Here is a 288,358-nt window from a genome sequence, read left to right on the forward strand (position 1 = left end):
GGAGGCCCAGTGATTGACAGAGTCTTTTGTGATGAATAATGTGAAGAATCTCCACCTCCATGCCATGAACTTGTAATCAAACTAAGAGACTAAAAATCAAGACATATTTTCTGGGAATTAATGCCTACCAAGAGTGTGTGATTGAGTTTTACAACAAGTTGTGGACACAAATAATCTAAGCATTTGGGCCAATGAAGAAGCAGAGATTGTGAATAAAGATATTGGAAATTTCTAGATTCTCTCATCTTTTGAAATTGTGGATTTGAAACAAACTTCCCTAAATCATCAAGGTCCCAGGAAGCCTAATATAGTTGTACCATGTTCAGTACCATTTATTTGCCTCTGAAGAGAATGGAAAGCAATCGGATTTTTCTGTAAGGAATGAGTATTTAGTACCTCTCCACCTGTCAGACTCAGCCTTGCGCTAAGCTCTGGAGACGAGTGAGTGTGCATGGGCCTGGCACCCATCAGACTCAGCCTTGCGCTAAGCTCTGGAGACGGAGTGAGTGCACATGGGCCTGGCACCCATGGCTACAGGAAACGGGGAAAGAAGGCAACGATGGCAACTGCACCAGAGCAGCGGTGGCGCTCGCTGGAGCCACCCCATATATTCCCAGTTGTAAATGCCTTTAAAATCAAAGAGCCTCAGGTACCCTTGATTTAGTCACACAGAATATTTTTGAAAATAGAAGAAAAAAGAAACTAGTGCTTTGAATGTACATGCCATTTGAAAGATGAGTCTAGATTTCAGAAATATTTGAACATGTCTCAGAATTGAACACATCAAGGAGGACTTTCATGAGAAATAATATCTAACTGAAAACCAGAAGGATGAGCAAAAGCTAAGGGGCAAATAATTGAGGAGGGAATGCAGTAGGCAGAATCAGTAATTTAGGTAACATTCCCGAATGAAAAGGAGAAGAGTTCATTGGGACTGAAGGACAGAATGTCCTGGGACTGATCATCAGCTGCAGCTCCAGGTAATGTTGCCTGGTGTACAAAGACTCAGTAAGTTTGAAAATCATGAGCTGGATTAGACACTCAGTGCACCAGAAGCTTTAAGCCAAGGAATGACAAGATTTAACATCTATTAAAATATCTTGACTTCAATATGAAGGAAAAATTTGACGGGGACAAAACAAAGGTCAGTGTGGAGAGATATCAATTGGTATAGTATTATAGGTGTGCCAGAGAGACATGAGGGTGAGCCAGATGAATTGTAGGGATACAGAAATCAGATATATCTAAAATACGTGAAGGATTTTGAATAAGCTAAGAAAAAAAGAATCTCTGAGTGACAGTTTTGTTAGACAGTAGATTCTTCTATAGGAGTGTTTGGGAATCCCTCATTGGTGAGTGTTTCACAGGCCGTGGCCTGCAGGTCACAGCTGGTCAGGCTAGTGCGCAGTGCCCTGTAGATCTGTACACTTGTCAGTGAGCATACACCTGCGCTTGTGAGTCAGTACTGCTTGAATGGTAGGAAGATACACAGAATGCAGAAAATAAAGTCATGGCTCGATTTTCACGACTTCTTTGTGTTGAGAAAAATTAAAATTTAATCAACTTTGGACTAAGATGCTGCAATTTTAAAGAGCAAGGGATACAACAGGGCATGGAAAGAACAGATAGGATTTAAAGAGGTTAATGCAGGTGATCAGGAATTCTGCCCAGGGAAAGCAATCTGGGAAAATGCAGAAGAGTGGACAGGAAGAGTTCGTGCGTAACAGGAAGTTGACCTCAGTGAAGGAAAAGCTGCATAACTGGGCATAGGTCTTGTTACCACATAAAAGCTTTCATATAATCACCAAGGCCTATCTATTCTGCTTCTTGAATAGTTCTGCTGTGCACACTTTTTTCTGAGGTCTTTTCCAAAGTGAGTATCTGCTAACAGTTTTCATGTGCTTAGCATCCATTAATGTTTCCTCCACTGTTGGCAGGATGAAGTTTATACTCCTTAATAGCTCCAGAAAGAATGAAGCGACTGAGTCAGAGCAGAAATGACACTCAGTTCTGGATGTGTGTGGTGATGAAAGTAAACTCTAATGCTGTAAAGAACAATGTTGCATAAGAACTTTTGCCAGGGTCCAGCCCCAGTGGATCCAGGGTAATTCGAAGGGGAGATGGAGTAGGTGTCCTAGGAAAAAACTTATTTAATTATGGATATATAGAGAGATTAGAAACGGATAGTGTAGTAGGAAATATTAGTGGAGAAAAAGAGGCTGAATAACTTGGTTTACGTGGGATACCAATAAAATTCCAAGACAAGGAATTTGCACCATCTACATTGGGCCACCGGCGCCACTTGAATATTGGAAGGTGCCCCTCCTTGGGCTCCTTCTCACGTGGAACTTAAAAGCCGGGGCAAGTAAGTAGATGTGGCGAGCACCCATGCTCCAGATGGGAATTCAGCCAGAAAAACAGGGAGCAAGAAAGAACGACACGGGGGAACCAGTCTTTCCAGAAACTGATCCGATTTCTTTATTTTTTAGGTTTGCTTATATACCTTTCGTTACACATAGAGACAAATGGAAATTTTAAAGTCACGCAGGGGTCAGCAGTCCTGACCTTTATCAAAATCAGGTGCTTCACATAAATGTATAAAAAAAGGTCTTAGGGGTTTTACATCATCTTCTGGCCATGAGGCCTGCTGACGTTTTATGACCCTTTCTTTCTGATAATGGTCAGTTAACCAGAAAACTTATTTTTTCCAAGGATGTTTTTTCTTAAACCAGGCACCGCCCTCTGAAGGTACCAGATAAAGTTGCATTCCTATAGGGTGAGGGTGTAGTGGGTTACAACTAAGAAAAGAATTTATTTAACCTAAGGTTAACATGATTAATCTTAAAGGTTAATACTTATTTCTCCTATATGCTAGTTATATTCATTATAAGGGCAAGGAATATGGAGATTTAACAGCAAACATTGGCTCAACAAATGAAAACCCTTCACCAGTATTCCCCTTAAGATCTATTTAGTCTTAAGATAGTGATAAAGTTACATTTCTACATAGCAAGGACACAGTGATTTATAACAAAGTACAGTGGTCTATAACAAAAGAGAAAATTCATTAACTCAAATGGTCTAGTATTGCTAATACCAAAAACTACTATATTTCCTTTTCTATATTCCAAATACATTAATATATTCCCAGGTGCCTAAGGATATGGAGGCAGTCATTGACTCAACAATGAGAAAAGCCCTATGCTAATTAAGAGTTTCAAAATACTCCAAACTCTCTGTGCTGTTTATGGTTGAGAGGTAGTAAACAATCATGTGCCTAGTGGCAGGAGTGTGGATAATCCTGTCACACAAGCTAGTCTGCCAGCAGAGAGGTTTGACCTGAGACACCCTTGTCACACCCAGGAATTTTTATTGACTGAAGCTGCAAGTTTATTTCTTCTCCGAGAGGACCGGTGGGGAACAGCCCCTCATAAAGTCAGAGGTGTAGGTGAGAGCATGAAACAGTAAAGTAGGTAGACTCTGGTTTTCAGGGTAGATGCTCGGGAACAGGGGGTTTCCTGAGGCTCGATCCCGCCTTTGCGTAGGCCGAAGCCTCCTTCCTCATGACCTTTGCCATGGGTGGAGTTCCTCACGCTGGCTCCTGGCAAACTTTGAATATTAGGTCCATGAATCAAGGAAATTTGGACATGGTCAAGCAGGAGATGGTAAGAGTAAGCATTGACATCTTAGGAATCAGTAAACTAAAATGGGTGGGAATTAGCAAAAGAGGAGAGTGAAAAAGCCAGCTTAAAACTCAGTTTTAAAAAACTAAGATCATGATATCTGGTCCCATCACTTCATGGCAAATAGAAGGGGAAAAGATGGAAGCAGTGACAGACTCCCTCTTCTTGGCTCTAAAATCACTTTGGATGGTGATTGCTGCCATGAGATCAGAAGATGCTTGCCTCCTGGTAGGAAAGCTACGACAATCCTTAGTGTGTTAAAATGAAAAGACACCACTTTGCTGACAAACGTCCCTATAGTCAAGGCTATGGTCTTTCCAGTTGTCATGTACAGATATGAGAGCTGGGCAATAAAGAAGACAGAGCACTGAGTAATTGATGCTTTTGATCTGTGGTGTTGGAGAAGACTCTTGAGAGTCCCTTGGAAAGCAAGGCGATCAAACCAGTCAATCTTAAAGGAAATCAACCCTGAATACTCTTTGGAAGGACTGATGCTGAAGTTGAAGCTCCAATACTCTGGCCACCTGATGTCAACAGCTGACTCTTTGGAAAAGGTACTGATGCTGGGAAAGATTGAAGGCAAGAGGAGAAAGGGATGATAGCAGATGAGATGGTTGGATGGCATCACCGACTCAAAGGACATGAGTTTGAGTGAACTCCGGGAGATGCTGAGGGACAGGGAAGCCTGGCGTGCTGCAGTCCATGGGGTCAAGAAGAGTCAGACACAACTTGGTGACTGTAAAACCCAACAAAATATAACTTATGAGATCCACGGTCTGTTTGTTGCCTCACGTTTTTGGCCTCATTTATTACTCCACTATGCCTCTCTTTTTTACCGTGAATGCTTTAGGCAGAAGAAGCTCTTTTTTCTTTTAGCAGCCATGCCGAGTTCTCTCTCATCTATCAAATGCTACACTTGACCTTTGTCTCTTCTCCCTGAGTCCTCCAGTCTTCATTTAGACATCACTTTCTCCAGATACTTTTCTTCTCTGTCAACACTGAAACTGATTTTACAGCTTCTCTCCTTACAATATCTTACATTTTATTCAGATTTTAGCAATTTTACCCTGAATGATATTTGCTTACATTTATGTTTGAACCATCCATAAAGCACAACCCTACCACCAAAATAACCTGTCATTCAGTAGGGGTATGTGTGTGTGTGTGTGTGTGTGTGTGTGTGTGTTTGCCCGCGCACATATGCTCAGTCATGTCCAACTCTTTGCAACCCCCTGGACTGCAGCCCACCAGGCTCCTCTGTCTACGGGATTTTCCAGGCAAGGATACTGGAGTGGGTTGCCATTTCTTCCTCCACATTTACTAGGTACTGAATACCTATCTGTTAAATGGATGATTAGCCGATGAGTTATCCTTGTTGAAAAGTGAGATTTGGCTTAACAATTTGGGGGGCTCTTTATGAGTGGTTTTAGCCACTTATGAATTGAATAGGGTTCAAAAACTTTTTGTAACAGCAGTGAGTAGTCTCAGACCAAACCTGGCATATGGCTGAATCATGTGATCTATGACCTAAAAATGGATTTTACACATTTAAAGAGTTGAAAAAATATACAATGGGATTTTATGTAGTTCGAATTAGAAAATATTTACTCTTTGCATTTACTATCTGGCTCTTTATAGAAACAGTTTGCCAGCCATTACTCTATAGATAAAGGTAATGTGCCATCTTTGTAAATGTTCTCTAGGAAAATGATGATATTGATGTGCTTCTAGAAATGTTTGGCAACTCATATTCTGAGTCTTTTTGCTCTTCCTGTCAGTGTTATGCCCTAGCTGCTGCTTTTTAAAAATGCTATTATCTAAAGTATTTCTAATTATCTATATTAGCTTTAAAAAACACAGGGAGATTAACTAAATTACTTCTTTTATACATTTTGAGCTGATATTATTTTATAGCAATATGATCTGGTATAAGCTATCAGGTCCCATTGTAATAAACAAGTGGAAAATGGGGAAATAGAAGATGATACTTATATTTGCTTTTTCCATAAGTTAACCTGTTGAGCCTTCTGAACAACACATGAACCAGGAAATAGTTTATCTGTTTGCCACTACTTTTCTGGTTCATGGACTGCATCCATCCTCACACATCAAAGTTATCAAATAAATAATTGCTGAATAAATGAGCTAATGACCCAGTGGAGTATTTTGGTTCAGAAAGGTTAGGAAACTTGGCTCTAGTCATATAACTAGTAAGTGATATAGTTGGAAACTTTAACTTAGGTTACTCTTAAGGCCCATAACATTTCCATGGTTTTTAAATATGAATGCCTTTTATCTTAATATTTCCTTAAGGGACATTACAATTATGATATTTTCAATTATCCCTAGTATTAATATTGAATATTTATTGAGCTAAGGATTGTTGCAAAATTTTTATATGAATAAAACCACTATGGAGTAAATAATCTTATCACCTCAATTTTAGAAGACTAGAAATGAAGGCAGAGAAGAAGAGGACATTGCCAAAAGTCAACTGTGAGTAAGTTCTGACATGAACCAGCTCCATTGCCAGAGCTTATATCCACAGCTGTATACAACTGGAGAGTTACTTTAGTGCATATACTTATTGTTATGTGTCTAGCAGCATGTGAGGTGATGTTTGCCTAATATCTAGCTTTCCTTCATAACCATACTGCAGGTCAGTATCATTTTCCTCTTTTGGAAGCTTTGCAATGAGTGTATTTGTAAATCAATACAAATTCTATGGAGGATGAAATTGAAACTTAGAGGTTAAGTCATGTATTTACAAAAGAATATTAGTATGAGTAAAGTGGATTTGTGGAGTTGTGATCTCTAGGCATCTTGTTAAAGAAATATACTATATTTTTTTCTCATACTAAAGTCATACAGTTATTCACTGGATGAAAGATATTCAAAATTGTAATTCTTCTAATCACAATTTAAAGACGAAATATACACTTGATAATTAATAAAATAAGCAATATTTTGAAGAGTGCACACTTTTAAATTGATAACAGGTGAATAGCCAGCTATTTTGATTGAAGATCATTTTCATATCTGTATCAATGATAAACCCATTTTTGAAGTATGCTGCTACTGTTGCTGCTAAGTCATTTCAGTTTGGCACAAAGAAAGTTACTTGATGATATCAGAGAGATACAAGCAATAAATTGCAGAGATATTTACAGAGAATTGTTTATACTATTTTGTAGGTGTATATGCACATCCATTTTTTAATAGCGTCTACATATATAGATGAGAATGAGAGGTAGTAAAATGTACCTGAGCTGGATTTCCGAGTTACTATTATCTGTAGAAAAAAATGCATTTATATTGCTTACTCGGAAAACCACTAAAGTTGGTAAAGGGATTTTCAAAAGACATAAATCAATAGGGTCAAAATGAAAGCAATATAAGAAAACAATAAAACTGTGGAAGCTAAACTTCAGTTGGGGAAAAAAAAAAAGTGATCCTTGAACTATAAGAAGTGAAAAAGCTCTCTCTTAAGGTGGCAAGAGAAAGGTGCAAAGTAAGCCAAGTCATCACACAGAATGTTTTGAGGATGCAGGAACTGGTATCACTACTTGTGTTTGGAATCAGGATTATTTTCTGGAAGTGTGACTACGAAACAGCTGGACATCAGGAGAGCCTCTCTAGCTTCTCAGCACCAGGGAACTGCCTTTTATCAATTCCACATGAGCGAATAAACAGCATTTGGTAAATCCAGATGTCAGAATATTACTCGACAACGAAGCAGAATGAAACGCTGTTGCATGCCACAGCGTGGATAAGCTTTGAAAGCTTCGTGCTAAGTGAAAGAAGTCGGTCAGAAAAAAAGGCGAAATATTATATGATTCCATTGATATGAAATGTGCTGACTACGCAGATCTGTAGAGATAGAAAATAGACTAGTATTTTTCAAGGACAAAGGGTGGGCAGTGGGGGTAATGGGGATCAATCACTAAAAAATATGTGCTTGCTTTTGAGGGAGACAAAAATATTCTAAATCTAGATTATGCAGATGGATGCACCATTCTGTGAAAATGATAAAATAATGACTTGTATATTGTAGGTGGGTGAATAAAAAAGTACTGAAATGTATCTCACTGAAGCTTTTATTAACAAAAGAAAACAAAAAGCCTTAGCATTTATTTTGCAGAGAAGGTGAAGCAAAAGGTCTCTGAACTAAGGATATAAGATACAGTTGAGAGTAGGAAACCTTGCTGAAAATAAAGATTAACTGAATATTCATGTATTGTGGTCAGCAATCTGAAGCCCCTTTCAGTCAATTAGCTCTAAGAACATTGGCATCCAGCTGTGGGATTTCCCCAGACTGTCTCTCAGGCATCTGATCAGCCTCAAAGGACATGCTTACAGGTCAAAACAACAAGGATTTCCCAAACATGATCAACTCGATCACCCTCCAGTGGGGATTAAAACGAACCAGTCCGATTCATCCCACACACTGAAAGCCTTTCACTGCGTTTAAATTAACACGCTTAATATAGGCAGGCAACCATGGTCCCAAAGAGCAGATAAAAGCCCTAAAAAGCACAGGAAAAAGTGAAGCTAAACAAGACATAGTTCATGGAAAGGTTAAAACAGACCGACAAAAAGTATTAGGACTGATATCTTTGGAGAAATGAAGAAATATGTCACACCCATGACCAGGCTTCCCTGGTGGCTCAGACAGTAAAGAATCCACCTGCAATGCGGGAGATCTTGATTCCATCCCTGTATTGGGAAGATCCCCTGGAGGAGGGCATGGTAACCCACTCCATATTCTTGCCTGGAGAATCCCATGTATGAAAGTGGAAAGTGAAAGTGAAGTCACTCAGTTGTGTCCGACTCTTAGCGACCCCACGGACTGCAGCCCACCAGGCTCCTCTGTCCATGGGATTTTCCAGGCAAGAGTACTGGAGTGGGGTGCCATTGCCTTCTCTGCCAATACAGTATACTAATGTGTATATATGGAATTTAGAAAGATGGTAATGATAACCCTGTATGCGAGATAGCAAAAGAGACACAGATGTATAGAACAGTCTTATGGACTCTGTGGGAGAGGGCGAGGGTGGGATGACTTGAGGGAATAGCACTGAAACATGTATATTACCATCTGTGAAATAGATTGCCAGTCCAGGTTCAATGGATGAGACAGGGTGCTTAGGGCTGGTGCACTGGGATGACCTTGAGGGATGGGATGGAGAGGGAGGTGGAAAGGGGGTTCAGAATGAGGAACACATGTACACCCGTGGCTGATTCATGCCAATGTATGGCAAAAACCACCACAACATTATAAAGTAATTAGCCTCCAATTAAAATAAATAAATTAAAAAAAAATTTTAAATAAATAAAATATCACAAATTTGAAAAAAAGAACTCAAGGCAGTGGGGATAAATGCTAGCATACTTGGGATTACTTAAGTAAAAAAGATGAAAAACAAGATTAGAGATGAGAAGATCATGCTCAAAATTCATATTTCAGGTAGGTGATAAGCATAGGCAGTGGATTCAGTGTATGAGAGAGAATCTCAGGGGTTTGTTGAATGACTTGAAGCCAAGGGTAAAGTAGGGGGTTGGGATGATGGTTTTGAAGAAGCAATGGAAATAAGATCAGTTTGTCTTGCTGGAGCTAAACCCCTGATCTGGAGATAAGAGGAAGTTTGGGTAAACAATGAAAAGCAAACCAAACAATAATAGAAAAAAAAAATCTTCATTTGAGAAATTTGCAAGGAAGGCATTAGCATAAAGAAACAGCCAAATTGAGAAGGTGGTGAAGGGAATTCTTGGGGGCACCTTGGGTAGAATTGAGTGGAAGAAAAGGAAGTGGAGGACTGAGAGATGTATGTGCCAAACATCGCAGAAATATATGTTGAAATGGCAATAATTTGGAGACCCTCCAGCTTCCAGGGGTAATTTAGGTAAACTAAACTCTGAACTATAATTTTGGTAGTTTCTTCGAGAAGGGTGAGTAGTTATTGTGGTGTGGAATGTTTCCTACGGTTTCTTATAGGGTACCTAATCACAGGTGGTGTGGTCACAGACTGAGAGCTGGTCATCCTGGAGTATGAAGAGTGTGCGATTTAGAAAGCATCTCTACAAACAAAGCTGTTGGAGGTGATGGAATTCAGCTGAGCTATTTCAAATCCTAACAGATGATGCTGTTAAAGTGAAACACTCATTACACCAGCAAATTTGGAAAACTCAGCAATGGCCACAGGACTGGAAAAGTCAGTTTCCATTCCAATCCCAAAGAAAGGCACTGCCAAAAGCGTTCTAACTATTGTACAGTTCTGCTCACACCACAAGACAGCAAGGTAATGCTCAAAATCCTTCAAGCTAGGCTTCAGGAGTACATGAACCGAGAACCTCCAGATGTACAAGCTTGGTTTAGAAAGGCAGAGGAGGAGGAGACCAGATTGCCAACATCATCTAGATCATAGAAAAAAAGCAAGAGAATTCCAGAAAAACATCTTGTTCCGCTTCATTGACTGCGCTAAAGCCTTTGGCTGTGTGTATCACAACATACTTTGGAATATTCTTAGAGAGATGGGAATACCAGACTACCTCACCTGCACTCCTGAGAAATCTGTATGCTGGACAAGAAACAACAATTAGAACTGGGCATGGAACCATGGACTGTTTCAAAATCATTACGGAGGTGACTGCAGCCATGAAATTAAAAGACACTTGCTCCTTGGAAGAAAAGCTGTAACAAACCTAGACAATGTACTAAAAAGCAGAGGCATCACTTTGCTGACAAAGTCCACATAGTCAAAGCAATGGTTTTTCCAGAAGTCGTGTACATTCGTGAGAGTTGGACCATAAAGAAGGCTCTTCTGGTTCAGTCACTCAGTCATGTCTGATTTTTTTTGACCCCACTGACTGCAACAAGCCAGGATTCCCTGTCCTTCACCATCTCCTGGAGTTTGCTCAAATTCATGTCCATTGAGTTGGTGATTCTGTTTAACTCTGCTGCCTCCTTCTCCTCCTGCCCTCAATCTTTCCCAGCATCAGGGTATTTTCCATAAGCCAGCTCTTCACATCAGGTGGCCAAAGTATTGGAGCTTCAGCTGCTGCATCAGTCCTTCCAATGAATATTCAGGACTGATTACCTTTGGGATGGACTGGTTTGATTTCCTTGATGTTCAAGGGACTCTCAAGAGTCTTCTCCAACACCACAGTTCAAAAGCATCCATTCTTTTAAAGTAATAGTAAAAAAAAAAAGAAGAAGAAGAAGAAGAATTAGGCTGATTTTGAGATCTAACTTCTACATATTTCATTGTCTTATTTTACCTTAATTTCGATTACAAAATATTTAATTCAAATGTCATTATATGCTAATGGCTAAAGTGTGATCATCTTTTCACCTAAACAGTAACATTTTGCCTTTTCATTTAATTCCTTATCATTGTGAAAATTCTAACCAAAACCAAGATACAATAAATTGCAATACTGCTTAGTCAAGCCATTGCCATATTCATAAAGTAGAAGGTAAATCCAATTATGTCTTGTTTGAAATATTTATGATAAGAAAATTTAAATAAGTATGAAGTTATTCAATTCTGATTATTTTAGAAAAAAAATTATAGATGTTAAGGACAAACTTATTTATAATATATATATATATATGGTGAATTTTAGGATCTTGAAATGTTATGTAGCATTTCTTTTACTTATAATGAAATTTATAGTAGTCAATATGTAAAACTTGGAAAAATAGAGAATAGCATAAAAGTTAATGAGTAAAACTTGAAAAAAACAGACTTTTTCAAACCAATGAGAGTCATTGAATGCATCTTTTTGTTTTCTTCAAGTATTTTTAAAATGTGCCTGTTAATATATGCATTTTATGTAAGTACACACACAGGCTATATTTAGTTTTGTATTGGAATTATATATCATAAATATTTTTTTCAGATCACTAAAACATATTCTACAATGTATTTTAAATGATTGCATGATACTCCATTTTGTAGCTATGACATGCCTCTACCATTCTAGGGCTATCTATTTAGTGTGGTTATTGCTTATTCAAAATATCAGGCAAAATATGTTCTTCGCCTTTAGATTCAAAGGTGACATCATATGCCTTATTTGTGTGTGCACATGTGTGTGTATGCGTGTGTCTTAAACAGCTGTCCAAAGAAAGTAATACATATGCTCCTGATCTTGTCTGTGCAGTTATTTGTTATATAATCTGACACTAGCTATGTTTCCTAGAAAGAATGTCGACTTCACAGAGAAGAAACATCTCTAGTCACTTTTTGATCAACTCATTATAAAGAGTTTTACATTTATGTTCATCCAGTATTACTGTTTCAGCCAATGTTATTTCTGGTGCATTTTACCAAATGACTATCTCATTTAGTTAGAGTACATTTCTAGCTTTGGAATTTGAAGGTGTGGTATTGTTGACTGAAAAAAAAAAAAAAAAGCAAAACATGAGAGGTATGGGTTAAGTTTTATCCAGGGCAAATTGAGGCTATAGCCTGGGAGATAGCGCTTGCAATGTCTCTGAGAAACTACTCTGAAGAGGCCAGGAGGAAGGTCAGTATATGAGTGATTTTCATGAAGAGAGAGGACATGCAATCAAGCACATACTTTTTTTTTCAGAAAGTTTCTGCTAGCCTCATGAAGGTTTCTGCTAGTTAGGAGCAGACTGTCACCATGAAGGATTTTAGTGTTTTTCCAGATATGAGAAGACACAAGGATTGGGCTCATGAAATCTTCTGAAATATCTAACTATATGATCTGTTCTGCCAGTCTGTCCCACAGCACAGAGGGCCTCATTTCTGATCTCTACCTTGAACTCCTTTCAGGGGGTGTTGAAGTTTAGCAGCTGCAGAGGCTATTAATTTGAGCCTTGTAGAGGTAGATTGCAAGTGTCAATTTGTAGGTGACTTGATCTAATTATTTCTCTCCAATAACTTCTAGGACACTTCAGCTTGCACAGCAAGCAGAATAAAAAGTCAGAGCATGTGGTTCCATGGATCATCTTTAGTTTAAATCTCTGCAGAGTCACTTATTACCTATTTGATCATGAGCCATTCTTTTAAGTGTCTTTAAAATCAGTTTTGTTCACTGCGAAGTCCACATTTCTACAGGTAGCTTTGCAGAAAGCACTACAATCACTGTAATTGTTGATAACAATGACACATGAAAGGAATGGCAACAAGCGGTGACAATTATTATTAGCGAGATTAGGATCTGGAAGCATTAGGCCTACTTTCTGGAACTCAACATCAGATCAGCTACAGATAGAAGGCTGTGAGGGGATCCTGCAGAAAGACAATGGCTCCCTGCGCGGGCAGTATTGAGACCTGTGGCTGTCACTTTACAGCCCCGTCACTCATCTTCTAAACCCCATTCAACAGCAAATCAGTGAGACAGACAATTTTAATTATATGGGCCCCAAGAAAGGTAATAAACGGTTGTTCATAAACACTCCCAGTGATTTTCATGAGATAAAGATAAATCTGTGGAACTGGACTTCTTTTTTGGTTGATGCCCGCAGATGGGCATTTGATTTCAGTGCATCATCGGTCGGCAGAGGCTAATAGTCTTCGAAGGAAGCTGTGGGGACCTCACTTAGAAGCTAATAAAGCCTACTGGAGTGATTCAGATCAGTATGCTTCAGAAACATATCCCCCTCACATCAGATGAAACAACTCTGTCTAGAACTTATTTACTGTCACTTACGGAATTCTTAAAATTTACTCAGATTTTCTCTCAAAATTAAGGAGAATAATAATAAAACTAATATTTTCTATATTTTTACTAAAAAGTTGATAATTGATGTATTGGTATATTTAGCTTGTACTGGTGCAGCCACTTATAAAAACACATACACAATTTAAAATAAAAATAAGAAGAAAAGCTATTTAAGCAAGTACACATGTGAATATTTACTATTTTGCTCCAGTTCAGCAAAACAGAGTATATACAAATATTTTAAAACAATACTTCTTTAAAAAATCATAAAGTTTTTAGCTTTTAAAAGACTATTACTTTTCAGTTAATTTGGATAGTGTAACAAGCATGTGATACCTCAGATGATGGAAGATATAAGAAATAACATTCCTTTCTTTTTCTCGTGGTCTGCATATGGTGAAACTACCGTTTATCTCTAATTCCAGACTAACACTGCTATTTCCAAAAGCAAAAGGAAAATAAAAGAGCTAAATAGTTTCTTCGAACTAACTGCACTTTCAGCCAAGCAATTCCTCAGGGTACTAGAGAAAGAAGTTCAGTTTATACAAACATCTTATGCTTTGTTACAGAAGGCACGGTCGTTTTTGTGTATATGCGATGTTTAAGTGCATACACTCTGTGCATATATACTATGAAAGAGCACTTTTCACATATGAGTGGATTTCTTTCATGATGAGCCTATGAGGTCACATTTATTACTGTTTGCATGAAAGTTGACTGACACTGACTTTTGCGCAATGTATGAAGATAGGTTTTGCCCAAGTGCATTAAAGTTCCTAATGATATTGCAACAACAATGTTCAAATTTACTTTAAGGCATAACGCATCCCCAATCTGCAAAATATTATAAAATGCTTCTTTTATTTTACAGACATCATATTTTATTTTATTTTATTTTTCTTTTTTTAAAATTTCAGAATGTTGCTTTATTTATTTATTATTATTATTTTTTAAAATTTTAAAATTTAATTCTTACATGCGTTCCCAAACATGAACCCCCCTCCCCCCTCCCTCCCCATAACATCTCTCTGGGTCATCCCCATCCACCAGCCCCAAGCATGCTGTATCCTGCGTCAGACATAGACTGGCGATTCGATTCTTACATGATAGTATACATGTTAGAATGCCATTCTCCCAAATCATCCCACCCTCTCCCTCTCCCTCTGAGTCCAAAAGTCCGTTATACACATCTGTGTCTTTTTTGCTGTCTTGCATACGGGGTCGTCATTGCCATCTTCCTAAATTCCATATATGTGTGTTAGTATACTGTATTGGTGTTTTTCTTTCTGGCTTACTTCACTCTGTATAATTGGCTCCAGTTTCATCCATCTCATCAGAACTGATTCAAATGAATTCTTTTTAATGGCTGAGTAATACTCCATTGTGTAGATGTACCACAGCTTTCTTATCCATTCATCTGCTGATGGACATCTAGGTTGCTTCCATGTCCTGGCTATTATAAACAGTGCTGCGATGAACATTGGGGTACATGTGTCTCTTTCAATTCTGGTTTCCTTGGTGTGTATGCCCAGCAGTGGGATTGCTGGGTCATAAGGTAGTTCTATTTGCAATTTTTAAAGGAATCTCCACACTGTTTAATTAAAAGTCACTAATACTTTTTTACTAAAAATTCTTCTAAGAGACTTTTTAAAATCAAAATGTAAGTTGGTTCAATGTTTAACTGTAGTTTATAACCCATTAACTCATCTGTACGTTAAATATGAGGGTGGCTTATTATGTGCCAGTCAATTTTATAAGTGCTAAAAGTTAAGATAGTGTCTACATATAATTAAACATCATTTATTTAGCACCTGCTATTTTAAAATTATTCATCTATTGTTAATACATTAGTGACAGCAGAGCAAAGTATTCAAGCACATGAGTTCTTAAACCATACTAATGAGTTTTAATACAGGTTTCCCCTTTGCTAGCTATGTAATCTTGTTGCTGGCCTGTCTGTAAATTACTTTTCTCTTCTGTGTAATGGAGGAAAATACATCACCTGCATCCTCATGTGCTAGTGAATATTAAAGAAGTATTTCATATACACTAAATTTTATTATTTTTACTTTAAATGGTAGTAATAATAATCCCAAATCCTAAATGGTGGAAATAATTATTGCTGTGAGATCACTTTAAGCCAAGTTCAAGTGACTTGTCACAAATCTCACAGCTAGAAATTTTCAGAACTGGGGGTGAAATGCTGAGCTGTCAGCTTCCAAATCCCAAGCTCCATTCCTGTTCCATCAAATGTTCCTGCGTTCACTGCCTATTAGGGCCTCTTTTTCCTGTTTAAATGGAAATATTCAAACTTCTTTTCTGGTCTCTGGGAAATCCAGAAGGGTTCCTAAAACACGTGAGTACTGAGAAAGAGGTGGGGGAGTCTTCAGTTCCTTCGTTCACTCTCGGTCCTCATTGAAATGTACTTATTCATTTTTCCAGTTTTAATTTTCGCTCATCGTTTCACAATCTATTGGGCATTCTTTCACCTTTTGTTGTTCACACTTCTTATTCCCTTTGAAGCAAATTTTCTAAGGTTCTTGAAAAAACCGTAAAAGTTGGTCTTGGAATGTTGGATTAGCATTGTCATTAAAAAAAAGAAATAAAATAAATAGTAGCCATAATTTTTGTTTAGATTTCTTGAACACTTTTTTGTGAGTCAGTGTAATAGAACCTGCCATTAAAAACTGTCTTTTTACTGGAGTGTAGTTGCTTTACTTACAATGCTGTTTCAGCTCTGCTATATGGCAAAGTGACTTCCCTGGTGGCTCAGTGGTAAATAATCTGCCTGCCATGCAGAAGACACAGGAGACCCGGGTTCGATTCCTGGGTGGGGAAGATCCCCTAGAGAAGGGCATGGAAACCCACCACCGGCTCCAATCCATGGGGTTGTAAAGAGTCAGACGTGACTGAAGCGACGGAGCAAGAGCATATGGCAAAGTGGATCAACTATATGTATACATATAGCCCCTCTTTTTTGGATTACCTTCCCATTAAAGTCATCACAGAGTACTGAGTGGGGTTCTCATCTCTCAACTTTCACATGTATTGACATTTTCTTAGCGGTCATACAGAGGCATTCTGAAGAAACTCATAATACTTTTTGAAAGATATTTTATATGAAGTCAGAAATACAATCTTGGAGCACACTGGATTAGTTTGTGTGTGTGTGTGTGTTTAGTCATCCTAAATCTTACTACTTATGGCTGGCAAAAAAAGATTTGGAGAACAGGCAGCTTATTCCTTGTAACAGCTGTAAGCTTTTCCAATTTGCTACATAGAAACACCTAGGTTTCCCTAAAGGTATTGAGCTTTATGATTATTATGACAATAATATTAGACTTCACAGCCATTAATGACAAATTCGTTATAAATCAGCTTGGTGTCTTTAGTTAGATTGAATGGTGTGGTTTCATTGTGCTTGTAATAATAAATGAGAGGAGGAAATCTTATTTCCCCATTCTTTTATACCTCTGAAGTAGGATATTTCAAATTTAAAAAGAAGAATATTTCTCAACAACTAGACTCAATTAAACCATTATATGGAAAAAAAAAACAGAAAGGGATTCTTATGATCATTGTATTGTTCTAAGCAAGAACAATAAAATAAGCCTATTTATTTTATAAGTTAAAAAAAAGCACAACTTTTTGAAAAAATTTCCAAAGGCTTGTAAACTTCTTTGTTTCTTAAAGAAATATAACACATAGGAAAAGTATTTACTCATGTGTTTGCTCTCAACTTCTTTTGAAAGCTGGAAGTTCATGGGATAATGCTGTATCTCTTTTCAACTGTATATTGGAAAGAGCACTTTATTAAAATATCACGTGGACAGACATATGGATTCAAAGGATGGATGACTGAGTTATATATTTTACAGAGATTTTCAGTCAACTGCTAAGGAGTTTATTTTTAAAAAATTGAATTTAATTGAGAAAGTAACTATTTGCTTGATAATCAAAAGTGAACTGATGAGGTGTTAACACGCATGTTCTCAATGCAAGACGTCTACATTGTCTCACTTCGCATATCTATATTGTTTTAAAAATGTGTGTGTGTATGTGCTCACACACACCGCCCACACACTCACATGTATTTTTCTGAAAACAAAAAACAAAAGCCCATGTAAGCTCATGGTTCAGTTCAGTTCAGTCGCTCTGTCGTGTCCGACTCTTTGCAACCCCATGAACTGCAGCAGGCCAGGACTCGCTGTCCATCACCAACTCCCAGAGTCCACCTAGACCAGGGTAGAAAAATGACTAAAATATCCTGCTTCAAGGGCTCAAGAGGTGCTGAAGACATGAAATATGTAATTGAGAACATTCTTGAGGAAGTCTACAAGAAATGCTCACTTACACCACAAGTTTATTTTTTAGCAAAATAAAAGAAATGAAGGATACTACCGCAATTGAACATCAGCTCTGCTAGTTGTTTGCTGTATGAAATTTAGTTAATCTCTCAAAGTATAAATTTCCTTACCTGTAAAATAAAATACTCGTTGGTGCTAAGCTAAGCCACTTCAGTCGTGTCCGACTCCCAGCGATCCCACGGACAGCAGCCCACCAGGCTCCCCTGTCCCTGGGATTCTCCAGTCAAGAACACTGGAGTGGGTTGCCATTTCCTTCTCCAATGCATGAAGCTGAAAAGTGAAAGGGAAGTCGCTCAGTCGTGTCCGACTCCCAGCGATCCCACGGACTGCAGCCTACCAGGCTCCTCTGTCCATGGGATTTTCCAGGCAAGAGTACTGGAGTGGGGTGCCATTGCCCTCTCGTTACTATACAACAAAGATTTTAACAATAATAATGATAGCATAAATGTTATTATCAACTTATAAGAATCGAATATTTTTTGTTAAGCTCTCTGCTGAGAACTTTTCAGGCAACGTCTTTTTATTTTTATTTATTTATTTTGGGCAGATTTTAGCTTCTAAGTTATCTGAATTCACAAAGTTAACATCTTGATTCCCTTTATAATAAAGATCAAGGTTTATTTTTTAGTTTGTATTTAATTTTGTATGCAGTGTTTAAAGGTGCCCTCTACTTACAGCTTTCACAAAGGATTGGCTATATTCCTCATGTTGTATGATGCATCCTTGTAGCCTGTCTTTACAACCAATAGTTTGTACTTGCCACTCTTCCATCCCTATCTTGCTTCTCCCCCACCCCATTAACTGTTTGTTCTCAACATCTATGAGTCTATTTAAATACATAAGGAAACAAAAAAGACCCCAAATAGCCAAAACAGTCTTGAGAAAGATGAACAGAGCTGGAGGAATCATGCTCCTTGACTTCATACTATTACAAAGCTACAGTCGTCAAAGCAGTGTGATACTGACAGAAAAATAGAAGCATAGATCTGTGGCGCAGGATAGAAAGAAGGAAACTTATGCACTTACAGTCACTTAATCTATGGCAAAGAGTCGAGAGTATACAGAGGATAAAAGAGGCCTCTTCAGTAAGTGGTGATGGGAAAACTGGACTGCTACGTGCAAAACAGATTAGAACATCATAAACCAAAATAAACTTAAAATGGATTAAAGATCTAAAAATACCAGATACTATGAAACTCTTACAGCAAAACATAGGCAGAACACTCTTTAAATCACTGCAACATTTTTTGGATTTGGCTCCTAAAGTAAAGAAAATAAAAGCAAAAATAAACAAACGGAACCTAATTAAACTTAACAGCTTTAACACAGTAAAGGAAACCATTGCCCAGGTGAAAATACCTACTGAACGAGAGAAAACATTTGTAAACGATATGGCCAGTAAGGGGATCAATATCCAACGTATATAAATGGCTAATAAGACTCAGCTTTACAAAATCAAACACTGTGATTAAAAATCAGGTATCAGAACTAAATAGACATTTTTCCAAAGAGGAAATGCAGATTGCCAACAAGCATATAAAACATTGCTAATCATCAGGGAAGTTCAAATGAGATATCCCCTCCCTCCTGTCAAAACGCTTATCATCAAATGAACACAAATAACAAATATGACTAGGATGTGGAGAAAGGAAACCCTCATATACTTGCTGGGAATATATTGGTGCCGCCACTGTGGAAAATAGTAAAGAGCCTCCCCACCAAAAAAGAAAACAAAACTAAAAATAGAACTACTATATGACCCAGCAATTCTACTCCTGGATATAGATCCAAAAAGGAAAAAAAAAAAGAAAACAGACACTAATTTGAAAAGATACATGCCCGATGTTCATTGCAGCTTCATTTACAATTATCAAGGTATGGAAGCAACCTAAGTGTCCAACAACACATGAACGGATAAATAAGATGAGGTTGGAATACTACTTATTCATAAAAAGATTGAAATTTTGTCATTTGCAGGAACATGGATAGACTTGGAGGGCTTTATGTTAAGTGAAATAAGTCAGACAGAGAGAATGACCGATATTGCATGATATCACTTACATGTGGCATCTGAAAAAACACAACAGCCTAGCGAAGACGCGGTATATCTTTTAAAACATAATGTATAAGTTGTATATAGAAAAGTGCAAGTACTAGTTGTTCAACGCTAGGACATTTTACAAAGTAAAAGCTTTAGTGCCATATGCATCAGATCAAGAAACTGAACATTATCAAAGATTCAGAATCTCTTTATGTGACACCTTCCAGTCACCCCATTGCTAACAAACATCCCACAAGTGTACTCATTATCTCGATTTCCAACACTGCTAATTAGTATTTTCTGTTTTTACATTTTATATTTGAATTCTCTCATTGGCTATTACATGTAAAAAACTTAGTTTCATCCCAAACCCTTATATATTGATAAAGTCAAAGGAGATTCATTCCCATGGAAGGTTAGAGGAATATTTCTTGAAAAATTGATTCACCTACTTCTAATTGTGACTCAGCTGGTTAAGAATCTGCCTGCAATGCAGGAGACCTGGGTTTGACCCCTGGGTTGGGAAGATCCCCTGGAGAAGGGAAAGGCTACCCACTCCAGGATTTTGGCCTAGAGAATTCCATGGACTGTATAGTCCCTGGTGTCGCAGAGTCAGACACGACTGAACGACTTTCATTTCACTTCACTTCACTTCTAATTCACTGGATTGGAATTAAAAAGCAAAACAATGAGCTTATGTTTGAATGTAACCCTGTCTCTTACCAATACTGGAATTCTGAGAAATTTATTTAATGTCAGTTCAGTTCAGTTCAGTCGCTCAGTCATGTCCGACTCTTTGCGACCCCATGAATTGCAGCAGGCCAGGCCTCCTTGTCCATCACCAACTCCCAAAGTTCACTCAGACTCACGGCCATCGAGTCAATAATGCCATCCAGCCATCTCATCCTCTGTCACCGATCACTAATTTCTTCCTATCTTAATAAGACTGTCGTAAGGATTAAATAAGAATTACTAAGTTTTAAGCTCTATACAAATGTGAAATGTCACCAGTAGCAGAAGTAGGAATACAAAGAAAAACATGAGCAATAGCTTTGGGCAAAGCTGGCACATAACAGGATGTGTTCAGGAAATAGCCAGAACTACCTACAGACGAGGTGGCAGTTGCACTGCTGGGTACACGGCAAGCAGATTATTATGAGGATATAGATTAAAATCTAGTTTGGGAATGTATACAGTCAATTGTTTTCTATATTCAGCATGGCCTGAATTTTTTAAAATAGTAATACGTGTTCTTTATCAGCGTCAATGGACATTTAGGTTGCTTTCATGATTTGGCTATTGTAAACAGTGCTGCAATGAACATTGAGGAGCCTATATCTTTTCAGATCACGTTCTTCTGGGGATATATGCCATGGAATGGGGTTTCAGGGTCATATGGTAGCTCCCCGTACTGTTCTCCGTAGTGACCACACCAATTTACATTCCCACCAACAGTGAGGGCTCCCTTGTCTCCACATCCTTTCCAGTGTTTATTTGTGGAGTTTTTGATGATGGCTGGTATGACTGGTTGAGCTAATACCTTGTTTTAGTTTTGATCTGTATTTGTCTAATAATTAGTGATGTTGAACATCTTTTCAACTGTTGTTGGCCATCTGTATGTCTTCTTTGGAAAAATGTCCATTTACTTCTTCTGCTTGTTTCTGATAGACGTGTTTGTTGATGTTGAGTTGCATGAGCTGCTTGTATATTTTGGATATAAATCCTTTGTCAATACAAAAAAAAAAAAGAGAGAGAGAGAACTATCTAGATATATGCCCATATGGCATAAAGGGTCATGTGGTAACTCTATTTTTAGTTTCTAAGGAATCTGCATACTGGTCTCCCAGGGGTTGTACCAATTTACGTCTCCTCCAATAGGGTAGGAGGGCTCCCTTCTCTCTATATACCCTCTCTAGCATTTATTGTTTGTGAATGTTTTGATGACTGCCATGCTGGCTGGTGTGAAGGGATATATCATTGTAGTCTGGATTTGCATTTCTCTCATAATTAGTGGGTTGAACATCTTTTCATGTGCCTCTTGGCCATCTGTACGTCTTCTTTGGAGAAATGCCTATTTAGATCTTCTGCCCAAATAGAAGTGGGTTTGTTTTGAATCACTCAGACATTAAGATGAATGAAACGATGCCATCTGCAGCACCATGGATGGAGCTAGAGCGTGTCATACTGCGTGAAGTAAGGAAGAGAAGGAGAAATGTCATGACATCCCTTATATGTGGGATCTAAAAGAAATGGTACAAATGAACTTGCTGTTAGTGGATCGGGAGAGTCAAAAAGGACCCCCCCTCAAGAGCCTCTGCTCTTGGAGGCCTCGCCCGTGGCAAAAGCAAGTTTATTACGGAAAGAACAAAAACAGCACCTCGGGGAGAGGTGGGCCCAGATAATGGTGGGCCATGGAATGATGGGGTGTGGAGGGTTTCAAGACAGGGCTTTCTCATCTTCATCTAGGTGGGCGTGAACTGACCGGTTGATTGGAAGCTGGAAGTTGCATAGCAACAGGCTCTATGGCATGTATCTTTCCCAGAATTTAGTCTGTTATAATTAGCTCTATGTATGTATAGAATCTGTATGAACCCTTAATGGGCTACTGGCTGCCTACGGTCACTTGAGGACATAGCTGTTCATCAAGAGCACATGCACTGGAGTTGGAGAAGTCTCTGATTATTCTGTAACATATATGTGAGCTCTGCTGGACCACACTGGGGCATGTCTGGGGTGGGATTTACAGGTCTGCATCCTTTTTGGCTAGGCAATTTCTCGTTACTCATGACTAACTTCCTACCTAAAACTTACAAAATAGAAAGAGACTCACAGACTTAGAAAATGAACTTAATAGTTGCTGGGAAGGAGGGACAGCTGGGGAGTTTGCTGTATTTAAAAATGAATAACCAACAGGTGGCTCAGTGGTAAAGAATCCACCTTCCAATACAGACGTAGGTTTAATCCCTGGATTAAGAAGATCCCCTGGAGAAGGAAATGGCAGCCCACTTCAGTATTCTAGCCTGGGAAATCCCATGGACAGAGGAGTCTGGTGGGCTACAGTCCATGGGGTCACAAAGAGTTGGACATGAATGAGCTGACTAAAGCCGTGATGTGAAACTCATTCAGTTGCGTCTGACTCTTTGTGACCTCATGGACTATACAGTCCATGGAATTCTCCAGGCCAGAATTATGGAGTGGGTAACTTTTCCCTTCTTCAGAGGATCTTCCCAACCCAGGAATTGAACCCAGGTCTCCCGCATTGCAGGTGGATTATTTACCAGCTGAGCCACAAGGAAAGCCCAAGAATACTGGCTTGGGTAGCCCATCCCTTCTCCAGCGGATCTTCCTGACCCAGGAATCAACCGGGGTGTCCCTCACTTCAGGCAGATTTTTTACCAATTGAGCTATCAGGGAAGCCCCACTGAACCAACTGGGACCTGCTGTTCAGCACACGGAACTCTGTTCAATGTTGCGTGGCAGCCTGGATGGGAGGAGGGTTTGGAGGAGAATGGATGCATGTATACGGATGACTGAGTCTCTTTGTTGTTCGCCTGAAATTATCACAGCATTGTTTATCAGCTATGCCCCAACAAAAGACAAAGAGCTAAAAAAGAAAGCAGTGATAAAATGAAGAGAGAACTGGCATTAACAGATTCAGTTCAGTCGCTCAGTCGTGTCCTACTCTTCATGATCCCATGAATCGCAGCACGCCAGGCCTCCCTGTCCATCACCAACTCCCGGAGTTCACTCAGACTCACGTCCATTGAGTCAGTGATGCCATCCAGCCACCTCATCCTCTGTCATCCCCTTCTCCTCCTGCCCCCAATCCCTCCCAGCATCAGAGTCTTTCCCAATGAGTCAACTCTTTGCAGGAGGTGGCCCCCCAAAAAAGCATATGTAAAGTTACTCTCATATGCATTCTTGGTAGTGATTGAGATCACATTTTAGGAACTTGGGTATGATAAATATTCTTAGGAATTTGCAAACAAAAGTGATCTAGTTTCTCCAGCCTCAGTAGGTTAGAATTTGAAGGGTAGCATAATTTACGTTCCTAGGGCTGCTTTCTTCTCTTTGAAGAGCCAGGAGTGAAAGAGCAAAGAAAGAAGGAAAGCTTACCCTACCAGTTCTCCTGTGGCCAGCGAAATCCAGAGCTTGGTGATCAGGAGGTAAAGCTTAATTCCATAGGACTATGGGGCTAGGGGCTTCTCTGGTGGCTCAGATGGCAAAGAATCCACCTGCAATGTGGGCGACCTGGGTTCCACCCCTGGGTCGGGAAGATCCCTTGGGGGATGGCGTGGCAACTCACTCCAGTGTTCTTGCCTGGAGAATCCCATGGACAGAGGAGCCTGGTGGGCTACAGTCCATGAGGTCGCAAAGAGTCCGACATGACTGGACGACTAAGCGCAGTCATGGGGCTAAAACTGAGTGTGCCTCGGAATCACTTGGGCAGCTTGTTAAAGTGTAGGCTCTAGGTCCCACGCCTCAGAGGCTCTAGTTTATTACATCTGAAGGGAACCGAGTGATTTTGATAAAGTTACTCCAGAAACTAAGTATCCTGACTCTCATTTTAAGGAAAACGAACTTGGAAAATATGCAACGTAGGCTAAAAGTTGAAGGGGGGCGTTAGCCGAAAATGAGAGCTGGTAGAGCTTAGGAGGGGAAAGAGGGGAACGGGTGTCCAAATGAACCAGAAAAGAAGAATGTGGAAGAAAAGGTACAGAAGCCCAGAACAGTGGCAAAATGCAGTGTGGGAATCACACAGGAGAGTGTGTAGCGGGGAGATGATTCAGAAGAAGAGAATCAAAGAAGTTCAGGAAAGAAAGCATTCAGGAGACTTATGGGGATATTGCGACAAACGGCACTTGAGAAGTGTGAAAGAAATCTATAAACCCTATGATTTACACACATGAAAAGAGCCTACATCAGCCATTCATATCTATAGAACAGGCACTAACAGGGAGATTAACCCAGGTTTTGTGGGCCTGGAATGTATTCAGTAACAAAGATAAAACAAAAGTAAGGTAGGAGTGAAAAATTAACCAGGCAAAGGAACATTAACTTAGAAGGAGAAAAAAAATTCGCAAAATGTGAATTTTAGAAATCTGAGAACAGTAACATAAAAAGCATCTCTCTGGCCCATATTGATAATGCTCTTCAGAATTTGTTTCAGATCTTCACGTTGAATGACAATTCAATTAATATTGTTAATTAAAATAATGGACAGATGGTACATTATTTCTTCTACTATCATTTATTGAATTATTATTATTGTTGTTGTTGTTACTATTGATGGTTTGGAAACTTTTCTTCCGGCTTCACAGCTCCTTATTGGTGATGCTGAATTTGTATCTCCTTCACAATTCTTTGTCGGGAGATAGTGAGTCTCTTGCCAGGGGGAAGCTTCAGAGAATTCCAGGACATTAAGCCTTCTTGGGCCTAACAACTGATGCTTTTGAACTGTGGTGTTGTTGAAGACTCTTGAAAGTCCCTTAGACTGCAAGGAGAGCCAACCAGTCCATCCTAAAGGAATTCAGTCCTGAATATTCATTGGAAGGACTGATGTTGAGCTGAAACTCCAATACTTTGGCCACCTGATGAGAACTGACTCATTTGAAAGACCATGATGCTGGGAGGGATTGGGGGCAGGAGGAGAAGGGGATGACAGAGGATGAGATGGCTGGATGGCATCACCGACTCCATGGACAAGGGTTTGGGTAAACTGCGGGAGTTGGTGATGGACAGGGAGGCCTGGTGTGCTGCAGTCCATGGGGTCACCAAGAGTCAGACACGATTGAGAGACTGAACTGGACTGGGCCCTAACACTTGGTGCTTCAGCAGCTCCGTCTCTGCCAGATCCACGGTGCTGTAGTTCTCATGTTTCAGAGAGAGACTGTGAGGAAGATGGGATGGTTGTGAAACCAGGACCATCCCCCCTCTCTACCAGAAGCAGGAGCAGAGTGAGGTCTTCATCTAGTTTTGAACTCAGGCATCTTGATGGTGGGTGGAGTTGATAGGGATAGGTTGTCACTGACAGTGAGTAACACTGGCCTGAAAGCTAGAAAACACCACCAGGGCTGGCTAGACCACAGGCTGGAACAGCAACAGCGTCATCACTAGCTTTTTCTAGGACAAGTCTCCTTCCTGGGAAGAGGCTCACACAAGTGATGGTGCCTGAGGCTTAACCTTCATTGTCCTCATAGGCATCTTGCCTCTGACTTAAATCCAAGATGAGAGATTTGGATGGAAGCCAAAGTCGGCTTGTTATTGCATGCCTGCCCATAGTTATAGCTGCTGCTGCAACTGCTGCTAAGTCGCGTCAGTCGTGTCCGACTCTGTGTGACCCTATAGACGGCAGACTGCCAGGCTCCCCCATCCCTGGGATTCTCCAGGCAAGGACAATGGAGTGGGTTGCCATTTCCTTCTCCAATGCATGAAAGTAAAAAGTGAAAGTGAAGTCGCTCAGTCGTGTCCGACCCTCAGTGACCCCATGGTCTGCAGCCCACCAGGCTCCTCCATCTACTCAGTCATTTAATGAATTAAAATTTTAGTTTTCCGTAGTTGAAGTTAGGTGTTAGCTAAAGAAAATACTGGTCTTAAGTTCTGGTTTGAATCCCTGAGGGAATGATTATTATGACACATCCCCAAATCTCCATAGTCTCTGGAGATTACCGCTGCCTGGATGGACTCACACCCAGTCAGGGAAGAAATATCAATGAATCAGTGATTGAGTTATTCAGCCATATTAGCTACTGTCCAGAGAACAGTGTTCAAATCCTTTTCCTGGCTGACTTGGACTATTCTGGTCCCTATAGAAATGTAATCTCCATGATTTGTTTCCAAGTATGGATTAGTATCAGTTCAGTTCAGTTGCTCAGTCATTTCTGACTCTTTGTGACCCCATGGACTGCAGCACGCCAGGCCTCCCTGTCCATCACCAACTCCCGGAGTCCACCAAAATCCATGTCCATTGAGTCGGTGATGCCATCCAAACATCTCACCCTCGGTTGTCCCCTTCTTCTGCCCTCAATTTTTCCCAGCATCAGGGTCTGGATTAGTATAGGCTCATGGAATAAAAACCTATTTATCATTATCATATTAAAACATAAAGATATACTTGTCACCATCAAAGATTACCTAATGTCTTTCAAATTAAAGCCAGATTATTAAATAATTAAAGCTAAATTATTATTGTGAGTGATGTGCCCCATTTCTATCCCACATACCCACACTTTGTATAGCTAGCTGACTTAATGACATATTTAAATGTCTTACAGCTGTACTGTATCACATTCTATTTTCTGAGAACTTTTAGAAAGTTGTTCTTCAACTTTGTGTTCTAAATTGTAGGTTATCATAATCACCACTAATGATTTGTTCCATTGATTGAATCACTTAAGGGACTCTGCCAGTAAAATGATGAACATTTTTTTTTTTAGGGTATAATCTATGGAATAATTGAAGTCTCTAGAAAAACTAACTGTGAGTAATAATTCTAATTCTATTTGACTGACAGAAGGAACGCCTCATGATGAATTGGTGCAGGATCTAAAGCAACGCTTATTGTTGATCTGATTTTCCCATCTTTGCTAAAGTCAAAATAAATTTATATTGTTGAAGAATGGCGACTAGAGGAAAAAAGCTTGGATTTTTGAAAGGTAACATGCAATGTGCTCAGTTACTAAGTCATGTCTGACTCTTTGTGACCCCATGGACTATATAGCCTGCCAGGCTCTGCTGTCCATGAGATTTCCCAGACAATAATACTGGAGTGGGTTGCCATTTCCTGCTCCAGGGGATCTTCCTGACCCAAGCATCACACCCCAGACCCCTGCATTGCAGGCAGATTCTTTACCACTGAGCCACCAGAGAAGCCCTTTTCGAAAGCTATACTGCCACTAAAAACAAACTACCTAATCCAGAAGTCTTGAGCATTGTATTCTTCATATCTGTGTCCTGTGTGTTGACTGGGTTCTCAAGTAGTGGTCTCACCAAAGAGTATTGGTGTGTGTATGTTGGGAGAGGGGTTGTTGGGGTGGGGTGGGGGTAGAACCCAGTGGAATTGGGAGAGCTCAGTTGACTCATGATCACAATTTCCATCAGTGTGCGCTTTCTCAACCATCTAAAGCCACCTTTGGGTAACCACATCTATTCAAAATAAACATGCAACTTAATTAGTATTCATATACATGAAATGAAGATTTGGGATCAAGACAGACCATTTAGCTCCCGGCTTTCAACTACATTCTCATCAGGTTCCCTCTACCAAGCGTGTCCTGTATAGGAATTTTGGAACTGCTACTGCGGCTCTTCACTTATTTTCAGAAAAGAGAAGTTTGTCCTATAATACCATTTGAGTAGGAAGATGACAATTGAACTTTTCATGATTAATAAAGAGAAGTTTAAAAAATAGTTACATTGTACTATATCAAGATTGTTGATATGTGAGACTATGAATTTTCAATATTTATGACACAACAATATCTTATTTATAAAACTTAATAGCACTTATCCTTCACAGTTATCTTATTTTGATCTGCATAAAAGCATAATGCATTATATACAAACATTCACCATTTCTTAGATGAGGAGCTGAAGGAACCCAAGTAGATAGCGGTCAGATGTGGAATCCTAGAACTCCAAGTGGAGGGTGCTATGACCACACTGAGCTCCCAGGAGTCTAGTCTTTAATTTGACCATCCCACTTTCTTCCACTTAGGTAGGTGTTTTATTATTTTTCCTTTTTGTTGCAATTTTTCTTAAAATGTTCACCATTATACCTATGTCTTAGCTTGCACTTCAGTTTTAAGAGAAATTTCTCAGAATCCAGGAAGATAAAGAGAAATTGAAATATGTGATTATGGTTTCTAAACATGTTAGTAATATTATGCTTAATTGTTCAGTCATGTCTGACTCTTTGTGAACCCATGGGCTGTAGCCTGCCAGGGTCCTCTGTATAATAGTGATATTATATATGATATTAAAAGTATATTTCTCTAAGATATATGTTGCTCTGTCATTATAACAGACATGTCAGAATGTTAAAGTCATGTCTCTGAGTTGCCCTTGTCTTTTTCGATGAAGTTATCTATTCTCCCAGGAGCCAGCTCATTCTGAAAGCTGATTTAATGATCGTGGTAGGAACAGTGTTGAAAGTGACACTATGCCATCCTGTTGGTTGCAAAGAGGTCATCAAAAATATAGATGGCAAGGAACAATCAATACATTTCTATTATATGCAGATGGAAGGGAAGTGTTTTAAGACAGCAGTTCTATCATTCAAGGTGCTTATATATTCTCAAAGCAGCTGTCTTTAAAAGAATTAGTTTTTAATGGGGTTAAGGCCTTATCACTTTAAAATCGTTTGACTGGTCTATAACTTTTGCAAATACCATTACATCATTTCCCATGTGTGAAGGTCTTTCTCAGCATAACTGCCTAAAGTAATATCTGTAAGAAAACAGTAAACAAATAAACAAAAACAGCCTAATTTTTCTTTCAAAGAGAGTTGTTATACAAAAGGTTTAAATTTTGTTCAACTTGGAAATAACAATTATTAGTTAAAATATTAGTTTTTAAAAATATAAGCATATTAATTAAAGATCATGTGTTAAAAAATCTTTAGGCTCAACAGTAATAAAAATAACTTCTTCCTATAAGAGATTTAATAATTGGATAGGAGAGTGAAATGGGTTGGTGGGAGGTGAGTTTGGGCACTTTTATGCTGGATAACGACGACACTGATGTGAAACCAAGTCAAGCTTTTCACTTGAAATTGACACCCTCGCATTAACAGCCTCAGGGGCCTCAGCTGTTCTTGCTGAGACTTACTGTAGTTATCTGTCATACCTGAATCTCCCTGGCATTCCACGACCCTTCTATTTTAATATAGTGATGCTGATCTGTTGACAGTGACTGTTCGCTCTGTGTTGAAAGACTTGCACTGTCTGTTACATGCCAGATTGGACTGCCTTAATTTGATCTGTCCATCCTAGAAATTTTGCAAATTATTTTTCTTAACATTTTATTGGTACATAATTGACACATAACTCACTAAACATATTTAAAGGGTAAAATTTCATATTTTCACATAGGAAGTCAATGCCAGAATCCAGCTAACGATAGATCTATCATCTTCCAAAATTCCTTACGGTCTTTAGAAACCCTGCCTCCCTTCCCCGTTCCGTCATATCCTTCATCAGACACTAATCTGATTTCTGTCACTATACACTTTTTGTCTGTTTAGAATTTTAGAGAATCATAAAATATTTGCTCCTTATTCTTTATGTTATTTCACTCATTTTTTGAGATTCATTTATGTTGATAAGTATAATAATAGTATATTCCTTTATACTGCTGAATAGTATTCCATATTAATGTATTACATTTTGCTTATGCATTAACCTAAGATATTTTCTTAGGTAATATCTAGGAGTGGAATATCAGGATTATGAGGTTAGTATATGTTTAACAGTTTAAGAAACTGCTTAGACTCAGACTATTTTCCAAAGTGGTTGTACCATATCCACTAATGTTTGTATGAGTTTCTTTTGCTCTGTAGGTTTACCAAGCTTTGGTATGTTTAGTTTTTTTGATCTTAGACATTCAAATTGTATGTAGAGGTATCATTTGGTAGTTTTAATTTGCATTTTCCTAATGATTTATGATGATGAATATGTTTCTCCTGTGATTATTTGCCATTCATATATCATTATCAATGAAATACTTATTCAAATGATTTTCTAATTTTTAAATTTTGGTTATTTTCTTGTCATTGAGTTTTAAGACTTTATATACTCATAATATAGCATTTATCAAATTTGTAATTTGCAAGCATTTTAATTCAATTTGTAGCTAGATTTTTTGCATTATCTTAAGAATAGTCTTCAGAAAGCACATGTATTTATTTTGTTATAGTCTAGTTTTTAAATTTGTCTTATAGGTCATGCACTCAATTTTGTTTCTGAAGAATATTTGGTTAAAAATAGTTTCTAATATCTTTCCTTCCATCAGTTGCAGAGTTTTTGCCTTTATATTTGAATATAAGGCAAATTATTACTTATTTTTTATAGATTGTGTGAAATACATATCAACACTTTTTTTTACATATGGATATTTAACTGTTCTAACATCACTTGTAGAAAAACTGGTCTTTTATGCCAGAAAGTGCCTTGAACTTCTGTTAATTGTTTGTCCAAATTGGTGTGATTCTATTCTCTTTTATTGATTTTTCTTTCCTGTATGCCAGGTCCATACTGTCTTGATTACTAAAGTTTTACAACAGGCCCCAAACTCGAACAGGGTGTATCTTCCAACGTTGTTCATTTTCAATGTTGTGTTATGTAGTTTAACTTCTTTTTTATCTACATGTGAATTTTTGAATCAGCTTATGAAGTAGTACCAAAATGGCTGTCTGAAATTTGTTTGGGATTGTAGTGAGTCCATAAATCGGCAGAAATATTCTGGAAGGATTAATATCTTAACATTCTGATTGATGGATACATCATATATGTTCATTTACTTGAACTTTTAAATTTTTTTCAGCAATATTTTGTAATTTTCAGAGGACAAGTTTAAACAATTTTGTTAGATTTATCACCAAACATTCCATGTTTTAATGCCATTTTAAATGACATTGTTTAAATGGCATTGTCATTTAAATGACATTATTTTCTTTATTTCAATTTCTCCTCAATTGCTGCTAGTATGTAGAAGTGCAATTGTTTTTTTGTATATTGGTCTTGTAAACTTCAGCCTTGTTAAATTAGTCTTAGGAATATTTTTGAAGATATGATCATGCATTCTACAAATTAGAAGAGTTTACTTCTTCCTTGTTCGATTTCTCACCCAGCGGTTTGTCTAGAACGGCCAGTACGTTGTTGAACAGAAATACTGAAGATGCGCACTCTACATAGTTTATGATTTTAGGAGGAAATCATTCAGTCTCTCATAATCAGGTGTGGTAACAACCGTAGGATCTTATATTCATACCCTTTTCCAAGTGGAGAAAATTCCCCTTTTCTTATATATCAATATATTTTATAGGGAATGGAAGTGTAATTGCATCGGTACTTTTGCATCTGTTGAGGTGATTTTATGTTGTTGTTGCTTAGTCTGTTTATGCAATTAATTTCATCGATCTTTTAATGTCAAATAAACCGACATCCTGAAATTAACTCCAATTGGTCACAATGTACTTTCTTTTAAAAAAAATACAGTTGCATCCGGTTGTTAAATTTTGATTAAAATTTTTGTGTCTCTTTCCAGAAGTATATCAAGGTGTTTTTCCCTTTATAATGTTTTTATCTGGTTTGGACATTAGAGTAATGCCTGTCCCAGAAAGGAGTTGAGTAGTATTAAGCCTCATCAATTTTCTAGAAATGTTTGGCAGAATTCTGCAGTGAAGACATTTGGTGCTGAAATTTTCTCTGTGGAAATATTTTTTTAAGTGCAAACTTAATCCATTTGTTACATGTAGAAATATTATTTTGGAAATTTGTTTGTTTTAAGCCCATCCATTTCATCATTTCACCACATTCTAAAGTGTTTCCTGCTTATTTTATTAACCTTCTAACATGCGCACTATCTGTACCTATCACCCGCCTCTCCCAGTCCTTTCTTGATAATCTGTACTGTTTTCTTTTTTTGTGCCTGATCAGCCTGACTAGTGATCATCAATCTTAGACACCACTCCGTTGCTTTTCCTTTTTCTTTTTTAAATCTAATTTGATGTTCTCTACTTTTTGAGAACATATTTTGCATTATTTCAGTTCTTTTAAAATGTTAAAGTGGGTTTTATGGCCCAGAATGTCATCTATCTTTGGGAATGTTTGGTATAACTTTGAGACAAGTGCTTGTCTTGCTGGCTTAAGGTAGAATGTTCTGTAAATATCTATCAGATCATATCTGCCAATGCTGCTTCTGATTTCCTCTTTATCTTTGTAGATTTCCTGTCAAGAACTTATATCAGTTGAAGATAGAAGGTTATTGAAAACACCAACTATAATTTTGAATTTCTCTATTTTTCCTGGTAGTTCTATCAGTTTTCACTTATTATTATTTAGAAGTAAAATATTTAGGATCACTATATGGTTTTGAAATTTTATCATTGTTATTTACCTCTTTGTTCTTGATTATTTACTTTGCATTATCTGTTCTTAGTATTACGATCTCTGCTTTTATTTTTTTTAAAAAGCTAATGTTTGTTGCATAGTATGTCCCCTGTTTTTGTACATTTAACCTATTTATGCTGTATCGTTATATTTGACATAAGTTTCTTAACCTGAAGTAAAGTGAAAGTCTCTAAGTTCTGTCTGACTTTTTGTGATCCCTTGGACTATACAGTCCTTGGAATTCTCCAGGCCAGGATACTGGAGCGGGTAGCCTTTCCCTTTTCTAGGGGATCTTTCCAACCCAAGGATCAAATCCATGTCTCCCGCATTGCAGGTGGATTCTTTACCAGCTGAGCCACCAGAGAAACACAAGAATATTGGAGTGGGTAACCTGTTGCTTCTCCAGCGGATCTTTCCCCACCTAGGAATCCAAGCAGGATCTCCTGCATTGCAAGCAGATTCTTTACCAACTGAGCTATAAGAGAGTACATAATTTGATCATTTAGAAAATTCAACTCTGCAAATATTTTTAGTTGGTTATTTAGACCATTTTGTTTTAAATTAATTATTGGTTTATTTGGGATTTCACCATTTTATTATCTGTTTCTGTCTGTCCTATTTCACTGAGGCACTTTTGTGATGCCTGTTTAAAGTCTTTGTTAGATAATTTTATCAACTGAGTCATCTCTGTGTTGGTATCTGTTAATTATCTTCCCTTTTATAAATTGCCATTTTCTTATTTTTTGTGTATGGTGAGTAATTTCAGTTGCATCCTGTATGAGTTTACTACAAGAGTCTGTATTTTATTTAAATATTCTATTCTAGCAGGCAGCCATCTTAAGTTTAACGCACAAGTCCTGGTCTGCTCTTCTGAAGTGTACTTGTAATAACAATTTTGATTCCAGAGCCCTTTCAAAATGCTGGCCTGCCTCATTTGTTGTGCGGTGATGGGCGGAGACTCTGAGAATCTGGATATGAGTCAATGTTGGATTAATTAGGGATCTGCCCAGGACATCCTGTGTAGGCTTAAAAAACAAAACAAACAAAAAAAAACTTTATTTTTTAAGTTAGGTAAGTTTCAGGTGCATTCCATCGTAGTTTAGCATCTGTATACACCAGTGTGATCACAAGTCCAGTAACCATTCACCGCCATACACTGACCCCCTTTACACACTCGGCCAAACGCTTAACCTCCCCTTCCTCTCTGGTAACCTCGAATCTGTTCTCTAATGAGTTCATTTTGTTTGTTCATTTTTAAAATCTTTTTAAAAAACATTCCGAGTATGAGTGAAATGATATGGTATTGACTTTCTTAGCATTATACCCTCAAGGTCCATCCATGTTGTCGAAAATGACAAGATTTCATTTTCTTACTACTAGTAAAGCGTTAATCTCCTTATGCACTGATTCATCCAGGGATGTGTAGATTGTTTCCATATTTTGTTTAGTGTACCATGCAGTGAACATAAGGGTTTGCATATCTGTTTAAATCAGTTTTGTGTTCTTCAGATAAATACGAGTGAGTCGACTAGCTGGGTCGCGTGGTAGTTCTAGAATCTTTATTTATTGATTTATTTTTAATTTTCTCCTTTCTGAGATCGTACTTCCAATGCCTCACTGCGGGGAGGATAGTTGCGACTTGCAGTCGATGGGCTGTAGTTGAAAATACCAACTTCTTGAAACACCCACTCCCTCCGATGACGTCACAGCACAGGGGAAGACAGCTGGGCCATCTGATAGCACTTCCGCTCATCTCCACTGTGGAGGGGGGAAGGGTGCTCACGTGTACTATTTCACTGGGGAAGAACAGGTATTGCCGAACAGCTTCTGGTCCTGCTTGGCCAGCCCTTATCCCAGGCCTTTGTCTGGAGAGACTGCGTTTTCCTTGGAGCATTTTTGGTTTGTGCCTCTTGATGGTTCAGAATTGCAGGCTTCTCTATCAGCCAACCTGTTAGATATGGGAGATTAAAAAACAATCACACAAATCCTGGAATCTGTTCCTAGTCAGTTCAACTTTCTCTTGCCACCTTTCATATTCTCTCACTATTATCTGTTGTAGTGGGACCTCACTTAGCTAGGAAAACTAGGAAGAAAGAAATTTATACTATACTGTCACTAAAATACATCTTTTTAAAATGAGTATGCTTACTAATATATTGTGGAATCATCTATCTATTTCATTTTATGAAATGCTTATACAAGAATGAGATAATTCTCAGTATTTTTCTTTCTCTGTTCTTAAGCCTGTTTTACCCCACTTTTCCCCCCTGGTATAAGCGACTCAAGAAAATGATGACTTTAGTAAAACAAACACAGTGGCATAGGTAAAGTTTCCAGTCAAGAAGCCATCATTCAGCCACTGCAGGACTTTAGGAAAATTATTTGGCTTCTCAACCCCAATTTATTTCCAAAAAGGAAATGGATATGGTAATATTTTGTATTCCTCAACACTTAATTTTCATCCTATATGCTGTTTCTCAGTCAGTCAGAATAGCTACATGCCCCTTGCTTTAAAGAAGATTTAATCTAATTTAGTGCAATGAGTCAGGAGGCTCTCATCAAACCTTTTGTTCAAGGTTCTGAGAAAGAAAAGTCAGTCTTTTTCTGGCTGGATGTGGCCAAGGAACATGAGAACCCAGCTGCCTTTTTCATCTGTTTTGCAACCATGAGGTGAGCCAGACCCAGGATAAAAATCTATCATATGAATATACAATTTAAAAAAATCATGGTTCATTGAGAATATTCATGAAATATTGAATCAAACAACCCTGAAGCCTATCCTTTTTCAGGAATCTTCAAATGTGATTTGTTGTTTTTAAAAGTTAGTCAATCCTGTTAGAGCTGAGTGGTATAACTTAAAGAATCCTAACTAATGTAGAGAATAATAATAAACCCCAGCTTATAGAACAATGAGAATTAAATGAGATAATGAATATTTAATGTATACTATAATTTCAGGTACAGAGAAGGAGTTCAGTAACCAAAATAATCAGTGTTAGGTCTTTTGAGATGGAGATCAGAGAGAGGTTGATTAATCCCTTATGTAACATAACAATTCAAATTTTTGGAAACAATATATTATTAACTGTAGCTATTCCCCCTTCTTTGTGTTACAGATAAATCAACCAAAAGAAAAGCATATTAACTTGTGTATTTGAATATTGAGCTTGACTCAATATTCTAGATTACTCCTAGACAGAGGCTTCCCAAATCTATTTCAAACTATTTTTTTTTTTTTTTTGCTGTTGTTGAGGTTCACTGAAAGCATTTTAGCTTAGAATTTCTTGGTTGAGGATTGTTACTTATCCATCAATTTTATTTAAAAAAAACAAGCATTCTATCATCTAGGAATATTTACTTTCAAATTTGTCACTTTTAATTAGCTATAGAAAATTTAATGAAGTTTTATTTACAGGAAAATACAGGAAATGTGTGTTTTGTGTGTATGTATCACCACATTCAGATAATATGGTCTAAAAAGAAACGTATTGAGACTTAGATGTGCCAAATTATTTTAAAATATAGGCTATCAAATTCATACTTACATTCTTTTCCTTAGATAGATTATACTCCCAAATATTTATACCTTACCAAGTTTAAGCCAATATATTGACTCACCAATATTATAGAAAGTTCACAAAAGATCTACATGCTACATGTCTTCTTTATATATCTTTACCATGATGAGACATTAAAACAATAAGTAGATTCAGAGTTGCTGACTGTGCAGTCAGCCAAGATTGCCAAAGCTATCACAATCATTAGTACCAGAATTTTTTAAATATTTTAACCCAGAGTTTAAATTTCTCTGAATGCAGCTTATCAATTTTTATGTTAACATCATGCATATTACTAATACATTTAAACATTAATATAAGCAATTCTAAGTCTAGTCTGTACTTGGTGAGTAATTTGATATTCTAGGGTAAAATTACTTTCAGAAGAGAAAGGTACTGCAGTTTAAAAACTTACTTGAAGAAAATGCAAATATTAAAATTATAATGTTTTAAAATTCTGTATTCATTTAGTTGCATAACTGCATAGCAGGACACCCAGGTTTGATCCTTGGGTCGGGAAGACCCCTGGGAAAAGGGAATGCAACACGATCCAATATTCTTGCTGGAAGAATGCTATGGACTGAGGAGCCTGATGGGCTACAGGCCATGGGGTCGCAGAGTCGGGTACAACTGGCTGACTAACGCTAGCTCTAGCTTAGTTGTATAAAACTCATTATATATATATATATATATATATATATATATATATATTATATAAACCATCTATATTAACAAGGCTGTAGGATAGAACCTTTTGCCCTTCTGGCTGCGATGGCTAGGTTATTATGCAGAAAAGTGGTAAACTTTGGGAATATATGACTACTGAGCTTCCCTGGTAGCTCAGCTGGTAAAGAATCCGCCTGCAATGTAGGAGACCCTGGTTTGATTCCTGGGTTTGGACCGTCCCCTGGAGGCGGGCACGGCAACCCACTCCAGTATTCCTGCCTGGAGACTCTGCATAGACAGAGAAGCCTGGTGGGCTGCAGTCCATGGGATCTCAAGGAGTCAGACACACCTGAGCCTCTAAGCACAGCACACAGCACATGGTTACTAAAGTGTAGAAATCAACATTATCCTTTTAAGGTCATCAGTGCTCTTGCTTTAACTCAATATTACCTCCTTTGGCTTAGACAATTTTATGGACATGCTTTCAGGACACGATTTTAGTCAAAAATCCTATTTCAAGAACTCGGGTGTTATGTCATATGAAGAACATCTGCTTAGCCAGCTGTTGTCAACATTCAAGTTCAAGCTGTTTCCAAGAAGCATCTTCCCCCAGTTGTTTCATTTGTTCATTTGGGGAGAATGATCTGACACTGAATGCCAAGGCTAGATGTGATTACGACGGTCAGGACTGATTCGGGGAGCCTCAAGTGGGCCATCGAGTCTTTGCAAATCGAATGGTCTGAATTGCTGCCAGGACACGCTGGAGTGTGCTTGATAGATATACTGAGTAGCGCTGTCCACGGCGATGGTGCAATGTTCTGCTCTAGCGAAGGTGAGTGTAAACTCTGCACTGGGATCTGCTGTAAGTGTAGTCATTTAACCAGAACAAAGTACCTGTTCGGCACTGGACGCAGGTAACAGAGCCAAGAGTCTGACCTGCACCGTTAAAATGAAATGCAGCTTGAGCATGAAACTCAGTTAATTTTGGCAGCGTATAGAAACACCCACGTTATCTAGGTCAGCTGTCTACACTTTCTTTCCTCTGGATGATTCTAAACTCTTCACTTTCTATAAACAAGAAAAAAAAAGATCTGAGATCTAACAGTGGTTTAACTTAGATGTAAAGATTAAATAGATGTTCAAATATCACTGAGAATTGCCTCCAATTATTCAGCAAGAGAATGAGTTCAGAAACATAAAAATTATTTCCTTTGTACTTTGTCTCACAAATATATCTAATTAGAAGAAAGCAGCGATTTGTATGTATTTCCTGTTTGTTTGCCCCAGGCAATCACAACCCCCTGAATTGACCTGTCCATCAAGAGACAAGAGAGCTGAACTAAAGGTTGAACTCTTAAAATTGTGATACAAGCAAGATTCTACCAAGAAGAAGAAAAACACAAAAAAAATTACTTTTTTACAAATGCGTTTACATTGTGCAGTGGAGGAAAGGTGACCTACAGAGTAAAGTGACCTGTGTGAAAATGGTTTTGCAGAAATGACCATTTACACATGTTTGCATGGCTTCATTATGGAGTTAAATGACTTTTTTTTAAGACAAAGGAAGCACGCTTCACACTTCTGAGGCTATGTCTCTAAGACATTCCGGAAGTACATGTTCACTTATCTGGAGCATTAGGGCCTCTTCTCTGGAAAGGTTCTCTGCACTGCCGCACTGCGAAGTCCTTGCTCCTCACGGTTATGCAGGAGAGTTCAAGTTTACGTACGCGCGGTTTCAACTGGGGCAGAGAACAACTTTTATTAAGATTAGTATCAGACTTTTCAACAATTGGAACACACTACAAATTGATGACAGAGTTGATAGATAGATCTTTCATCCTCAAAGAGGAGTAAATTTGCCACCTAAGGTGGCAGGACCTAATTCCTTGGAAACACTGGGATACCATCTTACTCCTCCGTTTCAAGAATCTTCACTTCACCTTGGTCTGCTTTTCCTAGATTTTGTTTCTGGACATGCACCCTTCTAATGACAATGTCTCCTTCCGGCTCTCCTCTTATTCCTGTAAATCATCAACCAATCCTCACTCCACTTCACCACATGAACACTTCATGTCTTCAACTTGGCATAAACTGAGATTTGCGAAGTTTTTATATGTCACACCCAGGAGTTTGGAATTTACATTTATGGAAAGGGGAACAGTGAAATACATTTTGACCAAGTAGGAAAATTACACCCTTCAATTTAATTATATCAATAATAATAATATTATGTATTCCTATTTTTATATAGCAAAATATGGCACAGATAATCTAGTACATTTTCAAATAGGCTTTTAGGACTTTGGAAAAGTGTGTAAAAGATGGATTTTGTGAGGGCTGGGAGATTTCCCAGTAAGAACCAGTCATTTTGGAGAGTGATGGAGAATAGAGACAAAAAGAGCATGCTGCAGAACAAGGCAAACTGTGCCTTGCCAAGTGTTCTAACTTGTCAAGAGAAGTTTCTCACCCAGTGAAATGAAAAATCCATGAAGTGCAATGAGGCTGAGGAGCTTCTGTGAGCTACCTCTGTCTGTCCTTACGGTCTAGCACAGGGATTGACTTCATCAAGTAAAAAGGACTGGGCATCCTGGGAAGATTTAGCTTCAGTTTGTGGGGAAGAAATTTGAGTGCTCCAGTGATACGTTAAGGCATTTCGACACTTGCGGCTCTTGCCTGATGCAAACTGAAGATGAAAGGGGGTCAAGGCATGATGGAAAGTAACCTGGTACTAGCAAACTTGAATCCACATCAGCGGTAGAGTGCATGGATGCTTGGGATGAGCCTGGGAAAGTGTTTTGACAATGTTCATGCAGTCATGCAAAAAGTAGGCCAATCACAGAATTTTCCAAAAGCCCAGGAATTTGCTTTATTTTTTTGAACCAAGTTTCTTTCTCATTTTGCCCAAAGGGGAACTATAGTTATGGGAACAATAACTTAGGTACTTATCCTGTACCGGGGCCCATGAGATGACCAGATCTCTGAATTCTTCTCTCTGAAAATGAATGGCCAAGCAAGCAATTGTAGAGCCATTGGTAAGTGATGAATTTAGCCCTGCTTCCCAATGCACAGCACATCCAGTAAGGCCTTGGCTCTGGCTTCCAAGGCATACTATTTAATGTTCAGTACTCAAGTACCCACATGAGTTATATATTCTCTGCTATTCATAGAACCCACTGCACTTTAATAATCCTTGCCTTAATTATAGTGATTTAGTCGGGTTTTAGAATCAGACTGCCTGTATCAGATTGTAGCATCATCAAGCACTAGATGTGCCCTTGGGCAAGTGCCTTAATGTATTATTCTTTTTAATTAATTAATTTATTTTCATTGGAGGCTGATTACTTTACAATATTGCAGTGATTTCAGTTTCCTTATCCATAAGGGCTACCCTTGCAGCTCAGTCGGTAAAGAATCTGCCTGCAGTGCAGGAGACCCGCCTTCGATCCCTGGGTCGGTAAGATCCCCTGGAGAAGGAAATGGCAACTCACTCCAGTATCCTTGCCTGGGAAATCGCAGGAACACAGGAGTCTGATGGGCTGCAGTCCACGGGGTCGCAAAGAGTTGGGCACGACTGAGCAATTAACACACTTACTTCCTTATCGGTAGGCTGGATATCATAGTACAGGGTTATTTTGATGTTAAATGAGATAATACATAGAAAACCCAATGGAGGAGTCTCTGCATGTGGTAAATGGTCATTAAATATAAACTAGCCATCTCTTTGGTATTCTGAAGTCTTGACTGCTTCCTAATGACATCAGTTTTCATCCTTTTTCCTTTAAAAACAATTCAGTTCATGTTTACTGAAACTAAGCTTCTCGAGCAAAGGTTTCAGTGTAGAAACACAGCATGGGTTTAATATCCCCAGTTCAAACTACCATTCCAGACTAAGGAGCCTATAGCCCAGGGGGGAAATCTGAATGTGCTTACATAGGGGTGGAAGTGGAGCAAAGACTCTCTTCTCCTTTGCTGATGAGTGAACACAAAGAAAAAAGGAGGAGGAAAATCCAAAAGAAAAAGACAATTTAACTTTTAAATGTCTTACTTTGTTTATTGCTCTCATTTTATAAGAAGAGCTTGAATAATTTAATACCATTTCTCTTTATCTCAGGAAAAACTTGAGCATGCATGCACCTTATCATGAAGATAAATATGTTTATATTCCCCAAACATGCTTGTTTGGGGAATCTTAGAAATAAAAGCCTTGCTTGGGTACTGGATTTGTTTTAGGAAGGGTAAGAAGTACTGTGACATTTAGCAAGTGAATGTTTACTTGGATTAAAAAGCTACACTTGTACACAGTTCTTGAGAGGCAATGCAGGGGAAAAAAGATATCATTTGGAAAAAGGGAAATATATTTGGGAAAGAAGGTGTGATTTCTTGGTAAGAATTAATGTTTCATCTTTTGAGAAAGAAATAATGAACTCTACCCTCACTTAAATTCTTGATAAACAAAGCACTAGACTTTTTACTCTCTGAAAATTTGAAGAAGCTATTTCTTGAGTTTTCCACAAAAGAAAATGACTCAGAGTTAAAAACACACTTGTTTCAGTGCAAAAGCAGGAAAGCACAAACCTCTAAATTACAGAAAAATTTGGAAGAAACAGAGCTGGGCAACAGGCACTGAATTCTGGATTTTTCTAGGTCCTGGAGTGAATCAGCTTTGGAACACAAAATTCATAACAAGCAAGACATGCAGAACTTTGGATGTTTTCTAGACAAATATTCAGACTGAATCCTAAAGAATGATTAATCTTTATTTTTCCTTCTATGACCCTCATGAGCCAGGCTAAATTAAGCAAGAAGCATAGCTCGTATTTCATTGCTCTTCTTTCTCTAGGGGTAGATCTTTTCCATTCCCCATTCATTTATTTTATTTCATCTAGTACCCTGTATATGTCTGTTTAGTTTGATGATTACTTTCTATTTATTTTCTTGTGCAGCATGTCAGCTAAGGGAAAGAAAATGTCTATCTATCTCTGTCTATCCATCCACCCATCTATTCATCTATCCATCCCATCTATCATCTCAAGTAATGGTTGCAATTTAAATAAAACTTTATCTAAATATTAATAACTATTTTAATATTAAAAATACTACTATTACCACATTATCAATAACTTTTATTCATTCTCTCTTTCTTGATCAACATAGCTAAACTTATGAGATTATTGATAGAAAAAGTGTCTTTATATTTAAAAGATTGAAAACCATTTTTGCAAGTCAGCACTTCCTGATAAATATTAATTAGTGTGTAGAACAAAATAAGAATACATAGACAAATAGTTCCTGGAAATGCTCAGTGACATGAAGAAAAATTGGATTCTTAAACATAAACCTTTACTGAGCTTTTGGTCTACTTATGTGTTATGTGTATGAAATATTCTTCAAACCTGTACTGACCGAAGGATTTTTCTATGCAAAGCCTTTTGAAGGGCTGGTTTTGGAAGAAAACGGTTGTCAAATGTTGAAACTTACCTCTTCTGGATATATTTTAAAGTATGCAATGTCACAGAACTGCTCTGCTTATAGATATTAGTATGAGTTTTGTGACATAGTATCCTCATTTGTAAAATTAGGAGCTTGAGGAGATGCTTCGTAAGATTTCTTTGTTCCTTGTGAGTCAGATAATTTTTATTATATAATTTTGTACTAAAAATTACCATAATAAATTTACACTGCAATGTTCAGGATAAGTAATTCATTTTTCATTAGTAAACTCCATTTTATAAGGAAAATCATGTAGGTTGCAATTTTTAATTCAAGTAAAATTTACAAAATTTTGACTATCCTGAAAGACAAGTTCAACCTGCTTTCTGCTAATATATACCTTTCACCGAGATTTTGTTCCACAGTCCTGGATGCTAATTAGGCTATGTTACTGTCAGGAATGTCATACAGAGTCTTTATAGCCCATATTCAAATAACTGAATCTGGAATGGAGATAGATAACTTTTTATTTCTTTACACTCAATGCTGGATATATTATTGTACCTTAATATCCCCAAATAAAAGATTTATGCAATCATGAGCAGAAAGTTATGGCAGAAAAAGCATTAACTAGGTCAAATTGTTGCAAAAGATAATTAGCAATTTTGAACCTTATATTTCATCACCGTAAAATGAGAGAGTAATTTCTCTTGTCCGTCTTATAAGTTAACTATGCAGTTTATCTTCTAAATTAAGAAACTTTTAAAAATGAAATGGGGCACTATTAATAATGATATCTGGTTAGCAGTTGTAGTCCAGTCTGTTCTGGACAACCTGGGATGGATGGTTGTCTTTCCTAACAAGCAGGACCAAGTGAAATAATGTGCGATAGAGGGCTGAAAACTCAGTGGGTCTGCGAATACAGGGTCCTGTGAGGTTTTTAAGACAAATTCTCTTTTACTGAAGAGATAGGGAGATGGTTAGGCTATTTGCAGTTTCTGAAAGGAGATACAGGGTTATGGCTCTTACTGACTACCCAGACTTGTACTTGGAGGGGGCTGTGAGATGAGAAAGTGCAGGAGTGCTGATTAATAGATTAACGCTCTGAAGGCTCTAATGACTGACTAATTGCTTGGGATAATTCCCTGTGTAGCAAAGGGAATATAAATGTTATTCTAGATATAAGGGAAACTATCTCTAGCTTTTGTACCATAGCTGAGCAAATTATATATTCAGAAATTTTCAGGGTCCTTTTCTCAGCTTGAGCGACATTTTAAAATGCATGGATAGGTGCTCCTGTCTAGAAATATTTAGGATATTTGTTTTTCATTTTGTTGTTTAACAGAAAATATTTTCTTCAATATTGCCTTCTGCTGGACTGTATAGGCATGTCTACAATAGAAATAGCCAAATGTAAACATCCAGGAATGGCAAAGCAGGTTTCCAATTTAAACTCCCTGTATTCTTTATTGAATTATGAAGAGGGTGGGAGATTGTGCCTGAATTACTATGCAAGATGAAATGTTAAGTGTTTGATGTCCCGCATTATATCCATAGCATTCCAAAAATAAGATATTTGAAGTAAACCTTATATAAATCTCTCTAAGCCATTTGCCAATATTACAATGGCATTCTGGAAACATATATATATTTTTGGTCCTCACATTCAATTAAACTTGTCACCCAAACAGGGACTATTTATTATATGGAGGTAAGAATAATATGAAAATACCGATCAGTGCTGGGATCATGAAATCTACTTTGCCATTATTTATTCTAGCAATCTAACCAAAGTAATTCTTTGAAAAATCTTATTAGTCTAGATATGAGCCTCAGCCCCTGCAGTCAGCTCTCTGTGATTAGTTTATACAGCTACTCAGCTCCATTTCCTATTAATAATGTGTTTATCATATAACTGTATTCAAGGACTTAGCCTTTTATCTGATTTATAAACACATTTAATACATTTTGCTGATGCAAGCTTTAATGTATTTAATAAAACAGTCTACAAACTTTATTATTAATGTGTAAATTTCATAGATAACTGAGACTATCTTCTATCTAGGTCACACTCTAAACAATTTATAACAATTTTTAATGTTTTATTTAGAAGCCTTTGAGTGTGGAATGAAGGATTTGAAATGAGCCCGAGGTACTTTAGATGGCACACTTATTTCAAGGGGTAGCTTTACAATTCTAACAGAGCGTCCATGCACACAGAATATCCTGTGAAGCCTGCTTTTAATGTAGATCTGGATATACTATGGGCCATTTTTCCCTTTGAAATAAAACTCATGAACAGGACAAAATTTATTTGGTTTAATTTTTTCCCCGCAACATCTAAGTTACAGAGTTTCTACTCCAACACTCTGAACTTGTCTTGTTTTAACATAGCGCTTACTTTCATGACACTAGGCTAGATGAAAGGAAGGCAGGTATAAACAACAAAAAATTGCTTACCTTAATGCTGTGTTGAAGTCAGTGTTCAAAGATAGGTGCTAATCAAGTGGAATAGACTCCCAGATTATGTAAAGGATCAAGAAAGAAGGACACACAGAGAGAAATGCTATGGATAGGGAGGGACGCTAACAAGTCTAAACACCATGGACCAAGCAGGCTGTCTCAGAGTGAAGATAACTAAGGTGGTAATGAACACATGCACAGAATTCTAGTGGTCTTGTAGCATCTAGAAAGGCAGACACTAGAGTGTTCTGGCCGAGACACTAGTACGTGGCACCACCAGGCTCCCTTTCGTAACTTACTGAAGTGACGGTCCTTTTAGACAGTCTAAGAGTCCAACCGCTTTTGATTGCTGAAAATGTTGCAGGAGACAAATCACCTTTACATCTGATCTTGTATTTCCCAGGAAAATGTTTTCACTTCACTTGTATTCTCCGAAGTTGGGTCATTTAGTAAAGTTACCTAGGTATCCTTCTATTTATTTTTCTCATTGTACGTTATTAAATTGGGCTTTTCCCTTTTTTAATTGAAATATACTTGAGTTATATTATTATATTATTTTCATATGTAGAAAATAGTGATTTGACATTTTTAGATATTATGTAAGATGCAAACTTACTATAATATTACTGCCAAGCCACCCGGGAAGCCTTCAAGTTGGTGCTGGTCATCTATAAATCTTCAGAAAAACGCCTATTCAGGTTCTCTGTCCAATCTTTAGTCACGTGCCGGGTGTTGTTGTTGTCTTAATTGAGTTGTATGTGTTCTATATATATTTTGTATGTTAACCATTTGCATCATTTGCAAATATCTTCTCCCATTTGTTTCAATGTCTTTTGTTTTATTGATGACTTCCTTTGCTAGGAAAAGTTTTTTAGTTTGATGTGGTCCTATTTGTATTTTTTCGTTTGTTGCCCTTGCCTGAAGAGACAGATCCAAATAATATACCGATACGGTTGATGTCAAAACTTTACTGCCTGTGTTCTTCTAGGTGTTTTATGATTTCAGGTTCCACATTTAAGCCTTTAATCCACATTAAGCTTAATTTTGTATGGGGTGCAAAAAAATGCTCCAGTTTTATGCTTTTGTGTGTACCTGTCCAGTTTTCCCGACACCATTTCTTGAAGAGAATTTCCCCATTGTATATTCTTGCTTCATTTTTCACAGATTAATTGCCCATATAATTGCAGCTTGATTTCTGGGCTCTTTATTCTGTTCCACTGATATGTAGGTCTGCTTTTGCGCCAGTACCACACTTTGTTGATTACTATAGCTTTGTAGTATTGTTTGAACTCAGGGACCTTGATACTCCCACATCTGTTCCTTGATAAGATTGTTTGGCTCTCAGAGTCTCTTGTCAGTCCAATCAAGTTTTAGAATTATTAGTTCTAGTTCTATAAAAAAAAAATGCCACTGGTATTTGACAGGAAATGCACTGAGTCTGCAGATGCTTTGGGAGTATGGGCATTTTAACTGCAACAATGCTTCCAATCCATGAATACGGAATAGCTTTCCATTTATTTATATTGTTTTCAGTTTCTTTCTTTATTGTTATAGATTTCATATTACAGCTCTTTCCCCTTCATGATTAAGTTTATTTCTGTTTATTTCTTATTTTTGATATGAATATGAATGAGGTGTTTTCTTGATTTATTTTTCTGGTAGTTTGTTATTAATATAAGAAATGCAGTAGATGTCTGTATATTGATTTTGTATCCTATAATGTCACTGAATTTATTTATTATTTATAGTAAGTTTTGGTGGAGTCTTTGGGGTTCTCTATATAGAGTATCATAACATCTGCAAATAATGTGCTTTACTTCTTTTATTCCAGTAGACTGAAAGTGGAAACAGTGACAGATTTTCTCGGGCTCCAAAATTACTGTGGATGGTGACTGCAGCCATGAAATTAAATGACACTTGCTCCTTGGAAGAAAAGTTATGACAAACCTAGACAGCGTGTTAAAAAGCAGAGATATCAAAGATCTGTATAGTCAAAGCTATGGTTTTTCCAATAGTCACGTACGGACGTGAGAGTTGGACCGTAACTAAGGCTGGCCACAAAAGAATTGAAATGTTTGAATTGTGGTGTTGGAAAAGACTCTTGAGATTCCCTTGGACTGCAAGGAGATCAAACCAGTGACTCCTAAAGGAAATCAACCCTGAATATTCATTGGAAGGACTGATGCTGAAGCTGAGGCCCCAATATTTTGGCTACCTAATGTGAAGAGCCAACTAATTGTAAAAGCCCCTGATGCTGGGAAAGAGTGAGGGCAGGAGGAGAAGGGGGTAACAGAGGATGAAATGGCTGCATGGAATCACCAGCTTGATGGACATGAGTTTGAACAAACTCCAGGAGATAGTGAAGGATAGGGAAGCCTGGCGCCCTGCAGTCCACAGGATTACAAAGAGTCAGATACAACTTAGTGACAACAGCAAATACCGATAAAATGTTGAATAAAAGTGACAAGAGATTGTGCTGTTGACTTTCTCCTGACCTTAGAGAAAGAGTTTTCAGCTTTTCACCAATGATTATAATGTGAGCTGCAGGTTTTCCATTTGTTGTTGTTCAGTTGCTCAGTTGTGTCTGACTTTTTGTGACCCCATGGACTACAGCACACCAGGCATCCATGTCCCTCACCATCTCCCAGAGCGTGCTCAAAATCATGTCCATTGAGTCAGTGATGCCATCCAACCATCTCATCCTCTGTCCTCTTCTCCTCCCACCTTCAGTATTTCCCAGCATCAGGGTCTTTTCCAATGAGCCAGTTATTAACATCCTGTGGCCAAAGTATTGGAGCTTCAGCTTCACCATCAGTCCTTCCAATGAATATTCAGGATTGATTCCTTTTAGGATTAACAGGTTGGATCTCCATGCAGTACAAGGACTCTCAAAAGTCTTCTCTAACATCGCAATTCGAAGGCGTCAATTTTTCGGCTCTTAGTTTTCTTTATAGTCCAACTCTCACATCCATACATGACTACTGGAAAAATCATAGCTTTGACTAGACAAAACTTTGTTGGCAAAGTAATGTCTCTGCTTTTTAATATGCTGTCTAGATTGGTCATAGCTTTTCTTCCAAGGAGCAAGCATCTTTAATTTCGTGGCTGCAGTAACCATCTGCAGTGACTTTGGCACCCAAGAAAATAAAATCTGTCTCTGTTTTCATTGCTCCCCCATTTATTTGTCAAGAAGTGATGGGACCAGATGCCATGATCTTAATTTTCTGAATGTTGAGTTTCAAGCCAATTTTTTCACTCTCTTCTTTCATTTTCATAAGAGGCTCTTTAGTTCTTCACTTTCTGCTATAAGGGTGGTGTCATCTGCATATCTGAGTGAGGTTGCTCAGTCGTGTCCGACTCTTTGTGACCCCATGGACTGTAGCCTATCAGGCTCCTCTGTCCATGGGATTTTCCAGGCAAGAGTGCTGGAGTGGATTGCCATTTCCTCCTCCAGGGGATCTTCCTGACCCAGGAATTGAACCCGGGTCTCCCACATTGCAGGCAGATGCATTACTGTCTGAGCCACCAGGGAAGCTATTTCTCCTGGCAATCTTGATTCTAGCTTGTGCTTCATCCAGTCCAGCATTTCTCATGATGTACTCTGCAAATAAGTTAAATAAGCAGGGTGACAATATACAGCCTTGACATACTCCTTTCCCAATTTGGAACCAGTCCATTGTTTCACGTCCAGTTTAACTGCTGCTTCTTGACTTGCACACAGATTTCTCAGGAGGCAGGTCAGGTGGTCTGGTATTCCCATCTCTTCAAGAATTTTCCACAGTTTGTTGTGATCCACACAGTCAAAGGCTTTGGCATAGTCAATGAAGCAGAAGTAGATGTTTCTCTGGAATTCTCTCGCTTCTCTATGATCCAGCGAATGTTGTCAATTTGATCTCTGGTTCCTCTGCCTTTTCTATATCCAGTTTGGACATCTGAATATTCTTGGTTTGTGTTGAAGCCTAGCTTGGTGGATTTTGAGCTTTACTTTGATCACATGTGTACTAAGTGCAATTGTGCGGTCGTTTGAGCATTCTTTGGTATTACCCTTATTTGGGATTGGAATGAAAATTGACCTTTTCCATCCTGTGGCCACTGCTGAGGTTTACAAATTTGCCTGCATATTTAGTGCAGCTAACAGCATCATCTTTCAGGGTTTGAAACAGCCCAACTGGAATTCCATCACCTCCACTATCTTTGTTCGTAGTGATGCTTCCTAAGGCCCACTTGACAAAGTGGACTTTATTATGTTAAGATATGTTCTTATTATTCCAACTGAGTTGAGAGTTTTTAATCTTGAATGGTCATTGGATTTTTTCAAAATGTTTTTCTGCATCTATTGAGATAGTCATGTGATTTTATCCTTTGTTTTTTTAATGTGGTATTAATCAATTGATTTGTGAATACTGAACCCTGAAAGAATTTTCATCCTTATATCCCTCGAATAAATCCCACTTGATCATGATGTGTGATACTTCTACTGTGTTTTAGAATTTTGTTTGTCAATATTTTGTTGAGGACTTTTCCATCTATGTTCATCTGGGAAATTAGTCTATAATTTATTTTTTATTGGAAAGTATCTTTGACTAGTTTTGGTATCAGCATAATGCTGGATTCATGGAATGGTTTTGGAAATGTTCCCACCTCTTCAATTTTTTTTTTTTTTTTTTTTTGCAATAGGTCAAGAAGGATGTGTATTAACTCCTCTTTAGGTGTTTGGTATAATTCTCCTGTGAATCTGTCTAGCCCTTGACTTGTTTTTAGTTTTCTTTTTTAAAATTTTTTCATTTGTTGGTTTTTAATTATTAATTCAATTTCATTACTAGTCATTGGTCTGTTCAGATTTTCTGTTTCTTCCTGACTCATTCTTAGATGATTTTATGTTTCTAGGAAATTATCTTTTTCTTCTAAATTATCTAAATTTTTGAAATATAATTGTTTGTAATATTTTATGATTGTTTTTATTTCAGTTGTGTTTGTTGTAACTTCTCCCCTTTGATTTTTAGTTTTATTTATTTGAGCCCTCTTTCTTATTTTCTTGGTGAGTCTAGTTAAATGTTTATCTGACAATGGCCTGACAATGCAGGAGAAGTAAGAGAAGAGGCTTTGATCCCTGGGTCGGGAAGATCCCCTGGAGGAACGCACAGAAACTCACTCCAGTGTTCTTACCTGGAGAATCCCTTGGACAGAGGAGCCTGGCGGGCTACAGTCGATAGGGTTGCAAAGAGTTGGGCACGACTGAAGTGGTTTAGCACTTGTGCTGTTCTGGAGAATGTCCCACGTGCACTTGGAAACAGTGTATCGTGATGGCTTTGGCTGGAATATTCTGTGGCTATTAATAAGTTCATTAGGCTTAATATTTCACTTAAGGTCAATGTTTATTGATTTTCTCTCTGGATGACTTATCTGCTGATTTAGTAGAGTGTTGAATTCCCCTACCGTTATTTTATTACTGTCAATTCATCCCTTTATGCTTGTGAACATTTTCGTTATAAATTTGAGTGCCTCTATGTTAGGTGCTTATGTATTTACAGATGTTATAGTCTCTTCTTGCATTGATGTCCTTATTTTCATGGACTGTCTTTGTCTCTTGTTACAGTCTTTATTTGAAAGTCAATTGTGTCTGGATGTTAATCTCCCAACTTTCTTTTCATTTCCGTTTGCCTGAGGTGTCTTTTTCATCCCTTCACTTCCGGTCTGTGTGTATTTTCAGCTCTGGATTGGCTCCTTTGTAGGCAGCGCATAGATGGCTATTGCTTTTCACCCATTTAGTCTCCTTTTGATTGGGGCATTTAGTCCATTTACATTTAAAGTGATAATTGATAAGGGATGTACTTCTGCTGACATTCTGTTATTTGCTTCTTGGTGTTTTTGAGGTCCTTCTCTGTTCTTTTAATTTCTCTGCGTGTGTTTTGATGGTTTTGTTTAGTATTCTGCTTGGATTCCTTTCTCTTTGTTGTTTCTTGTTTCTTTTGAGTGTGTCTATTCATTCTACGTTTTCTATTTGTATATATATTAGGTTCAAACTTTTTCTAAAAGTTCCACGTTTTTTACTTTCCCACCTCACATTCTATGTTGTTGACTTCATATTATAAGTAGTATTGTGTATTATTATTTTCATGTATTCCTTAACTTATTGCGGTTATCATTGATTCCTTTATACTTTGGACTTCTGTCTTTTAACCGTCATACTGGCTTTTTAAGTTGTTGATCCACTGACTTTAGTATCACATTGCCTTGGATTTTTTCATTCATCTATTTTCATATTTATTTAAGGAAGACTTCAATATTTCTTTTCAAGCCAATTTAGTGGTGACAAGCTTTTAGTTTTTGCTTCTCTGGGAAACTTTTAATCTATTTTTCAATTCTGCATGATAATCTTGCTGCACAGAGTATCTTTTTTGGAAGTTTTACTTTTCTTTCCTTTCAGCACTGTAATTACATCATGACATCCCTTTCTGACCTTTAAAGCTTCTGTTGAAAAGACTCAATTTATAGTCTTATAAGGGAGTTTCCTTGTATGTAACTCTGTTTTTCTCTCAATGCCTTTAAAATTATCTTCTTATCTTCAACATTTATCATTTTAATTACAACCACACAGGTTAGTGTGGTTCTTTTTGGATTCATGTTGTTGGGAACTCTACTTTCTGGACCTGGATATTTGCTTTCTACCTCATGTTAGGGATAAGAAAACCTTTCCAGTTTAGATTTATTAGGTAACGGTGGTGTGATTCATTTTAGCTCATAAGATTCTGCCTCTATACAACACATTAGCATTTAAAATAAAATAAATATTTCTTAATTACTCTTTCAACATACTACATAGTTCTAAGGACCACTAAAGCAAAAAAAAAAAAAAAAAAAAAGCAGTTTGCCGTTTCCATACAGGTGTCATGTGAAAGGCAGAGAGAAGGGAGGGGGGGAATGAAATGGAAAGGTCCTCACTCAGCTTTCCTCCTCCTTCTGAGGCATGTTGCCCCATAAAGGAGATTTCTGATTTCTCTGTAGACATTACAGGAAAGTTAAAAAGAGCTGGAAAATAAAATCTTGGTTAGGAGATGGAGAAACTGTAGCCTGTAGAAACATAGTTTTGTTCATTACTCTTACCACTTCTTAATCACTTTTTAATTTCAAAGTAGTATTGTTCCTTTTGTATCATGAACCAATGCAAATATTTTAAGGAAAAATGCAAAATATTTACCCTCAGCCTTTTTTAATATGAATAGCCTTATGGTGTTGCCAACTCTCAACAGAGAGTTGGACTGTGAAGAAGGCTGAGTGCCAAAGAATTGATGCTTTTGAACTGTGGTGTTGGAGAAGACTCTTGAGAGTCCCTTGGACTGCAAGGAGATCCAACCAGTCCATTCTGAAGGAGATCAACCCTGGGATTTCTTTGGAAGGAATGATGCTAAAGCTGAAGCTCCAGTACTTTGGACACCTCGTGCAGAGCTGACTCATTGGAAAAGACTCTGATGCTGGGAGGTATTGGGGGCGGGAGGAGAAGGGGACGACCCAGGATGAGATGGCTGGATGGCATCATGGACTCGATGGACGTGAGTCTGAGTGAACTCCGGGAGATGGTGATGGACAGGGAGGCCTGGCGTGCTGCGATTCATGGGGTCGCAAAGAGTCGGACACGACTGAGCGACTGAACTGAGCTGAACTGATGGTGTTGCCACAGATTCTTATCCATACACATATATGGAATTTACTATTTTTTTTAGATGTGGTAATAACTGACTCCGTTTCTTATTTAAAATATATTCTGGTCATCTTTCTGAATTAAGGTATAAGCAATTCTTTTATGATAACTGCATTAGCAACCTCAATATGATCATAACCATAATGCCTATAACTATTTTCCTATTAAGACATTCTGATCATTTCCAGTTATTTTGTTATTACAATTTATGGTGCAATATTCTGTAAGCACTGGTGCTTTTGTTTTATTGGCTAGATTTTCAAACATTGTTAGTAGAAGATTGATATATATTTAGTTCTAATATAGAGTCAGATTGCTTTTTGTATCAGTCAGGCTCTAACATTAAACATTGATACATTAAATCAAGTGTGAGAAGAATTTAATAAAAGGACCAATTATATAAGAGTGAGCTGGATTTAGGGAGACTACAAGAGATAGTTCAATTCTCTAGTGCTAATAACACTAAGGAATTACTTTTAGAATTACTTCTAAGAATTCTTCTCTATCAGAAGATAGAATGGGTCTGAAGTGTGTGGCCCACAGGAGTTGCAACCTTCCTTGAGAGGCGAGTCAGCCAGTGCGGAACCTGACAACAGGGAGATGATAAAATGCTGTGACCTCAGGCTTCTGTCTTTCCTGTCTTCTGCTGAACTCCCCCATGGGCTGAATAAAACCAAGAAATTCAAAGTGCTGAAACCCTATTAATATAATTTCTACATGTCGTTTTCCCCAAAGCTTAAGAAGGGTGGGAAAATGTTGAGAATGGAGCCAGAGGAAGGAATGGAAACTATCCTTCACGGCACTCGTCTCAGATGTGTTTGAGTGAAATGTCTCTGCTCTTCTCACAGAGACCACAAGAATCCCCTCAATTGCTATGTTAATATGGGGTGAAATCAGTGAACAAAAGACATCTAGCCTCTCATCCAAATATGTTAGATAAATTCATACTTCCTCAGTCTCTCCATCTTATATTTTAAAATTATCCTGATGGAAAAATTCATTAATATCATTAAAAATTACCATTACATTTATTCTGTTGTGTTCAGCATATTTTCAAATGTTTATTGGCTATCAGAATTCCTTACCTATTTCCTTTCCTTGTCAAATTTTTCAACTTCAGTTCAGTTCAGTCATTCAGTTGTGTCTGACTCTTTGTGACCCCATGGACTGCAGCATGTCAGGCCTCCCTGTCCATCACCAGCTCCCAGAGTTTACTGAAACTCATGTCCATTGAGTCAGTGATGCCATCCAGCCGTCTCATCCTCTGTCATCCCCTTCTCCTCTCGCCTTCAATCTTTCCCAGCATCAGTGTCTTTTCAAATGAATCAGTTCTTCACATCAGGTGGCCAAAGCATTGGAGTTTCAGCTTCAGCATCAGTCCTTCCAATGAATATTCAGGACTGATCTCCTTTAGGATGGACTGGTTGGATTTCCTTGCCATCCAAGGGACTATAACATTTAAAAAACTAAAAACAAAAACTCTTTAAATATTAAGCACTCATTCATTCAATAAATTAGGAATTGAATAATTTGACATTGACTGCTCACTGTGTAACAGGCTTTGTTCCAGGCAGTGAAATCCAGTGAATAAAATAGACAAAAATGCCTACCTTCATGAAAATCATATTCCAAGGATTAGAGACAATGATTAGTATGCTGTTCTTGAGTCACTCAGTCATGTCCGACCCCATGGACTGCAGCACGCCAGGCCTCCCTGTCCATCACCAACTCCCAGAGTTTACTCAAACTCATGTCCATCGAGTCAGTGATGCCATCCAACCACCTCATCCTCTGTCGTCCCCTTCTCCTCCCGCTTTCAGTCTTTCCCAGCATGGTAAATTAGATGGCGAAATATAAACAGGAGAGAGGAGGCAAAGGGAAAGGTGACTTTTGGAAATGCTATTTTAAATGGAGTAGTCAGAAAATATTTCTCAGATAAGGTGATAGGCAAGCAAAGATACAAGAAACTAAGCTAGGGAATGATGTCTGTACCATGCATGGAACATTCTGCACAGAGGAAAGAACAGGCACAGATTCCATTCGGTGAGTCGTTCTGACTGATGGTGGAACTGTCAGAGAGCCTGTATGGTTGGAGCACAATGACAGAGTGTGAGAAGAGAAGAAAATGAGGTCAGGGAGTATCTGGTGATTCAAGGCTAACAGATAATGGAGGGCTTAGGGGGCCATTCTAAGAATTTTACTTTTCATCCTGAGTGAAGTGGGAAGCCATTAGAAAGATCTGAGCTGAAGAGTGAAAAGACCTAACTAATTTTAAAGAATCTAACTAATTTTAAAGAATCATCCCAGCTGCCAAACTGATAGTGTAATTTGGTTAGATAGAGAGGAGTTTTGGTAAAGGCGGAACTCAGAAGGTAACTTTGGAGACTACTTCAGTAAGCCAGGAGAGAGATGATACTGAATTGAGGTGGCAGTGGGGGATAAGACGACGGCTGAATTCTGGATATATTTTGAAAGTACAGCAGATAAGGAGTTGTTGAAGTTTCAGATGCTGGACTTAAATTTGTTTGTTTGAGAATCAGAGGTCTTGGTTGTCCACGTGGTGCTAGTGGTACAGAACCTACCTGCCGATGTTGGAGACATAAAGATGCAGATGTGATCCCTGAGTCAGGAAGATCCCCTAGAGATGGAAATGGCAACCCACTCCAGTACTCTTGCCTGGAGAATCCCGTGGACAGAGGAGCCTGGTGGGCTACAGTCCACAGGGTTTCACAGAGTCAGACACGACAGAAGCATCTTAGCACACACAGAGCTCTTGTTAGTAGCAGGATACGTTTGAGATACCTAGCACCCATCCCACATGGTTTAGAAATAAACTACATCTATTTAATTTTTCTTCCAATCATGCTTAAGATTAGAGAAATATCACATCATTTTATAAGCTTTATAGCTTTGTATACTTTTAATCCACTTATAACATATTTAAAAATACAGTATAAATTAGGTATTCCAGCTTTGTTGCCAGATAAAAGCAAATAATAAAGCAAACAATAATTTATGTGTATTTTCAATATTGCAAAATAAGTGTTCTCCAGTTTTTCTTTTAAGGTGAATAATGAACAAGAACATCAAAAAGAAAAACATATTCAAAGAGTAAGATCTTACAGTCTTATATATTTACATATTCTGTGAAAAGGATCTTGATAAAGAAAATGTCAGATGTTTTTCAACATGTAAAAGTAAATTGGGAAGCTTTTGGTTTGTGTTCTTTACAAATATCTTTATTTTTTCTTACAGAAAGTCAAGAGTTCACTTTTTTTAATCATAAAAAAATTTTTTTTTCCATCTTAACAACGACAGATGCTCACCCCCAGTTCTTCCACATTTACTCAGGTCAGTTCAGTTCGGTTCAGTCGCTTGGTCGTGTCTGACACTGTGACCCCATGGACTGCAGCACGCCAGGCCTCCTTGTCCATCACCAACTCCTGGAGCTTACTCTAACTCATGACCATTGAGTCAGTGATGCCATTCAACCATCTATCCTCTGTCATCCCCTTCTTCTCCCACCTTCAATCTTTCCCAGCATCAGGGTCTTTTCAAATGAGCCAGCTCTTGGCATCAGGTGGCCAAAGTATTAGAGTTTCAGCTTCAGCATCAGTCCTTCCAATGAATATTCAGGACTGATTTCCTTTAGGATGGACTGGTTGGATCTACTTGCAGCCCAAGGGACTCTCAAGAATCTTCTCCAACACCACAGTCCCAAAGCAGCAATTCTTCGGCACCCGCCTTTCTTTTGAGTCCAACTCACATCCATACATGACGACTGGAAAACCATAGCCTTGACTAGATGGACATTTGTTGGCAAAGTAATGTCTCTGTTTTTCAATATGCTGTCTAGTTTGGTCATAACTTTCCTTCCAAGGAGTAAGCACCTTTTAATTTCATGGCTTCAGTCACCATCTGCAGTGATCTTGGAGCCCCCCAAAACAAAGTCAGCCACTGTTTCCACTGTTTCCCCATCTATTTCCCATGAAGTGATGGGACAAGATGCTATGATTTTAGTTTTCTGAATGTGGAGCTTTAAGCCAACTTTTTCACTCTCCTCTCTCACTTTCATCAAGAGGCTTTTTAGTTCCTCTTCACTTTCTGCCATAAGGGTGGTGTCATCTGCATATCTGAGGTTATTGATATTTTGTCTTGGCAATCTTGATTCCAGCTTGTGCTGCCTCCAATCCAGCATTTCTCATGATGTATTCTGCATATAAGTTAAATAAGTAGGGTGACAATATACAGCCTTGACGGACTCCTTTTCCTATTTGGAACCAGTCTGTTGTTCCATGTCCAGTTCTAACTGTTGCTTCTTGACCTGCATACGGGTTTCTCAAGAGGCAGGTCAGGTGGTCTGGTATTCCCATCTGTCTCAGAATTTTCCACAGTTTATTGTGATCTACACAGTCAAAGGCTTTGGCATCGTCAATAAAGCTGAAGCAGGTGATGCTCTGCAACTTGGTTGCTTTTTCCATGATCCAGCGGGTGTTGACAACTTCACCTCTGGTTCCTCTGCATTTTCTAAAACCAGCTTGGCCATCTGGAAGTTCAAGGTTCATGTATTGTTGAAGATTGGCTTGGAGAATTTTGAACATTTCTTTGCTAGCATGTGAGATGAGTGCAATTGTTTGGTAGTTTGAGCATTCTTTGGCATTTCCTTTCTTAGGGATTGGAATGAAACAGCTTTTCCACACTTATTACTATTTTTAAAGCTGAATATGGATCACCTCTACAAAGTCCTGTATTTCACAAAGAATGTTACCAATTATAATAAAGCAATTATTTTGTATCATGGCTATTTTTATGATTTTGTCTACAAACTGATTTTGACTTGCATCATATTTGCGTCTAAGTGTGTATAAAATATTGAATTCATCTAATAGTCATTAATGAATTATTGATGGTCAAGCCAGATTTAAGACTTGCTTCTTTTTTTATTTAAATAAATCAAATTAAAAAAATCCACCAACATAATTTGGCATTCTCAACAAACATTTTTCAAATTTCTTTCATCACTTCAAAAACCTATTTAAAAAGCTAAAAGACCAACCAACCAACCCTTCCCCCCCAAAAAAGCTAAAAGACCAGTTCCAGTTTTATCAAGGGGTTATAATTTTTATCTGTAAAATAAAAAATAAAACTTAAGTCTCTGTGGCCATGATAATTCATTAGTACATTGATCTCCTTTATTTTTTCATTATAATATATATATTTTCATTTATTTTAAAATTGTAATATTTGTCTGCTTTTATTTGTTCCAATGGTTTCTTATGTTTGAAGGTATTAAACAGAGCTGATGAGATTTGACTATGAGATGACCTTTGGAGAGTAATGTAAAATAATTGTGATAATACATGCGTGAAGCCTGAATTTAGAACAATAATAACAGCTCCAGGAAGGAATAGGAAGGGTAGCAGATAAAACAGAAGAATCTGTGCATTTCTGATGTTTGGAGATAATTACAGAAGAAAGGAAAATATTAATTTTGTGGAAACGACTCAGTCTTTAAACCATGATTCTTTGGAGGCTCTATGTTCACTTTCAAATTAAAGAATGAATTTGGAAGTTCACAACAGAACTAAATCCATTTACAATCAAAGTGTTTCACAGCTTAATGGAAACTTGCAAGTGTACTCCATAATAGCTTATGTTATGACATAAGGTCCCAAAAGATTTTTAAGCAACTTGACCACAAGTTTGACTTCAGTGTTATGTGACACTGCTTTCACATATTAGTAAGTAGAATATCATGTTGGAGAAGAAAAAAAAGCATCAAATGAAATAAAAAGTTAGCTAAATATTTTGCATGATCTAATTATCTTCTTCTTTAGACCCACCATTAATAGTCAAGTTGTTCAGGGCTTAAGTGAATGAGGATGACCTGGCCCAACCCATACTCTTCATCTTCTTCTGGAAGATGTAGTAAGGCCATTGAGCGTGCGGACCTGCTTGTTGAGAAAACATCCGAAATGCATTTTAATTGGCAAATTCAAACACAAGCATAAAGTCAGCTCACTTTTATTCTGGCCGTACATCACTTCTGCTGAGAGTTGCCCTGGGTGCTATCAAATAAATAAACATTTCTCACTTGGGGCAGAGCTCTGAAGCCAGACTAGACTGAGGCCAAGTGCTACTGAATGATAATTGAAGAGTAGACGAGACTAGCATGGGTTATCTTTTCAACTTTGCAGTTTTAAATATTATATCCAAATTATGGTATTATCATAAAGGTATCTAAGAGATTCTCAGACATCATTAGCAATATAGCCAGACAGTGAGTAGAAGACAGGTGGCGTCAGCCTCTGACTCTGGTACTTTTTACCCAGACAAGCCAGAATGAGTTTCTCTAGCTGCCTGTGTCCCCCAGTTTTGCTTTTGTCTGAGTGACTTAAAGGCATTTTAAAGAGGAGACTGATACTTTCTTATGTCATTTGTATGACTAAACAATAGAACAACAGAAAGCTAGCTATTCTTTACTTTTCAACCAAATATATGGTTGAAAGAAATTAACTGAAAGAAATTAACTGAAATGGGAGTATAGATTCCAAACCAGTAGATTGAAGTGTAACCACAGAACTGCTGTATCTGGAGCCTTTCATGTGACAAGTTAAATTTAATTAAATTTTTAAAAATTCAAAGTTCTGTTCCTCAGTCATACCGACTGCAAGTCAAGCTTTCAACAGCTGTACGTGAACTGCTACCATATTAAACAGTTCAGACGTGGCTTGTATCTGATCAGTTCAAGGAAATCCTATGGGGCACTATTTCTAGAATCATGCGTGCCTTGATCAGTGCTGTAATCATTGCTCCCTTCCACCTTGCAGCGCCCTACCCTGCTAGATATGAGCCTGGCCAGGATGATTGTATCATGTGGTTTTCTTGCCCAACACAGCATTTCAGAGTCGTGTTCTGGTTCCAGGAATACAGTTTCCATCCTTTATCGTGTTTCAATTGACTATTTACATACTATTTCCTAACTAAGAGATTCGTGCAATGCGTGGTTAGAGATAGTTAAAAATTGTATTCCATTAATTTAACTGCTTTATATAATATTTTCATAATTCTAGGATATAAGCTTTAGCTTTTATCTGCTTATATTCATTTTGGCTCTAGAAAATTTAAAGAAGTATGGCCCTCCCTGATCCTGCCAGTTATTGATATTTTAGCTGTAGAAATGTTATTGTCACATTCTTCTATGCCTAATTGGATATGCATCAGTAATAGATTATAACCCTGGTCTCCCTCATTGCAGGCAGCCGCTTTACCATCTGAGCGCCAGGAAAGACCCAATTTAGGAGCACTCTTGCTCATTAGATGATTCAGTTCACGATTCTGGACAAGTTTTCCCGTGTTAAAAATTGTAGCCGACACTGAGTTTGGTTTCCTTGAGAAATACAAAAGCGCTTTTCCACTGGTTGAGTGGGCTTCCCAGGTGGCACTAATGGTAACGAACCTGCCTGCCAATGAAGGAAACGTACGGGATGTGGGTTTGATCCCAGGATTGGGAAGATCCCCTGGAGAAGGAAATGGTAATCCACTCCAATGTTCTTGCCTGGAGAACCCCATGGAGAGAGGAGCCTGGCTGGGTGCAGTTCACAGGGTCACAAAGAGTAGATGTGACTACAGTGACTTAGCATGCACCGGCTGAATATAAGGTATTAACATATGTCAGTACTCTGACTTAATTCTAAAGGATAATGCATATGTTTTATATCAAATGTGAGTGAATGTCCTGCAAAGCATTTGAGGCTTGACCCACACCATGAGAAAAAAGGAAAAAGACATCACTGAATCTCAAATTTAGGGAAATAGAGTTGTACAATTAATGATTATAATGTCTGTGTTTAAAATATTTTGACTAATCATTTCATGTTTGATTTTTCACACTTCTGGTCATAAATTTATTTACAAATTATGGTTTAAACATCTGTGTAATCATGAATGAGACTATCTGATCAAAATAACAGATAAGCGAGAATAAGTAGACTTTGCAAGTTAAAACACAATTTTATACATTTAGAATATATCTCCATATATGTATACATTATACTTCATGAACAGTAAAAGCATTATGTATGTATGAAGAAAGCTAGACATTCCACAAATGAAAAAAATTAGTTACCTTTTATCAATTACTGTTATTTTTTGATATATAGCATTAGAGACACCTAACCTATCACATATTTATGTATACATGTATATGTAAGTATTCATATAAAACAATCATGAAATGCAATCTCATTATATTCTCTATATTTCATCTGGTTTTATTTGGTTCATTTAAAATCATGTTTTTTCCATGTAATATGCAAAACATTGCTGCTGTTATATATCTTCTACAATAGCACACCCTTGCTCTATGACATGATCTCTTTAAATTAGATGCATGTTCTTTCATTTTATGATGTGAAAGGAGAAAAAGCACCACAGACATTTATTTCACGCCTTCCTCGTTGCTGTTCAGTTGCTAAGTCGTGTCTTACTCTGTGACCTCATGGACTGCAGTGCATCAGGCTTCCCTATCCTTCACTGTTTCCTGGAGTATGCACACAGTCATGTCTGTTGAGTCAATGATGCTGTCTAACCATCTCGTCTTCTGCCAACCCCTTCTCTTCTTGCCCTCAATCTTTCCCAGCATCAGGTCTTTTCCAATGAGTCAGCTCTTTGCATCAGGTGGACAAAGCATTGGAGCTTCAGTTTCAGCATCAAGCCTTCCAATGTCTATTCAGGACTGATATCCTTAGGACTGACTGGTTTCATATCCTTGCTGTCCAAGGGACTCAAAAGTCTTCTCCAACACCACAGTTCAAAAGCATCAGTTATTCAGCACTCAGCTTTCTTTATCATCCATCACTCATATCAGTGCATGACTGCTGGAAAAACCGTAGCTTTGACTATATGGACCTTGGTCAGCAAAGTGATGGCTCTGCTTTGTAATACACTGTGTATGTCTGTCATAGCTTTCCATCCAAGGATTAAGTGTCTTTTAACTTTGTGGCTGAAGTCACAGAGTGCAGTGATTTTGGAGCCCAAGAAAATAAAATCTGTTACTTTTTTCACTTTTTCCCTGTCTATTTGCCATGAAGTGATGGGACTGGATGCCATGATCTTCACTTTTTTAATGTTGAGTTTCAAGCCAGTTTTTTTCACCCTCCTCTTTCACATACATCAAGAGACTCTTTAGTTCCTCTTTGCTTTCTGCCATTAGAGTGGTATCATCTGAGGGTTTGTATCAACTGAGGTGTTGATATTTCTCCTGACAATCTTGATTCTAGCTCATGATTCATACACCCTGGCATTTTACATAATATACTCTTCATAGAATTTGAATAAGCAGGGTAACAATATACAGCCTTGATGTACTTCTTTTCCAATTTTGAGCCAGTCTGTTTTTCCATATCTGGTTCTAACTGTTGCTACTTGTCCTACATACATGTTTCTTAGAAGACAAGTAAGTTGGTCTGGTGTTCCCATTCCTTTAAGATTTTTCAACAGTTTTTTTTTTTTTTTTTTTGATCCACAGAGTCAAAGGCTTTAGCATAGTCAATTAAGCAGAAGTAAATGTTTTCTTGGAATTCCATTGTTTTTTCTATGATCCAAAGGATGTTGGCAATTTGATCTCCTGTTCCTGTGCCTTTCCTAAATCTAGCTTGTACATCTGGAAGTTCTCAGTTCATGTACTGTTAAAGCCTAATTTCAAGGATTTTGAGCTTACTTTGCTAGCATGTGAAGTGAATGCAATCGTATGGTAGTTTAAAGATTCTTTGGCTTTGTCTTTCCTTGGGACTGGAGTGAAAACTGAGCTTTCCATTCCAGTGGCCCCTGCTGAGTTTTCCAAATGTGCTAGTATGTTCAGTCCAGCACTTTAACAGCATCATCTATAGGACTTGAAGTAGCTCAGCTGGAATTCCGTCATCTCCACTAGCCTTGTTCATAGTAATGCTTCTGAGGCCGTCATTAAAATGAGCCAATTTGAGAACAACTGCGACATGATTGTTCTGGGAAAATGAAGAGGTTGAAGATTTTACAGGACATATTGGTGGTCAAAGTTGCATTAGTTGTAGGGCAGGATGTTGGGCCAGTAAGATGGTGGTCAAGATGGTCTATTTGGTTGGATAATACGGGTTCAAAAAGGGGGGTGGGGAAAAATGTTGAGGAGTAAGGTTTTGAAGAATCAGAGATGAAAACTTTCAGTTCTCCAGGAGTTTTTAGAAATATAATAATCCAGCTACAATTGTGGATATTATAGTTTTCATTTAAAAAAATTTAAACTAATGTTTAGAAGGGGTTTCTAGCTCTTTGTATCTTCTACAGATTTTATTAAGTATTGTTTATAAAAATAAATATTCATAAGAATAGGTCTTGGGTCAAATAAACACACAATTTTTCAAGCAATAGGTATCCTCTTTTTTTGAATAGAGGATTGAATGCAGAGTTCCAAAGAATAGCAAGGAGAGATAAGAAAGCCTTCCTCAGGGATCAGTGCAAAGAAATAGAGTAAAACAACAGAATGGGAAAGACTAGAGATCTCTTCAAGAAAATTAGAGATACCAAGGGAACATTTCATGCAAAGATGGGCTCAATAAAGGACAGAAATGGTATGGACCTAACAGAAGCAGAAGATAATAAGAAGAGGTGGCAAGAATACACAGAAGAATTGTACAAAAAAGATCTTCATGACCCAGATAATCACGATGGTGTGATCACTCACCTAGAGCCAGACATCCTGGAATGGCCACAGGACTGGAAAAGGTCAGTTTTCATTCCAATTCCAAAGAAAGGCAATGCCAAAGAATGCTCAAACTACTGCACAGTTGCACTCATCTCACACACTAGTAAAGTAATGTTCAAAATTCTCCAAGCCAGGCTTCAACAATACGTGAGCCATGAATTTCCAGATGCTCAAGCTGGTTTTAGAAAAAGCAGAGGAACCAGTGATGAAACTGCCAACATCCACTGGATCATGGAAAAAGCAGAGTTCCAGAAAAACATCTATTTCTGCTTTGTTGACTATGCCAAAGCCTTTGACTGTGTGGATCACAAGAAACTGTGGAAAATTCTGAAAGAGATGGGAATAGCAGACCACCTGACCTACCTCTTGAGAAACCTATATGCAAGTCAGAAAGCAACAGTTAGAACTGGGCATGGAACAACAGACTGGTTCCAAATAGGAAAAGGAGTACATCAAGGCTGTATATTGTCACCCTGCTCATTTAACTTATATGCTGAGTACATCGTGAGAAACGCTGGACTGGAAGAAACACAAGCTAGAATCAAGATTGCTGGGAGAAATATCAATAACCTCAGATATGCAGATGATACCACCCTTATGGCAGAAAGTGAAGAGGAACTAAAAAGCCTCTTGATGAAAGTGAAAGAGGAGAGTGAAAAAGTTGGCTTAAAGCTCAACATTCAGAAAACTAAGATCATGGCATCCGGTCCCATCATATCATGGGAAATAGATGGGGAAACAGTGGAAACAGTGTCAGACTTTATTCTTTCGGGCTCCAGAATCACTGCAGATGGTGACTGCAGCCATGAAATTAAAAGACGCTTACTCCTTGGAAAGGAAGTTATGACCAACCTAGACAGCATATTGAAAAGCAGAGATATTACTCTGCCAACAAAGGTCCATCTAGTCAAGGCTACGGATTTTCCAGTGGTTATGTACAGATGTGAGAGTTGGACTGTGAAGAAAGGTGAGTGCCGAAGAACTGATGCTTTTGAACTGTGGTGTTGGAGAAGACTCTTGAGAGTCCCTTGGACTGCAAGGAGATCCAACCAGTCCATTCTGAAGGAGATCAGTCCTGGGTGTTCTTTGGAAGGACTGATGCTAAAACTGAAACTCTAGTACTTTGGCCACCTCATGCGAAGAGTTGACTCATTGGAAAAGACTCTGATGCTGGGAGGGATTGGGGGCAGGAGGAGAAGGGGACGACCGAGGATGAGATGGCTGGATGATATCACCGACTCGATGGACGTGAGTTTGAGTGAACTCCGGAGTTGGTGATGGACAGGGAGGCCTGGCGTGCTGCAATTCATGGGGTCGCAAAGAGTTGGACACGACTGAGCGACTGAACTGAACTGAAAGGAATAACCAATTGAAAATTGGATAACACAACAGACTAAAATATGCTTGGCCTCCTTCCTTCTACCTAGAGCCCAAATCCCAGGGAGGATATGCATAAGTGTTCTCTGTGTGTGTGTGTGTGTGTGTGTGAGAGAGAGAGAGAGAGAGAGAGAGGGAGAGAATGAAAGAGAGACAGAAAGACAGAGAAAGAGAGAGAGAGACTTATCAATGCTAAAAATCCAGAAAGTCTGCTACAGGAAATTTTGTCTATTCTCTGTTAGTTGCATGGAAGACGGTATTAGATTCATAGAATAAAACTTCCTGTGGAAACCATAGTTGCAATTCTGCTAGAGAAATGCTGCATCGTATGAAAGATGATCATAGGATAACTCTTATGTCAACTCTTATTCTCATGGAGGAAACTTGAGATGCCGCAGGGATCCAGAATCAAATACAAGCGAGTTTAATTGGAGCATTGTTTTAAGAGAAGCTGGGTCAACCTGATTGCAAGGTCCATGATCTTAATAAAAACATGTTCCTATAAATAACAAGGAAAAACCATGCTATTTTCAAGCTAGACTCTCTGTTTGCCATTATAAAATATGGTATTGATCATTTGAAGCCACATAAATATTAACACAAAACACTGCAGGTAGATATAAATATACCCTCAAATATATAAAGAAAATGAAGTTTGTTTTCAGTTGCTGAACCTTGATGCCGTTGTGTATAGTTGATTTAATTTTACAGTTGATAGACCAAGTCAAAATAACTGAGTCTGATATTATGAAGACCAGATCACTTTGGCTATTTAGCAATGAGCTTGACTTCTGTAGTTCTTAACTGAACAGATACACTTTGGCAAAAAAGCAAACTTTGTTTTAAGAAATGAAAAAAAAAAAAAAACCCTCATGTAAACAAGTCGATATTGAGCAACCCTTTGAAAATTTTTTCAAATGCTCTTGTTTTATAACATATAAAAGACTTTTTGAGTGATTGCCAACCGTTTGTCAGTACTTCATTCTCGATAATTCCCTAGATTCTATTCTATAACTTCTCACCCTGCTGTGTGTGACGCACACAGGGCCACACACACACACAGGAGAAATATACACATTGCCTGAGCTCATGAAAACTTGCCTCTGTTTCTTCCAACCAAAGACATGAGTATTTGACCTTAGAAAATACTTGTCACCTACATGAAAACATGAATAGATCCAATAGACTGACTCACTCTGGGAAGTGAAAAGTAATCTTAAAATGGAATGAAATACTTCATCTAACAATTATTTGTTGATTACTTATTGGCGTGTACCTTTGATACAGGCACCAACATTGATATCATTGATTTGGTCCATTTATTTACTTATTTGTTTGTTTATTTGTTGAAGTATAGTTAATTTACTAGGTTTAATTTCAGGTGTTCTGCAAATTGATTCAGTTATATATATATATTTTTTCTTTTGGACTCTTTACTATAGATTATCACAAAGTATCAAGTATAGTTCCTTGAGTTATACAGAAGGACTTAGTTGCTCATGTATTTCATATATAGCATTGTGTATCTGTTACTTCTATACTCCCAGTTTAAATCCATCCACCTACCTAACTTCCTCCCTCCTGCTTCAGTAACCATAAGTTTGTTTCTTTTATTCTTTTTTTTTTTGTTCTGTAAATAAGTTCACATTTTTAGATTTTGCATATCAGTGATATTTGGCTTTCTTAGTGAGTATGTGTTGATCCCGGTCTCCCAATATCTCTCCCTACTTCCCCACCTTCCCCTCTGGTAACTATAAGTTTGTTTTGTACATCTACGACTCTAGCTCTGTTTTGCAAATAAATTTGTTTTTACCGATTTTTTTAGATTCCACATATAAATGATATCATATGATGTTTGTCTTCCTGGCAGACATTCCACTCAGTATGATAATCTCTAGCTTCGTCTCTACTGCTGCTACTGCCAAGTCGCTTCAGCCGTGTCCGACTCTGTGTGACCCCATAGACAGCAGCCCACCAGGCGCTCCCGTCCCTGGGATTCTCCAGGCAAGAACACTGGAGTGGGTTGCCATCTCCTTCTCCAGTTCATGAAGGTGAAAAGTGAAAGTGAAGTCGCTCAGTTCGACTCCTAGCGACCCCATGGACTGCAGCCCACCAGGCTCCTCCGTCCATGGGATTTGCCAGGCGAGAGTACTGGAGTGGGGTGCCATCATAGCTTCATCTCTAGGTGCTTCAGATGACATTATTACATTACGTTTATAGTTGAGTAATATTCCATTTGTATATACACTGCATCTTCTTTACCCACTCGTCTATCAAAGGCATAGACATGAGATGCAATGGTTACTGTATATGGCGCTGCAGTGCACACTGGGACACACTGGTTACTGTATATGGCGCTGCAGTGCACACTGGGACACACTGGTTACTGTATATGGCGCTGCAGTGCACACTGGGACACACTGGTTACTGTATATGGCGCTGCAGTGCACACTGGGACACAAGGATCTTTTGGAGGAAGGGTGTTCTCTGGATGTGTTCCCAGGAGTGGGGTTACAGGATCATATGAAATTCTATTTTTGGGTTTGTAAGGAAGCTCCATACTGTTTTCCATAGCGGCTGATCTTCCAATTTTGGATATAGTAATATCATTCTAGCTACTTATTTGACAAAATGTAATTTTAAAAAGTAACTGCATGTACTGTGTACCTTTTGCTATTTAAAGGGCTACTTCTTACCCGACTCTGAATATGTCAAACTGCTTTTAAAAAGTTGTCTTGATGAGCTCTTTGGGATACAGAGCAAATATAAAACTGGAGCTATGGTCCTTCACTCTGGGTCAATGTTCTTGAGGCATCGACTGAAAACTGCCTTAAGAATAGTTGAGGAACATGCTCAACGTTAAAGCCTCCCTACCTAGTGAGCTTGCCTCATTATTGTGCCAGTTTGACTCTGTGAAAATGGAGAAAAATCTGAGGCTGCCTGTGTATCCAATGCAATGCAATTAGGGTGATGTGGAACTGTTCAGCTGTGAGTGTGGAAGCGTGGCGGGACCCCTGCAGAACCAAATTTCATCCTAGGTAAAACCACCTCCACAAGGTCTTTAAAACGCCAGAAATTCCACGGGTTAGCCAAGATGAAGGTTTCACAATATAATATCCTCTCTTGAAAGTTAACTAGATTTTATGTATCTACAATAATGTGAAAGAAAATAAATGTTGGCAATTTTATTTACAGAGGAAGAAAGATAAAGGAAAAAAATTTGAATTAAATACTACTCAAGATGTATTCAATTTAATTCAAAAGACTATTTTTTGAAAATTATATCAGTAATTTTAAAATAAGTATATTTTTGTAGGTTTATAATCTCTGGAAAGCAAAGAAATAGATATTCTATATACTAAATAACAATATAACATGGCAGAAATGATCTTTTCAAGAGTGTACGTGGCTAGTTTAACTTGAAATACAATTTGAAAGTGAAGGAGATTTTATTTTTGTCATTTTAATGTATGGAGCAAGTATTTACTTGAAAGTGCTTACGCTTGTAGAGGAAACAGAAAAAATTATTCCTTTATCATGGCAGAATGTAAACATTCACGCCATCTGAATAGATAGGATATGAATGACTATTAGCTCTGTGCTCTTATTTGCTTGATGTTTCATAATTAACATCAAAATTGATTATTTTATAATATAAAATACATTGTGATAAATACAACTTTTACACATTTATTATTTATGTTGCTATTACTCTTAGATTTATATTAGTGAATATTATCATAAGTGCAAGTTATATATGATGTAAGTAGGTAATGCAATTTATGAATTGAAGTCAAAAGCAAAATATATATATATATAAATGTTAGTAATTTAAAATGCAGAGGATTCATTTTTTAAAAAATTGAGGTGCAATTGACATATAACATTATATTCATTTTAGGTATATAACATAGTGATTCAATATTTATATGATCATTACTATAAGCTTAATATCTATCACCATGAAAAGTGAATGAAGTCGCTCAGTCATGTCCAACTCTTGCGACCCCATGGACAGTAGCCTACCAGGCTCCTCCGTCCAGGTTATTCTTCAGGCAAGAATACTGGAGTGGGTTGCCATTTCCTTCTCCAGGAGATCAGGGATTGAATCCAGGTCTCTCTCATTGCAGGCAGAAGCTCTACCCTCTGAGCCACTAGGGAAGCCTCCATTGCCATACACAGTGATAATGCTTTTCTTATGATGAGAAATTTTAAGACATTATATTTAAAATTTGTAGTTTTCCTGTTGAATTGAGGATAATGAAGAATGTTTCATGAATGAAGAGAAAAAGCATGTTTTCAGGAATTTGCTTGTTAAAGAATTTGCTATGTTAAGCGCATATGTATTAACTTAATGAATACAAAGCAGAATAGTCACAAACTGTCAAAGTAAGGGGCACACCCACTTTAAAAACTGAGTTTGAGCATTTATTTATACAACTGTGGCTATGGCTGATCCTTTAGTCAGTAATGTGATTTTTCCCCCATCAGGCTGTGTAAAGCCATCATTTACTAATTAATCCACATAGAGATTAATTAGGAAAGACACGAGGTTATTCTCCCCCCATTTTACAGATGAAGGAGCAAAGATAAGAGAGGTGAAGATATATGCCACAGGCCCCAATTAATGGTGGCACATTTTACTTACCACTGCCATTTTCTGAGGACCTCAAAGCACTGGACTGAATCATTAATCCTCTTAATTTTACTCTGCACTTGGTAGGGGACAGGTACAATTATCCTCATTTTACCTCTAAGGAGAATGCACTGCTCTCACATCAAAGCGTACCCAGGGTATTTGGCAGAGTTTAGAATTCATCACAACTTTTTAATTTGTAAGTTATTCTTTGCCTTGTGTCAGCGTAATATACTCTTTGCTAATTGGAATCTGAGAATTTAGATGCAAATAAAAGTGTTTTGATATTCTGTCTTATTTTCAGCCATTTATAACAGCTTCTTCCAGTTTTTTAAAATAATGAATGAATATTTAAAATAACACCACTTCAAACTGATGATACCTGCAAGCAAAATACAACCAGATGTTTTACTGCCTTCAAAGTTGCTATAACAGAATGCCACAATCTCGGTGGTTTATACAAAAGAGAACTGTCTCACAGTTCTGGGGGTGAGGAAGTCCAAGAGCCAGGCGAGGGCAGATTTGGTTTCTGGTGACAACCTACTTGTTCATAGATGCCTTTCTTTACACAGTGTCCTCATGTGGCAGAAGGGTGACCAGGCTGTCTTAGAGCCTCTTCTAACTTCACTCGCTCAGCCGTGACCGATTTTTTCCGACCTCATGGACTGTAGCACGCCAGGCCTCCCTGTCCATCACCAACTCCCAGAGTTCACTCAAACTCATGTCCATCAAGTTGATGATGCCATCCAGCCATCTCATCCTCTGTTGTCCCCTTTTCCTCCCGCTTTCAATGTTTCCCAGCATCAGGGTCTTTTCCAATGAGTCAACTCTTCACGTGAGGTGGCCAAAATATGTAGTTTCAGCATCAGTCCTTCAAATGAATATTCAGGACTGATTTCCTTTACAATGGACTAGTTGGATCTCCTTGTAGTCTAAGGGACTTTCAAGAGTATTCTCCAACAGCGCAGTTCAAAAACATTAATTCTTTGGGGCTCAGCTTTCTTTATAGTTCAACTCTCACATCCATATTATGACTACTGAAAAAACCAAAGGCATGACTAGATGGACTTTTGTTGGCAAAGTAATGTTTCTGCTTTTTAATATGCTGTCTAGGTGGGTTATAGCTTTTCTCCCAAGGAGCAAGCATATATTAATTTCAAGGCTGCAGTCACCATCTGCAGTGATTTTGGAGCCTAAATAAATAAAGTCTGACACTGTTTCCACTGTTTCCCCATCTATTGCCATGAAGTGATGGGACCAGATGCCATGATCTTAGTTTTCTGAATGTTGAGTTTTAAGCCAACTTTTTCACATACCTCTTTCACTTTCATCAAGTGGCTCTTTAGCTCTTCACTTTCTGCCATAAGGGTGGTGTCATCTGCATATCTGAGGTGATTGATATTTCTCCCGGCAATCTTGATTCTAGCTTGTGTTTCTTCCAGTCCAGCGTTTCTCATGATGTACTCTGCATAGAAGTTAAATAATCAGAGAGACAATATACAGCCTTGACGTACTCCTTTTCCTATTTGGAACCAGTCTGTTGTTCCATCTCCAGTTCTAACTGTTGCTTCTTGACCTGCATACAGATTTCTCAGGAGGCAGGTCAGGTGGTCCGGTAGTCCCATCTCTTCAGGAATTTCCCAGTTTGTTGTGATCCACACAGTCAAAGGCTTTGGCATAGTCAATAAAGCAGAAGTAGATGTTTTTCTGGAGCTCTCTTTTTCTACAATCCAGCAGCAGTAGGCAATTTGATCTCTGGTTCTTCTGCCTTTGCTGAATCCAGCTTGAACATCTGGAAGTTCATGGTGCACGTACTGTTGAAGCCTGACTTGGAGAATTTTGAGCATTACTTTGAACATGTGAGATGAGTGTAATTTTGTGGTAGTTTGAACATTTCTTGGCATTGTTTTTCTTTGGATTAGAATGAAAATTGACCTTTTCCAGTTCTGTGGACACTGCTGAGTTTTCCAAATTTGCTGGCATATTGAGTGTAGCATCCTCTTTTAGGATTTGAAATAGCTCAACTGGAATTCCATCACATCCACTAGCTTTGTTTGTAGGGATGCTTCTTAAGGCCCACTTGACTTTGTATTCCAGGATGTCTGGCTCTAGGTGTGGGATCTTTGCATTGATCACTGAGGAAGGCTTTCTTATCTCTCCTTGCTGTTCTTTGGAATTCTGCATTCAAGTGGGTGTATCTTTCCTTTCTCCTTTGCCTTTAGCTTCTCTTCTTTTCTCAGCTATTTTTAAGGCCTCCTCAGACAACCAATTTGCCTTTTTGCATTTCTTTTTCTCGGGAATGGTCTTGATCACTGCCTCCTGTACAATGTCATGAACCTCCATCCATAGTTCTTCAGGTACTCTGTCTATCAGATCTAATAGTCACTTCCACTGTATAATCGTAAGGGATTTGATTTAGGTCCTACCTGAATGGTCTAGTGGTTTTCCCTACTTTCTTCAATATATGTCTGAATTTGGCAATAAGGAGTTCATGATCTGAGCCACAGTCAGCTCCCAGTCTTATTTTGCTGACTGTATAGAGCTTCTCCATCTTTGGCTGCAAAGAGTATGATCAACCTGATTTTGGTATTAATCATCTGGTGATGTCCATGTGTAGAGTCTTCTCTTGTGTTGTTGGAATACTGTGCTTGCTATGACCAGTGCATTTTCTTGGCAAAAGTCTGTTAGCCTTTGCCCTGCTTCGTTTTGTACTCCAAGGCCAAAGTTGCCTGTTACTGCAGTTCATCTCTTGACTTCCTTCTTTTGCATTCCAGTCACCTATAATGAAAAGGTCACCTTTTTGAGATGTTAGTTCCGGAAGGTTTTGTAGGTCTTCATAGAACTGTTCAGGTTCTTCAGCATTTCTGGTTAGGGCATAGACTTGGATTACTGTAATATTGAATGGTTTGCCTGGATCATTCTGTCATTTTCAGATTGCATCCAAGTACTGCATTTCAGACTCTTTTGTTGACTATGACGGCTACTCTATTTCTTCTAAAGGATTCTTGCCCACAATATTAGATATAATGGTCATCTGAGTTAAAATTCGGTTAAAATTCACCTATTCCAGTCCATTTTAGTTCGCTGATTCCTCAAATGTTGATGTTCACTATTGCCATCTCCTGTTTGAAGAAGGAACCTCTTCTATAAGGGCAATAATCCTATTCATGACCTAATCACCTCACTGAACACCCACCTTCTAATAACATCACATCAAAGATTAGAGTTAAACATATAAATTGGAAGCAAGGACACAAACCAGTCTATAGCACCAGAGGAAATGATTTTTGGTTTCAGTATATGAGGAATGCTGTGAGATGCCTGTATGAAACATTTACGTATAATGCTAATCTTGACTATACATCTTTACTACTGATTACCCATGATGAAAGTTTATTATATCTTAATCAAAATATTTAAAAAAATATACAAAATGGCTATGAATAACCACATGAATATCTCTTCTCTCGTCTTTAGTTCTAATTTTTATTTCTCTGCCTTTGAACATTGTTGAGAGTGTTTCATCACTAAGGATGAAGAATAAATACATGTTTTAGAAAAAGTTGTTAATTTATTCTTAAATGAACAACATTAAAATTTTTCAGTTTAACTAAAATATCAAAATGTTCAGTAGTAGTAAAATTATAAGTTTTTAAAGCTAGAATAAGCCAAGACATTAATTATTCCTTATTTATTTATTTTTAATTTAAATTTATTTATTTTAATTGGAGGCTAATTACTTTGCAATATTGTATTGCTTTTGCCATACATCAACATGAATCTGCCACGGGTGTACATGTGTTCCCCATCCTGAATCCCCCTCCCACCTACCTCCCCATACCATCCCTCTGGGTTATCCCAGTGCACCAGCCCCAAGCATCCTGTAGCCTGCATCGAACCTGGACTGGCGATTCATTTCTTATGTATCAATGCCATTCTCCCAAATCAACTCCCCTCTCCCTCTCCCAGAGATGGCTTGCTCAAGATTGCACAATTAAAGCTAGATACATGTTCAGAATATAGGGCTGTAAATTTTATTTCAGTACTTTTTCAGGTCAAAAAAAAAGAAAACCTAGTGAATATGATATCCAAACAAACTGAATAACAATTTGTCTAGTAAGGCTTGTCTATTAAGTACTTATTCTCAGACAAATATTAAATACCCCACATTAGCAGTAGAAGGCGTCATTCCCACTCTTAGTGAGTGACGGTAGCAAAATCAGAACAAAGTTTGTAAATGCCAGTATCCATACTTTTTGCACATGGTAGTATATTGATAAGTCATTAAGGTTTTTTTTTGGTATAGTTTTTCTGTGTATTCTTGCCACTTTCTGCTTCTGTTAGAAGAGTCGATTCATCAGAAAAGACCCTGATGCTGGGAAGGATTGAAGGCAGGAGGAGAAGGGGACGATAGAGGATGAGATGGCTGGATGGCATGATCAATTCAACAGACATGAGTTTGATCAAACTCCGAGAGATGGCGAAGGACAAGGAAACCTGTGTGCTGCAATCCATGGGGCTGCAAAGAGTTGGAGATGTCTGAGTGACTGAACGACAGCAAGTATTTTTAAGTACCTCATGCACATTTAAAAATCTGAATCCAGTTTTGGCCTTTCTCTTTATATTATTAGCTCATATTACTCATTGGACAAGTTCTACTAGTTCCAACTCCAAAATATCTCTTGAAATGCTTGTTTATCTCTTGGCCATTCCTAAGGTCATTTGCTTGAGGAAAGACCTTACTGCTTACTACCTTGGATATCACAAACAAATTTCAGCTAGGCTTTTCCAGCACCCTCCCTACACCTTACAGATTTTACACGGCATCCAAGTTTATCTTCTAAATACAATAATGTCAACCATCATTAGTGTATTTCATAGTAACCTATTACTCTTTCATAGTGACCTATCATTATTACAGAGTGACCTCATATATTGATTTAATATTAAATCAATATAATCTATTTCTCAACAATGTCAAGTGAGTCTCTGCTTCAGGAACTTCATACTTCCTGTTCCCTTTCCTGGGCTGTTCTCTCTCCCATATCTCGTGAATGAATCCTTGCTGAGCCCTGCCCTGGGCCGCAGGTGCGATGCCTTGCATCAAGGTCACAGAAGTGGAGCCCAGAACCAAGCTCAACCCCAAAGCTGACTGAATCCCTTTGCAACCATAGCCCAAAGACCCCTGATCATCACTAATAAGCTTCCTGACTCCCAGTTAGGCAAAGATGCCCACTCTAGTAAACATCCTGTAGTGCCCCAACCAGTCACCTAACACCAGCCTTCCAACAGAATTCTTTTTGTCTTGAGCCTATAAAAATTGACTGTTAACTCAAGAAAACTGTCAAGGATCCCTGGCCTGTCAGGAGCTGCTGGCGCACTGCACCCACAGTGCCCTTTTCTGCTGTTTGTTCTTAATAAACTCACTCTTTTCTGCAACACTCTGTCTCTGAAAATTCATTTCCAACCCATGGTCAGACTACCTGAAAACCTCTTATTTGTAAAGTTTTGTCTAAGAGTTACTGCCCTAATGACCTTGTTCCCTCCCTGATTCAATCTTTTTGAGACTCTCAGTATCTAAGATAATCTTGCTTACCTTTGTGTTTATTTGCTTATATTAATTAGCGTGCAAATTCCATGGGTATAAATATCTACCTGATTTTTTCTGGATTCATAAAGCTTTGACTAGCAATTAACTCTCAAGAAATTTTTAAATAAATATTAGAAGTAGTAGCTTTATATTTAAGACTACATTCTCTGACAGTCATTTCAAATGTTATCAACCATTTTTTTTCTTTGCATGTACTAAAAGCCTTCAGTACCAACTAATTATAATTCCATGTCAAGCCTTATCTCGAGGACTGCAAGCATCACTGACCTGTAGGTTGTATGCTTTATTCAGCTAATTTGCTAAAACAGAAGTTGGTTTACCTCTCACCATGCTTCTTGTCACCATAAGATTCTGATTTAGAAGGATAAAAATTTATTTGAGAACTTTTAAAGTGACAAGTTTGTGCCATCTAGTTTTGAAATCAATTCCTTAATTACCCCTTCTCAACCAGCACAAAATTATTCATCTCTTAATCATAGATTCAGATGATATATTTTTCCTGAAATATTTCACAGTCATATGCCTAAACAAATATAATTCCTCACTCTCTATGGCTGTGTAACTCTCAGTTTATCTCTTTCATGGTTCTAATAAAATTACTGTACTGCTATAGTTACATGTATGATGCATGTATAGTGCTTAGGACATGTCTTAATGCATAGCAATCCTCTGTTAAAAAAATCTGCTGTGATTCTTATCATAGCTCTACTTTTTGTGCAGCCCACATTCCTGTTCTGAGAAAACCACCTGCTACCCATCTGTACTCCTACACATGTATACTAGAGAGCTGTTCTTAAAGAAAAGAACTTTTCTGTTAATTGATTTTGTTTAAATAAATATTTCCTACATGTCACAGTGTAATATTTTTCACTAAAAAGAATATCTTTACGTACTTGATATAGATGAACTTGTTTGCAAAGCGGAAAAAGAAAACAAATATGTGGATATATATTAAGGGGGGAATAGATGGGTAGGAGGGACTGGGAGATTGAGATTGACATATATACATCACTAGGTATAAAGCTTGCAGATTTCACGAGAAATGGTAAGAAACATTCTTGGATAAGAAACATTCTCGGAGACGAGGCCAGCACCAAGGAGTCAGGGTAGTGCAATAGTCTGGAGGAGACGCTGCTGCCACCACGAATGCGTGCCGTATCTTCTGTTTGACACGGTTGTCCCTGTGGATGGCCACTGTTTCTAGGTTTTTCCATAAAGGTATGGGGCACTACGTTGTCTGTCTGCCTCACTCAAGGCCATGGCAACAGCAGGCTCCTGACCACGACCCCATGCAAGGAAGGACAATAGCTTGGAACTCGGCCTCGTGTTTCCAGTGGGACAGCCTCGCCCTCTGCTGGGGAGAGCTGGAGGTAATGGACAAGCACTACGCTGCTGCTGCTGCTGCTAAGTCGCTTCAGTCATGTCCGAGTCTGTGTGACCCCATAGACGGCAGCCCACCAGGCTCCCCTGTCCCTGGGATTCTCCAGCCAAGAACCCTGGAGTGTGTTGCCATTTCCTTCTCCAATGCATGAAAGTGAAAAGATAAAGTGAAGTCGCTCAGTCGTGTCCAACTCTTTGTGATCCCGTAGACTGCAGCCTGCCAGGCTCCTCTGTCCATGGGATTTTCCAGGCAAGAGTACTGGAGTGGGGTGCCACTGCTTTCTCCAGACAAGCATTATACAGTCACCAAAAACAAGACTGGAAGCTGACTGTGGCTCAGATCATGAACTCCTTATTGCCAAATTCAGATGTAAATTGAAGAAAGTAGGGAAAACCACTAGACCATTCAGGTATGACCTAAATCATATCTCTTATATTATACAGTGGAAATGACAAATAGATTCAAGGGATTAGATCTGATAGAGTGCCCGAAGTGATCAAGGCCATCCCCCCCCCCCCAAAAAAAATGCAAAAAGGAAGATGGCTGTCTGGGGAGGCCTTACACACAACCAAGAAAAGAGGAGAGGCTAAAGGCAAAGGAGAAAAGGAGAGATATACCCATTTGAATGCAAAGTTCCAAAGATAGCAAGGAGAGATAAGAAAGACTTCCTCAGTGAACAATGCAAAGAAATAGATGAAAACAATAGAATGGGAAAGACTAGAGATCTCTTCAAGAAAATTAGTGATACCAAGGGAACATTTCATGCAAAGATGAACATTATCAAGGACAGAAATGGTATGGACCTGACAGAGGCAGAAGATATTAAGGAGAGGCGACCAGAATTCAGAGAAGAACTAACTGTGCAAAAACATCTTCAGGGCCCAGATTCCCACGATGGTGTGATCACTCACCTAGAGCCAGACATCCTGGAATGTGAAGTCAAGTGGGCCTTAGGAAGAACCACAAGGAACAAAGCTAGTGGAGGTGACGGAATTCCAGTTGAGCTGTTTCAAATCCTAGAAGATGATGCTGTGAAAGTGCTGCACCCAATATGCCAGAAAATCTGGAAAACTCAGCAGTGGCCACAGGACTAGAAAAGGCCAGTTTTCATTCCATTCCCAAAGAAAGGCAATGCCGAAGAATGCTCAAACTACTGCACAGTTGCACTCATCTCACACACTAGTAAATTAATGCTCAAACTTCTCCAAGCCAGGCTTCAACAGTATGTGAGCCAAGAACATCCAGATGTTCAAGCTGGATTTAGAAAAGGGAGAGGAACCAGAGATCAAATCACCAACATCCACTCATCATTGGACAAGCAAGAGGGTTCCAGAAAAACATCCACTATGCCAAAGCCTTTGGCTGTATGGATCACAACCAACTGTGGAAAATTCTGAAACAGATGGGTATACCAGACCACCTGATCTGCCTCCTGAGAAATCTGTGTGCCTGTCAGGAAGCAACAGTTAGAACTGGACATGGAACAACAGACTGGTTCCAAACAGGGAAAGGAGTGTGTCAAGACAGTATATTGTCACCCTGCTTATTTAACTTCTATGCAGAGTACATCATGAGAAACGCTGGACTGGAAGAAGCAAAACCTGGAATCAAGATTGCCTGGAGAAATTTCAATAACCTCAGCTATGCTGATGACACCATCCTTATGGCAGAAAGTGAAAGAGAACTAAAGAGCTTCTTAATGAAAGTGAGATAGGAGAGTGAAAATGTTGTTTTTAAAACTCAGCATTCAGAAAACTAAGATCATGGCATCTGGTTCCATCACTTCATGGCAATAGATGGGGAAACAATGGAAACAGCAACAGACCTTATTTCTGGGGGCTCCAAAATCACTGCAGATGATGACTGAAGCCATGAAATTAAAAGGTGGTTGGTCCTTAGATGAAAAGCTATGACTAACCTAGAAGCATATTAAAAAGCAGAGACTACTTTAGCAAGTAGTAATGGGCAGAAGCTGTAGTACAGATAGAAATAATGCCATGAGTGTTTTAGCACTGTAGTCCACTGTCTCTGAGTGACAATATTAATAAGTATCTTACACAGAAAGAAAAAGATGAAATAAGTGCTTGGAACACGTGTATGGAAGGACACAGATCATAAGCCAGGCACCACTCAAGAGTCTGAAAGGTCAAGATGTAAAAATAAAGGCGGAGCTATAAATTTACTGAGTCCATCTCCTGCACTCCTCAAAATGCGAGACAGAAGATGCCAGCAGCCTGAGAATGACAACGGCAAACTCGTAAAAGCCAAACCGAACAGGTCACGTTTCATTACAGATAAATAAGGGCCATGTTTGCAAGTCGATGAGCAGCTGACAGGAGATATTATAAGCATAAGGGAGTGAACGAGCAAACAAGGAGACTCGCTGTTCCTGGGCAGCTTGTTTACATTCCTATCGATCAGTGGTTGGGAGAAATTACGTCTTCCTTTTCATTCTTTTCCACATCAAACCAACTGACGTGGCTGCTACAGAATGATCACTTAGTAGTACTACAGTCTTACATGAGGGAGCTGCTAAATTTAATTTTCCTGCAGATAAAAAACAAAAACAGAAAATGAAATGTTGATGGCATGTCTCCTCTGTGTCGAGATGTAGGCTGCTTGATGAATATATGCGTATATGTACGTTCGTATAAATAAGATACACAGATAGATAGATAAATTCATTCACTCATTCAGTGTCTTTGAGTTCACAGACCTGCAACTAGGAGCATGATTAAAATGAAGTTAGCTAAATCTTAAAATAAAAGTATCAATAAATGCAGTGTACTCTGGGTGCACAGAAGAGAGACTGACGTCCTTGACTATGTCAGCCAGATCCTTATACTGCTTTCTGAGGGAAAAGACATCCGTTCCTCACTATCCAAAGTTGTGTGCCCACAAGTAACTCATTGTTATCTAATTAGATAAACACTACACCAGCAAAACGGACAGCCTTCCAAGGAAATCACAAAGAGAATGCCAGCTGAAGAGTTAAAGGAAGTTTATTTTATCTAAACTTGAAGAATGTCTTATAGTTTGTGATGTGAAAATGTGGGTGAAACACCTCATAGGTAGAAGGCAATGGTATAAGAGGTTCACAAAAATGGCATGTTAAGAAACAGGCGACAGTGGGGATCAGTTAAAGGTCTTTATAGAAGAAGAATGTGTTGATACGGGAGGTTGCAGGACATGAGTTTGGGAGCTGAAGTAAGCCAGACCGTGATGGCTTTGTCGGCCATCCTGAGCAAACTGGAGCGAACATTGTAGGCTTTTACGGTAGAGATGGAAGATAATGGAGAAGGGAAACTGCATTTTCACTTTAAGGTTGATTTTACACTTTAATCATAAAAGATTAAAAAAAAAAGTTGGGGGTGGGGCTAGTATATAAGGTCATTTGAAAAGACCCTGATGCTGGGAAAGATTGAAGGCAGGAGGAGAAGGGGACGACAGAGGATGAGATGTTCGGATGGCATCACCAACTCAATGGACATGGGTTTGAGTAAACTCAGTGGACAGGGAGGCCTGGTGTGCTGCAATCCATGGGGTTGCAAAGAGTCAGACACGACTGAGCGACTGAACTGAGCTGAACTGAACTGAACTGATATAAAGTGATGAGAATAAGACTTCTAGAAAGGACACGAATCAGAAAGTTAAGTCAGAACTGAACTTCAGTTGATACAGAAAGGAAATATTGTATATATAATATATAGGTATTACATATATCTATATACACATATTCTTATTATGCATTACACATATATATGTATATATAATATGTTCAATATATTTTGCTAGAAGTTTTCTTGGCCTTAAGTGATTTAGCAGCTGGGAGGCGTATATAATTTCCCCTTCTTTCTGCCATGAGAAAACTGAGGCCTAACCTGTGAGTAATATATGGCAAACACAGAATTCAGTTGATGCTGCTTTTTGACAAAGACTTTTTTCCCTTCTCTTATATGCAAATAAGAGAAGAATAGTGGCAAGTGTACTAAATACAGTATTTAAGGTTGGATGCACACACTCATTTTTCAGATCACCAGGGCACCATTTAGCATCATGCAGTAAATTAGAAACACTCAGCTTAATACGAAGGAATGTCGTAGATACCAGAAATTATGAATCTCCAAAGGATCATAAAACCTTGAGCTAGAAGAAATGTTAAAATGTAATATAGTCTATTCTCAACTTTGACCAAGATTGACTGAACATAAAACTCCTCTAAGAGATGAGCCTAATCCATGTGTGTTCTAAGCCCAAGGCTCTAATCACTGAAAGAATTTCATAAGAGTGGAAATGGATTTGGTGACAAGGTACCCTGAATCCTCATGCTGGAAGATCATCAGGAATCAGATCGACTCTAGGTTAATGTGCTTAACATATTCACAGTGATAGTGTGGTGAAGTGGCTCAGTCGTGTTCGACTCTTTCCGAACCCGCGAACTGTAGCCCACCAGGCTCCTCCGTCCATGGGATTCTCTAGGCAAGAGTACTGGAGTGGGTTGCCATTTCCTTCTCCAGGAGATCGTCCCAAACCAGGGATTGAACCCGGGTCTCCCACACTGCAGGCAGATGCTTTACCATCTGAGCCACCAGGGAAGCTCAACATACTCATATTCTGTACTTGTTAAATGAGATCAGATTGCTCCATTTTCTGTGTCACCTTCCTTCTTCAATCTCTCTTTTTTTTTTTTTTTTCTTGAGAATGCTATGATTATTCAATTTCCTTGAGCAAAAATAGAATGCCCTTTTGTTTTGCTCACCCATCCATAAAAATACTTTTAAGCAAGGGGAGGAAAGAGAAAGAAAAATGACAACCACATCATGGTACAACCTGGAGCTAAATAAACGACAGGCATTTTATGGGCAGCGCTTGTAATAAACCACTTTTCAATAGTGTGATTGTAATCATTCCAGGCAAGAAGGAGGCCCTGGAGTATGGCAGAGACAGATATGACTCCTTTTGTGTACTAAATCTGTCTTTTCTATGAAACTCACCCCTCATCACCTCCAATAAAATGCATTAAAATATCCATTACTTTATTGGGTTTTTTTAAATGTCAAATGAAAGGTCATATAAAAGAGCACTGGAAACTGAGAAGTAACATGGCGTTCATGCAGACTTTATTTAAGGAGCACGTTGTCATTATGTAGTGACCACTGCATCCTCGTCTACACACAGGGACACAACGTATCTTTGCCTGAAGTTTTCATCTGAATTCACAAGGTGTTCATTAACAACGCACAAACAATTATTCAACATATTATTTAAAACTGGCAGGAGGAGTTCGTTAGTGAATCCAAATTTTTTAGACACACAAAGTGAAATCCATCTTATTCCATTACTTAGGCTTTGAGAGTATAGAATATTATATCTCCTCTGACTGTATTTCTGACCAATATGTATACCAAATTGAGTGATAATGTAAATTAACTGATGTTTTTGATTATTTGTCTTCTTATCATAAAAAAAAGGAATTCAGTATTTATATGAAAATCTGCAGACAGTATTTTGAAATATATGAAATGTGGAAAGTATCTTAAGTTACAGAATAGATATATAATATCCAATAATTCTAAATTTGTAGTTAGAGTCAGATACTTAGAATAGTTATTTATTCTAACAGAAGAATTTTTCTTGGCTGTACTGGATTTTAAAGTTTACTGATGACTCAAATTCTTTAATCTATAATTTATATCAAATTCCTTTTCCATAGTAGTAATTAAACATTTGGGATATGAAGTTATCACCCATGTTATTTCAACTTATATCACCAGTATCCCTGTGAGGAAGTCAATATTTTGGTCTAAAGTCGTTCAGAGAGGAAAAATAGTCTGACCATCAGAAGACCATTCATGAAAAGATTTGGGACTCTTATGCAGGCCTCTGCTGTTCAAAATACACTGTTTCTACACAAAAGTATGACTATTTTTGTCTGATCTCACCTCCCAGCTTCGTTAAATTCTGTACGTCTTTTAGATGCTGTCAGAATAACTGTGCTTATCTTTGAACTCTATTGCCTAGCATAGTATTTGGCACAAGGGTATTTAATGAATATTTAATAAATTAAAAAAACAGATGATTTGCTTGCCAGATCTACATATAATTGTTCTATTTTCTTGCTTGCTCACAACTACCATCCATCCAGTTCTCTATAGATACATATTTGTCACTGATTTTTGTTAGAGTGAAAATTTTCAATAAAATATAATAATTTAGCCCCTCAAAATCACAGAGGTATTTTCATGACAGAAACTCTTTCTAGGGCAGTTTTGTTTTGTTTTTTCAAATACTAGCCAAAAATAAAATGGAAGAATTAGAATGACTGTGCCTTAACACTAGGTTCTTGAAGAAAATATAGGAGCAAGAGGTGCCAACCTCAACACAGAAGAATATCACTTTACAACTTTTGATTCCCCCCAAACTTAACTACTGATAGCCTACTGTTGACTGGAAATTTACTGATAAGACAAATAGCAGACTGACATATATTTGACTGTAATCTGACAACAAAATAGAAGAAAGGAAAAAGATGATACATGTGAAATCATTTACAAAAGAGAAACAGACTCACAGATGTCAAAAGCAAACATGGTTACCAAAGGAGAGAGGAAGGGGATGCACAAATTGGGAGTTTGGATTAATGTGTATACACTACTGTATATAAACTAGTCAGCAAGGATGCACCGCATAGCACGGGGCACTGTGCTCAATATTATGTAATGAACCAAGTGGGAAAAGAATCAGGAAAAGAATGGATATATGTATGTTGTTATTCAGTAGCTAAGACAAGTCCAACTCTTTCCGACACCACAGACTGTAGCACGCCAGTTTCCTCTGTCCTCCACTGTCTCCTGGAGTTTGCGCAGACTCATGTCCATGGAGTCTGATGCTACCAAACCATCTCATCCTCTGCCATCCCCTTCTCCTCCTGCCCCCAATCCCTGCCAGCATCAGGGTCTTTTCCAATGAGTCAGCTCTTCACATCAGGTGGCCAGAGTACTGGAGCTTCAGTTTTGGCATCAGTCCTTCCAGTGAATATTCAGGACTAATTTCCTTTAGGAATGATTGGTTTGATCTCCTTGCAGTCCAAGGGACTTTCAAGAATCTTCTCCAGCACTGCAGTTTGAAAGCATTAATTGCTTGGGTCTCAGCCTTCTTTATGGTCCAACACTCAAACACTCATATTTGTACATGACTACTGGCAAAACCATAGCTTTGACTATACGGACTTTTGTTGGCAAAGTGACGTCTCTGCTTTTTAATATGCTATCTAGATTGGTCATAGTTTTCCTTCTAAGTAGTATGCGTCTTTTGATTTCATGGTTGTAGTCACCATTGACAGTTATTTTGGAGTCCAAGACAATAAAACCTGTCATTACTTCCACTTTTTCCCCTTCTATTTGGGTGTCCAGATCTTAAAACTTTTTTTGTACAATTCTTCTGTGTATTCTTTCCACCTCTTCTGTATCTCTTCTGTTTCATTAAGTCCTTACAATTTCTGTTCATTCTCATGACCATTCTTGCATGAAATATTCCTTTGATATCTCCAATTTTCTTGAAGAGATCGCTAGTCTTTCCCTTTCCATTGTTTCCCTCTATTTCTCTGCATTGTTCACTGAAGAAGGCCTTCTTGTCTCTCATTGCAATTCTCTGGAACTCTGCATTGAGTTGGGTATACCTTTTCATTTCTCCCTTGTTTTTTCCATCTTTCTTATTTCTTCAACTATTTGTAAAGTCTCCTCAGACAACCACTTTGTCCTCTTGCATTTCTTTTTCTTTGGGATTTTTTTTTTTCTCTGTCTCCTGTAGAGTCACAAACCTCCATCCATAGTTCTTCAGGCACTCTGTCTACCAGATCTCATCCTTTGAATCTAATTGTTACATCCACCGTATAATCATAAGATATTTGATTTAAGTCATGCATGAATGACCTAGTTATTTTCCCTACTTTTTTCAATTTAAACCTGAATTTTGCAATAAAAAGTTCATGATCCAAGCCACAGCCAGCTCCAGTTCTTTTTTTTTTTTTTTTTGCAGACTATATAGAGCTTCTCCATCTTTGGCTACAAAGAACATAATCAATCTGATTTCAGTATTGATCATCTGGTGATGTCCATGTGTAGAGATGTTTTGAGTATTTGGAAAGGGTAGTCGCTATGACAAACATGTTTTCTTAGCAAAACTCCTTTACCTTATGCCCTGCTTCATTCTATACTTCAGCGCCAGCCTTGCCTGTTATTCTGGGTATCTTTTGACTTTCTGCTTCTGCTTTCCAATCCTCTGTGATGAAACAGACATGGATCCTATGCGATATTGTTCTTTACAGCATCATACTTTTCTTTCACACCCGTCACATCCACAATTGAGGGTTGTTTCGACTTTGGTCCACTGTTTCATTCCTTCTGGAGCTGTTAGAAACTGCCCTCTGCTCTTCCCCAGTAGCATATTGTACATCTTCTGACCTGGGGACTTATCTGCTGGTGTCTATCTTTGGGCCTGTCAATACTGTCCATGGGGTTCTCCAGGTAAAACTACTGGAGTGGGTTGCCATTTCCTTCTCCGGTGGACCACGTTTTGTTGTAACTGTTCACGATGACACGTCCATCTTGGGTGGCCCTGCGTGGCATGGCTCATAGCTTCATTGAGTGACACAGCCCCTTCACCACAACAAGGCTGTGAGCCACGCAGGGGAGACAGACATAGAGCTGAAGCACTTTGCTGAGCACTCGAAGCTAAGACCACAGTGTGAACGCACTATGTTCCAAGACAAACTAAGAATTAAAAACAGAAGACAAGAAAATAGGAAGACAAACTGTGTTTATAGTGTTGTACTTTATTTATCAATACTGTATGTTTATGGTGCCTATTAACAAGATGAGCAGCCAGTCAGTATCTATATCTAATATTGTCTGATGTTCGACAGACATCTAGATGTTATGTATACTACTAACATCAAGAAGAGAAATTAATGTGAAAAAGGAATTCATATTTTTTGCAGAGTTGGCAATTCATTTATGAGAAAGAAGCAGCAATATAATTGCTGCATGAGGCCTAGTATAATTGATATTGCTTTCTAGTAGCTTAGCATGTATATTAGTGAATTGTTATAAAATTTTTTATGAAATAAAATACAGCAGTCACATCTATAATACACTATTGAGAATTTTGTTACATTAAAAAGTGTCCATAATGACAAGCCGATATGCAGTTTCTTCAGTTATGAGTGAGAGAGAGCTAAGTGGCTTGTAGATTTTTCAAAATTGCTCAGATCTCCAAAACTGGTTTCAGTTTATTTGCTGAAGTAACCTGTTTTTAAGAGGATCCATGCAGTTCAAACTTGTGCTATTCAAGGGTCAACCGTATAACTAAGAATGGATAAAAGACTTCATCTCTGCCATAGTAAATCACAGAATTCTCTTTTTTTGTTCTAACGTCTTTAATGATAATAATCATTGTGTTTATGTATATATATATATATATGTGTACATGTATATACATACATATATCCTCCACAATTGTACATGAGTAAATTATAAACATACTAAACATAAAAATCACAGTTTTAATTGAATCACAAGCAAAGTTTAAATCTTTGTTTTCCATTACTAATTTTTATACCGTGTTCTCTTATATACATGCCATTGACCACAGAGCAAAATTTTTATGATCACATGTCTCTCTTTCACTCTTTCCTATTTTATATTTAAGGAAACAACAAGAGAAAAAAGAAAAAAGCCAGCAGTGACAGAGTTTATATTAAATGGATTTAAATTTAAGCAAGAAGCATGCAATTTTAAAAACACAGCAAGTGATAAAATCTTTTAGATTTTTAGTAGTATAATATGCTATGGACTCTGGAACTGGTAATTTACATTTTCATTCATTTATCTTTCCTTCAAGGAGGAAAGGATTTAGAAGTGGTTGACAGACAAGTTAACAGATAATTACCAGACATTGTGATAAGTGCTTTCATAGAGAGAAGCAATTTGAAGTGCTGTTTGGTTTAGCAAATTGCCCTTACACATACCACACCACCTGATGTTCAGTAACATTCTGAGTAGGCAGGGTACTTATTACCTTTAGTATTGCCATTTTGAGGTCGAAAGAAGCTGAGAATCAACAAGTTCAAATTAATTTTGCCTAAATAATTTAAAAATCAAGAAAAGTGTTGCAATAGGAATTTAAAACATGTCTTCTGACTTTTCATTCTGTGGCCAATTCAGTGAATATATTTGTACTGGTTAATATTTCTTAATAATCGTGGTCTTCAAATTTCTGTCCAAGTGACTCAGAAATGGGTGCAAACTACATTCTACACTGGGAGGAACAGAAAAAGAAAGGCATAATTAAGTAATGTTACAGTGAATAGAAAAGTATGGGCAAAAATATTCTCCTGAGATCTAGTCAATACTGCAGAGATCTTGGTTCAATATCATTATCAAATGAAGTGTGTAAGAAGTATCCATGTTTATGGAAACTTCGAAAGTATATAGGAAATGGACTGGAGAAACCATATATTTAATTCATACAAGACAAGAATGCAAAAAGTAAGATCTAGAGGCAAAATTAATTGAACAAAATATCTATTTGGTGAAAAAAATACTTTGGGATGATACTGAATAATTAGGAATCTATTACAGAAAATTAAAAAACCTTTCGTACAAATACTTAGCAGGAGTAAAGGCAAATGTGATGGTAATTTTACGGCAGAAAACAGAGCATAATTCTAGACAGAAACCATTGCTTCACTGGGTAACATTCTCACAGATAGGGCAGAAAGGTGTCTGCACAGCTAGTCTTTTCCCTCCAAATACCCTTCAGGCTAAAATACATTCTAGGGAGAGTCTTGAAGTTTAGGGATTAAGCCTCCCTTCTTTTGCTAGTATTGATATATATATTTACAACTTTTAGAAGTTTAAGATATTTTGATTTTATAGAAGTTCAGACTATTAAATGAATTTGGGAATTCTGTTTTGCTTCCTAGGATGATTACACAGAACACTAACCTGAATTGGAAAGAGCTTGATTATTCATTAAAGATGCATGTTTTCTATGATCTATCATTCTTCTTGACATGCAGAGTTTATAAGAAAGTCCAGAATGAAATGCAATACTTAATACAAGGGAAATATCTAATACATTTGGAAGGCTTTCTTTGGGCAGATATGCCAAGCTCTTAGCTCTTTTAATTCTCACACAAATAATGTAAAATAGAGTACTTGTTAGGGTTCTTAGTAGAAAGCAAGAGAGGTTGACTCTGGTTAATTTAAATAGAAATAGAACTTATTGCAGGATTTAAGGTGTCTCGTGGTAGTCCTGGAAAGTTTGGAGAATCAGGCCTGCAAAACTCACATGAACAAAGGAGGCTGGGTAGGCGAACGTGGCCACATTCCTAAGACAAAGTGCCGCTGGAGAGAACAGAAACTCAGAGCTGCAGTCACTGCATCACCAGCGGGGAAGACTGGGCTCATCACTGGGTTTGTTGATATCCAGCCTCTGCAAACTGACTTCATTTACCAATGTCCCCGAATGAATGAGCTTGAGAATTCTTTGTAATCACTTCTGCATTCCCCTGACCTTGCTTCACTTCTTGGAAAATAAAATCCTGGGTGTATGGAAGTAACTGACCAAACATTGATTATATGCCCATTCCCTGACAATCAGGGAGAAGAGAAGGTGAAGATTTGGTCTTTTTATTTTCACTTCTTGACATTACTCTTAATATAGGATGAAAGTGAAAGCTGCTCAGTCGTGTCTGACTCTTTGCGACCCCGTAGACTATACAGTCTGTGGAGTTCTCCAGGCCAGAATGCTAGAGTGGGTAGCCTTTCCCTTCTCCAAGGCATCTTCCCAATCCAGGGATCTAACCCAGGTCTCTTGCATTGCGGCAGTTTCTTGACCATCTGAGCCACAAGGAAAGCCCCTTAATATAGGATATTCAAATCCAAATTTGGGGACTATCAAATGATTAAAAATGTAAAATGAATATTTGAAGTACATAATTTTTTATTATTTTGTGAGTGAAGAAACAAATTATTTAAGATGCTCCTTCAAGGTTAAAAAAAAAAAACCCACTAAATCCTTTTAAAATAGGATTTATCTACTTTCAGATATTAAATCCTGTTTTTTTTTAATTTCATAATTGTAATTGAAAAGCAATACTTTTAAAATAGCATCAAAATTCATAAAATACTAACTGTGAAATGCAATGTCCTATTAGCAAAAGTTCTGCACTAAAATTGTCTAACAAAGCTGAAAGACATTGAAAACTGAAATACATAGAGAGATTATATGATGTTCATGGATTCAGTTCAGTGCAGTTCAGTCACTGAGTTGTGTCCAACTCTTTGCAACCCATGGACAGTAGCATGCCAGGCTTCCCTGTCCATCACCATCTCCCGGAGCTTACTCAAACTCACCTTCATCACATCGGTGATGCCATCCAACCATTTCATCCTCTGTCGTCCCATTCATCTCCTGCTTTCAATCTTTCCCAGCATCAGGGACTTTTCCAATGAGTCAGTTCTTCGCATCAGGTGGCCAAAATATTGGAGTTTCAGCTTCAGCATCAGTCCTTCCAATGAATATTCAAGACTGATTTCCTTTAGGATGGACTGGTTGGATTGCCTTGCTGCTCAAGAGACTCTCAAGAGTCTTCTCCAACACAACAGTTCAAAAGCGTTATTTCTTCAGTGCTTCACTTTTTATAGAGTCCAACTCTCACATCCATACATGACTACTGGAAAAACCATAGCTTTGAGTAGACGGATGTTTGTTGGTAAAGTAATGTCTCTGCTTTTTAATATGCTGCCTAGGTTGGTCATAGCTTTTCTTCCAAGGAGCAAGTGTCTTTCAATTTCACAGCTGCAGTCACCATCTGCAGTCATTTTGGAGCCCCAAAAAATAAATTCATGGGTTGGGATATTCAATTGTCTTTATATCTGATCCAAAATGATTAAAATCACAAAAGTATGATATTTTAACCCCGTCATGGATCACTGCCATGTGATGAAGGGGTTTGCATAATTCAATGAAGCTATGACCCACACCATGATGGGCCACCCAAGGTGGACAGGTCATAGTGGAGAGTTCTGGCAAAATGTGATCCACTGAAAGAGGGAAATGCAAACTACTCCAGTATTCTTGCTGTGATAACCCCATGAACTATGCAAAGAGGCAGAAAGATATGCCACTGGAAGATGAGTCAGAAGATGTCCAGTGTGCTACTGTAGAAGAGCAGAGGGCAACTACTAACAACTCCAGAAAAAAGGAAGAAGCTGGGCCAAAGTGGAAGCGACATTCAGTTGTGAATGTGTCTGTTGATAAAAGTAAAATCCAATGCTGTAAAGAATAGTGCTGCATAGTAACCTGGAATATTAAGTCTGAGAATCAAAGTAAATTGCAAGTGGTCAAACAAGAGATGGCAAGAGTATGAATCAACGTCTTAAGAATCAGTGAACTAAAATGGATGAAAATGGGTGAATTTAATTCAGATGATCATTGTGTGACTACTGTGGGCAAGAATCTGTTATGGAGTAGCCCTCAGAATCAACAAAGTAGTCCTAAATGCAAGGCTTGCAACCTCAAAAATGATGGAATGATCTCAGTTTATCTCCAAGGCAAACTACTCAACATCATAGTAAACCAAGTCTATGCCACCAATGCAGAAGCTGAAGTTGGCCAATTCTACGAAGACCTATAAGACCTCATAGAATTAACATCAAAAAAGATGCCCTATTCATCGTAGGGGATTAGAATGCAAAAGTAGGAAGTCAAGAGACACCTTGAGCAACAGCAAGTATGGCCTTGGAATACAAAATGAAGCAAGGCCAATGCTAACAGGGTTCTGCCAAGAGAACATTCTGATCATAGTAAGTATCCTTTTTCAACAACACAAGAAACAGCTTCATACATGGACATTACCAAATGGTCAATAGCAAAATCAGACTGATCATATTATATGTAGATTAAAAAAAGAGAAACTGTATACAGTCAGCAGAAACCAGACCTGGAGCTGACTGGCTCAGATCATCAACTCCTTATAGCAAAATTCTGGCTTAAACTAAAGAAAGTGGAGAAAATCAGTAGGCCAATCAGGTATGACCTAAATGAAATTCACTATGATTATAAGATGGAGGTGACAAATAGATTCAAGGGATTAGATCTAGTAAACAGAGTGCCTGAGAAAGCTATGGACAGAGGTTTGTAATTGTACAGGAGGTGGTGAACAAAACCATCCCAAAGAAAAAGAAATGCAAGTGGACAAAGTTGTGTGAGGAAGCTTTGCAAATAGGTGAGGAGAGAAGAGAGATGAAAAGCAAGGGAGAAAGGAAAAGGAATACCCCACTGAATACAGAGTTGCAGAGAATAGCAAGGAGAGACAAGAAGGCCTTCTTCCATGAACAGTGCAAAGAAATAGAGGAAAATAATAGAAAGGCAAAGACTAAAGATCTCTTCAAGAAAATTGGAGATATCCAGGGAATATTTCACCTAAAGATGGGCACAATAAAGGACAAAAACAGGAAAGACCTAATAGAAGCAGAAGAGATCAAGAGTAGATGGCAAGAATACACAGAACAGTTCAGAGAAGATTTTAACGAGCCAGAGAGGCACGATGGTGTGGTCACTCACCCAGAGCCAGACATTCTGGAATGTGAAGTCGAGTGGAAGCATCGCTTCCAACAAAGTTAGTGGAGATGATGGAACTCCAGCAGAGTAAGGTAAAATCCTAAAAGATGATGCTATTAAAGTGTTGCACTTAATATGTCAGCAAATTTGGAGAACCCAGCAGTGGCCACAGGACAGGAAGAGTTCAATCTTCACCTCAATTTCCAAGAAGAGCAGTACTAAAGAATGCTCAAACTACCAGATGACTGCACTCATCCCCCAGGCTGGTAAGGTTACGCTCCAGATCCTTCAAGCAAGGCTTCAGCAGTACGTGAACCAGGAACTTCCAAATGTTCAACCTGAGTTTAGAAAAGGCAGAGCAACCAGAGATAAAATTGCCAATATTTGCTCCATCATAGAAAAAGCAAGTGAATTCCAGAAAAAATACCTCTGCTTCAATGACTGCCAGGGTCCAGCCCCAGTGGATCCAGGGTAATTCAAAGGGGAGATGGAATCGGCGTCCTAGGAAAAAACTTATTTAATTACAGATGTATAGAGAGATTAGAAACGGATAGCGTAGTAGGAAATATTAGTGGAGAAAAAGATGCTGAATAACTTGGTTTATGTGGGATGCCAATAAAATTCCAAGACAAGGAATTTGCCCCTCCTTGGGCTCCTTCTTGCATGGAACTTAAAAGCCGGGGCAAGTGAGTAGCCGTGGCAAGCACCCACGCTCCAGATGGGAATTCAGCCAGAAGGGGAAAGAAAGAACAACATGGGGGGAATCAGTCTTTCCAGAAACTGATCTGATTTCTTTATTTTCTAGGTTTGCTTATATACCTTTTGTTACACATGGAGATAAATGGAAATTTTAAAGTCACCTGGGGGTCAGCAGTCCTGACCTTTATCAAAATCATGTGCTTCATATAAAAGTATACATAAAGGTCTTAGGGGTTTTACATCATCTTCTGGCCATGAGGCCTGCTGACATTTTACGACCCTTTCTTTCTGATAACGGTCAGTTAACCAGAAAACTTATTTTTTCCAAGGGTGTTTTTTCTTAAACCAGGCACCACCCTCTGATGGTACCAGATAAAGTTGTATTCCTATACGGTGAGGGTGTAGTGGGTTACAACTAAGAAAATAATTTATTTAACCTAAGGTTAACATGATTAATCTTAAAGGTTAATGCTTATTTCTCCTATATACTAGTTATATTCATTATAAGGGCAGGGAATGTGGAGATTTAGCAGCAAAAATCAGCCCAACAAATGAAAACCCTTCACCAATGTTCCCCTTAAGATCTATTTAGTCTTAAGATAATGATAAAGTTACATTTTTACATAGCAAGGACAAGTGATTTATAACAAAGTACAGTGATCTATAACAAAAGAGAGAATTCATTAACTCAAAAAGTCTAGTATTGCTAATATCAAAAACTACTATATTTCCTTTTCTATATTCCAAATACATTAATATATTCCCAGGTGCCTAAGGATACAGAGGCCTGGCGGCAATCATTGACTCAACAATGAGAAAAGCCCTATGCTAATTGAGAGTTTCAAAATACCCCAAACTCTCTGTGCTGTTTATGGTTGAGAGGTAGTAAACAATCATGTTTGGTGGCTCAGAGGTTAAAGCGTCTGCCTGGAATGCAGGAAACCCTGGTTCGATCCCTGGGTCGGGAAGATCCCCTGGAGAAGGCAATGGCAACCCACTCCAGTATTCTTGCTTGGAGAATCCCATGGAGGGAGGAGCCTGGTGGGCTGCCGACTATGGGGTTGCACAGAGTCGGACACGACTGAAGTGACTTAGCAGGTAAACAATCATGTGTGTAGTGGCAGGAGTGTGGATAATCCTGTCCCACAAGCTAGTCTGCCAGCAGAGAGGTTTGACCTGAGACACCCTTGTCACACCCAGAAATTTTTATTGACTGGAGCTGCAAGTTTACTCCTTCTCCGAGAGAACCGGTGGGGAACAGTTCCCCATAAAGTCAGAGGTGTAGGTGAGAGCATGAAACAGTAAAGTAGGTAGACTCTGGATTTGGGGGTAGATGCTCGGGAACAGGGGGTTTCCTGAGGCTCGATCCCGCCTTTGCGTATGCTGAAGCCTCTTTCCTCATGACCTTTGCCATGGGCAGAGTTCCTCATGCTGGCTCCCTGCAATTGACTACGCTAAAGTCTTTGTGCAAACCGTAACAAACTGTGGGAAACTCTTAAAGAGATGGGAATATAGACCATATCACCAGGATCCTGAGAAACCTGTATATGGGTCAAGAAGCAACAGCTAGAACCTTGTATGAAACAACAAACTGGTTCAAAATTGAGAAAGGAGTGTGACAAGGCTGTGTATTATCACCCTGTTTATTTAACTTTATATTCAGAACATGCAGTGTGAAATGCTGGGCTGGTTGAGTTACAAGCTGAATCAGGATTGCCAGGAGAAATATCAACAATCTCACATAAGCAGAGGCAGAAAGTGAAGAGGAACTAAAGAGACTCTTTATGTGGGTGAAAGAGGAGAGTGAAAAAGCTGGCCTAAAACTCAATATTACAAAATCTAAATCTTGGGATCCGGTTCCATCATTTCATGGCAAATAGAACAGGAAAAGGTGGGAGCAGGGATGCATTTCGTGCTCTAACATCACTGTGGATGGTGACTGCAGTCATGGAATTAGAAGACAATTGCTTCTTGGCAGGACAGCTACGACAAATGTAGACAGTGTTTAAAGAGCAGAGACATCACTTTGCTGGCAAAGGTCCATAAAGTCAAGGCTATGGTTTTTCCAGTAGTCATGTATGGATGTGCGAGTTGGACCATAAAGAAGGCAGAGTGGCAATGAATTGATGCTTTTGGACTGCAGTGTTGCAGAAGACTCTTGAGAGTCAATTAGACTGCAAGGAGATCCAACCAGTCCATCCTAAAGGAAATCATCCCTGAATACTCATTGGAAGGACTGATGCTGAATCTGAAGCTCCAATACTTTGGCCACCTGATGCGAAAAGCTGACTCATTGGAAAAGATCCTGATGCTGGGAAAGACTGAGGGCAGAAGGAGAAGAGGGTGACAGAGGATGAAATGGTTGGATGGCGTCACTGATTCATGGAAATTAACTTGGGCAAACTCTGGGAGATGGTGTAGGTCAGGGAGTCTTGTCGTGCTGATGTCCATGGGGTTGCAAAGGGTCAGACATGACTTGGAAACTGAACAACAACAACATGATATTTTAAAAGAAATCTATGAATATTTTTTCTAAAATATATATAGAACTTTTCATGAAGGATCTAAAATATGCAAAACAATTTAAAAAATAAACTTTGGAGACACATATAACTAGATTTGGACATTGATCATATGTATATAGTATTTGATACTGTGATAATAGCAATAATAATGATAAATCAATTGATCAGATGAGAAAATCCTGGCAGACCTAGAACACGCATGTTCAGTATGTCAGCCAATGCTCTAAAGCAATTCAGTGGGAGAAATAAAGCTTTGTCAACAAATGGAGCAGGATATTGAAAACCATGAAAGACAGCGTTTACCTGAAAACACACACAAATATTAATCTGATGTGGATCATGAACCTAATGTAAAATCTAAGATATGTAGCTTCCCAAAGAAAACATGGGGCTGCAGAGTCAGTGTCTTTGTGATCCTGATGCAGCCCAGTAGTCTTCACAAAAGACCCTGAAGACGCTAGCCACAACACAAAAGCTCCTTAAGCTATTAAGTTCACCTTAACAAATACTTGTTCTTTAAAATATATCAGTCATAAAATAAGTGTTCAAGCCAGCAAGATAAAAAGTTATTTATAATAGATAGGCCTAGAAAATTACTTATACCCAGAATACATATAAGATAATACAGCTCAGAAATAAATCACTATGAAAACAAAATAACAATGGGGCAAGCCACTAAAAAAGAAAGCTATCTGAATGATCAATAATAATGGTTAATCATTCCATTAAAACAAGAAAAGATATCTGAATGGTCAATAATTGTCAATAATAATGGTTAATAATTCCATTAAACAGGGCTGAATGTCATTAGCCATTAGCTAAATATAATTAAAGCCACAATATACACCTCTATGTTCCCATTGTGTAGCAAAAATAAAAAGCTTAACATCCTCACGTGTTGGTGAGGATATGGTGTCAGAGGGCTCCTAAGCTTTGCTGGCAAAAATGCAAAAAGCATAATTTTAGAAATTAGACTGGAAGTTTCATAAAACTTAATATACACCTACCTTGTAACCCAGAAAATTCACTCATGAGTGTATTTCCAAGAGAAGACCCACAGGACAAAAGTGATAAAAGATTATAAAAGCAGTTTTAATCACAATACCTCCATACTAGAAAGGACCCAAATTTCCATCAATATATGAAAGAACCAAATTTAAGTATATTTATAGAACGGACATTACTCGGAAGTAAAAATGATTCATTCACCTCTTGAAGCATGTACTAGTAAGGGCAGATCTCCATGAAGGGCTGAGTAAAAGAACCCGTGACAAATGACAAAAACTAAATGACTCAAGAAGAAAGGGATGTAAGGATACTCACAGCTGATGCTTGTTGTTGTACAGCAAAAACCAGCACAACACTGCAAAGCGATTACAGTCCAATTAAAAGTAAAATAAAATAAATCTCAAAAAAAGTGACATGATTGCATATGTCAAAGTCTAGCACCAGCAAATCAAACAGAGGAAAGGCAGTCAGAATGCTGGCTGAGAGTGTGGGCTGAAGGGGCGTAGATTAATTGCCAGTGGATAGCCTGAGGGGGTATTTGGTAGCGATTGATATATGAAAGTGAAGTTATTGTTGGGAGAAGGGTTAAAAGAATACAGATAAAAATTTGCCTAAAACTGGAGTCACATTTAACGTAGTCCAAATACTAAAGTGTGGCTGATTTTTAGGAGCTCACAATACAAATAACATAAATTTTAGAGTTTAAAATATCAACATATCTGAAATAGCTAAACTGGTATGATTGAAAGAAGTGATGTCTAAATATGTTGACCGTTTTCTGTTATTTTGAAAAGAAATACGCTTTATTAAATTGCAAAATGAATCCACTTCATAAAGCTCTTTACATTGTTCTACTTAACTTCTACAAATCTCCTTTAGCTTAAACCTGTTAAGCAACATAAATGTGAAATGGAGCAATTCAGTTTTTGTTTTTCTTTATTTTCAAATAAATTTAGTTAAAATTAACAATGTCTAATATAATGTAAACAAATATATATAATATTATATATATAATCTACTTTGGTAAAATACATTCCATTTGGGCTATGGCAGATATCATAACTAAGGGCTGTTTTGCATAATTTCTTTGTGTTAAGGATGTTTTATTTGCTGAAAAATGAACCTGTGTCCACTTTAGACACAGTGAAGAAGTGTGAATACAGGAGAGTCGGTTCAGTTCAGTCGCTCAGTCGTGTCTGACTCTTTGCGACCCCATGGACCGCAGCACGCCAGACCTCCCTGTCCATCACCAACTCCCGGAGTCCACCCAAACCCGTGTCCATTGAGTCAATGATGCCATCCAACCATCTCGTCCTCTGTCGTCCCCTTCTCCTCCTGCCCTCAATCTTTCCCAGCATCAGGGTTTTTTCCAATGAGTCAGCTCTCCACATCAGGTGACCAAAGTATTGGAGTTTAAGCTTCAGCATCAGTCCTTCCAATGAACATTCAGGGCTGATCTCCTTTAGGATGGACTGGTTGGATCTCCTTGCAGTCCAAGGGGCTCTCAAGAGTCTTCTCCAACACCACAGAATAGAGGGAAACTTCCCAAAATAATCCGAGATGACAAAGCACTGTATTAATATCAGTGTCACCCACAGCATCATTTAAGAGCCGAAGTTGGCAAGAAGTGATGGAAAATATAAAATCTTTTGCAAAAATCAAGAAGACTCAGCTTCCACTCAGTTTTTCAGGCTGGGGAGGCCAGTTTGGGATTAAAGGAAAGAGTGATTATGAAAGGCTATACAAGTTATCTGTGACAATTACTCAAGAGATCAGCTGCCTAAAAATTAAGTTGTTTAGTTTGCTTTTTTTTTTTTTTTTTCAACCCAGTGAGTGAACAGAGGAATCTTTTTCTGGTGGAGAGCATGTCTGCTAAGAAGAAAGGGAGGAGGGAAAATGGGAAATTCTTGGAAAGAGCGTAGACTAGATTCATGCAAAAGTGTGCTTGATTTTTTTCTGTCTGTCACTAATTAGCTGAAAAATCTTGAGTTTCAGTGCTCCAACTGGAATATGGGGCCGGTTTAGGCCAATGCACATAGCAGTTGTGATAGCTAAATGAGATGACGCTTGTCAAGTCCTAACAATCTTCTATACAACAGTAGAAATATCCACTCTCTATGCTGAGCTCTTCTCTTTCTCAGTCTGGTAATAAGGTAATCTTTCGGAGCTTTAACTGTTTAAGTAATGTGGTAAGCAGGAGTACAGTTCATTTTCACCATCATTGAGAGGAGAGGAAATGCTAAAAGAGGTTATACGTGCAAGGGAGAAAGAAGGACCGAATGACCCATCATTCTGCTGTTCTTCTGAGCAGCAGGTACAGGATTCCATTTCCAAGCAAAGAGAGCTGAGGAGTAAGTCACTGAACAGTCAATAAAGTCGGTGCTGTCTGTGAAAAGTCAGTACACAGAAATAGAACCAGAGTTCAGGGTATCCGGTTTCTCAACAGTGTTGAAGCTGATGACTATAGATATTGGCCATGGAAGAGGTTTTTTAAAAAAATGAGGTTAGAGTGAACGTTCAGAATATTTTTTGCCTCTTTGAACTGCTATCATTTAATCATTTCTAGCTGCAAAAATGTTCTTTGGTAAGATATTCCCTGTAGCTCCATGAACTTTCCATTTTTTCAACATCAGAGCTTCTTGTAACTGAATATCCCATGTCCATAGTTCTTAATATTTTGCTCATGAATTAAAAGCAAAGAAACAATGATTGAAGTGAAATGAAGAACATATTCTTTCTGTATATTATTTTTTTTATATACCATACCCAGGGCTTCCTAATGCTAATTAAAGTCTACTGTTGTTGTTCTTGAGCTTCCCTGGTGGCTCAGAGGTTAAATTGAAGAAAGTAGGAAAACCGCTAGACCATTCAGGTATGACCTAAATCAAATTCCTTATGATTATACAGTGGAAGTGAGAAATAGATTTAAGGGTCTAGATCTGATAGATAGAGTGCCTGATAAACTATGGAATGAGATTCGTGACATTGTACAGGAGACAGGAATCAAGACCATCCCCATGGAAAAGAAATGCAAAAAAGCAAAATGGCTGTCTGGGGAGGCCTTACAAATAGCTGTGAAAAGAAGAGAGGCGGAAAGCAAAGGAGAAGAGGAAAGATATAAGCATCTGAATGCAGAGTTCCAAAGAATAGCAAGAAGAGATAAGAAAGCCTTCTTCAGCTATCAATGCAAAGAAATAGAGGACAAGAACAGAATGGGAAAGACTAGAGATCTCTTCAAGAAAATTAGAGATACCAAGGGAACATTTCATGCAAAGATGGGCTCGATAAAGGACAGAAATGGTCTGGACCTAACAGAAGCAGAAGATATTAAGAAGAGGTGGCAAGAATACACAGAAGAACTGTACAAAAAAGATCTTCATGACCCAGATAATCATGATGATGTGATCACTAATCTAGAGCCAGACATCTTGGAATGTGAAGTCAAGTGGGCCTTAGAAAGCATCACTGTGAACAAAGCTAGTGGAGGTGAGGGAGTTCCAGTTGAGCTATTTCAAATCCTGAAAGATGATGCTGTGAAAGCGCTGCACTCAATATGCCAGCAAGTTTGGAAAACTCAGCAGGGGCCACAGGACTGGAAAAGGTCAGTTTTCATTCCAATCCCAAAGAAAGGCAATGCCAAAGAATGCTCAAACTACCACACAATTGCACTCATCTCACATGCTAGTTAAGTAATGCTCAAAATTCTCCAAGCCAGACTTCAGCAATACGCGAACCATGAACTTCCTGATGTTCAAGCTGGTTTTAGAAAAGGCAGAGGAACCAGAGATCAAATTGCCAACATCTGCTGGATCATGGAAAAAGCAAGAGAGTTCCAGAGCAACATCTATTTCTGCTTTATTGACTATGCCAAAGCCTTTGATTGTGTGGATCACAATAAACTGTGGACAATTCTGAAAGAGATGGGAATACAGACCACCTGACCTGCCTCTTGAGAAATCTGTATGCAGGTCAGGAAGCAACAGTTAGAACTGGACATGGAACAACACACTGGTTCCAAATAGGAAAAGGAGTATGTCAAGGCTGTATATTGTCACCCTGCTTATTTAACTTCTATGCAGAGTACATCATGAGAAATGCTGGGCTGGAAGAAACACAAGCTGGAATCAAGATTGCCGGGAGAAATATCAACAACCTCAGATATGCAGATGACACCACACTTATGGCAGAAAGTGAAGAGGAACTAAAAAGCCTCTTGATGAAAGTGAAAGAGGAGAGTGCTCAACACGCAGAAAACGAAGATCATGGCATCCGGTCCCATCACTTCATGGGAAATAGATGGGGAAACAGTGGAAACAGTGTCAAACTTTACTTTTGGGGGCTCCAAAATCACTGCAGATGGTGATTGCAGCCATGAAATTAAAAGACGCTTACTCCTTGGAAGAAAATTTATGACCAACCTAGATAGCATATTCAAAAGCAGAGACATTACTTTGCCGACTAAGGTCTGTCTAGTCAAGGCTATGGTTTTTCCAGTGGTCATGTATGGATGTGAGAGTTGGACTGTGAAGAAGGCTGAGCACCGAAGAACTGATGCGTTTGAACTGTGGTGTTGGAGAAGACTCTTGAGGGTCCCTTGGACTGCAAGGAGATTGAACCAGTCTATTCTGAAAGAGATCAGCCCTGGGATTTCTTTGGAAGAAATGATGCTAAAGCTGAAACTCCAGTACTTTGGCCACCTCATGCAAAGAGTTGACTCATTGGAAAAGACTCTGATGCTGGGAGAGATTGGGGGCAGGAGGAGAAGGGGACGACCGAGGATGAGATGGCTGGATGGCATCACTGACTCGATGGATGTGAGTCTGAGTGAACTCCGGGGGTTGGTGATAGACAGGGAGGCCTGGCGTGCTGCGATTCAAGGGGTCGCAAAGAGTTGGACACGACTGAGTGACTGAAGTGAACGGAACAGAGGTTAAAGCGTTTCTCTGGAATGCGGGAGACCTGGGTTTAATCCCTGGGTAGGGAAGATCCCCTGGAGAAGGAAATGGCAACCCACTCCAGTACTCTTGCCTGGAGAATCCCATGGAGGGAGGAGCCTGGTAAAGGCTACAGTCCATGGGGTTGCCAAGAGTCGGACACGACTGTTCTTTAGCTGCTCGGCTGTGTCCGAGTCTTGGCAACCCCATGAATTGCAGCATACCATGCTACTCTTAAATAAAGAGAAAGCTCAGAAGTCAAGAAAAAGTGATAGTGAGAGAAGCAGTTATGGTTGGAAAGTAGTGATCGGAAATCCTCTATTTCATAAAGTAAAAAGCACTGGAAAGTTTTTGTTTGTTTGTTTTTAATCAACATGTTCAGAACTTTGGACACTGACCAATGACTTATAAAAATTAGAAGATAATTTATTCAACAAAAATGGCTAAATCTAAAAGTGAGCTTTGTGATGTTTAACTTGCCTGAGCTCTTGAAAATCAGCAGCTCTGCAGTCTCAGTGAACACCAGCAGCTAGCAGCCACTGGAGGAGCCAGATGGTTTTGGAGCAGCCCAAATTGTCCCCCTCTTGGAAAATTGTCATAATCTTACCCATGTTGGCAACTCTCATGAAAAACCCAGCTCACAGAGCTTGCCTTTAATTTGCCTAACTGAAATCCTACTCAGTGAGGACAGACACTTCCCTAAAGCTTTATAGAGGTGCCTGTTGCGACAATACCTATAGGGCCAAATGAGAGGATTGCCAAACGCCTGAAAAATCTGTGGAAGAAACATCCACAGGGTTCTGAAAAGCTCCGCGATATTTCTGAAGACCCAGAAGCCCGTGCGCATGTACAGGTCTGTGTTCATGATCAAGAGAGGCCCTCATGTTTTCCTTCTGGTTGATACTGATGCTCTGTGCAAGCAGAAAACGAAGTCTAAGTCACAGGGGGAGCTGCCAGAGCAATGGAGGTTTGCATCGGCCCCGAGTACCACTAGGCAGAAAGAAGGAGATATTGCTTCGAGGAATTTAAGGACATATCTGTTGCATCATATTTTCCCACTATTCTTACGGAGATATCCTTGACATAAAGCGCTGTATAAGTTTAAGGCATACAGCATATTGATTTACTTACATACATCATGAAAAAATTATCCCAGTGAGTAATGAACATCCATCATGTCATATAGATCCAACATTAAAAGAGCAGAAAATGATTTGCCTTGTGATGAGAGCTCTTAGGATTCACTCTCTCAACTTTCATGTATAATATATAGCAGTGCTAATTATATTCATCACGTTGTATATTAAATCACTAAAACATTTAATCTTATAATGGAAAGTCTGTATTCTTTGGCAGCTTTCATGCAACTCTCCCCTCTTCACCCCCACCGCTGGAAACCACAATTTTGATCTATTTTTCTTATAAGTTTGCTTGTTTCTGAAGTATAATTGACCTATAACAATAGGTATAAAAGACAATGATTCAATATTTCTATATATTTCAAATGATCCTAAGTCAAGCTACAGTCTGTAAACACACAAAGGTATTCCACAATGATTGACTGTATTCTCTGCACTGTACCTTCCGTACCTGTGACTCATTTGTGTTGCAACCAAATGTTCGTACCTCAACACCATCACCTCTCTATCTCTTCTCCTACCCCTATTTCCTCAGGCAAGCACCTTTTTATTCTCTGGATATATGAGTCCGTTTCTGTTTTGTTATCTTTGCTCATTTGTTTTGTCTTCCAGGTTCCATAAATAAGTGAAACCAAGCAATATTTCTCTTGCTCTGACTTATTTCATTATAAAGTGGCGTTGCTAGATCATAAGATAGTTCCATTTTTAAAATTTGAGGAACCACCACACTGTTTTCCACAGTGTCTGCAGTAAGTTATGTTCCCACCAACAGTGTATGAGGATTCCCTTTTCTCCACACCTTCACCAACATGTGGTGATTATCTTCCTGATATAGGCATTCTGACAGGTGTGAGATGATTTCTTACTGGAATTTTTATTTGCATTTCCTGATGATTAGTGATATTTGGTGTCTTTTCATGTGCCTGTTAATCACCTGTATGTCTTCATTGAAAAAAATATGTCTATTTCTCATCCTTTGCCCACATTTTAATGGGGTTATCATTTTTTGATGTTGAGTTGCATGACTGCTTTTCATACACTGGTTATTAACTCCTTATCAGATATGCCCTTTGCAAATACCTTCTCCTATTTAATAGGTAGCTCAGCCTTGTAGCTCAGTTGGTAAAGAATCTGCTGGCAATACAGGACACCAAGGCTCAGTCCCTGGGTCGGGAAGATCCCCTGGAGAAGGGCAAGGCAACCCACTCCAGTGTTCTTGCCTGAAGAATCCCATGGACAGAGGAGCCCGGCAGGCTATAGTCCACGGAATCGCAAGAGTCAGACAGGACTTAGTGACTAAACCACCTTTAAGAGGTGGCCTTTTTGTATGGCTGATAGTTTCCTTAGCTGTGCAAGAGCTCTTAGTCTGATGTATTCCCATGTTTAAAATGTTTACTTTTCTTCCTCTAAGGAGATAGAACTAAAGAGATAGAACCAAAAAATACTACTAAGATGAACATTATAAAGAATACAGACTGGTTTCTCCTACAAGTTTTACAGTTTTAAAAACTGCACTTAAGTTTTTAATCCAATTACGTTTATTTATATGTGTGATGTGAGAAAGCAATCCAGTTTGATTTTTTGGCATGTATTAATGCCATTTCCCAACATCATTTATATATTTAAAAACAAACAAAAACAGAAAGAAAACAGACTTTTCCCCAGGGTATATTTATGCCTCCTTTGTCGCAGAATAAATGCTCATACAAGTATGGGCTCATCCCCGCCCTCCCTATCCTATTCCATTTATCTCTGTAGCTGCTTTTGAGCCAGTTCTATAATGTTTGATGAAACTGAGGTAGATGTTTTTCTAGAATTCCCTTGCATTTTCTATGATTAAGCCAATGTTGGCAATTTGATCTCTGGTTCCTCCGCCTTTTCTAAACTCAGCTTGGACATCTGGAGGCTCTCAGCTGACATAATGCTGAAGGCTAGCACGCAGGATTTTCCAGCATAACCTTCCTAGCATGAGAGGTGAGTGCAACTGTCTGGTGATTTGAACATTTATTCGTACTGCCCTTCTTGGGGATTGGGAGAAAGACTGACCTTTTCCAGTCTGGTGGCCACTGTAGGGTTTTTCAGATTTGCTGACATATTGAGTACAGCAATTTGATAGCATCATCTTAAAGAGATGGGAATACAAGACCATCTTACCTGTCTGCTGAGAAACCTGTATGCTGGTCAAGAAGCAACAGTCCCAAACATACATGGAACAATGGACTGGTTTCAAACTGAGAAAGGTATATGGCAAGGCTGTTTATTGTCACCCTGTTTATTTAAATTATATGCAGAGCACATCATGAGAAATGCCAGGGTGGATGTGTTACAAGATGGAATCAAGTTAGCAGGAGAAATATCAACAACTTCAGATATGTGGATGACACCTCTCTAATGGCAGAAAGCAAAGAGAAAATAAAGAACCTCTTGATGAAGGTGAAGGAGAAGAGTGAAAAGGCCAGCTTAAAACTAGATATTAAAAAAACTAAAATCATGGCCTCCAGTCCCATCACTTAATGGCAAATAGAAGGGGAAAAGGTGTAAGCAGTGACAGATCTCCCCTTCTTGGGCTTAAAAATTATTGCAGTTGGTGACCTCAGCCTTGAAATTAGATGATTGCTTCTTGGCAAGAAAGCTATGGCAAGCTTAGACAATGTGTTAAAAAGCAAAGACATCGATTTGCCAACAAAGGTCCATGTAGTCAAGGCTATGGTCTTTCAGTAGTTACACACAGCTGTGAGAGCTGGACCATAAATAAGGCTGAGCACTGAAGAATTGATGCTTTAGAACTGTGGTGCTGGAGAAGACTCTTGAGAGTCCCCTGGACAACAAGGAAATCAAACTCATCAATCTTAAAGGAAATCAACACTGAATACTCATTGGAAGGACTGATGCTGAAGCTCCAATACTTTGGTCACTTGATGCAAACAGCTGACTCACTGGAAAAGACCCTGATGCTGGGAAAGATTAAAGGCAGGAGAAGAAGGGGATGACAGAGGATGAGATGGTTGGATGACATCCCTGATGCAATGGACATGAACTTGGGCAAACTCTGGGAGATGGTAAGATTAAGGAGGCCTGATGTGCTGCAGCCCCTGGGGTCACAAAGAGCTGGACATGACTGGGTGACTGAACAACGTACTGTTTGAAGACTGTGGCTGCCAGCGCCCGTGTCCTCATTGTAGAATACTCTCCCAAAACGGTTCCCACGCGAGTCTGTGTCTGCAGGGTGAGCTCGAGTTGGCACCTGCCTCTCAGGAAACTTGCTCTCCAAGATGAGCAAGTGGGTCGGACCAAGAGCCCTTTCAAATCATTGCTTTGTCTTGGGTCTCAGGTTGTTAGATATTATGTGCACCCTTTAAAAGTGGAATCTCGACTCGCCACTGCCCTCTATCTCTTTCTAAAATAAGCTGCTCTTGGCTTCAAAACCAAACTTTCTCTGGGTTGGTCTTCCTAGTGCAGGACCCCAGGCTGGGGAGTCAAGTGTGGGGCTCAGACCCCTCGCTGCTGGGGGAGAACCGGTCCTTCCTCTAGGGGTAATGGTCTTGACTGTATCTTATCTCCATTTCTCATCCCAGTCTCACGGAGGTTCCCTTTTTATTTCTTTGGTTATAGAAGATCTTTCTGCAAGTTTTTTGATTTTTCTCATTGAGAGTTACTTTGTAAATAATTGTAGTTTAGGTGTGTCCATGAGAGGAAGTGAGCTCAACTGTGCCATGTTGGTCCGTTTATCCAATGATTATCTAACCTTTAAGCTAACTGAGCGGAGACTTTAGTGGCTGCTCGTAAGAAACAATACTGATTTTACCAAATTGGTTCAACAGAGTCATTAAACCACAAGAAACAGCAACAAAAATGGCACCTATAACAAATCCTGGGGTAGGGAGAAGGGCGTGAATTTTGTTTTTGGAGTTTTCATGTTATATTATTTAAAATATTGAATTTTCAGCTCAGAATCTGAAGATACAAATAAACAGAATAATATAGACATATGCAGAAAAAAATGAATTTTAAAAAGCAGTCAGTGAAAACAATCCCTGAAGTTGAATAGCACTCTGAAACAAGCTAAACATTCAGAAACATTCCCTAGAAGTCTCAAAAGCAGATGTCATTCTAAAAATGCATATTTTTTAAAGGGAACAATTGCTTTTTCCCAAGTATAGAATGCTTAATTAATAATTCAAATATATTTGAAAATAAGGAAGCTTACCAGATACTTGAACTATGTTGCCTAGAATAAACAGTTGTTCATTAACACCAAATAAATTCTGACTACTTAATGACTAACTAAACAGGAAAAATTAAATATTGGTTTTTCTAAAAATGTACGTACTGGGATCATGATATGAGGAATGTAAAGCATAAGACTAATAATTCATAGTGAAAGTAGAAAAAACCTCAGCTGTTATCAATAACTCTATTTATCAAATTTTAATTATATTTCTTGCAGTTGCATGTTCTTTGATTTTGGTGAAGTAATCGATGTATTATTTTTCAAAAAATTGATTCTAGTTCATAATTGTGTCAGTGTTAAATAAGATACCATGGTTTATCTCCTTAGCTTGGTATAAATTCCCACAATTAAAATACTTTTTTCAATATAGCTACTGACAATGGGTAATGTTAAAGTGATGTTGAAAGTAAAGATACCCTGCCTCACCATGCACTGTATGAATTTCTCCAAGTTTTTATTTGTACAGTCCTTTTGAAATTTTCAAGGAAACATGATCAATACAAAGCAAAGAATGTTTATATTTTTGTTGATGCTGAAGAAATCAAGGCCACACACATGTAGTTTTAAAAACCTTAATCTCAATAGCCTAATCTTTAGGCTAAAAATGAAAAAAAAAATATTGTTTTCATTTGTGCTTTCATTTAGGTTAAGCAAGTATGTGTTCACAGAATATTAAAAAAAATCATTCTGCAGTTTTATTAACAGAAAATGAAACGAAAACTGCAACATGACATAAAGTGACGCTTGGTCTCCTGGACTACGTGAAGATATGCTTTATATGATTTATGATAAAAAGTTAGCTAACCAAACCAGTAACGCTAGCTGATTGTTGGTTTTTTTAACTTTCAATTTGTCTGGGGTAGGCTGTGTAGTAAATAAAAAATCATTTGGTAGGATCCAGGTTTTTTCATTTTGAAAATTTTCTGGGAAAATTTATTAAGTGTATGGGAAATTTTCCTCGAGCAGTTCTGTAGACAAGAGAGTGGATACAATAAATGTCTTTCTGTGAGCTGGACATGGAGGTCTTTTTGAAGGATGATAATCAGGTGAGATGATGCAATATGTTTATTATGGTTCCAGATAGAAGTGATATCATTGTGAGATGCTTAAGAGACAAAGGGGCTAGAGAAATAGCCAAGGAGATTTATCTCTCTGCAACCACAAGGACCACAATTGTGTGATCACTCACCTAGAGCCAGACATCCTGGAATGTGCAGTCAAATGGGCCTCAGAAAGCATCGCTATGAACAAAGCTAGTGGAGGTGATGGAATCCCAGCTGAAGTACTTCAACTCCTAAAAGATGATACTGCACTCAATATGCCAGGAAATTTGGAAAATTCAGCAGTGGCCACAGGACTGGAAAAGGTCAATTTTCATTCCAACAAACTACCACACAACTGCATGCATCTCGCATGCAAGCAAAGTAATGCTCAAAATTCTCCAAGACAAGCTTCAACAGTACGTGAACCAAGAACTTCCAGATGTTCAAGCTGGATTTAGAAAAGGCAGTGTAAATAGAGATCAAATTGCCAACATCCATTGAATCATAGAGAAACAAGAGAGTTCCAGAAAAACATCTACTTCTGCTTTATTGACTATAGCCAAGCGTTTAATTATGTGGATCACAACAAACTGTGGAAAATTCTTAAAGAGACGGGAATACCAGACCACCTGTCCTGCCTCTTGAGAAACCTGTATGCAGATCAAGAAGCAACAATTAGAACTGGATCTGGAACAACAGACTGGTTCCAAACTGGGAAAGGAGTACATCAAGACTGTATACTGTCACCCTGCTTATTTAACTTAAATGCAGAGTACATCATATGAAATGCCAGTCTTGATGAAGCACAAGCTGGGAGTCAAGACTACTGGGAGAGATATCAGTAACTTCAGATACGCAGATGACACCACCCTTATGGCAGAAAGTGAAGAGGAACCGAAGAACCGCTTGATGAAAGTGAAAGAGGAGAGTGAAAAGTTTGCCTTGAAAAAAACACAAAGTTCATGGCATCTGGTCCCATCACTTCATGGCAAGTAGATTAGGAAACAATGGAAGCAGTGACAGACTTTATTTTCTTGGTCTCCAAAATCTCTGCAGATGGTGACTGTAGACATGAAATTAAAAGACCCTTGCTCCTTGGAAGAAAGGCTATGACCAACCTAGACAGCATATTAAAAAGTAGAGACATTGCTTTGCCAACAAAGATCCATCTAGTTGAAACTATGGTTTCTCCAGTCATCATGTGTGGATGTGAGAGTTGGACTATGACGAAAGCAGAGTGCTAAAGAATTGATGCTTTTGAGCTGTGGTGTTGGAAAGACTCTTGAGGGTCCCTTGGACTGCAAGGATATCAAACCAGTCAATCCTAAAGGAAACTAATCCTGAGTATTCATTGGACAGACTGATGCTGAAGCTGAAGCTCCAATACTTTGGCCACATGTGGTGAAGGACTGACTCATTGGAAAACACCCTGATGCTGGCTGAGAAAGGCTGAAGGCAGAACGAGAAGGGGATGACTGACAATGAGATGGTTAGATGGCATCATGAACTCACTGGACATGAATCTGAGCAAGCTCCAGGAGAGTGGAGGACAGAAGAACCTGACGTGTTGCTTTCCAAGAGGTCATGTGAGCTGGACAGGACTTAGCAACTTAACATTTTCAGGAATTAAAATCGTTAAGTCTTGTGAATGACAAAAGGAGAAAAAGTTAGTTTAGGCCTAATGTTGATGGAAGGGTTTCAAATGAACTTATTTGAGAGAACGGCTTGAAAGAATTGTTGGACTAAAATAATATTTCTGATGAGCGCATATTGAGTAATGTCAGGGGACCACATGTAAATAGCCGCTGAATAAATGTACATAGATTAAGGACTAGAGTGCAGGAGACAGGTTGGTGTGTGAGATTTGCAAGATGGCAAAAACTGTGCAGGAGGCTTAATGTTCATTGACACCATAGAAGATGCAGCATATGTTGTTTTCAAAGATTTCAGTAGTAAATTAACCTTCTTATTTGTTGATTTCACATTTTTAGAGAGTAACGCTTTAGTTTTCACATCTCTAAAGTTAATGATTTCTTTTATCTCATATACATATAACTATACACATATAGTTATATATATAACAATAAACCAGTGACTGAACATTCAAGGGAAAAAAATTACTGTGAAAAGCAAACACCAATCACCATTATTTAATAAAGTCATCGTGCTATCCAAGACATCGTTCTAAATCTCCTTACTTGTTGCGTGTCTCTTAATGCTCTCAACATTCTTATAAGATATGTACTATCTTGATTCCAGTACTGAGATTAGGAAGCTGAAACAAGTGAGCTAAGTTCATTGATTATTTAAGGAAAACATTTATTGAGTTACAACACTGCACCATTCACTGAACCTGAGGTGGATCTGCAGTGTCCCTATTCTTCAGTGATAACAAACTATGAAGAAAACAAAACGGTGAAAGGAGTATATAATAGGTAAAACTTGGATCAACTGTTGGGACAATAACTTGTCCAAAGTCACACAGTTAACTAACGCATACTGTGATTTGAACTCAGTTCCACGAGGGTGGAGATTCTGTTCCTTCCTTTTCACTGTTGCTTTGTCAAAATATCTCTTAACTATTTGACGAATATAAGGAGCAATGGCTAATATTCCTTGGTGGCGTGTCATGCATTGTACTATATGATTTCAGTAATATTTTTAAATATTCATAAGAACACTAATGTTATTCTTAAGACGTTTGAACTCAGATTTTACAACAGCAAAATAAACTGTTCAAGTTGCACCGATTGTTTAGGACTTGTATTTTAAATTGATGTCTCTCAAAGTCCAAAAGGAGGAATGTCTCACTAATGTTCATTTGAAGTAAACCTTTTTAATCCTCGCAGGTCTGAGGATATTGCCATTTTGTGAGTCTTGATGAGAGGTTGTAGGAAAGGCCCATATTCTTTTCTCCCCAAATCTGGATGTTTACCTAAGACAGTCACCAGGACTAGTGATCTGAGGAGAAGAGGAATTCATGAAACTTCCAGAAGGCATTAATCCATTAATAGAGGAAAAATAGAAATGACAAAACTGTTAACTACCTAAATCTAAAATTACAAACATGTCATAGCATAGATTAAGAGTAAAAATACCCCTCAAGTGGTATGGCTTAGCGTATAGAATCACATTTTCAATGATTAATGAATTATTATCATTAATGTGTATGCCCCATAGAAGGAGATGAAACTTGGTCTGGGCCCATTCTGGCTCTTGTGATGTAGAATAACAATGGATAAATCCTAAAGAAATCCACTTTGGCAATGAAGTTGCCAAAAAAAAAAAAGGACATAAATTTAAAATTGTGCTTTGCTTTCTGTATTACAGATATTTAAAATTTTAGCATATTATAACATGCCAACTCTCAAAACCATTATGATTTCATACGTAAATTATATAAAACAGTGTTTTTAGTGTACTACGTGATATATGTATTTGATGTCTTGACAATGATTGCTGTTATACCTTATATAATTTAAGCAAAGTTATAAAATCTGTTGACATTTCAGCCTCTGGCCAGGAAATGCTTCAAGGCAGGTTGAAGATAAATCACTGTTAAGTGCAGGGATCAGTTGATAGTAACGGAATGCCTTATCTTCCATATTCTCGTGAACTCCTCATTAAGCATGCTCTGAGGACACGCTGCAAAATTGGCAAGCCAGGATAGAGCCGTAGGCTGTTCCACATCGGCTCGCACGGTAATTTGGTTTGCTGCAACACTGAAGATATCCATCAGCTGCTTTCTTAGAAGAAATGCATCAAAATATTCTTTTGATTCGAAAATGTAGTGCCCCATCTCCCATAACACAGTGAAATTATTTGTTCTCCACATTCCCACATTTTCAAAGACCAGATACACTGTAAAAGAGTCTACTGTGTTCTCTTTAGTTTGATTTCCCGACTCTGTGACGGATTCAGCCTCCTACATCGTGCCGCCGCTGCTGCTAAGTCACTTCAGTTGTGTCCGACTCTTCACCACCCCATGGACTGCAGCCTACCAGGCTCCACCATCCATGGGATTTTCCAGGCAAAAGTACTGGAGTGAGGTGCCATCGCCTTCTCCACTACATCATGCTAGCAACTATCAAAGCTGATTCAATATATATCTATTGCATTTTTGGAGAAGGAAATGGCAACCCACTCTAGTATTCTTGCCTAGAGAATCCCGTGGACAGAGGAGCCTAGTGGGTTGCTGTCCATGGGGTTGCTCAGAGTCGGACACGACTGAAGCGACTTAGCAGCAGCAGCAGCATTGGGTTTTTTAAGTGCCAAACTCAAACGTTGGCACTGGGGTTACAATGGTGAGCAAAACTGATTACTATTTCTGTTCTCATGGAGACTCCTTGTCAAGGAAAATCTATAGCTAAACTAATTTTTCTATTCACATTAAATTCTTACATACTTCCTGCCTACTTTAATTTCTCAAGTGGCGTATTGATTTTTGTTCAGGTCCTAAGACTCTGTATGTGCAAACATAGTCAAGGTATTGTAAATGAACAAACAAGTTCAAAGTGGCAAATGTAAATAGAAATGAGCAATGATGTGAAAGGTAGATAGTTAATCTCACTCATGCAAGCATCCAAAGATAAACCAGAAACGATTAAAAATATGGTGTCAACTTCTTTTTAGGTGGATAAAAATGCAGAGAAAAAGACTATTCACTAGCATGCTTATTTATAGTTCTAGCATAAGACTAGGTGGGACGAAGGTAATCTATCACCTAATAGTTTATTGCCTGTGATCATTGCATTTTTTATGATTCTCGTCTTTCATGCACTTCGATTTCTCTCATGTTGCAACTCAAGGACTGTAAATGATGAATGATAGTGTTCACAATTAAGCCATTAAGGCAACATAGTCTTATAATAACATGAAGGTATATTATAAAGTAAGTTCCAAGTGAAGAAGCGGAAGTTCATTTTTCTATTCTTTTCTGAGACAATAATATGAAGATCCCGTATAGACCTAATTCTAAGTCTGTGCTCACCGACGTCACCATTTACAATGGTTCTTGACTGCAGGTTTCCTTTTATTCTTGGCATCTGCTTCTGTAAGATTTCCAGTTATTTAAAAATGTCTTATAGATGGAAACTGGATATGTGTTTAATTTCTAAAATTTAAAGATAACATTTCCTAGTACTTATTTAAATAAATATTTGTATAAATTTATTTAATTATTAATTAGTTAAGTATTTATTTAGGTAATTTAAGTAAGTATTTAAAACACTTTGAGAATCCTATCATATAATTAATTTGGGAAAGCAAGGGAAAAGAATGTTGTTTTGCTTATTTCTTTCTTAATAAGTGTTTTGTCCATGAGTTTTCACATTTTTTTCAGCAGGGTTTGTCTGATATTACATTCATAAAACACTCACTGATTAAGCGATCCACAAATATTTTATGAGCATTTATTATGAGCTAGCCAAAGTTCCGATTTCTGAAATTACAGTTTTTGATTTCACTCTGTATGGGATGTAAAGATAGGTAATAAGGACATCCATGTGCCAAAGGAAGGACTGAAAGCTGTGAGACTAGGTAGAAGAGCTCAACTCACCTGTGTATCCCTTTAGATCTCACTGCAATATGCTAAGCAACAGCCCACACTCACCTGATGTGTGTAAAATTTATCAGTCACTTTGTAAACAGCATATCATTTGGCTGAGACATATACTTTCTACTTCAGTGTATATACTTTCTACTCCAAACATATATTTTAATATATACTATATGCATAATATTAGTGAATATACATGGATGAGTGTTTATATAAATGAATACACATATATACACATAAAATGTGAGAACTATCTAAAGACTGGATTGAGCCAGATTTTCAGATAATTTCAGCTTTTAGCTTATAATGCTTTTGACCTTCATGGATTTGGCTCTACTGGTTTGAAGTTTTGTCATTTTACACTTAGTTTGCTTTGAGGCATATGCACATCGGAATTCATATAAAACAAATTTTACGATTTTCTTTTTGCGATGGCATTTTGAATGATATCATCTCCCACATCACATGGAATCTTCTTTCAGAAAAATACTATTGGGTTGGGAGTGGGAAAATTATTCTCATGAACCAAGACAATACTTTAAATCTTTTGAAACCAGTGATTTTTAAAAATACTCATTTTTTTTTTTCTTATTTTACCATTACTTTAGCCACCTGGAACCTTATAATAAAATAATTGCTTTACTTTTTTATAAGCATTTTTTTCAAATGTTTTATTTTCTCATGTATTTTTTTAACAGTTTAAATTTTACTATCCTACTTTTATTATGAGGGCATCTGCTAATCCATATTTATGGTGTTAGACAATAGAATATTTTTTAAGTTGTTGATAACACGTTTCCAATAGAAGTAATCTGGGCTTCCTTCCATTCAATCCTATTCTTCTGGGGTGCAGAGTAACCCTTCATGGCACAGGACAAGTTCAATTTGTCAATTTAATGACAGAGGTACAAAGAGAATGTATCTGGTCTACGGATAAGAAGAGATTTTGTATTTCTTGTCAGTGTGGAATCAAACAGAGAAGGAAACCAGAGCAGCTGTCTTTTCACAAAGGATTCTAGCTTTACTTCACTGAATTCTTTTCACTATGGATTGACTCAGTCTCTGCATCGTTAGAGCACTTCACTTTCTTTGGATTTGTTTTTACCTGCTCAGCACTTTTCAGTGCCCGTGTGATGTTTCACATTAATAAAGGCTTTTTCATTGGTTGAGTTCAGTAATTCTTTGGTAAAAGTGGCGATTGGAAGTGACAGCTCAGAGAAGAGCATACATAAGACATGGATAATGAGAAGACCTCAATTAGAAGGTATGAGTCTCATTTTTTTCTCACCCAAGTCTAAGTGTTTGTGTATGTGTCAATCAATTTTTAGCTTATAAATATAATACATTCAGAGGGTTTGGGATAACTAGGAAAGCAAGAGGAGGCACGGTGGAATAGGAGTAACCATGTACGTTAGGAACATTCTCCCCATTCAAGTTCACTAGCAAAATCATTTAGGCCATTTGAAAATTTTACCCTGTCGATTATTGTTTGATAATTGTATGTTAGATGTGAGTTCAAGAGCTTCAGACGTGGAAATGACTTCTTTGTATCTTGAATTTTGATGAATCTGTTTTCAAAATAAGCAAATTATACTCTGCCTTCACTTTTAAAATAACAATAACCCTAGAATCAGATTCAATGTTCTGTATTTTCTGTGGAAAGAACATATATGACTTTTCTTGTAATTAAACTACTCTTGCTATTTAGTACCCCTTAACATCAGCTATATTTGCAATCACTTTGGGCTGCATATGCAAAATATCACTTGATGTGGTAAGAATAATTTTTTTTTTTTTTTTGCTTTAGGTCACATCAGAGGCTTTTTGCAGGATGTTACACTTAACACATATTGCATAATCTGCTCTTGGAAGAGGAAATGTTGAAGAAACAGGGGTAGGTGTTCGTTTCTGTCCTTGTGCTGAAATGAGCACGCGTCAGTGGCTCATTGCTAGCCGAGACAGGAAATGGCACCTTACCGACAGGTGATACACGGGCCCTTCTCACTCTAACTTGATGCATTATGCTTTCGGAAATATGAGAAGATACTTTTAACCAGAAAGTGAAGAAGGAAACAAATGAATAAATCTACTGATAATGAAGACATTCTTCATAGCTGAGAAAAACAATGATAAACACGCAGAGCAAGTATTTCAAAAGTTCACCAAATCCATGATCTTGGATAAAACTTAAAATTACTTGTAAACAAATTTAAAGAATGAATAAACCTTTGTTTATAATAATATGAATAAGAAATTGCAGCCATTGTTTACAGATGTTTAATTGAGGGGTGCAGCTTAAGTTTGGATATTTCCCAAACATTTCGCCTACGAAGCAAAGAACAGAAATTTTTCTTTGATGATATATGGCTTATTTACATGAAAATACAAACTGTAAAGTATCTCTATTTTCATAACAATTACCTATCAAACCCTTATCAGATACAGTTTATAGATAAAGTGATCAAAATTTCTTTAACTTCTGGAATTTTTTGACTTAAGCAACAAATTTTTCTTTTTTTGGATTGAATTTGTTTGAAATTATTGCTCGACATTGTTAGTGGGATCTGGTGACTGACAAACAGAATTTTCTTATTTTTGAAGGAATTGCTAAAGTAGAATAGGCAAAGAAATTGCAAAGCTCTAAATCTAAAATAAATTTAGCTAGCAAGCATTTATTGTGAGTAATTTGTTGGAAGCATAGATAAAAAATAATTGAATGATGTATTTTCTTCTGTAAAAAGATATATATGTTTCCTATTAGTTAAAAAATTGATCATATTCACATAATATAAATAACTAATAAACACACAAAAAATAAAAGAAAATATACTTAGTGAAGAATACCATAAAACAGTCTCAGTTCAGTTCAGTTCAGTTCAGTCACTCAGTCATGCCCGACTCTTTGCGACCCCATGAAGTGCAGCATGCCAGGCCTCCCTGCCAACTCCCGGAGTCCACCCAAACCCATGTCCATCACTTTTGGTGAAGGTAATACACACAAACTGTTTTCAACACAGAAACTCCTCATTAGACATTGTTCATGTTACTTGCATAACACTTACTTAATATAGTTTTGTTGACAGTGACAGAAAGTGAAAGCGAAAGTTGCTCAGTCCTGTCCAACTCTGTGGGACCCCATGTGCTGCAGCCCGCCAGGCTCCTCTGTCCATGGGATTCTTCAGGCAAGAAGACTGGAGTGGGCAGCCATCCCCTTCTCCAGTCCAGTCCAGGGATGGAACCCAGGTCTCCCGCATTGGAGGCAGACGCTTTAACCTCTGAGCCACCAGGGAAGCCCAGTGACAGAAAATAAAACATTATTCATTATTTTTATTGCTGGGTTAACATTCAATAAGAATATTTTTTTTTTAGGCAGAATAACCTGAATACCCATCTTGATTTTGAAGGCTATATAGGGAAATTTTAAGGCTGCTTCTGCTATTTATTTTAAATCTAGCTTCCCGCATTGAGCTCACATTTGTGTTCCCAAAATTTAGAATATTTTGCCTTCCATTATCAGTCTAGGTCTATACCAAATAGAAATTGATGTTCAGAAAGACTTTATGATGCTTTCTATCATAACATTTTGGGCTGAGATTCAACAGGAGAAACTTGCAGCTTCAATGTTTAACCTGAAAGTTTGATTTTTTTTTTTCCCCAACAGTTTTCAATCAAGAGATTTTAAAAAAATAAATTCTAATTTATTTTGGGACTCTTTCAAACTGCATTTCTGTAAATAAATGTATCATTATTCCTTTCTTGCGACTGCATCTTTTGTGCATGCAAACGGATGAATGCCTCTTTTATGTAAATAATCTTGAATTTTAATGAAGTGTAAAGTGAAGTGAAGTTGCTCACTTTGTGTCTGACTCTTTGCGACCCCATGGACTGTAGCCCACCAGGCTCCTCCATCCATGGGATTTTCCAGGCAAGAATACTGGAGTGGGTTGTCCTTTCTTTCTCCAGGAGATCATCCCAACCCAGGGACTGAACCCAGGTCTCCCACATTGTAGGAAGACCAGATGTTTTACCGTCTGAGCCGCCAGGGAAGTCACAATGAAGTGTAAAAGCGGAAGCTAGAAATTTCAGATGGATACAGTATTCTTTACTATAGGATTATCAAACAATAAATTGGGAAACTTCTTTGGGGCTGGGATTGGATTTTGCTACTTCTACAGAGGCAGTATTTTTCACCTTGTCATGAAAAAGAAAGGCTGGAAGATTTCACTGAGATCGTGGCATCTGGTCTCTGACTTCATGGCAAGTAGAAGGGGACAAGGGGGAGGTAGTGATGAGTCTCCTCTTCTTGGGCTCAGAGTCACTGCGGATGGCGACTGCAGCCAGGAAATCAGATGACTGCCTCTTGGCACGAAAGCTATGACAAACACAGACAGTGTGCTCAAAAAGCAAAGACATCACTTGGCCAGCAAAGGTCCATCTAGTCAAAGCTACAGGGTCTTCCCTGTAGTCACGTATGGATGTGAGAGTTGGACTATAAAGAAAGCTGAGTGCTGAAGAAGTAATGCTTTTGAACTGTGGTGTTGGAGAAGACTCTTGAGAGTTCCTTGGACTGCAAGGAGAACCAACCAGTCCATCCTAAAGGAAATCAGTCCTGGATATTCACTGGAAGAACTGATAACGAAGCTGAAGTTGCAATACTTTGACCACCTGATGTGAACAGCTAACTTATTGGAAAAGACCCTGATGCTGGGAAAGATTGAAAGCAGAAGAGGGTGACAGAATGAGATGTGTTGATGGCATCACCAATTCAAAGGACATGAACTTGGTCAAACTCCAGGAGATGGTGAGGGTCAGGGAAGCCTGGTGTGCTGCAGTCCATGGGGTCGTGAAGAGTGGGACACAACTTGATGACCGAACAACAACAAAGGAGATTCCATACTTGCACATGAAAGGATTTCAGGTAATAATCAAACACATGTTCTTTCACTAAATTGGGTGATTGTAATTACTCAGAGGGTAGACATTTTCACTGCCAAAGCCTTAATCAGTCAACCTAATTAATATTTTGTGTTCCCCTATATGACTTACAAGACCTCTAGGCTTAAAGATGATCCAATTGCAGTAATAATAAGCTTGCAGAAATTAATCAATACTCAACTTATCAAATATTTAAGTGCAAGCAGACACCTTATTGTCTGTCGTTGAGATAAAAATCCATGTAACTGTGAAATACAACTGAAACAATTACACATTTGAAATATGATTCTGCTAGAATTCATTACAATATTCTGATTCTTCACCATGTGCTATTCTCCTGCATATATTGATATTGGGATGACCTCATTAATTATACTGACAGAGTAATGGATAAGGGTTGTATTACCCTATCATTAATGGCTATGGAGAAAAGCTTAAGTGTCATTCTCAATTCCTTTAACACTGAGTATTAGAATAACATAAAGATTAAAAGCTTAACACTAGTGTAATTGTCACTTTTAAAAATATATCTGAAGCCTTTCAGTCTAAGGGAGAGAATGTTTTCACATTTTTGTACACCAATGCAGTTGAAATGATGAAATCACTAAATCTGAGTCACGTCTTCTCAAGTGACAAAGGAAGATATGTCTGTTTAAGCCTTCAGTTCTGTTCAGTTCAGTCGCTCAGTCGTGTCTGACTCTTTGCAACCCCATGAACTGCAGCGCACCAGGCCTCCCTGTCCATCACCAACTCCCCGAGTTCACCCAAACTCTTGTCCATCGAGTCGGTGATGCCATCCAGCCATCTCATCCTCTGTTGACCCTTCTCCTCCTGCCCCCAATCCCTCCCAGCATCACAGTCTTTTCCAATGAGGCAACTCTTCACATGAGGTGGCCAAAGTATTGGGGTTTCAGCTTTAGCATCATTCCTTCCAAAGAAATCCCAGGGCTGATCTCCTTCAGAATGGACTGTTTGGATCTCCTTGCAGTCCAAGGGACTCTCAAGAGTCTTCTCCAACACCACAGTTCAAAAGCATCAATTCTTCAGCACTCAGCTTTTTCACAGTCCAATTTTCACATCCATACATGACCACTGGAAAAACCATAGCCTTGACTAGACAGCTCTTTGTTGGCAAAGTAATGTCTCTGATTTTGGGTAGCAGAGTAATGTCTCTGCTATCTAGGTGGGTCATAACTTTCCTTCTAAGGAGTAAGTATCTTTTAATTTCATGGCTGCAATCACCATCTGCAGTGATTTTGGAGCCCCAAAAAATAATTTAAGTTTTAGAGTGGAAGTAAACATCCATTCTCACTGTGGGAAAAAGTTAATTTTATCAGCATATGTAAAAGATTTTTTCCAAATGCAGACATGAAGCAGAGTAACATATTTAATCAGATTGTAGAATTATGTTTTTTCCTAAACCGACAAGAACTGTGACTATATAATTAAATAATAATAGTCTTAGCTACTTGTTTTATAAAATGTTTGCAAATAGAGAAGTATAGTAGTTCTCCCTTATTCATGGGGGACACCAAGATCCTCAGTAGATGCCTGAGCCAAATGCCTAACCACGCTTAGGACAGAACCAAACCCTTACTATAACAAAGTTTAATTTATAAATTAAGCACAGTGAGAGATTAACAAGCTGGATCATGCAAAAAGCAAGAGAGTTCCAGAAAAACATCTATTTCTGCTTTATTGACTATGCCAAAGCCTTTGACTGTGTGGATCACAATAAACTGTGGAAAATTCTGAAAGGGATGGGAATACCAGACCACCTAACCTGCCCCTTGAGAAACCTGTATGCAGGTCAGGAAGCAACAGTTAGAACTGGACGTGGAACAACAGGCTGGTTCCAAATAGGAAAAGGAGTATGTCAAGGCTGTATATTGTCACCCTGCTTATTTAACTTATATGCAGAGTACATCGTGAGAAACGCTGGGCTGGAAGAAGCACAAGCTGGAATCAAGATTGCCAGGAGAAATATCAATAACCTCAGATATGCAGATGACACCACCCTTAAGGCAGAAAGTGAAGAGGAACTAAAGAGCCTTTTGATGAAAGTGAAAGAAGAGAGTGAAAAGTTTGGCTTAAAGCTCAACATTCAGAAAACGAAGATCATGGCATCTGGTCCCATCACTTCATGGGAAATAGATGGGGAAACAGTGGAAACAGTGTCACACTTTATTTCTTTGAGCTCCAAAATCACTGCAGATGGTAACTGCAGCCATGAAACTAAACGACTCTTACTCCTTGGAAGGAAAGTTATGACCAACCTAGACAGTATATTCAAAAGCAGAGACATTACTTAGCCAACAAAGGTCCGTCTAGTCAGGGCTATGGTTTTTCCTGTGGTCATGTATGGATGTGATAGTTGGACTGTGAAGAAAGCTGAGCGCCAAAGAATCGATGCTTTTGAACTGTGGTGTTGGAGAAGGCTCTTGAGAGTCCCTTAGAATGCAAGGAGATCCAACCAGTCCATTCTAAAGGAGATCAGCCCTGGGTGATCTTTGGAAGGAATGATACTAAAGCTAAAACTCCACCTCATGCGAAGAGTTGACTCTCACTGTGCTTAATTTATAAATTAAACTTTGTTATAGTAAGGGTTTGGTTCTGTCCTAAGCGTGGTTAGGCATTTGGTTCAGGCATCTACTGAGGGTCTTGGTGTCCCCCATGAATAAGGGAGAACTACTATACTGCTCTATTTGCAAACATTTTATAAAACAAGTACTTTGGCCACCTCATGCGAAGAGTTGACTCATTGGAAAAGACTCTGATGCTGGGAGAGATTGGGGGCAGGAGGAAAAGGGGACGACAGAGGATGAGATGGCTGGATGGCATCATGGACTCGATGGACATGAGTTTGAGTGAACTCGGGGAGTTGGTGATGGACACGGAGGCCTGGCGTGCTGCAATTCATGGGGTCACAAAAAGTCAGACATGACTGAGCAACTGAACTGAACTGAACTGACTGAAAGTCACTCAGTAGTGTACGACTCTTTGCAACCTCATGGACTGTAGCCTGCCGGGCTCCTTTGTCCATGAAATTTTCCAGGCAAGAATACTGGAGTGGGTTGCCATTTCCTTCTCCAGGGGATCTTCCTGACCCAACATTGCAATGTTCTCCTACATTGCAGTTGGATTCTTTACCAGCTAAGTCACCAGGGAAGCCACCTTCATGTATGATGGGACTCAAAGTAATAATAGGGGACATAACTATTAAAGAGCAATTTTGTGGAGTAAAACATGAAAGATCCCTAAAGTGAAGCTGGCCTCTGATATTCCAATTCCACAGACATTTTTGTGACCACTATCCTTTCAATGTATGGGTCTGTTACAGCAGCAATTACCAGGTACAGAGTAAATGGGTATATCTTGATGAAACAATAATTTTCCCTATATAATTACATTTTTTAAAGTATTTTAAAATTTTACTTTGTCTTAGTCTTTCTCAGTTATGGCATGGACACTCTTGACTGGTTTGTCTCCCCATTACTAATGGGGGAGATCCAAGCTATTTTCTTGGACAATGCTAATGTTTGTCAACTTAGGCCTATGGGATTCAATCCCTTCCACCAATACCATGACCTAAAGGGGCTTGGAGAGCTGTTTCCTGGATTTGACTCAGTTATCTATTGCTGAGTAACAAATTACTGCAGATTTATTGGCTGCAGAGAACATATGTGTGTCTCACAGTTTCTGTTGTTAGAATCCAGACGTGCCTTAGATGGGCCTGCGCCTTTCAGGTCTTTCAGAAAGATAAAATCAAGGGCTGGCAAGGCTATGCTCTCATTTGAAGGGCAGACTGAAGAACAGTTGCCAAACTCGCCTTCTTGTAAATGAAATTACACTTCCTCAAGAACCATTGGAATGGGATCCTCTGTTTCTCACAGACTCTTGGCGGGGGGATGCCCTCTGTTTCTTGCCACTTGGGCCTTGCCATTTGGGCCTCCCCAAGTTGGTGCCTCAATTCATCAATGACTGCAAGCAAGTGAGCTTGCTAGCATGAGGAAAGGCATTGTATTATGCATATAATTCTTTGACAGAAATGGCATGCCATCACTTTATTAAGAGCACAGAGGATTAAAGCAGCATCTGGACACTAGGGAGCAGGGCTATCTGGGGGACATCCTGCTGCTGCTAAGTCGCTTCAGTCGTGTCCGATTCTGTGTGACCCCATAGACGGCAGCCCACCAGGCTCCCCTGTCCCTGGGATTCTCCAGGCGAGAACACTGGAGTGGGTTGCCATTTCCTTCTCTAATGCATGAAAGTGAAAAGTGAAAGTGTAGTCGCTCAGTCATGTCCGTCTCTTAGCGACCCCATGGACTGCAGCCCACCAGGCCCCTCCGTCCATGGGATTTTCCAGGCAAGGGTACTGGAGTGGGGTGCCAGGGGATCTTCCCAACTCAGGGACTGAACCAGGGATTGAACCAACTGAGCTACCAGGGAAATCTACTACTGTCATCATTAATAGCATTTTAATGTCCAAGGCCCAGAACTACTTTTAAGCTTTTGTACATCTTTTTTTAAAAATTTAATTAATTTATTTACTTTACAATATTGTATTGGTTTTGCCATACATTGACTTGAGTCCACCGTAAGGGTTTTTATACATCTTCATCTTCCTATCATGGTTCGGAGCAAGACAAATATAAAGTAGAATGGAAGTTTACTTGAAAAAAAATCAAAGGAAGAAAGTAAAAACAGGAAATACAACGGTTTATGGAAAGGGATGTGATTAGAAAAGGGAAAAAATGAAGAAGCTGGACGTAATGGCCGTGAACAGCGCCTTGTCTGAGACTCTCCATCCACTTTGCCTGCCCATTGCTTTCCCTCACATTCTTTGGGACCCTGCTGTTCACCAGACATCACCATCTCTCAATATTTGTGCGTCTCTCCCATGATATATGACTGCCATAGATTCTGAGCTTCTTAAGGATAAACCAGGCTCAGGGCAAATGTGACTATCGAATCATTGAACTCTGAATCTCTTATTAACATCAGTGTGTGTGAGAGGGCTGCTCAGTCATGTCCGACTCTTTGTGACCCCGTGGACTGTAACTCTCCAGGCTCTTCTGTCCGTGGGATTCTCCAGGCAAGAATGCTGAAGTGGTTTGCCATTTCCTTCTCCAGGGACTCTTCCTGACCCAGCGATCGAAACCGGATAATAGCAGTATCAATAACAGCAACTGAAACAAAGTATCAATCACAGTGTCAAAGGCCGAAAAATAGTGTTGAAGCAGGAAGTGTGATAAAATGTGGAGAGCTCTCTTCTGGTGATAGCTAAGACTTATATATGAGACTCAAGGTTTTTTGTGTTTTGTTTTTCAGTGTATTTAGTAAATCTGGTGAAGGAATTTTCCAATTTTTCTTCCCTCCTTTCTCAGGATGCGCAGTGCCAGATTCCTTAAGCTTCTGCGTCCAGAATGCCAAGAGTATTATGGTCAGTTAGCCACTTGGTTTCCACTGGCAGTATTGGAAATTAGAAAGACTTAGTCCCTTATTTTCACTACACTTGTGTATAGTATTTTTTTTAGGTAACCAAGCATACGGACCTTTTGCCCTTAAACTTCTGCTCTCCTTCCCCTTTCACTTCAAGCTATTTTTAACACGCTAACACTTAAACACGCGTTGCCCCTAACAGAGACTCCCACTGCCTTCTGCTTTATCCCCTTTATAATCACTATTTTATTTTAATTTCCCTGCCTGGCCCAGCACCACAGCCGTGGCCGGAATGTGTTGTGAACGAGGCGTGCGTTTGCAGAAACAGGAGAGAGAGTTGTGACCGCCTGCTGGATGGACTTCTTACCTGCGGCTCTTCTGATTATCGGTGCAGGGATGATGTAGCTCTCAAAAAGACCTAAGATTAAGCCTGCTCAGAGGGAAACGGAGCCGGGTATCACGAGAGCACAGGGGAGAACCGATGCATCCCCAACGGTACTTACCTTACCTCGGCAGTGTATTCAGAAACCCCAGTTCCCCCAAATTTATTGTATCTGGCAAGTCTCCCGCTACGTCGATCACAGTAGAGGAGAAAGCCAAGTGAAGTTTCTGACCCTAGAGACAGCTTTTCTTTGTGGGCTTTTCTATAACGTATTTGTTGACAGCCTCCTGTTGAGTAATTTCCACTTGCTCCAAAGATTTCTCTTCTCCCTGATCAAATCCAAGGCTACTATTTAGGGAAAAAAAAAAAAGAATTGAAAAAGAAAATAGAATTCCTTCATGGTCCCAGCCCATTTATGGTAGGAGAGAAAAAAGGCTGGCTAAGGAGAGAAGGGCAGTATGAGGGGGCAGGTAGACTTAGAGTGGGCAGCAGACGCCGTGCTGGAGAGCAAGCCCAGGGTGATACCAGCTCCTCCTCCTCCTCCTCCCCTTCCTCCTCGCCACCCTCTCCTCCACTATCTTGCTCTCTCTTCAAAGCTTGAAAGACCTTCTTTCAGCTTTTCAGATATTTATCTATTTCAGCCATTTTAATTTTATGAGATAGATGCAATTTATAGCCCTGTTTTTCAGATTAAAACAAATATATTATCAACTTTAAATACCTTGTTCAGCATACTCCCAAAGTTATGGAGGTGACTCTTTAACCAGCATTCCCAGCACATGCCTGCTCAGTCATTCAGTCCTGTCTGACTCTTTGAGACTCTATGGACTCACCTCTGTCCATGAGATGCTCCAGGCAAGGATACTGGAGTGAGCTGCCATTTCCTTATCCAGAGTTTTCCCAGTAGTTATGTATAAATATACCCTTAAAAGCTGCCTAACTGGATGCTCTTTGATACTATATCTACCAAATATTGATATTTTTGTTGTTATTGTTGTTTAGTCACTAAGAAGTGTCTGACTCTTTGCAACCCCATGGACTGCAGCACGCCAGTCCTCCCTGACCCTCACTATCTTCAAGAGTTTGCCCAAGTTCATATCCATTGAATCAGTGATGCTATCAAACCGTCTCATCCTCTGCCACCCTCTTCTCCTTTTGCCTCCAGTGCTTCTTAGCTTCAGGGTCTAACCAATGCATCAGCTGTTTGCATCAGGTGATGAAAGTATTGGAGCTTCAGCTTCAGCATCAGTCCTTCCAGTGAATATTCAGGGATGATTTCCTTTAGGATGGACTGCATTTGGATATAGGTATCTTGGTTTCACACTGGGTGGGGAGGATCCCCTGGAGTAGCGAATGGCTACCCACTCCAGTATTCTTGTCTGGAAAATTCCATGGACCCAGGAGCCTGGAGGGCTTGAGTCCATGTGGTCGCGAAGTGTCGGACACAAATGAGTGACTGAGCCCCAGCATCTTGGATTCAAAGGGAATGTTTGGGCAAATACAAACTTAGGAGCCAATCAAGAAACAGAATGAAAGTGAAAGTGAAGTCGCTCGGTCGTGTCGGACTCTTTGCGACCCCATGGACTGTAGCCCACCAAGCTCCTCTGTCCGTGGGATTTTCCAGGCAATAGTCTTGGAGTGGATTCCCATTTCCTTCTCCAGGGGATCTTCCCAACCCAGGGCTCGAACCCGGTTCTCCCGCATTGTAGACGGACGCTTTACCGTCTGAGCCACCAGGGAAACAGAGTAAGGAGTTTGAATCTAGAGGTAACGTTGACCTGTCGCCAGAGATTGCTTTGAATCCCTTCCCTGGTGGCTCAGGGGATAAAAATCTGCCTGCAGAGCACAAGGTCTGGGTTCGATCCCTGGGTCGGGAAGAGCCCCTGGAGAAGGGGGTGGCAACCCTCTTCAGTGTTCCTGTCTGGAGAATCCCATGGACTGAGGGGTCTGGCTGGCCACAGTCCCTAGGGTCACAAAGCGTCAGGCGACTGAGCGACTATCACGTTCACTTTTCTGTGTGTTAACCATTAGTGTCATCTTGGATATAGTACTCAGTACTCCAAAAAATCAGTGTGAGAGGCAGCATATTAAAAGTGTAAAGAACATAAATTTCCAACTCTGCTACTGCATGAAGATGAACTAACTATTACATTGCTAAGGATGATTTTTCCTCACCCACAAAATGGAAAAAGTAATTACAGTTATTTCAGAAAATTATTTTGAATTTTATAAGATTTAATATTTAGTAAATGTATGCTCTGTATTAAGTCCCATGCAAGTTTTAATATTTTTCACTTCTTAAAATTAAAATTGGTAACAGTACTTGAATACTCTATACTCAAGAAACAAATGAAATAATGCCCATATCTTGGAGTTCAGTTCAGTTCAGTAGCTCAGTCATGTCCGACTTTGCAACCTGGAGTAGGAAATGGCAATGAACATATAAATACTAAGTAAATAAATATTAACTTGTTTTTACTAAAACATCTTAAATTCTGATTACTATGTCATGCATAAATCGATACATTCTTAATTTGTTATTTTCTTTTACATAGACAAGCATTGTTGTAGTTCTGTGTAAATAAATATAAATTATTCTCCTTCTTCAAAATTCATTTTGATAACTTCTGAAAGGCATATACAGTGGCTCAAAAACAAAGCTGAGGTTTTAAATATCCTTTACCTTGCCATGGACTTCAATATATGTTGATTCTTTCAGTTGAATCACTTCAGGTATTTAAATAAAGTGTTTCTAGTTGATGCATAATTTATTGAAAATATTCAATATGTGATGACATTGAATGTAAAAGATTTTAGATCTTTGTTTTCCTTTTATAATATTTCCCATTTTGTCTAATATTTCAGTTAATAAATATTCTACTTTTTTCCATAATAAGTGATCTCCATTGCCAGTTTACAGATTTGTTTAGATTAAATGTGATCTTTTACAGTACTATATTTGGTAGTTTAAAAACTCTTTTTCCAAATTAGAACAATAGTTAACTTCTAAAAACTTTTGAAAACCTTCTCTTCAGTGTCATTATCAATGTGTTTCCAGTGGGTGCATTTTTATTTTTTTGATTGGAAAGGGTTTGCACAGCAAGGATTATTGATCCTGTTACTGAAGCTGTTATCTGCGGTGGCTCTTACTGGCCTCACTGCCACAGAACAACATGTCTTTCTGATTGATGAGGGAAACTAGCTGAGTTGTCTAGAGACACTTATGAGTTTTCATTATTCAGTACTTATCTAAATGCATGCTCTCTAAGTAAAAACCCCAGGAAATTTGATTGTTTTTCCAAACAGATAACATTGTAACCAGGCTTCCCTGGTGGCTCAGATGCGAAAGACTCTTCTTGCAATGCAGGAGACCCAGGTTCCATCCCTGGGTTAGGAAGATCCCCTGGAGAAGGAAATGGCAACCTACTGTTGTATTCTTGCCTGGAGAATTCCATGGACAGAGGAGCTTGGCAAGCAACAGTTCATGGGGTCGCAAAAGAGTCAGACATGACTAAGTGACTAACACACATACACATACACCATTGTAATCAAAGACTGAAAAAATTCCTAGGTGTTTTTCAAAGAAACGTCTTGAAGTAAACATTACAAGGATGGATTTAGCCCATGCTCCATGGATTTAGCCCACAGAGAGCATAGTTTCTGTGCAACTTGAAAAGTGTGAGCACTCCTGCTCTTCCCTGGCCATGAGCGCTAGTGCAGAACTTGCCACCAGAAGGATATGCGAAGCCAGAGAGGGACTGAGAACGCTGGAGATCTAGAGAGGTGGAAACTGGGATTGCTTCTCTTTTCTAAACGTAGGTCTTCCTTGCAAGAGTTAAGGGGCGTATTTGATTCTGCAAAACTACCAAATATTTCCGAGTAACAGAGCAGCTTTTGGGTAAGACTTAAGCTCTTCCAACTTGTCTGGCATGGTGTTCATTGTACTGCATGGAGGGAATGAAGACAGAGGAGTTACATTTGTGTGTTCCGGGCTCCATATCTAGAATTTCTTCCCCAAGTTAACTTTCAAAAATATAAATAATAAATGGACTATGAAAGATAATGATAGAACATTAGAACAAATAGAAAGACAAGAGGTTCTGAATGATGACCCAATGCTGGGTAGGTACTTATGAGTTCTCTTGAGGCCAACACTTGAAGAGATATAAAGTGTGATGAAAAGAATATAAACAGAAGAGAAAGAAACCTATATTTCATTTTAACTCTATCATTAACCTAGCCGTGCTACACATTTAAAGTTTTGCTCCGTGGTGACCTATCTAAAAATCAAGATAATTTTTCAGTGTTATTCCAACTGCGTTCCTTGGACTTTTGAGATTAGAGGGTACGATTCTGGGAAGATCAGAGTGTATAACCACCTCCCTCTGGAAATAGAGGTCACATTTTATTTTTCTTGTGATAATATATTTTATTAAGCTAGAGTTTATCAAAGAACTTTATTTCTCATAATGCAATGCCCTTCACAGTGAAAACATTACCTCTTTAGCATACTGTCTAGTATATACTAAATGTCCAAGGAATCACTACATCACTATCTATAATAAATAGATACAAATATAATTTAGGATGCAGAGACAAACATAGACGAGGATATAATAAAGCGCTTTTCCTCGTTCCGTATATCTTAACTTAGAAGGCAATGTGAATTTTCATTCAGTACAGATTCTCCAAGGTACTAAAGGGAGGAAAGATTTATTAACTGGTAATTATAATATTAATAATGAGACGGAGTAAAAGTTAGCTCCTCTAATGCTTTTTCAAACATTCTAAACACTAAGCTAGTTGTTTTACACTATCGCATTTGTTCCTCAAAATAACCTAAAGTCGTTTCTTTCACAGCTTATTTTCTATCTGAGGAAACAGGCTGAGGGAAGTAAAATTGCTTCCTAAAGCTTACAAAACTAGGAAGTGGTGATGCCAACACACGGGCCAGACCATGTACCAGTATTTCCAAACTTACAAGTTTCCGCCATATTCAGCTTAGCCAACCTGCTGGCCTGGTTTAAACTGGGAGTCTTAGTTAATTAGGAATAATTTAGTGCTCACTTATACATATATACATTTTCTAATTTAGTATTACCATACCTCGTCAATTATTATCTCTAACTGAAATAAATAAATAAAAAGATAGCCGAAGACGAGTCTAATGAAACACAGCACTTTTCTCAGTGATTTTTTTCTGACAAACTTACAGATTTGTGTCTCCTTCTGAGTGAAGTCGATCACTGAATTTTGAAAGGAGTCTTCAGGTTTCGTTTTGTAGCTGTTCTCCTGAAGATGATAAGACTGAGCCTGAGAGAAGAAAATTAAATTATGCAAGTTTGCCCATTTAATGAAAACCTAACTGAAAGGACCTCATAATCAAGCTTATTACTTTCTCATTTTAAAGACAATTTTCCTTTCTAAGTATGAAATATCTTTGAAAGTCTTTCTATATATAACTCCTTGTCTGAGGAGTGTGTGAAGGAAGAGATGTGAACTTTAACGTCCATGATCTGTGCTTTCGTTTGCATTACCTCATGTTAGCGTAACAGTTATCCTGTGAAATATTTATGTTCTCCACATTCTGAGGACTGGAAAAACTGGGGTACAGAAATGTGCCATAATTTAACTAAAATCATATGCATCTAGGAAATCTGCAAAAGTAGAAAATGAAGTAAAGTTTGACTGACCCAGGAGCCTGAGGCATTTTTGCTATAGAATCTTTAAGATAGTTAGTAATTTTCAGTTATTAAGACTTCCTTACCACACTTGATACCGGTCTTCCCAAGTGGTGCTATTGGTAAATAACCCACCTGCCAGTGCAGGAAACGTGAGAGAGGTGGGTTCAGTCCCTGGGTGAGGAAGATGCCCTGGAGAAGGGCATGGCAACACATTCCAGCATTCTTGCCTGGAGAATCCCATGGGGAGAGGAGCCTGGTGGGCTACAGCCTACAGGGTCACACAGAGTCGGACATGACTGAAACGACTTAACATTCACCGCTATTAACATTGCGTATAAAACAGATAGCTAGTGAGAATCTGCCGTGTAGCCCAGGAAACTCTGCTTGGTGTTCTGTGGTGACGTAAATGGGAAGGAAATCCAAAAAGAATGAATGTACGTATACGTATCGCTGACTCTCTTTGCTGCACAGTAGGAACTAACACAACATCGAAAGCAACTACACTCCACTGCAAAATAATTTTAAAAGACTCAGTTACAAAGACTGGCTAATTTAATTTTTGGACCACATTTGTTTTCTATCTATTTTCTAGTGACTTATCTGTATATTTTTTTTCGTCAATTTGCCTATTTTATGATTTAAAATTATATAAACAGAAAACTGTTTGCATTGCCATTTTATCTCTGTGACATTTGTATATACGTATGTATTTTCTTGTGGAACACATTTTTTGTGCTTTCTCCCTTTCTTTGTTAAATGATCTCTTCAAAAATTTAAATGTCAGTCCTTCAAAGAGCTGCTTGTGATTATTTACTTATTCATTTTGTATTTACATTTTAATTTCATTTTATTAGTTTTGATATGATGTATGAGGATGATCATTTTAACGGTTTTTATATTTCTATTATTACTTATTTTATCTGTGTTAATAGTATATTTACTAACTTGCAAAATATGAGGAATTTTTCTAGTTTATAATTTAATTAAGTGATAGTTAGAAAAACTTTTCGGCTTCCCTGGAGTCTCAGGGACAGATTTTATTTTCCTGGGCTCCAAAATCACTGTGGATCATGACTGCAGCCATGAAATTAAAAGACATTTGCTTTTTGGAAGAAAAGTTATGACAAACCTAGACAGTATGTTAAAAAATAGAGATATCACTGCTGACAAAGGTCAATATAGTCAAAGCTATGGTTTTTCCAGTAGTCATGTACAGTTGTGAAAGTTGGACCATAAAGAAGGCTGAGCATTGAAGAATTGATGTTTTTGAGCTGTGGTGCTGAAGAAGACTCTTGGGAGTCCCTTGGACTGCAAGGAGATCCAACCAGTCCATCCTAAAGGAAATCAGTCCCGGGTGTTCATTGGAAGGACTGTCACTGAAGTTGAAGCTCCGATACTTTGGTTACCTAATGCGAAGAGTCGACTCATTGGAAAAGACCCTGATTCTGGGAAAGATTGAAGGCAGGAGGAGAAGTGGGCAACCGAGGATGATATGGTCAGATGGCATCACCAACTCAATGGGAAATGATTTTCAGCAAACTCTGGGAGATAGTGAAGGAGAGAGAAGTCTGGCTTGCTGCAGTTCATGGGATTGCAAAAGAGTTGGACATGATTTATAGACTGAATAACTGCTGACTCAGAAAGTGAAGAATCTGCCTGCAATGCAGGAGACCAGGGTTCAATCCCTGGGTTGGGGAAATCTCCTGGAGAAGGGAATGGCTATACACTCCAGTGTTTTTGCCTGAAGAATCCCATGGACAGAGGAGCATGGCAGGCTACATCCATGGGGGTCCTGAAAGGTAGTTGTTGAATCACGACTCCGGGATTCTTGGCCCCTGGAGGAGAAGAATTCAATCCGGGGCCAGAGACGAGGCTTGATCGCTCAGAGCTTTTGTGTAATAAAGTTTTATTAAAGTATAAAGGAGATAGAGAAAGCTTCTGACATAGGCATCAGAAGGGGGTAGAAAGAGTATCCTCTTGTTAGTGTTAGCAATGAAGTTATATACTCTCCAGTAAATCTAAAGAATGTCTGGTGGTTGTAAAGACCTCACCAGACCTACTCCTGTAATTTACATTTTAAGATAACAGAATTAGCCTAGAAGGTTTAATCCAGAGACTGTCCTCAGGCAGAATACATTGTTGTTATATAATCCTAAGGACTGTAGAGAAGAAAAAAGTTTGTCCTTTCTTCCTCCTTGAGAATTCCAGACCCCTCTCTCCTTGGGGACCCCTAGACTTCTTATCAACCTGCCTAGGAAATGACTCTCTCAGTCCCAAAGAGTTGGACACAGCTGGGAGACTAACACTTTAGAAAAGAGTTTATGGCCACTTTCTGTGATCAGTTTACACAGATCTTCATGTTAGTAAAACAGTATCTGTTACGTTGCTGCTTATGATAATTTTTTCATGTTGCATTTGTTATTCTTCCTAAAGCTTTTTGTGCTGTGTTCTTAGTCACTCAGTCCTGTCTCACTCTGCGACCCTATGGACTGTAGCCCACCAGGCTCCTCTGTCCATGGGGATTCTCCAGGCAAGAATACTGGAGTGGGTTGCCCTACCCTCCTCCAGGGGATCTTCCCAACCCAGGGACTGAACCCCGGTCTCCTGCATTGCAGGCCGATTCTTTACTGACTGAGCCCCCAGGAAGCCCTGAGATAGTTGTTGATTGATAAAATCAATTCTCAACCAAACTAATACGGACGTCTCTATTAACACCAAGAATTCTACTTCGTGATTTCACTACGAAAGTGTTTTGCTTCATTTTATATTTGGCCAGATTGATATTGTTCACATTATTAATGGAATATGAGCATCTATGACATAAGAAATGGTTTAAAATTATATGATTAGTTTTAAAGCAGCTTGAATTCTGTCCCTTATGGCTCAGACTGTAAAGCGTCTTGCCTACAATGTGTGAGACCTGAGTTTCTTATAATTCAATATCTGCTGAAATTGCGCCTTCTCGGATCATTTTTCTCACTATCCAGTCTAATATTATTATGTACAATATGTAGATATACATGAACATTAAATTAACATAACTTTTGGTAAAATTTTATTGACTGAATAATATTAAATGATATTTATGAAGCTTTCTGTATCAATTTTCTTCTAGTAATACTTGAAAAATTGAAGAAGAGAACGTGTTTATATCTTTAGTGATGCAATTTTAATTGTCACAAGCTAATACTTGGCTCATCATCACGTTTTCTTTTGTAGTTTCATCCTTTCTTTTTATTTTGCACCCTGTGTCTTTGCCCCTATCTCCCTAATTCTTTCTCCTCTTCCGCCTTTGCCCCATTTCTGTGAAGACAGTGATTTTTTCTGAGTCTGGCTGGTTAAACTTTGTCCTTCCTAATGCCTAGCAATCAGTAGGCTTTGCAATGGAGGGAATTAAAATGGCAAACTCAGAAACTCAGAGTCAAACACTAATGCTCATCTTTATGAGTAGACACTAGAGATGGAACTGATGCAGTCACATTTGTTTTTGAGAGCTCCCGTGTGGAGCTTTGATTGTGTATTATGATGATGAGTCATCGTGGGATCAACCTACCCTTTGCGTTCACTTTGGTAAGTTTCCTTATTGTTGTCCAGAAATGTGCAACAGCGTAGATTATAAGCTACTGCACACTTCATTTTCCATTCAGGAAATGTGTGCCTCCGTGAAATATTAATACCCTTGCCTTTCAGCTTTTAAAATATGACCTATTTTATCAATTGTTTCCTCCTGATTGCTGTTAAGAACAAAAGAGTCTGTTTATTAAAAATAAAAAGCTGCATGCAAGTAGAGGCTCTGGTTATTAGTAACATGCCGACATTGAATTTGACATTGTTTTGACTGGCGGAGAAGAGCTAAAGTCGGAGCATGAAACACAATAAATTACAACACAAAAACTGTGTGGCTGAAGCAGAAGTCAAGTTCAGGGCGTCTCCACATACTGTTATACGTTTACTGATTCTTGAATACTAGGGGAGGTTGTGTCTAGATATACCTGACTTGACACAAAAAGTGCCTGTAGATGAGTAAACTTCCACGACACTAAGTAGTTCAAGTTATCCATTTACTAATTATAGAGAAATTCTCGTTAGTGTGCATTTCCATTTACATATTCACTCATTCATTAAACAGCTATTGACTGCTTATAACACAACAATTTCTAGCCTCTGGAAATAGAGCTATAAACCATGTAAGACTTCTATCCTCATGGAGGAGGAAAGACATACTAAAAATGAAAATAAGAATATCATTTCAGACTGCAAAAATGGCTTTGCGAGATGAGTATATGTGCTGAGTGCTGTTAGAGATATTTTAAAGATGGTAAGGAAAAACTTTTGGAAAGAGGTGATTTTTGAGATCGGATATAAATAACGAAAGGACTGTGCAAAGTGGAGAACAGCACCTGCGGTGAAGGGAATCAAAGGTACGAAGGCAGTGGCATTCCTGAAATGGGAGGAAGACACGAGGTCGGAGCGCCTTGATTGCTGTTTAGCCACTGAGTCTTGTCTGACTCTGCGATCCCATACTGAAGCCTGTCAGGCTCCTCTTTCCATGGGGTTTCCCAGGAAAGAACAATGGAGTGGGTTTCCATTTCCTTCTTCAGGAAGCTTGATTGAAAAGGGGGAAATAAGAAGAAGTTAGGTTGGAAAGAGGAGTAGGCACCAGGTTATGTTGAGTTATGTAGGGTATTTATAAAAAAAAAGATTGAATGATTATAAGTTTTAGAACAAGTTATTGAAATATTTTAATCAAAATAGTGAATGACCTTCCCCGGTTCAATTCCTGGGTCGGGAAGATCCTCTGGAGAATGGATAGGCTACCCACTACAGGGGGCTTCCCTGATGGCTCAGAGGGTAAAGAATCTGCCTGTGATGTAAGAGACCTGGATTCAATCTCCGTGTTGAGGAGATCCCCTGGGGGAGGCAATGGCAACCCACTCCAGTATTCTTGCCTGGAGAATCCCCGTGGGCAGAAGAGCCTGGCGTGCTGCAGTCCATGGGGTTGCAAAGAGTCGGACAGGACTGAGAGACTAACACAGCCCAGTACAGTGAATGATGTTTTGCTTTTTTTAAATTTTATGATCATGTTGTCCTCTGTATGGATATCTGGTTGTAACGTGATAACTTTTGAAGTGGAAAAATCAGTTAGGAGGATATTTTTGGTTGTACTAATGAAAGATAGTGTTAATTTTGAACTGTGGGGAAAGTGTAGATAGTGAGAAGTGTTCAGGTTTGGGTGAAAATTTGTGGATTAAAGTCAACCAGAATTATTGGTGGGAGGCATGAGTATATATAAAGGAAGAAATTAATCAAAAGTGAATGTAGTTTTTGTTTTAAACAATTAGGTGCAAGGTAGTGTCATTGCAGAATAAGAAGATTGTTATAGATTTAAATTTCATAGATTAAAATCAATAAAGATAAATTTGATATGTACCTTACTGTGAGTATTATACATTTGCTATAATTGTTAACATCTTGATAACTCTTGAAACTTTTATTTTGGGCCCCAGGGAGAGATTTTAGTGGATACCAAACATGTTTATTTATGAAGGGAGTTTGGAAATATATTGCAGCCCAAACTTTTATATCTTGTCTGTTATATATGTACATTGAATTTAAGTATTCAGTAACTTTTAAAGGAATACTGGAGTGGGTAGCCATTCCTTTCTCCAGGGGATCTTCCTGACCCAGGGATCAAACCCAGGTCTTCTACTTTACAGGCAGATTCTTTACTGTCTCAGCGACTGGTGAAGACCCAAAAGCATACTCGCCCCTTATGTTGAAAATTAATGATGGATATCTGATTTCTTTGGAAGGAATGATGCTAAAGCTGAAACTCCAGTACTTTGGACACCTAATGCGAAGAGTTGACTCATTGGAAAAGACTCTGATGCTGGGAGGGATTGGGGGCAGGAGGAGAAGGGGACGACAGAGGATGAGATGGCTGGATGGCATCACTGACTCGATGGACGTGAGTCTGAGTGAACTCGGGGAGTTGGTGATGGACAGGGAGGCCCGGCGTGCTGCGATTCATGGGGTCGCAAAGAGTCGGACATGACTGAGCGACTGAACTGAAGTGAACTGATAGTTAAGTTGAAGGGTTACCAGCTAAATAATGGATGATATTTTTGTGATTTGGGTGACATTTTATTTTATAGTGAAAAAAGAAGTTAACATAAATGAGCACTGAAAAATTCAGTCATGAGCATTCACTGAAGAGATATGAAGAAAACAGGTAAGATTGGTTTTTGAAACTCTTTTTTTTTTTTTAAATCAGGAGAGAAAAGGGGAAATATTTTATGCAGTAATCTGCATGAACTATATCCAATAGGACTAATTCACATATGAAAACACTTGTCCAAAATGGTCTGGGTCATTTAAAACGTGACTGAACGCATAGCATGTCCCAACCTTTAAAGTTTGCAGGCACATTTCTTTGAAGGATCCAAGTGCCTGCATGTCTTCAGATATTGCTGGAATTCACCTGAGTAATTTCTATTATGCTTGTGCAACTGTGTTGCCTGATTTTCCTTTCCTTTGAATTGTGAACACAATTTACTTTTCTGGCGTGAAGCAATATTTTATTTCTTCACTGGTATTAATAAGAGCAAACTTTTATAAAAAGCATATTTTGATTAAAGATTTAGCACTTTGCAGCCCATTTTTATTTTGAAATTCTATGTTGTTAATCTACAATCTTCCTTAAGGTATTTTTTATTACCTCTGCAAACAGGTATTTAAATTACTTTTTAAAAGCTATGAAGGCATCTGGTTATTTTAATAAATTAATTTTTTGAAGTATGTGAATCTTTGCAATGGATAATAAAACACTATTTCGATAACTATTTCATTACTTTGTTTATTATCTCATTAAAATAATGAGTCAGAATAAATGCACTTGTACAAATCTAGATTCATATAGTTATTTATATGAAATATTAATATCTCTATGTTGATATAATGTCAATTATATCAGCAATGAGAATAAACCCTGAGGTAAAAAGCTCAATATCTTTGGAGTCAAACAGATTTGCAATTGGTATAGAGCAAAATAGTATTTGTAGATATTAGTTTTTAATATAAATTCAGATGAAGCCAGATATATTGTCTCACATGTCCATGTCTTGCATAATATCCTTCAGGTCCATCTTGGTCTACCTGAGATAAAGCTTATTCTTAAACTGGGGAAACAGAAAAGGTAACCCAGACAATTTTGGTGAGGTTAGGCTATAACATTCCCATTTCTTGGAAATGCAATGAGGAGATCTAGAGATAATTTATAAAAATAAAGTGTCCAATGACTAGCTAAATAATTAACCTCAAGCAAGAAAAATGCCTCACATCTTTGCTAGGTTTGATTAAAAATAACAGATGAAGATCCGTTTTTATTCAAATAGTTGCTGCAGAGGATGTTTGGATGAAAACTTTTATAAATAGTAGAGTAAATAAGGAAACCATCTGAGTTTTATGAACTGTGTGTTAGAAGTTTGATTTACCATAAATTACCTTTCCCTCGAAGAATTATTATGCATGTATTATATGTTGAATACTATATTACTTTTAGGGATACAAAAGTGACCTAGATGGGGGTGTGTCTAGCTTCTTGGATTTTACATGCAAGTGCCAAAGAAAAAGGGAACACGTAAGCAACTAAAAAAACAAAGTATGAAGTTTTCTAAACAGAAGCAGAAGAGATTAATATTGGCTGGAACGACTTTGAGCAAGAGGTTAGAGCAGTATGCTTTAAGGAAAAGACACTTAACCTAAGCACTTCAGAAAAAAAAAAAAAAAGAATCAGCCATAAATATACAAAATAAGTTCAAGTGAAACTTTTTGCAGGAAAATGAAAGAATTTGGGAAAATTTTTAAAATGTTAAAGTTACACTTGATCATAATTATTGTGGGACCACTTGTGGTCAATTTGACAAGGTGAAGAATCCCTAAACCATTAGACATTTGTTCAGTTCATATTCAGTTCAGTGCAGTCGCTCAGTCGTGTCCGACTCTTTGCAACCCCATGGACTGCAGCACACCAGGCCTCCCTGTCCATCACCAACTCCCGGAGTTTACTTAAAGTCATGTCCATTGAGTCGGTGATGTCATCCAACCATCTCGTCCTCTGTCGTCCCCTTCTCCTCCTGCCCTCAATCTTGCCCAGCATCAGGGTCTTTTCCAATGAGTCAGTTCTTTTGCATCAGGTGGCCAAAATATTGGAGTTTCAGCTTCAACATCAGTCCTTCCAAAGAATATTCAGGACTGATTTCCTTTAGGATTTACTGGTTTGATCTCCTTGCTGTCCAAGGGACTCTCAAGAGTCTTCTCCAACACCACAATTTAAAAGCATCAATTCTTCGGTGCGCAGCTTCTTTATAGTCCAGCTCTCACATCCATACATGACTACTGGAAAAACCATAGCTTTTATGAGACAGACCTTTGTTGGCAAAGTAATGTCTCTGTATTTGAATATGCTGTCTAGGTTGATCATAACTTTCCTTCCAAGGAGCAAGCGTCTTTTAATTTCTTGACTACAGTCACCATCTGCAGTGATTTGGGAGCCCAAGAAAATACAGTCTGTCACTGTTTCCATTGTTTCCCCATCGATTTGCAATGAAGTGATGGGACCAGATAACATGATCTTCATGTTTTCTGAATGTTGAGCTTTATGCCAACTTTTTGTTTGGGAAATTAAAGAAATAGTCTTGTTTAGGCTTCAGAGGCAAAGCAGAACAGACCTCTGATCTTGCTTCTAACCTACTTGGAGACTGCCCAGTCTGGGAGGGACCATGAGTGACTGTCTGCTGGGAGGGCAAAACCTGCAGCAACTTGGATAAGATGGAGGAGGAGTCTTGAGATTGTTGAGCCCCTGCAGGGGGCCTGGGCAACCAGGTCCCAGCCTTAGCAACATCCCAAGTTTCACAAGACAAAACCAACAGCGTAAGCAGTAAACCAGGCTTGCAATTCGGTCACAAGTTGATGATGATCTCAAGTTGCCTGCATCCTGGGATTATGAGCAGGAACCCTGAACTGCACTCTCTGAACTCTCACCCATTGAGCAGGAACCTGAACTGCACTCTCTGAACTCTCACCCATGGAGGAGACACACTGCCCGGGACCCTTTCCCAGCTGGGACTCCAGAGGCTGTGACTCCAGACTTCCCAACGCTGACCGAGTCTGGATGCTGGTCAAAACCCAGTTTGGTGATGTATCCACTGCTCTTTCTATTACTCTTTTTTTTAAAAAAAAAATGTTAGTATACTGAAACTAAGCTAGATCATTCTCTAATAAATATTGGTAATATATATTTGTATAGAACAAGTGCTTTATTTTGTTAACAAATCCTTTGAAGCTGAGACGAAAGTGAAAACTTTCCGCAAAACATTAATTGGCACTGTGAGCAGGATTCGTGAGGCAAAATACCGCTCCTTAAGAAGAAAGAGATTAAGGTGGATGACGCTTTCATTCCCAGATGGGAATATTCACCTTATTGCCTTACTGTTAGCTAGTGAATGGGATGCATTCACTGGGTTATTTGAGAAGGACCTCCAATTAAAGCGGGCCAAGCCTTTACAAGTTATAGAATGTGTGCGGCTTGGGCAGATTGAAGAAGGATAACGAGACGTGCTGGGGGAGAGGCTGCGTCCTCTCTGCCGACCATTAGGTACATGAAACTAACTTAAAATTGTCTGAAGGAAAGTTACAATTGGAAAATAGAATTATGCAATTTGTGAGTATGATTGTCCATGTTACAACGCCAAAATCGCACTTTAGTGGGTCAAGTTTTCACGTTTTACGTCAGCCCTCCCCTGAGCCGGCCTGTGTCTCTAACAGTGTCCTCCGCTCCTGTTTCTTCCTTTTTCCTTTGTCCTCCTGGGGCCTTACACCTCTCCCCACTGTCTCTGTCTCCCTATGGGACAGCTTACCTCCTTCTGTCTCTATCTCTCAGGGAGCAGAGGGGAAACGCAAACTTCCTCCATGCCTTCCCCCACTCTAGCAAAGTTTTTTCCCTGCCCCAGTTACCAGAGTCAACTTGAGCACTATTTGGTCTACATTTTAGCTATAAAACTCTGACTACAGAAAGAAAAGGTGACGTTTTGACCCTGGCTGGCCATGGTATTCTTTAGACTCTGGAGAAAACTCGTTAAAATGCATTTTTTTTCCTTTGAAAGTGCAAAACTGGTTCTTTTTGCATATGCAATTAAAAACAGCTAGATTTTTACAAAGGCCTGCCTAGAAAAAAGCCTGAAGTTAAGGTTTTTTTGTGTTTTGGTTTTTTGCCTGGGCTTTCCAGATGGTCCTAGTGGTAGAGAATCTGACTGTCATGCAGGAGACCTGGGTTCAATTCCTGGGTTAGGAAGACCCCCTGTAGGAGGGCATAGCAGCGTGCTCCAGTATTCTTGCTTAGATCCCATGCGCAGAGGAGCCTGGTGGGCCGCAGTCCAGTTCAGTTCAGTCGCTCAATTTTATCTGACTCTTTGCGACCCCATGGACTGCAGCACGCCAGGCTTCCCTGTCCATCACCAACTCCTGGAGTTTACTCAAATTCATTTCCCTTGAGTCGGTGATTCCATCCAACCATCTCATCCTCTGATGTCCCCTTCTCCTCCTGTCTTCGGTCTTTCCTAGCATCAGGGATTTTTCCAAGGAGTCAGTTCTTTGCATTAGGTGGCCAAAGTATTGGAGTCTCAGCTTCAGCATCAGTTCTTGCAATGAATATTCAGGACTGATCTCCTTTAGGATGGACTGGTTCGATATCCTTGCAGTCCAAGGGACTCTCAAGAGCCTTCTCCAACACCACAGTCCATTGGGTCACAAAGAGTTGGGACAACTGAAGTGATTTAACACAGCACACAACCTTTGTCAAGTTCTTGAAATACACAGCCTGATTTTCCTGAGACCTCAGCCTTGGGCAAATTAGAATTTCAGTCTGATAAATAGGAGGCTACAGCATCAGAGCCTGTTCAATGCTTTCCTTGTACCCAGAGGAAAGGCCAGTATAGGCTTTACCTGATACAATTTCAGTTGAGATTAAAGACAGGATTACCAGAGAGAACAAGTCAGCTTTGTACCTCAGCTCAGTTCAGTTCAGTTGCTCAGTCTTCCGACTCTTTTTGACCCCGTGAATTGCAGCACGCCAGGCCTCCCTGTCCATCACCAACTCTTGGAGTTCACTAAATCATGTGCATCGAGTTGGTGATGCCATCCAGCCATCTCATTCTCTGTCATCCCCTTCTCCTCCTGCGCTCAATCCCTCCCAGCATCAGGGGCTTTCCAATGAGTCAAGTCTTCCCATCAGGTGGCCAAAGTATTGGAGTTTCAGCTTCAACATCAGTCCTTCCAATGAACACCCAGGACTGATCTCCTTTAGGATGGACTGGTTGGACCTCCTTGTAGTCCAAGGGACTCTCAAGGGTTTTCTCCAACACCACAGTTCAAAAGCATCAATTCTTCTATGCTCAGCTTTCTTCACAGTCCAACTCTGACATCCATACATGACCACTGGAAAAACCATAGCCTTGATTAGATGGACCTTTGTTGGCAAAGTAATGTCTCTGCTTTTGAATATGCTATCTAGGTTGGTCACAACTTTCTTGCCAAGAAGTAAGCATCTTTTAATTTCATGGCTGCAGTCACCATCTGCAGTGATTTTGGAGCCCCCAAAAATAAAGTGTGACACTGAGTAAACTCTGGGAATTGGTGATGGCCAGGGAGGCCTGGTGTGCTGGGGTCCATAGGGTCCCAAAGAGTCCGAGATGACTGAGCACCTGATGAACTGAACTGAACTGAACTGAGGTTATATGTAGTAATAACAAAATCTCAAGAGCTTAAAATAAGGAAAAAAATATTTTTCATTTACATCCCAAGCAGATGAATGTGAAGCAGCATCACTCCTTGAATGCTCCCCTGTAAGGTCTAAAAACTGCGTCAGAACCCTGCACTCTGTCCCTACTGTAGCCGTGGGTTGTGGAGTTCATAATTGTGAAGTTTTAGGAAAGAGAAAGAGAGGCCTGGAGTACAGCAAGTCAGTTTTTCAAGCCCGTATTTGGAAGTGACTTATGTTTCACATTCCATTGGCCAAAAATAAGTCATAAAACTCCCAGCTTCATTTCAGGAGAGACAGAATGGTGTGCGGAAGGCGCCTCCGCTTCTGGGATGGTATTCCAGTGCCATGCTCACGAAGTCTCTTCCTACCTAAAGATTAAAGAGCCACTATTGCTACTACTTCTAATGATGAAGATAATAATACTAATTTCCACTATTATTAAACCTAAGATTTTCTTTATCCAAACCAAGTGACTTCACAGTGTCCATTATTAAATCAAATGAAAAACAGCTTTTGAATCTGCAAATTTTCTACGTTTTTAATTAGTCATTTTTATACATTCTGTCTTAAGAGTGTTAAAATAAAAGTCAAGTTGCTATGGTCCATTTATTGGTATAAAAATACTTTGCGGCACTGAAGTTACAGTTACTCCCAGCCAATAACATGACACCAGTTTGATTAAGTCGACATTGCTCATTTGTTGAATTTCAAGGAGAATTTGAGTCTATTATGTGCTGTTCCACTTGTGCTCATAAAGAGAAATAATGCACGATTCTTGCCATATCCAAATGCAGTAGATTGCGTGTCAGCATCCCAGAAAATTAGGTTCATGTTTAACTCCCAGAATTTATACACGCAACCATATTTGGGAAGAAGAGACTTGACATATGTGATCAAGTTAAAGGTCTCCAGATGAGACTTTTCTGGATCATCCAGAACACAATGTCAAATGACTCTCTGAGGAAGAGAGAAGGAAATTAGACACACACAGAAGACAAAGTGATCAAGGAGGTGGAAGGAAGGAAGGAAGGGGAAGGTGAAATTGGAGTTATGCAGTCATAAACCAAGGAGCGTGTGTATTCATCAAAAGCCGGAAAAGGCAGTCTCAGCTAAAGATTCTCTCCTTGGCTTTGTAGGGAGAAGCAAGCCCTGCTGATACCTTGATTTTGTCCTTTGGACTCCAGATGTGTTAGAGAATAATTTTCAGTTGTTTTAAGCTACCGCGTCTGTGTTAAATTGTTGCTGCAGTCCTAGGAACCTAATAAAGTAATGATTCCTGTTCTCACAAAGCTCAGTGTGGTGAAGACAGACACATACACAGAAATCTGTGAAACACTGCCCTTGAACCAGAGATGAGCTCAATCTCCTATTCTTCTAATTAACTGCTTTCTTAAAAATTTGACTATGCTTTAATTTTCTCATCTATATAATGAAAAATGTAGTTCTTGACTATTGCATATTCTGATTAGTGAGCCAATTGACTTTCATACCACATGTTCATCCTCTCAGGAGAGAGGGTAGTATTGTCCATTATTTAACAACCTTGTGAATCAGGCACACAGGAATAACAGCATGCATGATTTTACTTTACTATATGTTTACATTGCTTCTTTCAAATTGTGTTACATCAACAAGAGGGGCAAAGTGGAAATAGTTCTTTCATATTAGGAACTCTTTGTGTTTCAATACCCTCACCACCACCGTCTCTGGGCTCTCAGTGGGTGTAACTCCTTCCTATAAGTAATTTGAATTCTATCTTTCCTCTATAACCCCTGTGTGAATCCTTGTGATTTATCACTTTTGTCTTTTCTTTCCTATCTTTTGTCTACTTGCCCATGTCTTCTTTGTTCTGCTAAGCCGGGTGGAGACATTTCCTTAAAATCCCATTATTCTTAGTTCTTGTTATCACATCCTAATGTTCTGGAAGTGCTTCCGTATTTCCCTCAGCTGCGTCTGCAACTATGCTCAGTCCCTTAGTCGTGTCCAGCTCTTTGTGATCCCATGGACCGTTGCTCACCGGGCTCTTCTGTCTATGGAATTTTCCAGGCAAGAATACCAGAGTAGGTAACTATTTCCTACCCAGGGATCAAACCTGTGTCTCCTGTATCAGCAGATGACTTTTTACCACTGTATCACTTGGGAAGCCCAAAGAAATATTGATGAGTTTTAAATATGCAATATAAAAATTTGAACAATGTGGTTTTTTAAAAGTGATATAAATTTCTTTGGATATGAGTAAGTATGTTCTCAGTTCAGTTCAGTTCAGTCGCTAAGTCGTGTCCAACTTTTTGCGACCCCATGAATCACAGCACGCCAGTATATTCTCAACCTTCAGTAAATCCTTGCAACGGATGATCTCTTGGACTTTTGATCCTGACTTGATTCTTTTTCCAAATATGACCAGTAATAACTCAATTCCAAAAATGATGAAACTTGTCAGAGTTTGAAAAACTACATAAATGTTCAAGGAACTTGATTTTTCCAAGGAGCTTGATTTTACTGCAGAAAACTGATGGATAAATACACCACAGGAAACTCAATTTCAAGACGTAGAAGTATTGCTGAGCTTATTGATTTGAGCTGTATCTTCACCCTGGGATGCCACTTTCTTAACAAACTTTCTATCAATATCTTGTTTCTCTGTATATAGAAGAAACAAAAAATATTAAAAAACATTTTCTAAGATTTATAATATAATATTACCAAATTATATAGCAAGTTACTATCTAATGAAAACCTTAAGAAGATCAAAAGATAATAAGTATCATTTAGAGATTGACTAAAATAGTAGAGATTATCTAAGTAAAAAGAAGCAAGGCTGATTCAATTGGAATAAAACAAGGAAGTGAAGACTAGAAAGAACTTACCACGTTAACAGAGTACTTACATAATACATTAGTTAACCTCTCTGCGTGTGAACTTGTCTGACAAATTACATGAGCGAGACTGGCCCTTCCTTGATTTTGAATCACTGCGCATTGCATATTTAACAACTCTGTGAAGGTGCTTTATCACAACACTTCAGGATATTCTTGACTTCTTGAAATTCCACTTTGCAACTTGGGAGTAGAGTGAATAGAACGTTCCTTAACACCTTCAATGTGGGATTAATGCAGAACAGAATATTATACTCTATGACAGAGCGGAAAGGAGGGGATTCTCCTTCCTAGTAAGCAGCCAGGGCAATGGATCTCGGAGCATTAGTGTTAATAAGTAAGTGACGAAGAATAAGGATCTCCTAAACGCTGTCTTGCCTGGTGGTTTTTCAAAGGTGGCATGAAGGCAGCTCGAGGGAGCAAGACAAAGATGCAGAAGGAAGTGGCGGTGCCACCCGAGTCCCAGTTAATCTGTTCCCCGGGCCTTGCGATCTGAGAATTCGGTGTCACTGTGCCCGTGTGCTTGGTTTACTTGGCTGTACTTTTCTAGGCCATAATTTTTATACAGAATTTAATTCACAATATTAAAACCGTTCACTCATTCTTGCAACAGACATTTCTCAAGTGCCCACAAGGTGACTAGAAGGCATACGATTCAGTGACACAAAAATACGTAAGAGAATCTTTACACGGAGGAAGCCTTTATTCTAGATCAGGACACACATACAAGTAATAAATGTTTTTAATGGAAGGAGACTGTACTAAATTAAAAGTTTGCTCTGAGAGTTAAGAGAGCAAAACTGAGCATTCTTACAGAAATGTAGAATTCTGTGTCAAGATGGTTAATGTTATGTGGTGAGTTTTGTACAAAGTTTTAACTTTTGTACATGGTTTTCATTCTTTAGAAACGTAAGAAATAGATGAATGGATATATGTACCTGTATTAGAATTAAAAATACTAATATTTAATTACTGGAAAACCAACAACCCAAAGGACTTAGTCTAGTGCAATGCACTGTAAGTTTTAAAACAAATCACCACTGAATGAATAGGTGTTTCTAAACTACACTGAAATATAGAAGAACTTAGCAGAATATATTTTTATTTTACTGTTCTGATTTATTGATTCAATACTTAGAACAAAATTTATGTTTATAGTGAAAACATAATGAAAACACAGATTAAAAAAGAAATAAATTCCAAAGTCCGTACTATGCTACACTGGAAATTTTCTCTCTTAAAACAAAATAATTGAAGAGAAAACTACAATGCATAGTGAGATATTGTTTATCACTTGTTAAGCAAGAGGAATAACCAATCCTCTGCTCTTCTTGGAGAGGAAATCTGAGATAATAGTGTTTATTCCAAATTAAGTCATGGTTAAGTCCCCATTTTCTTTTAAAAATACACTGGAGTTATGGTGAGATGCTGATAACTGAGCTAAAACTTACTCTCTCGTAAAGATAAAAAACACTAAAACTGAACATTTGTATTTTAACAACAATTAGTGTTTTACTGCAGAAGGTTAAATGGCTCAAATACATCTGAAAAAAAAATTTGACCAAAGTCTCATTTATCTAATTAGTATAATAAAATGCCATCAATTATGTCTGAGATTTGTCATGAGGATCTCATGAGAGAGTGTTTGAGATGTGTACTAGTGCACGGCAGATGCTCGGTGAAAGCAGAAGGCTTTTCCTTCCTAAACTCCTACCAGATTTCTGATAGTCACACAGGTTCTTCTTATGTTCTCCTGAAGATAGTATATTTTACTGGTCCCAATAAACAGAGACTCTGTACAATTATCATGATGAATAGCTACGTTTAGGTATGATTAATATTTTCCCCATTTTATTTTTGACATTTTTATACCACTTTACCTATTATCACAGTACTTATATAATGGTAATTATTTGCAAAAAGGACAGGATGCTATCTATTAAGACATACTGGCCAGATTTGACAGCTTACTCTCATCATGCAGGTCAGTGAAAATGGGCTAAAGTAATGGTTAAAATCAATAACCTCAGACAGACAGATGGCACCATGCTTATGGCAAAAAGCAAAGAAGAACTAAAGAGCCTCTTGATGAAAGCGAAAGAGGAAAGTGAAAAAGCTGGTTTAAAGCTCAACATTCTGAAAACTAAGATTATGACATCCGGTCCCATCACTTCATGGCAAATGGATGGGGAAACAATGAAAACAGTGGCAGACTTTATTTTTTGGGGCTCCAAAATCACTGCAGATGGCGATTGCAGCCATGAAATTAAAAGACGCTTACTCCTTGGAAGGAAAGTTATAACCAACCTAGACAGCATATTAAAAACAGAGACATTACTTTGCTAACAAAGATCCGTCTAGTCAAGGCTATGGTTTTTCCAATAGTCATGTATGGATGTGAAAGTTGGACTGTAAAGAAAGCTGAACACTGAAGAACTGATGCTTTTGAACTCTGGCGTTGAAGAAGACTCTTGAGACTCCCTTTGACTGCAAGGAGACCAAACCAATCAATCCTAAGTGAAAACAGTCATGAATGTTTGTTGGGAGGACTGATGCTGAGGCTGAAACTCCAATACTTTGGCCACCTGATAAGAAGCACTGACCCCTTGGAAAAGACCCTGATGCTGGGAAAGACTGAGGGCAGGGGGAGAAGGGGATGACAGAGGATGAGATGGTTGGATGGCATTGCCGACTCAATGGACATGAGTTTGAGCAAGCTCCGGGAGTTGGTGACAGACAGGGAGGCCCGGCATGCTGCAGTACACGAGGTCGCAAAGAGTTGGACAGGACTGAGTGATTTGACTGAACTGAATGGTTAAAAGATTCAAAGCCATTTTTTTTTTTTAAAGTAGAGATTAAGCCTATTGGTCTTAGATTTTAGTCAACCTATTTTTCCTTTAGGCAAAGGAGTTAGATTTCTAGTAAGAATAACTCCATGGGTAAATTAGGAAGTCCAGCTTTGGAAGTCTGGAAACTTTGCACTTTACGATAGCTTACTCCTTCTTTGTCCCCTTCGTGGATCACGGCCTTGTCATGGTGAAGGGGCTTTTGTAACTCAGTGAAGTTATGATCCATGCCATGCAAGGACACGCAAGACTGACAGGTCATAGTGGAGTGTCCTGACAAAATGTGGCCTGCTGGAGAAGGGACTGGTAATCCACTCCAGTATTCTTGCTTGAGGAATCTCATGGACAGTATGAAAATGGGGGAAAAGAAAAAAGAAACTTGAGGAAGAGCCCCCAGGTCAAAAGGTGTCTAATATGTTACTGGAGAAGAGTGGAGGACAATTAACAATAGGTCAGGAAAGAATGAAGCCACTGGGTTAAAGCAGAAATGGCACACTTTTGGAGGTGTCTGGTGGTGAAACTTAAGTCTGATGCTGTAAAGAACTTAGGATCCTGAAATGTTAGACCCATGAATTAAGGCAAACTGAGTGTGGTCAAGCAGGAGATGGCAAGACTGAACCTCTTAGGAATCAGTGAAATAAAATCGATGGAAATGGACAAATTTAATTCAGATGATCATTATATTTACTACTGTGGGCAAGAATCACTTAGAAGAAATGGAGTAGCTCTTTTAGTCAACAGAAGAGTCCAAAATGCAGTACTTGTGTGAAATCTCAGAATGACAGAATAATCTTGTTTCATTACCAAGGCAAACCATTCAACATCACAGTAATCCAAGTCCATGTCCCAATCACTGATGCTAAAGAAGCTGAAGTTGATTGGTTCATGAAGACCTACAACACCTTTTAGAACTAACACCAAAAGAAACACACACACACACACACACACACACACACACGAAACAGTCCTTTTCATCATAGTGGATTAGAATATAAAAGTAGGAAGTCAAGAGATATCTGGTATAACAGGCAAGTTTGGCCTTGGCATACAAAATGAAGGAGGGCAAAGACTAGCAGAGTGTTGTCAGGAGAACATGCTGGTCATGGCAACCACAATTTTCCAACAACCCAACAGATGACTCTGCATGTGGCCATCACCACATGGTCAATATTGAAATCAGATTGATTATGGTCTTTGCAGTCGAAGATGGAGAAGTCCTATACAGTCAGCAAAAACAAAACCTGGAACTGACTATGGCTCAGATCATAGGCTCCTTATTGAAAAGCTCAGGTTTAAACTGAAGAGAGTAGAGGAAACCTCCAAGCCATTCAGGTATGACCTAAATTATCCCTTACGATTATACAGTGGAAGTGACAAATAGATTCAAGGGATTAGATCTGGTAGACAGAGTGCCTACAGAATCGTGGATGAAGGTTCCTAACACTGTGCAGGAGACATTGACCAAAATCACCCCAAAGAGAAAGGAAATGCAACAGGGCAAAACAATTGTCTGAGGAGACTATACAATAGCTAAGGAAAGAGTAGAAGTGAAAGGCAAGGGAGAAAGGGAATGATATACCCAGCTAAGTGCCGAGGTCTGGAGAGTAGCAAAGAGAGACGAGGGGCTTCTGTAAAAGAACAATGCAAAGAAATAGAGGAAAACAATGGAATGGGAAAGACTAGAGATCTCTTCAGGAAAACTTGGAATATCAAGGCAACATTTCATGCAAGGATGGGCATGATAAAGGAGAGAAATGATAAGGACGTAACAGAACTATATAAGAAAGCTGAAATCAAGATTGCTTGGAGAAATATCAACAACCTCAGATATGCAGATGATGCCAAACTAATAGAGGAACTTGAACAGGAACTAAAGAGCCTCTTGACGGAAATGAAAGAGGAGAGTGAAAAAGTTGGCTTAAAACTCGGCATTCAGAAAACTAAGATCATGGCATCCGGTCCCCTCACTTCATGGCAAATAGAGGGGGAAAAGGTGGAACCAGTGTCAGACTTTATTTTCTCAGGCTCCAAAATCACTGCAGATGGTGACTTCAGCCATGAAAGTAAAAGACACTTGCTCCTTGGAATAAAAGCTATGACAAACCTAGACAGCATATTGAAATGCAGAGACATCACTTTGCAAACAAACATCCATGAAGTCAGAGCTATGGTTTTTCCAGCAGTCATGTATGAATGTGAGAGCTGGACCTTAATGAAGGCTGATCTCTGAAGAAGCGATATTTTAGAACTGTGGTGCTGGAGAAGACTCTTGAAATTCCTTGAACTGCAAGATCAAACCAAACAGTTCTAAAGAAAATCAACCCCAAATTTTCATTGGAAGAAGTATTCAATCTTTACTGAAACCGAAGGTTCAATACTTTTAGCCACCTGTTGAAAAGAGCCAACTCACTGGAAAAATCCATGATGCTGGGAAAGACTGAATGAAAAAGGGGAAAGGGGCAGCTGAGGATGGAATGGTTAGATAACACCACGGACCGAATGGACTCGAATGTGAGCAAACTCCAGGAGATAACGGAGGATGGAGGAGCCTGGGGTGCTGCGGTCCCTGGAGTCGAGGAGAGTCATGCACGCCTTAGTGACTTAGGAACAACGGCGTTTCTGGTTTGTGGAAGTGTAGTCAAGTTCCATCCGTAACTGTGGAATGCAGTTGCCATTAAAGTTCTTTGCAATAAGTCGTTTGTTCTGATTCAAGGCCTCAGGTTTCTATTAGTATATTAAACAGTCACTCAGATGTTCATGGCCTTCCCTTTAAATAGCATACTTTGTATAAATTATGAAGTAAGAATATGTGCACATGGTCAACAAAATATATGTAATGCTTAAGTAATTTTCTAGTCTAATTCTTAAAAAATATATATCAAAATATCCTGTTGCATATGTGTGTGGTTTTTGGAGACTGAACAGCAGCCTTGACCCTGAATGTGCGCCTGTATATCCTGACTAGTAACATGCTTGACAGTGCTTCAAGAACACACAGAATGGTAAAAACAGGACTGTGAAAACATGAGGTTGATGATACTGAGCCTTCTTCACTTGTTTCGCCAGGTCTCCATGTGACTTTCTTAGTTTTGACCGCATGTTATGAGTATGTCCCAACATACACAAAGACGAAATGTACACTGAGCACACCAGTATTATTAGCATGAACAGACATCAAAATTGGCCATAGTTTCATATATGGTTTCCAAAACCAGGTTTCTCTTTGAGTATCAATTAAAAGTTAAATTCTTCAATTTTTGAATCTATTTTTCTGTCCCTAGGCTTGAAGGCAACATTGGCATTTAAAGACAAATGAATGGGCAAAACAGAACCTTTATTTTTCACCCCAGGTGTCAGCAAGGTAGCTATACAGAGTCATCATGTTCCTGTGGGGCAAAACACGTAAAACTAGTTTTAGATGAACTAAAAACATATTTGGTAACACGAAGGGGCTGGGAATACCTGATGAACTAGCTTAGATTTTGTAATACTATAGTGAGTGGCATGTTGTATTTGGTCGCATCATAATGCAGTGAAAAGTCCATTACATCTATAATTCTTAAATATAAAATTTAAGTATATTCTTTAAAAACATTGGAGTAGAGCTGCTTTAGAGTGTTCTGTTATTTTCTGCTTTACAACAAAGTGAATTAGCCACATGCGTATATTTGCATTTCCTCTTTCTTTGAATTTCCTCCCCATTCAGGTTAGCACCGAACATTGGGTAGAATCCCTTGTGTTCTACAGTAGGTTCTCAGTAGCTGTCAGCTCTTTCCCTAGTAGTACACGTGTGTCAACCCCAATTTCCCAATTCATCCAACTCCCTTTTAGCCCCCTTTTGGGGTCCATATGGTTATTCTCTGCTTCTCTGTCTCTATTTCTGCTTTACAAATAGGCTCATCAGTACCCTTTTTCTAGATTCTACATGTATACATTAATTTAAGGATATTCTTGGTGAGACATATATTTTACTCTTGCTTGAGATAGCTATATGACTTATAACTAAGAATTGTCGGTGTAAAAGTTTTTAAACAAGTAAATTAGAATTTTAAAGTCCAAGTAAATGTTTTCTCTTGAGTGATTATTATAAGAGCAATGTATTTATTAATATTAAATAGTACTATCTTTATAGATGTTATTGAAATGTTCATATTTGAACAATTTGAGAACATTCTTTTGTCTTCTGTTGTGTAACTTGATGTTTTAAGATAACTATACTCATTCACAGGTAAATCTATCACATGCAGAATGAATGTTACATCTACCATCTATGCAATCATCTCTTTCCCTGACCTGGCTGGCCATATAAGCTGCTAAGTCTCTTCAGTTGTGTCCAACTCTGTGCGGCCCCATAGACGGCAGCCCACTAGGCTCCCCCATCCCTGGGATTCTCCAGGCAAGAACACTGGAGTGGGTTGCCATTTCCTTCTCCAATGCATGAAAGTTTAAAGTGAAAGGGAAGTCGCTCAGTTGTGTCCAACTCTTAGCGACCCCACGGACTGCAGCCCACCAGGCTCCTCCGTCCATCGGAGTTTCCAGGCAAGAGTACTGGAGTGGGTTGCCAGTGCCTTCTCCAGGCCATATAAGAAGCCCCCACATACTGGATGATACTTTTGGTGGTAGGTAATAACGTACAAGCCTTTCTAATTTAAGCAAAAAAGAAAAAAATAATTAGGGAAATCCATAACTCACCTAATCATCGTATACCCTGAATAAATGGTGTTCAGTGATGAGAAAACTGATAAAGCAGGAAAGGAGGATGGAAAATGCCATTGAGATATTAACTAAAATATGCTAACCAGTTAAGGCTTTAATATGACAACATAATTTAAGCCAAAAAACACACTAAGAGAATTAATTGAAAGAAAACCAGCTTTGCAGATGTGTGGAGAGGGAATTCCATGAGAAGACGGTACAGCAAGGACACAGAGAATATCTGAGGCACGTGGAATTTGTGAGGATGCCTGTGAGCTGCCATGCTGCGAGTAAAGCGCAGAGTTTTATACATGAAGTTGGACAGTCGATGGGGCCAGAGCACGTGTGTCTCTTTACATTGCATATAAAAGGAAAGCCATGGAATAGACTGCAAAAAGGGACGAGAAGAAACAAGACCAAATAACACATGAGAAATAAGTCAGGAAAGAGGTGATGTTTTAGATAAATTCTGAGAGCCGGTTTGAAACAGAATAAAAATAAGCAAGATTGGCTGATGGATTGAATGTGGAGCGTGACAGAAGAAGCAACCAATGAGGCATATGGCTTGAACAGAGGGGGTGAGGTAGTAGTTACTGATGGGAAAGACATTCTGTTAACTAGCTTTTCTGGAAGGATAGAAGATCAACGGGTTCCTTTAGAGCTATATTTATGTAAATATATACAACAAAAATTTTATGTATTCATACAAAAATATTGGCAAACTATAAAAGTATATGACCCTGGAAGGGATAAAGACATAAAATTGAAACTCATCAGGAAATTGCTTACATTCATAGAATAAATTGGATAGCATTGCAAAGGGATGAAAAACACATGAACAAAAAACAGAAATAAGTTGGTTTCAGCATTATGGTTGAATAAGTGTTCTGAGGGACTCTTCCACTGCAGAAAATTGCATCCTGAAAAGAGAAGGTTCCTTGAGACATTACTTCAAACATACGAGTTGAGACTGGGCTTACCCTTTTGTGACAGTTATTTTTTCTCTCTGTCTCTGCCTCACACACACACATGCACACAAATTATGAAATTGAGGTTCAGTAATTGCCAAGAAAAATGTGTCGCAATCAATTAGTTTTGAAATTCAATGTGAAATAAAAGCATTTACAGATTAAAATAATATTTGAGAAAGTTTATCAGCCAAGAGATCTGTACTAAGAACTAAATAATTCATGATTGAAAAATGAAGTCATTTCAAATTTCATATAGAAGAGATACTGAGCAAGTAAAAAAGTAAAATGTATGTAAAAACATCGAAGCAAGCATCATATATTTGACATAAAGACACATGTGTCATGTACAAAATATTCATATATAATACTGATAATATCTCAAATCATTTTCATTTTAATCTTGATTTTAAATATCCATGCTATGTGAAAACAGCACATACATGAATATGGGAATGTCTCTCATATGCCTGCCCCACCATTGTATTTTGAAAGTAGGTATCTTGTCTTTAAGAATTTTCCACAGTTTGTTGTGATCCACACAGTCAAAGGCTTTGGCATAGTCAAGAAAGCAGAAATAGATGTTTTTCTGGACTTCTCTTGATTTTTTTATGATCCAGTAGATGTGGGCAATTTGATCTCTGGTTCTTCTGCCATTTCTAAATCCAGCTTGAACTTCTGGAAGTTCTCTGTTCACATACTGTTGAAGCCTGGCTTGGAGAATTTTGAGCACTACTTTGCTAGTGAGATGAGTGCAATTGGGTGGTAGTTTGAATATTCTTTGGCATTGCCTTTCTTTGGGATTGGAATGGAAACTGACCTTTTCCAGTCCTGTGGCCCCTGCTGAGTTTTCCAAATTTGTTGGCATACTGAGTGGAGCACTTTCATAGCATCATCTTTTAGGATGTGAAATAGCTCTGCTGGAATTCCATCACCTCCACTAGCTTTGTTCATACTAATGCCTCCTAAGACCCACTTGACTTCGCATTCCAGGATGTCTGGCTCTAGGTGAGTCATCACGCCTTCATGGTTATCTGGGACATGAAGATTCTTTTTTTGTATAGTTCTTCTGGGTATCCTTGCCACCTCTTCTTAATATCTTCTGCTTCTGTTAGGTCCATACCATTTCTGTCCTTTATCGAGCCCATCTTTGCATGAAATGTTCCCTTGGTATCTCTAATCTTCTTGAAGAGATCTCTAGTCCTTCCCATTCTATTGCTTTCCTCTATTTTTTTGCACTCATCACTTAGGGAGGCTTTCTTATCTCTTTTTGCTATTCTTTAGAACTCTGCATTCAGATGGGTATATCTTTCCTTTTCTCCTTTGCCTTTCATTTCTCTTCTTTTCTCAGCTGTTTGTAAGGCCTCCTCAGACAGCCATTTTGTCTTTTTGCGCTTCCTTTTCTTCGGGATGGTTTCACAGGTTTGCAGGAATTTTCTCCTGGATAGGCTATACCCAGGCTCCCTAGTAGCTGATTTAGATTTAGAAGATCAGATTTGAGACGTTTTGAGTTGATGATATGCAGTTAAAAGTTTGAATTTAGGACTGATGCTGGAATGCTTTAAGACTTTCGGGAATGTTGGGAGGGGGGCAATATATTTTGCATATGGAAAGCATGTGAATGTTAGAGGGTTGCAAGGCATATTTTGATGGGTAGAAATGTAACATTCTCTGAAAAAGATGTTAAACCCTAACTCCCAGCCTATTTGGAAATAGACTCTTTATCTATGTGCTTGTGATTTATGCCAAGCTGTGGTCCAACTCTTGTAACTCCACAGACAGTAGACTGTCAGGCTCCTGTGTCCATGGGATTCTGCAGGCAAGAATACTGGAGTTGGTTGCCATGTGCTTCTCCACTTTATAGATGTAATCCAGTTGAAATTGGCTCATTAGAGTGGTCCCTTTACCACACGTAGCTCTTGTCTTTATGAATACAGATAAATTCAGACACAGACACAATGGAAGGATAGGTGTGTGAAGACAGAGGCAGAGACTGGAGCGATGCTGCTATGAGGCAAGGAAGGCCTGGGACTACTGAAGAAGAACGAGTCAAGGAAGGAAACGTCCTGGGGATTTCAGAGGGAGCATGACCCTGCCAGCCGATAGATTTCAGACTTCTAGCCTCCAGATATGTGAGTGAATATCTTTCTATTATTTTTAAAACACCCAGTTTGTGGTACTTTGATGACAACCCTAGGAAACTATCCATATGGTAAAGGCGACTTCCTCTGTGTCTGCTGGGAGATAGAGTCAAGGGCTGAATGAGTAGCTTATACATGATAAATCCACTCCAACATTCTTATAAGCAAATTTTTTGCAATCAATTTTATTATAATGAATGCCAAAGGAGTTTAGATTTCAGTTGAACAACCAAGCAAGCAATTCCAAGTGCTTGAGAGGCTACTGAATTCAAATTCTCTGGAAAAAGGATTCATGCCATTAATTCAGTTTGACATAAAATTATACTCCCTTTTCCTTGACTTAGAAGCTTTAGTATTCCTCCCATGCACATTCTTCCAATACTTTTTGATACATAAGATCTTTTCTCATTAGTTTGATTTAATGTTCTTTTCTCTTGTCCATGTTGACCTTGGAGTACACATATAGTTCTGATGGAGTATGAGAATTAGCTAAGCCTTTTAAGGCAACTATAATACTTCAAATAGGCTCTTATATGGTTTTCTATACAGGTTTTTTTATGGTTTCCCAGGTGGCGTTTGTGGTAAAGAACCCACCTGCCAATGCAGGAGAAATAAGAGAGAGGGAGTTCCATCCCTGGGTCGGGAAGATCCCCTGGAGAAGGAAACGGCAGCCCACTCCAGTATTCTTGCCTGGAAAATCCCACGGATAGGGGAGCATGACAGGTTACAGTCTATAGCGTTGCAAAGAGTCAGACATGACTGAAGTGGCTTTGCATGGTTGCCTGGCTTTCTAAGGGCCATCACAGTACTGGTAGAATCAACTTTCAGTCATATGGGAAGTCCTATTCTTCTACCAAAATATCATCAGTAGATGTTTCATTTCAGAAATCTATGGGTAATATTTTAAGTAACTGTTTCACAATTACTTTACATGGACCTTGACAATCTTTTAAGTGTAATAGAATTCATCTAAATCTGCTGCCTTTATACCCACTATATGATCTATTTAATCTCATAATTTCTTTGAGAATCTCTTGCATCCAATCACTCTGACATCAAGTATTATATTGATCATATTCTTTAGTTATAGTAGAGAACTTGTCCAGTTTAAGCCAAAATGGACTTAAGTAAGATATATAGAGGCTTGCATGCCTGAAGAAATGGACTTCAAGCTGAACTTTCAGGAATGATGCTCCTAATCCACAATGCAGAATGTTCCTCAGCAAACGGAGTAACTGCTTCTTCTAAGATCAATAATCTGCCAGGTCAGAAACCTGCCTCTATTCCACAACCACGTTGCCTCTGTCACAGTCTGCTCCAAGAGAAAGCTGTATGTCTATGCTTTGCATTTTTTTTATTTGTTAGCTCACCCAGTCCTGAAACAAATTCTCATTCAGTGCATTGCACTGCCAGAAGCTTATTCATATAGCCGTATGGCAAAAGCAAAAGAAGCTGGAAAACAGAATATATTTCCATTTAAAATTTCATGTTAGGATATGCACTGTAGGAGACAATATCACACTATAAAGCACATTTATCAAAAAAGTTCGGAGCTGGCATTTCCACCCTTTCTCTAGTCCCTCTTTCGGATACTTGCTGGCTAAATGCTCAGTGAAGCTGACCTCAAACAAGGGGAGAAGGCTGTCATTCCATCACAAGTGTGTAATGAACTCATGCCCCAGCTACATTTTTAGTTTATAGAATTTCCCAAAACAATGCACAAAGCAAGAGAACTAATTATGTTTCTGTGACTTACACATAGGCTTTGAAGGTCATTACAATAAAAGAGCTCAAAATTCAAAATATTAAACAATTGTAAAATATTTTGTAATCATAGCATAGTGAAAACATTCACACACACACACACACACACACACATTCTGGAAAATATTTTACAAGGGAGCCTGGATAGTGAAAGACCTGGGTTTATTTTACAGTATCTTTTACTTTCCTTCCCTTCATGACTCCATAACCTCAGAAATGCGACTTAACCTCAGAGGGGAAAATAATTCTGACTGAAGCATTTTTGATATTTTGGAACCTAGACATCAAGTATAATCAAGAGGTAGGTATAATATAAAATTGGTTACTGTTAGTAATATAGGTTTGATTCAATTGCTTTTCCCTGAAATCCTACTATTTGCTTCCCGTTTTACTAGATGCTAGGATAGAATTCAAAATTAGGTATTCCCTATGGCTAGAGATGGAAGATACACTCCAGCACAAAGGTATGGCAATGCAAAAAGGGTTCTGAGATGCAAAATTATGATGCTGGTTGCAGTTCAGCATTAGAATAAGTGACAACACCTATATGTTTGGAGAAGTTAGGTTGTAACCATTTTACGGATGGTAAATTTGGAAGATTATAGGAGTCTCTTAACGCTTTTGGAATAGAGGATAACATGGTCTATGCTGCTTTAGAAGCAGATTACATTAAGATTTCTTCACCTAATAATTGAGAGGTATAAAAGATGTTTATTTCTAAAGTGCTGTAATAGGTATGATCTTATTTTATCCACATAAACGCCTAATGTCAGGCAAGTGAAAGATATTCTTGCCACTTGTACTCTTAGGAGGTTTATCAGTTTTCTAAGGTTAGATGGTTCACTTGACACAAATCCGCATTTTAAGGTGTGATCATATTTTTAAAATACGTTTCATGGAATTTTTCAAATCTTAAAGAGGTCAAGCTGTATTTTCTTTTGAATGGCTGAGAGCTGCAGATCATCTTGATTGAATATTAAGTTAAAAGTAACTGTGGGGAAACAGTTAACTATGTCAATAGAGGCTTGGAGATTAGATGATCCTCGAGCAGTAAAATAGATCTACTGGTTTGGAGAGCTTCAAAATAGAGGAAGCACTTTCCTTCCTAATAATAGCTATTCGAGTGAAATGTGCTGTGTTTACAAACACTGATCTTTAAATTGGTTTTGCTCTTCCACAGTTACCATACTAAATTAAACTACTGTGAAATTATGAAATTAACTTTACCAGTCATATTTGTAGAACAGATTTTCAGTGCAGAAAAGTAAGGTCGAAAGGTTAATTTATTGGCATAGACTTCAGGAGTTATTAGTGAAGCATAACTGGAGTTTTGTATACGCAAATCACATTTCCATAAACAGAAATTGATGTATAACAAAATCACACATGGAATTATGTATAAATCAGGGGAACATTAGACAACTGGACCTTGAGAAAAATATTATTTTTTGAGTTGTGCTCTCCCAAGGAGGTCAAAACATGAATCACATTCTAGGTATGTTATTAGGTGTGCATGAATATATTTATATGTTTAAATATATCTGTGACATTAAGGATTGCAGCCTCTTGACAATTTTCTTATTTCTTGCTGTAAACATTAAGTTAGTACTCTTATAGCTTAGAAGCACAGAAAGGCTCTGAGTGCCCAACATTTGGATACAGTGGAAAAAGTCTGAAATAACACTTTCAGTGAGGCTAATATTTAGAAGCCCACTTCTATGCTGATTTTTAAAAATATATATATTTTATTGAAGTATAGTTGACTCACAGTGTTTCAGGTCCACAGCAAGATGACTTGGTTACACATACACACGTATGCTACTTTACTATGACATGTATGCTACAGTCCTTGGGGTGCGTGCACCTTTCATGCTATTACTAATCAGAACAGAGATATTAAGAGTGTTATTCCCTCCATCCACTTTATCATTTTCTTGACATTGGAGAAAATATCTTCAATGTATAAGAAAAGAATGAACATGTTTGTTACTTTTTTCCTAAAATATATTTGATTTTGATTACAGCAGTGAAATATTCTGAATCAAAGCGACTCATTTTTCCTTCTTGGTGAATGCATTTATTTTATGCCATCATTTGCCTATTAATACTTGACCATGGGTGAAGCAGTATTGCTTTAGGGAACAAAGGAATCCAATTAAAAAATTGTGCGAAATTACTGGCAGAGTTTCAAACTTATCTTGAAATACAATTTGAATTTTGATAGCAAGCGCTATATATTTTGCAAAGATTTTTAAAACACATCTGCTTCCATTAAGTTTGGGCTTGACTACCAAATTAATTGGTTCCAAATTGGGAAAGGAGTACAAAAGAAGTATGTCAAGGCTGCATATTGTCACTCTACTTATTTAGCTTCTATGCAGAGTACATCATGAGAAATGCCAGGCTGGATGAAGCACAAGATGGAATCAGGATTGCTGGGAGAAATATCAATAACCTCAGATATGCAGATGACACCATCCTTATGGCAGAAAGCAAAGAAGAACTAAAGAGCCTCTTGATGAAAGTGAAAGAGGAGAGTGAAAATGCTGGGCTTAAGACTCAACGTTCAAAAAATGAAGATCATGGCATCCGGTCCCATCACTTTATGGCAAATAGATGGGGAAACATTGGAAACAGTGACAGACTTTATTTTTGGGGGGTTCCAAAATCACTGCAGATGGTGACTGCAGCCACAAAATTAAAAGAGATTTGCTCCTTGGAAGAAAAGCTATGACCAACATAGATAGCATATTAAAAAGTACAGACATTGCTTTGCTGACTAAGGTCTGTGTAACCAAAGCTATGGTTTTTCCAGTAGTTATGTATAGATGTGAGAGTTGTACCATAAAGAAAGTTGATTACCAAAGAATTGATGCTTTTGAACTGTGGTGTTGGAGAAGACTCTTGAGAGTCCCTTGGACTGCAAGGAGATCAAACCAGTCAATCCTAAAGGAAATCAGTCCTAAATATTCATTGGAAGGGCTGGTGCTGAAGATCCAAGACTTTGGCCACCAGATGTGAAGAACTGGTTCACTGGAAAAGACCTTGATGCTGGGAAAGGTTGAAGGCGGGAGGAGAAGGCGATGACAGAGGATGAGATGCTTAGATGGCATCACCAACTTGACGGACTTGAGTTTGAGCAAGCTCTGGGAGTTTGTGATGGACAGGGAGGCCTGGTGTGCTGTGTTAAGAGTCGGACACAATTGAGTGACTGAACTGAACTGAACCAAATTAAAGTTTAGAAAACTGTATTGCCTAAAATACAAATTGTGAGTGAAAGTGAAAGTCACTCAGTCGTGTCCAAGTCTTTGCAACCCCATGGACTATACATGGAATTCTCCAGGCCAGAATACTGGAGTGGGAACCCTTTCCCTTTTCCAAAGATCCTCCCAACAGAGGAACTGAACCCCAGTCTCTCACATTGCTGCTGCTGCTGAGTTGCTTCAGTCATGTGTGACTCTTGATGAAAGTGAAAGAGGAGAGTGAAACCCATAAACGGCATAGTGCGACCCCATAGACGGCAGCCCACCAGGGTCCTCTGTCCATGGGATTTTCCAGGCAAGAGTACTGGAGTGGGTTGCCATTTCCTTTTCCACCTTGAATTGCAGGTGGATTCTTTACCAGCTGAGCCACAAAGGAAGCTCAAGAATACTGGAGTGGGTAAGCTATCCCTTCCCCACCAGATCTTCCCAACCCAGGAATTGAACTGGGGTCTCCTGCAATGCAGGCAGATTCTTTACCAACTGACTATCAGGGAAGCCTTAGAAAGTTTAGAAAACGGTGGCTCAGACGGTAAAGTGTCCACCTCCAACGTGGGAGGCCCAGGTTCAGTTCCTGGGTGGGGAAGATCCCCTGGAGAAGGAAATGGCAGTCCACTCCAGCACTCTTGCCTGGAAAATCCCATGGATGGAGAAGCCTAACAGGCTACAGTCCATGGGGTCACAAAGAGTCTGACATGCCTAAGCGACTTCACTTATTGCCAAAAGCACAAATTGTAGAGAAACGCAAAATGATACTGAGGGTTTCCATTCATGCTGGAAAAAAAAAAAAAAAGTGTGCAAAATGTCTGACCTGAGAACAAATATGTGAAGAAAACACAAGTGCCAAGCTGTGAGTTTGGTGGGGAAGTCCTGTCTCCTGCACGTTCCTTCATTGTGTACATCTGAGGGAGGTGGGGGCAGAGTTTTCACAGCAGAAATCCCAAATGGTTTGGGGATGGTAAGAAATTAGTGGACTCATGCTTTACATTTAACATGGGGTCGCTCAGTCGTGTCCGACTCTTTGGGACCCCATGGACTGTAGCCCACCAGGCTCCTCCATCCATGAGAATCTCCAGGCAAGAATACTGGAGTGGGTTGCCATTTCCTTCTCCAAGGGATCTTCCCGACCCAGGGATCGAACCCGGGTCTCTTGCATTGTAGGCAGACGCTTTACCATCTGAGCTACCAGGAAGCACATTTTAACGTGATCCAGGATGATTACACGTAACACATTAGCACGTGAGTGGTCGAGACTGAGAGCAGGATCCAGGACGATGGATGTACGGCAGCCTCCCAGAAGAGTGTGCACCGCCGTGAGGTGTGGGAAAAGAAGCCGAATGTTTTAATCTCTGAGTAGGAATCGTAGGAGAAATAACTTGACCATCTGTGGTCTATAAGGAGAAGAGCAGAATGCCTAGAACAGGTAACTGAGGGACATTTACTGACCGTACGTGTCAGCACAGGTGCAAATGTACTCGGAAAACACCAAAGGGGGAGCTCTGCTTCTAACCAGACCCACGACAGAACAGAAGACCACGCAGTTAACGTGGACGTCATAACGCTCCGTCCACGGCGTGCCTGAATTCCTGTGCAGTTCAGATAATCACTGCGCGGAAGAACGGTGGGAAGTGAAGGGCAGACCCCGCATTTCCATCAAGTATTGGCAAAAGAAGACAGCGAGGTCAAGATTAAAGTTTCATTGCTCCAAAAAGAGGAATGAAAAACCAGCTTATATGTAGTCCTTAGTGGTAAAATCTTTGCATACTTGAGATTTATGAACTATAGAACCATGAAGTATGTCTGCTATCAGCAACCTTAGAAATCTATTACTTATCAACAATACGTGTATATACAAATTAGTACACTCCTAATTATCCCAATCCAAAGCAGTTATAAATTATACATTTTGTATAACTAGATAATTTTTATGTTAACTTTGAACATTAATACTGAAAAAAAATACATTTCACAAAACACCCAGATTATAACTAATACATTATCTAGTCACTAAATTTTAGAAAATAGCAATCTCATTTGTAATCAACTGGGAAAAAAATCTGTTTATTCAAGATTCTTATATTCAATAATTCCTAATAAAGTAAGATTTAAAATTATTTTGGTAGGAGTAGGAAAAGTCTCTGTTCTTTAAAATTAGTTTCTCCTTACATGACAGTTATTAATAGCATACTTTACTCTCAGGTACTAAATGCCAGAAGCAGCTCAGATCATTACAAAGTAGACACTGATCATTTCTAACCTCTTCCTATTAGATTTTGGTACCAAAGAGACTCTATACTGTGGATATACATGTATTCTTAAATTAAAAAAAATATTTAATTCAGTCTATTACTATAATACATTAATAGTTTGCAAACATATTAGGAGAAGAGTGTTTTGAAAGAAAAAAAAATATATATGTAAGACAAGAAGGCAGGTGAGAATACCTGTTGTGTAAGTAAGAAATATGAAACCATCTAAATTGGTATACTGGAATTATATCCCTATAGAAGTACAGATGTACTGAAGCTTATGCAAAAGGAATGGTGAGTGCCTTAATTAGATCCCCCAAAACCCCAATTATTTTCTTTCTAGATTCTGTTATGCTCTGCCATGAGGTTATAAAGAAAGTATTGAGTCAATCTCACTCTTTGCATGTAGGGTCCCGTTTTCCCGACACTATTCCTTGAAGGGACTATCCTTTCCTTGTTGTGTATTCTTGTTGAAGATCAGTTGTCCATGTATCTGTGGGTTTGTTTCTGAGCTTTCTATTCTGTTTTATTGCTTGCATTATATTTTATTATAAAACTATAGTGTCTGATTACTGTAGTTTTATGATATAGTTTGAAGTTAGAAAGTGTGATGCTTCCAGCTTCGCTGCTCTTCAAAATCACATTGACTATTTGGAAGCTTTTGTGATTTCATAGGAATTTTAAGATTGTTTTTTCTACTTCTGGGAAAAATGTCACTGCAATCTTAGCAAGAATTGCACAGATCACTTTGACTATTGCTGTTGAGTCACTAACTTGTCTCTGACTCTGTGTGGCTCCGTGGACTGCATGTCAGGTTCCTCTGCCCACTATCTCCCAGAGTTTGCTCAAATTCATGTTTATTGAGCTGGTGATGCTATCTAACCCTCCCATCCTCTGCCTCTCTCTTCCTTTCGCTGTCAGTCTTTCCCAGGATCAGGGAATTTCCAGGGAGTCAGCTTTTCACTTGAGGTGGCCAAAGTATTGGTCAGTTTGAATGTTATGGATAGTTTTACAGTATTAATTCATCTAATAGATGAGCATACGATGTCTTTCCATTTTTATGTATCTTTTACATTTTTTTCATAAATGCTTTGCAATTTTCAGTGTACAAGTCTTTGGTTAAGATTATTCGTATGTATTTTATTTTTTATGCTATTGTAGATGTTTTTATTTTCTTGATTTATTTCTCAGACACTTTGTTGTTACTGTACGAAATCACACAAAATTTTGGCAAGTAAACTTTGTATCCTACAAGTATACTGAATACTTTATTAGTTCTAACTCTTCCTTGTACACAATCTATAATTTTCTACGTATAAGACCATGTCATCTACAAATAAATGGATTTTACCTCTTCCTTATTGATTTAGATGATTTTATTTCTTTTTCTTGCCTAATTTCTCTAGCTAATATTTTCATTATCATGTTGAATAGAAGTAGCAAGAGTGGGCATCTTTGTCTTTTTCTGGATCTTAGAGAAAAATCTTTCATTTTTCCACAGTGATCTCTTTATTATCTGTGGATAATATTATTGGATTTAGAGAAGTTTATCTCATACCTAATTAATTGATATATTTTAATCATAAAATTATATTTGTTGTTTTGTTGATTAGCCATTAAGTTGTGTCTGGCTCTTGCAACCCCATGAACTGTAGCCCGCCAGGCTCCTCTGTCCATGGGGTTTCCCAAGTAAGAATATTGGAGTGGGTTCCAAAGAGATACTGAATTTTCTCAAGTGATTTTTCCGCTTCTAATGAGATGATCATGTAAGTTTGTCTTTCTTTCTGTTAATTTACTGTTATCGCAATCATGGACGGCCAATACTTTGGCCAACTGATGCGAAGAACTAACTCATTGGAAAAGACCCTGATATTAGGAAAGATTGAAGGCAGGAGGGGAAGGGGACAACAGAGGATGAGATGCTTGGATGGCATCACTGACTCAATGAAGATTAGTTTGAGTATACTCCAAGAGTTGGTGATGGACAGGGAGGCCTGGCATGCTGAACTCCATGGGGTCACAAAGAATCAGACACGACTGAACAACTGAACTGAACTGGACTGATTCATTAATCGTGCATTGAACCATTCTTGCATGGCAGGAATAAATCTGCTTTTTCCTGGTGTATGATCTTTTTAATGTGTTGTTGAATTTGGTTTGCTAATATTTTGTTGAGAGTTTTTGCATCTATTTTTATCAGAGATATTGTTGTGTAGTTTTCTTTTCTTGTGGTGTCTTTGTCTGGCTTTGGTATCTGGCTTCACAAGTTCAGAACTATTTTTTCTTCTTCTGCTTCTTGGAAGAGCTTAGAAAATATTAGTATTAATTCATCTTTAAAAGTTTGGTAGAACTCACCTGTGAAGCCATCTACTGCTTTTATTGGGAGGTTTTTGGTTATTGATTCAGTCTCCTTATTTGCTATTGATCTGTCCCAGGCTTCAATTTCTTCTTGGTCCAGTCTCTGTAAGTTGTGAGTTTCTATCATACACCAAAAACAAAAATTAACTCAAGATGAGCTAAAGACATAACTATAAGACCCAAGGCTAAAAAAATTAAAAAATAAAGTAATTCTAGAAAAAAAACAGAGCAAAACTTCTTTACATTGACCTTGGCAATGATTTCCTGGCTATAACATCAAAGGCACAGACAACAAAGACATAAATGGACAAGTGGGGTTATATCAAACTACAAGGTTTTTACACATCAAAGAAAACTGTCAATAAAATAAAAAAACAATCTATGGAGCAGGAGATATATTTGCAAATCATGTGTTGATAAACAGCTAATATCTACAGTATATAAGGAGCCCATAACTCAGTAGCAAAACCAGAAAAAAAAGGTTAAAAATGGACCAAGGATCTAGATATATACATTTATCCAAAGAAGACCATGATAGTTTCATAAACAGTTTCCATGCTTATTTATTTGCATACATTAAATAACACGGCTTTTTCTGTGTCAATTTTCCCATAAGTAATTTTTAGAAAAGAATTCATAGAATAAACTAAAACTAATAAACTGACCCTATGTGGAGCCTGCTGTGCTGCAGTCTATGGGGTCGCAGCGACTGAGTCCCATGTGACTGAGGGGCTGAACTGAACTGAGCCGAGGTGTTAAGAAGATGGTTTGCCCTAGCATTCATCAGCTGTTTCTTAGGGGTGCTAGTCTCACAAAGATAAATTTTATCCAAAACCTTCAGGCTATCAAGTAAAATTACTCTGTTTTTGGAACTATTCTCTGTTCTAGAAATAGGATCCAAGAATCAATAAAACCTACAAGAATTTTGGTGAATTCCAAAGTCTACAAGAATATATATCTTTATCAAATTGTTATGCAATGGACATGTTTTTATAAATATGCAATATTTTAAAACAAATATCACAAAGGCATCTATAAGATTTGGGACAAAATTAGCCATTTTAAGTCATATATATGAGATTCTAATTTGTATTGTTAGTGGTGACACTGTAAATATTCATAAATTATATTACAGAATATTGCTATATCTAGTTTAATATTTACAATACAATTTGCTTCAATTTACCAGTCCTTAGACTATATGAAACATGACTTTACTAAACATATGAGTAATTTTACAAATAATTGAATTCTATAATGTATAATTATTTGCTTTGTTAAAAATAATTCCACTATAAATGGAATTAATATATGAAAAATTTATTACATCACCTGCTTAATGAAAATCATTACTGCAAGAAGTTGACAAGGGAGTTCATTAAGAAATAATTTTTAAAAGTAAAGTGACACACCCACACACACACATAAAACTCACTAATAAACTAAAATTTAAAAATTGGATAAAAAGTCCAAATAGGAAAAATTAAATTATTGATGAAAAAAGAAATTTAAAAAATTGAATGACACATTGTCAGGAACTGTGCTAGACATATTTCTTTTTTTTTCTTTCTTTTAATTTATTATTTTATTTTATTATTTTTTTTAATTTTAAAATCTTTAATTCTTACATGTGTTCCCAAACATGAACCCCCCTCCCACCTTCCTCCCCATAACATCTCTGTGGGTCATCCCCATGCACCAGCCCCAAACATGCTGTATCCTGCGTCAGACATAGACTGGCAATTCAATTCTTACATGATAGTATACATGTTAGAATGCCATTCTCCCAAATCATCCCACCCTCTCCCTCTCCCTCTGAGTCCAAAAGTTTATTTCTTTAAGTTATCTTATTCTTTCAAGCAACTTCATAAGGTGATAATTGTCTATCTTTATGTTGCATATTTTAGCTAAGAGATGAAGAGTTTGTATTATTTTAATTTGGTGATACAGTGGTCTTTCCATCCTAATCCAGTAAAATCTCCATATTTTCAATTCCTGAAAAGCATGAGATAGAATCTGGACTAATTCAGATTTGCTTCATTTCAAAGTATAAAATAAAATGACTTTGCAATACTTCCATAATCTGATATAAAAATAGAGTTTAGATATATTTTATTTAACTGTGATTATCATCAAGAAAATTATTACTTCATTTACCTGTTTGAATCTTATATTATAGGTGAAGGTTCATATTGTTCAAAATAAATTTAACTTCACAGGTTTTTAAGAGTTATGTTAGGAACTGGCTATGCTAAAGTCGTCAGAAGCTGGAGGCGGAGAATCAACTGCAAATGTAATAGGTTCTGCTATTCATTAGGGCTTCCCTGTGGCTCAGATGGCAAAGAATCCTGCAATTTTGGAGACCTGGGTTCGATCCCTGGGTAGAGAAGATCCCCTGCAGAAGGGAAAGGCTACCCACTCCAGTATTCTGGCCTGGAGAATTCCAGGGACTGTATAGTTCATGGGGTCTCAAAGAGTCAGGCACAACTGACCAACATTCAGTTTCGCTTCTCATATATATTCAGTTCAGTTCAGTCGCTCAGTCACATCTGACTCTGCGACCGCATAGAATACAGCGCGCGCCAGGCCTCCCTGTCCATCACCAACTCCTGGAGTTTACCCAAACTCATGTCCATTGAGTTGGCGATGCCATCCAACCATCTTCCTCTGTGGTCCCCTTCTCCTGCCACCAATCCCTCCCAGCATCAGAGTTTTTCAAATGAGTCAGCCCTTCACATCATGTGGCCAAAGTATTGGACTTTCAGCTTCAACATCAGTCCTTCCAATAAACACTCAGGACTGATTTCCTTTAGGTTGGACTGGTTGGATCTCCTTGCAGTCCAAGGGACTCTCAAGAGTCTTCTCCAACACCACAATTCAAAAGCATCAATTCTTCAGTGCTCAGCTTTCTTCACAGTCCAGCTCTCACATCCATAAGTGACTACTGGAAAAACCATAGCCTTGACTAGAGGGACCTTTGTTAACAAAGCAATGTCTCTTCTTAATATGCTATCTAGGTTGGTCATAACTTTTTAATATGCTGTCTAGGTTAGTCATAACTTTCCTTCCAAGGAGCAAGCGTCTTTTAATTTCATGGCTGCAGTCACCATCTGCAGTTATTTTGAAGCCCCCAAAATAAAGTTAGCCACCGTTTCCACCGTTTCCCCATCTATTTGCCCTGAAGTGATGGGACCGGATGCCATGATCTGTATTTTCTTAATGTTGAGTTTTAAGCCAGCGTTTCCACTCTCCTCTTTCACTTTCATCAAGAGGATCTTTATATCTTCTTCAATTTCTGCCATAAGGATGGTGTCATTTGCGTATCTGAGGTTACTGATATTTCTCCCAGCAATCTTGATTCCAGCTTGTGCTTCATCCAGCCCAGAGTTTCTCATGATATATTCTGCACATAAATTAACTAAGCAGGGTGACAATATACAGCCTTGATGCACTCCTTTTCCTATTTGGAACGAGTCTGTTGTTCCATGTCCAGTTCTAACTGTAGCTTCCTGGTCTGCATATAGGTTTCTCAAGAAGCAGGTCAGGTGGTCTGGTATTCCCAACTCTTTCAGAATATTCCACAGTTTATTGTGATCTACACAGTCAACGGGGAAAAAATTGAAATTTACTGGAAGTACCTTGTAGCTAGTTATGATAATGGTAGAAATGAACATTAGTTTCTGATTTTCATGGGATAGCTCTCAGGTAAATGACAAATAATCATAAGCTACAGTGCATTTGCAGGACTGAAAATTATTCTAGTCCTTTTAGAAATAAATATGAGAGTACAGCTCTTTGCTAATGCTGAGTTCTCCTTATACTTTTATGCTTTAGAAAGTTAGAAAACTTAAACATTCTCTAATCAATTGGAGAAATTAACTGTTTTACTCTTAAAATATGATTTTGTAAAGCTAAACTGTGTGGACTTTATTATCTTTTTTCTAATGTAAGACTATATGAAAAAATTGTTAAAATACATGTATTAAAACTTTTCATCTATGGATTCTCTTCTTCCTAACATATGCATTTTTAAATTTGTCCTGAAATTGTAGCTTTTTCTATTAAGAACAGAAATACTAAAAATGGAAACAATTTTAACTGAAGGATATGGCATGAGACTAGGATGGCATCACTGACTCGATGGACATGAGTCTGAGTGAACTCCGGGAGTTGGTGATGGACAGGGAGGCCTGGCGTGCTGCAATTCATGGGGTCACAAAGAGTCAGACACGACTGAGAAACTGAACTGAACTGAACTGAGGTTAATATCAAAATCTTTTTTTCACACTACTTTTCAAAACAAAGTAAAAATGAAGATAAGCATACTATATGCCATATGTTTCTTGCTATTCTATCCACTTGAACAAGTTTTGGTAGAAATTAGTTTCAACCATTTCTAAGTTCTTGTTTGTATATATATATATACTGTAGACTGATTTGAATGCATGTTGGAATCTCTTCTTAAACCTGACTTTTCTCTAAAGCTCTCACCGCCATGATAGCCTATGCGATAGCTATGCTGACTTCATGATTCTATTATGTAAATAAGGTAATACATCTATTTATGCCTCTCAGAATGGGACTGAAAACTGTGGAGAAATACAGCAGGGTGGAATATGCCTGGAAACATTTTTATGGATTTTTAAAAATATTTAGTTATCAAATTCCAACAGGAGTTGTTTATATCTAGCTATCAGATTTCAACAACTAATTACATTGAGATGAGAAGGAAAAACATCACTCCCTTACATTGTGTATAGCCTCACAAAATAAAATAGAAAAGGGAAATAGCCATTTAGTTTTATAAAGTATGTTACTTCAACTTAGTTATAGTTAAAGAAAATGGTTATTTTAGCATGCATGTTTTAAGGAAAAAGTTGCATCAATCAAATTGTCTATTTTTGGTTTATGTAATTCTGCACATTTCCCAGTAAAGTATTACAGTGAAATACTTCAGGGATTTAATCATAAAGCAATTTTACTTTGGTTTTCCCTTCTTCCTCTACATAGATACAAGGGAGCTAATTTTTTCACTGCTGCTGGATGAAATATAGAGAGTTCTGTTATCACCAGTTTTGGTAATACAAGCTATATTTACTTAGTTATTAGAATCTTTAATGCCATATCAGATTCAAACTTTGAACTCGGTTCAAAGTCAAAACACCTCCCCACTCCCAGTTTGGATGCATGCATTTATTGACTGATAAAAAATGCATAACCTAAAAGGTAAGAATTATGTTTCATTTGGGAGACACCATGGAGGACTTAAGTCCAGAAGACTCCTCTCAGATAGCTCTGAGTGACTGCTTGGGAAGATTAAGGGAGGACACAGGGTATATAAAAGTTTCGCAAAAAAAAAAAAAAAAAAAGAACATCAAAAGAACTATAAATTCAAACAAACACACAAAAAACACTAGATATCGCAAGTTAATGAATGTAACACTTTTCTAATTATGGAAAAATGCAAGAATCTGGGCTCACTGAAATGCTCCTTTGATCCGCACCTTGGTTCCCTGTGACTGGGACACTTTTCTGCATCCTTGAGTCCCCTCAGAGTGCACAGTCCAAGAGGCTGCAGTGGCTGCTGGCTCGAAGGCTCCACCATCCTTTGTTTAACTGATAATGGTAGGCAAAGCTTTTCATCCGCAGTGGAAAGGTCTCTAATGAAGAATAATTGAAGGCTTCTTCTACACTGGCACCTTGATAGTTGTTTCAAATCCACACCCACTGCCAAGTCTGTACTGGCAGAATGAGGGGGAAATGAGCAGAGTATGTGTGTGATTGGTAATGTTGTCAGCTAGCATCACACTGTTAGAGTTGGGCAGACTGTTAAAGCTATTCTCTAGTAGGTGTTTTCAAAGGATCATTGGATAATCTATGCACACTTGGGGCAATAACTCATCTGCATTTCTCCTGCTGCAGATGAAACTCTTTTCCTCAACTCACAGTTTAGTGTCCTTCTCAGACTCTGCAATTCTGTGGCTCCCTACACTCTTCTAGAAAGCCTGCTTAGAAAATAACACAATGAACCCCAGTCAGTTTTCAGCAGCATGTGACCCAAATCTGGTCTATAGGAAAAATTCATTCCTACAGAGGAGAATGAATACAAGAAGAATAGCATCATTCAATGGAAAAACTATGACAACTTCAAGGTTTTATTGAACACAGAATAAAATGTAGGTGGACATACGAAGAGCAATGTTATTAATATGTTGAGAATGGTGTTAGTTAACTTTTGCTGTATAATTAATTATTTAAAAACACAGTGGTCTAAAATAATAAATAACTATTTTTTATCTCATAGTTTCTGTGGGTCTGGAATACAGAAGCAGATTAGCTAGGTGGTTCTGGCTTAAAATAGCCAGCTTACAGTTTAATGTATCTCATGCTATTCACTTAAGATAAAACCTGGATTGCAGTTACCTAAAGGATTGATATTGCTTGTGATATCTGCCTCCAAGTTTCCTCTCCTGTGTGGCGCTGGTAATTGTGACCTAAAGTATCTCAGGACATGCTCCTGTCTTCACTCAGAAAGAGAACTCACACGCCTTTTATGACCCAGTCATAAAAACAATTACACTTCCTAACTTCTTCAATATCCTATTTGTTAAAAATGCTGCTATTTTTGTTTTAGTGGCTAAGTCGTGTCGGACTCTTTTTTGAGTCCAGAGGCTGTCATCCAATAGGCTCCTCTGTCCATGGGATTTCCTGCACAAAAACATTAGAGTGGGTTGTCATTGCCTTCTTCAGGTGTCTTCCCCACCCCAGGGATCAAACCCACATGCCCTGCATTGGCAGGTAGATTCTTTACCGCTGAGCCACCACGGAAGCTCCTTACACGTGTTAGTCCTACTCGGTCTGAGAGAGACTGCTGATAGCTATGAATATCAGGAGGCAGGAATCAAGGTTCCCTTGAAGGCTGGCTCCCTCAGAAATGCAGCTGAAAATGTCGTATTCCATCTGAAGAAGAGAATGCGCTGCGACTAGTTGTACTGCTGGGAACTCCCCTCTTTATCCTCTTAATCAAACAGCCAATTAATCAAAATATTCAAATAAATTATGATGACAAGAATAAAGCATATAAAGTCATTTTCCTCCCAATTTGTAAACATAGGCTATACTTAAATAATGATGAAAATATGGATATTTGATAGAAAATGTTGAGATTCAGAAAATCAAAATTAAAAGTTAAAAATCAATTGCTAAGAGACTGAGAAAAAATTTTAACTGTGTATGGTGATGAATATTAATTAAATATTTTTGGTGCTTATTTCATAATATATACAAATATTTAATAATTATGCTATTTCATCTGGAACTATTATAGTGATACATGTCAATTATAGCTCAACTACAAAAGATCAAATGTCCACATACTCAGAATTATATTCTCCTAATAAGAACTGAACAAGAAGATCAAAATAAAATTGATAATTCAATACAAAATCCAAGACATTTAATATTCTCACAGACCCTCTGTCTCTATTAAGCTATTACTGAATACAAAATATACTATTTTGAAGTTTATATCTTCATGAGAAACATGGAAGTAGAGTGTGTTCCAAAAGGGTTATGTTTCAAATTGGGTGAAGAGCAATAGACAAATGCAAACAAAGGTGAGCTCCATTCAGTTCCGTTCAGTCGCTCAGTCGTTTCCGACTGTTTGCGACCCCATGAATCGCAGCACGCCAGGCCTCCCTGTCCATCACCAACTCCCGGAGTTCACTCAGACTCACGTCCATCGAGTCCGTGATGCCATCCAGCCATCTCATCCTCTGTTGTCCCCTTCTCCTCCTGGCCCTAATCCCTCCCAATATCAAAGTCTTTTCCAACGAGTCAACCCTTCACATGAGGTGGCCAGAGTACTGGAGTTTCAGCTTTAGCATCATTCCTTCCAAAGAAATCTCAGGGCTGTTCTTCAGAATGGACTGGATGGATCTCCTTGCAGTCGAAGGGACTCTCAAGAGTCTTCTCCAACACCACAGTTCAAAAGCATCAGTTCTTTGGCACTCAGCCTTCTTCACAGTCCAACTCTCACATCCATACATGGCCGCAGGAAAAATCATAGCCTTGACTAGACGGACCTTAGTTGGCAAAGTAATGTCTCTGCTTTTGAATATAGTATCTAGGTTGGTCATAACGTTTCTTCCAAGGAGTCTTTTAATTTCATGGCTGCAGTCACCATCTGCAGTGATTTTGGAGCCCCCAAAAATAAAGTCTGACACTGTTTCCACTGTTTCCCCATCTATTTCCCATGAAGTGATGGGACCGGATGCCATGATCTTCATTTTCTGAATGTTGAGCTTTAAGCCAACTTTTTCACTCTCCTCTTTCACTTTCATCAAGAGGCTTTTAGTTCCTCTTCACTTTCTGCCATAAGGGTGGTGTCATCTGCATATCTGAGGTTATTGATATTTCTCCTGGCAATCTTGATTCCAGCTTGTGTTTCTTCCAGTCCAGCATTTCTCCTGATGCACTCTGCATATAACTTAAATAAGCAGGGTGACAATATACAGCCTTGACGTACTCCTTTTCCTATCTAAAACCAGTCTGTTGTTCCATGCCCAGTTCTAACTGTTGCTTCCTGACCTGCATACAGATTTCTCAGGAGGCAGGTCAGGTGGTCTGGTATTCCCATCTCTTTCAGAATTTTCCACAGTTTATCATGATCCACACAGTCAAAGGCTTTGGCATAGTAAATAAAGCAGAAATAGAAACTTTTCAGGAACTCTCTTGCTTTTTCCATGATCCAGCAGATGTTGGCAATTTGATCTCTGGTTCCTTTGCCTTTTCTAAAACCAGCTTGAACATCAGGAAGTTCACGGTTCACATACTGCTGAAGCCTGGCTTGGAGAATTTTGAGCATTACTTTACTAGCACATGAGATGAGTGTAACTGTGCGGTAGTTTGAGCATTCTGACCTTTGTTATTCCAGATCTCATCTCATCAGTGTGTTTTCTCCATGCTGGGCATGATTTCCTAAGAAAAATATATTTCTCAGTCTTATTTGTGGTTATATGACTGAGCTCTTACCCATGGAATGCGAGCCTTAATGCATGTTCAACTTCCATCCTGTCTTTTTAAAAAAAAACAAAAAAACAAAAAAACACAAAAAAACAAACCAACTGTTGATGTACACCTTTGTTCTCCTTTCTGCTGATTAGAAACACAGATGACAGAGTGGGCTTGGAGGTTGTATGTTCTGTGTGGTGATGGAATTCCAGCTCAAACTATTCAAAGTCCTTAAACAGCATGCTGTTAAAGTGCTGCACTCAGAACGGCAACAAATTTGGAAACCTCACCACAGGTCTGGAAAAAGCCAGTTTCCGTTCAAACGCCAAAGAAAGGCAATACCAAAGAATGTTCAAACCACCATACAGTTGTGCTCATGTCACAAGCTAGCAAAGTTATGCTCAAAATCCTTCAAGGCAGGCTTCAGCAATATATGAACCAAGAACTTCCAGAGGCACAAGCTGGATTTAGCAAAGGCAGAGGAACCAGAGACCAAACTGCCAACATTCACTGGATCATAGAAAAAGTAAGACAATTCCAGAAAAATATATACTTCTGCTTCATTGATCATGCTATAGCCTTCGACTGTGGGGATCACACCAAACTGTGGATAATTCTGAAAGAGATGGGAATACAAGGCCACCTTACTTGCTTCTTGAGAAACCTCTATACGAGACAAGAAGCAACAGTTAGAACTAGACATGGAACAATGGATGCATTCCAAATTGGGAAAGGAGTACATCAAGTTGTATACTGGCACCCTGCTTATTAACTTATATGCAGAGTACATCATGGGAAATGCTGAGCTGGATGAGTCGCAAGCTAGAATCAAGATTCCTGGGAGAAACAGCAACAACCTCAGATACGCAGATGACATCACTCTAATGGCAGAAAGTTAACAGGAACTAAAGAACCTCTTGAGGAGGGTGAAAGAGGAGAATGAAGAAGCTGGCTTAAATTTAGCATTCAAAAAACTAAGATCATGGCATCCAGTCCCATCACTTTGGCAAATGGATGGAGAAAAACTGGAAACAGTGGCAAATTTTATTTTCTTGGGGTCCAAAATCACTGCAGATGGTGACTGCAACCATGAAATTAAAAGACACTTGCCCCTAGGAAGAAAAGCTATGACCAATGTAGACAGTGTATTAAAAGGCAGAGACATCACTTTGGTGACAAAGACCCATATAGTTGACTCTGTGGTTGTCCCAGTATCAATGTACAGATGTGAGAGTTGGATGATAAAGAAGGCTGAGTGCCAAAGAATTGATGCTTTTGAACTGTGGTGCTGGAGAAAACTCTGGAGAGTTCCTTGGACTGCAAGGAGATCAAACAAGTTAATCTGAAAGGAAATTAACACTGAGTATTTACTGGAAGGACTGATGCTGAAGCTGACGCTCCAAAATTTTGGTCACATGATGCAAAGACCTGACTCATTGGAAAAGGCCCTGACGTTGGGAAAAAATGAAGGCAAAAGGAGAAGAGAGTGAAAGAGGATATGATGTTTGGCTGGCATCACTGACTCATCTAACATGAGTTTGAGCAAACTTTGGGTGATAGGAAGGACAGGGGAACCTGGCGTGCTGCATGGCTTATCACAAAGAGTCTGCCAGGACCTCACAACTGGAAAAAGAGCAACAACAACAACTGCCCAGCTGGTGAAAGCTCTTGACGTGCTTTGGGGAGCAAATTCTTCCCACTCACTAGAGTCTGTTACATGATTAAGAGATAAACTTCTATGCTACTTGAGTCAATGCATTTGGGGCGTCTTTAGCATAAGACAGAAGATTCTGCTATGCTTAGTTGTTCAGTCATGTCTAACTCTGTGTGCCCACCAAGCTCCTCTGTCCATGGGATTCTCCAGGCAGGAATCCTGGAGTGGATTGTCATGCCCTCCTCCAGGGGACCTTCCCAACCCAGGGATTGAACCCAGGTCTCCCATATTGCATTGGATTCTTTACCATCTAAGACACCAGGAAAGCGCAAAACTACGGGAGTAGGTAGCCTACCCCTTCTTCAGGGGACCTTCCTGACCAGGAATCCAACTGTTGTCTCCTGCATTGCAAGTGGGTTCTCTACCAGCTGAGCCACCAGGGAAACCAAGCCAGAATGTTAACCATAGGGAATCAGGAAACATGAAGGAAGAAAGGAGAAAAATACCATGATGTGATTGATCTAAATGAGCAAGCCTGGAAGGTAAAAGGTAGAAGTCAAACCTAAGAATGACTCCTTTTCCACAGATAATCTCTGATGTCGCTTCAAAGAGGGGTCTTGAGTAATTTTGTTCCCATATTTAAAGACAATGATCAGCTTAAACTTCCTGAATTATTTTTCTGATTCTGTCACACCTCTACATACACATTATTAGTGGATAATATAAGAAGACTGGATACATTAGGCCAGGATTCTCAGACTAGTATCTGCAGCATTCTTTTATTCCATCAGCACTTTGAAAAACACAAGCCTAAATGTCTTATTGGGATAAGGGACAATCACTATAGGTTGTACCACTGATAACAGGAATGTCAGTGATTAAAAATAATGCTTAAGTAAGTATGTTAGTGCTCAGTCATGTCTGACTCTGTGACCCCACGGACTGTAGCTCACCAAGCACCTCTGTACATGGGACTTTCCAGGCAAGAATATTGGAGTGAATTACCATTCCTTTCTCCAGAGGATCTTCCCAACCCAGGTATCGAACCCCAGTCTCCTTCATTACAGGCAGATTCTTTACTATCTAAGCTACAGGGAAGTCCTAAAAAAATAAAATAAAATAATAATTCTTAACAGAAAAGAATTCTTTAAATCTAAGAAAAATATTTTAAAAGCAATATTTTAAACATAAACTTGTAAAATCATAGTCATTCTCATCAGCTTATTTAGTCCAACATTATTAGTATGTATTCTGCTTGAATCCAGTTTTTCAATTAGCTCTCTTAACCTTGCCTGATGATTCTAAGATGTTTGCAAGGTTTTCATTAAGGCTTATATGATTTGCCCTGTGAATTTCATGCCTTGATCACTGGAAATTATGGAATATATACTTCAAATGGGAAACACATTTTCCAACAGATTTTTTCCCCCTTTTTTCCACTGTGAAGATGTCAACCTTGAGACAAGGAAAAGTTTCAACCCATCTGGAAAACATGCATAAACGGAGCATGTGGATAACTCACATTGAATTCTGGGTGGATGAAGTCCAGCTGCAAGTATTGAAAAGGTCCAGAGGAAGGAAGTCTGAGGCCACCGAGGACAAAGCTGGTTTCTGAAGGATTAGGTACCTGGCAAGTCAGACATCTCTAGTAAATTGTCTTTGCAGTTTTATAGATGTTTCCCCATCAAAGTCTATTCAAAATTTGAGTCATTTTAGATGCTCTGTAGACCCAGATAATCACAGTGGTGTGATCACTCACCTAGAGCCAGACATCCTGGAATGTGAAGTCAAGTGGGCCTTAGAAAGCATCATTACAAAGCTAGTGGAGGTGATGGAATTCCAGTTGAGCTATTTCAAATCCTGAAAGATGATGCTGTGAAAGTGCTGCACTCAATATGCCAGCAAATTTGGAAAACTCAGCAGTGGCCACAGGACTGGAAAAGGTCAGTTTTCATTCCAATCCCAAAGAAAGGCAATGACAAAGAATGCTCAAACTACCACACAATTGCACTCATCTCACATGCTAGTAAAGTAATGCTCAACATTCTCCAAGCCAGGCTTCAACAGTTCATGAACCATGAACTCCCTGATGTTCAAGCTGGTTTTAGAAAAGGCAGAGGAACCAGAGATCAAATTGCCAACATCCGCTGGATCATCAAAAAAGCAAGAGAGTTCCAGAAAAACATCTACATCTGCTTTATTGACTATGCCAAAGCCTTTGACTGTTGGATCACAATAAACTGTGGAAAATTCTTCAAGAGATTGGAATACCAAACCACCTGACCTGCCTCTTGAGAAACCTATATGCAAGTCAGGAAGCAAAAGTTAGAACTGGACATGGACCAACAAACTGGTTCCAAATAGGAAAAGGAGTACCTCAAGGGTGTGTGTTGTCACCCTGCTTATTTATCTTGTATGCAGAGTACATCATGAGAAATACTAGGCTGGATGAAGCACAAGCTGGAATCAAGATTGCCGGAAGAAATATCAATAACCTCACATATGCAGATGACACCACCCTTATGGCAGGAAGTGAAGAGGAACTAAAAAGCCTCTCAATGAAAGTGAAAGAGGAGAGTGAAAAAGTTGGCTTAAGGCTCAACATTCAGAAAACGAAGATCATGGCATCTGGTCCCATCACTCCATGGGAAATAGATGGGGAAACAGTGGAAACAGTGTCAGACTATTTTGGGGGCTCCAAAATCACTGCAGATGGTGATTACTACTTGAAAGATATAACCAACCTAGATAGCATATTAAAAAGCAGAGATATTACTTTGCCAACAAAGGTCCATCTAGTCAAGGTTATGGTTTTCCAGTGGTCATGCATGGATGTGAGCATTGGACTATGAAGAAAGCTGAGCGCAGAAGAATTGATGCTTTTGAACTGTGGTGTTGGAGAAGACTCTTGAGAGTCCCTTGGACTGCAAGGAGATCCAACTAGTCCATCCTAAAGGAGACTAGTCCTGGGTGTTCATTGGAAGAACTGATGCTGAGGCTGAAACTCCAATACTATTGCCACCTGATGGGAAGAGTTGACTCATTGGAAAAGACCCTGATGCTGGGAGGGACTGGGGGCAGGAGGAAAAGGGGATGATAGAGGATGAGATGGCTGGATGGCATCACTGACTCGATGGACATGAGTTTAGGTAAACTCTGGGAGTTGGTGATGGATAGGGAGGCCTGGCATGCTGCGATTCATGGGATCCCAGAGTTGGACACCACTGAGTGACTGAACTCAACTGAACTGAGATGCTCTATGGTGATTAAAGGGATGCAAAAATAGGAAATGGAGTTAGCCAGCTAGCCCCTAGCATCTGTTTTAGGCTTTCCATATTCTCAGTTATTTGTTTAACTTACAGTCATTGTTTTACCCATCTTAATTACTTTGCCTCAGAAGCAGAACGTCGCCATATTACAAGGAAATAATAGTGGCAAAATTCTGAAAATGAGGGGGGGGGGAGTTATATTTTTGTAGAAGCAAGATAGACAGTATCCACATATCTCAATCTTTAAGGATTCTGTTCAGTTCAGTTCAGTCGCTCAATCATGACCCACTTTTTGTGACCCTGCATAGGGCAGAACATCAGGCTTTTCTGTCCATCACCAACTACCAGAGCTTGCTCACACCCAGGTCCATCAAGTTGGTGATGCCATCCAACCATCTCATCATCTATCATCCCCTTCTCCTCCTGCCTTCAGTCGTTAATATGAGGATTTTTTTTAGAATTTATGAACACATTCATATGCTCTAGAATGTGCTTTTTCACAGTATAATCTTTCAACCTGACACATACCTATTTTAATTAGCATGCAAAAGGTTTCAAATTTCCAAAATAGATTCACTGAAGCATTTATTGCAAAAGACTAACAAAAATTAAAGAGATAAATGGGGCCTAAAACTAAAGCTAAACACTAATTCTTTGGAGAATTGGAAACACTTCCCTCTGTGTTACAAATCTCTGCAGGGTTAAAGGTGTGGTTTAAAGTTCAATTTTCCCCCACCCCAAACCTCTAATTTGGCCTATTCTTAACAAATCTTTAACGAATCTTCACCACAAATATTACTAACTATGAGATGTCTGTCTACATGTTTGTGTGTGTATTTATGCACATATGCTGTGTGTGTGTGTAAATATATATATATATATTTTACCTTCAGATGGTATTGCCAAAATTTATTTGTGAAAGAGCTCATATAGTTGATTTGAAGGCATCTGTTTTCAAGAACTGGGCATTCTAAACTACTCAGAACTATAACAACAACAAAAGAGAAAACACTCACCCAGATGTTTTTCCAGTTCACCTTGTCGCAGGAAAATAAAGGCGAGTCTAGGAGGATGGTCATGCCTGGTCCTAAGTGAGTCCCTAGGGTTGGCCACAAAGTGAGGGTTCCTGAATTCTCTCAGGAGGGAATTCAAGATAAAGGCACACTACAGTGAAAGCAGTGATCACAGTTCTTAGGTATAAAATAAGGAAGTGTACTGAAAAGAGGTATGCTTAACTATTGGATGTAAAGAATCTTATTAGCAATTAGCCTTTATTTACACAAAACAAGACAAACAAACGTGCACGTTAATATATTGGTAGTAACCAAGCGGCATTAATGAGTCAAAACAACACCAACAACAACAACAAGGGCCCCTTCTGCGTTACCGGCTTGGACTGGGGAAAGGAAGCCAATAGGCTCCAAGCAACGGGGACTGCAAAGTGAGTCCAAAGAAAAGCAGGGAACTGCAGCGCCCACCAGCTAGGAAAACAAGCCAAACAATTGAGGAATCACAGACTAAACCACGAGCAATCTCTAGTGTGGAACCTGGGAACGGAATTAAGGGCTAGGGTTTTCAACCCAAAAACATGAATACTGATTCAAAAGTCCAAGTTATCCACTCTGGACAGAACCGTCTGTCAGCCCAAACATAAGAAAACGCAGAGCTCAAACAGAGGCACCCTCCCTGCGTTCCTCATTGATCCCTTGTGCTATTGGACGTTTGCTTTGGATCCCATCATTGCCACCAAATCTATTAAGAAAAAAAATCAACTAAGTAAATCTGAAGATGCAACTAGTCTATTAAGCAATTCACAACCTGGCAGTATCCCATGCTAGAAAGTGGAGAGATGTTCCAAAGAATTTACAAAATGGAAGATTCTTACAGAAGCAAGGTGTAGCAGGGACGCTCTTGGCATAAGGAAAGAAGGAATTGTTTCTTTCCAGGTTAACTTCTCTGGGGAGAAAGGCAGGAGGCTATCATGCGGATTACCTCTTCTTCCTTGGGGGAAAGGAGCAGGCCTCCCGTGGCAGATTTGCTTCATTGGTGCTGACAAGAAAGCTCCAACGTGGCTGATTAAGGTTACATTCCTGGGAAAGGGGAAACTACAATCCGGTCGGGTATTAAATCGAGGTTTGGTACCATGAGATTCAAAGGCAAGTGAAGTCACTCTGGGCCTGTGGTTTTCTCTTTAACAACTTTTACAATATTGGCTCAGCTTTTTATCAGTTATTGAGCTTTCTGATAATTTTGTTCAGAGAGATTTTGGTCAATTTAACCTCTTACAGGGCATCACATTAATTTGCTGGATCAATTATTTAAGATGATACATCCAGGTGGTTAAGAAGTCATGGGTACTTTATAGGTTCCTTGTTAAATTACTTCTGTGCTTGGAAAACAGAGATAAGTCACATGAAAATTCAGGCTCCCGCTGTCTCAATTACTTTCTGAGTGTCTTACCAAATTACATCCTCTGTTACATCTTCCTCAATTTGAAAGAAGTTAAATTTGAGGTGATTCTCATTTTGTTTAGAACCAATGATACCAAACTTGCTTTCTTACCTTTCTGCATGAACTGTTGTGAGCTATAGCAACTTCAAGCTGACCAAGGCTGAAATACAAGTATCAGTAGTACTTTATCCTGACGATCCCTTGTCCAAACTTCTTGGGTGTGTAAATTGTGGTGCATACTATCCAAGGAAAGTTTATATAGGTAAATCACAGAAAAGAAATCTAGGATTTTGTTGTTGCTGCTATTTGATTTTGTTTTAACAATGTCAAGTTTTATTGAGCAAATAACCATTTTTGATCTAGAGGCAATTCCTGGTTCACTATGACGCTCGTGTAAAACCCCAACAATGATATAGCCCAAAGTTCTCTGATCCACCAACCATAATCATGTGCGTTAGGTAATTCTACATGATCATGTGGAATGATGTCTGCAGACTAGATTTGAAAATCTCCTGAAAACTAAGCTACTAGTGTGTTGATTTTACTGCCTCTTCTCAAACAACTCACATTTGTGGTAAAACAATTTTCATGCAAATTCCTTATGACCTCCTGAATGAAGTTTAAGTGAACCTGGTTTATTAATGATTCTGCTTGAAAAGTTAAAAGCAATAAGAAAGTAAATACAGTGTAATTTAGTGACACACTCAGGGCCCTCAAAAAACGGAAAGAAAGAATCTTTTCTGTAAACACTTAGCAGCATGTCAAATTTCGATATCGACTGGAAGGAGAGGAGGGCTAAGTTAAAGATACACATGTAGGGCAAAGACTCTTGGTTTGTACAGTTTATCTGGGAGTTGAAAGAACTTGGAGCATGGACAATAAGTGGATTTGGTCAAAAGGTATATGGATCCTCTCTCAAAATGAACATAGATTGCTAGAATGTTTTATTGGAAAAAAAAAATACCTTTGCAAAGTCAAGCAGGCAATATGACATTATCTGTAGCAATCAACAAAAATTCTTGTTTCATAAGCTGACTGGTTATGATAGAAGCAACAGGGGTTGCATAGATTTAACACAGAGTATCACACAGCAATCTGACTTTGTTATTACCACTGCTCGTGTCCATTTGCTGTGTATATATAGAGGCATTTTCTAGAAATGTGGAAATAGATGGTTTTAAACTCTAATATTACAGAGATCATTGACTTTACTGGAAAATCCCATGGATGAAGGAGCCTGGTGGGCTGCAGTCCATGGGGTCGCTAAGAGTCGGCCACGGCTGAGCAGCTTCACTTTCACTTTTCACTTTCATGCATTGGAGAAGGAAATGGCAACCCACTCCAGTGTTCTTGCCTGGAAAATCCCAGGGATGGGGAAGCCTGGTGTGCTGCCGTCTCTGGGGTTGCACAGAGTCAGACACAACTGAAGTGACTTAGCAACAGCAGCAGCATTGACTTTATACCTTAATCAAAGATTTCCAAAAACTTTAAATGAGATGATTTTCACTCAACTAGAAAAGAGATAAATGTCACTTAGAAAAGCTGTAGAAATAATGTGAGTTGGGTTATCTATTTAAGGGAGAGTTGAGAGTGAACAGCTATGATGTGAACAGGTAAATAAAGATATACAGGATTTTTGAATAGTCAAAATGCTAAAATGTGTACTTATTGAAATGTACTTCAGTTTTACTCCTGAAAGACCCCAAGAGCAAACCTTGAACTTGCTATAGACTGGTAACTATTTACCTAACATTTACATTGCATGAAATACTATAAGTAGTTTAGAGATGATTTAAAATATATAGGCGTATGTGTGTAGGTTATGTAAATACCATGCCTTTTTATGGGCTTCCCTGGTGACTCAGACGGTAAAGAATCTGCCTGCAATACAGGAGACCAAGGTTCAATTCCTGGGTTGGGAAGATCTCCTGGAGAAGGGAATGACAACCCACTCCAGTATTTTTGCCTGGAGAATCCCATGGACGGAGGAGCTTAGCAGACTACAGTCCGCACGGTTGCAAAGAGTCGGACAGGACTACATGACTAACACTTTCACTTTTTCACATGCCATTTTAAATAAGGTACTTGAGCATCTATGGATTTTAGTATCCCTGATCCTTGAAGTGTCCTGGAACCAGTCTCCCACTGACATTGAGGGAAGACTGTATAATGTCTCTATTTTCAATAAGGGAAAAATTAAAACAGTGCAAAGTGAAAATTCGGGCTTTTATTGAAAACTGCATTTGCATAGTCTTCTCTATTATGTTTAAGTTATGAATGCTATTTTTAAACCCTACACATTATTATCACATGTGGGACTTTTAAGGATGGCTAAGGTATTTTATTGTAACTACAACACAGCTGGTTCCAAAGACAAGCTGTTTAAATTGGTTCAGGGCGGATCACCAGTTAGAAAGCACCACTAAGGATCCTTGTTGTCGGGACTTTCCTGGTGGTCCGGTGGCTAAGACTCTGTGCTCCCACACAGGGATCCAGGTGTGATCCCGAGTCAGGGCACTAGATCCCAGAAGCCCCAACTAAGAGCTCACATTCTACAAGGAAAGATCCCACACACCACAACTGAGACCCAACGTGGCCAAACAAACATTTAAAAGATCAAAGAGTTCCTGCTGTTAATGATGCTTTGTTCCAGGGTTGTTAGCTGTGAAGGGAAGCATCCTTCAATATGGATTTTTAGTTCAGGTCATTTGTCCTTTTTTTCTAGTTGTATAAATTGGCAATGGGATGTGAAAAAGGCCACTTACAGCAGAAAGAACTGTTTCTATCCAACAATGCCTGACTTAAAAACTGCAAGCTTTTGGCAGTTATTTGTTGCAGGTTAATCATTTATAGGTTACTGTCCAGCAGGACAGTCACTTGTGGGTTCAAAACGCAAAAGTTAGTAACCAATAGAAGGAAGACAAGCAAGTTATTACCTGTAGATTACTGGGGACAAGTTCTAACATTTGAAATAGCTTGATGCAGCTCTTTCATGAAGTCATCCTAAGATACCCATTCTGATAAGATATCTTGCTATGTCTGAAGGTATAAAATATCAAAAGGTTTTGCCTATTTTCATTTGCATTTCACTTGTTAAGCACTCGGAGGTGAGGATCAGCCTTATTATAGAGATGATGATGAAGCACATAGGAAAGGCAAATAAATACTCAGGACGCGCGTATGGAGCACTTAGCTGTACAGGAAAAGGGGTATCGGTTTTTAAAAGCATATTGTCTGCACTATATACTAAGAGCCACTTCGAGCAGTTCATTCCTCAAATTCTCAGATTTCCTCCTTAAAGTCATATTTTAAATTGGTGGAGTATTTTTCTACTAAATAATTGTGTATGTTATCTTTTCCATTAACAAACCTAAAAGTGTCTCAACTTTTGTTGTAAACTGTTTACCGTGTTAATCTTACCAAACAAGTTGATAAAATATTTGAGCCATAATGATTCCTTACTTTCATTTCCGTACCACAGACTAAATCTTTAATATTTTCTAATACTTAAAATAGTACTTGGTGTTATGAAGGTATATTCATAAATAATAGTTTTAGAGATTAAGTATTAATATTATGGAAGCTCACTCATTACAAATAAACTTTACAAACATATTTCGTTTTTATTTTTCCTTCTTTTGCAAGTGCAAATGGATATTGTGAAGCTCTGCAAAGACCTCTTCTTAGACAAAGCGGTTGTCAAGAGTTGGGTATGTTACTGAAAAGGCAAAACATTTAAGATGGAAATTCTTAAAAATAAATTTGAATTTAGACTGCTTGTTTATTGTTCTGAGATTTCTGTCTCTGAGTAAAAATAAAGTGAAAACCAAACACTAAATGATTTTTCCTTTTTTTTTTACTCTTAATGACAATGGCTAATATGAAAGAGGACTGGGAACTGGAGAGGACTGCTTTGTCTGCTCAGCTCCTCGAGAAGGAGGGTCGTTCATGGCCCCCTTGCCCATGCCACCTCCCCGGGGGCAGTATCACGGGGTGCAGTGGAACCTTCCTCTGTCACAAGTACACAGTCAAAGCGGCTAACTCTGGTTTTGAGAGTTACTGAGCCACTGGGCAAGCAGAGTGATTGGAGCTGTTGAGAGGCACTGAAGGGGCCAAGGGAAAGAGGGAACGCTGGCTTTCCATAAGAGGCGTGAAGAGGTTAGGTTTCTGTCATCTGCGGACACACACGTCCCCTGGGCTGGAGTGATACAAAGAAACGTTTTGGAGACTAAAAGCCACGTGTTTACCTTAAAGAGCGCATCCTCTGAATGTGGAAGTCCCAGAGTTAAGAGTTTGGTGGCTTCACCCGTGGTGAAAACTAAAGCGGAAGGGCGGTGGGGACTAGAGCCAGCCCTGCTTAAGGGGAGGTGGTGGAGGGGATGTCCCAGAGCGAATCCTGAAGAATCAGCAGTCTATCTTCAGATGCCAGCATTTGGATCCCTTAACAGGATAGATAATAAAGGTCACTGTTTATCACATTAATGAAGCTACCCAAGAGGGAAACACCCCTCCCATAGTCGACATGCTGCTTCGTCACTTTGTCCTGTCGGACTCTTTGAGACCCCATGGATGGTAGCCCGCCAGGCTCCTGTGTCCGTGGGATTCTGTCCCTGAAGTGGGTAGTCCTTCCCTTCTCCAGGGGATCTTCCTGACTCAGGGATCAAACCCAGGTCTCCCGCATTGCTGGCAGATACTTTACAGTCTGAGCTACCAGGGAAGTGTAGGAGGGATTATAGTCAAAAGGAGAAAACGAAAAAATTCTGAGGATGGATCCTGGGTACAGCCTTGCTTGCTACATCGAGGAAGATGATGAAAAACTAGCAACAGGAGCTCAGAAAGGAGTGGTTAGTCAGGAAGAAAGCAATTCAAGGCAGAGAAGGATGACCCAGAAGCCCAGAAGAAAATGGTGAAAGACAGGAGTATTAGCTAGGGGATATGCTGTTAGTTGCTGAGTAAACTGAGGCTGAGAACCACTGCTTTGTTGATGTGGGTGTTATCAGTGGTCTTCACCACAGTATTATCAGCTGAAAGGTGGGGAGATAACCTGACAAGACTTTGTTTTTGAGATAAGTAAAGGATGATGAGACAAGATGGACACTAGAAACAACATCCTAAAATAATTTTACTATCAAAACTTAGAACTGATATTTATAGCCAGGCAAGAAACATGTAAACAAGAGCATTTTTCTCTGCCTTGGGTCGCCTCACCTCCCACCTACTAAGGGACATGTATGTGCATTCAGTTCAGTTCAGAGGCTCTCTGAGACCCCATGGACTGCAGCATGCCAGGCCTCCCTGTCCATCACCAGCTCCTGGAGTTTATTCAAACTGCGCTATGCTGCTGAGTATCTGCATTACGCGTCAGCTAAAACTCCTCCATCAAAAGGAATACCTGCTCGACCACAAAGAGCAACATTCTCCTAGTATCAGAATGACAACTTTTTAAAAGATAATATCTCTTCTTTATTTTATAAGAGACCACAATGATGCTTGCTGCTGCTGCTAAGTCGCTTCAGTCTTGTCCGACTCTGTGTGACCCCATAGACGGCAGCCCACCAGGCTCCTCCGTCCATGGGATTTTCCAGGCAAGAACACTGGAGTGAGTTGCCATTGCCTTCTCTGCAATAATGCTTAGATCCAAATTAAACTGTCAATAATATGACATTTAATGTATAGTCCTCTGTGTCAAAAAACTTATATAACTATGCCCAGGAGACCTGTGTTTGATCCCTTGTTGGGAAGATCCCCTGAACAAAGGAATGGCAACCCACTCCAGTATTCTAGCCTGGAGAATCCCATGGACAGAGGAGCCTGGTGCGCTACAGTCCACAGGATCTGAAAGAGTCAGACAGGACTGAGAAAATAACACTTTCACCTTCACTGACTTCAGCAGGGCAGAACAGTTCTCAGAACTTTCTGAGGTGCTCTTCTTGGGGGTAATAATTTTCAAATTTCTATTTCTAAGATTGATTAATTTTTCACTGACATGGTATAATAATGAATGAGGAGAATGTCAGAGGGGGGTATGGACACATTAAAAGTACTTTGAGATGATAAAGAATATAGTATATTTCAACAATCAGCTAGAGTCCACATTGGAACATGGACTTGCATGTATCCGCATGAGACGAGGCCTGACTCCCCTGTGGAAACCCCAGAGAAACCCTGAGATCCATGTCAGCACTGGAGAGGAACCCTGAGGTTCCGGCCTTGGCTCCAGATGAGGACCGCGGCCCTGGCAGCAACTGGAGAAGAGTCCCGAGAGGCCCCTCGCAACTCTCATGGAGACTGGCTTTTCCTGAGGCCACACGAGCGGGTCCCTGAGGTCCCTGTCGTAACTCGAGAGGAACCCCAAGTTTCCTGCCACAACTCGAGAAAAACCAGGAGATTCTCCCCTCAACGAGAGATGAGGCCCTTTTCCGCTGTGGCATCTCAAGAGAAATCCAACCTGCCGGGATCAGCCTTTAGCTGATTAAACTGAACCCAAGCAGGGAGTCCTGGAACAAACAATCTGTACCCAGCTGTTCAGAAGCACAGGCAACAACCTGGGCTTGCTTCTGGGGTCTGAAGAAGGGTGGGCTGTCTTGTGGGACTGAATCCTGAACCTGTGGAATCTGACTCTATCTCAAGGTATACAGTGTCAGAACTGTAGAACTGAGATAAACATTTTACTTTCTCAGCAGTGGCCACAAGACTGGAAAAGGTCACTTTTCATTCCAATTCCAAAGAAAGGCAATGCCAAAGAATGCTCAAACTACCACACAGTTGCACTCATCTCACACACTAGTAAAGTAATGCTCAAATTCTCCAAACCAGGCTTCAACAGTATATGAAATGAGAACTTACAGATGTTCAAGCTGGTTTTAGAAAAGGCAGAGGAACCAGAGATCAAATTGCAAACATCCTCTGGATCATGGAAAAAGCAAGAGAGTTCCAGAAAAACATCTACTTCTGCTTTATCGACTATGCCAAAGCCTTTGACTGTGTGAATCACAAGAAACTGTGGAAAATTCTGAAAGAGATGGAAATACCAGACCACCATGGCCTCACGGACTCGATGGATGCGAGTCTGAATGAATCCGGGAGATGGTGATGGACAGGGAGGCCTGGCGTGCTGTGGTTCATGGGGTCGCAAAGAGTCGGACACGACTGAGTGACTGAACTGAACTCAACTGACCTGCCCCTGAGAAATCTGTATGCAGGTCAGGAAGCAACAGTTAGAACTGGATCTGAAACAACAGACTGGTACCAAATCGGGAAAGAAGTATGCCAAGGCTATATATTGTCACCCTGCTTGTTTAAATTATATACAGAGTACATCATGAGAAATGCTGGGCTGGAAGAAGCACAAGCTGGAATCAAGATTGCAGGAGAAATATCAATAACCTCAGATATGCAGATTACACCACCCTTATGGCAGAAAGCTAAGGACAACTAAAGAGCCTCTTGATAAAAGTGAAAGAGGAGAGTGAAAAAGTTGGCTTAAAGCTCAACATTCAGAAAACTAAGATCATGGCATCTGGTCACATCACTTCATGGCAAATAGATGAGAAAATAATGGAAGCAGTGAGAGACTTTATATTTCTGGGCTCAAAATCACTGCAGATGGTGACTGCAGCCATGAAATTAAAAGATACTTACTCTGGAAGAAAAGCTATGACCAACCTAGAGAACATATTAAAAAGCAGAGACATTACTCTGCCAACAAAGCTCTGTCTAGTAAAGCTATGCTTTTTCCAGCAGTCACGTAGGGATGTGAGAGTTGGACTTTGAAGAAAGCTGAGCCCCGAAGAATTGATGCTTTTGAACTGTGGTGTTGGAGAAGACTCTTGAGAGTCCCTTGGACTGCAAGGAGATCCAACCAGTCCATCCTAAAGGAGATCAGTCCTGAGTGTTCATTGGAAGGACTGATGCTGAAGCTGAAACTCCAGTACTTTGGCAACCTGAAGCGAAGAATGGACTCATTGGAAAAGACCCTGATGCTGGGAGGGATTGGGGGCAGGAGGAGAAGGGGATAACAGAGGATGAGATGGCTGGATGGCATCACCGACATGATGGACATGAGTTTGAGTAGGCTCTAGGAGCTGGTAATGGACAGGGAGGCCTGGGGTTCTGCAGTCCATGGGGTCATGAAGAGTTGGACATGACTGAGTGACTGAACTGAACTAAAGTTACCAATTTATTATAAAAGGACACAGATGAACATCCAGATGGAAGAGATGCATAGGACAAAGTATTGGGAAAGAGCACAGATATTTCATGCTCTCTCCTAGCTCATCACTCTCTTTAAATCTCTAGTTTTTCAACCCAGAAGCTCTCTGAACCCTGGTCTCTTGGGTCTTTATGGAGGCTTTATTGCATAGTCATGACTGATGATTAAGTCGATGGTCATTTGCAATTGATTCAACCGTCAGGCCCTCTCCCTCCCTTGATGTGGGGTAAATATAGTACTGAGATTTCCAACCTCTAATCACATGGGTGATTCTCCTGGCAACTAGCCTCATCCTTTTGTGGGGTTCAGTTCAGTTCAGTTCAGTCACTCAGTCTTGTCTGACTCTTTGTGACCCCATGAATCACAGCACACCAGGCCTCCCTGTCCATCACCAACTCCCAGAGTTCACTCAGACTCACGTCCATCGAGTCCATGATGCCATCCAGCCATCTCATCCTCGGTCGTCCCCTTCTCCTCCTGCCTCCAATCCCTCCCAGCATCAGAGTCTTTTCCAATGAATCAACTCTTTGCATGAGGTGGCCAAAGTACTGGAGTTTCAGCTTTAGCATCATTCCTTCCAAAGAAATCCCAGGGTTGATCTCCTTCAGAATGGACTGGTTGGATCTCCTTGCAATCCAAGGGACTCTCAAGAGTCTTCTCCAACACCACAGTTCAAAAGCATCAATTCTTCAGTGCTCAGCCTTTTTCACAGTCCAACTTTCACAGCTATACATGATCACAGGAAAAACCATAGCCTTGACTAGACAGACCTTAGTCAGCAAAGTAATGTCTCTGCTTTTGAATATGCTATCTAGGTTGGTCATAACTTTTCTTCCAAGGAGTCAAAAGTCACCTAATTATTATAGCAAGAGACACTTTTGCCACTGTCAACACTCAGAAAACCCCAAACACTGGGGAGCTGTCCATAATGTATCTTAAATAACAACCAAATATATATGAAAAATACATTTTGTTCAGCTGAATGACCAAATCTATATTTTTTTCTTGTAAATCACAGTATCACAAGAAGGAATAATTACAGACCCAGGAGAGGAGCTAGTTTTAGGGATAATGCTGAGTTAGACAGAGAGGATTGGGCAATATCTTGATGCAGGGTCGGCATTCTGAAGGGTGATGTGCAGTTTATTCGTTTTAATGGACAAGGAAGCAGGCACATCTGTACCCATGCAAGCACACCGATTATCTTGGTCTTGTAAAATATCAGTGGTTTTAGTTTTAGCCACTTCTAGTTGCTATCTTGTTATTTGCAGCTGAAATCATCTGAGCATACTCCCTGAAGTCATGAATTACTTCACAGCTACCTCTTTATTTCCAAAATCTTGTTCAAAGCTTGTCGGTTAGTTGGTTCTCAATCAATACATGATGAATGAATGCATGCAGTAAATGATGCTCCTGTAAATGGAAATTTAATGTATTTAAATGGAGCTGTCTTTAAAAAAAAAGAGAGAGAGAGTGAGAGAGAGAGAATTCTAGCCCTGCACAGGCAAAGTTTTCATAAACTAAAGAAAATGAAGCAATCGAATGTGGATATTTTACATGCAGGCCAACAGATATGCCTTCCTTCACTTGAGAGTATGATGATATTGATGCTGCTTTGCTGCTGATGACACTTCCAAGTCATCTGCAGTGCAGGCGGGTTCTTTACCACTAAGCTGTGGGGAAGCACCCTGAAATAAATTTAAAAATGAATATTGGTGAAAATGATGATGAAGGTACATTGATACTATTGGTTAAATCTAGTTTTTGTTGATTAAAGCACTCTGCTGGGACGTTTAGATTCAACACATTGTTCTACATTGCATTATCTGTCATTATTATGACATAATAATCTTACCTTTAATCTTGGCTCAGTTGGTAAAAAATCTACATGCAATGCAGGAGACCCTGGGTTTAAAAAAAAAAAAAAAGAAAAGGAAAATCCCTTGGAGAAGGAAATGGAATACGCTGTCTAGGTTGGTCATTGCTTTACTTCCAAGGAGCAAGCATCTTTTATTTTCATGGCCGCACTCACCTTCTGCAGTGATTTTGGGACCCAAAAATATAAAGTCTCTCACTATTTCCACTGTTTCCCCAACTATTTGCCATGAAGTGATGGGACCGGATGCCATGATCTTCATTTTTTGAATGTTGAGTTTTAAGCCAACTTTTTCACTCTTCTCTCTCACTTTCATCAAAAGGCTCTTTAGTTGTTCCTAACTTTCTGCCATAGGGTGGCATTATCTGCATATCTGAGATTATTGATATTTCTCCTGGCAATCTTGATTCCAGCTTTTGCTTCATCCAGCCTGGCATTTTGCATGATGTACTCTGCACATAAGTTAAATAAGCAAGGTGACAATATAAGGCCTTGACGTACTCCTTTCCCAATTTGGAACCAGTCTGTTGTTCCATGTCCAGTTCTAACTGTTGCTTCCTGACCTGCATACAGGTTTCTCAGGAGGCAGGTCAGGTGGTCTGGTATTCCCATCTCTCTCAGGATTTTCCACAGTCTGTTGTGATCCACACAGTCAAAGGCTTTTGTGTAGTCAATAAAGCAGATGTAGATATTTTTCTGGAGCTCTCTGGCTTTCTCAATGATGGAACATCTGGAAGTTCATGGTTCATGTACTGTTGAAGCCTGAATACATACTACTGAAACTCAGAATAGTTAACGTCAAATTCTCTTTGTCTGTGTTTGTTAATTTTGTCAAACTCTACTTTGTGTGTGTGTGCATGCCTCTGTGTATTTAGGGGAACAGTGAATAAATATTGAGGTGTTTTATTGAAGGAACTTGGTCCAACAGTTGCCTCATTGTTTGCTTCCATTTGACTTTAAGTTACATCTTAGCTGTTTGGATATACACTGCAGTGGTATATTATTTTTTCAGTGTTAGTTGGACTTCCTCCTTGGATATAAAGCAACCTATACGTATTGTCAGATGGTAGAACAAAGAACTATGTGAAAATGGTCAGGTCAGATGCCTGACTTAAGTCTGGCATTTCATATTGCACAAACTATTACCTGATTCCTACCAGGTTCCCATATCTCTCACCAGTGTGAAGACTGGCACTAATTGTCATTGACATTGACAGAATATGGGGACTCTTCAGCTGAAGTGAGTGGGCATGACATCTAGAACTCCCCTTCCCAATTAGAGAGACTTCACAGAAAGAAGGGGTTGCAGCCAATTCTTGGAGTTACAGTTAAAAAAAAAATCAGCAACTATTCGGCATGTAGAGAACTTCTTACTTGATATCATCAGTGTCATATCCTGGTTTAAGTAAATAAAAACAAAACAACTATACCTCTAAATCACAGTAGCAAACATATACAATTTCTCCTTATTAATTCTAGGCTAAAAAGGACTTTCACCAGGTTCAAATAAAATACATTTTACTCATGACTTCTCATGATATTTATGCTAACTGGGATACATCTCTTACCTCAATCCCTGATTTTGCTTCTATTACATGAGCTATTTTCTTTTATGTACACATTTTCCTGGTTGCAACTTGGGATAGACAATATATAACTTTCAAGGAGCTTTGAAAGCAACTTTGTATTAAAAAATAATAATAAGAGAAAACTTTCCAGAAGCATTCATAGCCTCTACCATTTCATTCTGACTACTCACCTACTGACGTTTAATGCCTATTCAGTTCAGTTCAGTCATTCAGTCTTGTGAGACTCTCTGTGACCCCATGGACTCCAGCAAGCCAGGCTTCCTTGTCCATCACCAATTCCCAGAGTTTACTCAAACTCATGTCCATCCAGTCAGTGATGCCATCCAACCATCTCATCCTGTGTTGTCCCCTTCTCCTCCCACCTTCAATCTTTCCCAGCATCAGAGTCTTTTCCAATGCGTCTGTTCTTCATATTAGTTGTCCAGAGTTTCAGGGTTTCAGCTTCAGCATCAGTCCTTCCAATGAATATTCAGGACTGATTTCCTTTAGGGTGGACTGGTTGGATCTCCTGGCAGTCCAAAGGACTCTCAAGAGTCTTCTCCAACACCATAGTTCAAAAGCATCAATTCTTCAGCACTCAGCTTTCTTTACAGTCCAACTCTCATATCCATTCATGCCTATTACTTTCTGATAAAAAATGAACATTCTGGTCCAGTCTTTTACTTTAGATTAAACTTGAAAATATTTTTTATTAAAATTGCATTTACTAGTGTTTCTGAGAGTTATTCCAACCAAACAAAGCCATGAAAGAGTATTCACCAGAAATATATTTTAATTCATGATTGTAAAAAAGAAATATTCATAACAGCACAAATAAACAACCATATACCTGTGTATGCTTGTAACTGAGTAAATGAAATTCTTGAGAAATTATGTCTGTTATCTCTGTTTTAGCTGCCTTTCTTCCTGCTTTCTCATCATCTTTCCTTGAAAATACAGACTTGGATCTCATGTTTTCCTGATCACAAAGTGATGTTTCTGCTTTTGAATATGCTGCCTAGGTTGGTCATAGCTTTTCTTCCAAGGAGCAAGTGTCTTTTAATTTCATGGCTGCCACTTACTCTTTCTTTATACAGATCTTCTTTCTTGCCTTTCTACAGTTGAGGAGTTTTGGCTACTTCCTTGTTTTCCTTCAAGCTTTTATAATATAGCAGTATTGTGTATTCCTTCCATTAGCCAATGGAATCATGGACCTTGTGTTCTCTTTTTTATTTTTTCTGTTCAGTATTATACACAAAAGGCTAATTCAGGGTATTGCACTAGATTACAGTTGACACATTTTAAAAATAACATATTTTACTTGTTCATTATATGGTTGATTGCCATTTACTGGTTTAGTGTTATTACAAATAATGTCGCTGTGACATTTTAGCCCATGTCTCCTGCTATATATGCTCATTGTGTTCACTTCAGTTTGGCAAATATTCATAACAAAGTTGTTACATCATAGGATGTGTGACAGTTGCTAATCTGAATATATCACAACTTAGTAGATAACGACAATTTAAAAGTAGTTTTCTAAAATAGTTAAGTCATTCTACACACTCTCCGTAATGGTATAAGAGGTCTCATCCACATCTTTGCCAACACTGATATCGTTTATGATTCTTATTTTTTTCCAGCTCTTCTTGTGGACAGGAGAGGTATTTCACTATAGGATTCTTGTTTTCTTCTAATGATGCTAACCTAGCCAAGATTTCATTGTGCCTATTGCTCATTTTTGTTCGGGAAGTCTACCGTTTTCCAGCTAACTAATCTAGATGAGTTCTTCATTATCCTAAAGAGAAAAAAAAATTATTGATTCAAAATATTACTCTTATTCATCCACTCTGTAATTTGACTTTTAACTATCTTATTAGTTATTTTGATGAAAAAACTATCCCCTAAATTTGTCTATACTTATCTTACTGTCTATTCTTTCTCTATTTTCAAGAGACTACCAACACTTTAGATTTTGTGTGTATCATTATTTTAAAAAATTTTTGTTTTTTTAATACAGGTATTATATAGCTTGATTTTTCCCGAATAGACTGGCTTACTGGTTGCTCTGGTGTGGTTGTAAAAATAATCCACTTTCCACTACATTTATATTAAGAACAGATTTAGAGTTTACCAGGCTTATGGTTTTGCCAAGGAAGTACAATTTAACAAAAGAATGGCTAGGGAGTTAAAGGTGTAAGCAAAGGAGTAGTTATGAGAATCAACATTGAAATTAGGCTGGGTAAAGTAGGGAGAAAGCGGCAGTCAGAAAAGGGTCAAGGAGGGGCTGCAGTTACTGGGTGGTTACGTGGTCTGTGTGATGACCGACAGTGACAGGCTGAAACAGAATGGCGAAGAGGAGAACAAGGAATTAAATACCAGGGTTTGGGAAAGACTTTAACTGTATATTGAAGTAGTAGAGAATCAAGATGACAGTTAATTTTGGTTGTACAGATTCTCTAATCTTTAAAACTAAAATAAACCTGGAGAAATCACTCAGCGAAACTCACATTTATTTACCATACGTTAGCCGCAAGGACACATTCGCATCCTCAGCTCTTGCATAAAATGATATTCAGAAATAAGTATTCATTGTCCCTTTAAGAAATCATAGGGAAGTTCGCCCTCATCTAAAAAGTCAGCCTGTACCTTCCTTCTAGTGTTCAAAGCCTCTTCCCGGCTACTTCCTGTTTAGGCTCCATATTTCCGGTATCCACGGGTTGCATACGATTAGGCTGCTGACTAGTGACATAGCTTTTACTTTCCCTTGTAAGCAGGTAATTTGAATCCTTTGACAGAAGCTATTTCTCTTGACCTTGTCATAGAATTTCCTATACCTGTGAAATTTTCCTCCAGAGTTTTTTCTCATTTTTGTTTCAGCCAAGTAGTCACCCTGAGCAAAGCTGTCATGATGTTTTCAAAAGTTGTGCCCAAGGTCCTGGGTGAGCCCTGATCCCTTTATAAATATGCTCCACTATATTCCCAGATCCAGTGCGCTGAATTCATCTTTTTCTGCTGAAATGAGTGATGCCTCTGGTGTTGTATTTACTTACCTTTGGTGTTCTGAAAGTCATTTCAGAGGACTCAGTGGCGTTTCTAAGTTAATACAACGATTAAACCTATCCTCTTTTTTTCCACATAAGGGCTAGTAATTTTTACTATATATAAGTGCCTTCTTTGTCTTTTCCTTGTCTACTGAGCCAGCCGTTTGTTTTCTAACATATTCCTCTACATTTTGCCTTGAAGAGTTTTCTGTAGTCTGAAACACGGCATTCAGAAGTATCAGTTCTTCCAAAATCTTCCACAGGTCAATGGCATGACACACGCCTCGTGATGCTTACTTCAGGATGCTTAAAGAGACCACTTTACCCAGAAACCACCGTGGCCTTCCCCGGTGGCTCAGACGGTAAAGCGTCAGTCTACAATGCGGGAGACCTGGGTTCGATCCCTGGTTGGGAAGATTCCCCTGGAGAAGGAAATGGCAATCCACTCCAGGACTATTGCCTGGAAATTCTCATGGACAGAGGAGCCTGGTAGGCTACAGTCCATGGGGTCACAAACAAATCAGGCACGACTGAACGACTTCACTTCACTTACCAAGGAGGTGTCTCCCATCAGATTACCATCCGATCCAGATTTACATGCAACCTATTATTGCCTTGCTTTGCTCCCCTTTAATACATCTTGCCTTGGTGCCTCCAATTTCACATGTTTCTCAGATGTTTCCTTCAAGACACCCAGAACATGTGTTCAGCTCTGGGGTGCCCTGTACTTTCTGTACACAGCAGATTTTTCTAAGGACCACTCCTTTGCTTAAGGCATGGATGTGATACCCCAGCTCTCTGGAAACGGACAGTTGCCTATGTAAAAACAGCAACTCACTTCAATTGCGTACAAAGTGATTAATCACTGCAAGTTATTTGGTTCTCCAATTTTTTCCTTTTTCAATTTCCCAAGTTTTTCTGCCACTTGAATCTGATCTTTACGGTTTTGTGGAATCTGGGAGAAAATACCGCTCTTCTCCAACTGAGAATTAAAATAACTTAAAAATACAGTTAAAGTGTTCATAATGGAAAAGCAAATTATCAACATATGGCTTGATAAGCTTAGTTAAGTAACATAGCTTAGTGCAATAGACACAGATAGATGCTGATTTCCTGACCCAGATAGAGACCTGTGACCTGCCCATCTAACGTTCAGGTCTGCAGAGCAGGTGCTATTGCTGGATTTTTGTTTAAAATATCTATTAGCTTGGTTGTTAAGAAAAGGAGCATAGATCAAATTCCCAAATGTTTGTACTCCTCCCGCCAAATACTAGCTTCATTCAATTAAGAATGCAGATTATTCCTGTCACCTAACCTCCAGGTTAATCATTCAGCCTCCATGAGGAGGACCAGGGATTGAGGCACACAGTTTAAAGAAAATCCTTTCCCACCCAGACCCTGAGAGACGGAATTCTCCTTTCACACTAAAGGGCATCATTTAGTTATTTCTTTGAAAATCTATTGATCTTAAATTTTCTTATTATTTGATGGAAAATAATTGCTTTATTTCAAACTTAAAAAATGTTATTTTTAACTTCTGGACACCTCTTTCAAAATTACCTATTTCTACCTAGCCAAATGACTTGTAAAATTATCAAAAGTAAAAATCATTCCTTGATACCTGCTAATAACTATTTTATATTCAAATATTTTAAACTGTCCAAAATATGCCTTTTATAGCTGTTTTGCCCAAATCAGATCACGCCTGGAATCACTGAATGCATCCAGTTGTGGACTTTAAGGGACCTGTAATTTAAAAGTTATATTTTCATGCCACTGACTTGTGAACACATTGTTAATCCTTTTTTTTTTTTTTCCCTGATCGCCTCCTAGGGTATTGTTTGATTTATATTTTGTCCTACCCTTAGTTCTTATATATTGGTAGATTGTAAAGACTCGATACATTTGTTAGAATATATCACTAAGTCATTTATGATTTTTCATTTCAGCAGACATAAACAATCTAACAATCACGCTGGCAGAGGAGCAGAGATTGACCACAGATTGTATGCTTGTCTCCTCCGTTGTGTGTATACTTTTCTTTAACTTGAAAGATTATCTTTCAGTCTTGAAAGCTCTGTTTTTTTGGTATAAAGCTCTCACCAGGCTGCTACTTTTCTTCTCCTCTGAATAAATAATTCAATTGTCTTTTTACTGTCAGTCTGATTTCCTTGCTCTGCAGGGAAGGTCTCTCCCCTCTGGAAGCTTTCAGGATCTTCTCTGTTTCTGGTATTCTACACTTCCACTGTGATAGCCAGGAAAAGGAAGTTCTTTTTATCATGCTTGATGTAGGCTCTGCTGCCTGAATTGTCTTTTCATCCATTCCAGAGAAATCTCGGCTCTTGTCTCTGCACATTTTCTCCTCCAGTCTCCATCGTCTCCCTCTGCAATCCTCTAAAGATGAGCTCATCTTTCTGTGCAGCAGATGTCTTTCTTCTTTTAAAAAATGTTTGCCTTTTTTTCACCTATTTGACTAACTGTGCTTCCTGTCTTCTTATCGGCTCTGAAGTCCTCAGACCCTCTCTTTAGGTAAGATTAGTCTTCAGAGTTTCTAACCCAATTGCATCATTTTATATCAGGTTTGGTTTCTTTTTGAGTTGCTTGATAAACTTTTATATGAACGTTGGTATAAAGGTATGCAGTACGTAGAGAAAAAAGTACATTCATGGGATAAAGTTCAATGAACACAGTGAATCACGGGATAGACACGCTCATGTGACAATGATCCTGGCCAAGAAGCAGAACGTTCCCGTCAGTGCAGAGACCCAACCCTTCCCCATCCGTTATTCCTAATCACCGCTGCTCCCTTTTCCCCACAGGCAGATACCGATTTCTATTGTCATACATCAGTTTTCTTTGTCTTTGGAATTTCCATTCATGGATTCATATATGTTTTTTTGTTGTTGTTTACTCAAAGTTATGTCTGTGGAACTATGCAAGCTACTGCTACAAGCTTAATAACACTGATAAATCTCACAAATATAACTCTGAGTAATGATCCAGGCGCAAAAAAAGCATACAACCTCTGACGCCATGTGCTATATGTCCTTTGCAGAACATCCCAGAGGCTGCTTATCTGTTTTACTATAAATGGACAATTGGATTCTGCCAGACTGTTATATACAATGCTGCTGTAATCATTTTGGTATATGTCTTCGCTCCATATATGTACTCAATTCTGTTGGGTACACACTCAAGAGTGAGATTGCTTGGTTATTAAATATTCAATCTATGGCATAATGCCAAGCAGTTTGCTAGAAAGGTTATGAGTGGCTGTATCATTTTTCACTCACATTATCGGTGTATGACAGCTTCAGCTGTTCCACAGTCTCACTGTGCTTGGTATTACCAGTCTTTAATCTTTGTGATTTTGGTGGATGGTGATTGCCATAATACTGCAATTTTAATTCCTTTGATAACAAGCATTGTAGAGTACATTTTATGTTCGGTATTTTGATTACAGGTATCCCTGCTCTTCAAAGGTTTGATTTAAATTACCACTATGTTTTTTAGGAAAGACTAACATCAGTCTTTCCTTTAATAAATGATATCCAAAGAGGCTTCTTGCTTTTAGGAAAAAATGTGGTGAAAAGTAAAAGTAGCTCTCAGCATTTGTTTTGCACAGAGTGGTTACAGAAGCAGCTCTCACTGGATCTGTGAGATGGGTCCCACCAACCTCTTTCTTTGGAACTACACTCAGCATCCAGCCTCCATAGCTTTGAAATGTGTCTGTGAGCATCTATGCTTTATCTTGATTGATGTTGCACACCTGTTAACAGGATGTGTCCTACGGCAACTGCTTCTTTGTCTGGCATCATTTTGGCCTATAAAGGCTTCATAGAAATGCTTACTTTTAGGTGGAAGGGGAAGCCTGTATCGTTTTAGTGAAGTATGCATTCAAAACTCTTGTCCGTTTAAAAAGAATTGAATTGTCTGTATTTTTCAATCGACTGCTTATCTTGTAACTCATTATTTTAGTGTGCATGTTAACCAGAAATTTATCTATATGATTTTAATCTTATTGCATTTTGATCTTTTAATCTTATTTCACAGAACTCACACGTTCTAGTGTTTTCGTTTACTTTCATTACTCTCCAAGTCTCCTCTCTCTTCACTGTATCCGGTCCTCTGTGATGTTCATCAAACAGCCCAGGCAACATTTCTTTTCAAAAAGTTTTGCACTTACTGTTTTTTTCTGCCTGGAAAGTTTGACTCCAAATATCTGTAAGACTGATATTTCCTTAGAAGTCACTCACCCAGTGAAGTCTTTTGTGAACATGCATGCTAAGTCACTTCAGTCGTGTCTGATTCTTTGCGACCCCACGGACTGTAGCTCACCAGGTTCCTCCATCCATGGGATTTTCCAGGCGAGAGTACTGGAGTGGGTTGCTATTTCCTTCTCCAGGGGATAGTCTCAACCCAGGGACTGAACCTGTGTCTCTTACATCTCCTATGTTCGCAGATGGGTTCTTTACCACTAGCACCACCTGGGAAGACATTTTTGGACGCCTTATTGAAATTCCAGAACTGCCCATCTTTGATACTTCATATTCTTCTACTCTTTGTATAATCTCCTTAGCATCTGTCACCGTTTAACTCATTGTACACACATTAGCATACCGATGATGACATCCATACCCACCAGCTCCACCTTCCCAGATTTAACCAACCACCAATTGAAAACCTTTGAAAAACAAATCCAGAAAATTATAAAAAAGCAAAATCTTGAATTTTCTGCACACCAGCAACTATGTGGATTTTGTGGTATACGTTATCTAAAGATGACTTAAAGTACTTAGGAAGATGTGAGAAGGCTAAATGTGAATGCTCCATCGTTTTATATAATGGACTTGAGCATCTGTGAAGTCTGGTATCCATTGGGGATGGGGAAAGTCAATCCCCTGTTGACAGAGAGACAACTGTACTTTTCTTATGTATCGTATGGTTATTTTCTTTCTCGTGGTTACTGTCCATGTATTCTGAAGCATTTTCTAAAGCATGAAGTCATGTATTTGTGTCAGCTTCAGTCACTATTTATTTCCATTTCCAAGAACCATGCCAAGCACAAGATAGATATTCCATAAAGGAATGCCTTTATGAATATGAATAAATGAGAACACAAACATATCTATAGTAAATTTCCAGTATCTTTTTTTTCCCAAGAATTTATTTCTATGCATCTTAAAAGTGACCCTTCTTATACACTATAGATTCCCTTGATATTTTCAGGCCCTTATACGCTTGTCATTGCTGGTTGTTGATTCTTATCAGTGTTCTTAGCATAATTAATTACTCTGCATCTATGCCTCTGTCGTTATTTTTATTTATCCTCTCTTCCTTCCTCCGGAATTCATGCTTTACCCACATCTATTTCTCCTTTTACATAGTGAGCTGGAATAAAAGAAGTTGCTTCACCTGACAGTAAAAATTCCAAGTGATAATTTTCTGTGATTCTGATAGACTGAGGTAGAAAATTAGCTTTTTTTTTTTTTTTTTAATCTATAAGAAGGTGAATATACTTCAAAGTACTTTGGGAATAAGTAGAGCTTTTCTTTTGCTTTGAGGGATGTATTGAAAGGCATTAAAAAAAAATGAAATTCTCAGTTACTCAGTCGTATCCACTCTTTGTGACTCCGCAGACTGTAGCCCGCCAGGCTTCTCTGTCCATGGAATTCTCCAGGCAAGAATACTGCAGTGAGTAGCCTTTCCCTTCTCCCAGGGAATCTTCCTGACCCAGGGAACAAACCTGGTTCTCCCACATTGCAGATAGATTTCTTACTGTCAGAGCCACCAGGGAATCCCCATAAAGGCATGGGGGCGAAAGTGAAACTGTGTCCAACTCACTCAGTCCAGCTCAGTCGTGTCCAACTCTTTACGACCCAGTGGGCTATACAGTCCATGGAATGCTCCGGGACAGAATACCGGAGTGGGTAGTCTTTCCCTTCTCTAGGGGATCTTCCCAACCCAGGGATCGAACTCATGTCTCCTGCATTGCGGGCAGATTTATCACCAGTTGAGCTACCAGGGAAGCGGAAGAATACTGGAGTGGGTAGCCTACCCCTGCTCCAGCGGATCTTCCCAACCCAGGAATTGAACCGGGGTCTCCTGCTTTGCAGGCGGATTCTTTACCAACTGAGCAATCAGGGAAACCCAACATTGAAAGACATAATCTCTACTAATTCTTATTGTGTGCGTACTCTTCCCAATGTACTTCCTATATTTTCTTGCCCCTGACATTCATTAGCATACAATGCTAGATATTTATCTGGCCGAAAAATATTGAGATGTGTAACAAAATGCCTGGCTCAATCTCACGGACACTAACATTGGAATTACTGTTGAACATGTCTCTACCTGCTGAATTATTTCTTTTCTCTCTGTATTTCTAGGGTCTATGAGTGGGTCATTAGAAGTTTAAAAATTTGGATCCTCCCATATTTAAATTAGCAGAGATTCATATCAAAGATTCATAAATTATGAATGCTTAAATTTCATTTGCATTTTAAAAATAGGATTGAAAAGGAGAAAAAATATGACATTTTAGTGAGCTGTTTTTAATGAACTTATAAACATTATTTTTGATACTGTTCAATATTTAGATGCTATTAAATTAAGCTATTATTTTAACCTTATATATATATATATATTCATACCTATAATGTAGAAAAGACAAATTATGATAAAAACGTTTAAAAAGAATAAAACAATTAATCCAATAATCTTTGCCAGCACTCTACTATGTTTACCCAATTTTCAGTCTAGAGCAAGCTAGTCTTTAAAAGAGTTCTAGTGTGTTTTTCTTGATATTTACATGCTGTTTCTGATTAACATTAGCATTTGCTATCTTTTGATTCAGTATTTTAGACATTATCTCAGCACTCAGCAACCACCACTACACTCAACCCATATTCCCAAAATAGCTATATTGTAATTTGAATAAATACATATTCAGTGTTTTGATTTCTCTGACTTTTAAGATATCACTAACTGCTGTTCTAAGTGCCATTATATGAAGACTTTCTCTTTTCTCATATATATTTTGCATTTTCCTGGGTTTAATAATTGACTCTTAAAACTTTTACTTGCTTTGCTTAGACTCTTTGACTTCACAATCTCACAGTTTATAAACTCTGCAAAATGTCTGGGTAATATAACATTCACATTTCAAATTGATCAAATAATCTGTTAGATTTCCTCTCTTTCTTTCCCAGGACTTCCCAGATTTCTAAGCTCTCCCAGATAGCTCTCCAGATACGCTGCATAGTTTTTCTTGGCATTCCCTTTGCCTTTTTCAGGAATTGAATATCTTCTTTCATACATATTTGATTTTGCTCTTTCTTCATTTATTTACTTGATTTAAAAAATAAATAAATACTCCTATAGCTCTCTGAGAAAAAGTGAAAACTACATTTATACTCATATTTAAGACTGAAGCAGTGGAAAGCTCTTGTCATGGACAGGATTGCTACTGGGGAGCTAGTTTAGGATGAAAGTGCTGTCAGATTTTCTCTGGAGAATGCTTATGCTTTTTCCCTGGGATGCTCATTTACTTCACAGAAGATAATCCTGTCCCTTTGGCTGTGGATTAGCAGCCCAGAAACTGATATTCCGCAGTGACTGTGTGGAGTTTCATAGCTGAGTAGAGAGCCTTTAACTTAATTTCAGGTTTTTTCTCTCAGAACTCAATTTCTTTCCGCCTCTACACTATGTACCTGCTTAGCTTTGAGACAAAGTTTACCTCCTAGAAGATAAGGGAGATAGTTCTCTGAGTCCACACAAAGAAAACGCAGACGAAGTGCGTGAACTCTTCTCCATATAGACTTCTGAACGATCTGTTGGTGTGTTGATCCTCTGATACACATTCCTGCTTCTGGTGACAATCTGGTGCCTCTAGTCAGCTTCCATATTAACAACACCTCCATCTTTAGGCATAAGGAATTACCTTCCAGGTATGTGCCCACATATTAGAGAGACAGAGAAGAGTGGCTTTTTCAAAACATAGACTGCAATAACACCAGTACCATTTGAAAAGACAATAACTGCCTACACGTCTGCACTCATCTCACAGCGCTCATCTCACAGGCTAGCAAAGTCATGCTCAAAATCCTTCAAGCCAGGCTTCAACAGTACATGAACCGAGAACTTCCAGATGATCAAGCTGGTTTTAGAAAAGGCAGAGGAACCAGAGATCAAATTGCCAACATCCGCTGGAACATTAAAAAAGCAAGAGAGTTCCAGAAAAACATCCACTTCTACTTTATTGACTATGCCAAAACTTTTGACTGTGTGGATCACAAAAAACTGTGGAAAATTCTGAAAGAGATGGGAATATCATACTACCTGACCTGCCTCCTGAGAAATCTGTATTCAGGTCAAGAAGCAACAGTTAGAACTGGACATGGAACAACAGACTGGTTCCAGATAGGAAAAGGAGGATGTCAAGGCTGCGTATTGTCACCCTGCTTATTTAACTTATGTTCAGAGTACATCATATGAAATGCCAGGCTGGATGAAGCACAAGCTGGAATCAAGATTGCCGGGAGAAATATCAATAACCTCAGATATGCAGATGACACCACCCTTATGGCAGAAAGTGAAGAGGAACTAAAAGCCTCTTGATGAAAGTGAAAGAGGAGAGTGAAAAAGGTGGCTTAAAACTCAACATCCAGAAAACTAAGATCATGGCATCCAGTCCCATCACTTCATGGCAAATAGATGGGGAAGCAACAGAAACAGTGACAGACTTTATTTTTCTGGGCTTCAAACTCACTGCAGATGGTGACGGCAGCCATAAAATTAAAAGATGTTTGCTCCTTGGAAGAAAAGCTATGACCAATCTAGACAGCAATTAAAAAGCAGAGACATTGCTTTGCTGATAAAGGTCCATCTAGTCAAATTATGGTTTTTCCAGTAGTCATGTATGGATGTGAGAGTTGGACCACAAAGAAAGCTGAGCATCGAAGAATTAATGCTTTGGTCTATGGTGTTGGAGAAGACTCTTGAGAGTCCCTTGGACTACAAGGAGATCAAACCAGTCAATTCTAAAGGAAATCAGTCCTGAATATTCACTGGAAGGACTGATGGTGAAGCTGAAACTCCAATACTTTGGCCACCTGATGCGAAGAACTGACTCATTTGAAAAGACCCTGATGCTGGGAAAGATTGAAGGCAGGAGGAGAAAGGGGAGACAGAGGATGAGATGGTTGGATGGCATCACCAGCTTGACGGACATGAGTCTGAGTGAACTCCGGCAGTTGGTGATAGACAGGGAAGCCGTGCATGATGCAGTCCATAGGGTCAAAAAGAGTCAGACAAGACTGAGTGATTGATCTGAATTAAATATTAACAATATTTTCAATAACTGGAAATCTGGCACAGGAGAATTTTGAAGTTAAAATTAGAAGACCGGGAGACAGATAACACTGTTATATAAATCTTAAGCACATTTTGAACCTGAAGTGTTGCTTGCTTTGGAAAGAAATACATAGACATAGAAACTAACAGTTTTATATTTTCTAACACCACCCTCTCATTTCTTGGTGGAAATTATTTCCACCAAGACAAACAAATAGGAATAGTAATATCTCATTTCTTTTTAAGAGTAACATGTTGATTTTGGTGAAATAACATACCTGAAAAAAATTCAATTGTAGGCAAAGAATATTTATATATGATATCATTTTTCTCTAAATATATGTAAAATAGCAGTACTAAATTCCTGTGCTATTTTAGGAATATATTTTCAAACTTGAAAACATGATTTAATATTCAAGTATTACTCATAGATCTGACTATTCTCAATTTCTGAGTTTCCTGAAGAATAGAGGCAGCTATGTTTTCAATAAATTAAAAGTATATTTATTTTCATGATTTATGAAAGAAACATACCTTTCACAAATATTCGAAATATTCAACTGGGCTAATCCTTTTTGCCTCCACTCCCCACTTCGCACATTTAAAGGTTTTGACATAATGTTTTATATTTTGACATAATGTAGGATTGGTTGAATAAGCTTGATCTTAGGGGAGCGTCGCTTTTTCAAATAATCATATATATGTATAAATATGTTACAATATATTATATAAACTTCATGATAACCAAAAACCAAAAACATATAATAAATACATACGTAAAGGAGAAAAGAGTGCAGTAAAAACCCTAAAATTAGACATCAAATCACAAGGTAAGGGAGAAAAAGAAGGAAGGAAGAAAAAACTACAAAAACACCACCAAATCAATGAAGAGCAGTGCTGCTGCTGCTGCTGCTGCTGCTGCTGCTGCTGCTGCTGCTGCTGCTGCTGCTGCTGCTGCTAAGTCGCTTCAGTCATGTCCGACTCTGTGCGACCCCAGAGACGGCAGACCACCAGGCTCCCCCGTCCCTGGGATTCTCCAGGCAAGAGCACTGGAGTGGGTTGCCATTTCCTTCTCCAATGCATGAAAGTGAAAAGTGAAAGTGAAGTCGCTCAGTTGTTCCCGACTCTCAGTGACCCCATGGACTGCAGCCCACCAGGTACCCCACCCATGGGATTCTCCAGGCAAGAGGACTGGAGTGGGGTGCCATTGCCTCCTCCCCAAAAGTGCATACCTATCAATAATTATCTTAAATATAAATGTAGTAAATGCTAAAATCAAAAGGTATTGAGTGGCTGAATGGATAAATAAGTAAGACCTATGTATATCTAGGAAGCTTACTTGATGGCAGACAGTGAAGAATCTGCCTGGAATGCAGGAGATACACATTTGTCCACATGTGTCCACACGTGTCCACACAGAGTTGGACACGACTGAGCATGCATGCAAGCATAGACTCTGACTGTAAGAGACTTTAAATTGAAAGACACAGATACACTGAAAGTTATGGAGTTCAGTTCAGTTCAGTGGCTCAGTCGTGTCCGACTCTTTGCGACCCCATGGACTGCAACACACCAGGCTTCCCTGTCCAACACCAACTCTGGGAGTTCCCTCAAATTCATGTCCATGGCATTGGTGATATCATTCAACCATATCATCTTCTGCCATCCACTTCTTCTCCTGCCTTCAATCTTTCCCAGCATCAGGGTCTTTTCCAATGAGTCAGTTCTTCACATCAGGTGGCCAAAGTATTGGAGTTTCAGCTTCACCCTCAGTCCTTCCAATGAACACCCACGACTGATCTCCTTTAGGATGGACTGGTTGGATCTCCTTGCAGTCCAAGGGACTCTCAAGATTCTTCTCCAACACTACAGTTCAAAAGCATCAATTATTTGGCCCTCAGCTTTCTTTATAGTCCAACTTTCACATCCATACATAACCACTGGAAAAACCATAGCTTTGAATAGATGGACATTTGTTGGCAAAGTAGTCTCTGCTTTTTAATATGCTGTCTAGGTTGGTCATAACTTTCCTTCCAAGGAACAAGTGTCTTTTAATTTCATGGCTGCAATCACCATCTGCAGTGATTTTGGAGCCCCCAAAAATAAAGTCAGCCACTGTTTCCACTGTTTCCCCATCTATTTGCCATGAAGTGATGGGACCAGATGCCATGATCTTCGTTTTATGAATGTTGAGCTTTTACTCAAGTTTTTCACTCTCCTCTTTCACTTTCATCAAGAGGCTTTTTAGTTCCTCTTCACTTTCTGCCATAAGGGTGGTGTCCTCTGCATATCTGAGGTTATTGATATTTCTCCTGGCAATCTTGATTCCAGCTTGTGCTTCATCCAGCCCAGAATTTCTCATGACATGCTCTGCATATAAGTTAAATAAGCAGAGTGACAATACACAGCCTTGACGTACTCTTTTCCCAATTTGGAACCAGTCCATTGTCCCATATCCAGTTCTAACTGTTGCTTCTTGACCTGTATACAAATTTCTCAGGAGACAGGTCAGGTGGTCTGATATTCCCATCTCTTTCAGAATTATCCAGTTTTTTGTTATCCACACAGTCAAAAGCTTTGGCATAGTCAATAAAGCAGAAGTAGATGTCTTCCTGGAACTTTCTTGTTTTTTGATGATCCAACAGATGTTGGCAATTTGATCTCTGGTTCCTCTGCCTTTTCTAAATCCAGCTTGAACATCTGGAAGTTCTTGGTTCATGTAATGCTGAAGCCTGACTCTGAGAATTTTAAGCATTACTGTACTAGTGTGTGAGATGAGTGCAATTGTGCATTTGTTTGAACATTTTTTGGCATTGCCTTTCTTTGGGATTGGAATGAAAACTGACCTTTTCTAGTCCTGTGGTCACTACTGAGTTTTCCTAGTTTTCTGGCATATTGAGTGCAGCACTTTCACAGCGTTATCTTTTAGGATTTGAAATAGCTCAGCTGGAATTCCATCACCTTCACTAGATTTTTTCATAGTGATGCTTCGTTAGTCCCACTTGACTTCGAATTCCAGGATATCTGGCTCAAGGTGGGTGATCACATCATCATGGTTATCTGGATCATGAAAGTCTTTTTTATATAGTTTTTCTGTGTATTGTTAGAATCTCTAATTTTCTTGAAGAGCTCTCTAGTCTTTCCCATTCTATTGTTTCATCTATGTCGTCACATTGATCACTGAAGAAGGCTTCCTTACCTCTCCTTGCTATTCTTTGGAACTCTGCATTCAGATGGGTATCAGTTCAGTCGCTCAGTCGTGTCCGACTCTTTGTGACCCCAAGAATCGCAGCACGCCAGGCCTCCCTGTCCATCACCATCACCTGGAGTTCACTCAGACTCACGTCCATTGAGTCCGTGATGCCATCCAGCCATCTCATCCTTGGTCGTCCCCTTCTCCTCCTGCCCCCAATCCCTCCCAGCATCAGAGTCTTTTCCAGTGAGTCAACTCTTTGCATGAGGTGGCCAGAGTACTGGAGTTTCAGCTTTAGCATCATTCCTTCCAAAGAAATCCCAGGGTTGATCTCCTTCAGAATGGACTGGTTGGATCTCCTTGCAGTCCAAGGGACTCTCAAGAGTCTTCTCTAACACCACAGTTCAAAAGCATCAATTTTTCGGCGCTCAGCCTTCTTCACAGTCCAACTCTCACATCCATACATGACCACAGGAAAAACCATAGCCTTGACTAGATGGACCTTAGTCAGCAAAGTAATGTCTCTGCTTTTGAATATACTATCTAGGTTGGTCATAACTTTTCTTCCAAGTAGTAAGCGTCTTGTAATTTCATGGCTGCAGTCACCATCTGCAGTGATTTTGGAGCCCAAAAAAATAAAGTCTGACACTGTTTCCACTGTTTCCCATCTATTTCCCATGAAGTGATGGGACCGGATGCCATGATCTTCGTTTTCTGAATGTTGAACTTTAAGCCAACTTTTTCACTCTCCTCTTTCACTTTCATAAAGAGGCTTTTAGTTCCTCTTCACTTTCTGCCATAAGGGTGGTGTCATCTGCATATCTGAGATTATTGATATTTCTCCAGGCAATCTTGATTCCAGCTTGTGTTTCTTCCAGTCCAGCATTTCTCATGATGTACTCTGCACAGAAGTTAAATAAGCAGGGTGACAATATACAGCCTTGATGTACTCCTTTTCCTGTTCAGAACCAGTCTGTTGTTCCATGTCCAGTTCTAACTGTTGCTTCCTGCCCTGCATACAGATTTCTCAAGAGGCAGGTTAGGTGGTCTGGTATTCCCATCTCTTTCAGAATTTTCCACAGTTTATTGTGATCCACACAATCAAAGGCTTTGGCATAGTCAATAAAGCAGAGATAGATGCTTTTCTGGAACTCTCTTGCTTTTTTGATGATCCACTGGATGTTGGCAATTTGATCTCTGGTTCCTCTGCCTTTTCTAAAACCAGCTTGAACTTCAGGGAGTTCACAATTCACAGATTGCTGAAGCCTGGCTTGGATAATTTTGAGCATTACTTTACTAGCATGTGAGATGAGTGCAATTGTGTGGTAGTCTGAGCATTCTTTGGCATTGCCTTTCTTTGGAATTGGAATGAAAACTGACCTTTTCCAGTCCTGTGGCCACTGCTGAGTTTTCCAGTTTTGCTGGCATATTGAGTACAGCAGTTTCACAGCATCATCTTTCAGGATTTGAAACAGTTCAACTGGAATTCCATCCCCTCCCCTGGCTTTGTTCGTAGTGATACTTTCTAAGGCCCACTTGGCTTCACATTCCAGGATGTCTGGCTCTAGACTAGTGACCACATCATCATGATGATCAGATGGGTTTTTCTTTCTTTTTTCCTCCTTGGCCTTTCTTTTACTTCTCTTCTTTCTCAACAATTTGTAAGGCCTCCTCAGGCAAATATTTATCTTTTTGTATTTCTTTTTCTTTTTTTGATCCCTGCCTCCCATACAATATCGTGAACCTCTGTCCACAGTTCTTCAGACCCTCTGTCTGTCAGATCTAATCCCTTAAATCTATTTCTCAGTTCCTCTGTATAATCATAAGGGATTTGTTTCAGGTTGTAACTGTCTGGTCTAAAGGTTTCCACCACTTTCTTCAATTTGAGTCTGAGTTTGGCAATGAGGAGTTCATGAACTGAGCCACAGTCAGCTCTGGGTCTTGATTTTGCTGACTGTACAGATCTTCTCCATCTTTGGCTGCAAAGAATATAATCAATCTGATTTCAGTGTTGAGCATCTGGTGATCATCTATAAGATGAAGCAGGGCAAGGCTAACAGAGTTTTGCTAAGAGAACGCACCGGTCAGAACAAACACACTCTTCAACATGAGATGACTCTACACATGGACATCACCAGACAGCCAAATAAACAATCTAATCTTAACGTAAGGGAACTAGAAAAACAAGAGCAAACAAATTCAAAATTAGTTGAAAAAATAAATATTGAAACCAGAGTAGTAAGAAATTAAATAGAGACTAAAAAAATAAAAACAGTTTATTAATTATAAAAACAAATAATACTCCAAACAAACAAAATTCTGGAACCAGATAGCTTCACAGTTGAATTTTACCAAACATTTAGAGAAGTGTTTATATTTATTCTTGTCAAACTATTCCAAAAAATCGCAGAGGAAGGAACACTTCCAAAGTCAGTCTTTGAGGCCAGAATTACCCTAATTATAAAACCAGACAGCTACCACAAAAGGTACTGGGGTCCTACCTGATGGGCCTATTTGTTTCCCCTACTTTCTTTAATATTAGTCTGAATTTTGCAATACAGAGAAATAGGTGAGGGAGATTAAAAATTACAAACTTCCAGTTACAAAATAAATGAGTCACAGGGATGAACTGTACTCTTAATATGTTCGCTAATTACAATATTTTTGTACGGTGACAAAGATGGTCAAAGGGCACAAACTTTAAGTTAAAAGATAAAGAAATACTAGGGATATACTATGCAATGTAACTAATATAATTAACACTTTCATGTTATATATGAAAGGAGTAAATCCTAAGAAACCTCATCACATAGGAATTATTTTTCTTTTTCTTTTATTTCTGTATGAGATTTTGGATGTTCACTAAAGTTACTGTGATAATCATTTTATGATGCACGTAAGTCAAATCACTGTGCTCTATACCTTAATCTAGATAAGCATAGCAACTAAAACAGCAGCAATAACAACCTGGAACAATTAATATGTCGTATTTGACAGTGTCATTTGTCTTCCCTGATGGCTCAGATGGTAAAGAATCTGCAGGCAATGCAGGAGACCCCGATTTGATCCCTGGTTCAGGAAAATCCCCTGGCGAAGGGAATGGCAGCCCACTCCAGTATACTTGCCTGGAAAATTCCGTGAATGGAAGAGCTGGGTGTGCTACCGTCCATGGGGTCGCAAAGAGTCAGACATGACTGAGCGCTAGCACTTTTGCCTTCGTGCAGTCGATTTTCCTGGGAACAACCTCTAGAACTGTAGATCTGCCAATACGACTGTCCCCTAACGAGACTGAGAGGCGACTGTAAGCGTCTGACATGATGAATGCAAGACTCATTTCTGTAGGTTATGTGCGAAGTAGGCTCTCCTGGTATAGAGATATACGTACAAAACATGATAAAATTTTACACTTTTTCAGAGTTTGAAACAAGGTGATGGCTATTTCCTTCCATAGGCTACAGAAACCCATGGCTGGAATTTAAAAATTCTATTTGAAATATGTCATGATTGTCCTCTTCCATCTAGAATATCTTAGTTTGCTACCTACGAGCTGTGAAACATGACTTCAAGACTCCATACTCTCTTGCTTAATTTGTAAAAATATTTATTGCGTATTTAAATTATACCAAGTGCTCTGTCACAGGCTTCTCTTTCATAACTCGATCTTATCTTATTCAGAAAAAAAGAAAAAAAAATACTATCAAGCCCCTTCTGTAGGTGAAGTCATACAGCTCAGTAAAATTATATTATATATATATTATATATAAGTTGCTCAATACTGTGTAAATCTACATAGTCATGAATGTATATGATAGCCCAGGTTTAAACCCAAGAGTTCTCATTCCATTGACCTTGGAATTCTGATTATCAGTAACGGATATTTTGCCTGCAGAAAGATACTGCACAATTTTATTTTCCTTGCTAACGGTTGTGGTGAAGAGAGATTCAGGATTGTGAGGGGGATGTGAGAGAGGCTTGCTTTTGGAGGGAGATTGGATTGGAGATGCAAAGAGAAAGCGTGAACTTCTGAGTGGATAAAAATGTCAGAGAGAAGCAGTCTGTTGTGGAGCTCTCCATGTCTGTTAGAGATTCTGATCTATGTGCTACATTAATCCACAAAAACAGATTAGGTGGATATTTTAACCTGAAGAAGCTCAGGTTTAGAGAGACAATGTGGACTCCCAAAGTCAAACAGTTGAACTTGGGCACTCGTAGGTTGTAGTTGATTAGGTCATTAAAATAATCCGTCCTGAGCCTTAGTACTCACCGTTTTGAGAGTCTCAAGGCTGTCAGATCTGTTCTCAGCCAGCTATTCATACGATGTTTTCCATTCGGCTCAGTGTTCCTGTTGTAGGTTTCTCTTGTGTGCTAATTGTACTGTCAGACCAGAATCAGGGAACAGATATCACTGCAGTGGGAGGAGCAATGGGTCTCACCTTGCCCCTTCTTCTCTAGGAATGATGCTGCTTGTTTAATTCACAAGATGGGAAATGATATCTCACTTCGCTTTTATGTCTGCCTCACAGAGTACCATGTGTGAAGCAGCCCCAAATGCATGCTTTTGAAAGTTATCAGTAAACAAAGAATTTAAGTTTAAAGACAAATATACTTTGATTTCACAGTGATCATTTTCACTGCTGAACTTATGAAGTTTTCAGAAGTCCTGGTGAGTAACTAATTAGATTTTGAAAGAAAATTGAGCAGTTTTAGATAGCTAGGATTTAGTTTATAGACATTATTGTTGTTCTTGTTCTTTCCAATAAATGTTTAATTTCATGGTATAAGAATAATATAATGGTTCATGATCAGATAAATATTCTAAGCATATGTTAGTCTTCTCCCGGAATCCTGCTTTTATTTTTAGTGTAAATTAGCCAGGAAGAATCAGTAATTTTTCTTCCATAAAACCTACTGATGTCTTCTCTTTTTCCTCCCTAATGATAAAAACTTCTCTTTAGTCATCCCAAATCTAAATTTAGAATTATACACACCTAGTCATTGCAATCATTCTTTTCCTTCCTGAGGTTACCCCTTTCCTTTTTTTGATTATATCACTTCCTGCAACTTCATATTTTCTCCCTTTTTATACCCTAATAAAAAGTTCTTGTTTTTGTGTAGTTCAGTACTATCCATTAGAATAAAACTTCCCAAATGTGAAGCTGTATCAGTATTATGAAGCTTTGCATTAGAATGCTTTTGGATATTATCATGTTTGTTATTAATTTATAAATGATATTTTATCATATATTAAGATGAATATACTCTCATATATGAAGCCCAATTTCCCTCAGCTTATCATCAATGAATGGTGTGTTTAGCATACAGTTGTCTTAAAATTATTAACACAGCTTTCAGCAGTGAATAAACTTATCAATAACTATTTTCACATGGAAGACAAGCTTTAATATGTTCATTGTATCAGAGACAGACCTCATGCTGAAAGGACTTCTATAACGATCTTAATGCTGCTAAGTCGCTTCAGTTGTGTCCGACTGTGTGACCCCAGAGAAGGCAGCCCACCAGGCTCTCCTGTCCCTGGGATTCTCCAGGCAAGAACAGTGGAGTGGGTTGCCATTTCCTTCTCCAGTGCACGAAAGTGAAAAGTGAAAGTGAAGTCGCTCAGTCGTTTCCAACTCTTAGCGACCCCATGGACTGCAGCCCACCAGGCTCCTCCGTCCATGGGATTTTTCCAGGTAGGAGCACTGGAGTGGGGTGCCATTGCCTTCTCCAAACGATCTTAATGAGGTGACATTAAATCAGCATAAAGTTTAGCAACACAACGAATCAACCTTCCAATTTCTCACCACAGTATTAATGTCACTGGAACTGGACATTTTGTTGAGATATTTATCTTCACAACTATTTTATAATAAAGCCTTTTTGAAGGTCATAAGCATTTTTGTTAAATATATGTACTATATATGTGTATGTACATGTATATATATCTGATGTATAGTTTGGCTCATGAATATACAGGAAACCTCCTGACATTAAAATCTTACTGGAAACTCATTTCCATTATCAATCCACAGTGTCAACCTTGATTTTATATGTGTATATATTATATTATCTGAATCTTTATCTCTACTTGACTGGGTTGAGGGATGCCCCCACACAGCTGGTTAACATCGTTTCTGAGTGTGTCTGTGAGGAGGTTTTCTATAGAGATTTGAACTGGAAGACTGAGTTAAGAAGAACCTCTCCACCAGTACAGATGGGCACCATCTACTTTGTTGAGGCCAGGAGAGAACTCAGAGTTACAGGATGATCACATTGTCTCTCTCATCGAGCTGGGATATCCCTCCTCTGCCCTCACATGGCAGCACCCTATGTGGTCCAGCATTGTTGGTCCTCCAGCCTTTGGGCTTCACTCTAATGAACCAGGACAGAGGCCATAAGGTCCCTGGTTCTTGGGTCCTCAGACTGTTACTCAGACTTACCCCCCTGGCTCCCCAGGTTCTCAGGCCTTTGTTTGGACTGGAACTGAAGCACTGGCTTTACTGGGCCCCCAGCTTGCAGACAGCAGTTCCAGAGCCATCTTGGCCTCCATAGTCACGTAGGCCCAGCTGATAAATCTTTCTGTACGTTGATATATACCCTATTGCTTTTGTTTCTCTAGAGAACCATGACAAGCACCGCCCAGCATGTATACAAACGTGCTTACAGTCCTCCCTTGGAAACACCAAGGGCTTGTTCCAGACTGCCACAGGAAAGTTAACATTGTAACAGAGCTAATCACATTTTTTTTTTTTTATTTTCCAATGCAGAAAAATGTCATGTTTATGCTACGTTATTGAGTATAAATAACATCATATCTGAAAAGCAGTGTATATACCTTGGTTAAAAAATACTTTATACCTGGGCTTCCTCTGTGGCACAATGGGTAGGAATCTGCCTACCAGTGCAAGGGACACAGGTTCGATCCCTGGTCTAGGAAGATTTCACATGCCCCAGAGCAGCTACATCTGTGGGCTGCAACTACTGAGCCTGTGTTCTAGAAGCCATGAGCTACAACTACCAAGCCTGTGCGCGCTGCAGCTATTGAAGCCCGTGGGCTTACAGCCCGCCCTCTGCAAGAAGAGAAGCCAACACAGTAAGAAGCTCCTGTACGGAGAAGCCCCTGCTCACCACAGCTAGAGAAAGCCCGCACAGAGGCACAGACCCAGCACAGCCCAAGTAAACAGGGAAGTAAATAATTTAAACGTTATTTTATTACTAAAAGTGTAACCATAATCTGCCAATTCAAGATTGCCACAAACCTTCAATTTGTAAAAAAAATATAATATCTGTAAAGTGCAGTAAAATGAGGTTTACTTGTATATGAATGTATTGATTAGACATTGATAAATTAGAGATGGAATTGTCTGTACAATGATAGAGTCTGGGGAATTTTCCAGAAAATCCCTTTGTTTAATGTTTGAGCTTTATTAATTCAACAAATTATATTTTAAAATATTTATCATGGTCTTAAATAAAATATTTTCAAGATTATACATGAAATTCTGGTGCAGCAGTTATGTGCTATGCGCTGCACTTACTTAACTTCAATCGTGTCCAACTGTTTGTGACCCTTTGGACTGTAGCCCTCCAGGCTCCTCTGTCCATATTCTCTAGGGAAGAATCCGGGAGTGGTTCACCATTCCCTTCTCCAGGAGATCTTCCTGACCTGGGTTTTCTTCACTGAAGCCAGATTCTTTACCACGTCAGCTAGCAGGGAAGTCCATTCATAGCCGTCATAAGCTTTGTGATTTATAAAGACACACAGGCTCGCACATAAATCTCATGTAATAAAGTTTGTATCTCTGAATTTATTTTTTATGTAACCTCTTTTTATTTTTAAAATTAATAGTGAATAAGTATTTGCTCAATCAGTCTTTGAAGACATGAATGCATGTCATACCACGGATGAATGACTAACCTTCAGCTAAACACCGAGAAACAAAATGCTCTTAAAATAAAAGACTGATATTTTAAAGAAGACTTCCATTCAAGCCATTCCCATTGTATTCAGAAAGAGGATGAGAACAACTAATCTTCTAATTACACTGGTTCATTTTTCTGGTTAATTGCCAGAAATCAAATCAGAAAAGAGAAAAAAAGAAAACTGTGTTTATCACCAAAATTTTAAAATAAATAGCTTCTTAAATTTCTAAGGGCTTCTTGAAATCCCCATTCCTCTGCATCCTTATTTACTAGCCAACCAGGAAAAAAAAAAAAAAAAAAAAAAAGGTCTTCTGAATGCTCACCGACAATTCTTAGTGCCAAGATGTTAAGGTCTATCCCACTTTTCTGCAAAAACTTCCTCCTCATTTGCTGTAGTCTGGGAAGTAAAAAAGGAATCTCATCCTGTCTAATTGCAAAGTCAGTCCCTACTAGAATTTCCTATTTGCAGGAGGAGTGATATAACCACACTAATTCACTTCCTCTTTTCATGTTAACAAATGCTTCTGTATAAACAACAGCTTTAAATGAAGTTTTGTGATTAGGAAGCATTTATTTAATCTTTGGCAAAGGAAAGGGCATGGATTTGTGGCATAGGAAATTGCCAGGAATTGCGCTTTGTTCTATAGATAATAAAGAAAGATAAAACCTGGTTATGGGTTTCAGGTAATCACATTCTAGTGTTGCTGACATAGAGAAAGTGACAAGTGAACATTTCAATGGGTACAAAACTTACTTATTCAACGGACAGTTTCATGTCATTCAGAAGCACTGAAATGATTAATCTTGTTTGGCGTAAATAGAATCAAAAACTTTGTTCATGATAACTGCTTTTCTTAACATTTTAATAAACCTAGCAGCCAAACATTCTTCTCAGATGTCAGATGCTTCAGAAGTCAGCAGTATTGTCTTCTACTTCCCACATTTTTGACCAGCTGCCTCTACTTTTATTATAATTTATATGCACACATCCTGTCTTTACAGGCAAATTACTACCTTTCAGAGGCAAATATACTTGTTTTTTGCATCTTAACATCGCATAATTTGAGAAGAAAACTATGTGTAAAATTTGTTGGTTTTATTTAGTCACTATGCGGTATCCAACACTTTTGTAAGCCCCCGTTGACTGTAGCCCGCCAGGCTCCTCTGTCCACGGGATTCTCCAGGCAAGAATACTGGAGTGGGTTGCCATTTCCTTTTCCAAGTGGGCTTCCCCACCCAGGCGGATTCTTTACTGCTGAGCCACCAGAGAAGCCCATGTGTAAAATAGGTTTTCATAAAAGTACTGATCTCTGTCGTTTACTTGCAGAACAGTGCAAGTGGGGCGGAAGTACTAAGTGAACTCTGGCAGGGCGGCTGACAGGAGGAGCTAGGAGGCTCTGCAGCTAGAAGGCGCCACGTTGCATGTCATTTCTTCCCAGCTGCAGCTACCAGTTCTAGAACACAGGAACATATTTCACTTACATCTCATTTCATCCCCATGAAATAGAGGAAGCATAAGTGCAAACCTCATATCAACCATTACTGCACAGAGAAAATCAGATTATATTCTTCCCAGCACAGCTAGAACATTCTATAGCTTTATAAGGCAGACACTGCCTCCCTCATATCACGTGTCCAGGTTTCACAGAATCTCTTTTTTTATAAAGGTTAACTACATATTTTTTATTTTTTATCTTTTATTTTTTTAAAAAGTTGAAAACATCATCATATATTTTTTAAAATGAAAGTTGACAGTACATTGCAATATTGTTTTTCTTTTTTTTTAGTTTTTTAGTTTTTAAATTTTAAAATCTTTAATTCTTACATGCGTTCCCAAACATGAACCCCCCTCCCACCTCCCTCCCCACGACATCTCTCTGGGTCATCCCCATGCACCAGCCCCAAGCATGCTGCACCCTGCGTCAGACATAGACTGGCGATTCAATTCTTACATGATAGTATACATGTTAGTATGCCATTCTCCCAAATCATCCCACCCTCTCCCTCTCCCTCTGAGTCCAAAAGTCCGTTATACACAGCTGTGTCTTTTTTCCTGTCTTGCATACAGGGTCGTCATTGCCATCTTCCTAAATTCCATATATATGTGTTAGTATACTGTATTGGTGTTTTTCTTTCTAGCTTACTTCACTCTGTATAATCGGCTCCAGTTTCATCCATCTCATCAGAACTGATTCAAATGAATTCTTTTTAAAGGCTGAGTAATACTCCATTGTGTATATGTACCACAGCTTTCTTATCCATTCATCTGCTGATGTTGTTTCCATGTCCTGGCTATTATAAACAGTGCTGCGATGAACATTGGGGTACATGTGTCTCTTTCAATTCTGGTTTCCTCGGTGTGTATGCCCAGCAGTGGGATTGCTGGGTCATAAGGTAGTTCTATTTGCAATTTTTAAGGAATCTCCACACTGTTCTCCATAGTGGCTGTACTAGTTTGCATTCCCACCAACAGTGTAGGAGGGTTCCCTTTTCTCCACACCCTCTCCAGCATTTATTGCTTGCAGATTTTTGGATCGCAGCCATTCTGACTGGTGTGAAGTGGTACCTCATTGTGGTTTTGATTTGCATTTCTCTAATAATGAGTGATGTTGAGCATCTTTTCATGTGTTTGTTAGCCATCCGTATGTCTTCTTTGGAGAAATGTCTAACTACCCCCTCCATCTTCTCTTCTCCTTGTAACTCAGTGAACCTCTCTGAGTGTCCCTCAATGTGGAGAAACTTTTCATCTTTAACCTAGATGTTTTATCATCAGTGCTGTATAGATGGAGAAGTCTAGAGGCTACTGTAAAAATAAAACTGAAAACCAGAAGCAGGAGGCTTAAATCCATATTTTTTAATTTATAGTTTTGATAACAGAAAAGAAGACTTGTGATTTCAGAAAATGCTTCTGATAGGCCATTCTGTGTAATTAGCAAGTGAGTGCAGCAATAATTTCTAGACCATTCCTAGAAAGTTCTGTGAAGTTTCAAAGTTCTTAAAGTGAAGAGGGGAAGTGAAAGGACAATATTTATTTTCATCAAATACTTTTCTAACCCACTTGTTTCTGTGAGTATCTGGTATATTAGTCAGCACTCTCCAGAGAAAATAGAATTCATCTATCTATCTATCCATCTATCTATCTATCCATCTATATCTGTCATCCATCTATTTACCCATCTATCAAGTTTTAAGTATTTTAAAAATTTAGCTATGCATTTGTGGAGCTGGCTAAAGACACAGAGAAAAGTGGATGCTATAGCATTAGAGTAAAAGGGGTCTGGAACAGAAGACCCCTTCTTTGGTGGACAATAATCTTTTTTCTTTTAAGGCCTTCAGCTGATTTGATGAAATTTAACCACATTATGGAGGGTAATCTATCCATATTATGGAAGGTAATATGCTTTATTCAGAATTGACTGATTTAAATGTTAATCTCATCTTAAAAAAAAAATGCCTTCACAGAAACAGCTAGACTAATATTTGTCCAAATGTCAAGGTACCATAGCCTAGACAAGCTGACACGTAAAATTAACCCTCACGTCTGACGTGTTGTTGTCTTCCAGCAGGACCATCTTATTGTTCTGCAGGTTCACTTCTTGAGCGGCACTGTTCTCCCTGCAGGCCAGGCCCTTTCATCCCAGGAAGCAGAGTTTGAAATTGTATGCTTCTCCTGGCTATGCAATCGATCTCAATCGGTTCCTACTCATTTACTTATTTATTTCATATTACTTCACATTTAAAAAGATTATGTTTAAAGAACTAATAAAATTACTTCATATTTAATACTTTATGCAGCAGAGGATTCACATTATTTTGCCTTTGATTAATAGGTCACGCAAAAAGAATTAGGAAGAGGAGAAATCAAAAGATGGATGAAAGGCAAGAATTGAAGTGAACCAATGAGCTCCAGGAGAGATATATTTAGATTTTGTGCAGTGGGTGAAGAGGATTACCTTCCATTTGACCACTAAGAGAATAGTTTTGAGAACCTTTCACAGTATGAGATTGGATTGTGTGAAACTTTTAACAAGAGGAGGGGAAAGATTTCAAATATAATTATGGCTATTTAGTTTGTGTTTGATATCATGAAAAAATTTCTAAGGATTTGACTAATTGCAGTATATATAGCAATTAATGCAGGGATATTCTCTGTCTGTCTCCCTCTGTGTGTGTGTGTGTGTGTATATATATATATATATATATATATATATATATATATACACAGTGTTTGAATTTAACACACAGTTTTTTCTTCTGTGCCTATTGAGTTTATATGGATTCAGAATATGATGATTTTACCTATGGCAGTCACTTTGAAAGGTGACTTATGGCTATCAAGAACTATTTTATATCTAGTTTAACCAGAAAGTCAGTTGGCAAAATTTCATATATATGTATCCTTTTTTTGACTTCTACTTCCACACTGCTTAAAAGAATCATCTGATTTTTTTTGTGTGTGGCATAATTGACATTTTAAGATTCTATAAGGGCTGCCCTAGTGGCTCAGATGGAGAAGGCAATGGCACCCCGCTCCAGTACTCTTGCCTGGAAAATCCCTTGGACGGAGGAGCCTGGTGGGCTGCTGTCCATGGGGTTGCTAAGAGTCAGACACGACTGAGCGACTTCACTTTCACTTTTCACTTTCATGCATTGGAGAAAGAAATAGCAACCCACTCCAGTGTTCTTGCCTGGAGAATCCCAGGGACGGGGGAGCCTGGTGGGCTGCTGTCTATGGGGTCGCAGAGAGTCGGACACGACTGAAGCGACTTAGCAGCAGCAGCAGCAGCAGCAGTGGCTCAGATGGTAAAGAATCCACCTGCCAATGTAGGAGACCTGAGTTCGATCCCTGGGTCAGAAGATCCCCTGAACAAGGGAAAGGCTACCCACTCCAGTATTCTTGCCTGAAGAATCCCATGGACAGAGGAGCCTGGCAGGCTACAGTCCATGGGGTCTCTGAGTCAGACATGACTGAGCAACTAACATTTCATAATACTATATTAATTTTATACAACGCAGTGATTCCATATTTTTATATTTTACCAAATGATTGCTACAGCAAGTAAAACTAACATTTTTCACCACATAGCTACAAATCTTTCTTGTGATGAGATCTTTTAACATCTACTCCTTGGCAACTTTCATATAGGCAATATAGTATTAACTATAGTCACCATGCTTGCATGACAGCCCGTGACTTGTTTATTTTAGGACTGAAAGTTTGTACCTTTTACTGTTTCTTTTCTTTAATTTTTGCTGGTGTATAGTTGCCTTACAATGTTATGTTAGGTCCTATTGTACAGAAAGCTGAATTGGCTACGTGTGTCCATGTATCTGCTTTGCTTTGGATTTCCTTCCCACTGAGGTCACCACAGAGCGTTGAGTAGAGGTCCCTGAGCTATGGAGTAGATTCTCACTGTCTCTTTCATATGTAATATCAACAGTGTTTATATGGCAATCCCAATCATCTTAGGTCCAAGAACAAAGACTTTGTGGCATGACTTACCAGTCACAAACAGCTAAATTCTCTTGCCTACCTTTTCACAGTAAATAAACTCATATAGAGGTAAGTAATTTTCTTACTTCAAAAATGACTTCAAAAGTTTTAAGCAGGAAAATATTTTTCAACTTAAAGAAAAAATTGCGTAGAAGATGCTTTATAACTTATTTTTCCTGACGAAAGTAACCTAGACAAACTCTAAATTCTAGGAGAATTGAATACAAGTTCGGCAGGCTTTACGTAGTAAGATAAAGGAAACATGGTCGTGCGTATGCCTTGCCTTGAAATAGACCGTTCAGGTTATTGAAGCTTATGGTTAAGGTCATTATTTTCTGTCCAGAATTCTGCACAAAGTCATTATTTGATATTCTATTTAAATTGGTTAAACACATTTCTTAGAGTGAAGCAATTCAGAAGACATTTTGAGACACTTAAATATAATTCTGTCAATGAAGTTTCATAGTGGAAGAAAATCTGGGTTCTACTTTTTAAAGTATATCAGTGAATTTTTCTTACTAGAGTTTCATCTGAAAACTGCTTCCTATTATGCTGGGTTTTTTTTTTTTTTTGATGTTTGACCTATAATTTTTAGCAAGAATTTTACGAAAAAATGCTCACAAAGAATACTGTTGCCTGTATATACATTAAAATTGTCAGTTGATCACCAAAAGTTTAATTTGAAAAAAAAGAAAAAAGAACTGTGACTCTACAGCATGTAGTTGCTGTGTGCATAGGGAGAAGCAGGAGGAAGCTACCAGGACTTTCACTTCAGGTTAGAACTGAGGAGTTGATGTGCTGGAGGAGGAAATGGCGACGCACCCCGTATTCCTGCTCAGAAAACCCTTGGACAGAGGAGCCTGGTGGGCGACCGCCCATGGGGTCACAGAGGAGGCCGCAGCCGAAGCCCCTGAGCCCAGCACAGCCCCACAGTTGGTACAGGAATTTTCTCCCAGTGGTGTAACAAGTTACCACAAACACAGCAGCCTTAGACAGCACGCATTTATGACTGTCTCTCACATTTCTGACGGTGAGAAATCTAAAATGAGTTATCGAGTGTGTGATTCTTCTGGAGACCCCGGGTGGAGAACCGTTTCCTGCTTTTCCGGCTTCTAGATTTGCTTATTTCTTGACCCATTGCCACATCTCTCTGACCTCCACCTCTGCTGATATATCACCTCTTCAGGTCCTTTGCCCTAATGTTTCATCTGGAGATATAACAAAGTCTTACAAACTCTATGCCGGTTGCATCAGGATTGATTCAGCTGACCTCCAGTAGCCAAATGGTTACTGTTTATTCAATTGACTTATTGCCAGTGTTAATAAAGTATATATTGTTGGTTGAGGCTCCTTTCCTATTAAACGAGAGACACTATTTCATACGTGAAATCATCAGTACTTTTGTTCTTATGAGATAAAATTTATAGAAGAATTAATTGTAAAATATTTTCCCTGAATTTATTTTTTCTCACTTTCTCTCTGTAAAAATGTGTGAATAAAGGGGAACATATATGTGTAAATTAAATTGCTCTCCTAGAGGAATGGAGAGTTTTAAAAAATATTCTATAGAGACAAATTATCAGTAATGTGTTTCTATAGTGGTCTCTAGAAAAAAGAGGACTTATAAACATTTAAAGCATATCAAAAATATTTAGTATGCCACTTTTGAATCATCATAGAACTTTTATGAAACAATTACAATTTCAAATAAAATGTTGCATGAAATATTTAAAGTGTTTATGGTGACACTAAAATTTTTTAAGACCCTGAAATAAAATCCATTCCCTAGAAACCATCTAACCCTTGGAAATTTTGGTTAATGTACTAAAATAATAAATGTAATTATGTGCTGACTCTTTCTACTCTTAATTAAATTTGTGGACAAAATTATATTTTATTCCATTTTGGCTTTAAGTTATTTGATCCACATGTCTTTTTACACAGACTTGATTCTTCTCTTACTTAATATGGAAGCTCTAGAGCTATATTTATGTATGACATTTTCCAAATTTAATTATCACAGAGTTCAACCAAGATACACTGCAATATAATCTTTTGTATCCTTTAACATCTTACATTTTACTGTTGACTGCATTTTCATGCAGCTCCAGCAACAAATAACTAAATAAGTCCTAATGTTTTTCATCCTCCCCCTCTCACCATGGAGATGCAATGAATTTATAACCTGCTGTGCAGTCTGAATTGCCCCTCAGAGCTCTGCTTGAATGAGGTCCTCCTGAATAAGCTCTGTCAAGCCTGATTCTCCTATCTTGTACATTATCTCAGTAAGAGACTATCTGGGATCATGTTCTGTATTCAGTGGTTTTAATTTGTTCAGACACTGCATTAGAGTATGAAAACACATCTACGTCTTATAGTTAGTGTGAAGAAAGAAAAGGCAATCATCCACAGCCTTTACTAACCAAATCAAGTCTAAAGATTGTACTCACAATCAATCTTGTTTAGATGAAAAATATATAAAATATAGCAAAATTCAAGAATAAGAAAATATTTACATTTAAATACAGTAATTTGAAAATGTTGAGTTAGCAATGAACCCAGAAGTAATGACTCATGTGATTTTGGATTCTTATCATAATTCTCTGACTCTTGTTTCTTCATTACTAATACCTATTTTTCTTCCTTAAGATAAGGTTAAAAACGAAGCAATAGCATACACAATAATGCAGTAAGATAATAGGAAAGTTGATAAGGGAGGAAATTCTAAACATTCTTATCTCAAGGAGAACCTTTTCTTTTCTCTTTTTCCTGCCCTCCTCCTTTCTTTTCTTTTTATTCTAGCTTATATGAGAAGATGGATAACAGCTGAATGTACTATCAATAATTTCGTAAAATGTGTAAATCAAACCCATCCTGCTGTATACCTTAAACCTATACAGTGATAGGCATCAAATATTTCTTAGTAGAACTGAAAAAATAAATATTTGATGAGCTTTTGAAAAAATTAAACTAATAGAAGTAATAAAGTAACTTTAAACATTATATCATTAAATAGTTCAGATCAGCTCAGTTCATTTCAGTCGCTCAGTCATGTCCGACTCTTTGTGACCCCATGAATTGCAGCACGCCAGGCCTCCCTGTCCATCACCAACTCCCGGAGTTCACTCAGACTCATGTCCATCGAGTCAGTGATGCCATCCAGCCATCTCATCCTTGGTCGTCCCCTTCTCCTCCTGCCCCCAATCCCTCCCAGCATCAGAGTCTTTACCAATGAGTCAACTCTTCGCATGAGGTGGCCAAAGTACTGGAGTTTCAGCTTTAGCATCATTCCTTCCAAAGAAATCTCAAAGCTGATCTCTTTCAGAATGGACTGGTTGGATCTCCTTGCAGTCCAAGGGACTCTCAAGATTCTTCTCCAACACCACAGTTCAAAAGCATCAATTCTTCGGTGCTCAGCTTTCTTCACAGTCCAACTCTCACATCCATACATGACCACAAGGAAAACCATAGCCTTGACTAGACGGACCTTAGTCGGCAAAGTAATGTCTCTGCTTTTGAATATGCTATCTAGGTTGGTCATAACTTTTCTTCCAAGGAATAAGCATCTTTTAATTTCATGGTGGCAGTCACCATCTGCAGTGATTTTGGAGCCCCCCCCCCAAAATAAAGTCTGACATTGTTTCCACTGTTTCCCCATCTATTTCCCATGAAGTGATGGGACCAGATGCCATGATCTTCATTTTCTGAATGTTGAGCTTTAAGCCAACTTTTTCACTCTCCTCTTTCACTTTCATCAAGAGGCTTTTTAGTTCCTCTTCACTTTCTGCCATAAGGGTGTTGTCATCTGCATATCTGAGGTTATTGATATTTCTCCCGGCAATCTTGATTCCAGCTTGTGCTTCTTCCAGCCCAGCATTTCTCATGATATACACTGCATAGAAGTTAAATAAGCAGGGTGACAATATACAGCCTTGATGTACTCCTTTTCCTATTTGGAACCAATCTGTTGTTCCATGTCCAGTTACAACTGTTGCTTCCTGACTCACATACAGATTTCTCAAGAGGCAGGTCAGGTGGTCTGGTATTCCCATCTCTTGAAGAATTTTCCACAGTTTATTGTGATCCACACAGTCAAAGGCTTTGGCATAGTCAATAAAGCAGAAATAGATGTTTTTCTGGAACTCTCTTGCTTTTTCCATGATCCAGCGGATGTTGGCAATTTGATCTCTGGTTCCTCTGCCTTTTCTAAAGCCAGCTTGAAATCAGGAAGTTCACAGTTCACGTATTGCTAAAACCTGGCTTGGAGAATTTTGAGCATTACTTTACTAGCGTGTGAGATGAGTGCAATTGTGTGGTAGTTTGAGCATTTTTTGGCATTGCCTTTCTTTGGGATTGGAATGAAAACTGACCTTTTCCAGTCCTGTGGCCACTGCTGAGTTTTCCAAATTTGCTGGCATATTGAGTGTAGCACTTTCCCAGCATCATCTTTCAGGGTTTGAAACAGCTCAACTGGAATGCCATCACCTCCACTAGCTTTGTTCGTAGTGATGCTTTCTAAGGCTCACTTGACTTCACATTCCAGGATGTCTAGCTCTAGGTGAGTGATCACACCATTGTGATTATTTTGGTCATGAAGATCATTTTTGTACAGTTCTTCTGTGTATTCTTGCCACCTCTTCTTAATATCTTCTGCCTCTGTTAGGTCCATACCATTTCTGTCCTTTAAGAGCCCATCTTTGCATGAAATGTTCCCTTGGTGTCTCTAATTTTCTTGAAGAGATCTCCAGTCTTTTCCATTCTTTAGTTTTCTTCTATTAAATAGTTACCACCTGAAAATTAATATATTGTACTAATAATGATGTCATGTTTGATAAGTCTATATCTCATAGTTTCTAACCAAAGGCTAATGCTATTTTTAGTAAAGATGATTTTTTGATGAGCTAAAATCCTAAGACATGATGCTATTAAGTTGTTGCTCTCAATATGTCACCAAATTTGGAAAACCCAGTAATGCCTACAGGACTGGAAAAGATCAGTTTTTATTCAAATCCCAAAGAAGGGCAATGGCAAGAACATTCAAGCTACCATTCATTTTACTTGTAACAGGGTTATGCTCAAAATCTCTCAAGTTAGTCTTCAGCATTTTGTGAACCAAGAACTTCCAGATATATAAATGGGCTATCCAAGAGGCAGAGGAACCAGAGGCCAGATTGCCAACATTCATTGGATTATGGAACAAGCAAGGGGATTCCAGAAAAACATCTATTTTGCTTCATTGACTACTCTAAAGCCTTTGACTGTGTGAATCACAACAAACTGTGGAAAATTCTTAAAGAGACAGGGTTACTAGACAAATTTACCTGTCTGCTGAGAAAGCTGCATGTGAGTCAAGAAGCAACAGCTGACTGGTTCCAAAGTGGCAAAGGAGTATGACAAGGCTGTGTATTGTCATCCTGCTTAATTAACTTATATGCAGACGACATCCTGTGAAATGCTAGGCTTAATGAATCACAAGCTGGAATCAAGATTGCCAGGAGAAATAGCAACAACCTCAGATAGGTGGATGATACAACTCAAACGGCAGAAAGTGAAAGGGAACTAAAGAGTCTCTTGATGAGGGTGAACAAGGAGAGTGAAAAAGCTGTCTTGGTATCCAGTCCCCTCACTTCATGGCAAATAGAAGGGGAAGCAGTGACAGGTTTATTTTCTTGGCTTCCAAAATCACTGCAGACAGTGAAATTAAAAGATATTTTCTCCTTGGAAAGAAAACTATGACAAATCTAAACAGCATATTAAAAAGCTGAGACATCATTTTGCCAACAAGTTCCATATAGTCAAAGTTAGGGTTTTCCTGGTAGTTAAGTATGGATATTCGATTTGCCTCAAAAAAAAATGCTGAGAGCTGAAAAATTGATGCTTTCAAATTGTGGTGCTGGAGAAGACTCTTGAGAGTCCCTTGGGCTGCAAGGAGATCCAACCAGTCAACGAAATCAACCCTGAATATTCATTGGAAGGACTAATGCTGGAGCTCCAATATTTTGGCCATCTGGTATGAAAAGCCAAGTTATTGGAAAAGACCGTGTTGCTGGGAAAGATTGAAGGCACAAGGAGAAAAGGGCAGCAGAGGATGAGCTGGTTAGATAGCATCACTGACTCAATGGACTTAACTTTGAGCACACTCTGGGAGAGAGTGAAGGACAGGGCAGCCTGGCCTACTGGTACATGCTAAGTCACTTCAGTTGTGTCGATTCTGGGACCCTATGGACTGTAGCCTGCTAGATTCCTCTGTCCGTGGGATTTTCCAGGCAAGAATTCTGAAATGAGCTTCCATTTCCTTCTCCAGGGGATCTTCCTGACTCGGGGACTGAGCTTGTGTCTCTTACGTCTCCTGCATTGGCAGGCAATTTATTTTATTTTATTTTTTTTTTTTTTACCACTAGCACCACCTGGGAAAACCCTCATATTCAGTCCAATGGCTCACCAAGAGTCAGACAGGATTTAGCAATGGAAAACAGCAACAGAGATCTCGATGGCAGGCTGTTTTGTCCTAAGCTACTCTCTCTGTTTCTCTGTCTCTGCTTTTCCACATTGTCCATTCCTGGGTCTCTCTGCTTGTCACACTTCCAAAGTCCCAAGGAAAAGTCGCCAATTCACACTGAAAATCAATCCAACTCTGATGCGATTAACCATGTCCCAGGCCTAGCTTATGTTTTGCGTGATTGTCTGGGGCCACCGGTGTTGGTAAGGAGGCGTCATGCAGAGTATGTGAGGAGTTTAATGCAGTGGTTGACACGTGAGGTTTCCTGGTGGCTCAGCTGGTGAAGAATCTGCCTGCAAAGCGGGAGACCTGGGTTTCATCCCTGGGTTGGGAAGATCCCCTGGAGAAGGGAAAGGCTACCCACTCCAGTATTCTGGCCTGGAGAATTCCATGGACTATACAGTCCATGGGGTCAAAAAGAGCTGGACACGCCAGAGCAACTTTCACTGAGATGTGGAGCTTCAAGGCACCCATGGCAAATGCTTTGTAAAATCCCTGGCATACAATGTGGCCTCCATAATCAGTGGCTGAAAGTCTCATCATTACAGACTGGGAACAATTATTTGGTTATCAGTTTTACTTTTTCTCTCTCACTTTATTTTTCCTACTCTGACTTAGTCACATTAGTGAAGTATTTGTATTTCCTTTGTTTTACAGGACTGAAAGCTGCAGTTATTTTCACACAACCTGTAATTTTTGGCCTAGGCTTGAAAGGATTAAGACTTTAATAGGTTACAGTTTCATCCACCTCATTAGAACTGATTCAAATGTATTCTTTTTAATGTCTGAGTAATACTCCATTGTGTATATGTACCACGGCTTTCTTATCCATTCATCTGCTGATGGACGTCTAGGTTGCTTCCATGTCCTGGCTATTATAAACAGTGCTGTGATGAACACTGGGGTACACGTGTCTCTTTCAATTCTGGTTTCCTTGGTGTGTATGCCCAGCAGTGGGAGTGCCAGGTCATAAGGCAGTTCTATTTCCAGCTTTTTAAGGAATCTCCACACTGCTCTCCATAGTGGCTGCACTAGTAATGGTATTGAAACATGTATGATATCATATATGAAATGAGCCGCCAGCCCAGGTTCAATGCATGATACTAGATGCTTGGGGCTGGTGCACTGGGACGACCCAGAGGGATGGTATGGGGAGGGAGGAGGAAGGAGGGTGTAGGATGGGGAACACATGTATACCTGTGGCAGATACATGGTGATGTATGGGAAAACCAATACAATACTGTAAAGTAATTAACCTCCAATTAAAATAAATAAATTTATTTAAAAAAAGACTTTAAGAAGCAAGTATTTTCAAACACAAAATGGAGAAAAAGATTCTTTAAGGTCAGGAAACATTAGAGAAAGGGACATCGATATTTCTGCTGTAGATATAGAAGCATTTTCTTGAATATATCCACCAGAATTGAGTAGCTGGGCTGTGGAATACAGTGAACTCAACTTAGAGAAAATCCAAATCATTTCACCAAATTGCTCTATGGATCTAAACTCACATAAGACACCTGTAAAAAATCTTACTGACTTGCATTCTCCTCACTGTTTGGTATGGAAACTGAGAAGGACTCTGTGGGGCACCTGGGCACAGAAGTCTTTCTGTCCCTTGTTTCTTACAGGCAAGACTCCAGCCTCTAAGACCTTTCCTGAGTCCAAAGGGCAGATTCAAACAGTTGCTCATAAAGAGAGGGCAGCCAAGAAATCCCCTGAATGAGTGAACATTCAGCTGCTTCTGTTGCTCAGTCATGCCCCACACTTTGTGACCCCATGGACTGTAGCCCACAAGGCTCCTCCATCCAAGGAATTCTCCAGGCAAGAATACTGGAGGGGTTGCTATTCCCTTCTCCAGGAGATCTTCGCAACCTAGGAATCACACCCTGGTCTCCTGCATTGCAGGCAGATTCTTAACTGTCTGAGCCACCAGGGAAGCCCAAGAAACCAGCTCAGAACCAGCTCAGAACCAAGAAACCAGCTCAGAAACCAAGAAACCAGTTCAGTCCAGTTCAGTCCAGTCGGAGTTCAGTTCAGTTCAGAGTCGTGTCCAACTCTGCAACCCTATGAAACGCAGCATGCCAGGCCTTCCTGTCCATCACCAACTCCTGAAGTTCATCCAAACCCATGTCCATTGAGTCAGTGATGCCATCCAGCCATTTCATCCTCTGTCATCCCCTTCTCCTCCCACCTTCAATCTTTCTCAGCATCAGAGTCTTTTCAAATGAGTCAGCTCTTTGCATCAGGTGGCCAAAGTATTGGAGTTTCAGCTTTAGCATCAGTCCTTCCAATGAACACCTAGGACTGATCTCCATTAGGATGGACTGGTTGGATCTCTTTGCAGTCCAAGGGACTCTCAAGTCTCCAACACCACAGTTCAAAAGCATCAATTCTTCTGTGTTCAGCCTTCTTCACAGTCCAACTCTCACATCCATACATGACTACTGGAAAAACCAGTCTTTACTAGACGGACCTTTGTTGACAAAGTAATGCCCCTGCATTTTAATATGCTGTCTAGAAATAGTGTCAGACTTTATTTGGGGGGGGCTCCAAAATCACTGCAGATGGTGACTGCAGCTATGACATTAAAAGATGCTTGCTCCTTGGAAGGAAAGTTATGACCAACCTAGAAACCACCTGAGATGAGATTAAAGCAAGCAGAGATGCTCATCAAATTAGAAGATTGACCACCACTTGAGAAAAGATTAAGGGTGTGCAGGCCTTGCATACCTAATCTTGTCAGCAATCCCACTCTTGAACTATTGCTATAAAAAATTGCATCAAATTCTCCTGGGTAGGGACACATAGGTTTCAATGGCGGGGACCTGCTGTGTTTCCTTTAGATGAGCGAAACAATATAGCTATTTTTTCCTACTTCAACCAAAACACTGTTGCTGAAACTTAATTAGGCACTGGTGTAGAGGCTGGATTTTGGCATCAATATTTTTTTTTAATTGGAGACAATTAGGTACTGTCAAAACTCATATTTTTCCAATCATCTGATTGTGAAATGGCCTCATTAAGGCCTATGAATTGTGTGTCCCTCATTACTTGTTTTCATATGTTTATTGACCATATGTATCGCCTATTGTAAGGAATGCCTGTTCAAGAAATATTGTAAAATTTAAGCAATTGGTTCCAAAAGCAGCAACTAATGTAAACAGATACCAGGCCAATCAGAAAAACAGATGGATATAACGGAGAGTAAACTCTATCTTTGGGTACTGGCTTAATATTTACCCAAGCTTCTCACATATTTTGTCCATTTTCTAAAGAGTTGCATGCTTTTAGTTGTTGATTTATAGTTTTTAGCTTCCCTGATAGCTCAGTTGGGAAGGAATCTGTCTGCAATGCAGGAGACCCCAGTTTGATTCCTGGGCCGGGAAGATCCCCTGTAGAAGGGAAAGGCTACCCACTCCAGTATTCTGGCCTGGAGAATTCCATGGACTGTGTAGTCCATGAGGTCACAAAGAATTGGACTGCTGAGTACGATATGTACTGAGCAAAATGGCGAAAGGAACAGATGTACAATAATGAGGAGGAGTTGAAGAGGGTGAGCAATAATCCATTCCGCCACGTTTGGACGCACACTTCCTCACACCTTGTTATTTTTATTTGTTGAATTCTTAATTCTCACCTCATATGTAATTTATTTTTATCTTATTTTATTGATTAGTTTTGCAAGGATTTGAATTGATAGCTTTTAAAATTATTACATATTATATGATTCATAACATTATATTCTCATCATGTAAATAAATTTCTAAGTTCAATTTTATTAACTTTATGTATTTCTCAGAATTTTTATCATTTAGAAATATCTAAATTACTCAGTTCAGTATTTTTTCTATTATTACTTGTTTAATAGTAAAGACATTATAACTTTTCCAGTTATCTTTATTTTTTTTCTAAAAACTGTTTCCCATAATTTAATAATTTTTATTATATCATTTTCTGCTCTTTGCAGCGTAAGTATGGGATTCTTCCTTGGGGCAAGATTTATTACTTCTAATATCTTAAGATATAATTGAATTTGATTTCCATCTCAAGACTTCTTTTTGTCACTCTCTATGGTTGAAATGTAATGCAGGCGATAAAGGCAAATATCTTTCAGTTGGAATTTCCTTCATCCCCTTTTCCTTGACCTGCTTCCAACTGTCACAGGCTTACATTATGAAAAGTTGCTGTAGGGGGATTGATGATATAACTGGACTGAATAATTGTCAGTTGTCCACATTGGATTAATAAATGATTATATTCCCAACTGGTTCAGAGATTTTCTAGTCTACTGTTCCCAAACCTCGGGGCACAGAGAAATTCTGCAAGAAATTTCAACTCTCTAAATCCAAATGACACACAGTTCAATTCAGTTCAGTTGCTCAGTTGTGTCCGACTCTTTGCGACCCCATGAATCGCAGCACGCCAGGCCTCCCTGTCCATCACCATCTCCTGGAGTTCACTCAGATTCATGTCCTTAGAGTCCGTGATGCCATCCAGCCATCTCATCCTCGGTCGTCCCCTTCTCCTCCTGCCCTCAATCCCTCCCAGCATCAGAGTCTTTACCAATGAGTCAACTCTTCCCATGAGGTGGCCAAAGTACTGGAGTTTCAGCTTTAGCATCATTCCTTCCAAAGAAATCCCAGGGCTCATCTCCTTCAGAATGGACTGCTTGGATCTCCTTGCAGTCCAAGGGACTCTCAAGAGTCTTCTCCAACACCACAGTTCAAAAGCATCAATTCTTTGGCACTCAGCCTTCTTCACAGTCCAACTCTCACATCCATACATGACCACAGGAAAACCATAGCCTTGACTAGACGGACCTTAGTCGGCAAAGTAATGTTTCTGCTTTTGAATATGCTATCTAGGTTGGTCATAACTTTTCTTCCAAGGAGTAAGCGTCTTTTAATTTCATGGCTGCAGTCACCATCTGCAGTGATTTTGGAGCCCCCAAAAGTAAAGTTTGACACTGTTTCCACTGTTTCCCCATCCATTTCCCATGAAGTGATGGGACCGGATGCCATGATGTTCGTTTTCTGTATGTTGAGCTTTAAGCCAACTTTTTCACTCTCCTCTTTCACTTTCATCAAGAGGCTTTTTAGTTCCTCTTCACTTTCTGCCATAAGGGTGGTGTCATTTGCATATCTGAGGTTGTTGATATTTCTCCCGGCAATCTTGATTCCAGCTTGTGCTTCTTCCAGCCCAGCATTTCTCATGATGTACTCTGCATAGAAATTAAATAAGCAGGGTGACAATATACAGCCTTGACATACTCCTTTTCCTATTTGGAACCAGTCTGTTGTTCCATGTCCAGTTCTAACTGTGGCTTCCTGACCTGCATATAGGTTTCTCAAGAGGCAGGTCAGGGGGTATGGTATTCCCATCTCTTTCAGAATTTTCCACAGTTTATTTTGATCCACACAGTCAAAGGCTCTGGCATAGTCAAAAAAGCAGAAATAGATGTTTTTCTGGAACTCTCTTGCTTTTTTCATGATCCAATGGATGTTGGCAATTTGATCTCTGGTTCCTCTGCCTTTTCTAAAACCAGCTTGAACATCTGGAAGTTCATGGTTCACGTATTGCTGAAGCCTGGCTTGGAGAATTTTGAGCATTACTTTACTAGCGTGTGAGATGAGTGCAATCGTGTGGTGTTATTCCTAATTTAAGCTGGAAAGGCTAATTTCATGTCCTGAAATGATAGTATATTTAATTCCCATTTAGGGTAAATGTTTGATTATTCATTTCACAATTTATTATCAATTATTAATTTTGGTAAAGACTTATGACCTATATAATCTTTCCTCTAAAGAATTCATGGGGAAATGATCTATGAAAATGATAAATAAGTTATTAAATATTTTATTACACTTTATAACTAAAGTTGTAACAGAATAATAACTTTAATAATTGTAAATCAAATTATATTTAATAAATATACACATTATTGATATTATAGCATTGCTTTTTTCTTCCCAGTACTGAAAAATATCTTAATATCCTCTTCTGTTATTTTGTTATGATAATATTTTCTTAGATATTTAGTTTATATTTAACATATTCCAATGATTGTTATTAAGTTCTCAAAGTGGTTTTATCTTCATTGCATATTTTTAAACTGCCTCTCTTTCTTTTGCTGAAGCCAGTGTAAGTTCTCTTAGCTTAGCTTCATATAGTTTAGTGAAAATTTTTACTCTGATGCTCATTTTCGCTTGTCTATCATCCTTAGCTTTCTTTTGTTTGGGATATGAATTTTTGGCGTGACCTGTATCTTCACATGGAATTGAATGGAGCATTACTACGTGTTTCAGCAAAGTGCTCAGAAGCCAGTTAAACCTCTAACATTAGTATTTTAAAACATCCCTGAATATTTTTATGAAACCATGTAAGTGTATCTATGCATATATACACACACATACATATACACACGAAGTGTTAGTCACTCAGTCGTGACTGACCCTTTGCAACTTCATGGACTGAAGCCCGCCAGGCTCGTCTGTCCATGGAATTCTCCAGACTAGAATACTGGAGTGGGCTGCCATTCCCTTCTCCAGGAGATCTTCCAGACCCAGGGGTCGAATGCAGGTCTCCTGCATTGAAGGCAAACTCTTTAGGTTCTGAGCTATCAGGGAGCCCTATTATTATATACATAGATATTCATGTGTTAAGTGCTCTAATAGATCACAGCTTTTATGTTATAGCCTGAATGACTTCTATGTGTCTGCATGCACACTTATTAGTTAATTTATGCTTCTTTAAGAAATGAAATAAATTTATCCATTTATTGCTATCTTTACCATTGTATATAAACCTTGTCTTTACCCATAATAAAACAGTGTTCCAGAGTTCCATCAGTTTGTTTTTCTACAGTCTTTGGTGTACAATATTGTGACATTCTATTCAGTTATATATTTAGATTAACTTTTTCTTCCTGCATGTTTCTCTTCATTGTTTTAAACACATTTTTCCCATCAAAGAACTCTTAGGAGTTTATAATATAGTAGATCTGATTTGTTTCAGAAATTGCATTGTCTTTCCTTCAGTAAGATATATTTATCAAAGTATATCTGAATAGACTCCTCTTAAAGGATGATGGCCGCTCATCATCAACAGTCAGCATAGTTGTAATAAACACAAATTATTTAATAATTATGATATTTCATTTTTCATTTAGGCCATTAAACCTTTTTACTACAAATAAATAATTTAAAAAATCCTTAATATAACTTTTCTGGTTTTCAACATAGTACCTAATGCACTCAGAATAATAAAAGCCAATTTTGACCTCAGTGCTTTTTCTCCGTAGGATACACCTTTTGTCAATTGTTAATGGAGCCTCTGTTATTTAAAATCAGGCTGCCTCATAACTGCTCATGCATAATTGAAACACACCCACATGTAAATAAAAATCAAATGTCAATACTAAGATGGTGGCCTGTGTTTCTCTGAAAGCAAAATCACTGTTTAAGACTGCTTAAAGTTATCAGAACCTAGATGTTCTTCTAATATGCTAAATACAAGCACTAACCCACAGAGCAAAAAGTCATTGAAGGGCAAGAAACCAGTTTATTCCTCTAAATGGCATTCATGTGGCCTAAAGTAGTTAAAACTGATTTTAGTGTGCTTAATATAAAAGGTGCACATCATAGGAAATCCTGGAATTGGTGACCGAATATATATAGTAGTGTAACACAAAGAGATGACTTAAAGAAAAGTCCTGGAGTGATGTCTTATATTACTATTTTTTAGAATATGTAAGGAATTGATATTGAATCCAGAAAGGACAGATTGCACATGAAGGGTGTAATTAAAAAATATATATATATACACACATATATACATACATATTTGTGTATATATATACGTAACAGCTCATGAGATTGTCGAATGACCTGGGTTTTATCCTTGTCTCTTCACCCTTTGGCCAATGGATTACAAAGTATGAAACTTTTTCCTACTGGATGAATTGTATAAAATTAAAAGCTTTAGACTATGTCTGTGGTATTATCCTGAGATAAATAAATAAACCTGTAGCAAATATAGTCACTAAGTATTACAGTTTAGCTGTCACCACCACAGCTATTAATAAGCTATATAGTGCAGAGTATAATCAAATGTCATTGATTAGCCTTAAGATTTGTAGAGCTTGAGTTGATATCACATAGTATGAATAGATGTGACTTTTGCTGGTTGACTGATGACGGATCAGAGGGATGGATCACCAATCACTCTATCTACTTGTAGCAATCAGTGGAGGCTCTGACCGTTCATTGTTTGACATCTGATATTGGTGATTTTTCAAATAATAGTCATGGCTGAGCTTGCTATTTCAGGACAGAATGAGAATACGAGGTTTATGACCCCAAACGATAAAGAGAATACTGACTGTGGTTTCCTGGAACTCTGAGTGCTCTTGAGTGGTGCCTTAAGAATGGTTGGATGAGAAGGACCCTAAGGAAGGGCTCTCTTGTTGCAGTAGGGTGATCAGAGTTCAAGTATCAGAGTTCCAGTCTCAGCAATAATGTCTGTTTTCTGTTGATGCAAAGCAGACAGAAGCTAATGTACAAAAGATCAGTAAAGAAAGAAAGAAAAACAGTGAAGTTGCTCAGTCGTATCCGACTCTTTGCGACCCCATGGACAGTAGCCAACCAGGCTCCTCCGTCCATGGGATTTTCCAGGCAAGAATACTGGAGTGGGCTGCTATTTCCTTCTTCAGGGAATCTTCCTGACCCAGGGATAGAACCCGGGTATGCCACACTGTGAGCCGTCTGAGCCACCAGGGAAGTCAAGGGGTATCAAGAGATTAGCAGGGCTTACATAAGAAGACTCAGGACTATTGTGCTCCATTGACATTACAGATCCTTCCTCCATTTCCCCAGCAGAGATGTAAGCCTCCTAGATCTTTGCAGGGACCTAGAGAGTGGAAACAGGCTCTACTGAAACTAAGATCATGGCATCTGGCCCCATCACCTCATGGCAAATAGATGGGGAAACAATTGAAACAGTGGCAGAGGTTTTTTTTTTTTTTTTTTTTTTGGGGGGGGGGTCCCAAAATCACTGCAGATGGTGACTGCAGCCATGAAATTAAAAGATGCTTGCTCCTGGGAAGAAAAGTTGTTACCAACCTTTAGATAGCATATTTAAAAACAGAGGCATTACTTTACCGACAAAGGTCCATCTAGTCAAGGCTATGGTTTTTCCAGTGGTCATGTTTGGATGTGAGAGTGGGACTATAAAGAAAGCTGAGGGCCAAAGAATTGATGCTTTTGAACTGTGGTGTTGGAGAAGACTCTTGAGAGTCCCTTGGACTGCAAGGAGATGCAACCAGTCCATCCTAAAGGAAAGCAGCCCTGAATATTCATTGGAAGGACTGATGCTGAAGCTGAAGTTCCCATACCTTGGCCACCTAATGCGAAGAACTGATTCATTGGAAAAGACCCTGATGCTGGGAAAGATTGAGGGCAGGAGAAGAAGCAGGCGACAGAGGATTAGATGGTTGGATGGCTTCATCGACATGATGGACATGAGTTTAAGTAAACTCTGGGAGTTGGTGATGGACAGGGAGGCCTGGTATGCTGCAGTCCATGGGGTCGCAAAGAGTTGGACACGACTGAGCAACTGAACTCAACTGAATGTCTGAGTTGAATTTTCCTGTCAGTCCAGCCAAATGTGGCTTCTGGGTTAAATATAAATTATTTAAGCAAAATTAAGAAATGCAACATTCACTATGCAACCCAATCTGTGGGCTGGATAATGCCTCTTTAATTTATTTGTTTTTTTATACTGAACTTTAGTCCTAGGGTATGAAAATGAAGAAAGCTCTATTAGGTAAAGAATAAGATGGAGAGGCAGTCTATAAAAATGCACACGATCAGAGGAAAGGGCAGTTTCCTGGGCATGGAGGTCTTTCTCCAGGTCCACCACAGGCCATACCCTTTCAGAGTCAGCCCTGTGTAGACGTGTGCACTTCTTTGCCACTTCGGCTTCCTTTCTGCCATTCAGGATACACTGATGGTGAACAGGTCAGTGAATTCTATTTATATCCTGTAATAATGTGATATTTCCAGTCATAAATGAAAAAATTCTGAAGATAATCTCATCAATTTGAAAGATCTACATACACCATGTGAATGAGACCCATCCTTTTGTTGAAAAATCAGTACACTAATTCAAATTCTTTCACTTCACATTAAAAGACCTGCACACTTCAAGGTCACTTTTCACTGAGGTTAGAATGAAATAGTACAGTTTTTCTCCTTTTTCCATGGGCAGGGCCACATACGTTACAACACCCTCAGTGGTCATGAATAGTACTCAACTCTATATATTATATATATGTGTAATATTTTTCTCATACATACATACCTATGATAAAGTTTAACATAAATTAGACACAGAGATTATCAACAGTAATTAACAATAAAATAGGACAATTGTTACAACAAACTCTAATAAAAGTTATGTGAATGTGGTCTCTCTCTGTCTCAAGATATCTTATTGTACAGATTTACTGTTTTTTCCGCCTTCACTAATCACGTATGCACTGTGGCTGAACTTTCTCAGTTAGAGGAGTGACTGCAAAACCAGGACAAAACTCTTTCTCTTTCACAATTTCACTCATAGATGATTCATTCTTACCTTAGAGCTTAGCAGCATCAGCAAACAAATGTTTTTCTTTCCTGATCAAGTCGAGAATTTTCACCATTTCCTTTCAGGAGGCACTTTATGGCTCCACTTTGGCATATCCAAATTGCCAGAATCACTACTCTTGAGCTTTGAGGTCTTTATTAAGTAAAATAGGGTTTCCCTGGTGGCTCAAACTGTAAAGAATCTGCCTGCAATGCAGGAGACCTGGGTTTGATCCCTGGGTTGGCAAGATCCCCTGGAGAAGGAAATGGCTACCCACTCCAATATTCTTGCCTGGAGAATTCCCTGGACAGAGGAGCCTGGGGGCTACAGTCCATGGGGTAGTAAAGGGCCGGATATGACTGAGCAACTAACACATTCACTTTTAAAGTTTACTAAAACACAGGCACTGCTATAATGCAACCGTGAGTCTGATAAGGAAGAGGGCTATTAACTGACCAATGATGGGACTTGCTGGGCAAAGGGATGATTCAAGCCCAGGTGGCGTGGAGCAAGATGGCAAGAGGTTTCATTGCACTACTCACAGTGGCATGCAATTTGAAACATATAAACTGTTTAATTCTGGAACTTTCCATTTAATGTTACCATGGCTGATTGTGGGTAACAGAAATCTCAGCAGGTGAAGCTGTGGGTGGGGCAGGGAATACTTTATAAGATTTCCACATGTCTAGCTAGTTTCCTCGTGTGGACGAAACTTTACCATAACTTTTGATAACCTTGGAATTGGATGTTTTTGTCTATCTTTAAGATTAGGGAATTTTGAGTACTGTCATAATACACTCATAAATACCCACATTGCAAATCACAGCTGCACATTTCCAAGGTTACAGAATATATAAGAAGTAATGCTATTTCTCTAAAGATCTCAGTGCCTTATACAAGTCATCAGTTCAATTTATTTATTATTCAGTATGATTTAAAAAAAGAGCAGAGTAAGATTGTTTGCCTGTCCATGATTATATTGAATTTTTGTGCATAAATCCACTCATTGGTATAATATGCCCATTTAGATAAGTGCTTTTCCTTACAGAAGTTGCTTTTGCTCTTATAGACTATATTGTACTTTAGGCTTATTTTTAACAAAAAATCCGATGTTATTTTTAAAGTGTGCTCATGATCTGTATGGAGGCTTTGTCTTCTTTCAGAATAAGGTCTCTAAAATCTGATTTCCCTGATTAATTTTTAGGCTATGAATTATTCATCATTTATCCATTATGAACCAAACAGGCTGATATTACAGAACCCATAAAACAAGATAGTAATGTAATGCTGAATCAAAGCCAGTCAGTTTAAAGGCAGAGGTCTTTTGCTTTCATGTTATTTTTTAATTCTAGAGATGATGTCAACTGCTGGTACAACATTTGTAAATCAAAAAGTAGATAGACATTTTTTATATTATTTTCTATTCTAGTTTATCATACACTCCAAACGTTACACTTCAAAATCCACAGAACACACTGTTATATAAAAGAAATAAGATAGCTCTCTAAGTCAGAAGTGTGTTTTAAATAATTTTATCAGTTTTTTGTGATCAGCTGTATTTCCTATTCTTTTTGTTTCTCAAGTGAAAAATGGTACAGCAAATGCTTATTTATTTATTGCTTCTGTTAGGCAACAATCATGGGTTTTAATGAATTATGAAAATGCTTAGCAGTAGTAGCCTAGAAACAAGGGCTGTTTCCTGGGTTAAAGGCAACGTGTGCTTCAACCGGCAGAGACTCAAGCTTGGGAAAGACTTACACAGAGTGGGAGCTGGACTTTGGAAAAACTTAGTTCTAACTAAGAAGGAGAATTCTAGACAGTTAGGGACTTCATGGGTAGTGGGGGGTGGGGGGGCAGGCAGGTGCTCGTGCATTTCAGACACGTGATTCTTCTGAGAGCATATTTCATCTACCTGAGTATGCATGCAGGCATGGATATTGAAATGTCTTCATATCTATCACATTCCAAAGTAATTCAGAATTTGAGGTTCCTTTAAAAATTGTACAGTCTATAACCTTCCAGTTGATGAATAGCTAAAAAATATTGAGCACTTGCCAAATGCTAGGCATTATTCTTAATGTGAATTAATTTAATTGTCCCAAAACTCCATGAGGCAAGTGATTTTTTTTTTTAAATGAACACTTTATGGTCTAGAAACTAAGACCCAGAGAATGTGCACAATTCGCCCAGTACCCCTGGATAGTCAGATGGACTATAAAGTCAGACATCTGGCACCAAAGATTGCTAAAAGGGAAAATAAGACTGGAATTACAAAACACGTATTTTTTTTCCCCTTACAACTAGAATTTTGATATTTAAAAAAGATGCAAAAACTCTTGATATCTTTCAAGATAACCCTTGTTATCTTGAAAAGTTGCGTGGCTTTCCTGGGAGAGCTGGATCTGAAGGGAGCCTGTCTCAGGTTTGCTCCACCCCCCGGGTATGCTTGTAGCTGTTACCTCGGTGGGAGGTGCGGCTGAAGGTGGACTAGAGTCAGAATCCCTTCCTCTGCCCAGGTGGCTGCAGGGCCCTGTGAGGGGCAGGGTCTGGTCCCAAGGTGCTAGAGCAGGAGCCCTGAGGGTCAAGCGCAAGCGGGTCTGTTCCCTCTAAGGGTGTGCTCTGCCCGAGCTGGGAGAAAGATGGGCCCCAGGTTAGGCATTTACAACTGGCCTGCTGTTTGCATTTCAGGCAGCAAGAAGTGTGCTTCAGACTGGATACTTACAGTTAGCCTCCTGTTCGTATTTCCCGAGATAAGACAGATAGTTTCCAGCTGAGGAACATGCAATCAGCCTATTTGCCTCCCAACATGGAAGCAGCAACAGAAACGGTAAATCCCCAGGCTTTGTCTCTTGTAAGCACGACTAGGGCAAAGGGCAGCAAGACCCTGCTTGAGTGAAAGATTAAGGGATCTCTACAAGCCCCTTTTTGAGACAAGAGAGATGCTACACATGTGCAGAAAGGCTCCTTGGGGTCAAAAATCAGTGGGTGATTCCAGGCCGTAACGAGTCTTACTCCTCCCAGAACACTTCACTTCAAGACTCATCTTGACTGAGGCTTACATGCACACCTAAGACAAACTAACCAGGAGGGGACAAAGCAAGGTGATTGGCCAAAAGAAAGACAAAGACCCAGAAAACTGTCCGCTGATAAAGGATTTAAACTTCCCCAAGGCACGACTCTCTCTCCGAGTTCGCCCTGCGCCTTTCCGCACGCACTTTTCAATACAACTTTTGCTTTACACTTTACCTTCTGCCTCCTCTCCTGAATCCGTTCTTGACTAATCAGGCAAGGACCAGAGACTCCAGTCCTCACTGCTGGCCCTGGGGTCCAGTGCTTAGGGCTCCCTGGGAAGCGGAGACCTCACTTGCAGGGACTGCTCGCCACTGCTTCTGCTGCACGAGTCCAAAGTCATCCGCACCCCCAGCACTGGCATTATTTCCCCAGAAAGAGGCAGTGTTGGAGCAAGAGGGGCTGGTGTGGTGCTAGGCACACAGCATGGAGGCCAGGCCTGGCACACCGGCCAGGATTCCGGACCTCTATGCCCTGCGGCTTCCAAGAGCGCCGGCAGCGGCCACCCACCCTCATCAGAGGTGGTGCAGGATCTGAGTCTCCCTGGTCTTCACATCAGCCAAAGCAACTCTCATCTTCCTAGCGTTGGTAGACCAATATTGCTTGATGCATTTGTCCTTCAATGCGTAGTGGCTGAGATCAGGGCAATAGTGTTCACATTGTGGAACATAGGATCTGACACGCAGGATATTTTTGGTATTAAAAAAGTGAAAGTGTTACTCAGTAATGCCCGACTCTTTTCAAGCCCAGGGATTGTAGCCAATTAAGCTCCTCCATCCATGGGATTCTCCAAGCAAGAATACTAGAGAGGGTAGCCATTCCCTTCTCCAGGGGATCTTCTTGAACCAGGGATATATTTCTTTCATTTAATGAAAGGTGGTATCAAGGAGGCTCAAGGCAAACTGTAGAGAGAAATCTATGACACTCCAGCTCAGGAACACAACTCCAGGTTTTGAATGGAGGAGCAGAGACAAGGTAGGTCTCCATAGAGAAAGAACACAAATATAAGTCACGGAATATAACATAGGGGTGTGTGTACAGAAAGTATGTAGAAACCCTAGATTTTAAAAGTAAGCTTGATTAGCTGCTGAGTCATGTGAATACCAGTCTGGAGCTCTTTAAAACCCATTCCCATAAGGGTGGTGTTTTTAAAATTAATCAACTAGGCTACCTTGGATCTTAGTTGCTGCACGTGGATCTTCACTGCATCAAGCGAGATCTTTCACTGAAGCTCACAGATTCTCTGGCTGTGTCATGGGCTAAGCAGTTGCAGCCTGCTGGCTGGAGAGCCCATGGGCGTCATTAGCTGTGGGGCACCGGCTCTATCGCTGTGGCTCTCCAGTTTAGTTGCTCTGCAGTATATATAATCTTAGCTCCCTGACCAGGGATCAAACCCACGTTTCCACATTCATTACAAGGCAGATTCTTAACCACTGGACCACCAGGGAAATTCCCAAAGGGCAGTTTTGTTTTCAAAATTCCAATGTGCTGAGTCAGCAGAAAGAAGAGCCGTGGCCTTAGATTCACTGGACAGTTCAGTTAAGTTCAGTCTCTCAGTCGCGTCCGACTCTTTGTGACCTCATGAATCGCAGCACGCCAGGCCTCCCTGTTCATCACCATCTCCCGGAGTTCACTCAGACTCACGTCCATCGAGTCCGTGATGCCATCCAGCCATCTCATCCTCGGTCGTCCCCTTCTCCTCCTGCCCCCAATCCCTCCCAGCATCAGAGTCTTTTCAAATGAGTCAGCTCTTTGCATGAGGTGGCCAAAGTATTGGAGTTTCAGCTTTAGCATCATTCCTTCCAAAGAAATCCCAGGGCTCATCTCCTTCAGAATGGACTGGCTGGATCTCCTTGCAGTCCAAGGGACTCTCAAGAGTCTTCTCCAACACCACAGTTCAAAAGCATCAATTCTTTGGCACTCAGCCTTCTTCACAGTCCAACTCTCACACCCATACACGACCACAGGAAAAACCATAGCCTTGACTAGACGGACCTTAGTCGGCAAAGTAATGTCTCTGCTTTTGAATATACTATCTAGGTTGGTCATAACTTTTCTTCCAAGGAATAAGCGTCTTTTAATTTCATGGCTGAAATCACCATCTGCAGTGATTTTGGAGCCCCCAAAAATAAAGTCTGACACTGTTTCCACTGTTTCCCATCTATTTCCCATGAAGTGATGGGACCGGATGCCATGATCTTTGTTTTCTGAATGTTGAGTTTTAAGCCAACTTTTTGACTCTCCTCTTTCACTTTCATCAAGAGTCTTTTTAGCTCCTCTTCACTTTCTGCCATAAGGGTGGTGTCATCTGCATATCTGAGGTTATTGATATTTCTCCAGGCAATCTTGATTCCAGCTTGTGTTTCTTCCAGTCCAGCATTTCTCATGATGGACTCTGCATATAAATTAAATAAGCCGGGTGACAATATAAAGCCTTGACGTAGGCAAGCTACTATTCATAGCTACTTTTGAGCAATGCAGTTAGAGACACAGATAAAATGCTAGCACTTCAAGAAAAATGAGTTTCTCAATATGAGAAGAGACCCATTTTTCCCTATATCATATAACGTTTTTTTTTTTTTTTTTTAAATAAAGGATTCCCAGATGGTTCAGTAGTAAAAATTCCATCTTTCATTGTGGGAGACTCAAGAGACACAGGTTCAATCCTTGGGTCAGGAAGATCCCCTGGAGTAGGAAATCGCAATCCACTCTAGTGTTCTTGCCTGGAAAATTCCTTGGACAGAGGATCCGGGCAGACCACAGTCTATTGGGTCACAAAGAGATTGGATCAACTGAGCACACATAGAATTCAAGATTCAAGTTATGCAATATGTTATTTTTTCCCATCAATATTAATATTTTAATTCAAAGAAAATCAACAGTAATACACTATAAATTCTCATTTTTACACTGTCCTAAATAAGCACCTGAAAAACACATCCTTTTTGTGAGAGGGTACAGAAAGCATGACTACTAAGAACCAGAGAGAAGTACTGTTGGACATCACACCCGTAAAACTCCACAGTCTTTATTGTAATATTGTAGAGTGCAGTTGCTGCATGGCAAACTAATGCAACAAAGGAGAAAAGTGAAAACAAATAAACTGAAGAAAGAAAGCAATAATGCCATGCTTAAAATGGTTAAAGAGTAAATAGTTCAAACAGATTCTTTAGAAAAGAACCTGTTGCTTGGAAAGATTGAGGGCAGGAGAAGAGGGTGACAGATGGTTGAATGGCATCATGGATTCAATGAACACGAACTTAGGCATGCTCTAGGAGATGGTGAAGGACAGGGAGGCCTGGCATGCTGTAGCCAACGGGGTCACAAAGAGTTGGAGATAACTTAGAGACTAAACAGCAACAAATCAAATTTATATCTATTGGGTTTATGAAAATAGATATTCTTACATTTTTCACTGGATGATTTAAAACTTACTCGATAGAAACCAAGGATAATTTTGTAGTAGAGTTTTTAATAAATGATAAGGTTTTGTTCCTACAATGTCATATTTAGCTAAAAACCCTAAAGGAAAAAAAATGAGGATATTTAATAAAATATAATTTACAAATTAAAACATAATGTAGTTACACTACCTGAAAGTCACATTATGTTTCATTTAAAAAATATCAAAACCAAAATAAACTAGCAAATATTGTTTTAAAGTGGGTAGGCAATAAAGTTTTGAAAAACAGGTTTGATAAGATAAGGTTTTAGACTGGACCTGAGGCAAAGCACAATAAATCAATGAGCCATTGCATTAAAATAATTATTTACTGTTGGCAATTTTTGAAACTAAAGTCATTTTTAATTCCTGTAAACCATTGGCTCATATTCATTAAGACTTTTAGCGATGTATTTTGTAAGTTTCTCTTTTACAGGTAAAGCATAGAAAATCTGTACATTTGCATAAGACACAAGTGCTGACGTTTGACTAGCACACAGGTTTGAACCTCTTCAGTAAATGAATGCGATGAAAGCGTGAGTATCATCAGGTGAATGTTGGCTCTAGCGAGCAGTGAGCCACCCCAGTTTCAACATTCCTCACAGTTTCATCCAGAATAACAAAGGCAATTCAAGAAGCAGATATTTGACATCTGACGTGAATTTCAAGGTTGTGAAATAGGCTAATTCTAATACAGTCATATCTATAAAGTAGACTTCTCCCCTCTCATTAAGCTTCTTTAATAGATTGAAATAGACATACTTACAAACTTGTTGTCTATTTTTCTCATTATCAATGTATGCATTCCTTTTCTAAATTTCCTTCATCTTCTTCCCACACATTAAAAATCATACCATGGCAAGCACTCATGCATTTATTATTTATGTATATATTAATAAAGCATCACTTTTATTATTTTATATGCACCTGTGTACTTTTAAATTATTTGCTTTTTCATTAATGAACTGCACTAATGATCAGATGGAGGTTCATAACATTGAACAGAAGGCAGTGATTAAAACCATCCCCAAGAAAAGGAAATGCAAAAAGGCAAAATGGTTGCCTGAGGAGGCCTTGCGAATAGCTTAGGAAAGAAGAGAAGCAAAGGGCAAAGGAGAAAAGGAAAAATATACCCATTTGGATGTGGAGTTCCAAAGAATAGCAAGGAGAGAAAAGAAAGCCTTCCTAAGTTTACAATGCAAAGAAATAGAGGAAAACAATGGAATGAGAAAGACGAGAGATCTCTTCAGGAAAACTAGAGATACCAAGGGAACATTTCATGCAAAGATGGGCTCGATAAAGGACAGAAACACTATGGACCTAAGAGAAGCAGAATATATTAAGAAGAGGTGGTAACAATACACAGAAGAACTGTACAAAAAAGATCTCCACGACCCAGATAATCACAATGGTGTGCTCACTCACCTGGAGTCAGACATCTTGGAATGTGAAGTCAAGTGGGTCTTAGGAAGCATCACTAAGAACAAAGTGGAGGTAATAGAATTGAAGTTGAGCTATTTCAAATCCTAAAATATGATGCTGTGAAAGTGCTGCGCTCAATATGCTAGCAAATTTGGAAAACTCAGCAGGGGCCATAGGACTGGAAAAAGTCCTAATTTTCATTCCAGTCCCAAAGAAAAGCAATGAAAAAGAATAATCAAACTATTGCACACATTTCACATGCTAGTAAAGTAATGCTCAAAATTCTCCAGGCTAGGCTTCAAAGTTACATGAACTGAGAACTTCCAGATGTTCAAGCTGGGTTTAGAAAAGGCAGACTAGAGATCAAACTGCTAACATCTGTTGGATCATACAAAAAGCAAGGGAATTCCAGAAACAAACACCAACTTCTGCTTTATTGACTATGCTAAAGCCTTTGACTGTGTGGATCACAATAAACTGTGGAAAATTCTGAAAGAGATGGGAATAGCAGAGCAACTTACCTGCATCCTGAGAAACCTGTACGCAGATCAAGAAGCAACAGTTAGAACCTGATATAGAATGATGGACTGGTTCCAAATTGAGATAGGAATACGTCAAGTCTGTATATTGTCACCCTGCTTATTTAACTTACAGAGTACATCATGAGAAATGCCAGGCTGGGTGAAGCACAAGCTGGAATCAAGATTGCCAGGAGAAATATCAATAACTTCAGATATGCAGATGACACCGCCCTTATGGCAGAAAGTGAGGAAGAAATAATGAGCCCCTTGATGAAGGTGAAAGAGGGAGTCAAAAAGCTGACTTAAAACTCAACATTCAAAAAATTAAGATCGGGGCATCCAGTCCCATCACTTCAGGGCACATAGAAAGGGAAACCATAGAAACAGTAATAGACTGTTTCCTTGGACTCCAAAATCACGGCAGATGGTGACTGCAGCCATGAAATTAAAAGATGATTATTTCCTGGAAGAAAAGCTATGACCAACCTAGACAGTGTGTTAAAAAGCATAGACATTCCTTTGCCAACAAACATTCGTCTAGTCAAAGCTATGGTTTTTCCAGTGGTCATGTATGGATATAAGAGTTGGAACATAAAGAAAGCTGAGTGCCGAAGAACTGATGCTTTTGAACTGCGGTGTTGGAGAAGACTCTTGAGAGTCCCTTGGACTGCAAGGAGAAGCAACCAGTAAAGGAGATCAGTCCTGAGTGTTCATTGGAAGGACTGATGTTGAGGCTGAAATTCCAATACTTGGGCCACCTAATGTGAAGAGCTGACTCATTTGAAAAGACTGTGATGCTGGGAAAGATTGAAAGCGGGAGGAGAAAGAGATGCCAGAGGATGAAATGGTTGGATGGCATCACTGACTCAACAGATATGAGTTTGAGCAAGCTCCAGGAGATGGTGAAGGATAGGGAAGCCTGTCGTGCTGAAGTCCATGGGGTTGCCAAGACTTGACACAACTGAGCTGCTGAACAACAATAATGATCAAGAAATATCATAAAGATTGCAATTTGGAGTGCACGTATCTATGCGATCTATGGGAATAAAATCCATTTTCTTAGACATTGAGCTGAATGACGTTAATTTGCTGCAAGGGCCGGTTGTTTTCTCCTCTCTCTCCTCATGTTTTAAATCCACAGATACATTTCCTTGTCAGTGTTATGTAGTTATAATGGTGATGGATGGTACTGGTGACAGTTTGAGGATTTTTCATTCAATCTCTAAAAACCTCATAGTGAAGAGAATCTATTCTGAAACAGCACTTATAGCTTAAAGGATGACTCTTCTTGAAACAACAGAGTGCAGTAAGGACCATTTGACATTTTATTCAGTGAACCTTACACTCCTAAAATACAGTTTAATCCATCTTGAAAGTTGGAGCTAAATAACTGATTACAGCAACGAGCAACACTGAGAAAGTTTTGATAAACCAAAGCAAATCCTCCTCTCTCTGAGGAACTCATAGAATAGGCTGATGGTTTGCATCCCAGTAAGTATGGGAAGTATTTAATTCCATCTGATAAATAGTGAGGCAGATTAGAATTGATTAGAAGATAAATGGCATATTATAGACATACATTGTCTTCATGTTTAGTCTCGAGATTAAGTGTTTTATTACTCTATTAGGGCTTAATTTCTACACAGTTATTGCTTTGAAAATGGTCTTAGAGATCTCCTCTACAAGTCTAAATGTAGCATTTGGTATATTGTCTCATGTGCTCAGTCACATCTGACTGCATCCTCAGGGACTGCAGCCTGCTGGGCTCCTCTCTCCGTGGAATTTCCCAGGTGAGAATTCTGGAGTGGGTTGCCATTTCCTTTTCCAGGGGGTCTTCCCAACCCAGGGATTGAACCTGTGTCTTCTCCGTGGCGAGCAGATTCTTTACCACTGAGCTACCTGGGAAGCCCATTAAATAGAATCGTTACAACAATCTTACAAAGCGAATGTAATTACCCACTTAATAAAGCTAAAAATGAGCTCAGACAAGTTGGCTGACTTTTCCTAAGGTAATGACATCTCTGCTTATACACTAATAATCAATTTTCTGAAAAATCAATAGATCAATCAATCCCATTTGCAATGACATCAACGAGAATACAACAGGAATAAATCTAACTAAGGAGATGAGAGATCTCTACTCTGAAAGTTACAAAAACCAATGAAAGATATCAAAGAAGATACAAATACACAGAAAAGCACCTTGTGTTTATGGACTGGAAGAATTATTATTGTTAAAATGTCAATATTACTAAAAGCAATCTACAAATTCAATTCAATCCCTGTCAAGATTCCGATGGTATTGTTTACAGATGTAGAAAAAACACTCCTAAAGTTTACATGCACCACCAAAACCCGAGTTAAAGTCTGAGAAATTAAATTAAATTCTGAGAAAAGAGAATAAAGCAGGAGACATCAGATCTCATAGTCAAGCAATATTATAAAACTGCATCATAAAAATAGCATGGTGGTTGTATAAAAAGGACAAACAGACCGATAGAATAGAACTGAGAGTCCATAAATAAACCCAAGCATACTGGATCAACTATTTGACAAGGGAGCCAGACTACTCAATGGAGAAAAGCCAGTCTTTTCAAAAAGTGATACTGGGATAAGTGGATATTCACATGCAAAAAAATGAAACTACACCCATGTCTTATACAACTCCCAAAGGTTAATTCAAAATGAGTTAAAGAATTGAAACCATGAAACTCCTAGAAGAAAACAGGAAAAAGCTTCTTATTATGGGTCCTAGTAACTGGTTGGGAAGATCCCCTGGAGAAGGAAATGGCGACCCACTCCAGTACCCTTGCCTGGAAAATCTCATGGACAGTGGAGCCTGATGGGCTGTAGTCAATGGAGTCACAAAGAGTTGGGCACAACTGAGTGACTACCACTAACTGTTTTTTAGATTTTTATTTACACCAAAAATACAAGCAGCAAAATAAAAAATAAACAAGCAGTACTATATGAAATGACACAGCTTCTGTGCAGCAGAAGCCATCAACAAAGTGAAAAGATAGCCTGTGAAATGAGAAAAACTATTTGCTAACTGCATGTCTGGTAAGGAACTCATACTCAAAATACATAATGAACTCCTACAACTCAATTGCAAAGAAACTCCGAGTAATCCAGCTAAACATGAGCAAAGATCTGAATAGACATTTCTGCACAGAAGATATGTGAAAGGTCAACTGGTACAGGAAAATATGCTCAATATCCCTAATCATTAGGGAAATGCAAATAAAGACCACGATGAGATGTCACTTCACACTTCTTAAAATATTAAAAAGACTAGAGATAACAAACGCTGGCCCAGATGTGGGAAATAAAGAGATGGGAATACCAGACCACCTGACCTGCCTTTGAGAAACCTATATGCGGGTCAGGAAGCAACAGTTAGAACTGGACATGGAACAACAGACTGGTTCCAAATAGGAAAAGGAGTACATCAAGGCTGTATATTGTCACCCTGCTTATTTAACTTATTTGCAGAGTACATCATGAGAAACGCTAGGCTGGAAGAAGCACAAGCTGTAATCAAGATTGCTGGAAGAAATATCAATAACCTCAGATATGCAGATGACAGCACCTTTATGGCAGAAAGTGAAGAGGAACCAAAGAGCCTCTTGATGAAAGTGAAAGAAGAGAGTGAAAAAGTTGGCTTAAAACTCAACATTCAGAAAATGAAGATCATGGCATCTGGTCCCATCACTTCATGGGAAATAGACGGGGAAACAGTGGAAACAGTGTCAGACTTTATTTTGGGGGGCTCCAAAATCACTGCAGATGGTGACTGCTGCCATGAAATTAAAAGACGCTTACTCCTTGGAAGGAAAGTTATGACCAACCTAGATAGCATATTGAAAAGCAGAGACATTACTTTGCCAACAAAGGTTCATCTAGTCAAGGCTATGGTTTTCCAGTGGTCATGTATGGATGTGAGAGTTGGACTGTGAAGAAAGCTGAGCGCCGAAAAATTGATACTTTTGAACTGTGGTGTTGGAGAAGACTCTTGAGAATCGCTTGGACTGCAAGGAGATCAAACCAGTCCAATCTAAAGGAGATCAGTCCTGGGATTTCTTTGGAAGGAATGATGCTAAAGGTGAAACTCCAGTACTTTGGCCACCTCATGCGAAGAGTTGACTCATTGGAAAAGACTCTGATGCTGGGAGGGATTGAGGGCAGGAGGAGAAGGGGACGACCGAGGATGAGATGGCTGCATGGCATCACTGACTCAATGGACTTCAGTTTGAGTGAACTCCGGGAGATGGTGATGGACAGGGAGGCCTGGCGTGCTGCGATTCATGGGGTCGCAAAGAGTCAGACACGACTGAGCGACTGAACTGAACTGAAGTGTACTGCTGGAGGCCTTATAAATTGGAGCAGGCACTGAAGAAGACTCTCACAAAATTAAAAATAGAAGTTCTGTAGGATCCAGCATTTCTGCTCTTGGAATATAAACAAAGAAAACAAAAGCTCTGGTTCAAAAAGATATCTGCAACCCCATGTTCACAGAAGTATTATAAGATATAGAAAGTATCTGTGTCCATTGATGGATGAATGGATAAAGAAGTTCTGGTATCTCTGTCCAAGAGAATATTATTCAGCTGTTTATAAATGAGGAAATCCTACCATTTGGGACAACATGGATGAAGCATAAATGCATTATGCTAAGGGAATTAAGTGAGACAGAGGAAGACAAATACTATACGATTTCATATACAGAATCTAAAAGTTAAAAGAAAATTTAAAAAAAAAATAGAAAAAGAGATGAGACTTGTGTTTTCTAGAGGTGGAGGGTCAAGGGAGGGGGAATAATACTAGGGGTGTAATATACACCATGATGATGGCTGTATGATATATTGGTAAGTTCCTAAGAAAGTAAACTCTATGAGTTTCCATCACAAGGGTTTTTTCTTTTCTTTTCCTTTTATTTTCTCTGCATGAGAAGATAGATGTTAACTGAGTCTATCATGATATTCATTTCACAGTAAATGTAAATTATATCATCATGCTCTGCCCCTTAAATATGTACAGCAAGGTATGTATTGGAACAACTACTTCTTAGTAAAACTGGAAAAAAATTTTTCTGCTGGACTCTGAACCATATATGCTTCAACTACACCTCAGTGTCTTTCCATTTTTTTTCTAAGCACATAGCTGTAATTAATGGGTGTGTTAACATTCTGTGATCTCTTCACTCTGAACATCCCTGACAGAAACTGTGCCTCAGAGTTATTGTAGAAAGATTATTTCTGCCTTCTTCCATTAAGCCTCAGGCTATGTGGCTTGGGATTCAAAAAGCTCAAGCAAGGACATGAAAGTATTGGGAGATTGGGAATTATATTTTGATCCTAAAATTTCCCGTGTAAAATTTTGAATATAATTATTGAGTCTTTAACTTTGTGGGGTATGAACTTCACATTACTCCTCTGAAGATTAATTTTTAATTTTGTTTTTTTTTTTTTAATCTGCAAAGGAAGATGACCTGTCTGCCTTACTCGTTATTTAGAATAATGAACATTACTTCAAATAATGTATATAAAATTGCTTTGTGAATGCTAAAAATCTAAATATATGTCTATAAAAATATATGTATACATCATTAAATGTATATAAACATATTATTAAAATTACCTAAATTTATTTTGTGAACCTGATCAGGCTAATTAAGACTAAAAATAGATAATGGAATGTATTGAAATTTATTCAAAAGTATATTTTACTTATAGAAATCAGGATATGCATATGGAAATACTGAAAGAATTAAGTTCCATGGTGCTAAAAGATAAGCTACACTAAATGGTCCAGGTATGTTAGATTTTGTGCTCTCTAATTCATATTACACTGTTGTTGAAATCAGTACTGTAAGCTCTAAATATAGTATAAGCTCTAAAATATAATTTATTTTAAAGAACAGATATACAGTTTAACTAGGGGCAGGGGATGAAGAGAGAGCCCTGTAAAACAGAATTTTTGTATTATTATGTTTAGTCTCTCAGCCGTGTCTGACTCTTTCCAACCCCATGGACTGTAGCCTGCCAGGCTCCTCTGTACATGGGATTCTCTAGGCAAGGATACTGGAGTGGGTTGCCATGCCCTCCTCCAGGGGATCTTCTCGACCCAGGGATCGAACCCAGGTCTCCTGCCTTGCAAGCAGATTCTTTACCTTCTGAACCACCAGGGAAGCCCTAATTTGAGTAAAGGTCTATTGAAAATCAGATTCCAGTAAGACCTTTAGGGAAATTTAACTGATAGCTCTTTTAATGACATTTTAACTAGTTCTAAGAACTGTGTATAAGTTGGTAACAGAATAAGTAAGTCCTGCTTGATGCTGCAGAATAAGATTAAATAATAAGTGTACTAGTAAATTCTTTCGTTATTTTGTTCTCTGCTTTGCTTTCCTCCTTGTATTGAAAAGAGACTATAAAACTATGTGTAGAGTTTGATAAAATAAAGCAATGTGTTTATAATGAGTGAAATTATTTTCTAAAGAAGTCTAGATTGAAACTCTAATATCTTTAAGATGAATGTATGAATTCATAACTTGCAAAAAATATAACCAAGAAGAAACCCTAACCCTAATACCCTATCATTTCAGAGTCTATGAGAGTTCTAAGGACTCAATGAAGCTTTTCCTATGAATGAATGAATGATCAGTAGATTCATTTTTAGATATTTCTGTTCTTAAAATATTTTTCTATGAACCAGATTTTCCTTTAAGATCATATTTATTTTTTTATTGTTTTATATATGATTTAATACCTGACTTAAGAACATAAAAAAGATAGAGTAGGGTTCATGCTATTGAAAAAATAATAGATATCCAAACTTTAATTATAATTCCCGTATGTCTTCTCCTGCTTTTCCAATTATACCCTTTCTCCAGAAGCTCACTATCCAAAACAGACAAACAAAATACCCATACAATCAAAAAATGGGCAGAGGACCAAATAGACATTTCTCCAAATAAGGCATGCAGACAGCAAAGAAGCACCAGAAAAGATTGTCAACATCACTAATCTTCAGAGAAATGCAGATAAAAATGACAAAGAGGTATCACCTCATACTGGTCAGAATAGCCATTTGCCAAAAAATCTACGAGCAGTCGAAGCTGGAGACAGTGTGGAGACAAGGAAAGCCTTCTGCACTGCTGGTGGGAAAGTAGACTGATATAGCCTCTATGGAGAGCAGGACAGAGGTTCCTTAAAAACCTAAACATAGAACTGTTCTGCAACCCAGCGATCCCATTTCTGGGCACAGAGACTGAGAAAATCATAATTCAAAAGGCCCTGCCTGCCTGCTAGGTCGCTTCAGTCGTGCCCAGCTCTTTGACACCCCATGAACTGTAACCCTCCAGGCTTCTCTGCTTACGGGATTCTCCAGGCAGGAATATAGGAGTGGGTTGTGTTTCCTTTTCCATTCAAAAGGATGCTGCTGCTGCTGCTGCTGCTAAGTCGCTCAGTCGTGTCTGACTCTGTGCGACCCCATAGACCACAGCCCACCAGGCTCCCCCGTCCCTGGGATTCTCCAGGCAAGAACACTGGAGTGGGCTGCCATTTCCTTCTCCAATGCATGAAAGGGAAAAGTGAAAGTGAAGTCGCTCAGTCATGTCTGACTCTGTGCGACCCCATGGACTGTAGCCCACCAGGCTCCTCCATCCATGGGAGTTTCCAGGCAAGAGTACTGGAGTGGGGAGCCATTGCCCTCTCTAATTCAAAAGGATACATGCACCATAATACTCATTTTAGCACTAAATAGTCAGATTATTTTTACTTTTCTCACATCGCTTCTTAAAGAATGCCAAAAATTGAGGAGAGCATATATGTAAATTGAAAGTGAAAGTCACTCAGTCATGTCCAACTCTTTGTGACCGCATGGATTATATAGTCCACGGAATTCTCCAGGTGAAAATACTGGAGTGGGTAGTCACTCCCTTCTCCAGGGGATCATCCCAAGCCAGGGATCGAGCCCAGGTCTTCCACATTGCAGGTGGATTTTTTAGGGACTACTGATGATGGAATAGACTCTGTTCTAACCCCTGATAAATACTCATCTTAAAGTGAAACCCATTCTGGAATATTCACAATATCGCCAGACTGAATCTTCAGCAGAGAATGTGTTTAAAACATAAAAATCACCCATATAAGCAGAATTTTATTTCAGCTTTCTTGGGAACAAAATGGGTCATTTGATACAATATACACTTGTCATATCTTTCTTTAAAAGTCTTTGTTTACACTGATCAATATTAACACTCTTTCATGATTAAAGTAATTTAAAGCTACAGATGCATGATGGCTGAAAATTTATAACACAGTCATGTATGAAAGTTCTGCTTTGTGTTGTCAGTCCTATATCAGAGATGACTGAAGTGCCTTATCTTAATTACTAAAGACAAGGATCTTCAATTCACAATGCTCTGACTCAAATCTCTCTCTATATATATGTATGTATATATAAAGATGCCACTGGTATTACTAGGTAGATCACTAGCTTCTTCGTTCTCTACCCCATTGTGAACTGTATTCAGTGTTACCCTTTTATTTTACTTCCTTAAAAGTTAAATTACTTATTTAATATAATGTAAACAATGGAGGTCTACTTGGAAACATTCTCTTTCTTCCACTGCAGCAAGAAGGCAACATGAAATCTATCTTCTTAGCTAATTTTTAGATGCACAACTGTACAACAGATCTCTAGAACCTGCTTATCTCGCATAACTGAACAGGGGATTTGCTGTTCATAGCTGTATTTTTAAGGTCGTTTTAGATGTAATGTTTGAGTAGCTAATTGCCCTTGATATCACCTTTGAGTATCCTCTCAATATCTGTGCCTGGTATTCTTACCGTTACATCATCACTATCCCCTGGAACAGATTAATTTATCTTTCAATTTGTTTTCTGAGAAAGGTGAGAAAATTGGTTCTAAAACTCTCATATTTTATTTGACAGTAGACGTTTGTTGAATACGACTACATTTTAGGCACTGTGTGCTTTAGGAGGAAAGATAAATTTAGCCTGCCCTCATGGAGTTTGCATTCTCCTTGACCTCTTTACAGTCATCTCCCATTCCTTAAGTAAAGCAATGGCTGAAAAATTTACCAATACAGCCAAACCATGGTTGGTTGGCAGTTTTACATGAGTGTGATGAATCATATTTGCCTTAGGCTATGTGCAGTACTCAGTCAATTTCATGGTGGTTGTCGGGAGATGAATTTACTATGATCACTTCAGCAACTCTTAGCCTAAAAAAGTCATGGTGGGAATGAGAGATACAAGAATGTCTTTCGTGTGCTCGTTTATTAGGATATGAGAAAACAATATCAGAACGTGGCGTTGGTATTTCTTCCTTCAAATTTACCATTTTCATACAGAAAATGTTGCCAGGTATGTGTCTGATTATTAATTTTATTGAACTTTTGATTTTAACTTCATGTGCTGGGTTATTCAAATGCTTCCTTTGCTGACACCTCCATGTCCCTTTTAGAAAACATTTTTTCCTTAAAAGTTTTGTAGGGATTCATTTGATTGGACAAATAAGGATGCCCTTTAAAGTTGATTAAGCATTGACAACATTTGAAAGAGAAGGAATAGATGAAATATTGGCCTAAAAATGAGATTTGTGTTTGCCTTACAAAAAAGACAATGATAGGTATTGTTTATAATCCATTTTTTATTTACTTACATTAAATATGAAAGAGAAATATATCCTTTCATGCATCATATTTCAGAGCAATACTGTTATAGATTTCTCTATCACAATGAGACAACTTGTAATAATGCAAATCCCATAGAGTACCATAAAAGTTCCCTTTACCGAGAACTGACATGCATAAACTGAATATAGGGCTTTCCAGATGGTGCGGTGGCAAACAATCTGCCTGCCAACATAGGAAATGCAAGAGACACAAGGGTTTGACCCCTGGGTCAGGAGGATCTCCCGGGGTAGGAAATGGCAACCCACTGCAGCATTCATGCCTGGAAGATTCCATGAATAGAGACGCCTGGTGGGTTACAGGCCATGACATGACTCTCTTAATACACGTAGTAAATTGTTTAAATTTTTAAATGACTTATATAATGTCTCAGTCAATGAGATATGTGTGTACTCAGAAATATTGTGGGTAAACGAACGCAAAATAATGGAGTAAAATGCGGCATGAATATACATTACCTAAAGAAAAAAATGCTACCAAAGCTAATTGTTAATTTAAGCTTGGGTTTTTGTGTTTATATTGCTTTGCTGTCAACATTAGTTAGTGATTTCTGAAAAAGAAATCAAATCTTCGACTTGATTATCTAAGACTTAATCGTCCTGCAGCAAAATGAGGGGGAAATGAAATTTTTCAATTGACCTAAGAAATAGAAAAAAGTGTACATGTGTGTGTATGAGTGTGTATCTGAATAAGTAGCTGATACTGAAGAGTGCATGGAAGGATCCACTCCTGTCAAGAATTCACTTGACTTTCAGTTATAACTGAATAGAGGGCAGAGGAGACACAAAGAGCAAGCTTGTACTACCGGTATGTTGTCAAGAATGTTCATTTATTTTAGAATCCAACTCTTTTCCTTTGGGAAAGAGTTTTTACATGTACCATGTGGAGTTGAAACTTCTCTCTAAAGGACTCCACCTATAAACATGATCGTCTAACTGACCATTACAGAGGTCAGCTCTAAGATAGCTCATGATCTTCTATACGGCTGCTGTAATCACAGTATTTCTCTAAGTCTGGGCATAAACCACGTGTGCCATGCATCTCCTGGGTTGCTGACCTGTTGATTCTCTTGCTCTACGTGACCAGGACTCCAGGGTCACACAGTGAAAGTGGAATACTACAGGCACAGATTAAATAAGACATAACTCACTCATAGAAAAAGTGATTTTTTTTTTTTACTTCAACACAAAACAGCTTCATCTTAGGGAGAATTTAGGAGACAATTGTAGGCAATTAAAAGTTTGCTAACTATTTTAAGTCTTTAATTTTGCACTGAGCTTCTCACTGTTGAATTTAAACATAAATTCAAAAAGGAGAAAATAGGTATCAAGGCCTTGCTTGCTTGTTTGCTCAGTCGTGTCCAACCCTTCGCAACCCTTTGGAATCTATATAAGGCTCCTCTGTCCATTGGATTCCTCTGGCCAGAATATTGGAGTGGGTGGCCATTTCCTCCTCCAAGGGATCTTCCCAATCAAGAGGCTGAATGCCTGTCTGCTATATCTCCTGCCTTGCAGGAGGATCCTTTACCTGCTGAACCATCAGGGAAGCCCATATCAGTTCAGCTCAGTTCAGTCGCTCAGTTGTGTCCGACTCTTTGCGACCCCATGAACCGCAGCACGCCAGGCCTCCCTGTCCATCATCAACTCCCGGAGTCCACCCAAACCCATGTCCATCGAATCGGTGATGCCATCCAGCCATCTCATCCTCTGTTGTCCCCTTCTCGTGCCCTCAATCTTTCCCAACATCAGGATCTTTTCAAATGAGTCAGCTCCTCGCATCAGGTGGCCAAAGTATTGGAGTTTCAGCTTCAACATCAGTCCTTCCAATGAACACCCAGGACTGATTTCCTTTAGGATGGACTGGTTGGATCTCACTGGAGTCCAAGGAACTCTCAAGAGTCTTCTCCAGCACCACAGTTCAAAAGCATCAATTCTTCGGTGTTCAGCTTTCTTTATGGTCCAAATCACATCCCCATACATGACCACTGGAAAACTATAGCCTTGACTAGACGAACCTTTTTTTGGCAAAGTAATGTCTCTGCTTTTTAATATGCTTTCTAAGTTGATCATAACTTTCCTTCCGAGGAGTAAATGACTGTTAATTTCATGGCTGCAATCACCATCTGCAATGATTTTGGAGCCCAGAAAAATAAAGTCAGCCACTGTTTCCACTGTTTCCCCATCTATTTCCCATGAAGTGATGGGACCAGATGCCATGATCTTCATTTTCTGAATGTTGAGCTTTAAGCCAACTTTTTCACTCTCCTCTTTCACTTTCATCAAGAGGATTTTTAGCTCCTTTTCACTTTCTGCCATAAAGGTGGTGTCATCTGCATATCTGAGGTTATTGATATTTCTCCCAGCAATCTTGATTCCAGCTTGTGCTTCCTCCAGCCCAGCATTTCTCATGAGGTACTCTACATATAAGTTAAATAAGCATGGTGACAATATGCAGCCTTGACATACTCCTTTTCCTATTTGGAACCAGTCTCTTGCTTCATGTCCAGTTCTAACTGTTGCTTCCTGACCTGCATATAGGTTTCTCAAGAGGCAGGTCAGGTGGCCTGTATTCCCATCTCTTTCAGAATTTTCCACAGTTTATTGTGATCCACACAGTCAAAGGCTTTGGCATAGTCAATCAAGCAGAAATAGATATTTTTGTGGAACTCTCTTGCTTTTTTGACATTCCAACGGATGTTGACAATTTGATCTCTCGTTCCTCTGCCTTTTCTAAATCCAGCTTGAACATCTGGAAGTTCGTGGTTCACGTATTGCTGAAGCCTGGCTTGGAGAATTTTCAGCATTACGTTACCAGCATGTGAGATGAGTGCAATTGTGTGGTAGTTTGAGCATTCTTTGGCATTGCCTTTCTTTGGGATTGGAATGAAAACTGACCTTTTCAGTTCAGTTCAGTTCAAATCAAGATTACAAATGAAGAAAGCCATTCTTTTATTTATACACCAAATATACTTATAATGCTCAAACCTTATGAGTAATTCCAGTAAAAACTGTTCTGTACTAAAGGTAATGGAAACAACAATACAAAGCCTGAGGGTTTTAAGAGAGCACAGTGCATTACAGATATGAAAATCATTTTGGTATTGTTGGAATGAGCTGTGGAAGATGAGACTGAAGTTCTAGTCAGGGCCAATCTAGTGACATACTAGAGAATTTGGACCCTATTCTGAAGTTTTATGCTCAGATCCAAGCTTTATTATGTTTATTCTGGTTACAGAGAGAGCATAGATTTTAAGTAGGAAGTAAACTGCAGGTAAATCAAGTTCAGTGGTTACTTCATAAATCCAGCAAAAACTGACAGTGGCATGAATTTTCTTTCTTTTCTTTTTTTTCCTAAGAGGATACAAAGAAAGAGTTGGGTTTGGGAAGTCTTAACAAGGACAGATGAATTTATTTTTCAATAGCTGCTGCTGCTGCTGCTAAGTCGCTTCAGTCGTGTCTGACTCTGTGCGACCCCATAGATGGCAACCCACCAGGCTCCCCCGTCCCTGGGATTCTTCAGGCAAGAACACTGGTGTGGGTTGCCATTTCCTTCTCCAATGCATGAAAATGAAAAGTGAAAGTGAAGTCACTCAGTCATGTTCGACTCTTAGTGACCCCATGGACTGCAGCCCACCAGGCTCCCCCATCTGTGGGACTTTCCAGGCAAGAGTACTGGAGTGGGGTGCCATTGCCTTCTCTGTTTCAATAGCTAGACTACTATAAATTGGTAAGTGATTCACTTTACAGCGCACATCTTTTCATATCCAAAATTTGTTTTTCTAGTTATCTAGCCTAGTATGGGTCCTAGATGGTGCTCTTTAATTTTTATTTTTCTCTAGTGATAGTCACACAATAGTGTCCAACTCTTTGTGACCCCATGAACTGTAGCCTGCCAAGCTCCTCTCTCCATGGGCTTCTCCAGACAAGGATAGTGGAATATGTTGCCATTTCCTTCTCCAGGGGTTCTTAATCTATCCAGAAAATAAAAAATCAGTTTTCTGATTTAGGAAAAGCTTTAAGTTCCTTAATTACCTATGACTGTATCTATGCTTTTAAAAAATTCCAAGTGCTCTATTATTGCAACTATTTTAAGAGGAATGTGACTGGCATCTTGATTATGAGACTCCTGTTGCATCTGGGAACTCAAATTGTATCAGAAAATAATGAGCCAAATCAATCAAGGACAGCATACAGAATTCACATCCTCCACCTCTAAAATGGGAAAAAGAATACTCACCTCTAGGATCACTGCCATCTAATAAGACACCAGTTGAAAGATGAAGGTTAAACAAAATTGTTTTTTTTTTTAAATGATAACAACTGTAGTGGTCAGGACTGCTACTTTTCCTTTACTAGAAGACACATTTCTTTATGTTGTGGAATTATCTGTTTACTTAATAATATTTAAATTCTAGCTAATGAAATAGTATTCTGAATTCTTACAGCAGTAAAAATAAATTTCTTCAGAAAATCCAGTGGCTAAAAAAACATAAAACTGCAGTCCTTTTCATTGGAATTAGCAAATCAATACAATGAAAACAAATGTTATAGTCGCAACATAACCAGGATTTATTTTCAATGCCATTCCTGCGGCCAGCTGTTAATAAAATCATATTAACAGGGCTAAGGTAGCATGAAAATGTTGATAATGTTTAAACTTTAAGCTAGGGAGATTATAACTCAGATTATAAATTTTTTTCCACATTCCAATTTTCATTTAAATTTAAAGAAAGTCTTTCCAATAAAAATAATTTAAAGCATTGCAACTTCATGATCTGTACCACTGGCTGCCTTTCTCCAGTTGTTTTGTGATGTGGCCTTATTACAAAGAGTGTCCTACCTTCTTAAAAAAATACACTTTCCTTCTCTTTTTAATACCTTTACTCTTTAGTTTCATCAACATTAATTAAAACATTTATCTATTTTTAAGAGTATCCATGTAATGGTATATTTAAACAGGTTTATTGTATATATCACACTGTTGATTCCAGGTGTTTGAGACGTTTGAACATTTATTCAAAAGTATTCACAAATGGGGTTTCCCAGATGTCACAAGTGGTAAAGAACCACCTACCAATTCAGGAATCGTAAGAGATGCAGGTCTGATCGCTGGGTTGGAAAAATCCCCTGGAGGAGAGCATGGCAACTCACTTCAGTATTCTTATCCAAAAAATCCGATGGGCAGAGGAGCCTGGTGGGCTATTGTCCATAGGGTCGCAGAGAGTCAGGCATGTCTGAAGTGCTTTAGCATGAACACATGCATTCAAAAATGAATTTGCCCACATTATCAACATCTATTTAGGTCATGTTGAGGCTTATTTAACTATTTCTATTCAACAGTATTTCTGGTCAACAAATCAACCTTGAATATTCATTGGAAGGATTGATGCTGAAGCTGAATACTTTGGCCACCTGATGTGAAGAGCCAACTCATTGGAAGACCCTGTTTCTGGGAAAGAATGAGGGCAAGAAATGGGGGTGACAAAGGATGAGATGGTTGGATGGCATCACTGGCTCAACGGACATGAGTGAGTAAACTCCCAGAGATGGTGAAGGACAGGGAAGCCTGGTGTGCTGAAGTTCATGGTGTCACAAAGAATTAGACATGACTTAGCAACTGAACAGCAACTGGACATCAAAAACAAAATATTAGAAACCACAGTCCTAAAATTTCATTATATCTGTCTCCATGCAGTGTGGTTGTCTGCCAATACTCATTTTCCTTTTCTTCTTTCCTGAAAAAGCTACAAGGTTTAGTTAAGAACAACAATGTTAAGAATAAAGACCATATTCCCTATCCTTTTCAGCTATTAATACCTAGGAGAAGGTTATCAATTACTGGCCAATAAAGTAAACATTTTAGTAGACCTCAGGAAGATCTGAGGTTTACAGAACTAATTCCACTGAGTGGTGCCCATGTTTCCTAATTTGCTTCTTCTATTCTGTGGAATATATACATAGGTTATATATTCCCTTATACCTGGGATGTATACATGATTGCTAAAGCTCCTGTAGTTAGCTTGGGTCATTACACAGAGTTGATGACAGAAATCACACAAAGAAATGAGACACAAGTCTATCACTAATGAAACCATACAGCTATCTTATCCTGTCTAATCATATAATTTTTTTAATGAAAAGAAATACAGTTCTATTTTAAGTAGTACCAGGAAAATTCTTATTCTCCTCTGGCAAATGATGGTATTCATTGTGACTTATCTCTAGAACAATAATTTTGTTTGAAATAAATAATGACACAAACTTTCTTATACAAGAAAGAAATTTATTTAAAAACAAAATTACCAAAGTGGAAGTCCAAAGATAAAATTGGATCTTGGAATTGTGTGATCAGTGGATCCTAATCAGGAGTCAGATTTACTCAGTCTCTCAGCTCTGCAGACAAGGGTCAGAGTCAGTGGTTCTAATACTGCCCTTTCTTGATCATAAAATAGCTACTAATGACCACTGAGATTCAGCTCAGCTCAGTTTATCTGTCGCTCAGTCATGTTTGACTCTTTGTGAGCCCATGGACTGCAGCACGCCAGGCCTCCCTGTCCATCACCAACTCCCAGAGCTTGCTCAAATTCATGTCCATCGAGTCGGTGATGCCATCCAACCATCTCGTCCTTTGTTGTCCCCTTCTCCTCCTGCCTTCAATCTTTCCCAGCATCAGGGTCTTTTCAAATGAGTCAGTTGTTCGCATGAGGTGGCCAAACTATTGGAGTTTCAGCTTCAGTATCAGTCCTTCCAATGAATATTCAGGACTGATTTCCTTTAGGATGGACTGGTTGGATCTCCTTGCAGTCCAAGGGACTCTCAAGAGTCTTCTCCAACACCACAATTCAAAAGCATCAATTCTTCGGCGCTCAGCCTTCTTCACAGTCCACCTCTCACATTCATGACTACTGGAAAAACCATAGCTTTGACTAGACAGACCTTAGTCAGTAAAGCAATGTCTCTGATTTTTAATATGTTATCTAGGTTGGTCATAGCTTTTCTTCCAAGTAGTAAGTGTCTTTTAATTTCATGGCTGCAGTCACCATCTGCAGTGACTTTGAAGCCCAAGAAAATAAAGCCTGTCACTGTTTCCATTGTTTCCCCATCTATTTGCCATGAAGTGATGGGACCCGATGCCGTGATCTTTGTTTTCTGGATGTTGAGCTTTAAGCCAATTTTTTCACTCTCCTCTTTCACTTTCATCAAGACACTCTTTAATTCTTCCCTTTCTGCCATAAGGGTGGTGTCATCTGCCTATCTGAGGTTACTGAAATTTCTCCCGCAATCTTGAGGTTGAATTCATCTTTTTAGTGTCAGACAAGGGGAGATAAGAAAGAAAATAATTTTGCCCAAACTGGTAATACAAATCTTCCCTTTAATCTTCATGTATTTATGTCACATTTCCCCATTTTGAGTCATAAGTGTTGACTGGGGAAGACCTTAGACCAATTTGCTAAAATTAATCACCATTTATTCCTGGAGGCACTGATGAGATCTCTCTTCTCTGTTATAAATGGTTACATACAGTTACAGACAGATGTCTGAATCAAGTTAGGCTTACTGAGAAAGAAGAGTTTTGTCCTCATTTCATGTCAATGATGCTACATTAAAGGTTGTCATTATCTTGAAAGTTCAAACTAAGCCAGATATTTTATAGAAAATATGAATCATTTGAATAGCAAGAAAATGAAGGCAAACACACTTAATTACTGTTTTGAGTGATTGGCTTTTGAAAATACCTTTTGAATACGAATTACTGGCCTCTTGAATAAACAGACTATCTAGACATTAAGAAATTTCAATTACATTCCTAATAGTTTATGTTGCATTATGTTAATTACAGAATTCCCATGGCCTATATCTGGGTTCAATATTAATTTCCAATGGCAGTATTTATTGTCTTACCAGTGAGGTAGGCAATGTGCAAGTAGCTATAATCAATATAGAGTAGAATTTTAAGAAAGGTAAATGTTTATTATGAAGGAAAGGTTTGTGTTGAAGAGTAGCTATGTTTTACAGTCACAGAAATTTTGGAGAGATTGGAAAAGGGCTTTTAAGAATTAAAAAAATCAGAATTATAAAAAAAAACACAGGCATTTCAATATGACTGAAGATTTTCTCACCTACTATATTTTCATGTTTATAAACTTACAGAAAACAGTGTAGTGTGTTTTTAAATAAATGTTATTATGACTCTAATATTTCAACTGTACTACTCATGTTTACCGATTATCCAGTTTCTGTGCCATATCAAAATTGTGCCAGGTAATCCACATTTATTTTCCTCAGAGTATAGTTGAAGACTGGGCTTCCCTGGTGGCTCAGTGGTAAAGAATCCAACTGCAGGAGACTTGGTTTCGATCTCTGGGTCAGGATGTTTTCCTGGAGAAGGGAATGGCAACCCACTCCAGTATTCTTACCTGGAGAATCCCATAGACAGAGGAAGCTGGAGGTCCATGGTCCATAGGGTCACAAAGAGCCCAACATGACTGAGGCAACTGAGCATAGTCTCATACACCCTTGAGCAACATGGATTTAAACTGCATGGGTCCACATTTATTATTTTTCAATAAATATGACGCCTGTATTTTTATTTTACAGATCTTTAACTTAGTATGAGAGAAAGTTTTTGTTTGATTAGAAATCACGATTCTGTTGTTCAGTCACTCAGTCATGTCCTACTCTTTGCAACTCCATGGATTGCAGAACGCCAGGCTTCCCTGTCCTTCACCACCTCCTGGAACTTGCTCAAACTCATGTCCATTGAGTTGATGATGATCTCCAACTAGCTAATCCTCTGTCATCCCCTTCTCCTTCTGCCTTCAATATTTGCCACCATCAGGGTCTTTTTTCAGTAAGTCAGTTCTTTGTATCAGGTGGCCAAACTATTGGAGCTTCAGCTTTAGCATCAATCCTTCTAGTGAATATTCAAGACTGATTTCCTTTAGGATTGGCTGGTTTGATCTCCTTGCAGTGCAAGAGACTCTCAAGAGTCTTCTCCAACATCACAATTCAAAAGCATCAGTTCTTTGTTGCTGGGCCTTCTTTATGGTCCAACTCTCACATCCATACATGACTACTGGAAAAACCATAGCCTTGACTATACGGACCTTTGTTGGCAAAGTCAAGTCTCTGGTTTTTACTATGTCTAGGTTTGTCATAAGTTTTCTTCTAAGGAGCAAGCATCTTTTAATCATGGCTGCAGTCACCAACTGCAGTGATTTTGGAGCCCAAGAGAATAAACTCTGTCACCATTTCCATTGTTTCCAGAGATCACAATATGTGGAATCAAAAGTTCTAGAATTTGAGTCCTGATCGTATCCAAACTATTTCAGCTTCCTATCCTTGTGCAAATCTTTTTCAATTTTAGTGGCACAGATAGCAGGACTTGGATTTTCCACTGTACTGGGGTCAGTGCCCCAACTCCTGAGTTGTTCAAGAATCAACTATTTATGGATCTACCTATCATCTATATAGCAAACTATTTTTATGGTCTCTGCATTTCTCCCCATTAATTACCATTTATCTTACAAGACCTTATCCTTGATTGTTGTTGCTTTACAGTAATTCTTGAAATCAGGTATTGTATATTCTCCACATGTCTTCCTATTTCCAAATTGGTTTCAACTTTTCTTTGCATTTCAATGTTCAGATTACAATATATATTTTCAACTTTTACCAAAAATCTTAAAAATTCCAATACTGTGCTTTATTTTGAACCTACATTGTAATTTCTGGAGAGGTTTCATTCAAAAATATTGAGTTTTCCAATGTAACCATGCTATTTTTCTCTTTTAATGAGATTCTCAGTTTCTCTCATTTCATTTATGTTAAATTTATTGCACGTTATATATTTTCAGAAACTTTTTAAAGGTTGCTTATTTCTTGGTTTGTTTTCTAAACATGTGCTACTAGTATGTACAAGAGATTTTGTTAGTTGACCTTTTATTCTAGATCTTGTTATATTTGTTTTTTAATTCAGTATTGTCTTGTTTATTTTTCAGGATTTTCTGATTAGCAGTCATCTTAACTAGCAAGGAAAGACAAAGTCTTCTTAAGTGAACAATACAAAGAAATAGAGGAAAACAATAGAATGGGAAAGACTAGAGATCTCTTCAAGAAAATTGGAGATAAAAGGGAACATTTCATGCAAAGATAGGCTCAATAAAGAACAGAAATGACAAGGACTTAACAGAAGCAGAAGGAGGCATGAATACACAGACGAACTGTACAGAAAAGATCTTAATGACCTGGATAACCAAGATGGTGTGATCACTCACCTAGAGCCAGACATTCTGGAGTGTTAAGTGCACCTTAGGAAGCATCACTACAAACAAAGCTAGTGAAGGTAATGGAATTCCAGCTGAGCTACTTCAAATCCTAAAAGATGATGCTGTAAAAATGCTGCACTCAATATGCCAGGAAATTTGGAAAACTCAGCAGTAGCTGCAGGACTGGAAAAGGTCAGTTTTCATTTTAATGCCAAAGAAAAGCAACGCCAAAGAATGCTCAAATTACCACACAATTACACTCATTTCACATGCTAGCAAAGTAATGCTCAAAATCTTCAAGCTAGACTTCAACTGTATGTGAACTAAGACCTTACAGATGCACAACTTGAATCTAGAAAAGGTAGAGGAACCAGAGATCAAATTGCCAACATCCACTGGATCACTGCAAAAGCAGGGAAATACCAGAAAAACATCGACTTCTGCTTCATTGACTACACTAAACCCTTTGACTGTGTGGATCATGACAAACTGTGGAAAATTCTTCAAAAGATGGTAATCCCAGACCATCTTACCTGCAGTCTGAGAACCTGTATGTAGGTCAAGAAGCAACAGTTAGAACCATACACGGAACAATGCACTGGTTCAACTTTGGGAAAGGAGTATGTCAAGGCTATATATTGTCACTTTGCTTATTTACCGTATATGCAGAGTATAGCAAGCAAAATGTCATGTTGGATGAATCGTAAGCTGAAATCAAGATTTCTGGGAGAAATATCAGTAACCTCAGATATGCAGATGATACTACCCTAACAGCAGAAAGTGAAGAGAAACTAAAGAACCTTTAGATGAGAGTGAATGTGGAGAGTGAAAAACATGGCTTAAAATTCAACATTTGAAAAACTGCAATCTTAGCATCAGGTTCCAACCCCTCATGGCAAATAAATGGGGGAAAAAATGGCAGACTTTATTTTCTTGGTCTCAGCAATCATTGTGGATGATGCCTGCAGCCATGAAATTAAAAGATATCTTCTGCTTGGAAGAAAACCTATGAGAAATCTAGGGACAGCATATTAGAAAGCAGAGACATCATTTTGCTGACAAATGTCTATCTAGCCAAAGCTATGGTTTTGCCAGTAATTGTGTTTGGAAATGAGAGTTGGACCACAAAGAAAGCTGAGCACCAACCAAAGAATTAACGCTTTCATATTATGGTGCTGAAGAAGACTCTTGAGAGTTCCTTGCACAGCAAGGAGATCAAACCAGTTAATCCTAAAGGAAATCAACCTTGAATATTCAATGGAAGGACTGATGCTGAAGCTGAAATTCCAATAGTTTGGCCACTTGATGCAAAGAGCCAACTTATTGGAAAAGACCCTGCTGCTGGAAATGATTGAGGGCGTAAGGAGAAGGGAGCAACAGAGAATGAGGTGGCTGGATGGCATCACTAAATCAATGGACACAAGTTTGAGCAAACTCCAGGAGATAGTGAAGGATAGGGAAGCCTGTGGTGCTGCATGGAGTCCATGGGTCACAAAGTCATAAAAGGCTTAGGAAATGACAACAAAGAAATGTGGTTTTGGGGTATCCTGATGGAAAATTATACATTTCATGTTGACTAACTCTGAATACTTTTTGTCAAAGGCTGTTTCAGTTGATCTTATTGGGATCAATACTTGTTGGAATTAATCATTTTGTTTTCCAGAAGGAACTCATAACAGAGGACTCCCTTTCAATTCCACCACAGATACAATATCAGGTTCTTTGGATGAAGACCAGTCTTTGGTGTGGTTGGTGGTGGTTCATTTTGCATGCCTCATTAATTGTTCATTTCACGTTATTATATGGTATACACTTTTCATCACCCATCATATTTTGTTTTAAAAATGGAATGCTTTTTTAGCTTTAAGTAAAGAATCACATTGCAGAAAAATAGTCAAGATTTTTTTTCCCCCTTTGGCCTAACTTAGGTGGAACCCAAACATCAAAGCAATGAACAAAACCAAGCTGGTGCAAATGACTTTCAATACTTGATTTAAATATTTTGAGTATGCTATTTCCCAAGTGGTATAATCTTGATCATTTTCAATTAACTTCTAGATTTGATAGCTACCAACTTCTGTTATTCTACCCAACTGTGGAGCCTCATCCAGTGACAGACAATATTAAATGAAATAATTACAAGAGTAAAATAAAAGCGATAACTACTGACAGAATAGTATAAAGAATAAGAAGTGTCATTATGGAATTTTAAGGCAGGAAGAAGTAAGAACCATGTCTTTTATATTCTTCAGAGCAAATTTTACATCTTCTTGAGGATGACTTATTCTATTATAGAGTGATTATTCATTTTCTTAAAATATAGCATACAAGTCTGTTATGAGCCTTAATTTACGCTTGTCATGGTTTTTGAAATTTAAAACGATTTTCCAACAAAGTAAGTTAGAGAAAAGGTTAGTGAAGACAGAAATATGTGCTAATTCATCTTGTTTGTTCATAGATGTTAAAATATACTAAGTAAAATTATGTGTATCTCTATGTATATATATATTTTTTTGAAAGCCAGTGGAACTCAAAAGTGAAAGTGTTAGTCACTCAGGTGTATCTGACTCTTGGCCACCTCATGAATTGTAGCCCAACAGCATCTTCTGTCCATGAAACTATCCAGGCAAAGAATACTGGAGTGAGTTGCCATTCCTTTCTCCATGGGAGCTTCCTGACTTAGGGATCAAACATGGGTCTCTTGCATTGCAGGCGAATTCTTTACTGTCTGAGTCATCAAGGAAGCCCACAATTCCATGTAAGTAGCAAAGTAAACAGATTCTCAACACACATGTATGGTGTTTCTGGAGAGCTGATATAGCGAGATCTTCACAGACCCTAAAGGAAATAGAGAGGTGGGTGAGACATGTGGGTGGAACTACAGTGATCCCCAAGCCCCCAGAACAAGCACAGTCAAGACTAGAAGCCACATTCTGCCCCAGGGTTTGGGGGAGGGAATCTCCAATGCCAAGTGCAGTTTTAAGAAGAGCGATGTGCTTCATAAACACTTGGATGAATGATCTGTTCACTATATATAGGCTTTGCTATATACATTGAAATTCAAGATTGTGAGTAAACTTGCTTATACCAATTAATCTTAAAAAGCATATATACATAATATACATATTAGTCAATATTATTCACAATCATGTGTTAGTTGCTCAGTCGTGTCTGACTCTTCACGACCCCATGGACTATAGCCCACCAGGCTCCTCCATCCATTGGATTCTCCAGGCAAGAATACTGGAGTGGGTTGTCATTTCCTTTTCCAATTCACAGTCGTAATTACATAATAATGCAACTAAAACCACAGCTACAATAAAGGTGCTAAAAATAAACCAGTCAAGAATAACAAAATAATCTTTTGATGACAATCATAATACTGATTACCTACTATGAAAACATTTTTCAAGATGTAAATGGTTATCAAACACGGTTTAAGAAAATGATATTTCTAGTTTGCTAAGTTGTTTCAGTTGTGTCCTACTCTGTGCGACCCCATAGACGGCAGCCCACCAGTCTCCGCCATCCCTGGGATTCTCCAAGCAAGAACACTGGAGTCAGTTGCCATTTCCTTCTCCAATGCATGAAAGTGGAAAGTGAAAATTGTAAGTGAAGTCACTGAGTCGTGTCCAACTCTCAGCAACCCCATGGATTGCAGCCTACCAGGCTCCTCCGTCCATGGGATTTTCCAGGCAAGAGTACTGGAGTGGGATGCCATTTTACATAAAGTCAAATATAATTTATTATCATTTGACTCTATTTCCACTGACTATAACAACAGACTAGTTTCAAACAGGAAAAGGAGTACATCAAGGCTGTATATTGTCACCCTGCTTATTTAACTTATATGCAGAGTACATCATGAGAAATGCTGGACTGGAAGAAACACAAGCTGGAATCAAGATTGCCGGGAGAAATATCAATAACCTCAGATATGCAGATGACACCACCCTTATGGCAGAAAGTGAAGAGGAGCCAAAAGCCTCTTGATGAAAGTGAAAGTGGAGAGTGAAAAAGTTGGCTTAAAGCTCAACATTCAGAAAAGGAAGATCATGGCATCTGGTCCCATCACTTCATGGGAAATAGATGGGGAAACAGTGGAAACAGTGGCTGACTTTATTTTTCTGGGTTCCCAAATCACTGCAGATGGTGATTACAGCCATGAAATTAAAAGACACTTACTCCTTGGAAGAAAAGTTATGACCAACCTAGATAGTATATTCAAAAGCAGAGACATTACTTTGCTGACTAAGGTCCGTCTAATCAAGGCTATGGGTTTTCCTGTGGTCATGTATGGATATGAGAATTGGACTGTGAAGGCTGAGCGCCGAATAATTGATGCTTTTGAACTATGGTGTTGGAGAAGACTCTTGAGAGTCCCTTGAACTGCAAGGAGATCCAACCAGTCCATTCTGAAGGAGAACAGCCTTGGGATTTCTTTGGAAGGAATGATGCTAAAGCGGAAGCTCCAGTACTTTGGCCACCTCATGGGAAGAGTTGACTCATTGGAAAAGACTCTGATACTGGGAGGGATTGGGGGCCGGAGAAGAAGGGGACGACCGAGGATGAGATGGCTGGATGGCATCACAGACTCGATGAAAGTGAGTCTGAGTGAACTCCGGGAGTTGGTGATGGACAGGGAGGCCTGGCGTGCTGTGATTCATGGGGTCGCAAAGAGTTGGACACGACTGAGTGACTGAACTGAACTGATATTTATAAAAGATTAACAGGCTATCATGAAACATAAATAACTCTAATCAGAATAGGGTCTATGAAAAAAATGTAAATCAATTTTGGGATGCCAATAATGCTAAACATTTTTATTTTTTTGGAAATGAAAAAAGTATTTTCTTTCTGATGTCTTTCCTGAACATGAAGTAAGATGCGTTTCGAATCCCTGATTTTCATTTGTGGAATTCATTCTGAAGGGACACATTACATATTTTATATACAAATATTTACAATATAAAATGTGTAAGATAGAAAAAGGCTTAAGCAAAAACCAAGTAAAATTAGGTAGATGTCTTAACTGAGATGGCAATACTGATCCCTTTTGTTCTTTAAATTTTCAAGAAATCCTTCCATATTTTAAGCAGCATTCTGGATTTTATTTCACTAAACCAGAAGAAAGTCTTGGTACAGTTAACATTGTTTAAAAAAAAAAAAAAGGAGGCAATTTTGTTGCACTAAGAAACAAATTCTGAACTATTGATATGTATATTTTATCAGATTAAATATATACATCCTTTCATTTATATCAGTCAAAATATCACATTGGGTGTTGGATATTTTTACATGTCTGTCTTAAAATTCAGGATTACCTTTGCAATCATGGTCAAACCAGAGGAATGCCAAAAATTTTACTTAAAATATTTTATCTATAGGCCATACATATATAGAATTACCAGATATTCCATGACTTCTTTTGACAAAAAACTCTATCCCTAATCTTGCAAAAGTATCACCTGAAAAGGATGGACACTAAATTTTCAGAAAGTAGTATCTTATTGTTTATTATTAATAAGACATTTGGCTTCAAGTCCTGTGGGAATGATATTGATTCCTCCAATTGCAGTGCAGGCCTATGGAAACTATTTGGCATTTCCTCCTGGACTCTGAGGTACTTATTTAAACTGGCCCCTCTGAGTGCCATGGATTGTGGCTTCCCTGATGTCTCAGCCCATTAAGTATCTGCCTGCAGTGCAGAAGACCTGGTTTTCTATCCCTGGGTTGGGAAGACTCCCTAGAGGAGGGCATGGCAACCCACTCCAGTATTCTTTCCTGGAGAATCCCATGGACAGAGGAACCTGGTGGGCTACAGCCCACGGGGTCGCAAACAGTCAGACACAACTGAGAGACTAACGCAACACAACAGCAACAAGTCCTGGTGCTGTGCAAGAATTAAACACCTTAGTCTTCAAGAAAGGTCGTGAAAATTAATCAAGGTTGCATTGTTAAGGACATTAAAATATAAAACAAGTCAATGATGACAAGAAGTATTATTTACTTCAATTTATTTGAATTTCTGTGGCAAATAGGAAGGATTGTCTGTAGTTTATCCATCTGAAAGAATCTAGTATTACTTTAATAGCACAGGTCAAGTTTTGATTATCTTGTATATCAGGTGAGAATAGCTTTCAAATGTGCAGTAAGGAGCAACTTTGCCAGGTTTGGCTGCCTTGTTCTTTTAAAGTCATTTCTTACAACATATTGCAAATCAGGATTTTAGAATGTATTAGGTAAACCCTCTGAGACAAAGGCTTAGTTCCAACAATTCAAACAGTAGAAACAGGGCTAACGTTTCAGTGTGAAAGACATACAGGATCAAGCAATATATTAAACTTTGCTAACAGAAACCTAGTTGGATTAAATTCTGTAATAAATAAAAACACTATACTCAAAATTGATTTTTAAAATATATTTCCACTTAAATGTGTTCTGACTGTACTTTTTTAGCTGACTTTGCTTCTGTTTCTAAAACAGCACAGCTTTCAAGAATACTTTTAAGGGAAAATTAATGCTTTAACTGTGTATATATTGATGACTCAGCAAAAATATTGCTGAGTTGATGACATCTCCCAAAGCTCAAATCCCAGTATTTAATGAAGTCTTTCCTAATCTCTTGGCAAGAGAAAGGATAACAATGTTTGTCTACATTAAAAACATATCAAAGTGGAAGAATGTTCTTTATTATGACTTCTTCTCGGATATATTTATTTTTCTTGGTATATACTTCCAATATTTTTGAAAAGGCTTTAGTGTCGAATTGTAACTATTCTATATTGATAATTCCCTCAACAGTAATACTATACACCTGTGAGAAACTCTTATTTTATCAGTAGACTTATTATTTAAAACTGTGTTTCATTCTATATTATTATTATAAGAATGAATGTTTACTTCAAATTTCAACTAATAGTATGTACAAATTACAGGATAGTTGAGTGTGTGTGCTTAGATATTTTTCAAATTCTTGGCACTTCATGGAACCTGACATATCAGAGATAAAACTGCAATAGTGCTTTGCTTTACTTTGACACTTTTATTTAAATTATATGTGAATCCTAGTAACTACTTTTAAATGGAATTGGAAAAGCTCATTTATATCTCACTTAGAAAATGTGATGGCAATCAACTTCTACATCAAACTGCTTTACCGTTCAACACGTGGTCCCCATTTGCTCTCGTTCATTCATTTGCTCATTCATTTACTAAGTATGTAATGAATATCTACTTAAAACTGATAGGGCATATAGGAGCCTGTGGCTAATGCTTTCTTGCAGAGAGAATAAAAGACAAGTCAGGTGTTTGTAAGAGAATTTTCAAGTTGAGAAGAAGATGGATGGGGAACTCTGTAAAGGCAAAACAGACATGGAACCACGGGAAGAGCTTACGGAATGTGAAGGCTTGGGGGAGAAGAGGGCAGAGTGTATGTGGAAGATAATCCGGAATTCAAGAGATAAGTTCCCATGCTGCTGCTGTTGCTGCTGAGTCACTTCAGTTGAGTCCAATTCTATGCGACCGCATGGACAGCAGCCCACCAGGCTCCCCCGTCCCTGGGATTCTCCAGGCAAGAACACTGGAGTGGGTTGCCATTTCCTTCTCCAATGCATGAAAGTAAAAAGTGAAAGTGAAGTCGCTCAGTCGTGTCCGACTCTTAGCAACCCCATGGATTGCAGCCCACCAGGCTCCTCCATCCATGGAATATTCCAGGCAAGAGTATTGGAGTGGGGTGCCATTGCTTTCTCCGTAAGTTCCATACCTTGAGCTTTAATATTATTTGTTTTTCCTGTTCTCTTACCAGGTTTTCTTGGTGGCTCAGAAAGTAAAGAATCTGCCTGCAATGCAGGAGACCCTGGTTCAATCTCTGGGTTGGGAAGATTCCCTAGAGAAAGAGAATGGCAATCCACTCTAGGATTCCTGCCTAGAGAATCCCATGGACAGAGGAGCCTGGAGGGCTACAGTCCATGAGATTGCAAAGAGTCAGACACGACTAAGTGACTAACACTTTCACTTTTTTATCAGTAGCAACTGATTTAGGGTTTTGATATGAGGAACAAAGCTCCAGTATTCCGGTCATCTGATGCAAACAGCAGACACATTGGAAAAGTCCCTGATGCTGGAAGAGATTGAGGGCAGGAGAAGACGGGGTCAGAAGGTGAGATAGCTAGATTGCATCACCAAGGCAATGGACATGAGCTTAGGCAAACTCTGGGAGATGGTGAGGGGCAGCGAAGCCTGGCGTGCTGAAGTCCATGGGGTCGCAAAGAGCCAGATGTGACTGGGCGATTGCACAACAAGAAGGAATGAAAATGAAAGTGTTAGTCGCTCAGTCCTATCTGACTCTTTGCAACCACGTGAACTGTAGTCCGCCAGGTTCCTCTGTCCATGGGATTTCCCAGGCCAAGAATACTGGAGTGAGTAGCCATTCCCTTCTCTAGGGGATCTTCCCAACCCAGGGATCAAACCCAGGTCTCCTGCATTGCAGGTAGATTCTTTACCATCTGAACCAACAGGGATGGTATATTGGACGTATTGCCATGCCCTCCTCCAGGGGGCAGTTTCCCAACCCAGGGATCAAACCCAGGTCTCCTGCATTGCAGGATTCTTTACCAGCTGAGCCACCAGGGAAGCCCAAGAATACTGGAGTGGGTAGCCTATCACTTCTCCAGGGTGACTGTCTGACCCAGGAATCCATCTGGGGTCTTCTGCTTTGCAGAAAGATTCTTTACCAGCTGAGCTACCAGGGAAGCCTGATATGAGGAACAGAAGATGGAAATTTTATGTTCCTTTTGTCAGGCAAGTGTATGTTCCTCAGTTCTTTGTCTCGTCACAACAAAGATTTGGAGTGAGGGACATTAAAGCCCCCTCGGCGTGTCACAGCTCTTGGGTCTTGGACAGACTGTGTTATAGCTCTCAGGTCTCGAACGGACCATGTTATAGCTCTTAGTCAAATCAGTGTTACAGCTCTATTTTATTTAGAGGATAGCAGGAAAATCCATCTCCGAGGCGTGAGGGCACATTGATCCAAAGACAGGAAGAGAAGAGCGCCCCAGCGCGCAGGAGAGCCCTTTGGCTCCTCTGTTTATATGTTTTTATTCCTTCCCCCTGGGCCTGCCCTATGCAAATTGGGCTTAGTCAGGAGTGCTGTTCTGCTGGAAGTCCTCACTCCGGTCCTCGGACCTTCCTTTGACCTTCCTCTGTTCTATTTTCGCGGGCTTTCCCTGCCTTGTCTTTTAGCCACTGCCATTTTGGACTCCTTTTCCCTATTCTACCTAGCTAACACTTTCCCCCTCCTGCCCACCCTCCTGCCTTTTCTGTCCCTCCTGCCCACCCCCCTTCTCCTTCTCTTCCGTCTCCTCCTCCTTCTTCTTCAGAAACACATCGCTTGCATCCATATGGAGAATGCAGATGAGTTGAGAGAAAAGTCTGCTGGCCAGCTCTCAAAAGGAGTGAAGCAAAGAGATTCTGGGAAGATGGTTTCTAGACTACAGGCCTTTTCCTAGTCTGTCAATTTTTTTTCTATCTGCATGTCCTGAGCCAGAAACAAGAAGCCTCTAGCTTCTGTTTGAGATCTAGCAGAGAGAAATGGTGTGTGGCCTTTAACACTGCAGTAAAAATGTGGAACTCTGCCTTTGCCAACACCAGGAAGCAGATACTCAGGGATCGTCTCATAAACTGTGAGACTAGGATACGCTATGGTTTACAGTATTTTGGAAAAAGAATCAGATCATTTGAGACAAACACACAAAAGTAAGCCAGTGAGGGATATTAAATATTCTGACAAGGGAGAGGAAAACTAGGAAGGGTAATATCATCTTTGAGGCAAAAGAATTATTGATCCAGAAGAATTGTCGCTTGCTATTTAAAGGGCAGAGAGAGCGGAAGCAAGAAAACGTCATGGAATTCAGAAAGCAGGACTTGTGTCAGCCTGTAAAAGGAGACCTTTCAATAAAGGCGCAGAGATGACATTGACATTAACAGTTGAAAGATGAGGAGATGGAAAGAATGAATATATATTATTTCAATTAATTTTGAAGTAAAGTGAAAATGGTGGGTGTGTTTTTCTTGAAGAGGGCATAGAAGAGAATGATGTTGGGTCTTCATGTGGGGGAGAACAGGTCACAAGGTAAGAGATAAGAGAAGGAAGCTAGTGATGTACGACAATGGTATTGAATTGCTTGAATTTGCAAGAGTTAAAGCTCAAAATTCTAACTTTGTAAATGTCCTAAACTTCACTCTTCACTCCCTGATAGAAAGTAGATGAAGGTGATAAAGCCTGCATATGCTTGTTATTAAGGGAAATTGTGTACTGACAATAATCTATTCTAAAAATACATGAGTATTTGTGTGTTTGTGTGAATGGATGTGTGTTTCCCCTCAAAAGTTTTTAAATATATTTATGGTGACGATAATGATCTATGGGGTCGCACAGAGTCGGACACAGCTGAAGCGACTTAGCAGCAGCAGCAGCGTAATGATCTTAAATATTGTAATGTAAAACATTAGAATACTATCAAATTTCATACATGCACGTTTCATCTTTAATTTAGGGAAGCTTTTTTTTTTTTTTCCAAAGTACAACATAAGCCATCATATTGGAACTATTAATGATTTTCTGTGAAATGCTCTTATTTGGAGAGAAATGTTTTATTTTCACTTAGTAAAGGTTCTTCAAATGAGACATACATATGTTTTTAAAAATCAGTTCGCCTTTCCTCAAAGAGAATGGAAGCAACGTTCAGATTCCACTTTATGGCAGGACGTTTTTCACTCACTGGTTGATGACTGACTTCTAACAAATGGTAGGCACAGCTTGAATTGATATTTCCTAACATGAGCTGACTGAAAGCTATTAAAAAAACAGCTGAGTGAATGTTGTCTCCCCATGCCACCTATTTATGTCAAAAAGTATTTTTATAATAGTTGACGTGCACACTGAAAATGTAAACTTAATGCTTGTGTTCTTTCACAAAGTGAAATCTGTTTAACTGCTTCAGTAATCACACTCTTCATCAACTTTATATGAGTTTAAAATACGATAAACTCTTCATTTGTAGCTGAATTTTTACTTGTGATTGATGTGTTTGCTATTCAACTTAATGAAATCTTACCTATACTGAAAGAAAAAAAAGTAAATAGCATTATCCTCGGTTCTCTAGCTTCCTATAATGCTCCCAATTACATCATTGAAAAATTAAGGACTTTCTCTTTCCTCTGAAGAGTTTCCTTGATGGAAGTTAGATTTTTTTTCATCAATAAAAAGGGATTAATTGATGGGGTATGTTTGGGGAAAGCAAGCAAAACATAACGTATTTCTTCTATTTTATCTAGTTTTTGTTGATTTAAAAATAGTTTTACAAATAAATTATGAATGTTATATGCACTAGCAACCAGTGTACTGTGTGTTGACTTTTTCTTCTCCCACCTCAGTGACCCCAAATTCAGGGTGATTGTGGCAAACGGAAGTTTATTTATAGCTCTGACTCTCCTATCTGAAGCTATTCTTGCTCCCTGACTTTCTGAATTCCTCTTTAAGTAACCATCTTGTGGAGTAGATTAGACAATAGCTCACTTAAATTGCTATAGGGTGTACTGCCTAACACACACTTTAATGGGAGTTAGTGTTACAAGAAGTCATCATCAGGACTCAAAAGTTTCTGCTTTTTTAATATGAAGCTTGTAGGTACAACTTCACCTTTTAGAAAATTTTTCAGAAATGAGTTTTTCTTTCATTATCTTATTCACTCTGTGCGCTGCAAGCTATCCTGCAATTTCCTCTCACGTCTTCTTACAATGTGGAGCTCTCTCGTTGTTTATCGAAGTGCAGAAGACCAAAAACTGGAGAATGGGAAAAAAGAAAATTTGAGGTGAGAGAGACAAAAAAAGGAGAGAAAATCTTCTAAACTTTTTGAAGTTCTAAAGATTTGTGTGTTTGCCCAACTCTTTGCCACCCAAAGATGTAGCCCGCCAGGCTCCTCTGTCCATGGGATTTCCCAGGCAAGAATACTGGAGTGGGGTGCCGTTTCTTCCTCCAGGGGATCTTCCTGGCCCAGGGGTTGAACCCTCATCTCCATCTCCTGCACTGTAAGCAGACTCTTTACCGCTGAGCCACCTGGGAAGCCCCTCAAGACCGAGAGATGGGTTATGTTCTTTTCCCAGGATGGTAAAGAGATGGCCAGTGGTAAGGAGAGGTTGACCAACGTTATCAGGCTGCGGTGGGCATGTTTCATTCCTGGTGGTCCTGGTAACAGGGCTGATCTTGTAGTTATCTCTGCAGAGTGAGGAAAACCATGTAATCTGGAATAAACAGCAATGAAAGAGCTCCACATTGTAAGAAGATACGAGAAGAATAATATTAAGACTCATAATCCCTTAGTTTAACCATATGATGAAGAGACTAATCGTTTAATCCTGTAGTTTGACCAGTGTTAACCTTTTTAAAACAATTTATTTGATTAATTCTGGGAATTTTATATGTTTTTTAAAAAGTATATAATCTCTTAATCACCAGCAATATCCTTTTTTTCTAGGAAGATTTTTACCTAGAAATTGATGCTATATATTTTCTTTTGCTTGTTTTTCATGTTGTGCCTTTTTATTCTTTTTGCTTCTGTCTTGAAACTCCTCACTGATATGTTCTTTTGATATTTATACTAATATCTACTCAATTTTTGGTACTTTTAAAAAAATAGCTTTCCATATTACATCTTGATTTTATGAAGATAACTGTACAATTGGATGACAGAAAGCACTATGGCCAATTCAGAGCAGTGTTTATTCTGGGACTAGTTTAGCTCTACTAAAAAGGTTCCCTTCTGAGGAATGTATTCAATGTCCCCTCTATTACAAGTTTTCTCCACTTTGCTTGATGAAAACACTGGCTATTTGCAATCATTTGTGAACTCTAGGGGTTATTTGAACAAATGCTTTCCAAAGGTCTTTCTCTTTTTCAAGCATGCAGAGATCACTTATCAGCTAAATCCTTTAGAGTATCTGTCTGTAGATATTTGAATCTTTTGCTGTCTGTGTATCTCTCTCCTCACTATTAATTTGCTCCACAATTCTTAGTTACTTCACCTTCTCTGGGGCTTCCTGGTGGCTCAGAGGATAAGAGTCTGTTTGCAATGCAGGAGATCCAGGTTTGATCCCTGAGTCGGGAAGATCCCCTGGAGAAGAGAATGGCAACCCACTCCAGTATTCTTGCCTAGAGAATCTTGTGGATAAAGGAGTCTGGCAGGCTGATGTGCTTGCTGTTGCAAAAAGTCAGACACAACTGAGCAACTAACACTTTCACTCTTTTCAGCTTCTTTGAATGCATACATCTGTCTCATCAACCAGTGGAGACTACCAAGCTATTCGGTTTCATCTTCCTGATGCAGCTGCCTTGAAGTTGCTTTCAGGGATTAAGCTGGCGCAGTTTTCTGGCTTCTCTCAGGGACCCCTTCTTTCCACCTTCAAAGTTCTCCGCTGCTTCCCAGCCAATGTCTGAAACTATATAACATATACTTTATAATACACACTGTTTTCTGTTTGCAATGGTACACAGTTTATCTAGGAGTTAGTCACTGCTGCTGCTGCTGCTGCTGAGTCGCTTCAGTCGTGTCCGACTCTGTGCGACCCCACAGATGGCAGCCCACCAGGCTCCGCCGTCTCTGGGATTCTCCAGGCAAGAATACTGGAGTGGGTTGTCATTTCCTTCTCCAGTGCATGAAAGTGAAATAATGGAAGTCTAATGGAGGATTTGGAAGGAAGTGAGTAGGGAGGTCAATTTTTTGGAAGTAACTGATCACTTCTCATCTGTAGTCATGAATTTTTCATGTTAATAAAATTTTGTGCTGATCTGATATTGTCCTAAACCTCATCAGCACTTTAGATATAGGATTTTACATACATCTAATTTCTGTAATAAAAAATAGCTAACTGGAGATTATTTAAGCAATTCTGAAAAAAAAAAAAGCAGTTCTTTAGGAATCATAAGGTGATATTTTGATAATGAAAAATATCTATTTTTCTTCCAAGGCATTGAAAGAGAAAAGCATAGGAATCTAAAATCACCTTTTCCAATCTGTCTCTTCCCTCCGGGATGTATTCATTCATCCAACGCCATTCTAGGTGAATCTTCTCAGATTTCTTCACAGTATTCTCTCTTCATATCCATAAATACTCTTTATCAACAATTTTTCTAGGATTAATTTTGGGGAGGAAGATGGCAGCATTTCCTAGTTTACGATTTGGCATGAAATTAATGTATTTTCTTTTAATTTCAAATGGCATGTAATGTCTTTCAGCCAGAACCTTTGCAAAGTCTGAAGGTTTATGTCCTCTTAAAATTCATATGTTAAAATCCTAAAACAAAAATGTGCTGGTATTAGCAGCTGGATGGATCTATCATCTTCTTTCCAAAGAAGATAGATCTTGAGGTGGAATCTTAAGAATGACATTCTTGTCTTTGATTTCCAGTCTTTAGAACTGTAAGCAATACATTTTTGTTTTGTATAAGCTACCCAGTCTGTATTTTTTTTTTATGTCAACCTGAATGGACAAAGGGAAACTTTAATATTAGGTTTTAAATCCATCCATTATCTACCACTATAGATTTCTCTAGATCTGCTAATGTATTTTAACTTTATTTCCATAATAGTTTGCAACAGAGAAAAAACTGTTGCTAGGTCTTCAATAAAACGGCCTTTTATGCAGAACGTGACTTTCACGGAAGATGACGTAAGATCTGAATCTAGACAGGAAATGCACTACAGATACACGAACATATGGGCTTTAAGAATACAACCTGCTTCAGGCCATGAGGGGGCTTCCCAGGTGGCTCAGATGGTAAAGAATCTGCCTGCAATGCAGGGGGCCTTCTCCAATCCCTGGGCCAGGAAGATCCCCTGGAGAAGGGAATGGCGACCCATTCCAGTGCTCTTGTCTGAAGAGTCCCATGGACAGAGGAGCCTGGTGGGCTACCGTCCATAGTGTCACAAAGAGTCGGACACGACTGAGGGAGTCACATTTGACGAGCACTAGGCAGCAAGTAGCCTTGCAGGCACTGTTCGAGGGAGAATGACTGGACTCACAGTTTAGGTGGGTGTTTCTGGAGAGCAGAATAAAGCGAAGAGATCAGTTAAGTTGGTGAGTGGTAAGCCAGGGAGTCAAGGCAAAGAGAGATGAGGGAATGGGTGTAATTTCTGAAGAATTTTTGGAAATTCATCAAGATTATTCAATGATCAAATATGGAAAAAATCAGGCAGAAAAAGAACAAAGAATGGTTTCTGTGTTTCTCGTTTGGATATTAGGGTTGATGAAGGTGCTGTCATTTGACATGGAAAGTACGAAAAGATTACCTTCTCATCAGCAAGTAGTGCTTAGTTTTGTTTGTTTAGTTTAAGTGTCTGTGGGATATACAGGTAGAATCTAAAGTTTGTGGTTGCAGGTGGAAAGGAAGTTCAGATATATCTTTCAGTTGAGTTATGATGTTCTTGTTATTTTACTTGACCTTACTCTCTTAAATTCAGTGTCCAATTTTTAAATGTTAGAAATAGACAAGAGATGATTGAATTCTGTATTGAACAACTCAACACCAATGGTCTGTATTTCTATAATGAAACACCAATGCAAGTCCAAGATGAAGCCAGCTTCGATTTAATTTTCTTCCACTGTTTAAGCATGGGAGCATGGAGATTTTACTTTTTGGGTCCTTCATTATATGCTATGAAGGAAACTCCTGCTTTTCTGAGCATAAAGGGACTCTGCAGTCTTAGAAAAAAAGAAAATGTAGGTCACTAAGCAACCTAAACGTACCTAGGTCACTAAACAACGTAAACCTAGGTCACTACACAACCTAAACATAGGTCACTACACAACCTAAATCTAGGTCACTAAACAACCTTACTCACCCCAGAGTTCCAGTCTTTTCACCTGTCAGTCCTTTAAATATTATTCTCAGGAGAGGAAATTTAAATTTGTTAGCCTTTGATTCAACTCCTTGACATGAAAATAACCCAAAAAGCTAATAGAAAAAGAAATTTAAAGCCTGGGTAACTACACATTGAATAAGAGCTCAGGTAATCGGGAGACAGCGTGCCAGGAAAACAATGGTGTTTACTACGTGCAGACATTAGAGTGATCCCATGGGGGAGCGATATTACTGAAAGGCGAGCAGAGCACACTTCCTTTTTCCTTACTGCTTTAGAAAAGCTGATGGTACATAACATAGCTGAAAAGATATAGTGCTCCATCAAGAATAGTTCCTAACTTCCTGTCTCTTTAACTTTAGTCCTGACATGGCATTCACTTACAGCAGACCTTATTATGACTTTTCTGACATTGTGCCATTACATCTTGCTTCCAGCTGTGGTGAATATTCCAAAGGAATATTTTTGAAGATAAGATACAATTAGTGGTGCCGGAAACTCTCTCTACATGTAGGCAGCACAGATTATAGCTGGAAAAAGGTGGGCCAATAATAGTTTAGTTGTATCATCATCGAGGCCTCAGGGATATCTACAAAACTGAGAACCTCATCCATAACTTAGTTTTAGAGGGCTTTGTTAGCTGTAATAACTGAATTCAAATTGGCCAGGATAACATATAGATAAGAAGTATTCTTAGCTTCATGCTTAAGCTCTTTTGATCAGAGAATATCAGGGTTAATTCTGACATGTTTTGAAACTCAGAAAAATTTCTGGGAGAAATATGGCATTTGCATTGTGTTCTGAGGGCAAATGCTACCTGACCAGACTAATAAAGCCAGACAACCACTATTTTTGCATACACAGAGTTGAAAAAATTTTTGCTTATCCTTACCACTGAATTAGGTTTCCAATGAAAGACAATGTATTTTTTAGTCTAACATAAAGAATTATTTTAAAATATAGTAAATATATTTAAACTGCTTATTGTTGACTTCTATTCTTTTAAACTCCCTTAAAAGCTGCAGAAAAACCACAGAATTATTAATTCAAGAAAATTTATATAATGTTTGAAATGTCAAAGTGTGTTAGGATAAAGTTATTAGAACAGAATACAGAAACTTTGATCCTCCATCCTACTTCCCCAGAAAAAAATGCAGCAGCAGGCAAGGAGCATCAACAGGAACAAAGTGGAGGGGTTACCAGAAAGACTGAGCTTAAGCGTCAACTCTACCAGCTACTGGCTGCTTGTGCTAAGCAACACAATCTTTCATAATTTGTTTTTTATCAGGGTTGCTATCATAGAGTCATCCAAATCATGAAAGTCTTTTAAAGTAACAACAAAATAAAAATATTTAACTACTACTACCAAGCATTTTTCTAAGTGGCAAAGGAAGTGCAATTTTCCATTATTCAATAACTTTTAATGTTATTTTTTGCTTTCTACTCTGTATCAGTCTCAACTCAATTGCTCAGTTGTGTCTGACTCTTTGCAATCCGATGGACTGCAGCATGCCAGGCTTCCCTGTCCATCATCATTTCCTGGAACTTGGTCAAATTCATGTCCATTGAGTGGGTGATGCCTTCCAACCATCTCATCCTCTGTCATCCCCTTCTGATCCTGCCTTCAATCTTTCTTAGCAATAGGGTCTTTTCCAGAGTCAGTTCTTCACATCAGGTGACCAAAGTATTGGAGTTGCAGTTTCAGCATCAGTCTTTCCAATGAATGATCTGCTTTAGGATGGACTGGTTTGATCTCCTTGCAGTCCAAGGGACTCTCAAGAGGCTTCTCCAACACCACAGTTCAAAAACATCAATTCTTTGGCACTCAGCTTTCTTTAGAGTCCAACTCTCACATCCATACATGACTACTGGAAAAAAAAAAAAAACACAACACATAGCTTCAACTAGACAGAACTTTGTTGGCAAAGTAATGTCTCTGTTTTTAATATGGTTTTAATATGATTTTAATACCCTATTAATAAAGCCTATGGGTTGCAGCAAAAACAATTTTAAAAGGGAAGGTTATAGCAATAAAATCTTACCCCAAGAAACAATAAAAATCTCAAATAAACAACCTAACCTTAAACCTAAAGAAATTAGAGAACGAAGAACAAACCAAACTTAAAGTTAGTAAGAGGAAAGAAATTATAAAAACTGGAGCAGAAGTAAATAAAATAGAAACAAAGAAAACAGTAGCAAAGACTGATGAAGCTAAAGGCTGGTTCTTTAAAAAGATAAACAAAGTCAATAGACCTATAGCCAGACTCATCAAGCAAAAAAGGGAGAGGACTCAAATCCATAAATTAGAAATGAAAAAGAAGTTGCAACTGACATCACAGAAATACAAATGATCATAGGAGATTACTACAATCAAATGTATGCCAATAAAATGGACAACCTGGAAGAAACAGACAAGTTCTTAGGAAGGCACAGTTGATGAGGACTGAACCCAGAGGAAATAGGAGATATGAACAGACCAAACACATGCACTGAAATTGAAAGAGTGAATCAGTAAATCCAAACAAAAGTCCAGCCTCACAGGCAAATTCTATCAAACATTTAGAGAATAATTAACACCTACATTTCAGAAAATCTTCTAAAAATTGCAGAGGAAGGAATACTTTCAAATTCATTCTATGAGGCAACCATCACTCTGATACTAAGGCCAGACAAAGATACCACAAAAAAGAAAATTGTAGGCTATTATCACTGATAAACATCACTGATAAATAAAGATGCAAAATTCCTCAACAAAATGCGAGCAATCTGAATCCAATAATACATTAAAAGGATCACACACCATGAGCATGCACAATTTATCTCAGAACTGCATGGATTTTTCAATATCCACAAATCAATTAGTGTAATACACCATACCAACAAACTGAAGAATAAAAACCATATGATCATCTCCACAGGTGGGGAAAAAAGCTTTTGAGAAAATTCAGCAATAAAAATTCCAGAAAGTGGGCACAGAGGGAATATATTGCAACATAAGAAAGGCCATATATGATGAACTTATAGCTAACATCACATTCAGTGGTGAAAGTTAAAAGCGTTTCCTCTAAGATCAGGTAGAAGATAAGGATGTTCAGTCACACCACTTTATTCAACATAATTTTGGAAGTCCAAGCCACAGCAATCAGAGAAGAAAAATAAAGGGAATAGAAATTTGAAAAGACGTTAAACTGTCACTATTTGTGGATGACGTGATACAATACATCAGTTCAGTTCAGTCGCTCAGTCGTGTGTGACTCTTTGCGACCCCATGAATTGCAGCAGGCCAGGCCTCCCTGTCCATCACCAACTCCCAGAGTTCACTCAAACTCATGTCCATAGAGTCCATGATGCCATCTAGCCATCTCATCCTCTGTCGTCCCCTTCTCCTCCTGCTCCCAATCCCTCCCAGCATCAGAGTCTTTTCCAATGAGTCAACTCTTCGCATGAGATGGCCAAAGTACTGGAGCTTCAGCTTTAGCATCATTCCTTCCAAAGAAATCCCAGGGCTGATCTCCTTCAGAATGGACTGGTTGGATCTCCTTGCAGTCCAAGGGACTCTCAAGAGTCTTCTCCAACACCACAGTTCAAAAGCATCAATTCTTTGGCGCTCAGCCTTCTTCACAGTCCAACTCTCATATCCATACATGACCACAGGAAAAACCATAGCCTTGACTAGACGGACCTTTGTTGGCAAAGTAATGTCTCTGCTTTTGAATATACTATCTAGGTTGGTCATAACTTTTCTTCCAAGGAGTAAGCATCTTTTAATTTCATGGCTGCAGTCACCATCTGCAGTGATTTGGGAGTCCAAAAAATAAAGTCTGACACTGTTTCCACAGTTTTCCCATCTATTTCCATGAAGTGATGGGACCGGATGCCGTGATCTTCGTTTTCTGAATGTTGAGTTTTAAGCCAACTTTTTCACTCTCCTCTTTCAGTTTCATCAAGAGGCTTTTGAGTTCCCCTTCACTTTCTGCCATGAGGGTGGAGTCATCTGCACATCTGAGGTTATTGATATTTCTCCAGGCAATCTTGATTCCAGCTTGTGTTTCTTCCAGTCCAGCGTTTCTCATGATATACTCTGCATACAGGTTAAATAAGCAGGGTGACACTATACAGCCTTGACGTACTCCTTTTCCTATTTGGAACCAGCCTGTTGTTCCATGTCCAGTTCTAACTGTTGCTTCCTGATACCATACATAAAAGATCCTAAAAATACTGCCAGAAGTCTACTGCTGCTCTTATGTTAGTTGCTAAGTCATGTCCAACTCTTTTGTGACCCCATGGACTATAACCCACCATGGGATTTCCCAAGCAAAAATATGGAATAGGTTGCCATTTTCTTCACCAGGGAATCTTCCCCATCCAGGGATCAAACCCATGTTTCCTGCACTGCAGTCAGATTCTTTGTTGCTGTTCCACTGGGGAAGCAGAAATCTACCAGAACTCATTAATGAATTTGGGATATAATTCAGGTTACAAAATTAACACACAGACGTCTGTTGCATTTCAATACATTAACAACAGAAGAGCAGAAAGATAATTCAAGAAACATCTCATTTACCATCAAAAAGAATAAAATATCTAGGAATAAACTGCCTAAAGAGACAAAATACCTGTACTCCAAAAACTATTATAGGCTGATTAAAGAAATCAAAGACCACACTAACAGATGAAAAGGTATACTGCGTTTGTGGATGCAAGAATCAATACTGTCAAAATGAGTACACTACTCAAGATAGTCTACACATTCAGTGCAATCCCTGTCAAATTACCAATAGCATTTTTCACAGAACTAGAATAACAACCACAAAAACAATCCTAATATTTGTATGCAGAAACAAAAGACAAAATAGCGAAAGCAATCTGGAGAAAGAAAAATGAGGTTGGAGGAAGCAAACTTCTTGACTTCAGACTACACTACAAATCTCCAGTATCAAGACAGTTTGGCACTAGCAGAAAAACAGATATATAGATCTATAAAACAAGATATAAAGCCCAGAGATAAACTCATGCACATATGGACACCTTATTTTTGAAAGAAAAAGCAAGAGTATACAATGGAGAACAGATAGTCACTTCAATAAGTGGTCCTGTGAAAACTGGACAGCTATGTGCTAAAACATGAAATTAGAACACTTCCTAACAACACACACAAAAGCCAACTCAAAATGGATTAAAGACCTGAATTTAAAGCTAAAAACTATAAAACTCTTAGAGGAAAATATATGCAGAACACTTTGACATATATCACAGCAAGATCTTCTTTGACCCACTTCCTAGAGTAATGGAAACAAAAATAAACAAATGGGGACCTAATTAAACTTAAAACCTTTTTCACAGTATGTAAATGATAAATAAAATGAGAAGACAATCTACAGACTGGGAGTGGGAGAATATATTTTCAAATGTTGTTACTGACAAGCTCTCCAAAATCTGCAAATAGCCCATGAAAAAGTGTCTCCAAACAACTCATGAAGCTCAACATCATCATCAAAAAATAAATAAATAAATAAAAGAAAAAATGACAGAAGATTGAAATAGACATTTTAAAGAAGACAGGAAAATAGCCAGAACACACATGAAAAGATGGTCAACATTGCTAATTAACAGAGAAATGCAGATAAAAACTACAAAGATATATCGACTCAAGCTAGTCAAAATGGCTATCATAAAAAAAAAAAATAAAAACCCCACAAATAGTAAATGCTGGAGAGGGTGTGGAGATAAAGGAGCCCTTCTGCACTTTTGGAGGGAATGTTAATTGGTACAGCTGCTATGGAGAATATGGAGGCTCATTAAAAAAAACAAAATTAATTGGTGGAAAAATGCTTTACATTTGCTTTATAAAATGTTGGTGTCGGCTGTACAACAGTGTGAATCAGCCATAATTATATATATTTCCCCTCCCTCCTCCGCCATTCCACCCCTCTAGGTCATCTCAGCGTGCCAGACTGGGATTCCTGTGCTGTATAGCAGCTTTCCACTAATTATCTGTTTTACACTTGACAGTGTATATGCGTCAGTGCTGCTTGCTCAGTTTGTCCCACTCTCACCTTTTCCGGCTGTGTCTGCATGCCCATTCTCTACTGGGTCTGTCAGAACCATTTTTCCTAGATTCCATATGTATGCATTAATATGCAATACTTGTTTTTCTCCTTCTGACTTACTCCACTCTATAAGAGGCACTA

Source organism: Ovis aries, chromosome 9, assembly GCF_016772045.2.
Source record: "Ovis aries strain OAR_USU_Benz2616 breed Rambouillet chromosome 9, ARS-UI_Ramb_v3.0, whole genome shotgun sequence".
NCBI lineage: Eukaryota > Metazoa > Chordata > Mammalia > Artiodactyla > Bovidae > Ovis > Ovis aries.